This window comes from Anastrepha ludens, chromosome 3 (assembly GCF_028408465.1).
Source record: "Anastrepha ludens isolate Willacy chromosome 3, idAnaLude1.1, whole genome shotgun sequence".
Classification (NCBI taxonomy): Eukaryota; Metazoa; Arthropoda; class Insecta; order Diptera; family Tephritidae; genus Anastrepha; species Anastrepha ludens.
Window position 1 is genome coordinate 20,617,718 of NC_071499.1, and position 288,358 is coordinate 20,906,075.

General features: G+C 39.2%; 1 protein-coding gene and 2 pseudogenes across 1 annotated transcript; 2 read left to right on the plus strand and 1 right to left on the minus strand.

Annotated features, from left to right (window-relative positions):
• Positions 1-17,770: 17,770 nt before the first annotated feature.
• LOC128857118 (ras-related protein Rap-2b) lies at positions 17,771-160,830 on the minus strand. The gene is made up of 6 exons (XM_054092694.1): positions 160,254-160,830; positions 79,333-80,797; positions 56,650-56,881; positions 28,404-28,601; positions 18,634-18,726; positions 17,771-18,550 (listed from the first exon to the last, which is right to left on the minus strand). The coding sequence occupies exons 2-6, from the start codon at positions 79,419-79,421 to the stop codon at positions 18,275-18,277; spliced, it is 888 nt and encodes a 295-aa protein (XP_053948669.1). The 5' UTR covers positions 79,422-80,797; positions 160,254-160,830; the 3' UTR covers positions 17,771-18,274.
• LOC128856590 (pre-mRNA-splicing factor CWC25 homolog) lies at positions 130,222-195,039 on the plus strand (annotated as a pseudogene).
• A 35,195-nt stretch (positions 195,040-230,234) lies between these two features.
• LOC128859440 (5S ribosomal RNA) lies at positions 230,235-230,354 on the plus strand (annotated as a pseudogene).
• Positions 230,355-288,358: the final 58,004 nt, after the last annotated feature.

The following is a 288,358-nucleotide window of genomic DNA, read 5'->3' on the forward strand; positions in this document are numbered from 1 at the left end:
TATGTATTTTAGATTTTTTTCTAGCGGAACAAGAAACTATAAAAAAATTTTCCAAAAATTTTCAAAAAAAAAAAATTTGAAAAAATTTTCAAGAAAAAAAAAGATTTACAAAAATTTTGAAGAAACAATTTTTTTTTTAATTTATGGAAAAAAATTTTCCAAATATTTTGAAAAAAAAATTTTTTTCCAAAAATTTTGAAGACAACAAATTTCCAAAAATTTTGAAGGAACAACAATTTTTTTTAAATATTTGGAAAAAATTCATTTTTGAAAAAAAATTTTATTCAAAATATTTGGAAAAAATTCAATACGAAAATTTTTTTTTCTACCAAATTTTGGAAAAAATTCATTCTTGGAATATTTTTGGAAAACATTGTTTTTTTTAATTTTTGGAAAAAATTCATTGGGAATTTCATTTTCCAAAAACGTTTGAAGCTCATTTGAAAAATAATTTTTTTTGCAAAATTTTTGGGAAAAATTCATTTCCCAAAAATTTTCAAGAAATTCCCGTGAATTTTTTCCAAAAAAAAGTTTTTTATTGTATTATAAATTTTTTTTCTTAAATGGTTTATCCTAAAAAGTTAAAGAAAAAAAAACATCTTTTTAAATGTCTCAAAAGAACTGAATATTTCACTTCGGAAAACTCTCTACCCTAATTTCCAGCACTGAGTAAATCTCTAAATAATAAAATCTTTTTCAGTTGATTTCCTTATTATACTCTAGGCTACAAATAAAGCAATTTGTTGGAAAAATTGAAGACAATGTCCAAAATATTATACTTGGAACACTTGCTATGGATCGCTCAGTAGATTTTGATGTCCTGCTCATTAGGATCCTCTGTTTTCATTCACGGATCCAAGATGAAATATAGAATTGGAGAGGGAGTTTTCTCTTTCAGTATCCTTTAAACTGACTGAGCAGGCATGTAAAATGCTTTTAGACCGATGTTGGGAGGGAGACATAAATATCTTTTCTGATTGTCAAGCTGAAATCAATACCATGTTGCAGCTCTCTTCTGGTGAACTTCTGTAAGGGGAGATCAAACGTGTCGAACGTGCAGGAAACATTTCCCTTATCTGGGTTCCTGGGCACAGGAATATAGAGGGAAATGAAATTATCGATGAGCTTGCCAGGAAGGGATTGGCAGAACCGGGTTCAATTGTCCCCATCCCAGACATCAGTGTCACCTTGACCGTTATTAAAGGAAAACCGCACAATTTCTTAAAAAAGCGCAATTCAGATGGAGTTCTATCTTATCGTTTGCCAACTCAAAAACACTTTGGCCTCAGTACGACCGCAGCGAGACGCTTCAAGTGCTAGGGTCTCCCGTTTATAAACTCATCAACTCTCAGTTTATAAACTCATAGCGGTGTTCACTGGTCGCTGGGTTATTGGAACTCCAGCCTGGGTGATGGGAACTAATGCGGATAAGCTTGGACTTCCGTACCACCTCCATTGCAGAAGCTGTGGAGATCTTGCAGAGAAAGAGACTTCAGCGCTTTCTTTGCAAATGTACGGCTTTGGCGGTTAGGCGCTTGAAGTTCCTTAGTGTGCCTTTTGGAGGTAGCTTAAAACAGTTCTCCAGCCTAGATCCTGTCTCCCTCCTCCACTACATCAATAGCGCTAGATGGTCTTTCTTCCTTTAAGTTCTAACATTTTTCGCAGGTAGTGGTCCACATTATGGTATCAAAATGGCGCTCTAGTGCTACTTGTAGCACGGCGTCGATCATCGCATGAAGAACTTTATGCATCCTACAAGGCTCGTAAGCGCGAAGTTAGCAATCCAGCAAAGCAAAATTAGAAGCTTTAGCTGTCATGCGGAAAGTCAAGGGACACTTGCCATCTAACCTACCTTCCAACGAGTATTTCGTGCAGTATAACTTTTCAGTATCGAAGCGTGAATTTTATGAATTTCCAAACCCTTTCTTTCAATTTATTTATTTAACTATCTGTGCTAATTTAAGCTCATATAAGCGTTAAGTGGGCTGTAAAAACTAAAATTATGGTTAAGACTTGAAATAAACGAAATGAAAGAAAACGAAACGAAAGTAAAATTCGTGGTAATCATCAATTGGCAACATTTCTAGTCCTCCTCCTAGCATTTTAATGTAAAAAATTGTGCCTACCTCAAAAAACGCAGAGCCTTTTGGGCCGCAAGTGCATTCAGCGAAAATAGTCAACATAGCACACACTTTCAGAACTATAGGGTTGTCATTCTGTTTCAATGAAAAAAAAAATCAAAACTTGTTGGACTTTGTTATTTCTTTGCGTCACAAATATAATTTTTATATTTTGCTTAAAATAAAATATTGAATTTTTCAAAGTTAGCCAAAACTAAAAGTTATTTTTTTTGCTCTTCAAATTTAAGTTTTTGATATCTGCAGCACAATAGAAGTGTCATAGGTACTTGGTTATGGAAAAAGTTTTTGACAAAACACATTTAATTTACACGTGCCTAACATTTTTATTGCATAATTCATATAATTCTCATAATTTAATAATATTTAGTTTACACATTTTATTGTAAATTTATTATACGAACTATAACAGTTATGCACATACATTTTTGTTATTGTATATTAAGTGTTTATTTTTTAAGTCTAATATATTTATACATATTTGCATTTTTTCTCTTATTTTAATTTAAATTTTTAGTTTAATAAAATTTAATATTTTTCATGTCTCATAATTCGGTTTCAACATTGCGCTGCATTTCTTACGTTTCTCCTTCAAAATATTGGTGTTACAATTTCATAGTTTCATCAGTTTGTAGCTACACACACTCACACACATGCACATTAAGTAAAAGCACTTGTACAAGCAGTGTGTGGAAGTATGTGTGCGCAATACACAGTTTTGATTCTCTAACAGCAACCTATAAATGAGTCTCTACTTGGTATAATTCTATGCATACAAATATACTCGCCCTATAATATTATAATTTTTTTTCTAGATATTTTGTACAAGAAACGAAGGGAGAGAGCAGGGAAATCATTTTTTTAGATTACTCGAACTACATGTTTTTGTTTAAAAAAATACAAGTAAAAAAAATAAAAAGTAAAAAAGTTAATAAAATTAAAAAAAAAAATACAAGTAAAACAAAAATTAACAAATTTAAAAAGAGATAAAAAGAAAAAAAAAGAAAAAAAGATAAAACTTGAAAACAAAATCAATGTTAAACAAAAATAAAAGTAAAAATAGATTTAAGTTAAAAAAATTAAATTCAAAGAATAAAAAAAAAATATAAAAATTAAATTAAAGCAAATACAAGCTAAAAAGGAAATAAATGTTATAAAAGAGCAAGAAAGCTAAAACCAAAAGTAAAAAATAAATTAAATAAAAAAAAAAAATAAAAAAAAAATTAATAGAATTCAAAAAAAAAGGTAAAAAAAATATTAATTAAAAAAAAGAAACTTAAAAGCAAAATCAAAGTCAAACAAAAATTAGAGTAAAAAACAGTTTAAGTTAAAAGAAAAATTAAGTTCCACGAACATAAGAAAAATAAACAACAAAAAAATGTAATTAAAAAAACTACAAGCTAAAAAGAAAATAAAAGTAAAAAAGTTAAAAAGAAGAAGAAGAAAAAAAAATTATGATAATAGAATAAAAAAAAATACTAAAACTAAAAAAAAGTTATAGTAAAAAAAAATTAATAAAATTAAAAACAAAAAAAAATAAAAATAAATTTGAGTTAAAAAAAATTAAGTTTAAAGAACAAAAAAAATTAATATAAAAGAAATAAATTTAAAAAAATACAAGCTAAAAAGAAAGCAAAAGTTTAAAAAAAGTAAAAAAAATATTGTAATATAATTAAAATAAAAAAAATTTATTAAACAAAAATTAATAAAATTAAAAAAAGATAAAATCTACAATAAAAATCTCGGTTAGGTTAAGTGGGGAAATCATATAACATAATGAGCTCTAGGGCAACACAACGGACCCAACTTGCGGTCTATGTGGCACTTCGATGTGGCGTCACCCTTAAACCAACCAACCAACCAAAAAAAGATAAAAGTAAAAAAAAATGAATAAAACTAAAAAAGGAAAATGTTAAAAAGAAATATTCAATAAAAAAGAAAAATCAAACTTAAAAGTAAGATCAAAGTCAAACAAAAATTAAATTTAAAAATAAATTTAGGTTAAAAAAATTAAATTTAAAGAACAAAATCAAAATAATTAAAAAATAAAAAAATTTATTTAAAAAAAAGTACAAGCTAAAAAGAAAAAAAAGTAAAAAATAAATAAAGTAAATAAAAAAAATAAAATAAAAAAATAAAAGTGAAACAAAAAAATTAATAAAATTAAAAAAAGATAAAATTAAAAAAAAAATATTAAATTGAAAATAATAAATCTTATAAACAAAATCAAAGTTAAACAAAAATAAAGGTAAAAATAAATTTAAGTTAAAAAAATTAAATTTAAAGAACAAAAAAAATTAAATGTAAAGCAATGCAAGCTGAGAAGAAAATAAAAGTAAAAACAAAGATCAAGAAAAAGTAAAAAAAAAACGTAAAAAAATAATGAAATTAAAAAAAAAAAATTAAAAAAGTAATAAAAAAAATACAAGTAAAAAAAATTAAAAACAGATCATAGTTACAAAAAAAATTTAATAAAAAAAAAATAAAACTTAGAAACAAAGTCAAAGTTAAAGTAAAAGTAAAAAAAAAATTAAAAAAAAAAAATTTAAAAACAAAAAACAAAATCCCAGTTTTAAAAAGTTTAACAAAAATAAAAGTGAAAATGAAAAAATTAAATTAAAAAAAGTTAAATTGAAAGAACAAAAAGAAGTAGAAAATAAAAAAGAATTAAATTAAAAAAAATACAAGCTTAAAAAAGTTCAGAAACAAAGTTAAATACGAAAGGTAAAAAAAACATTCAATTAAAGAAAATTATAAAGGGGGTTTTCCAATAAGAGGTGTTATTTTGATATGCAAAGAAAAATGCTATTTTTTAATATAAATGATCGGATGTTTATTTCATTATAAAGAGGAAGGTATGCCGTTAATAGTGGAAAATAACATCAGGCAAATGACCACCACGACCACGCTTGCAGCACAATATCCTTTTCATGAAATTTTCCATAACCGAATTGCAAAGTGGCTGCCCTATGTCCTCGATAACTTCACGAATTCCATATTTGAGGTCTTGAATAGACCCGTAGACCTTCTCTTTCACGTGGACCCAAAGAAAAAAGTCACACACAAGATCTCGGTGGTCAATTGTGATCACCTCTTCGAGAGATAACTCGGTCCGAAAACTTTTCCCGTAAAAGATCAATGGTGTCGTTGCTTGTGTGGCATGTAGCGCCATCATGTTGAAAATAAACGTTGTCCAGATCAATTCCTACACAATTCCGGCCATGAAAAATCGTTAATCATCTCTCGATAGCGCAATCCATTCACCAGTAACACCTGTTACTGCAAAACCCTATACATAATTGGCGCTTACACCCTTTTTGGTTGTTTGGCCGTGGCCCTCCTCCTATTTGTGGCGTCTTGATGTTGTTTCTCAAATGGAGAGACTTACAGTTACAAGCCGACTCCGAACAGCAGATATTTTTATGAGGAGCTTTTTCATGGCAGAAATACACTCGGAGGTTTGCCATTGCCTGTCGAGGGGCGACCACTATTAGAAAAAACCGCTTGATTTTGGTGTTTCACCGAAATTCGAAGCTACGTTCTCTCTGTGAATTCCGAATGATAGTCACGAACGAACCCATTGGACTACGGCGGCCACCGCGTGCGGTATTATACTGAATATTTCCCAAACAAAAAATCTGCACGAATTGTGGTACAAAAAGCAACTTCTGTAAGTATATGTCTGCTAAGTGGTTTCCTTTCTGTGTAATTATTATTTATTTCCTGTTTTTCGAGAAAAGTCTTTCGCAAAGAACATCATACATTGAACTTCTATTATATATGTACATACATATTTTTCACAGTCAAGGTTTGCTACTTTTTCGAAGTGCTTATAAGAGGAAGATATCAGAATCAATTACATCCAGAAGTTACAAGGTAAACAATTTGACATGATGTAGTGAATTTGTGAAGGACCTCTACGAGCCGTGTGATACCGAACGAGGTTTCAGACAGGGTGACTCTCTGTCGTGGGACTTCTTTAACCTAATGTTGGAGAGGATCGTACGAGCCGCAGAACTTAATCGCTCAGGCACAATTTTCTAGCGTAGAATTGTTGGCGTATGCCGATGATATTGACATCATCGGCCCTAATAGCCGTGCTGTTAGTTCTGCCTTTTCCAAACTGGATTAAGAGGCAAAGCGAATGGATCTGGTGGTGAATGAGAACAAAACGAAGTACTTCCTGTCATCAAACAGACAGTCGGCGCACATTCAGCGTAAGATTTTTGGACCTTTGCACGTTGGCAACGGCGAATATCGCAGGCGATAGAACGATGAGCTGTATGAGCTTCACGATAACATAGACATAGTGCAGCGAATAAAGATCCTGCGGCTACGTTGGCTGGGTCATGTCGTTCGAATGGATACAAACGGTCCGACTCCTAAAGTATTCGATGCGGTAGCAGCTGGTGATAGCAGAGGGAGAGGAAGGCCTCCTCTACGTTGGAAAGCTGAGGTGAAGATGGACTTGAATTCACTTGGTGGGTCCAATTGGCGCCGGTTAGCACGAGAAAGAAACAACTGGCGCGCTTTGTTAAACTCGGCCAAACTCGCTGAAGCGCTTATCGCGCCAATCAAGTAGAAGTATGAGTTTGTGATGTATGATAGTTTTAGCATTGCCATATAACAAATACTGTAATAAAATATCGATACCAAGTACCAAACTCGAATAAAACAGCGAGTAAAGCAACTACTTTTGTCGAGCAAAAAGTATCGAGTATTTAGTTGCAAGTACAAGCACACGTTTTTAACTGTGAGTTCAAAAAAACGAAAATAAGAAATTTTAGGATCACTAAATGGTTAGCTTTACAGGCACAAGTAACTCAACGAAAATGCGTGTAGCGTAGTACACACAACAGAAGTGAAACTTTCAAGGCAGACAAAGAAAGAGGGAGAAACCCGAAAGAGAATGAGAGAGAGAAAGAATATATTTCTAAATAAATTTACAACATTTGCAGAGAATACCAATAGACAAAGTTTACAAAAAACGGAGAAAGGTCGACCGGTGTAGGTAAACGCCGGATGCAAACCGTGGCAACAACGGGCACTACTCCGAGCGTTTATCACTCGCACAAACGCAGCGATTGCAAATTACCTCAATTACCAATAAATCCGACGCTGGAATGGATAGCACTTTATACTACGCACAAGCACTGGCGAGGAAAGGGAAATAGGCGCTAAAAAGTAGGCACCAAAAAAAAAACGCCTCAAACAGTAGACACCAAGGAAATATAATACCAAAAGGTAGGCATCAGAAATATATTTCCTACAAGTTTGCATCAACGAACAAGCGCCAAAAAGTAGGCAGTGTTATATCTTACTAGAAATTAGCAACCATAAGAAAAAACTCAGGAAAAATAGCCTAAAGTGTGTCTAAGATATAAGTAAGGTATAGCTCTCTCTCTCTCCTTTTCCTCTACGTTATATCTTTTCTCTCTCTCTCGGAACGAAAATGCCCAAAACGTTGCATGGCTTTGAAATTTTACTCTCCATTCTCGCTCGTCCATCGACGCCTAAGAAGTTTCACTTCAAAAAGTTCAAACATTTTTGTTAACATGTGAAACTATTTAAACAGGTTTTTAGAAAAATTTCGACTATGCAGTTTTATAGTCCATTGAATTTTAGTATTGTAAAATGCAAGTTTGAAGTGCCTCAAAAATTCGGTTGATTTTTGATTTTTTTACATTTATCCATATAAAGAATGCCCGACATTTTGTTTTTTTTGTTGTGTGAAGGTAAACACTCACATCGTGAGCACAAAAAAAAAAGGTATCAAAAATCCACGCAATTTTTTAACCACTTCAAACATGCGGTAAATTCACGGCTAACAAAAAATCTACGACAGATAACCACAGGCTTTGGCTCTCTTCGCCCATGAGCCGTTGCCAGAACGTTGTTGTTTTTGTTTTTAGTATTGCTCAGTGTATAATCAGTTGGGATTTAAATGAATTGCTATTCGCTTCGTTTTGTTTTTGTTTTTTCGTATGCACACAAATTAATTAGTTAACTACTAATAGCTGATATGCTAACCACTACATTTACACAAATTGCAATAATTATAAATAATACTCGTTTATGTATTTTATAGTAAGTAAATATTAAGTTTTGGTGTTTGCTTTTTCATTAGATTTTTATCGTGAACTCACGCTACTAAAGTTAATTGTTTATATATACGTATGTATGTATGTATGTATGTATAAGTAGGTATATATATAATACTTAAATTTAGCATTCACTGTACGTAGGCTTGCATGAATGCACTAATAGTGGGCCTATATAATTACCTAGTAAGTAAATAAGTAAGTTTGTATGCATGTAAGTAGGCATATAAGTAAGTTGGTTTTGCTTTTAATAGACGTTAAGTACCCGTAGCTGGAAAGTATTGTAACATTTCTATTCTTTATATTGCACAGGTACGAATTGATACCTGATTTTTTGATTTTTAATTTTTGATTTTTGATTTTCTTTGCGCATCATTTGCTAATTTATTGAAATTTATTATACAAGTATTTATAATATGGTAGTAAATTTAGTTTTCATTACACTGTACAACAAAATCCAACTTTTTCCAAATCAATTTGGTTTCCGCAACGGCATAGGGTAAAGCGGCTCAAGGAATAATGTCTGTCATGCTCCATTTTTTAGTTTTGCTCCATTTTCAGTTTGCGACTGAATTTTTTTTTTAGAATAGAGAAAACTTTAAGTTTATCACCTCTTCTGATTTTGTATGCCGGTTTATGCGTTTTTAAACTTAACGTCGAGAGGCTACTGGATTACTATTGGGTTGGGTTTTATATTTTCTTTGATTTTACAACGATTTGTTTGCTTTTTGGCAAAGGGTAAGCCTTCATTTGATATAACTCTTTCTGCTCTACGAAACGATGTTAAGTGTATTTTTGAGTTATTTAATTTTTTATTAGTTTTGAAGCTTAGAAATGGAATACGCAGTAGGCAAAAATCCAAATTTTCAATACCTGCTTTTCTTTGCTTTTCATCGAAGTCAAAAAGCTGCTCTTCTTTGTTTTTCATCGAGGTTGTTTTACCGAAGGTGCCGAAACAGCCCGGGACATTTGCGATGTAGGTATATGGAGAAAGTGTCATAGGCGAGTCTACCGCACGGAAATGGTTTGCAAAGTTCAAAAATGGCGAATAGCGACTTTGACGTCAATGACACGTCCCTTAGCGAAATATCTTCTGAATCCGATGAAAAACGTTTCAAATCACTTTTGAAACAAAACGGTTGCCAAACCAGTCGTGAATTGGCGGAAAAAATGAACTGGGATCATAAGACGATTCTCAATCACCTTCATTCATGTCTTCCCCGCAGGTTAGTGGGTTAGAATTTGCCCTCGGTAACGGATGCCTGTTGTAAGAGGCGACTAAAAACCACACCTCAACCTGTTGTTTATGAGTCAACCCAATGATAGGAGGCTGAGCTAAGCAGAAACGGCTTGGTGACGATGGGAACACTATCGTCATTGGAGCGTTCAACCACTTAACAGTGCTTAATGTTATATTAAATTTGCTTCCCGTGCTTGTGTGTCATTCCGCGATTAGAGTTAGACCCCACGTGCAAGTGCAGAGACTCAATCTGCTCCTATGCATATTCTTTTGGAGCCCAATCAGCCCAACCAAAACAAAGCGCTGTCTACCGAGTCAAGGCGGGATAACCTTGTCGTAGTAGTAGTGCTTAATAGCTGTAATGACAACCTCACACTCCCCTCCGATATCCAGGCAAGGTCGGTTGTAGCAAGTGCTTTACCGCAATATGTCGGCTCTGTCGGGGCGCACCATTTTCTTCCGGGCGTACTCGTGGGACCACAATTTGAATTATGGAAAACAAAAGCCACTACGAAAACAACAACAACTGAGAGTGTGCTGGGCTTTAGTGCTACTTGAGGAGTATCAGACCGGCACTTAACCATTTCACCTACCTACCTACTACCTTCATTCAATGAGATTTACCGAAAAATTGGGAGTCTGGGTGCCTCACGAGTTCAACAAAAAAAATTAAGAAATAGGTCTTCGTCGTTCAACTACATTGCGTGAATGAGGCTATTCGACTCTAAATACCTGATCGACACGGTCAAAACATACTCCTTCACAACAACGCCAGACCCGATGGCGCACAAGTCGTCAAAGCGGCACTCCAAGAGCTCGAATGAGAGGTACTTCAACCTCCGTAGTATTCTCCGGTCCTTACACCGATCGATTGCCATATTTTCCGCTCTCTGTCAAACAATGTGAAGTGCGTTACCTTCGATAACAAAGAGGTCCTCAAAAACTGGTATCAACAAATTGGTCGAGAGGTGAAAAGTGGTTGTAAACAGCAGGTGCGGATATATAATTTATTAACTTATTGATATAATTATTGTTTTTTGTTTAAATACACGACTTCGGTAAAAACGCTACGAATTTATTCCCTAACCCAATATATTGAAGGTCATAATATCTGAAGATCAAGGAAAGGTAGGTCCACTGAAACTGCTTTACAAAAAGTTGTCCTGCAAAAAGTAATACGCGATTGAAGTCTTTCATGACATATCTGGAGTTTTCAACAATGGTTTGAACGAGGCACTGATTGAGGGTCTAGGATCAATTGACGCACATCCATCGATACGAAACTGGATGAATTGTCCCACAGTGGTATCAAAATGCAGTGCTCTGGTCATGTATCGGAGAGCTAATAGAGGTACACCTTAAGGAGGCGTACTCTCTTCTCTACTATGGACTCTGGTAGTAAACGAGATCTTACTTAAAATAAGAAATGAAGTACCAAAGTTAACTGCTTATTCAGATGACCCGGGTATCATCATCTCAGGAAGATGCCTAAACTTTATGAGTCAAGTTCTTGAAGGGGCACTTAAGGAAGTCGGACTAAAAGTAAATCCTGAAAATCGGACTTAGTACTGTTCAACAGGAAGTACAAGATTCCGAACTGGACCCCTCCTAGGCTAGACAACATCCCACTACAGGTTAAGACATATACTAAGTACCTAGTAATGCTGGATAACAAACAACCGTCGAAGTTTAATGTGGAAGAACGAACTAAAAAAACACTCACTGCTTTATACGCCTGCAGGAAGATGATCGGCTTATCTTCACGACTTTCATATTGGGCTTACACGGGCTCTACAAGGCCCGTTCTAACGTATGGCGCAGAAGCGTGGACGATGACACCATCCGACGAGAAGTCCCTTTGAGTGTTTGAGGGAAAGATTCTGCGGAAGATTTTTAGGCCTTTGCACGTTAGTAACGGCGATTATTGCAAGTGATGGAACGATGAGCTGTATGAGCTTTACGACGACATACTACTGTGGGAAAAAAGTAAGGTGAATTTGTTTGTAAAATAAAAAATCTTAATTTATTCTTGTAAATCAATTTCATGCCCTTCAAAATAATCCCCTCTCGATGAAATACACTTATGCCAACGATTTTTCCAATCCCCGAAACATGCCAAATAGTCCATTTCCGGTATAGCCATCAGCACCTTCTTCGATTCAGCTTTTATCTCCTCAATCGACTCGAAACGCGTTCCCCGGAGTGGTCTCTTGAGTTTTGAGAATAGCCAGAAGTCACACGGAGTCAAATCAGACGAATACGGTGGTTGCGGAACGATATCCGTGGAATTTTTGGCGAAATGGTCATGAAGAACGAGTGCAGTGTGAGACGGTGCATTATCGTGATGCAAAAACCAAGAGTTGTTGGCCCATAATTCTGGTCTTTTTAGACGAATTGCTTCACGCAAACGATGCATAACGCTCAAATAATATTCCTTATTAACAGTTTGGCCAGGTGGAAGGAATTCATAGTGCACCACACCACGAAAATCGAAAAAAACTGTCATCATGACCTTTATTTTTGAACGACTTTGACGTGCTCTTTTCGGTCTGGCCTCGCCTTCAGCACGATATTCGCTTGATTGGTCGGTTGTTTTAGGGTCGTAAGCATAAATCCAAGTCTCATCTCCCGTAATGATGCATTTGAGCTTGTCCTGATAGTCTGAAAGCATTGTTTCACACACATCAACGCGACGACTTTTTTCCAAGAAATTGAGAGTTTTCGGTACCAAACGAGATTTGATTTTCCGTAGGCCCAAATGGTCTTTCAAAATGGTTTTCACAGATCCTTCTGATATTCCGATCATACCAGTAACAGTCAACTAACTCCTTCACTTTATTGACGTATTGGTCATCCGTTGACGTCGATGGTCGTCCGGAGCGCTCCAGGTCATCAACACGTTCTCGATCCTCTTTGTAGTCTTTGTACCACTTATAAACATTTTTCTGCGACATGGTCGAATCACCAAATGCCTTCTGTATGCTAAACGTTTCCGCAGCCGAAATTTCATTCCGCAAACAAAATTTGATGGCACTTCTCTTCTCAATCAAATCAGACAAAAATCGAAAATGCACTCTTGGTCGTTTGGTAAACACAAGCGTAAATATATTTTTGATAATGACATTCACATGAAAGTTGGCCCAGATGTTATTAACAGTGCTGCCGACTCATGAAAAAAATAACTAGAGCGAAATTTTAATCCCGCGAAGTTTGACAAATAAATTCACCTTACTTTTTGCCCACAGTAGTATATTACGGCGGCTACGTTGGCTGGGTCATGTCGTCCGAGCATATACAAACGCTCCGACTCTGAAAGTATTCGATGCGGTACCAGCGGGTGGTAACAGAGGAAGAGGAAGGCCTCCTATGTGTTAGAAAGATCAGGTAGAGTAGGATTTGGCTTCACTTGGTGTGTCCAACTTGTGCCGGTTAGCACGAGAAAGAAACGGCTAAAATCGCGTATGCGGTTATCGCGCCAATTGAAAAGAAGAGAAGAACTTAACCTAATCTCCAGTTAATGTCTGATTTATCTTAAGGTGAAGTTCGTATTTTTTCCAAAGTTTATGCGCTTTTCCGATTTTGTATGCCTTTCATTCTAGGTTAGGTTAGGTTGAAACGGTTGTCCACTGTGGGAAGGGGACAACTTTGAGCCGAACTAGAAAATATTTTGAGGACAGACATTATTCCTTGCCCAGCTCTGTCATAAACTATTTTTAGAACATTGTGATTATTTTTATATTATATATTTTTGTTTGATGTTGCACAGTGTCATTTGCATATTTTTAACATTTTTATATGTTTGTATATTGAAACACTACTACATATACACATTTTCGATATACATTTGTCTGTGTAATGCATTGCATATAATTTTGTAATATTCATTAGGCTTCCTTCGATTTATTTGTATGTATGTATGCATTTATTTGCTAGATTTTGAAGCTACACATGAATGTTTGGAATATTGGCGGAATAATTAATTGCTAGCAACTGCAAAAGTGATTTTTAAGCAATTTTTAGTAAAAATTTTTATTTAATATAGTAAATTATTGCAGCTGTTTATTTTATTTTTTATATATTTTTTAATAATTTTTATTTGGAAACCAGTCGTTACGCACGAGTTTGTACGTAAATATTTGTTATTGTTATTTTATATGATTTATGTGTGTATGTTTGTGTGTACAGAGCAATACGCAGCTTTTAGTAGTATTTAGTAGTAGTTTTGTATTAGATTTTGTGTTCTTTTTTTTGTTTTGATTTGAAGTAAATCGTAGTTTCGAAATCAGGTAACTCATTGCAAAATCACTATTTTCGAACGGAAGAAGTTTGAAGAGTTCACTTAGTAGTATTCAAGTATCCACTAATCTGTTATGATGTGCCACTTATACAGTGCGATTGGTAACTCGTTGCACTCCCTGTAAGTGGTTTCTGTTCTATGGGTTATTAGCGACAAATTTGAGCTGATAAGCAGTGGTGCCAAAAGCAATAGTTGTCGAGTTGTAGCAAACTTTTTTTTTACTTAGTTGTTAAATGCTCTTAAGGCGGAGCTCGTGCAATTCACGAGGAGATATGAAATACCCAGAGCTCTACTCCGCCCAATAGGGATACTCGTTGATGCCTTCTGACAGGGTGAAGTACCTACGAGTCATCTTTAGCAAAAGTCTAACATGGAAACTCAATATTGAAGAGAGGAATGGGAATCAACAGTTTCATTATATGGCTGCCGGGATGCTATTGACAACAGACGGTGCTTCTCACCTAAATGCGAAATCGGTGGACTCGCGGGACCGAGCCGGAAGTGGAAAATAAATTATGGTTTCCAGGCACTGACAATCCATGTCAACAGACAGGGTGTAGTTAGCGAGCGACTCCGCAAAAAATAACACCTCATCCGTGAAGGCGACCACGGTTGCGTTAGACAACCCCTCGAACGACGAGGTGGCGGCATCCAATTTCGGTGTGATAGACGAACACTTTCGACGTGCCACCCTAGAGGACATGGTGGGGGAATACTCCGAGCTCTCTGATGCTATGGAGGATGAGAAGTCTCACCCCTCTACATCCATTGACAAAACCGTAGATAATCAGTAAAATGCTCGAACGCGAGGGTAGCTGGAACGCGGTAAAGAAATACATCGATAACGTACTACGGAAAAAAAGATTTACCTCTACACAGGGCAACAAAGCGAAGCCGCACAGATAGAGACACAAGAAGACGAGCCTATAGCATGAAAGCTGGCTACAAATATGGTGGACCTAGACGTGGGTGAATAGAATTGGTCCGTTCTGAGCCCTTCCGAAGTAATGCAGAAAGTAGTCTCGAGAAGGTTGTTTCCCTAGAAGGAGAGGAGGGGTTGTTTTAGTGGCCACACTGCACGACGCAGTAGAAGACGGTCGAAGGCATTTTGAACCCTACCTCACCCACAAAAAAAAAAAATATAGCCAGCGATGGTGTGGGCTGTACAAATCAATCTTCACAGTAAGGCGTCCTCAGCCGCACTCATCCGCCAAATCCCAGAAAGAGAAGAGGATATCGCGCTGGTCCAAGAACCATGGGTCGTAAAAGATCGGTTTTGCCGTTTGAGCAGCAAGGAATACAAACTGGTCTATGTCACCGACAAAGGTAAACCCAAGTAATGCATACTAGTAAAGAAATATATTCAAGTGTATTTGTTGATACAATTTAGCGATGCGGATAACGACACCATATCGGGGGAGTCCTGCTGAAGGGCGATATGGTACATGGTACTCGACGCGGAGCAGTTACCTCCATCACTACTCATAAGAGTTGCAGATGAGGAAGCCTCGAGACGGATGCCATTCATACTGAGAGCAGATGCCAATGCAATAATTTTCATATTAGTAATATAAGTGCCACCCCGATCTGTATAATGACTACTAGGAGGGAAGTTCTAGACATCACGTGTGTCAAAGAACGATGGGCGAAAATTTTATCATTTTCAGATGATAGGTATTAAAAGTACAGTATTTAACTGCCACTTAAGCAGTGCAAGCCGACTGTACACCCCAGACGCATAAATTGGGGAATGTTTAAAACCATATTAGGCAGGAATCTCCCTGGCGCAACAAAACAAATTAGCTCCGAGCGACAGCTCAGCTCTACTGTTGATGAACTGCATTGAAATCGCATTTCATACGAGGACGAGAAGAGGGAAATTAAAACCTCCATAGTGGTCCACTGATATAGCAAACCTAGGAAGGAATGCAGAACTAAATATAATGAAACGAGGACAAGTAACTCGAGGAACTCATCTTAAAGTTCCCAGCGGAAATCCGCCAGTAGATTTTATAACCGAAGATAACATAAAACTCGCCGTGGCCAGTTTCCAACCTTACAAATCGCAGAGGCCAAATGGAATTATTCCCGCAACATACAAAAGAAATGATTGCACATAGACTCGCGAGACGTTTTGTGACGGCGATAAAACTTAATCATATCCCCAAGAATTGGTCTTCATTCCCAAAGGAGAAAAAACCACACATACGAAACCGAAGGACTACAGGCCGATAAGCCTATCATAATTCCTTTAAAACCCTTAGAGCGGTTGCTGGATGTAAATATGAAAGGAATGATCTTCATCTGATCTCAAAGGAGTCATCTTCTCAACATGTATATAGCAATAGCAAATCAGTGGATACAGCGTTTCACTCGCTGATCGACGCAATTGAGAAACCACTTCACTATAAAGACTACACCTTCGCTGCCTGTTTGAACATCAGCAATGGGGGTTCGATATGGTGCGTTCAAAACTACTCGGTTAATGTCTGACTTCCTTGTTGACCGCACGCGAATACTTTAAAATTTGGCTCATTAGGGTGCCTGGTTATGGAGACATTGCAAGAAACTGCTGGGCGGATTAGCTATCTAGACAGGGATCAGGCGGAATGAGAGGATTGGTGCTCTTTTGATAAGTTGTGGCATGCTCCTGGAAAGCTGGGCTTTGCATCAACTCAGCGAGCGCTGGGCAAGTACACTAACTTGCAAGATATTTCTGGATCGGAAGTGCTTGAAGAAGCTTCTGAGGCGAACAAAGTCGTGTGCTCAAATTGTGTGGGTGTTATTTCCGTACATTATCACGCAGTGAATCTTGGCCATAGTTGGTTCCCTTTTTGCAGCAGGAGGATGTGGTGAAATCATCTTAGCTGTTTGGAAGATGAAGTGGAATCATCTCAGCAAAAAAACAACAAAAGTACAAAAAAAAACATTTTTAAACTTCCGCCAGCCCTTCTGGGTTGAGTGTCAATTGAAGAGAAACTTGCTTCGGAACATCCACCCAGAACTTCACCATTCGATCCGATGTTCTGTTATGGCTATATGAGTTCGGTGATTCAGTAGCCAGATGCCGAATTGGGAAATATTGAAAACCTATTTCCAAAGTGGTGAGTCTTCTTCTTCTTCCGCGGTTACAGTAAATGGCGAGCGTTACCGTGACATTCTCAACGAGTTTTTGTTTCCAAAAATTGAAGAGGATGACATGGACGACATTTGGTTTCAACAGGACGGTCCAACTTGTCACACTGCCAAAGTTACACTCGAACTTTTGGCTACCGTTTTTGAATTCCGATATAAATTGGCCGCCTCGGAGCTGTGATTTAAGCCCGTTGGACTATTTTTTGTAGGAAGCCGTTAAGGACAAATGCTATCCGAACCATCCAGAGACGATTGATGCTTTAAAACACGAAATCGAAGTTGCCATTCATGAAATTGGAGCCCAAACAATCGAAAATGTGCTTAAAAATTGGGTTGATCGAATGGCCTACTGTAAAGCCAGTCGTGACAGTCATTTTAACCATATTATTTTTCATTTATAAATAACAATGTTCCATCTTCAAAATAAAAAAAAGTTTGAAAAAATATTGATTAGTTTTTTTTCTATACCCGATTCAAAAAGCAAATTTTACATGACCCACCCTATAGTTGAGACATAATCCTTGCTTGAGGTAATTAAGAAACTTCTTCTGGTTAACTTGCAATGTACGAAGTTATTTCGATGACCAGGAACACAAGTTAACTCTACTGAGGTCTGGCTGGAGACGATATTCAAAAGGGTTTTGCATTGCTTAATCAGCATCGAGCCGAAACAGTAGACTGATTGCCTAAAAAATAAACGACACGGTTGCCTCGCAGTAGCCCTAAAGCGGATAGTCTTCCACGATAGCAGCCAAAGCTGCATAAAAAGCATGGTGCGGGATCTTATTACCTTCAGAGAAAGCCATAGACTCAGTCTCATGATTCACCTTTTAGAGGTCGGCGCAATAGGGGCCAATCATCAGATTTCAGTCAAAAGTCCAAGCAAAGCAAATAATAATCTAAATCTGCTCTAACTCGACAACCATTGATATTTGGCACATTTAGTTGGTCAAATCAAATTTGTGGCAAATAACGCTTAGCTAACCCCTTAACAGAGTTCGAATTTCGAATAGGCAATAACCTGCATATGGAATTTTATGTTTGTATGTGTTTATCTGTGAACCTCGTAGTTGCATACTTATTTCTGAATACTTAATATTTCCCCTAATATTTAGTTTAACTCTGTTCCCTAATACAAATGCACTCGCTCACACACACATACACGCACCCACTGGCCACTCACAACCACATGTTCGCTTCCGCATATATTTGATAAGCTTTGCTAGCTGCAACTGCACTGCAATAATTTTTACGTGCCTATTCGCCAATGCCTCCTATTCGCACTTTATGTCACATGGGAAACGTGCGAGTGTGTGTGTGCGTGTGTGCGTGTACGTGCATTTTCTGTCCATGCTTATTGACTTTAGGATATTGTGCAGGAGTTACGTTTGCTACCCAAACTGCGTTCCTGTATCCTTTGCAAGTGTTGCAGTTGCGCCGCAGTTGGTGCGTGCGCCGGTAATGTCGCTCCGTGAGCGCTGCCCGCCGCCGAGGTGTTTGCTACATGTGGATGATGATGATGTGTTGGGGTGCCTGCTCCATTATTGCCCACCTGCTGTGGCAACGATTGCCGGCGTCGTCGTAATGCTGGACTTAGATTGTACGTGATTTTTGCCTGTGAGAGGAGCTCTTTGAAAACCTGCAGATAGTTGGGAGAGGTTAGAAAGACAAATTTAGTGGAAATGAAAAATTGTGTGCAATTTATGTGCGGAATTGTTTTACCTGTGTTACGTTTTCATTTTTGGCCGCAGATGCTTCAACAAAACCATTCTCCCAATCTAAGGTGACCACCGATTCTGTAGTGGCATATTCAACCTAAATGAAAAAAAAAAAATGTATGGATATACTAATTAAGTAAATGTAAATGTAAATGTCTGAATTTGACTAAAAATTTCTTCTTATTAAATATAATTTGTTATAGTGCCTACGTATTTTGCATAGAGTTTAAAGGAAATTTTCAGACTTCAAAATTCTTCCAGTAAAGTTTGTGTTTATTGTATTTTCTTCTTAGGTAGCGCTGATGTTGAGATATTTTCAAAAATCATATGCACGTTCATCGGCATTCGGTGGATTCATGCAAATGGCGCTAGGTGAGCTCAACTCTTGGGCTACAGACTGTGGCTTAAGTTTGAACCCACGTAAAACAGAGCTCAGGCTCTTTACCACTAGGTACAAGGTACCCAATTTTACCATACTTCCATTCGGAGCCGCTCAACCTATCCCAGTCAATTCGTCTTCCTGACTATGCCAGTGTGTTCCAGGCAGAACTGCTAGCTATCAGAGAAGCATGCAAATCGCTAAAGCTCTATAAGGAAGTTGGTGCAAGAGTAGCTATCTTCTCAGACAGTCAAGCAGCTATAATGGCCTTAGACTCCAACTCCATTCCATCCAAACTGGTCTTACAGTGTAAAGAGGAGCTGGAAATGCTTAGTCATTGGCTTGAAATCCCTCTGATATGGGTTCCCGGTCACAGGAACATACGGGGTAATGAGATAGCGGATGAGCTAGCAAGGAAATGTTCGACACTAGAAATGGCAGAGGCGGTGGCAGTCTCCACCCCACTCAACACATTGAAAGCATCCATTGCTTCACACTATCATGCTTTGGTCGAAAGACGATGGAAGCAAATAACTACATGTATTACAACAAAAAGCTCATGGCCGTCATACAAAATCCAAAGGACGAATCACCTGTTAGGATGTTCTCATCCAAATATCTCACGCATCACTGCAACCCTTACAGGCCATTGGAAAGTAGGGGATCATGCAGCTAGACTCAATCTACCCTTCAATCCCATCTGCAGAAGTTGTCAATCGGAAGGGTTGAAGGAAAGTTTTTTCCACTACTTATGTGAATGTCCAGGGCTAGCTAAGGCACGACTCCACTCTTTTGGTAAGCCTTTCTTGCAGCAAATTAATGAGATCTCAGACATCTAGATAAAGGATCTGCTGCTATACTTGGACCTCACTAAATGGATCTGACTTAGAACAAAAAAACATCATCACACGAGACAGTGGTATTAAAACGGTGCTGGTCACTAATTAGGGTTATTTCAGTGGAAATGCTCAACCACTTCAACAACAACAATTAATGCACAAACTCTCCCAATTTCATCCAGCGTAAAGTACTTGGAGTAAACTTGCACTCCAAGCTTAGCTGGAAACTGAACCCTGAATAACGGGTAGGCAAAGCAGAAATATCGAAATACTTAGCAGAATAAAAAGAAACGAAAAAGCAGATGAACTAGCAAGAGTTGGATCTGCCATGAATAACATTCTTGCAGAATCGGTATTCACACCGCTGGGTGCAATAAAGAATGCAACTTCCTTAAAATATCTACGAATCGTGCAATGTAGATGGAGAGATCAGACATCCGGAAAAGTTAGAGGAATATAATGATCCATTTACTACCGCAAACAAACGCCAACATTGATAAACATGAAACGAAGCGATGCCTGCAGACTCACGGCGGAGATTACTGGCTTTTCTGGAGAGCAAGCAGCTAAAATGGGCATCCCTTACAACACACACTGTCATAGTTGTAAACCAACCGAAAGTCTTGAACAACTGCTAGGCTTAGACGTCAACAACTTAATAAGGTTTTTAAACTGCATAGGTCAGATATAGTCATTGTAAATAATCGTTAAATAATTTGGTAGCGAGGATGTGGCAACAAAATGGTACGGATTTGTTAGATGGATTCGGGATGAATCATCCCTTTAACCAACCAGCCAACAAATATATAGTCAGTCAAAAAAGTTTCTAATTCCGCTTATATTTTACAGACATACGTTGCTAGTTTCCGAGTTACAATTAAATATTCGGAACTTAACTGTCACACCTCTTGAACACTTTGTTCAACTCAATTTGATATAGCGAAACTCGAGGCCGAAATTCTTTGAGCAATATAGGTTAGGTTAGATTGAAGCTGTGTGACAACCTCAGGCTCATAGCCCATTGTGATGCCGCGTGGGGAACTTGTCCTTATCTCTCGTAAAACCAGTGTGTACTTTTCAAAAATTGTAGAAGATCTCTGATTTCCACAGTACTGAGATCTTCCGATTCCTTTAAAAATTGCCTACCTAAAAGGTAAATCTACGTCTGGATAGAGCAGTACACAGGTACGCATAGAAGGTGCGAGATCTTGGCTTCCTCTTCCTCATTTAGATAACTTCTGCCGAAGTTAGTGTTTGCACACCCATCCTCTGGTAGAGGACGTAAGCATTCCTGCCTATAACTGGGCGTGGGCGTGCCTGGGCATAACTGAAATCAGTGTGCTAAGTCCCTGCTTATTTCGGCTTAGCAGAGCTTCTGTGCGTTTAGAATTGACAGCCAGCCGCAATTGCCGGGAGATTCTGCAAGTGTCCCTCTTACAATTTCCTCAAAGATAAGTAGCTTACGTGTCTGTAAATGTATGCCTATATCATTGTCTGTGTACTCATCGATCAATTTGGTGCCGAGTTCCGCTAGTTCAACGGCTCTGCACTTATCCTCAATGTCACAATGGCCAGGAAGCAATGTTACCTTCAGGTGAAATGACTCAGCCATCTCGTTAAGAGATGTGCGACATTTCATGACAACCTTCGAGTGAGCAAGTCCTATAAGGCTAGTAAAGGGATTTAATAATTATATTATTACCTTGTAATGAGCTGCAATAAATAAAAGTATGTTAAGGCGAAGACTCAAGTAGCGATACTAAATTCCCACTAAACTACAAATCCTCCACTTCGATACCATTTCATGTAAGAACATCAATCAAGCCACATACATTTGAAGGCTGTCTTCAAATATTTACCGTTATGGCACGAATGTCTTAGAGATAATTGAAGAAATAAAGCATTAAAAGAAATCCAAGTTAAGTTGTCTGCTAAATCGAAAGGCCAGTGAGAAATGAAGCGTGTGACAGGAAAAACCACCGAAAAACAGCTGCAGCTTCTTGTAGGTAGGAGGAAGAAGCAAGCAAGACAACAGCAGGAAAAAAAACGAAAGAAAAGGGGAAGACAAGAAATGAAAAATTAGGGCAAAAAGTAAACCCAAACAGAAAAAGGAGCTAACATTGATTGAAGAGCAACAGTAACCGAAATCATGGGCAGTGTTTGGGTATTCAAGCGAGAGTGGGAGTTGAATGTGACCGGTTTGACCCAGTGCGCTGAAGTGATGAAAGAAAGTATTTATATATACACATAATGGATGTCCGAGGGGGGTTGTATGTCTATAGTAAACCAATTGCGTGTAAAGATCTGCTGACATTGCACAAAATCAAGCGAAAAGGACTTTTTGGTTCGGGTGAGAGATGCCAGCGGACAAGAATATATAAATACATATTTATCACATTTATACAACTCAGAACAGAAGTTGGTGCTACATACATTGGAGTAGGTAGATGCGTAAATACCTTTACATATACAAAAAAAAAAAGAAAAAAAAGAAATAAATACTTTGAATGAAAAGAAAAAAAATAAATAAATACTTTGTATGTATTTGTGTGTATGTATGAATTTGTGCAGAGAAATAAAGAGGGCGTAAATAAGTGCCCCTCAGTGTATACAATTTTTGGTTTATTTCCTTCAAATGAGCAAACTTCAACAGAGTCGTAAAAAGTATATAAAACCAGTCCGGAACCTACTCGTATGGAAGGGAATTTATTGCAGCGTGCAGGGTGCAAAAATGCCAAAGTAAATTGAAACTTCTTCAATATTGACGAAATTTGAACGAAACGTAAGGGAGAGGGGATGTTAAACAGCTGTCATCAGTGGCGTATCGAAGTGTGTGGGGTAGTGAGCTAAAGGGTTTGCAGTCGCCCCCATAAAGATGCGAGGTAATGAATGGTAGTGGGGATGCAAAACGAAGAGAAGTTTTTAAATGCGATGTCTAAGGGCTTAGAATATTCATTTATATTTATTCCTTCCGCTTCACAGTGAGGGAGGAGAGGAGGGCCATACTTATACTCATACAAAGTCGCGCAATTGAGCAACACATAGAGTCCGCGACAAAACGAGAGCACCTCCACAAATTGGCCAGTTGAGACTATTTTTCTTGTTGTCCATTAAAACTGGAATGGAATAAAAAGATTGAATCATGGGCTCGTTTTATCTTAAGAATATATATTGTAATAAATATAAAACACCATTAAATATTTTTCAATAATTTTTTTTTTATTAAAAAGAGGCTCGTCGAGAGAACATCGATCAATAACGGCATCCCTAAAACCAACATCAGCAAAACGATCTTCCAATTTAGAGCGCAATTAATCGAATGTTGAATGTCTCTTAGGATGCATTGGACTTTCCCCCAGTACTCCAAACCGAAAGTACCGCAATGTTGCTTATCAATATTTTACTTTTTTTCCTTGTTTACTCCTCTCGGGAGCATAGGGCCTCGACAAGACTTGTCTTGCGTTGGTTTCGTTAATCTGTTTGATTTCAGACAGGGTAGGTTATTAGCCTGCCGCTTATCAATATAGTCGCCATCATTTTCCAACCCATACGAGGTGTGGCCATCAAGTATCGTTGTAGCTCGAAAACTACACTTACACTCACTTGAAGTCGAGAAGCGAAAAACTATGTTCCTGCCAGACAGATAGTTACTATATAGGTCCATGTAAGCGCTCTATAGCAGCCGCGTGCTAGCATTTTCCGTATATGGTTCGAACTCGTTGAGAAAAGCTGCATCTTGCACACCGGTCACACGCCCGCGAACATTGTCGCGTCCACCTTGCAGTTTCTAAAGCCCGTCCTGCAACTTCGAATAGATCTCTCTATCTACAAACTGGAGTTTGAGGGTCTTGCCTGGGCTATCAGGCCAAGTAGGCAGAATTGGAATGAGGGGGAAATCTGCACCGAAGCTGGTACCTCTGTCTTCACTGACGGCTCCAAGATGGAATCAGGAATCGGACCAGAAGTTTTCTCTAAATCAACCAATTTATCCTTTATATTTCCTCAAAATTGTCGAATACTGCTAGTGTTTTTCAGGCAGAAGCCTTTTCGATCCTGCAGGCATGCAAAATGCTTAGGGAACGTGGAAACGAGGGAGATGAAAACATTTTTTCCGGTAGTTAAGCCGCGAATAATACACTGGCGAAACCATGGAGCATATCAAAACTGGTCAACTCCTGTAAGGAGGAGTTCAAATCTCTTAAGTGTACAGACAATATTTCTCTGATCAGGGTTCTAGGACATAAAAACATAAAGGGAAATGAAATCGCTGATGAGTTTGCCAGGAAGAGATCGACTGAATTGGTCTCCTACTTGGTCATCTCTACTCACTGTTCTTATAGGAATTGTACAATTTATCTCTCAGGCAAGCGCAGATCAAATGGAGCTCCATTTCCTCATGTACGTCATTCGAAAACCCTTTAGTCCCAGTACAGTAGACGGAGGACTCAAGAAGTTTCAGGAACTCCACACCATTCAATTTTCAAACTCCTAGCTGTGTTTACCAGCCATTGGACTATCGGAAAATCTAGGTGTACCAATCAATGGGGACCTTTCATAGAAGGAGACTGTTGAGCACTTTCTCTGTAAACGTCCGGCTTCAGGAACCAAACGATTAAGGTCACTGGGTGCTCCTTTCTTCGATAGCCTGTGGCAGTGCACCAACCTAAATCCCGTCCCATCCCTTCTCCATTACTTCGGGAGCTCTGGCTGGCTGTAGATGTCTGCCCGTCGGAAATCTCAAAATAGTATCGGCACTTTAGTGCTACTTGGAGAGCACCAGAGTGGTACTTCAATCAATTCACTTAGACTTGTCTACAATCCTTAACCCCCTTTAAGAAGTTCGAGTATCCGTCAGTGATTGTCGTTTTTGTGTTAAGGGTTTAAATAAACCGGGATAAGCAGATAAGTAAGTCCGTTTATAGGAATATTGAAAAATTTTGTAGATGTTTCAAACTTTTTACGACTACAACAACAAGTGCTACAGTAAAAGTGAAAAGAAAAATAAATTTAACGCTGTACTGCAACGAAAATTTGCATTTTATTATTTCAATGGCAGTTGAAAGGGGGAAAAAGTGAGAGAGACAGAAAGAGAGAGAGAGGGAGGGAAACTCACGGAATGTACGACGGGTGGTCGCTATCACAAAAGGTCGCTGGAATGTCATAAATGCAGCGCAAATTTTGAACTCCACCAGGAATAGACTATCAAATGAATGTTTTTGAATAATGGACTGGTTGGTAGTTTCCGCTGTGTGCTGATTCACAAATCCCAATGGTCCAGTTGACCGTTTAACGATAAACGAAATACACATTTTTGTGAAGGGTATGCGGACAAGTGACTTATGGAAATAAATACAAATTATGTGCAAATTGGCACATGCATATAAATACAACAACAACAATGACCACAATAAAAGTAACAACATTGAAACTCGTTTGCGTAATGAGCAGATTGTTATGTGAATAATCGAAATCCAGTACTGCTTAGAAGGCAAGTGTATTGGTGGGCAGTAGGGCAACTGCTAAAAAAAACGTGAACTTAGGTAAGTAGGTAAAATGGTTGAAATACCCCTCTGGCACACCACAAGTAGCACTAAAGCGCCGTTTTGATACCATTTTGAGACATCCAATGGGAAGATATCTACAGCCAGCCAGAGCTTTTCATGTAGCGGAGAAGATTTATGGGATTTAAACTGGCGAACTGCCAGGCTGTCGAAGAAAGGAGCGCCCCGTGACCTGAATCGTTTAGCTGCTAAACCCGGGCATTTACAGAGAAAGTGCTTAACGGTCTCCTTCTCTGAAAGGTTCTTGCAACTTCTGCAATGGGGATTAAATGGTAAACCTAGCTTTTCTGCGCGTGTGCCAATCATCTAATGACCGGTAAACCCAGCTACTCGTTTGAAAACTGAATGGCGTGGAGTTCCTATAACTTTCCAAGTCCTCCGTCTATGGTATTGGGGCCACAGGAGTGTCAAAATGGCACGTAAAAAATGGAGCTCCGTTGGTTTTGGGCTTTCCTCAGATATAAGTTGTATAATTCACATTTAACAACAGACAGGGGGATGCCGATGACCGGGTAGGAGGTCACTGAGACCAATTCAGTCGATATCTTCTTGCCTAACTCATAAGCAATTTCATTTACCTCTTTGTTCCTATGTCCTATGTGGAACCCAGATCAGAGAAATGTTACCTACACACCCAAGAGATTTGATCTACTCCATACAGGAGTTGACAAGTTAAGATCTGCAGCATGGCGTTGCTAGAGCTTTGATCGTGGCTTGACTATCGGAAAAAATTTTAATTCCTCCCTCGCTCCCACATTTCCTAAATATTTTTCATGCCTGCTGGATCGCAAAGACTTCTGCTTGAAAAACACTAGCAGTGTTCAGCATGAAGGAGATAGATACATTAGCTGATTTAAGTAAAAGCCCTGCTCCGACTCCCGGTCCCATCTTGCAGCCGATTCGACCAGATTCGGCGCAGATTTTCCGCTAATTCCAATCCTGCCTACTTGGCCTGATTGCCCAGGCACGGCTCTCAAACTCAAGTTTGCTAATAGAGAGATCCGTCCGAAGTTCTGAGAAATATGGTGTTAACTGTCCAAAATTTTACATGCCCGTTGAGAGATTGCCTGCAGAGACCAACTTCCTTTAATCTGATTGCACTTTCAGCAGCGATGGGAACGTAAAAGTCGATGGGAAGTAAGTGCAGAACAACATTCGGGGCAGCACTGGGACAAGTTCGATACGCTTCGGTGATGCCAATGCATGCAGTTCTTTACACCAACCCCAGTTTAGTGATATTATAGCCCTTCCGAAGCACTGCCCACCAAACCAGACATTCGTACGTTCAAATTGCCAGATCCTCTACGTTACACATCCAAAGCAGGACCTGTGGCTTGAGTATTCAATTTTTGCCGATTATAGATTTGCAGGAGTAGAAAGCGATACTGGCTTTCTTTACCCGATTTTTAATGTGTAGCTTCCAATGGAGTTTGGAGTCAAGTATCCCTCCAAGATTCTTAACTTTGAAATAAAGCGGAAAAACGTGTTTGTTTACTTTGGGAAGTCTAAAGTGTGGAGGTTTGTATTTTCTGGTAAAAAGCAGCAGCTTCGTTTTGCCAGAGTTCACTTGGAGGCCGCAACGGGCAGCCTAGCGACTGAGTACAGCCAATTAAGGAAAACCAATCGGCAATTATTTCATCAAGACACTGCCAGCTCTCACGTAGGGGCGCACACAAAAGAGTTTTTGAGCACTCAATTGATCGAATTAGTAGTCAGGCTGCACTGAGGGCCCTGGAGAACGCGAAGCGAACCTCAAAGATTGTTCAAGAATGTAGGGAGAAGCTTAATTCTGTCGGTAGACAGAACACGCTTGTATTTATATGGGTGCCAGGACACTCTGGTGTTCAAGGAAACGAAATTGTCGCTGAATTCGCCAACCGTGGATCAGCGGTTCCCCCACAAGGGCCAGAACCAATAATCGGAATCAGTTCTGCAGAAATCATACATTGAATCAGCGATTGTGTATAAAACTTACATAAAGAGCGACGGTCCGGTCTAGAACGCTGCAGAACTGCAAAGTGTTTTGTGACATGTCCGAACAGAAAACTGTCAAACTTTCTACTAAAACTTGGAAGGAAACACGTTCGGTTCATGGTCGGTATTATTACAGGACATAACTCATGGGGTGAGTATATGACCACCATTGGAATCATTGAGGACCCAATGTGCCTGTCGTGCTTGGAGGAGGCGAATAGCACTGAGCACTTTCTCTGTGAATGCCCTGCCTTTGGTAGAGCACGGCTACGAGTTTTGGGTTGCGATGTCGTGAGAATGAGTAATATTTGTTCTCTGAAACTGGAGGATAATTACAGATTTGCCAAAGAATCTGGAAAATTCTCACAGGACTTACTACCTTTATCTCTGTCTCTATTCTTTTCTGTCTCTTTCTCTAATATTCTCCTCCTTCTCTCCTTGACTATCTACCCTCTTTCCAGAGCTCTAAATACAATGGGGTTTTTAGCCTGAGTGTTTTAGGAGCCACCAAATCTCCTGGTGCTCCTTGGCTCGACCTTTTCAAATTTCAATTTGAATGGGTCATCCGCCTTGCTGCCCTGATTTGACACGTAGTGATTTATTTTTGTGTCCGCACATCAGAAATAAAGTGCGAGATCAACGTCTTTCAATTTCTGAAGTGGCTGTTGAAGCCTTTAAACAGCTCGTTTTGGAGGTATCCACTTCAGAGTGGCAAAAGTGCTTTGAAAATTTGGTTATTTGAATGCTGAAGGGGATTGGCTTGCAATGAGAATATTTTGAAAAACAATAAAACCATTTTGTTATTATTTTACTGTGCTTTCATTATTGCACACAAAATTTAAAAGGCAGTCCTCTTATTTAAAAAACTGGAGCCGACTTGAGTTTATTCATGGATTATCATTTTCTGTATAAAAACTGCTAAAATTGAATATTTCTGCGATTGTAGATTAATGTAAAACAGTGAAATATTTACGTATTTATTGCTTTTTCTTTTTAAATTCATTGAATATCTTTCACTCACCTCCCGCCCATCATCCTTCTCAGCGACCAGGTCAATTTTGTTGCCAACCACCACAATGGGCACAGCTGTTGTCGCTTTGGTCTCGTGTATTTGGTCGCGTATCATGCGAATCTCCTCGAATGTGGACGCGTCGGTGACATCATAGACCAGAATGAAAGCATCTGCCGATGAAATGGAGAGGGCGCGCATAGCAGGAAACTACGCCGGCCGGAAGGCACATGGACGCAATGGTGAAACAAAGTAGGTGGAAAAAAACGCAAGCACCGAGAAAAGAAACAAAGCAGAAGAGAAAGAGAATATAGTGGTAGATAAAGTAAAATTTACATATTTTTATTGTTTCCCCTAGTTATGCACATATTTTATGTATAAAAAAAACAGTAATGCGATTTTGCTTTGGCTTTACATTAAAACAATACCATCGAAGTAGTGGGCCATTATGAAAGCAAAAAAAAAAAACTTTTTTTAATTTGTTTTGTTTTAAATGCGAGTACACAACCAATATGAAGACAAACAATTTCTATGCAATCTCGTTAGTGAATTAAATTTTACTTTGACTTTGCCAGAGTTGGGAGCGAGGAGCAAGTTTTGCATACCTACAGACACACACATACACATGGTTTTCTTTTCGGTTTTTCACCTATACTTGGTTGTCAAGTGCATACTCTGAGGGCGAGCCAGGCAGAAGAAAACGAACGTTGGTAAATTGTTGCTGTAATTTTGTTATCGTAGTAATTAAGTTTGCAATAACCGCAGGTTGTAAGTTCGAATAAGTTTGACTTTATTAAATCCAATTACAAGAAGCTTTAGAAAAGATTTATATGCGTACACACACACACACACACACACACTTTTACTATTCTACATACAAGAACATTTGCACGCATTCATTGAAAAAAATTTACTTGCTCAAAGATTAAGATAAATGATTTCAAATTCCCTTTTTTACTTGTATAGTTTAATTAAATTTCCGAATAGTTACTTCTTCGAGAGAATTCCATGCATTACTCAGCGCCACTACGACTAAGGTGAAAAGTCGACGTAGACAACCGAAAGGTTCAAAAGGACCAAAGCAAAGCAGCAGCAAATGCAACAGCAAAGCGATCCCTTAACGAAAAAAAAGTTACAAATCTGACGTATTTTTGCTAGGTAACTGAATGTGAATGGTGTTTCAAAAATCTTGATTTGCACGTCATATATTCCTCTGTCAGGTGTTGGTACTCTTTATGAAGCGCATGTGAATAATTTTCTAGCTCTAGCATCTTATAATGGCAAGTTTTTTATTCTGGGTGACTTCAATCTTAGTAATATTGAATGGTTCAGTATAGAAAAGAGTATAACAATAGGCCTAAATAATGTAAATCAGAATCCTATTTGATCGATCATTTTATGAGGTTTCGGACTGCTTCAGGTATATAGTTTTTCTTGAAATTTAGACCTCCAAAGTGGGCGATCTTGCGCTTTTGCATCGTAGTTACGTATTCCCAAGTCCGTGAGATCGCGTACCACTGCGTTTATCCATCGGCTCCTCGATCTGCCTTTGGTCTTTACGCCCATTAGCTTTCCTGTCATGGCTTTCTTCACAACACAGTCAGCAAGCATACGGGTAACATGACCTAACCATCATCTAAGTGAGATTGCTTAGTTCGGAATACGTACCATCATCCATACTTATTGGCCAAACATTTTTTTGGAATATTTCTTTTCACGGTAGCAATTAGCGCACACTTTAAGAGTCCATACCTCACACCTATACGATAAGATTGGTCGGATAAGGGTCTTGTACATAGTAAGCTTTGTAGCTTTAGACAATAGCTGGGACATGAACAAGTTAAGGTGGGTGCAGTAGGTTTTGTGGGCGGCATTGATGGCTGCAGAAGTTGAATCACCGCTACATGTGAATAAAACTCCCAAATACTTAAAATGCTGCTGAATAGTGAATTGGTGGGTGCTCAATACACACTCATTCTCTGATCACAGATATATAGAATGCACGCTCCAGGAAGAGGTCATTCATCCTAAGGTACTAAAATTCAGCAACCCTAGGCAAACAAACTGGCTAAGATATTCTCAAGAGCTATCAAAACGTTTGTCCACGGATCCCTCTTTCAACCCTTCTAGCAGTGGAAAACATTTTGAGACAATTGAAGTCATAAAAGATAATTCGAAGAACACACTCGAGCTTGACTTGTTTACAGGAGCACAGAAAACAAACTATGTGACATATCACGCTGAAATTTGCCATGCAAGCTTATAACAGTCCTACCAAAAAACAAAAAATTTATTTTTGCCATATGTCATCCGCGGACCGTTTTATTGATAACGTCTCGTTCATATTTGAGTAGAAGGTATGGTCAATAGACTGACTAATTGCTGCAACCAAGCCCTGCATAAGCTTTATCCAGCAGCTAAGCATAGAGAGAAGAACAAGCCACCCTGGTGGTCACCCGAACTGAAAAAGCTACAAAAGAATTTTAGGAAAACCATTCAACAGAGCCAAGCACTCCCAAAGCGAAAACGAATGGGACCTTTATTATGACAAACTAAAAATATTTAAGACAGAAATAAGGAAAGCAAAAAGGTCTTCATGGAAAACTTTTTGTGGGGAAATCGAGTCTACGGTAGAGACATCTTTAGTGAATAGACGCAAAGTTTTGTTTCACCACGACAACGCAAGACCTCATACCGCAAGGCAAACATTAGGCAAGCTGAACGAGCTCGGATGGGAGCTAATGCCGCATCCACCATATTCTCCGGATATTACACCTTGTGATTATCACCTTTTCCGTGGACTTCAATCCCATATGAGTGACAAGAACTACTTCTCAAAAGAAGTTATAAAAAGGGATATCGAAGCGTATTTTGGCTCCAAAGACAAAATATTTTATGAGCAGGGAATTAAAAATTTGCCTAAACGTTGGGAAGATATTGGAAATAATGAAGAAAAATATGTTATTGATTAATAAATACTTTAAACATCTTTTTTATTAATTTAAAACCACCTTTAAAAAACGCACGAACTTATGGACTGACCTGATACACATCACAGCTAATTTGCATCTTCAAAAGAAGATTTTTTTATTGTATATCAAAATTTTTTTGTGGCCTTTTTTGTATATTTTCTTTAGACAAAAGAAGCTCGTCATTTTTTATATGAAAAAAAAAAAACAGAAATTGTCAAAAATCTATATGCTTCAGACTTGCTCTTCATCATGTCAATAGACTATAGCCCTGGACACTAGACATTTTTCTAAATATTCTGATGAAAAAGTTTGAAAATTTAATGAATGCTTTTTATTTTTAATTGCAAAAAATTTGGAACTTAGATGTACATCGTTTTTGTGGTAGAATGAACTATATTTGCATATGAAAATGAAATTAAATAAGAAGCAAATACTCGTAGATTCTCAAAACTTGTCAATAAGTCCCTGTGCTATAGTTAGGAACCGCACACACACACACCCACACACACACATATATATATATATGCATACACATATGTATATATTTGACATTAATTTTGAACATTTTGTATTTTAGAGGCATATGTCATGCTCTTTGTGCCATGAAAAGTGTGCATGGCTGTGAATTTGTCACTTCTAATTTAGAGGCAATTTCGCGCCCCCGGGCGTATGAGTAACATTTCATACGCCAACACATTTTAGGCTGTTTGACTACAAATATTAGTTCCTTTTTCGGCTCAACAAATATGTTAAGCTCCATTTATTAAAAAAAAAAGCCAATTATTTTGCTTTGGTGGCGAGTTATATGAGAATTTCACAATATTCATTTATTTGGTACACAAAAAATTTACTGCAACTATATTGGCTATCATTTCAGGTAAAATTGTGTACCTTATGAGAATTTGTTTTACATTTTTTTTAATATTAGTAAATAAAAAATTCTGTAGTCATTGGGGGGACACTAGAAAACATACAAAAAAAATGTATTTGGGAATTCAAGCAACTTGGTCATCCTTTTTTTATCCATTGGAAAACTGAGTTTTCATAAAAATATTCACACTTTGCTAATAAATATTCATTTTTACGCCTGGCTTTAGAATAATGGGGCTTGATTTTCGCTAATAATTTTATTCTAATAATGTTCCTCTAATTTTTTCTAAGTCTCTACTTGACTCTGGCCCAATATTTCAGCCGTTCTTATGCATTTTAATTAATTGTGTCAAGGTCGGGAGAGCGCTGAAATCACTTGATTTATACATTTTGTGCCCTTAACTGCTCGGATCGATATGATGGCATCAACTTAGCTGGTGATGTATGTATGTATGTGTAAGTGCTGTGTTTATTTAACTGAATATACTAAATTAGTGATAATGACACACATACCATTTGATGCTTCTTATCGCACGAGCTGATTTCGCTTATCAACCACAGCCATTAGTAAGCAATTAAAATGGGTTTTAAGTACTTAGTTTAATTGCTTTCATTCAAGCGCAGGCGGTACATACACAACAGAAGTATGACCTCTTTAAAAAAGGATTGCAGAATGAAAAACATGAGAATAAAAAGTAAATGCAAGTAAGCTTACTTGAAAGAAGCACGTCGAGCAGAAGGCCTCTCGAACACTTAAAAGTCTTCTGGCAGTGTAAGAGAAACTTTGGCAAGACATCTGGTCTGAGACCGGCAATAGTACAGTGGCTGTACATCACCCTGATTAGACCCATTATTAAATACGCCTCTGTAGTATGGTGGAAAGCCACAATGGTTAATTCCAGAGTACAACCCCTAAACAGACTACAGAGAAGTGTGTGCTTGGGTATCACAGGTGCTATGAGTACGACATCTGGTGATGCCCTTAATGCCATTTTGAACTTGCAACCTCTATATCGTCAAATTCGAAAGGAAGCAATGAAGGCGGCGTACAGGCTCAAGTTAAACGGAGTCTGGGGAAATGAAGTGAGCACTGGCCACTGTCAGATATACCACCAGTTGTCGGAGCGGTGCATACTTTTCTCGATGCCGGTTAGCTTCGGTAGGAAGTATGATGTTTTGATCCCAGATAGAGATCAGTAGTTAAGTCCAGAGAACCTATTAACGGGATATCAGCACACTTTCTACACCGACGCATCCAAAACCAGTGATGGAAGCGGATCTGGATGGTACTTAGACGAAGACACTAAGTACTCCTATGCCACAGGACAGATGGCCACGGTATTCCTTACGGAAGTCTATGCCATCTTGAATGTGGCGTACTGGCTAATTCAGAAAAAGTGGCGGGGCAACAGTATTGGAATTTGTAGTGACAGTCAAGCTGCACTGAAAGCCCTTGCTAGTCCCACGCTGCTCTTCGAAGTTAGTCGGTGAATGTAAGACAAAACAGCAGCCACAGTTGCAAAACCCAACAAAGTTAGTCTTATTTGGGTGCCTGGCCATTGTTGTATTACAGGGAACGAGTTAGCTGATAAATTGGCAAATGAAGGCTCTGCAAGTATGCCACTCGGCCTTGAACCCTTTCTAGCTGTCAACTCCGCATCGATTCAACTATGGATTGACGACTTCATGAGGTCTACCTACAGAGGTCGTTGGTCTGAGTTGAACTCGTGCAGAGTAGCAAAGCGCTTTGTGAAAGAACCAAACAGGAAAACAGCCACCTTTCTCCTAAAACTCAGCAGAAAGGACCTGAGAATACTGGTGGGTGTAATCACAGGGCACAACGTCTGTGGTCAGCATATGGCTACCATGGGGGTCGTAGACAGCCCGATATGCTTATCTTGTCTTGAGAATGACGACACTGCAGAGCATTTTCTCTGTAGCTGTCGTGCATTTTCCAGAATCAGACTTAGGATATTGGGTTGCGATACACTGAGTATGGACAAAGTTCATACTCTTCCTCTTCCGGATCTCTTAAAACTCATCAACGAGATCCAAGAGATTTGTGGTAGAGTGACCTCAAAGTAATTTATCCGTTTTACCATCCGCTTTTTATCTTTCCTATCTCTATTCTTTCTACTGAATTCTATCCGGGTGTATTACAATGGTCTCCTGATTTAGTGCTTGGACTGGTCCAACCCCCCACAAATCTAATCTAATCTAATCTAAGGCTTATCGGAAGATCGATTCATACGGAGAGAAAATTCCATATCCGTAAATGGGTAGTGAGCTTAAATCTTTATCTGGAAAGGCATATGAAATAAGATGAGATGAAGTCCGAATTTTAATTGCAGTATTAATGCATGGGAGTGCAGCTGAATGGGAGTGCCCAAATCGTCGCAGTATTTTGCTAAATTAAATTCAATTCGAACTGCCATTCAACAAGTGATTAAGTTTAAATACCTCGGGATGGAGATCTTCAGTGACAGCAGCATTATTAAAGAAGTGCGAGAAAGATGCGATCAAGTGGGCAAGGTATCAGAATGCCTTAGAAACATAATGTAGAGGAATTAGTACTTAAGAACGGGAGATAAAACCTGAATATACAAATCTGTGATACGATCCATTCTGACCTATGGAATAGAGACCATAAAAAAACAGCGCACTACGGAAATGCAAATTTTACGATCCAGCGCAGGAAAAACTGCTCTAGATTACGCAAGAAATGAAACAATAAGGAGGAAACGAAAGTTGCTGACATTGTTAAACTTGCAAGGACTAGAAGGGGAGCTTGGGCTGACTATACGAGTAGCACAAGGGCACCCAGCGATCGAATAACAAGGATTGCTAGAGATTTTAAGCCAAACGGAAGACGTGTACCGGGAAGAGCTCCAAAACGATGGAAGGAGAGCTGGGTATCTACGTCAATAGAAGGCACATAAAATTCTTTTTATTATATTTTATTTCTATTTTATTATATTAGAACTGTGATTTTGATGTATTTTATGTTTACTCGTCTAATGAAATATAATTTTTATTGCATGTAGAAAATCAGTCAAGAAGCTTATAATAAAAGACAAAGAAGAAGAAGCAGAAATGAAAATTCTAGATTACTAAAGTGCATTTAGGTTAATAAGCCCCAAAACACCAAGGATCAGATCCTCCAATTTCTTTGTAAAGTCTCACCGACTTAGTTCGACAATTTACAGTTTTAAGTTTTTTCTTCTGTGATGTAGTTTTCGGCATCGCGCCAAGTAACGGTTTCGGCTAAGGAAAAAAATGACAACGCCTTCTTATTGCTCGGAGCGCCATCTGTGTTTTACATTTTTCTGCCAGAAGGACCGCACAGAAGGGTGAGGACTTGGCTAAATTTTAAGTGCGTCTGCGCTATCACCGCGGCTGCCCGCTTCCTCTTGCTGGCGCCACTGATGCAGTATGTAACTGTGTCTTTTTCTTTGTTTTAGCAGCCACAATGCAAATAATGCGCTGACTATTGTGCGGGCGTAAGGATGGAAAGGAAGGAAAGGATAAGTTTTTGGGTTTGATGAATGAGATTTTTTTTGTGTTTTTAAGAAACAGGGAAAGTAGGTAAATTTGGAAAAGTGCGAGGACCGTGCTATACGTGAGATTCGAACCCATAACCTCTGGGATGGCAGGCTAGTACAATTACGCTAGACTACCGAGGCCGAAAAAAAAATTACCATGACAAATATTGCGAAGATTGAAAAAAGGTAAATTGACTAAATGATATGAGCACAATCCTATGCCATTCAGAACTCCAGAATTAATTGAAGTCATTGAGTTGCTTCTTTGTCAGTCAGCGGCCGTTGATCTCATAACAACCTGCCAACACAGTGCACGATTTATTGTCTAAGTATTCACATGCTTATATCCTCTTACGAGGCTGTGAACTGAACATAATATGCTGGAGTACCTACATATCTTATACGCATCGCCTTTTTTTCTTTATTGAACATCAGTTCTCTCAACACTCTTCACTTCATTCATCAATCACAGCAAACGTGATATCAAATATGAGCTGGTTTAAAGCACATACATACATACGTATATAAAAGTCAAATACTTTTTTGATCCCAGTTTGAGTTATGAAAAACAAAACCATCTGCCAACTAAAGTGGAGCAACTGCAGAAAATGAAAAAACTGGAATTTTAATTTTGCGAAAAAAGTGAGTAAAGCCATGAATGCATACGAATCAATTAGAGGGGAAATTCAATGCAACACTGTTGAGTGGAAAAAGTTTGCCTGCAAGCAACTGCCTGGTCGCTTTAGAGATTTACTTTTCCATCTACATAAATGCGTGTGTATGCAATACAACCCGGCAGGAAAAATATGATATTTCTGTGGCAGAGTAAGACTGACTTCATCATTTTCAATATTAAAAATATTACATAAAAAAATAGAAAAAATAAATAGCAAATATGAAATAAAAAATAGAAGAAACAAAAAAATAAAAATATCGGTTTCTAGTTTTTTTGGTTAGAGAACAATTTTTTTTTTTTTTTTTTTTTTTTTTGGCCATCAGCAAGAAAAACATTTTTTTTGGACATTCTACTGTATTTATGCGGCGTACGATTTTTCCATATATCGCAACCTGTGACCCATCTAGCGGTTTTAGTTTTTACAAAAACGCAGACATCTCTGCATTGTCAGAACTGTTTACTTGCTTCTGAAATTTCTCTTTACTGAGCCAAAGAACCTTAACTTGAATACGAGAGTCAACAAAAACAGAAAAGGTAATAAAAAAATATCTTCTAGACAGAAACGAATTATGACGACTATCACTAGGCATACAGCTAGGGACACTCCTCAGGGTGTGGTCCTCTCCTCTACTCTGAAATCTTACCGTAAATACTCTACTCTTAAATTTGTAAAATACTGGCTGTAATGGCATCGCTTATGCGAACGCTATTTTTCTTCTTACTCCGAGCTTAACAAAGCGAGCCTGACCGTTTCTTTCGCCTGCTAACCGGCGCCAGTTGGACACACCAAGTGAAGCCAAGTCCTGCTCCACCTGATCTTTCTAACGCAGAGGAGGTCTTCCTCTTCTCCTGCTACCACCAGCTGGTACCTCATCAAATACTTTCAGAGCCAGAGCGTTTCTATCCATTCGGACGACATGAACGCCAACGCAGCCGCTGGATTTTTATTCGCTACATTACGTCTTTGTAGTCATAAATCTGATAAAGCTCGTTGTTCAATCGCCTACGATACTCGCCGTCACCGACGTGCAAAGGTTCAAAAATCTTCCGCAGAATCTTTCTCTCAAACATTCCAACTGAAACTTCATCGCCCAAGCTTCTGCGCTATACGATAGGACACGCATAATGAGAGCCTTGTAGAGTGTTAGTTTTGTTCGTGGAGAGAGGACTTTACTTCTCAATTGTCTACTTAGTGCAAAATAGCAAGATCAAATACTCTTCTTGCCTTGCACCATCCATTGCATTTCGTGAAAGGCAGTGATGTTAGCCTTTGCTCTCGCGAGGATCTCAACCAGGCGGGCAGAGGCACTTTCTCCATTAAGGTACCGGACATTCCAAGTGCATGCTTTTAAATCATAACCCTTAGTTCGTTTCCAGGATGGGTCATCAGAGCAGGCAGTTCTCATCCGATACTTTGCTTTTTTTTAATTGAGGGAGGAGTGCAGACTATATTTCATTAACAAAATCAGAAAAACATCTCCCAGCTGTGAGCGAACTGTTACAAAATCTTCTCTACATTCTGGATTGCTTGGCAGTGGATTGAGTGTCAACGCCACAAAACCCGAAATGATGCTACTCACAAACAAATACAAAATACCTGCTTTCAAGGCACCCTCACTGAATGAGGTGTGACTTGCGCTTGCTACCGAGGTAAAGTATCTCGGCATTAATCCAGGTCGTAAACCTTCAACAGGAACCGAAACATCGAAGGGAGGTCAAGAAAGACAATCGCGGCATTTTATACATACAAAACGGTTATAGGTAGGAGATGGGGTTTAAAACCGAGCCTTACGCACTGGCTGTTCAATGCGGTTGTGAGACTTATCCTCTTCTACGGTGCCACTATTTAGTGGCCAACATTGGAAAGTATAGTATCCAAGAGCTAAACGGAAAACATCCAAGTTTATCTCGAGGCTCTTCAGATTCTATTAGACCTTCTCTGGCATATTTTGCAATTAGCAATCAGACTGAATGCATGCCTACCCTGGAAAGATTTCACTTTTATTAGGAGCTAAATTATATTCCTCCACAGTCCGCTTTGAAAATAAAAATCTCGGAAAGCTGTGAATGGGTTAACACTAAGGTCGTTGACTCAGGATCAGTGGCTATCTTTACTGACGGCTCAAGAATAAATAATAGCCTCGGGAGTGACATCCACTAAGAAGTGCTGTGTCTAAACCTAAGTCTACGGCCACCGACTACTGCAGCGTCTTCCACGCTGAGTTAGTTAATAAGTACAAAGGAGATGACTTTGAAAGTCGGGAACACGTCTATTGCAGCACAACTGATCACCAACTACTCGTGACAACCAAGCTGCCATAAAATCTCTACTATGCAATAATATTTCTCTCAAGGTAACAATTGAATGTGGGGCTACTTTGAATGAGCTGGCGTAACACGAACGTAGTCTGGGTTCCTGCTCACCGAAACATCTCTGGAAATTGATCTTAAATCCCTCAATTCTGGCCAATATGAGGTCATTCCTTCCAAGCTCGGGATCAGATTGGTCGACATCACGTAAGCCAATAGTGGAGGGACCACGGAGCTCACTTGTGAGATAAGTAAACAGATTTGTCATAGAAAGACTAAGCACAGAACTAGGCCCCTCATCAATCTAGACCATTAGTAAGTGGTTGATATCACCACCGGGCACTGCCTAATGAGTACACATAGAAATTGTGTGCACTTCTGTTACGGAACGAGAAGGACGAGTGTTGAACAATTTCTCTCCCACTATCCCGGTATTGTCGGGACGTGATATTGCAGTCTGAACTGGTACTTTTTTGGAGAAGTAGCAGATTTAGAATCGGTAGCCAGCCACAACATTTTATCGTTGATCCGAGACAAGAAAAGGTTTCAGCACACTAGGGGTTAGAAGAGGGAACTTGAATTCAAATTATTGGTATCATAATGAGCCTCCAGGGTTAGGTCAGATTGGAATTGCTGCCCAAGGAATGAGCACACTTGGACGATGACTATGCTGCGTTAGCGTCAAGCGCTTAATGCTACTGATAAAATGCATCCAGCTATATCAGCAGGCATAGCAAAGAAGTAAGAGCCAAGATGCCTGGATCTTAACCCCGCCAGAGCAGCGCAGCTAAGGAGAAGGTGCTGAGATGGTTCCATCTCAATCTCTATACATCCAACGTAAAAAGGTCTAGAGGTAATTTCAAGTCTGACAGCATACATTCCTCGCCCATAGTGTCCTGTGAGAAAACCCACGAGATTCGGGAATTGATATTTTGTCAGCCTCCAGGCTTAAGTGGGTCGCCTCAACACCCTTATGAAGAATGGTAATCACCGCAACGCGCCTCTGAGTTAGAGGAGAAGGACTTGGCTCCACTTAGTGCTTCCAATTGGCGCCGGCTGATACGAGAAATAAACGACTGAGGCGCTTTATTAAACTCGGCTAAAATCGCTTAAGGAGGTATCGCGCCAATGAAAAAGAGGAAATGTATTTTCAAATTAAAGTAAACGTAATTTTTTCTTCTAAAATGAATAAATAAAATTTAGTACTAGTTTCGGACTATCCGAAAAGAAGTTCGCGCCCACCAAAGATCACCAGTTGCTTGCACCGAAAAAAAATCTAGTTGTAGTTTTAAGTTCACTGCCAATTGGGATCCTTGCAGGCTCCCGCTACTACTTGTGTGAATTCGCAAGTGGGTGCTTCCATGTTGCCTTGTTGCGTTTGTTTGCCAATGCTTTGTGCAGCCACTCAGCAATTCATAATCCAATTCACCAACTCAGCTTCAACAAAAGTCACAATCAACCAAAGTGGCGTAACTTCTTCATCGCCGTTGGGTTTTTCTGCATGCAGTTTATAGCGGTTCGTACGCACTACTACATACATGGAGAGTTGTGTATGTATGCAAAAGCGTACATATGGATGCATGTTGCGTATGCAAATGCTCTTGCTGTTCATCGATTGTCTTGCTCCACTGAGAAATCAGGCTGTACAAATAAAACTAATAAAAAATTTTCTACGCCACATATCTGAGGCCAACATAGAGGCCTGGATTAGGTCGAAAGAAAGTATCGTATCCTATGTGTGTATGTGTTTAAGTGCATGTAACATATGAGACTTTGCCGGGCGGCAGTGAATTGAAAAAAAAAAAAAACATCCTCCTAGTATATTAATAGACTTGCCTGCCATGGGCTAATAGTTAAAAATTGTGTCTGAAAACTTTTAAAACCGAATGAATTAATCAAATTTTAAATGTAGAAATTGCATTGCACCGGCAAACTCGTGCGGCTCTAGAAGGGTTGGTAGGCTAATAAGAGATGAAGTTAGGTTAAGTTGTAGCAACTGACCACGATGGGACACACTCACGCTCATAGCCCATTGTGATGCCGAGTGGGAAACTTCTGCTTATCTCTCCTAAAACCAGTGTGAACTTTTCAAAAAATTTAGAAGATCGTTGATATCTATAGTATTGAGGTCCTCAACATCATTTAAAGTGGTGAATCTGCGTCTGGATGGAGCAGAACAATGACACAGAAGGTGTGAGATCGTCTCTTCATCTTCCTCATTTAGATAGATTCTGCAGAAGTCAAGCGTTGTCAGGCCCATCCTCTGAGCCCCGTTATAACGGAAATCAGTGTGCTAAGACTATGCTTATTTTGGCTTAGCAGAGATTTTGTGCTTTCAGCACTGACAGTCGGTCACAATTGTTGGGCGATTCTGTGGGTGGTTTTATTATGCCATCTTTCATTCACTGCTAGTCCTATTTTCTCAAAAGTTGGCCCCGTGTGTAGGTAGGTAAGCGAAATGGTAGGCCGCTTGATACTACACCATGAGCTTTGGGTAGGAAGGTAGGGGAAACGGTTGAAATACCAGTCCGAGGTAGCACTAAAGCGCTGTTTTGATACCATTACGAGCCCTCCAACAGGCAGATATCTACAACGAGCCAGAGCTGTTGATGTAATGGAGAAGATTGATGGGATTTAGGTTGGCGCACGGCCCCAGACTGTTGAAGAAAGGAGCACCCAGTGCCTTTAATCGTCTGGCTGCCGCGGCCGGACATTTACAAAGAAAGTGTTCAACACTCTCCTTCTATGAAAGGTCCACACAGCTTCTGCAATAGGGATTAAATGGTAAACTTAGCTTTTCCGCATGTGAGCCGATCATTCAATTACCGATAAACACAGCCACGAGCTTGCAAATTGAATGACGTAGAGTTCCCATAACTTTCCGATCCCTCCGTCTATTGCACTTGGGTTACAGGATTTTCGAAATAGTACATGAGGAAATGGAGTTTCATCTTTTCTACACTTTCCTGAAAAATGAATTGTGCAATTCCCCTTTAAAAATAATGAGTAGGCTGCCGATGACCGGATAGGAGGTGTCTGTGACCAATCCAGCCCCCTTCCTGGAAAACTTATCAGCAATTTCATTTCCTCTATGCTCCTATGTTCCGGAACCCAACCTGTAGTACCAAGAGATTTCATCTCCTCTTTTCAGGAGTTGAGTAGTTGGATCTACACCATGACATTTTTAGAGCCTTGATCCCGGCTTGACTATCGCACAAAATTTAAAATTCTCCCTCGCTGCCACGTTACCTAAGCTAGCAGTATTCGGAAATTTTAAGGAAATACATAAATTGGCTGATTTAGAAAAAATCCCTGCTTCGATTCCCGAATCCATCTTGCAGCCGACTCTATCAGTGAAGACAGAGGTATCAGCTTCGGCGCAGATTTCCCGCCTATTCTAATCCTGCCTAATTGGCGTGATAGCCCAGGCACAACCCTCAAACTCCTGTTTGCGGATAGAGAGGACTGTCCAAAGTTCAGAGAAATACAGGTTTAACTGCCCAAAAATGCTACCATGTCCCTTGAGAGATTGCCTCTAGAGGCCAACCTCCTTTAACCTGACTGCACTTTGAGCAGCGATGGAAACAACGTAAACATTGATGGCAAGTAAGTGCAAAACGACATTCCTTATACTTAGGTGATGCCAATGCATGCAGTTCTTTGCACCCTCTCCAGTTTAGTGATATTATAGCCCTTCCGAAGAGCTTCCTATCAAACCAGGCATCCATACGTTAAAATTGGCAGAAGCACTACGTTGTACTCGTACAGCCAAAGCACGACCTGTGGCTTGAGTCTCCAATTTTTGACCAACATAGATTTGCAGTAGTAGAAAGCTGTGCTGGTCCTCTTTACCCGATTTTCAGTCTGTAGTTTCCAATGGTGTTTGGAATTAAGTATCACTCCAAGATACCTAACTTCCAATTAAAGCAGAAAAACGTGGTTGTTTACTTTGGGAACTCTAAAGTGTGGAGGTTTATATTTTCTGATAAATAGTACCAGCTCCGTTTTGTCAGAGTTTACTGAATACAGCCAATGACCTTTCTAAAATCTCAGGCATGACTGAGGGCAACGGCCCCGATACCATTAGAACCAAGACATCGGTGTTTGCTACTATCTTAGCCCCACCCTTATTTAAGATTGTCAGAACTTCGTCAGTAGCACTTAGCCAAAGCAAGGGTGAAAGTACACCATCCCGCGGCGTCCACCTGTAAACGAATCTAGTGACTTTAGCGCCTTTTACCACCGCATCAACTTCGCTGCTTCCAAGCAAGAGCGAAATTCAAAAAAAGATAGGTCTTTACACCTCTATTCCATGTAATGGTAATGGTAATGGTAATGACCCCCCAGTGGGTCAGGCGTTAGAATTTGCCCGAGGTAAGGTATGCCTGTCAGGGCCGTGCGCAGGACTCACATGGTAAGCTCATTCGAAAAAAACGGCGGCTAAAGCACGTCGAGAGCTACAAAAGTTTATTCTGCTTTAAGTGAAACAACGTGCCGAGATTGATTTTAATGTTGACAACCGTCCACGTGAAGGAAGACCAAAAACCTTCGAAGACGCTGATTTGGAGGCAATTCTCAATGAGCATCCGTGTCAAACGCAAGAAGAGCTTGCTTCAGCATTAGGAGTCACCCGCCAATCCATTTCCAAGCGATTGCATGCTTTGGAAATGATTCAGAAACAGGGGACTTGGGTTCCTTATGAGTTAAAACCAAGGGATGTTGAACGTCGTTTTTTCGCCTGTGAACAACTGCTCCAGCGGCAAAAAACGAAGGGTTTTCTTCATTGCATCGTGACGGGTATGAAAAATGGATTCATTAAAGCAATCCAAAGAAAATAAAGTCATGGAGACTGCCCGGTCATGCTTCTATGTCGTCGCCTTCGCCGAATATTCACGCTGCGAAAGTTATGCTTTGTATTTGGTGGGACCAAGTTGGTGTATTCATTATGAACTGTTAAAACCAAGCGAAACCTTCACTGGGGATCGGGGTATCGACTTCAATTGATGCGATTGAGCCGAGCACTGCGCGAGAATCGGCCGAAATACGCGGAGAAGCATAAAAAAGTGATTCTATAGCATAACAACGCTCGGCCTCACGTTGCCAAACCCGTTAAAACCTTCCTGGAAACACTGAAATGGGAAGTCGTTCCCCAATTGTCATATTCTTCAGATTTTGCGCCGTCCGATTATCACCTGTTCTGATCGATGGCACATGGTCTAGCTGACCAGCAGTTCCATTCATATGAAGACATAAAAAAATGGTTTGATCCGTGGATACCCTCAAAAGACGAACAGTTTTATCGCGACGGTGTACGAGATCTACCAGATAGATGGGGAAAAGTAGTAGCCAGCGATGGGCAAGAGCGTTGGAGAGCGTCCATCAGCCCAAACCATTACCTGTAATGGGAAATTGCTTCGAGTGGCCATACGTAGGCTCAAATTCTCGTATAAGCGTTCGGTCAAGTAAACACGGACGTTTTGAGTGTTTATGAACTGCACAATTGGGAAATTTGTTTCATCAGAAAACACAATGTTAGGAAATTCGCCACGTTCGTGCAAGCGCAACAACTCCTTTGCTCTTTCGCACCGAACTTTTTTTCCTGGGGTGAAAGATCGTGTGCTTTTAGGGACTTGTAAGCCATGACCTTGAGCTCATTTTACAATATCCGAATGCTGTTTTGCGATATTTTCAGTTCTTTGGCCATATTTCTTTCACTGGGACGTGGATTTCGTTCAAGTCGAGCGTTCACTTTCCGACGTTGTTGCGGTTTCTGGCGTTGTTGCGGTTTTTTTTGGTCCACCTCCATAGCGTTTTGCAATGCTACCAGTATGATTGTAACGCTTGCAATACATAAACATTTTATTCACTGTGAGCTGACTGAGCTCACGAACAATGGCTGGTTGTGAATTTCGAGCCAAATATAACGTTTGAATTCCATCACAAAAAAAAAAAAAAATTCGACAAAACTGGGACGCAAATGCTTTTGATGGCTTATAAACAATATATTGAACTGTCATTAGAACAATTTTGACGTTGATGTCGTGTGCTGTTTTACAGATACAAGCAGTGTGAAGTTGGTAACACTTCATATCGTTCACCCTGTAGATTCTACCGCTTTTCTTCCTGCTTGACTGTCCGAGTATATGAATACTTCATTTGTGAATAACTCTCTCGTTTTTATTACCGAAAGTTCCTCTTTTATGGCAGTGACTTTCGCTTGTGGGCAAAAAGTAAGGTGAATTTATTTGTCAAACTTCGCGGGATTAAAATTTCGCTCTAGTTATCTTTTTGATGAGTTGGCAGTACTGTTAGTAACATCTGGGCCAACTTTCATGTGAGTGTCATTATCAGTAATACATTTACGCTTGTGTTTACCAAACGACCAAGAGTGCATTTTTCGATTTTTACAATGTCTGATTTGATTGAGCAGAGAAGTGCCATCAAATTTTGTTTGCGGAATGAAATTTCGGCTGCGGAAACGTTTAGCATACAGAAGGCATTTGGTGATTCGACCATGTCGCAGAAAAATGTTTATAAGTGGTACAAAGACTTCAAAGAGGGTCGGGAACGTGTTGATGACTTGGAGCCTCCGGACGACCATCCATAGACGTCAACAGAGGACCAACACGTCAATAAAGTGAAGGAGTTAGTGCTCAAAAATCGTCGGTTGACTGTTAAAGACCTTACTGAATTGATCGGAATATCAGAAGGATCTGTGAAAACCATTTTGAAAGACCATTTGGGCCTACGAAAGAAAAGTCAAATCTCGTTTGGTACCGAAAACTCTCAATTTCTTGGAAAAAAGTCGTCGCGTTGATGTGTGTGAAACAATGCTTTCAGGCTATCAGGACAGGCTCAAATGCATCATTACGGGAGATGACACTTGGATTTATGCTTACGACCGTGAAACAACCGACCAATCAAGCGAATATCGTGTTAAAGGCGAGGCCAGACCGAAAAGAGCACGTCAAAGTCGTTCAAAAATAAAGGTCATGATGACAGTTTTTTTCGATTTTCGTGGTGTGGTGCACTATGAATTCCTTCCACCTGGCCAAACTGTTAATAAGGAATATTATTTGAGCGTTATGCGTCGTTTACGTGAAGCAATCCGTCTAAAAAGACCAGAATTATGGGCCAACAACTCTTGGTTTTTGCATCACGATAATGCACCGACTCACACTGCACTCGTTCTTCGTGACCATTTCGCCAAAAATTCCACGCATATCGTTCCGCGACCACCGTATTCACCTGATTTGGCTCCGTGTGACTTCTGGCTATTCCCAAAACTCAAGAGACCACTCCGGGGAACGCGTTTCGAGTCGATTGAGGAGATAAAAGCTGAATCGAAGAAAGTGCTGATGGCTATACCGGAAATGGACTATTTGGCATGTTTCGGGGATTGGAAAAATCGTTGGCATAAGTCTAAGGGGATTATTTTGAAGGGGATGAAATTGATTTACAAGAATAAATAAAGATTTTTTATTTTACAACTAAATTCACCTTACTTTTGCCCTGATTGGCTAACTCCGAGTTTATGTTTTAATGGCTACAAAGTTTTGATATTCCTTTTTACTCCTTTACGATATTCTTTACGGCGCTCGGCATTTAATAATTTTGCCCTTTTATTGCCCTATTCATTGCTTTCTTTCTTTCTCTATATTTTCTGGCAAGTTCAGCGCCCGAAAAGCCACATGCAGATTATGCCGATTTTCTAGTACGGGCTTCCATACTTATTCATCTCACAATACTGCATTTTCAATGATAAAGTTCATTCCCCCACAGCTTTTCTGTTTTGCATTACCGTTTCAACTTCGCAAGCTCTTAAGAAAACACCCCGTACATACCCATATTTTATTACCCCCATGTATTGCAACTGTTGCAACAATGCAAAATTTATGCGACTGTTATACCATCAACTCCAATGCCATACAAAGTGTATTCATTAGCCGCTCGAGCGTTGGGGGTGGCATTGATTCCGTTTATGACACCATTTACAACCGCTACGCATTCACTCGTTTATGTGAGTACGTGTGTGTGTGTGCTTGTATGCATTGGTAATTGCCACTGCTGTTGCTGACAGTTGAATGTCGACGGTTGCGCAATGTTGTTGTCACGCTGTCAGCGGCATTTGTCCTACAAAAAATAGGTCATCAATGGCGCGGCGCGTGTGACGGTTACTATGACTGCTTGGCTTTGGCTGTGACTGTGACTGTGACTGTGTGACGGTGACAGTGGTGTTGAGTGACAAGCGCGCCAGGTTGGCGATTGCCAGAGCAGCTGTCAGTGTAATTGCTGTAACAATGAAAACGCCAACAGCGACAGTAGCAATAACAAAATGGTAAAGCGAATGATTGCGTCCACAGCAGCCAATCGTTGCACAAATGAAAACTTTCCCACTGCGCTTTTCGTTTGTCATTTGAACTGTTCAGTTTTTACTTACAAATAAGCACATGTGTTAATGTATGTATGAGAGCGTGTATATGTGTAAGTGCGTGTGTGTGAATGAGCGAATAATATTGTGAAATATTTGTTTATGTTGCTGGCGCATGTGGTGGGCTTCGTGCAAATAACTTTGCATGCAGAGGCTGCTGTGTAGGGATGCATAATTTTTTTTTTTTTTTTTTTTTACTTTATCGCAGCTGCAATGCTTTCAAGATAAATATTTACGTGAAAGGTAGAACTTTTTACACATTTCTCCAACGTTTTTCTATTTAATTTGATTTCGTTTATTTTGGCTTCTGTTGGTGTTTTGTGGGCTTTTGATAAACAAATTTTATTTGCATGCCAATTGAGTTTGTGTGGACAATTTTATGCATATTTCTTTTTATTATGTTGTAAAATAGCTTTGTCATATAATTCCCGGTGCAAAGGGTGGCCGCTGCCGTAGTCGAATGAGTTTACGCAAGACTACAATACCGAAGCGCCTAGATTCGAGATCCACTGTGGGCATGAAACTTCAAATGATAAAAAATCTCCGAGTAAATTTCTGGCACGAAGAAGCTCCTTATAAGAATATCCATCTGTGGATCGGAGTCAGACGGTTTAAAACTGACTGTAGGTACCTCCGTTAGTGGAACAGAAGCAAGACGTACACCACAAATAGGAGCAGGAGCTCGGCTAAGCATCCAACAAAGGGACCCACCCTCGGTTGAGTTGCTTTCAAAAATGTTATAAAATAATTACCTTTCGGTATTTGCTTTTTAAGAGCATTTGCGGAATTTAACTTTATTAAAAAGTCTGCTTCTGATTACCCATCTAAATCCTGGGACAGGTGCATTCTGGGAACCCATTTTTCTGAAGCCTGCTGGACGGTTTCTCTGTCTCACGATGGGCTGAGTTGATAATCGTTTTGAGGTTCTAAACTGTTTCTAATTATACTGATCGTCTAGGTTTCTGATGTAATGCAAACATTCGAAGTTGAGTTGGCTAATAAAGAAGAAGACAAGGTTTCCGCTACAAGGATTCTATGGACTACGAGTATTATTGCAATTTACTACATAACCTCATTTACGGGCACAAGATACGCAGAGACACTAAATTGAACCCGGCTCCATATAAGGTGCATCGAGAGAGCCGGATTAGATGATGGGTAGAGAGGTCACAAAAGACCTTAAAGTCAAGGTGCAAATCTGCCCTCTTTTTCATTTAATTTAATTTCACATACTCTCTTTATAAATCATTTCTTTTAGGTCATCCATAGATTTGTTGTGACAGCTTCTTGTGATTTTTCCACATTTACCGCTAATATTTTTTTTTTGTCGGAACAGACTAGCAAGTACAGCTCTCAGACACAATTACGTCCATTGTACTGCACTCGGGTTCCCTTTTTATCTTTCTTTAAATCTAAGCGACCTCCGAAGAAATCTGAATAGATCTTGTGGTGCCAAGGAGCCAAGGTGGTCGCTTCTTAACACATCATTGCCAAAGACCTCAAGCCTGATTCGAGCGAAGGCGGGGATGAGATGACCACCTTTTCCATTTGCTTTGCATATAGAAAGTCGGGCATGACAGGTAACATCAATTTTGTCCATTTGCAGTCTTTCTCAGCCTGCCAAGCTTGCTCGTGGGTTAGAGTAACCCGTTCGCTAACCGCAGCTTTCATGGCTGCAGAAGAGAGTGGCAAAATGGGCTCCGGGCCAAGGAAGTAGGCCTCAGAGTCCATTCTGGCTAAATAGTCAGAGATCTCGTTACCCGCGATACCCACGTGTCTCAAAACCCATGTTAGCATCAGGCTTTTAGGTCTACCGACATAGTTCAGCCTGGGTATAGGACTCGACTACCCTTGAAGTGGTTGGGGAGCTGTCTAAGGCCATGAGCGCAGCTGGACTGTCGCTGTTGACACATATAGATCTGCCTCTCCATCGGTTTTCCACAACAAAGTTCATCGTTTCTTGAACCGCATACACCTCCGCTTGAAACACAAATACATGCATTCCAAGAGCAAAGTCTAGTTGTGTCCTGCTGGATTCCACGTAGACCCCAGAGCCAGAGTCGTGCTCCGTCCTGGAGCCATCCGTGAAAATACGAAAACAGTGTTTGCGGGCTCATTTTCAGAGTTTGACCACATTTGAGCCTCTGGAAGCAACACACGGCCCAGCACGACTCTGGATGACATGGAGTTAAGGGGTATGGCGAGGATCGTTGGATGTGTCTCAGCATGCAGATGACCTTCAAGGGCTTTCCTTGAATGAAAACATCAAGTGGTGGTAGAGACTAACCTCTAATATTACTGTTTATATGGTTGCAAAACGAAGTACCTCTTGCCATCAAACAAACAGTCGGCACACTCGCGTATCGGCACCCACGTCTCTGATTATGATTTATAGGTTGTAAAGGGCTTCGTATATTTAGGAACCAACATTAGCACCAATAACAATGTCAGTTTTGAAATCTAACGCAGAATATCTTTTGCCAACTGGTGCTACTTAGCAAGCAATTGAGAGTTAGAGTCCTCTCACGACGTTACAAACTAACACTCTGCAAGGCACTCATTATGCCCGTCCTAACGTATGGCGCAGAAGCTTGGACAATGACAACATCTGATGAGGCGTCCCTTGGAGTATTTGAAAGAAAGATAATGCGGAAGATTTTTGAGCCTTTGCACGTTGGTGATGGCGAGAACGGCGAGTATCGCAGACGATGGAAAAATTAGCTGTATGAGCTTTACGGCGACATAGACATAGGGCAGCGAATAAAGACACAGGGGCTACGTTGACTGGGTCATATCGTCCGAATGGATACAAACGCTCCGGCTTTGAAAGTATTCGATGCGGTACCAGCTGGTGGTAGCAGGGGAAGAGGAAAGCCTCCTCTGCGTTGGAAAAATCAGATGGACAAGGACTTGGCTTCACTTGATGTATGCAACTGTAGTCGGTTAGCACGAGAAAGAAACGATTCACGCGCTTTGTTAAACTCGACCAAAATCGCTAAAGCGATAATCACGCCAATTAAGAAGAAGAAGAAGAAGAAGAAAATAAGAAGTTTTGGATCAATAGTGGCTGGTGTCACCAAAGGCCACTCTCTAATGGGAACAAACGAGACACGTATGGGATTTCTCTCCAATAGCTTCTGTCGTTACGGCTGGAACGAGGAGGAAGTGACAATTTTTGCACGGTTTCCCTCCCACTATCCTCTCCTCGCCGGAACGCGACATCGATGTCTAGACTCTTACTTCTTAGGATGTCTAGCAGACTTGGCATCTGATGCTAACCGCAATATTTCATCGTCTCACAACATTGGGAATTAGAGAAGGTATTTGAGGCAACACGCTGAAAGGAGTATCACACAGAAGTAAAAAAAGGAATATCACACAAAAGTGAAAGTACAAAAGTACAAAAAGTAAAATATTGTTAAAAATCTGTCGACTGCCAAACCAAAGAGCGTTTGATCAATTTTACTTGCTTTCTTCAGCTTTGACATTTCATGCCACTACATTTCTTTACGCCTTAAGGATTTCGAGTGGACTCTGCTGCATATATCGAGGGTCTAGAGACATTATTGTAACCCTGGATTGATAATATATGCGCTGACAGCCCATGCACCTTTCTGCAAGACTCTGTTGCTTCACAGGAAGCAATGGCGACACAGGATTGGCTGGCTGAAAATTTCCATGATCACATAGTTGTTGAGCGTGAAACCTATAAGCATCCTTATAACACCATTTCTTCTCTGAAGGCTGCAATTGATACCGTTATGGCCAATATGAATAAAGAGCATTTGATTCGGGCATGCAAGCGCTTGCCGACCCGGATCGAGGAGGTTGCTGCAGCCAATAGTAATTTTATTGAATGATTTTATTCATATATAATAAGTTAATATTGTGTAAAAAATTCGTGAAGTTTCTTTAAATTTTGTTCAAAATAAACCCTAATTAGTTCTACTCTTAAGTTGTCCTCAAATGCCGCATGCACCCTGTATATAGCCATTCATACCACACATAAAATATTTACACTAAAAAGTTTGCGGTTGCATATTTTCTAGGCTTCACACTCAGCTCATCTTGCCGGCAGCTATTTTTTGCTAGAATTACTTTTTTCAACTTCGTCCATGCAAAAGCGTGCATTTTTAAAACGAAATTAATTGGGCGTGCCATTGATTAATTTTAAATGAATTTAAATATTGTTAGTATTCGCTTGAACGTGCAAAATATGTTAATTAAAATACGCGCAGATCAACGCTTTTGGGCGTAAAAAGATTAATTTGCATGAAATATTTGCTCACTTTTTCACAAAAGCTCAATGCACCAATGCTTGTCCATGCATAAAGGGTGATTCACGTCAAATGTTATTTTGACGAGAATGACTTTTTTTCGCTTTAGATTAAAAGCCTATATCCGGAAAATCAAATGAGATGCCTTACGTTTGGACACCTTTGGCGAGTATTTTTTACTTTATTTTAAATTTATTTGAGGCAAGCATCTCGTTAGTTAAAAGAAGTATGCAGGATTTTTAATTAAAATTCACACTTCTAAGGTAGAATGTAAAAAAAATTAAAAAACAAATTCGAAAATTATTAATTAGAAATGCGCTATGCCATAAAAAGTAAAAGTGTCTGGCGCGTACACCCTTTTCTGGGTATTTGGCTGAACTGCTTCTCCTATTTGAGTTATGCGTCTATTCTACAAATGAAGTGATTTATAATTCATACCGCCTCCGAACGGCAGATGGTTGGCATGGAGCAATACTATAAGACAATTTACGGGTCTCATCTTAGTTCAATTATGCAACAGTAAGACCAAAAGAGGTTCCGTGTTTTGCTTTCACATATAAAAAGCTTCGCGTTATTTATGAAATTTGTACCACTGTGCGCCATGACGATATCAATTGGTCGCCTAATAGCTGGGAATTGATACTGTCGCACATTTTTAAGATGTTGCTAAAGATCAATTTTTTTTTCCTTGTTCACTCCTCTCGGGAGCATAGAGCTTCGACAAGACTCTTCCACCGTACACGGTTCTGTTTTGTTGTTTTTGCACCGCCCCATGAGATGTCGACATCTGCTAGTTCGCGCAGCATTGACCTTCTCCAAGTGTTTTTGGTCGACCGTGACCTCTGCTCCCTTGCGAGTTCCAGCCCAGTGCCATTCTCGTGATGCTATCTGGTGGTTTTCTCAATGTGTGTCCTATCCATCGCCACTTTCTGCGTTTGATTTGCCTGCAGATCAATACTATGCAGATTAAACTGATCGACAAAAATGGACTCTTAATTTCTCATATGGCCTTATTTGTTGTTTTTTTTTTTTCAATTTATTTTGACTTCCTAAGGGGGATAGCAGGTGTGACAGGAACTTTAAAAAGGGTGATCAGATTGAAGGAACTTCTTCCAATAGGATCCCATGAGACTACTGTCAAACTAAATATGTATTTTTTTTTGTATTCATTCACATTTAATTATAGAAAGACTTATGTCTCAAATCGTACAACTGTATTACGAAAATCGACGCTCTGTGAAAAGTACTCAGCGCGCGCTCAGGCCAACTTATGGAGTACAGCGAGGAGCCCCATTTTTGGCTTAACGGCTACGTCAATAAACAAATTTCAAGGACAGCTATTAGATCCATTGAAAACAACCATTTGGTATATCCTATGGATTGGAGGAATCAGCGGCCTGTACGAGGTGTGTTCAAAAAATTAGGGGAATTTTAATTTTTCTCAAAAATATTTAGTTATTCATCAATTTCTACTTTATCTCCTTCAAATTAGTCCCCCCCAGCGCCAGTCAGGGTTTTTTCCAATTCTGGAAACAGTTCTGGTATGTACTTTTTGGTATGTCCTTGAGCTCTCTCAGCGATTCGGTTTTTAGCTGCTCAATCGTCGCAAAACGCCGTCTGAGGCATGATAACAGTGTTGTTTTTGGCCAAATAATCTCTCACAATCAAAGATGAGGGAGCAGCTGCATTATCATGATGAAAAAGCCATGCTTTTTTTCCAAAATCCCGGCTGTTTTTATCGTATTGCTTCACGCAAACGTCGCATAACTTCAAGGTAAAACTTCTTATTTACCGTACGACCTTGTAGAAGGAACTCCTGATGCATTACGCCATGCTAATCGAAGAAAAGAGTGAGCAAAACCTTGATATTTAATCGAACTTGGCGTGATTTTTTTCGTCTTGGCTCTCCTGGACTCTGCCATTGGGATGGTTGGGCTTTGGTTCCGCTGTCATAAACATATACCCATGTTTTGTCACTAGTTATGACCCTTTGAAGCAAATCCGGATCATCGTTGACATCATTCAACAATTCCTGAGCGATGCTCGTGCGACGTTGTTTTTGGTAAAAATTCAGCAATTTTGGAACAAACTTTGCTGCCACACACTTCATGCCCAAAATTTCTGAAAAGATTGCAGGGCATGAGCAGACCGATATGCCAACATTCTCAGCAACTTCTCTAATTGCGATTCGACGATTATCTATAATAAATTTTCTTCACTTTCTCAACATTTTCTAGGGCGTCCAGAGCGAGCGTCGTCATTCACATCTTCTCGACCGTCTATGAAAAACTTAACCACTTGAAAACATTTTTTTGACTCAGGGTACTCTCACCGTATGCCACTGTCAACATTTCAAGTGTTTTTGAGCATTTAATTCTATTTTTACCACAAAATTTGATGCAACTTCTTTGATGCATTTTTCCGCAGAAAATCGCCGAACACGCAAAATACTTGTCTTATTTATGCCTCTCACAAGCAAACTCAAACCGTGAACATATCTTCGAGACGAGTGCACCAATCGAAAGTCGACTGTAAGTAGCTCAAGAAATTTAAAAATTCACCTTATTTTTTGACCATACCTCGTATGTACATATTTCTTCAAAGACGAGAGTAGCGCCAACAATAAATGGCGAACGCTATCGCGCCATGATAAACGACTTTTTGATGTCGGAGTTGATGTTGAAGTCCGTGATCTCCACAACATTCGGTTCCAACAAGACGGCAGATGGCGCTACTTGCAATACAGCCCGTGAAGCAATGGGACTGCGCCTCGTCGTTGCGTCGTTATCGCTCGTCACGGACCAGTGGACTGACCACCAAAATCGTGTGATATCATGATATCACACCTTTAGACTTTTATTTGTGTGGGTATGTAAAGTCTAAATACTTTGTGGATAAACCAGCTTCGTTTGAGGCATTTGAAGCCAACATTGCTAAAGATATTCACGAGATACCGACCGAAGTGCTCCAGTGCGTCATTCAAAATTGGTGTTTACGGATGGTCGAATTATGGCGCAGTTGCGGTTAACGAAAGGAATTGAAAGGGATTACCTTTAAAAATAAATGTCAGGAATGGTTCTGCACAAAAATAATAAAGATTGCCCAGTCAGTTTGAAATTTCGTTGATTTATTTCAATTTGAAATCCGTTACCTCTAAATTGATCACTTGTGCTTATATACATCAGCTTCTGTTTCAATGTCCATTTTTATCTGTAAGATTTCAGTCTCGTCAATGCCTTTACTGTTAGGAATTTCGGAGGTACGTTGAAGTTGTAGGTAAAGCGGACCCCTCTTGTAAAGGGTTTTACAATAAGAGGTGTTATTCCCGTAAAAGATCAATGGTTTTGTTGCTTGTGTGGCACGTAGCGCCGTCTTGTTGAAAAAAAAAAACGATCAATACCATCCAATTTCGGCCATAAATAATCGTAAATCATTTCTCGATAGCGCAATCCATTCACCGTAACTGTTGCTTCAGTTTCATTTTCGAAAAAGTAAGGTCCAATCACTCCGCCGGACCATAAGCCGCACTAAACAGTCACACGTTGAGGATAGAGAGGCTTCTCAGCAATAACTCTTGGATATGTTGTATTCTGAGCCCCAGATCCGACAATTTTGCTTGTTGACGAAGTCACCGAGGTGGAAGTGGAAATAGGCCTCATCACTCAAGATGATTTTTCAATGTAATTACGGATAATTTTCATGCATTTCAACGACTCAATCAGCACAGACACGACATTGCTGATGATCGGCCGGCTTGAGTTCTTGTGTTAACTGGACTTTATAAGCCTTAACTTATAAGCCTAAGACCCAAATCTTTATGGAAAATACGGTGTAATGACGTTTGTGGAAAGCCCAATTCCAAGGAACTACGAGGAATGGACAAACCTTGGTTTTCTTCAACACTTTCGGCTACAACAGCAATATTTTCGATTTTCGGATATTCTTGAGCGACGTGCACAGGTTTTATTCTTCACATCACTAACTTCTCCCAATAGCTCGAAATTCGAATTTGTTCACCAATTTCTGTATTGCGGTCGACAAGGTGATTCACGATGACCCAAAAACCGACCCGAGTTTTACGAACCGTCTCTGCCAAATTTTCACCAGGTTTATAGTGAATTTTAATAATTTCAATGCGTTGTTTAAGCGCGTATCGCTCGATTTTTTTTTAATGACAGCTTCAAAAGCGACATCTACCGAAATAGCAGATATTCAAAATAACACCTGTTATTGGCAAACCCTTTAGTTGATAGTCAAAGCTTCTTTGCCCCTTTTCTATGACCTATGCTAACCAGAGTTGAATTGACTGCCGCAAAGCGCGGCCTAACCGAGCAAATTTCAAAATAAATATTTTCTACTTTTTCATAAAAAGAATAGTGAATAATACGAAAAGAGCTGAATTGAATTTCGAAGAATAATTTCTGCTTCAAAACTGTTTATCAATCAACCTCAAAATATTTGTAGGCGAATGTTAGTAAATGGGCGGCGGGTGACGGGCGGCAAATACAATAGGAATATACCGTTAAAAAATTGTTAGTAAAGAGAGAGTTTCAATCAGTTTTGTGCTAAATGGTAGCAGACAGACAAAGCAGCACACAAACACATGCACACGAGCACACACACACACGCACACGATTTTTCGCAAACCGCAAATAATGAAAATTAAAATTTAATAAAAAATGGCAAGGGATAAAGGGAAACATAAAGTATAAAAGCTCGCCAAATAGGTCCCTGTCCGAATCAGACTCAACTGTAATAGTAACAGTAATGGTAAGAGCAAATGTTAAAGCAACAACAACAATTACCACATAAAGAATTGGTTGTGTTTTATGTGCATTGCGGTTGACGTTGAACAATGTAATCTTGGAAGCACACGCGTTTCCCCAAGTGACCGCAGCCGACCGCAACAAATGCAGGACAAAATCACGCACACGCACACGCACACAGGCGCAGCAGCAAAGCTTTACACACACAAGGGAAAGCGAAATAATGGAGAACGAAATGTGCGCTGAGTAATGTTGAGTGCCCATTGGTGTGCATTTGTATGTGCAATGCAACGGCGCACACGCATAAATATGCAACAACAACAACAAAAAAGCATATTTTCAAAACTCATTTAAACCCATATTTGCACATACTCACACGCACGCACACACACACACACACACACGCATACTCACCTCATAGGAGCCGGCCGTATCTAGAATGTCCAGCGTCAGGCTAACGCCGGCAATTGAAAAGTTGCCTTGATGCATTTCCTCGATGGTCCTTTTGTATTTGGTGCTAAATGTGTTGTATAGAAATTGTGTGATTATAGAGGTTTTGCCAACTTTAGCCGCACCCATAACAACGATTTTATGACGTGCGTTTGCTGGTCCAATGGCGTCATCCACGGCATTGTTGCGTCCAACTCTGCAATGATGTAGCAACCAGAAAAAAGCGGAGAGAATAAAAATGTGTTATTGAAATGGTAGTTATAAAAAATATTTCAAAAAAAAAAAAATGGAAATAATGGCAAGAAAAATATGAGCAACAACTTGTACAACATGTCACAGTTAAATAATGGATCAGCAAACGGCAAAAAGTACATGGATGCCGGGCGGCTAGAATGGTTCGATACGCGGGTATGCAGCAAAGCGCTACGCCTCTGAATGTCACAGGCCAGGATAAGCCACCTCTATTTTCCTTTTAAACCACTTTGTGTGTGAGCGCACGACAAGAAAAAAATGGGCACGGCGGCGGGTTGTGCTAGGCGAGTGGTTTAAATTTTCTAATTAAATTGTGGCAAAATGATTTATGATGGTGCCAAAGTTTCGCGGTCTTGTCAGCGATGTCAGTAGTAGCGGATGTGTGGGCAAGCAGCAAATAAATGCGTAGGCAAGCTATATCCAAAGAGCTGAAGGTGAGATGGCTCTGTGTGGCAAATTCAATTAAAATGGTAAATGTGCGCTAAGCGCGCTTAAATCTTTTGGGGAATTAGAAGAAAAATGTAATTATGTGTGTGTGCGAAATGGGTGTTTCAATACTGCAATTAGCAGACTGGATAATCGGCGAAAGGTGGCGAGGACTTCAAATTAGCGTCTGCAGTGATAGCCAAGCTGCTCCAAAGGGCCTAGAAACCGCTGGCTGGCAACTCTTTCAAAGTGGTCCGGGAATGTAAGTCGAGTCTTAACTCCTTTACAAGGTTGGATTAGCGTGTTCTTGTGTGGGTACCGTGACAGCGTGGTATTGAAGGCAACGAACTGGCTTATGCATGTCTCATCAATTGCAGCGTGCAATCGCCTTGGAGCCAATTTTAGGGCCAGGTTAGGTTAGATTATGGTGGTAGTCGGTCTGTACGACCAACTCACTTAGACCTTACAGGTCCATTGTGATACCACTGTGCTACGCGCCAACCTCATTTATCTTCCTTCGTGGAACCATTTTATTGCTCTTATGAAACGTAGTATTGATGCCAACACCACGCCAGACAGTTCTGTAAGAGAATTAAAAAAATATTTATCTAGACAACCTGCTCTGATTTTAGCTGGGGCTGGACAATTGCAAAGGAAGTGCTCGACTGTTTCTTCCTCTTCCTCATCTCTGCAACTTCTGCAATATTCATGGGAGAAAACTCCTAGTTTCGAGGAATGCCTGCCAAATAGACAGTGACCGTTTAAACAAGTCACGACCTTCGAGCTTTTGTCTTTTGAGAGACTGAGCAATTCCTTTGTTCTTTTCTTTCCAATGGTACTTTTATCACTGGGCAGTTGGAAAGCAGTACCTTTTCTGGCTAGCTCATCAGTTTTACAGTTTCCCTCAGTATCTCTATGTCCCGGAACCCAAGTAAGACTGACCTTGAATACGTCACTTTGATAAGCATACTGTCTGACATTGAGAGGGTTTAAACTTAGAACCCTCATCCTAATGTGTTTCTCCACCATAGGTTCCAGACCTTTAAGCATAAACGATGTCAGGCTTATGGGGCTGAAACTTTTTGATAAAGCGTAGTTGTCCCTGCCTGGCTTTGGAACAAAGACAACTTTCACCAAACATCACGATAGCGTGCACAAGACATGCCGTAAAGATTATTTTCAGAAGTTGTTGGAGCATGATTGGGTAAAAGCCATCGGGTCCTGGGGAGTTAAAGTTTTCGAAAAACGAGAAGGCGAACCTTATCGTTTCCTCGTTAACTATTCTAGATGCAATGAACCAATCACGTCTGCTGGTAATTAAACCGATAGAGCTTTGACCAACAACATTCCAGGAGCCAGGGAAATGTGTTGAAAAAAGAACATCGTACACTTCTGATTTTGAGTCCGTATAAGTACTATCAGTTTTGAGCAGTGAGCCCAGCCTAGCCATCCGGTCTATTTGGAGAACCTTGCATAGCCGTGCTGAACTCTTCCGTTCCTCCAGTTCACTGCAGAGGGTTCTATAGGAGTTCAATTTAGATGATCTAATTTTCTTTCTATATTCCTTCCTCCGTTTACGGTACGCAGTTCGTTCCCTTCAAATTGAGTTTTTAAAGCTCCTGGAAGTTCTCCGGAGCTTCGAGAGTTCGGCGTTCCACCAAGTTCGCCTCGTTATTGTTCGGAGTTTGAGAACATCAAGGATTTTATGTGAGATCCTCATAACGTGTCCAATCCGCTTTTCGGGGATTACGGCCTGCTAGGGTCGAGGTTGTCTTGACCGCAAGCCTAAACTCTATATAACGATGGTCAGACAGGGAATTCAGTACTTTCCAACCAGTGATATGATCAGATATTTTATCGTTAGATAATGTCATATCAATCACTTCCTGCCGTCTGATGGTTATAAAAAACGTGCTGGTGCCAATGTTCTGTATAACCAGGCGAGATGACAGAATGAAGACCATGAGTTTATGCCCCCTGAAGTCGCATCCCACAATTAGACCTAATCCCATGGACTCCCTCGTAAGGGAAGGGATAATGGAGTCGCAAGGAAAATATGTCGAGACGACGATTGTCTCTACCTCTTTCCCCTCTAATCGATACCCTTAAAAGGCCCTAGAGGGTGGTAGCAAAATCCCTAGAGGAGGAGTAGGCTACGACCCCTGATGGGTCAAATTACGGAGAACAGTTCATAGCTACGCTATACGGTCACCATAGCCATGATGATCCACAGTGTATGTATTGTTTGGAGAATGATGATGGTATGGAACATTTCTCTGCTGCTGTCCGGCTTTCGCCAGATTTAGATGGCACATTCTTGGGATGGATGTACTGAAAAAGGACGAGCTACATTCTCTTTCCCTAGGCAATATTCTCCTTTTCCCTAAGATTATTAAAAAAATTTAGGAAGTTTGAAGAGGAGTATGGAATCGCGTCTGTTTCTTCCTATCCTTTAAATGAGCAATATTATCTTAGTGTGTTGAAAATGTACGTTCATCTACAATTCGATTCCATACATTTCAACCGGTGCTCCTCTTTTTGAGACAACAATGGGTGAATTCTGCTGATGTGGGCACGTCACTATTTACTGGATACCAGTACACAAAGAAATAGAAGGAAATGATGAGCTCGCTGTGGCTGCTATTCGCCTGCCGAGATTGAGCACTTCAGTCATATACCCAACACTCTTCTTTCTGAAAACGGTGCTGAATGAGGAACTAGCTCTGCAAACACTGTCGATATAGGATCACTCAACCTTGTACAAAACTGCCAAAGTTAAGCTACGGACTTGAAATACGAAAACTATAAACTTTATTTTTTCACTCTCTAGAAAAGACTGCAAAATATTGGTTGAAGTACTGACGGCACAAATTCTCTTTAGTCCTGTAACGCATGAAACAAAGCGAATGCTAGGGCTACTTTGGGACATCTACTTAGCTACTGCCCTGCTCTTTGAAGGATTCAACAAATATGCTTAGGATCAACATTTTTCCTCCTTCAAGAATATTGCTGACAAAAGGCTGAACGGCTTGTTAAAATTCGTGCAGACGTGCATTAAAAATAACATAAAATAATAATTCGACATCGAGTATGCAGCACAGGTAACGCAATGGATCCTTGAGATCTTTTTACAGATCAGCCAGCACTACCTAACCTAACCTAAAAACCTTTACTGATATCCCATTAATATCAATCTTTCGGTTTTTGAATGATTTGATCATTTGTAGCAGGATAAACTCGTACCTATCCGAAATCGTTCTCGACATACTTAACATACTTAGGAATCAAAGAAAGCTAATTGCATAAATTTCTCTAAATTTATGGCTAAGTAGATCTCCTTTAAGAGGAGGAAACAACTAACGTCTCCTACTTGGAAAATAACGTCAGTTGGTCGATATCTGCATTAGATGAAACTTTTCGTCAATCTTGTTCAGTAAGCAGGAAGAGAAACAAGAAAACTCTACAATGCCGCAAAGCTTTCAAAGACAACAAAGGGTTGGGATTGCTATCGAAATAGTTTCAATACGTTTAAGAGGCAAATAAAGAAAGCAAAGAGAGAATCTTGGAGGGCACATTTGAGATTTCAAGACTTAGAAAATGTCTTTCGAAGGAACCCTACAAACCAAGCTCTTTGCAAAGATCGGATGGCAGCTTCAAAAAAAACCAGGCAGAAAATACTTGAATATCTCACGCATATATACTTCCCTGGATGCAAATAATGGACGAATATATTACAAAGTTCTAGCCTTTCTGAAATTCAGATAGATGAAATTACAAGGGAGATTATCTGTGAGACTAAGGTAATCTGGGCAGTAAACTTCTGCCAACCCTACAAGCAGGAGGACCGGCCGGAATTATACCAATGATACAACAGTCAATGGGAACAATTAATTCATTGTTAGTTAAAATCTTTAGGGAATCCCTATTTTCAGTATATATCCCTAATTTATGGAGAGAGGTCAGGGTGGTCTTTATTCCCAAAGCAGGGAAACCGAGAACCATAACACTGCGAAAGATTTCAAACTAATTAGTCTTTCTCCGTCTTTACTCAAATACTGATTGATCTACACATAAAGAGAAATTTCTTGAAAATAAGGAATCTACTATGGCAGCTTTTGTGGATATCTAAGAAGCGTAGACCAATCTTGATGTGAAATCGATAAATTTATCGGTGACGAACATAGGTTCGAACGAAAAGATTATTCGATGGATAGACAATACGCTAATCACCACGAACTCAGGTGTTACTAGTCTAAGAAAAACAGTTACCAGAGGAACTTAACAGATGGGGCTATCTCTCTGCTTATTACCATGACCAAGAAATGTATTAAGATAGTTGCTTATGTCTACGATGTAGTCATCATCGGGCTCATGCAATCAGCGATAAAGGAACTCTCTAAGTAGGCGAGAGCTCAACGATCCAATGGTTAACCCAGCCAAGACTGAACTAGTTCTGTTTACTAGACGATATAAAATACCAAGTTTTCAGTTACCGTCTATACTCGTAGGAGGAGTAACACTAACCCTATCGAACGAAGCCAAGTACCTCGGCATAATTCTGAACTCAAAGTTTTTTTGGAAAAGGAACGCCGAGGAAAGGATGAAGAAAGCTTGTAACGTCCTCTTTATCTGTAAGAGGAAATTTGGCAAAAAATGGGGCTTGAAACTATATATCAATCATTGGGCGTACAATATGATCATCAGACCCATTTTGACTTATGCAGCTTTCGTGTGGTGAGAGGCGGTGCAGACACTATCCTACCTAAAGAATCTCATAAAAGTCCAACGATTAGCTTGTGTAGGAATAACAGGTGCGCTCCGATCGACGCCTGAGGCGGCACTGGAAGTGATCTTACGTATTCCAGAAAAGAAAAGAAACCATGCACGGTCATGCATCAGCACTACCATCTGTGAAACACTTGCAAGATGCATCGAAAATAGACTATCTGGTTCCCAAGATATATCTGAAAAAAGACTATAAAATAAGAGTACCTGACAGGAAGTATTGGCAGACCATAGTTATATCAGATGATATACTGACGGCTCAAAGATAGGCAATGCTACTGAATCGGAAGTGTACTCAGAACAATTATCCTTAAATTGCTCTTTTAGATTGCCAGACCGATGCAGCGTCTTCCAAACTGAGATCTACGTTATAAACAAAGCAGCAAGAATGATGAGACTAAGGAACTTATCTTCGGAAAACCTTACCATTTTTGTTGATAGTCAAGCACCGATCAAGGCACTGACCTCAACATACATCAATTCAAAATGTGTTAAAGAATTCAACAACACACCATCACACTTTCATGGTTCCCGGCTACGCTGCAGTGGAGGGCAATGTAGTGTGTGAAATAAGTGCGTAATGAAAGGCTCTGGCTTGACCTTCAGTGAGCATAGAGGGCATTCCTCTAAACGAACTATGCGTTGCGATTGACCTAAGCGTAATCGCGGAAAGAAATCGAAAGTGATCTCTGACTACTAACTGCCGGATCTTCAAAACGCTCTGGCCAAAACTGAATTTGAAAAGGACAAAATGTCTGCTTGGATTCGTTCTCACAGGTGTTATAACAGGTCACTGGTATTGCTGGCACCCTAGCCAGCAGAATGGATGCATGAGGTGTGGAGATGAAGAAGAAATTAAGTCGGTACAATACCTCCTATGGCTATAATAACCTACTTAACATACAGGGTTTGATTGAAAAGTAAGGAGTCTTCCCGCGCGGAGCGTCTGCCAAGCGATCAACCGAATCGACTGGTGGGGGAAAATGATCGTTGGACCTTCCCCTTCCACAAGCAACCGGTCCCAGTTTGCTGGCAACAGCGGTGCAGTCAACATCGTTCCGCGCGTGAAAGCTGTTTTAAAAGTGTGTTAGGATTTTGCAGTGGCGAAAATGCAGCGATCGTTGGAGCAACGTTACTCGATCAAATTTTTCGTAAAGCTAAACAGTTTATACCTCCAGGAAGCACTGTAAACGCGGCATTTTACAAAGAAGTGGACCTTCGGCTGAAAAACCGCGTCGCCCGGGTTCGGCCCGACCTACTCAACAATTGGACCCTTCATCACGACAATGCGCCGGCGCACACCGCCTTCCTCTGCACCTCTGCATTGACCAAGATGGGGGTTCTGGTGCTTCTCCACCCTCCCTACAGCCCAGATCTGTCCCCTCCGGACTTCTTCTTGTTCCCGCGCCTGAAAAGAATGCTGAAGGGGAGGCGTTTCGACTCCATCGAGGCGATCCAAAAAACTGTGAAAGCCGAATTGAACGCGATTACGGCGGATGAGTTTAAAAAATGTTTCGAGCAGTGGAAAGACCGCTACCAGCTGTGTATTGACGCTCAAGGGTCCTATTTTGAAGAATATTAGTTGTATAAGCCAAAAGGTATAATAAAACTGCTTAGAAAATAAGGCTCATTACTTTTCAATCAAACCCTGTAGTTACATATGTTCGGTACGCGATGGTTCCTTACTTGATACTATGCTCAGATTTACTCGAATTTATGCTACAGTCTTTTAAATGAAAAAAGGTTTCGTTAGTATTTACCTCGTTACTTTTAGAATAAATATATGATCCTATGCAAGTTTTCCCTGATTGCGAAACATCAAATGGAGTTTTTTGAGATCTAAGCTCATGTAAAGCCATATAACCTCAGTGGAAACTTTTTACTTTCACATTTGGCTTTTGATTAAAAGCCCGTTTTCAGTGCATAAGCAACATTCACGCATACGTTACAAGTCATAACTTTCTATGCAATCATACAAATAAACTTTTCGAAAATATGTCCCTCTTGTCTTCCGTCATTCGAATGAATCCTATCTCTGCTGAAATAGCAAAACTTTTTAACTGTCTGTCACACACTCGTATGTATGTATGTATGTCGCTGCCACACCTTGACTTGATGTGCAAACTTTATTAACACTACAACAACTCAGTCAAAACTCTGTGCCACCAAAAGCAAGGCAGCAACGCAACTGCTGACTCTGGTGACTTGGCAAACACTGCAAGCGATGGCCATGGAAGGGAGCGAAAAGCAAGCCGAGTGCAAGCATTCAGTTAAAATGCGTCAACTTGGAAAATAATCGGGAAACTTATTTCCTGCTGTTGTCATTGCCGAGCAGCCAGCAGCTGCATTAAAACGCCACTCAGTTGCTGATGAAAGGTGTGAATGATGTTGCATCTTGGTTTTGTTGCTACACACATACATACATACACATACATGTGAGTTTCTTTAACTTTCAAACCACAATAATAAAATGTGGAACTTAAATTAAAAATTTATTTTACACTGAATTCTCTAGTTCAAATATGAAATTTTTGTTTCGAATGTTTTTAATGCTCTGCTTTTTGCCGTTTTGAAATGCGTTGAGGATGTTTTCTGAAAAATTAATGTGGTCTCATGAGGTGCGGATGTATTGTGAATTACATTCGTGTGTTTTCAAAAGTGGTTAAAACTTTGTGAGAAAAAACCACTGTAGTGCTAAAAGTGTGTAAGTGTGCCCGCAGAGCTACGGTAGCGACCAGTGATTGCCTCTGTTAGGTATACCAGATCACCTAAAAGGAAATACATAAAAATCTCAGCTAAGGCCATAACCAAAACTGAGAAATATTTATCAAATGGTGCAAAGTGTTGTTGCCTTTGAGAGAGAGAACAGTTACTTATTATCAGCACATCTGCTCAGCCAGCTGCGCAGGTGGATGACATATAACTCTTGGAGTGATACGCTAATAACACAACAACATTCCGAATTAGTCTCCGGGCATATACGGAGAACCGATCGGAGGAAACCAGCGCCCAATCCGTTTTTGAGACGAGTGAGCACCACTCGCTCATCTGTGAGAAAGCATATGTTCACACCGGAACAAGAGCGCCCCGAAAAGCGCCAATGCGAGCTTACAACTCCAACTATAGCAGGGAGCGACGCGTAGCAGCAAAATGAACGGGCAAAGCGATAACCTGACGAGGAGTCGTTACGTTTGATGGGAAAGAAAATAAAAGAGTGTATCGTCATAATGGAAGTACAGAGGCATACAGCCTGTGTCAGAAAAAAGAAACGACGATTATTCATGAAGTATAAAAGATATATATTATATTTAAAATTTTTTTACATAAAAGCATGTATAAAACTACGAGTCGCAATTACTCAATAAGCTGTGTAGTCTTGATCGTTGTCGTGTATAGCCTGAAATCTACTCGGCATGCTTTGAAGTTTTCCTGCGTTGCTCGTCGACAAACAGAACCAGATTTTGCGAACTTGACGCACGAGTTGCCTTAAATCTTGGACTATTTTTTGGACAAGAAGCGTTTTCATAATTCCCCACAAATTTACGATGGGGTTAGCGTCTGGGGACTGGCAAGACCAGTCTATGACTGTGACGTAATTTTCGTGTTTTGTTGTTTTCCAATGTGTTTTTCTGAGAGCAGTGGTTATGACGATGTGGGATGGTAGGATATGTTCGCTTCCTTCAGTCGACGTTCCCTTTTAGCACGAACTGATTGTGCTTGGCATAGTCACAAAGAAGTGTCCCGCTTAAAAAGTTTGACGATCACTTTATACTGCTTTTTTGTCGTCGCCGTGCTCGGAAAGAGAGACATTTTTTATACACCTTATACGGACGCACACATAACAAACTTTTTTGATTTCTTACTTTTGCAGCCGCGGCGTAAGATAATTTTGGCCCTTTCGAATGCGTGTGTAAAAATACCGCCTCGAAACGCTTCGTGTACTTCTCACTAATTTTTCATTGGTTGCGTTTACGGGAAAGTTTTGAACGACACTAACCTGAGTTAGCACTGGCGTCGTAGCCCTTGAGTGGGACTATTACGCAGCAAAAAGTAGAACGAAATATATCTTGAAGTTACAAGAAAAAAACCGCTTATTTTCTTCTGACACAGACTGTATTACAATAAGTGCATGTTGGTAAGTGCAATAGATTGACAGTACCAGAGAGCACTGGCCATGCACAGCATAGCTAAGCCATCCACTTTGCACGACAATCAAAGCATACAAACCGATCAAATGGAGAAAGATCGGAATGAGCAGTCAAAGAGTTCGTACAGTCGCCAATAGCAGACATCTGATTCGCTTCAGCAAATGGCAAAGTCTATCCGTTTACAATCGCCGAGAGGACCAATAGAGCCTAAGCCCAAAGAGCAACAACGGCGACCAACCAAAAGAGGCGATTGGTTTAAAGAAACAAAGCGTGGCAGCTATAAACATGAATGCATCTCTGGACGTGCAAGGTACCCAATCACGTGAAGGCTGGTCAACAGTTGTCACACGAAAGACCAAAATCACGCAAAGTAGACCAACGAAACCTGACGCATTGTTCTTGAAGAAAGTTGGTGAACTTTAATATGCGGGAATATTAAAAAAAAAAATTAAATCGCAACCTGAGCTCAAGAAACTCAACCATATTGAGAAGGGCGTTACCAAGACGGTGAGGCACAAATTATTATTCAAACTAAAGTGACAAGTCGATCCGATTAAAATTGACGTCAGCATTTTAATATTCTCTTTATGAACCCTTGTTAATTAGGATTTGCTCCAGTTGTCATATGTATATTGAAAAAATCAGCTCTCTTACGGTGTTTCGATCAATTCGACCCTACTCAGTTCGGATTACATCTTTGAATTGTTGAAAACTTGTTGTAATAGGATGCTGCAAAGATTCTCTATCGGGTGGAGGTCCGGACTACAAGTGCGCCATTCTAATAATTGGAACATAAAAAATCTTTCGTTCTTTACGCGCTGTGAAGTGCTGCGGCATATTGTTGAAATATTCACTCTGGACAACTTACTTTATCTCCGACAACAATAAGGACCTCTTCGAACAGCTCTATGTATTATGGCATTAATTTTTGTAGCAATAACGCAAATTGGGGTGTTGATATCAAATCACGACCCAAGTCATTCGCGCTTCTTTAGCCTTGCGCTTGTCGTGCCAGTATTTTTTATAAATGTCGGGACCATCAAGGCAAAGCTTCTGCTGGTATTTTTCTCCAAATTTAAGCCTCTTTTTTTATGGCGTTTTTTCAGCATTGGCTTATTCAAGGTGATCCACTGTTTTTAAAATTCGCAAAATATGTCTCACAGAAACTTTGAGGTTAAGTCAGCGCCGAATTTCCAACGGACTGTGCCTTTTGTACGAGGTATGTTCAAAAAGTATCGCGAATTTTGTGTTTTTTCAAAAATTATTTATTTATTCATTAATATCAATGTTGTCCCCTTCAAAGTATTCCCCATAAGATATTATGCACTTGTGCCAACGTTTCATCCAATCTTCGAAGCATTTCAAAAAATCCTTTTTTTATCTTGTTCAGCTCCTCCTTCGATGCCGTCTTTATCTCGTCAATCGTAGCGTGGCGACGTCCTTTCATGGGCCTCTTCAGTTTCGGGAACAAGAAAAATGCACAGGTGGCCAGGTCAGGGGAATACCGAGGTTTTGGCATCATTAGTGTGTTGTTTTTTGGCCAAAAAGTCGCGCATAAACAACGATGTGTGAGCAGGGGCGTTATGGTGATGCAATAGCCAATTTTTGTTCTTCCACAAATCCGAGCGTTTCTGGCGGATTGCGGATTGCTTTACGCAAATTGCGCATAACTTGCTGGTAATATTCCTTATTGAGCGTTTTTCCCTGTGGCAAGAACTCATGATGCACAACGCCCCTGTATATACCCCTGCGAAGAAAACGGTAAGCAAAACTTTTACATTAGACCGAACTTGACGCGCTTTTTTCGGTCTTGGTTCGTGCGGCAGCTTCTATTGAGATTATTAAGTTTTGGTTTCCACGTCATAACTATAAACCCACGATTCGGCACCAGTTATGACCCTCTGGAGCAAATTTGGGTCGTCCCGGACAGAGCTTAGATACCAACATCTCATTAGCAATGTTCATGCGATGATGCTTTTGGTCGAAATTGAGCAGTTTTTGTACGAATTTTGCGGCGACCCGTCTCATACCCAAATCATTGAAATAAATCGAATGGCACGAGCCAATCGATATGTCTAGGTCCTCAGCAACTTCTCTAACGGTGATTCGACGATTGGCCAATACCATTTTCTTTACTTCATCAATTTTTTTGACTGAAGTTGAAGTGCTCGTGTGTCCGGCACGCTTTTCGTCGTTCACATCTTCTCGGCCTTCTGAGAACTTTTGTACCACCGATAAACGTTGCTTTGGTCTAAAGTAGCTTCTCCGTATGACACAGTCAACATTCGGAATGCATCCGCGCACTTAATTTAGTTTTTCACACAAAATTTGATACAGGTTCTTTGATCCATATTTTTGAATAGGTAAAAATCGAAGGCGAGCCGAAACACGTGCAAGTAAAACGGATATCAACAATTAACTCAACATCCAAATGGCCGAACTCGTCGGCATGAGTGAGAGACATGAGTACCAACATATCGGTACAAAAAAATCGAAATTTGAATATACGTAACCTGCGAAAATTCAAAATTCGCGATACTTTTTGAACACACCTCGTATTTGTCTATATGTTAATACCCTAGTTGGATCTTTAACCAGTTTCGTTAATGCAATAATCTCTGAAACTTTCCAGGGTTTCGAAAAGTATTGTAAGCGAAACGTTGCATTAAATAAAAAATAGTTTAAAAAAACTAAAAAACACGCTTTTATTGCTAATCGAACTAAAAAGTAGAAAATAAATTTTAATGACAAAGAGACCTATAATGAAGTAATAGCAAATCGAACGATCAGTCATAGTCAACTACCTCAGAACAGAATTATAACAAAAATTAAGATACAAATAGAGTAATTCAAATTAGAGTTAAAAGCGTGGGATGCTTGATATAGTAAATATTACAATCATTCTATTGGCAACTACCTATGTACAGAGGGTTATGAAAGTGAAGCAAAATGCTAAACTATTATGAATGAAAATTATTGTTATCATTGCAGTCAGTGAATAAATGATTCGATATATTTGTGTTATATTTAATTCCTTTCTTATCGACTGTGAGTCTAAAGCTATGCAGTTATCGGCCGTGATAAAGAAGTAGTCGGGATGAAGAACTTATTTCGTGGAGGGAGCCTGAGAAACTGATTTACAAGAATAAAAAAAGATTTTTCATTTTACAACCAAATTCACCTTACTTTTTGCCCACAAGTAAAAAAAGAAAATATTAATCCTGGCAATCCTAATAAGGATAATGGAAAACTTTTATCAAATTATTGCACTGTCATCGGTCCTTGATAGGTGTGCAAAATTTCAAGTCGATCAGATTTTCAGAAGCCAGTGAAAATTAAGATCAAAGATTCCGTTACATACATACATACATACATACATACATACAACCCGACCTAATAAAAGTGTGTTAAAAAAAGATTTTTCATTTTACAACCAAATTCACCTTACTTTTTGCCCACAGGTAAAAAAAGAAAATATTAATCCTGGCAATCCTAATAAGGATAATGTAAAACTTTTATCAAATTATTGCATTGTCATCGGTCCTTGATAGGTGTGCAAAATTTCAAGTCGATCAGATTTTTAGAAGCCAGTGAAAATTAAGCTCAAAGATTCCGTTACATACATACATACATACATACAACCCGACCTAATAAAAGTGTGTTAAAAAGTTTCGCAAAAAAATATTTGTCGTGGTTGATAGCTCCGCTAATTTTCCTGTTATCAGATCATATCCGGATATTTTATGCCTTTAATGGCAATTTTCAGTTGACCCACCCTGTACTTGTATATATGTAAATCTATTTTTTCTAAATTTTCTGTATTTATGTATTTCTTCTACAAACATTTTTCCTTTGATATTTAATTTTTCTCTCTTAAAAAAATGTACACAAAACGCTTTCTTTGCAAGCGCTTCTTTCAGCCAAATTAGTTGTGTTTTTGTTCAACACAAATCAAACAAACAATCCCTGATTTTGGACACTCTTCACCTCCGCTGCTTATACCTTCCAGTTTATTAATAATTCCTCAGTTTTGTTTTTTGTGTGCTTGTGATTGTTTTTGTGATTATTTCACTGCTGCTTGAATTTCTACGCTATTCTCGCCTCGAAGGGCATTCTCTTTCATGCCACTGATTTTTTATTTACCGTAATTTGTGAGCTAATGCACTGAGCCGGAGAAGACATGAAAAAATTCGCTTCGAATGATTTGCCTTTATTAAAATCGAAGGTATCGCGCAGAACAAAACAAAGTTCGCTCAGGCCAGTAACTTGGCAAATATGCAGCAGCAGGAGAATACTGAAGCACATACAGTTATGCCGGTATACAGGGCCTTTTGAGTTTCTAAACTCTAAATTAATTAATTTATTATTTTAAATGGAAACTCATTAACTGTTTGTGGAGGATCTAAAATTTATGAAGATTAAATGATATTTTCCAAATGGCTCTACCGAAAATAGTCCAATCCACAGTGCGTACTACTTAAACAGTAACACGAGCGGAATTTAAAGTTTTCTCAAAATGTTGTCGCGGATTCCCTAACGACGCCCATCCCACCAGAAATGGTGCGCCCCCCCCACCAACTGCAGCCTGTACGCTTTGCGGTTCGAACTCCATACCAAGCATTGCAGGCCTTAGAGTCTTCAGCGCATCTAGTTTAACAAAATGAGTGCCACGTCGCATAAAAGAACGCACGACAGGGATTGTTAAGAAAGTTAATGAAATGGTTGAAGTACTACTCTGGTACTAGAGCGCAGTTTTGATACCATTTTGGGACCCTCAATGGGCAGATATCTACAGCCAGCCAGAGTTGTTGATGTAACGGAGCAGTTTGATAGGATTTAGGATGTCGCACTGCTCCAGGCTGTTGAAGAAAAGAGCATCCAGAGACCTTAGTCCTCTAGCTGCCAAACCCGGACATTTACACTCTCCTTCTCTGAAAGCTCTCTACAGCTTCTGTAATGGGGATTAAATAGTAAACCTAGCTTTTTGCGTGTTTGTGGATCGTCCAATGACCGATAAACATAGCTACGAGTTTGAAAATTGAGTGGCGTGAATTCCCCAAAACTTCCTGCGTCCTGCGTCTATTGTACTTGGGCCAAAGGGTTTTCGAAATAGCACACGAAGAAATGGGACTCCATCTGTTCTGCGCTTTCCTGCGAAATAAGTTGCGTGTAAGAGGAATTCCTTTTACCAACAGTCAGAAGGATGTCGACGACTGATTCCTGTAACCCAGATCAGTGAAATGTTACCTGCACACGCAAGAGATTCGATCTCCTCTTTTCAGGAGTTGAGTAGTTTGGATCTGCATCATGGCATTGATCGCGGCTTGACTATCGGAAAAAATGTTAATATTTCCCTCGCTCCCATGTTCCCTAAGCATTTTTCATTCCTGCAAGAGCGCAAAGACTTTTACCTGAAAAATTGTGGTTGTTAACGAGTTGGTCCAAGCTTCGCTATGATGATTTGTACAATTCCAGTTCCGTTTTGTTATGGCACCCACGAAAATCGAGAGCTGAGATTTTGTTAACCTCAGGAGACCCCTCGAGCGTTTCCGATCCACTAGTGGCTAGAAACATTTGCGACCTAACAAGTTTGTGTACATGCCCAGGTTTTGCAGAGTTGACGCGAAGCCCACCTCTTCAGGAACAGACCGCAGGCAGTCATCGGGATTCAATCCTCTTGTCCCACCGGGTAACTATTGTTGTTGTTGTTCTAGCAGTAACTACCTCACAGGTCCGCCGTCTAGCCAGCTCATCTGCCTAGCAGATTCCTGCAATGTCACTATGACCAGGCACCCAGATGAGCCTTATGTCATAAAATTCGGATGCAATCGAAAGTGAAGTCAAGTATTCCCCAGTCAGTTTTGAGTGCACTATCATGGAACCCAGGGTCTTGATTGCCGCTTGGCTGTTGGAGTGGATATTGACCTCCGCCACAGTTTATATATAAGTGAGCAGCCAATCAGCTGCTTCTTTAACTCCCGCTACCTCTGCTTTGAATACACCGTTCCGGTAACCTGAACTTGAGTCTGATGGGAAGCTCCTTGCAGAATACTTCTTCGCCAACCCTTCCATCCAATTTTGAGCCATCTGTGAGCAGGTTCACTAGGCTCTCCATCCAAATACTGCACGCCGTCCACTCTGGCCTTGAATGAATAATAAGCTTCAATAATTTCAACGCTTCGTTCTACGTGAAAATTGTACTTCTGGCTACTAGAAAAATGTCAAAGATGACATAAAAAAAAGCTGCCGTCTAAGGATTTTTCACTACTGATCTAGGAGATCTAGGAGTCACTTTTGAAAGACCCTTTACTTGCATTGCTTTCACAGCGCTGTATAACAATAATACCTGCTAAGGTTCCGAGGACAAATTTCGTCAAAGCCGCTTGGCTCTAAGTGCGTTAAGCTTCAAAGCTGTACTCGAAATTTGAGGTTAAGTAATGATTGAGAAGGCCACTTCCTTATTTATAATACGAACTGGTATTTTTATGTCTTGTGTCGAGTCAGTATACTAACATTTTTCGACTAACTTTTTTATTTTCTAGTTTTCGCGGATCAGATCTTGGTCGTAGGGCATTTCATTTATTTTTTTAAGTTTTCCGAGAGAAATCAAATTTATTTTCTTCTTCTTCTTGATTGACGCGATAACCGATTACGCGTTTTTGGCCCAGTTTAAATTTAATTTAAGAGTTGGTTCTTTACTCAACTTCTGTCAAAAGGACATGAACATGGAATGAGAAGGAGGAAGGGGTCTGTCAGACATCTTCTCTGTTACTGCCCTGCGTGAGATGCTAATAGGTTTAGTTACTTTAGCTCAGCGTTCTTGAATGATACTGATGACCTTAGGGTTATAAGTGTTAGCCGTATCAATGGGTTTGCGCTTAAAACAAAACGGCTTAGCGAGAAGTGGAAGAAACACAGCTCCTCTAGTATTACAATGGATCATTTGAGTGAGTTGGTTTAGAGACCGTCAGCCAGTTCTACCTACCTACCTTCGTCTATCACAAAGACCCACTACCAAACTATGACAGCTGTCAAAGCAAAACTTTGCTAAACACAACTCAAGCTTCGAATGCCCTGTAGTTATACTCGTACCAAAATATGTTTCCTCATTCTTTGTGAGTACAATTTATGGTTTTCTAAAAAAAAAAATCTGTGCATTTCGCCTAAGGCCATCCGCCCTCACCACATTCGTGAAATTCAAACAAACAAATTGACTATGACAATGAATAAATGTCTCAGTCAAAGCAAAAAATGAATGGAACTTTGTAAATGTTAACACGTAAAAATGTTCCTTTCAACTACAAAATATGCTTGTCTGCTGTTGATGGCTGTGGGAAGGAAGAGATGTAGGGACACTATAATGATGATGCCTCAGACAAACAGTGACGACAATGACAACAATGAAGGTAATCATAAAAATGGGACAGATGCCTGCTTGCAACAGCAAATGTACATAAAAAAACCCAAAAAATAAGAAAAAAGACTACAACAAAACACCAGAAGATTGAACACAAAATTACAATAAGAAATTAGATGTAAAATAAGAGAAAATAAAAAAGAATAACAATGAAAAGTTAAACAAACATCCAGCCATGCAAGCAAACCAGCAAACCAGCAAAATGCAAACAAATAAAACATCACAAATTGAAGCCGAAAAGTAAAGAATGGCAAGTAAAAAAAAAAGTTGGCTGAGCTTGAGTATGAATAAATAGTTGGGTGCTTAGGGCACTGAACACCTCACTCAGAGTTACAGTGGTGAGCTGAAACAAACGAAAGGCGTGCCACATTTTAATATTTGTTAATTTCGGTGGCAACCGCCGGGTTGGTGAGTGATTACCATTAGGAAGTGCGTAGGTTTTAATTTCCGTGCTTGAAATATCAAAAGAGAGAAACCTGCTTTTTTCTAAAAGCAGTCGTCCCTCGGCAGGCAATGGCACACCTTTGAGTGCATTTCTGCCAGAAAAAGGCGTCGCATAAAAATGATCTGGCGTTTGGTGTCGGCTTAAAACTCTAGGTTTCTCATAAAAAGAGGCGCTCGACCAGACACCCAAAAAGGGTGTAAGAGCCAATTATATACATAAAGAGTGATCAGATTGCAGGTATTTTTTCCAATAGGGGTTTTTTTGACAGATCACGCGTGACAAGTGTCAAATCAAATACTATATAAGTTTTTTCAGTATTCTTGTTTAGCGATGAGTCCCATTTTTGGCTTAATGGCTACGTCAACAAGCAAAACTGCCGTATTTGGACAAAAGCAACCCGAAGCCATTCAAGAACAGCCATTGCATCCATTGAAAATAACCGTTTGGTGTGGCCTATGAGCTGGAGAAATCATCGGCCTATATTGCTTCAAAGACGAAGCTGGCGCCAATGTAACAGTGAATGGCGAACGCTATCGCGCCATGATAAACGACTTTTTGATGCCGTGATGCCGGAAATTGAAGTGCGCGATCTCCACAACATTCGATTCCAACAAGGCGGCCTACTTGCCATACCGCCCGTGAAGCAATGGATTTGCTGCGTCGTTGTTTCCGTGAGCAATTTATCTCTCGTCTCGGACCAGTGCATTGGCCACCAAGATTGTGTGATATCATACCTTTGGATTTTTATTTGTGGGGGTTTGTAAAGTCTAAATGTTTTGTGGATAAACCAGCCTCGATTTAGGCATTGGATGCCAAGTTATTTACGAGATACTGACCGAAGTACTCCAGCAACTCGGGAGTCATTCAAAATTGCTGTTTACGGATAGTGAAATTACGGCGCATGGTCGAGTTCGGTAGTTCGGCCTATATATATGGAATACTTGTGTGGTGACCATCAACTCAAAAGGTAAGTTATATAAAACTGCTAAATGAAATCCAAAAACTGCGTTTTGATGAATCACCGGCGCTTTAAGGACTTGCCTGATCTAAATCAGGTAGGAAGACACACCGCCGCAGCGCTCAGACTTAATAGTATGGTCATAGTATGAAAGAATCGGTGATTCAGTCCCGCTTCTACACCACACACTATGAGTAGTCATAGTCAAGAAATCGACTACTCTTTTCCTAAAGCCACCTTCGACTTGCTCTTCAAGTCTAACACCCCGTCAATAAGAGAGTGACACACCTAAAGACCATGGAGAAGAGGGAGAAATAAATTTTTACACGGATGGATCCAAGCTAGAAAATAAAGTAGGCTATGGAGTTTTTTCAAAGAGATTTAGGTCTCGAATCATCTGGCGGACTACTGTAGCGTCTACTAGGCAGAAGTCTTAGCCATAAAGGAGGTAACTGGGTAGCTTAACACACACCCCGTAACAAAAACTACTATAAATATCTTCTCAGGTAGCCAGGCGGATAGCCTGGCAGCTTTAAATGATATTAGCACCGTTTTTAAGATCAGTCTTATAAGGGCGCCGGGGCATAGAGATATTGAAGGAAATTACAACGCAGATGAGCTGGCCAGAAAGGGTACTAATCTGCCGCTTCTTGAAAACAGAGGCAATAAATATTGGAATTCCTATGGCAACTTGAAAATTAAGCATAAGAAATAAAATTCTCCAAGAGGCCAAGGCTAACATAGCAAAGATTAAAGTAAAGCGGATTAACATCACCGAAACGCAAGTCTTCAAATTGCCGGCACGCCGCTTGAAGATGTAGATGAATTTTGCTACCTTGGGAGCATAATTTCAAAAAACGGCGAATCAGCAATTTACATACCCAACCGAATATCTAAGGGACGCGTTGTATTTGGCGTACCAAACAAGGTATGGAGACCAATGCACATCTCCAGGCACACAAAACTGAAAATATTTGATGCCAACGTGAAGGCGGTAGTTCTGTATGGATGTGAAACATGGAACTTAACAACAAGCATATCACAATCATTGCAATTCTTCCTAAACCGTTGCCTACGAAAGATAATGCGGATATTCTGGCCCGAACTTATAAGCAACGATGATCTTTGCGCGGCTACCGGGCAAACACCAGCTCACATAGAAATTATGCGCCGCAAGTGGAAATAGATCGGACACACATTCCGCAAACTACGGGATGACATCGCAAGGACAGCTTTAGACTGGAAGTCGCAAGGAAGCCGTAGGTGCGGGAGACCAGCCAACACATAGAGGCGACAAGTAGTAGCAGAGGCGGACAGATCAGGCCGTTCCTGGAGTCAAATTAAACATCTAGCTCTAAACAAGCGAAATTATAACTTGTTTATTGAGGCTCTATGTTTCATCTAGAAACTATGGGAAAATTTATATATAAGAGGCCAATAGGCCATGGAGAAAAGAAAATACTTTTTTTACAATCAAACTAATTTAGTCGGAAATAGATAAGAAAAGGTCAGGAGAATTGCTCAACCTCTCAAGAGGGAACATCTCGAAGGTCGTAGATTGTGTCACCGGTCATTGGCTGTTAGGCAGGCACTCTTCTAGGCTAGGATTACTTTCTCAGGAAAACTGCAGAAGTTGTAAGGCGAGGAAGAGACAGAAATAATAATAAATAAATATATTTTTCTTGCCTTATAATACCTACTATCCCTGTAATTAGTGCGGAGGACTTTTTTTGCTGGCTCCTGCAGGACACTCGCCGCTTTTTTGTGACAGCTTCAACGGGCTCAAATGTGGTACTTTTTAATGCAGATTTCATCTCACGAAACAGATAATAGTCACAAGGCGTAAAAGTAGTGCATAAGGCAGATGACCTAACACTGAAATACTTAGGTAGAAACCTTTGGAGATGTGACTTTGTCTTGATTGAGAGCCCATGATTTGAGCTTCTTCCTTAAACTTTATGGGACTTCATTAAGTATATGAAGGTAGTAATGTTGATTAGTTGCTCGACCAATAGGTTCTGTTTTAGCAGTAGAAATTTTACAACGATTTGTTGATCTATCGTTACACTGAAGATTTCGGGGGAAAAATGGCTTCCTAGAAAAACTTCTTACAGTTTGAAAGCACAGGTAAAAAATTAAGACTTCATTTACATCACATCATTCGAGGTGTTTAGCTTAACAAAATTGCAGAAGATACACTGTTAATGTTACATAATTTTTTAGTGAATAAAATCCATAATTTAGCCCAGGAGAAGGTTAAGTATCCGTGAAACTTTTTTAGAATATTTGATGTTAGGTTAGGTAAGGTTAGGCTAGCCAGATTGCTTGTATAAGACAAGACACTTGGTAGCCCTAAGGCCCTTTGTGATGCTTGCATTTGATTTCCATTCCCTGACTAAGTTGTTAATCCACTTAGGCCTTTTTAAGAAGGTAACTAATTCCTCCAGTGAGACATTTTGCAAATTTCACAGGTCTTCAAAGAAATAATCGCCAAGATATTTGGTACGGCTTCTTTGAAGTGCAGGACTTTAACAGAGGAGGTGTTGTACCGATTCAATTTCTTCTTCATCTTCACAGCTCAGGCAGAAGTCATTGCAAGGGACACCCATTGCAATGGCTGCGGTGCCAATAGAGCCGTGACCCGTTATAACACCTGTGAGGACGCTGGTAGTTGTTCTGTTGAATCGAAACAGACATTTTGTTCTTTTAAGGTTCAGTTTTGGCCAGTGCGCTTTGGAGACCCTGCAGTTCGTAGTTAGAGACCACCTTCTATTGGTTTCCGCAATTACGCTCAGGTCAATCGCAGTATACAGTTCGTTGAGAGGAATGTCCTCTACCACTCGCTGAAGGTTCAGCTCAGAGCCCATCCTTGCACACTCATCCGCTCCTTCATTTCCCTCCACTCCAGAGGGGCTGGGGACCCTACAAAATGTGGTGTTGTGTTGTTGGATACGCGAGAGCGACCTCCTGCATTCTTTAACTCATCTTGAATCCATGCGCACTGAGGCCAGTGCCTTCCTCGCTGCTTGACCATCAACAAAAATGGCAAGGTTTGCCGGAGGTAAGTCCATTACTCTTATCGTTTTTGCTGCTTTGTCTATATCGTAGATCTCTGTTAGAATGACGCAACGCCGGCCTGGGAGTCTAAAGGAGCTATATCTCATGTTACAATAGTTTAATATATTTTTAGTTTTGCATTCATAATTTGGGCCAAGTAACACTATTCTGTACATAATATCTATTTCGAACTATCCAAGCATATTGAATACATCTTTTCTTCTAACCCAGGATGTCATGCGTCTCAAGTGCGCTCAATTGGATCCGAACCGAATCTGTCAGTTTCCGATCCACTTCTGGGAGTATCAGTGAACTTTCTTCGGCATGGAGCCTTGCTTCTGCCTATCATTTTATTTTCCTTATTTTTCTTAATTTTTAGCTGCCAAGAGGTCTCGTCCTAGTTTGGATCGTCAAATTTCCGTACATGAATGTGGATAAAGTGGCATCGGAGTCCAATGATGGATGCTAAAGCCATACCTTTTGAATACAAACTTATGTCTAAAGAAACTGTAAGCACTAAAGCCCTCCAGAGTCCAATCCGGTGAAAGGATTATGGAAGGTCCGTCTATATTAGTTCAGCTCCGACGCTTCTGTTCTGCTACTTGAATTCTCTAACGGAGAGCAGAACTCTCGGAAGCAACAGCAAGAAATGATCTGTATCAGCACCCTTTTTATTCCAAACCTCTGAAGAAGGAGGTGTTTGAAATACTGTGAAAATCATTGAAAGCTTTGGCGCCGTCGCTACGCTACCGGGAGCAATATAAACTTTCGGCGTCAGCAAGCAATGAACCTTAAAGTGTTGTGGTGAAAATTAGACTCCTCTATCCTTCAATCTGAGAAAGAAACAACCTCAGGGGTCCTTTAGGGAAGCCACACCATTTCCACAGAAAAGAAGACTATTGAATTCATGGCTTTTATAATCGAAATCAGTCTAACATTTATTTTTTCAGTTATTTTGTTGGTTAATTTAAGGCAATGACAGACTGACGTTCTCTTGAAAGCGTCGTTTATTGACTGCTTTGCAAAATGATCCTCCAATAATATTCCCAATACTGTCTCAAATTTAAACTAACTAGCCATTTTGCTCTCCACTGTGCATCGACAATGTTTGGGCATCGTAAAAGTGGATTTAAGACCGAAATCTAATGCTATGACTTACTTGACTCGCTTCGGTTTATCGTCAGCACTGTCGTCCTTCATAAATGACGGCTGCAAGCTGAAGCGCCTACGTAGGTGGCGGCCGCGCATTTTGGCGGGGCGTTTGGAGTGAGTGGTCCGCGAAAGTGGATGGGAAGCTGGTGTCTGCTGCGTTCGCTGCGCCGATATACTAAATGCTGACGATTGCTTCTTGGACTGCTTGTAGAGCAGATGCTGAGTGTCGACAATAGGATTGAGGAGTGCCTACGGCGCGCTCGCGGATATTTGCAGAGACGTGCCTGGAATTGTGTTGAACTGCGCTGATGTGTGTCGTTGTTGAAGAAGTGCCGTGCAATGCAATTCAAGATGCGCTGCTGCGCTACTGCAACACGAAAACAAAGTGTCTCTTTCTCGTATTCTTCACTTGCATAAGTTTTCTTTTCTTATTCGTAATAACGAACTCAGCGTTTCTTGTGTCTTTTATGGCTTTGGGTGATTTTTCGAGTGAGTTGAGCGCTGCTCGGTGCTTGGCTGTGTTTCAATGTTTGGTGAATTGCTGTTCTTGTTGTTGATGTTGGTGTAGCTGCAGCAAATGTAGTTAACTTGCTGTCGCACTCGTATTTCGCAAAACGCTATAAATCAAGCAGCTTGCGCGTCTTGAAGTTGATAATTTTTCACTCGGTCTGTCGTCCCCTGCGGTCGCTCTGTTATACCTCCTTTGAAATATGTAAGTCTCTTCGCTCTGTTCACTCGGCTTCAGGTGTTGCTTGGACCATACTTTGCATAAAATATATTCGTGATAATTTGCAACAGTGAAAGAAGCCCGCCGGTTATTTTACAAATTGCAGCGCTGCTGGGGGAATAAGATTCCAACACATACGCATACAAATTTACTCACGTAACCGTAGCTGCCGAGCATTCAAAGCATGTGTTTGGCCAAAATATTTAACTAAATATTTGCATTCACCACTTCCGTAAGGATGTGCGTGAATTTTCAGCTTTTCATGCCAGCTTTTGCGTAATTCCTTAATTTTTTGTTTCTCTGGCTTTGATTTTTATCTCTGTTATCCTCCTAAAACGTTGTCTGTTTTTTGATGTGGTGGGAGGAAATGTCGAGCCTCAGTCGCTTGTGGTATACTCCAGTTGCTTACCCGGCGAAGAAATGGTACGTTACTGGTAGCTGGAGTTGGAGGTTGGTGGTTGGTAGCTGTTGGCCAACGCCGCTTTTCTCACAAATATTTGTTGCCACAATTTTTTTTCCTCCAACAAAACTGCCAGAAAGTGCTGGATTATGTATATTTATATAGTACTTATAAGTTAATGTGGTTGTGTTTTACTCTTTGCTGCCGGTACACAGAAATATGTAAATGTGTATATTTCCTATTGTACCAACATTTTAATGGGCACAAAAGTATTTAGGCAATTTCCGGGCGCAAAAATGTTGCAACGCTTCCTTCCTTAGCTACGCCCTTCAACTTGGTTGCGCTCTGCAATGAAGACCAAATGTGTGTATGTAAAGAAATGTAAGTAAATATGTGAATATGTAGATACATTTTTATATATACTCGGATATGTCTGCAGTTTTTTATAATTTTAAATATTTAAATATTAGATTCAATGTGGTAAACGAAAATTTCATGTATGAAGGGTATCCAAAGACGAGTTCCTATTAAAAAATATAATAATAAAAAATATGAAAAATAAAGCAAACAAAGAAAAAAATTAATAAGACATTAAAGTAAGAAAAACTAAAAAATTAAATGAAATTAAGTTAAGTAACCTTACATTTAAATTTTATAATTTATTGTAAGTTCAATTCAATAAATAAGTAAATAAAACAAAGAACATGAAAAATATATATAATGAAATAAATTAAATTAAACTAGAATTAAATAAAACAAGTTTAATTTAAAAAAATTTATTAAATAAAATAATAAAAAAATTAAATAAAATAAAATACAAACAAAAAGTAAAAAAAAGCGTAACACAAAAAAATATATATTATTTTTGAACTAACTTTAAAATGAATTAGTAAAATTAAAACGAAATTAATATATTAATAATGGTAAAAGAAAGAAAAAATTAATAAAACAAAAAATAAAAATAAATAACATTCAGTTGATCTCGACCGAATATTATCGCTGCGAAGGTAATGCAATATATTTGGTGGGACCAAGTTGGTGTTATTTATTATGAACTGTTAAAACCAAGCGAAACCATTAGTGGGGATCGGCATGGACTTCAATTGACGCGATTGAGCCGAACACTGCGCGAGAAGCCTCACGTTGCCAAACCCGTTAAAACCTACCTGGAAACACTGAAATGGGAAGTCCTACGCCCTACCCCACCCGCCCTATTCTCCAGATATTTCGCCCTTCGATTATCCCCTGTTCCGATCGATGGCACATGGTCTAGCTGACCAGCAGTTCCATACATATGAAGACATCAAAAAATGGCTTGATCCGTGGATAGCCTCAAAAGATGAACAGTTTTACCACGAGGGCATACGAGATCTACCAGAAAGATGGGGAAAAGTAGTAGCCAGCGATGGGCAATACTTTCAATGATTCACTTGTAACCATTTTTTCAGAATAAAGTTGTATTTTCATCAAAAAAAAAAAGAGGGAGAACTTAGTTTCATATAACAAATACAAAAAAAAAAATTAATAATATACAAAAATAAAAAATAAATTACAATAAGCTTAAAATAAAATAAACTAAATTAAAAAAGTTAAAAAAAAATTAAAACACTATAAAATAAAAAATCTAAAAAAATAAAACAAAGAAATAGAATATTGTAACTTAAAGAATGAATGAATGAAGCTGTTCCGTATCCTTCACTCGAGTTGGTATTCAGGCCACAACAAGCAGGCTACTCTTACGCTGCTCGAAACATCCATTGCAGGCGACAACTTTATCGTCTACCCAGTAGTGAGTTGATGATTAAGTGCCACAAATGAAGAGAAAGAATATTTCCCAGAGGTTTACCTCTATAAATTACAATTTTTTGCTAAAGCCACTTAATTTCTTTTCATCAAGAAACCAGAACGCGACTTCAGTTACCATCCTCAGGTGGTTAATTACCCGCGTTTTCTTCCTGCTACAAACTGATTGATAAAAATGAGAAAACATAATGCGGTTGCCTTTAAATGGAGATGCTTTTGCGTTCACTACCAGCGAATGAAATAATTAAAAATTTGTGCGTAAACTGGATGCACTTAAACTCATTACAACTCGTCTTTATGCCGCCAATGCACTGCGGCGCACTTAAGCGGCACACACACACACACACATACAAGCCCTTGCGCGAAGTAATTTAAATCGCGTGGAATGGCAAAATACACTTACACGGATACGTACATATGTAAATATGCAAAGTACGCGCAACTTCCTTACACAACTGCCCGTATTTTCATGCACTAAGTTGGTTCCTGCCATTGCCAACGGTACTTGTAAAGTGCCATTACGCCATGGCCCAGATAGTTTTGAACTTTATGCAAACTTTGACTTTTCAACCCCATTTCTGAGAACCACAAATTTGTTGGTTTGCAATAAGCGGAAAATACAACGAATGTCGAGTGAAATTTCGCGCTGAAACGCGTAAGGAAATGGAAAGTGGAAACGCGTATCGAAATGGCATACAGGCACACACTTTTTATACAGTGAGTGCCACTGGAAATCGTACAGCGATTATTTTGGAATTTTTAGTCTCGTGTTAATTTATTTTTAAAAAAATATATGACATATTCTGTCAAAAATAGTAATTGACTTTTTAAAAAATAAATATTTTCCGTATTAAGATATTTTCAAAATTAAAATATTCTTCTGTTAATCTACACTAATATTACAAAGAGGAAAACTTTGTTTGTTTGGTTGTAATGAATAGGCTCAAAAACTACTGGACCGATTTTAAAAATTTTTTCACCATTCGAAAGCTACATCATCCACGAGTAACTTGGATTATATTTTATTTTGGAAATAGGGCTCGAGATATAGGTCAAAACGTGGACCCGGGTAACCTTCGGATGTGTATGTACAATATGGGTATCAAATGGAAGCTGTTGGTGAATGCTTTAGTTCAGAGTATTTTCATCCGCTCCGTGACTAGGGTCTCGAGATAGAGACCAAAACGTGGACCCTAGAATGTGTTTGTACAATATGGATATCAAATGAAAGCTGTTGATAAGTGCTTTAATACGGGGTAATTTTCATACCTATTGATGACTAGGGTCTCGAAATATATGCCAAAACGTGGACCCGCCGTGTCTTTGCACCGAATTAAACCAAACTTACGCACATTGTTAAGTAAGTATTCAAAATGGGTTTCGTAAAGTTTGGTTGTAATTCGGAGCACTGGCAACGGGTACAGCGTTCTTTTGAACCAGCCATAATGTCGCTTACTTTTTTAACGCTTGGGGCGGAACTGAACTGTCAAATTGACAGTGTGAGTTACAATGTGTCAATATTTCTTTCTGATTTGGATGCCATAAGGAAAAAACGTAAGTGCAACATGTAAAAATTGTTTGTGATTTTTTTTGGAGTGGATTTTGGAACAGTGAATAATTTCTTACGAAATTTGAGAATTTAATGTGAAATCCGAATGAAATTATGTGTTCGTGGAAAAAAAAAATTTTTTCGTTTTTTTTTTTGAAAAATATAAATGGGTAATGGTTAAAAAAGCTCCAATGCTTAATAAAACATATAAATTGAAACGAAAAATTCATGGATGATCAGGAAAAAAGACGATTGTTTATTCATATGCGTTGATTTGAAATTTAAAAACAATCTTCTTTTTTCCTGATTTTCAATTTATATTTTATATTTACTCAAAAACAAATAGAAAAACAAAAAATATTGTTTATGCCAAAGCGCTTGAATAAAGAAATAAATAATATGAAAACCATATATTTTCTGATCTAAACCATATCTATTCTATTTTAGTGTGCCCAGCGAAGGGGGCCGGGTTTGCTAGTTTATTATAAAAACATATGCCGAATTCTAGCAAAAATAGTAAAAAAAGCTTAACATTTTTTTTCAAAATTCATTTTTTCAAATTTTCAAATTTCAAATTAAAATTGATTTCAAAATTAAAATTTAGTTTGTTAATTTTTTTATAAAAATATATGCCACATGCTAGCAAAAATAGTATAAAAGTCTCTGATTTAAAGAAAGTTAAAAAAAAAAAAATTTTTAAATTAAAATATTTGTTTCAAAAATTTCCAAAATAAAAATATTTTTTTATTGATTTATCATAAAAATATATGCCATATGTTAACAAAAACAGTAAAAGGAACAATTAAAAAACTTAAACTTTTTTTTAATTAAAATAAATTTTACAAATTAAAAATTTTTTTTTGCAAATTAACATTTTTTTTCAAAATTAAATTTCGTTTTCTTAGTTTATTATAAAAATATATAACATACTCTAGCAAAAATAGTAAAAAAACAGCCTCCGACTTTCGAAATTAAAATATTTTTTTTGTTTAAAAAACATAAAAAAATTTTTATAAAAATGTTGTCCATATTTTAGCAAAAATAGTATTAAAAATAGTCTGTGACTTTTTAAGAAAACTTAAAAAAAAATTACAAATTAAAAATTTTTGTTGTATTTTAATAAAAAAAAAAAAATTAAAATATGTTTTTGTTTTAAAAAACTTTCAAAATTGAAATATTTTTTTTGTTAATTTATTATAAAACTGTAGACCATATTTTCGCAAAAATAATAAAAAACGTCTCTGATCTTTTAAAACACTTAAAAAAAATTCCAAATTGAAATATTTTCTAAATTGAAATATTTTTTTAATTTATTATAAAAATGTAGGCTATATGTTAGCAAAAATGGTATTAAAAACAGTCTCTGAATTTTTAAAAATAAAAAAAGAAATTCCAAATTAAAATATTTTTTTTTTAATATAAAAATATATGCCGTATTGTAGCAAAAATAATAAAAAACGTCTCTGACTTTTTAAAGAACTTAAAAAATTTTTCCAAAATTAATTTTTAAAAATTTTAAAATTTCAAATTAAAATTGTTTTATAAAATTGAAATTTTGTTTGTTAATTTATGTTTAAAAAATGTATTCCATATTCTAGCAAAAATGGTATAAAAATAGTCTCTGATTTTTTAAAAAACTTAACAAATATTTTTCAGAACTAAAATTTTTTTTGTTAAGTTATTATAAAAATATATGCCATATTCTAGCAAAAACAGTAAAAGAAACGGTCTCTGATATTTTGAAAAACTTAGAAAAAATTCCAAATTAAAATATTTTTTTGTTTTAAAAAAATTGAAAAAAAATTTAGAAAACTGAAATATGTTTTTTATTAATTTGTTACAAAAATATAGCCGAGATTTTAGCAAAAATAGTATTAAAAACAGTCTTAAAAAAAACATCAAAATTAAATTATTTTTTCGATAATTTATTATAAAACTATAAGCCACATTTTAGCAAAAAATGTATGAAAAGCAGTCTCAGGCTTTGTATAAAATTTGAAAAAATTTTGTTTCAAAATTTAAATATAATATTTTTTGTTAATTTATTAAGAAAAAAATATGACACAGACTAGCAAAATAGTTTTACAGTATAAGAAACTTAAAAAAAAAATTCAATTAAAATATTCTTTTGTTAATATATTAAAAAAATGTATGCCACATTCTAGTAAAATTACTATAAAAAACAGTCCCTGAGTTTTTAAGAAACTTAAAAAACAAAATTTCAAAAGCAAAGTAGTTTTTTGTTTTAAAAAGTTAAAAAAAATCTAAAGTAAATTATGTTTTCCTTCTAGAAAAAATTGTATAAAAAGCAGTCTCTGACTTTGTAAAAAAAATGATTTGTTTTTTTTTAATTTAAATATTTAATCGTTAATTTTTAAGAAAAAAATATATGCCATAGTCCAGCAGAAAAGGCTTTAAAAGCTTAAAAAAAATTAAATTTTGAAAAACTTAAATAATTTTTTTTAAATCATTTTAATCTACATTTTTATAATAAATTAACAAAAAAATATTTCAATTTGGTTTTAAATAATTAATTTTTTTTTCTTTGAAACAGTTTGTTTTAATCATGTTTATATATGTTTTTTAAAAACTAAAAAAAAATCAAAATGAAATTATTTTTTCGTTGTAGCAAAAATTGTATAAAAAGCAGTCTCTGACTTTGTAAAAAATTAGAATTTTTTTTTTTCAAAATTTAAATATTTTTTTGATAATTTATTAAGGAAAAAAATATATTGCATAGTCCAGCAGAAGAGGCTCTAACTTTTTAAAAAACTAAAAAAAAATATAGGTTTGAAAAACTTAAACAATTTTTTTTTTAAATCAAATTTCTTTGTTAATTTTTGTTTTTAACTTTGAAACATTTTTTTTTTATAATTTTTTATTCAAAGATTTTTTGTATTTTTTCGTGTATCAATCATTGTAGTTCAGTGAATTCTTAATTAAAAATTAAAAATTTAACTTTGAAATTTTAAAGAATTTTTTTGAATTTTCAATTTTTTTTTAATGTTTATCTTTTATTTAAATTATTTTTTTAATATATAAACTTTTTTCTTATATTAAATTGTGAAAACCGTAAAATCAGCAAAACAGTATAATTGTGCGATTTTTAGTGACGCTCACTGTAAATATTTCTTCGTTCTCTCGTACATACATACACACATACGTTTACAAGCAGTGACTATCAGATGCCAAATAAACAAAATAGCGCAGCGAGCACACAAACAACCGCGCAATGAGCTAGCCAGGATAGCCGAATACGAGCACTCATCTCCTGGCAGCTGCTGCTGTGGCCTAGACAAAGTTTACATAAAATGTAAGCATCCAACTTCCTCCGATTCAGCTCCATTACTGGTTGCTAATTTTGTTGGCGTAGAGTGGCGGTGAGTAGCCTACAGCTGCAGGCAGTGTTGCCAAAAATTATGCGCATCTTCTCCAGCTGCTGCTGTCTGCAGCGCTTCGAGTTGCTTTATAAATTAAAATATTTGCTGCTGCCTATGTATGTGTATGCATGTGTGTGCGTGCAGGTATTATGTATCTGTATCTCTGTGACTTGCCGAAAATAAACATTCTTCAATTGGTTGTAAATTTATTTTGAATTAATTTCTCCTTCAGCTGCGACACCTAATATTTCGTTGTAATTACTGAGACTTCCGCTTCAGTGGCGTTCTTCCTGTGCGCCACTCTGCTGCCATACCTTAGCCCTTGGACTGAATGCCTTGGCAAAGCAACAAACAACACAAATCAACACAAAAAGGGGTTTCTGATGCATTCAAGCGAGTTTAATGAGGATGAAAGGAAGCCAAAACGGCAGGAAAGAGTAGCATTGAAATTTTCGTTAAAACTTTTCAAGAATTCCATGAAGTTGGGTTACGGTTGGTTTGCTTTGCTGAGTTTTCGTTGCAAAAATAATTGTTTCTAATTTTCAGTTTTTAGTTTTCGGTCAGCAAATTGCGTGCGTATGTGTGTATGTGAGCACACTGCTTATTTAAATTTATTTAAAAACTATGCCAACACTTCTTTGATGAATTTTAAAGCGAAAAATTGATTTCTCATCCACTTAACTGGCAGAATTAGTGATATTTCGTACTCGTAGAATGGTCACCATCGGAATGTTATGCTTTGGGGAGAATTTACTGTGATTTTTGGATTATTAAGGGTGGCGCAAAAATAATCATCCATTTTGGTGGTGTTTTAGTTTTTTACTAATAATAAAAAAGCACATTTTGAGTGATGGAAAACTCTATTTTGAGCTTTACGAGTTCCATTGCTTATCTGTTCACAAGTTCTATCTCTACCGACATAGTTCAGTCTGGATTTACAGGACTCGACCACCTTCGAAGGGGTTGGGGAGCTGTCTAAGGCCATGAGCGCAGCTTGGCTGTCGCTGCCGGCACATATAGATCTACTTTGTAATCTGTTTTCCACAACAAAGTTCATCGCTTCTTGGACAGCATACACCTCTGCTTGAAACACAGATGCATGCATTCCAAGTGCAAAGTGCAGTTTTGTTCCGCTGGATTCCACGTAGGCCCCAGAGCCGGAGCCATGCTCGGTCCTGGAGCCATCCGTGAAAATGCAAAAACAGTGTTTGCCGGGTTCATTTTCAGAGTTTGACCAGAGTTGAGCCTCTGGTAGCACCACACTGGATGGCATGGAGTCAATGGAAACGTTGATTCGAAGTCCATGCCTACTCTGTTGTCCACTGCCGGACAGAGGCCGTACCATTGTGTTTCCGCTTGCAGATGGCCTTTAAGGCCGCACCCTGAATGAAAGAATCAAGTTGTTGTAGACTAACCCGGGCCTGAGGTAGTCGAAAAAGGTCCGACGCAACAGACGGCCACAATGCGTTGTAGTCTCGATAATGTCCTCCTCACTCCCACGAGAGGGAGTCTACTCATGCAGACTACTGATGGGTGATTATAGGTTTTATCAAAGAGATGTAGATCCATAGTACCAGCATCAAGTGTCAATCAGATCCAGAGTTTTCTGCACTTTCCTACCAAATAGGCAACGTCGTTCGCGTATGCTTGTGCATAGACTCCCGAGTCATTTAAGGTGGCGCGCAGAGGATCGGATACCATGCACCAGAGCAATGGAGGCAGCACACTGCCTTGAGGGCAACCTCCATTAACCCCGGATGATACCAGCAGACTTCCTTTGCTCTTACCGTGACGATTCTTTGGGCCAGTATCGAAGGAATCCAATTCACTAGCACCCGGCCTACGCCGTGACTGCTAGCAGAGCTGCTTATACTATCAAAAGTGGCATTATCAAACGCCTCCTCTATGTCTAAAAAGATGCCCATGGCGTAGTCCCTCCTGTCGGCGACCAGCTCTATTCTAGCAACAAGGTTTTGCAGTGCCAACTCGCAGGATTTTCTATTTTGATAGGCATGCTGAGATGGAGGCAGAGGATAAGCCTTCAGCGACTTCTGAAGTATGCGCAATCCCCCCAATCGTTCGAGACTTTTCAGCATGAAAAAAGGCATGCTGATGGGTCCAATGCTTTTGGGGCTGGTGTAGTCATCTCTTCCAATTTTAGGAATAAAAGCGACCCTCATCATCCTCCAAGAGCGTGGTATATGGGCCAGTGTCAGGCATGCACAGAAGATTTTCTTCAAGGCTGCCGTCACGGACTCTGCGCCTTCCTTCAGCATGACAGGATATACCAGGTATACCTATGAAATGAGACTTTCAACTATTAGTCCATAGATGTTGCTAGGAGTATTTTTAAACCTTGTAAATGTCTTGTTTTTTTCGTCTGTCATCTGTCAACAATATTCAGTTCATTGTTTGTTACGTTTCATACAACAATGCATTTTTGTCGCTCTTAACAATGTCGAATTTCGTGCCCTCAAACTACGATTTGCGGACATCGTTGATTTTCTGTTATCGATTGAAGAAAAACGCTTCTCAAGCTCATCAAATGCTTGGACCGCGAGGACCGTGGCCGGCCACCGAAAAAGTTTGAGGACGACGAATTGCAAGCAAGAATTGATGGCAGATCAGTTGAGAGGGATCCAAAAAACCATTTCCAAACGTTTGAAAGACATGGGCATGATTTTAAAGGTCGGAAGGTGGGTGCCGGATGAACTGACTGAAAGGCAGCAAGAGAACCGAAAAACCACTTGTGAAATGCTGCTCTCCTGGTTCAAAAGGAAGTCTTTTTTGTATCGAATCGTTACGGGTGATAAAAAATGGGTGTATTTCTCCAATCCCAAGCATAAACGATCGTATGGTCCGCCCAACAACAAACAAAAAACAACGGCCAAACCAAATTGCTTCGGCCGCAAGGCAATACTGTGTGTGTTCTGGGATCAGCATGGTATGATGTGGTACGAGCTATTAAAACCAGGTGAAACAGTTGACAGTGTACGCTACCAACGACAATTGGCCGATTTGAACAGCGCTATACACCGAAAACGCCCAGAATATGCCGATCGGCGTCACAAAGTAATTTTTCATGATGACAATGCACCGCCACATCGAACAAGAGCGACCCGGAAATTGGTGGAGACGTACGGTTGGGAACCGCTGGTGCCTGCGGCTTACTCACTACACTTGTCGTCTGGGCCACGCACTTTCCGAGCAGCGCTTCAATTCAATGAAGAAGCCAAAAAATGGCTCGATGATTGGTTTGCGGCCAAAGACGGCCAATTTTTTTGCCGCGGAATCTACAAATTGCCTGAGAGATGGGAAAAATATGTCGCTAGCCATGGCTCTTATTTTGAAGATTAAATTTTTAACCATTTTTTGTTAATAAACGTTTGAAATTGAAAAAAAAGTATGCCATCTGGTCTGGGGACTTGTAGCCGCCAAAAGATTTGATGGCAACTCGAATGGCGACCTCATTTACCACAGATCTGGCAAAATGTACCAACTAAAGTAGCTATTTCGAACTTCGAAGATCCGTATTTCTATTTCGGAGGCTAACATCGAAAATCGGAAAAATTTCTTCTTTATTTATGACTCAGTCGTAAAGCCGAATGCTGTACAGTTCACGAGAGTAGACGCGTATGGAGTTAACTGGACCATGCCCCAAATTTTTTTATTGAATATACCTGAATCAATATTACTACCAAGCATCTATGGAATGCTGGCATAAAGTTCTCGCTAACATTTAAATTCATTCATCATTTCAAAAGAAGCGACTTAACCACTTCAGATATAAATACAATTCAACATTTTTTCTTTATGACAAAGGTTTTGATGTTGTTGTTGTTGTTGTTGTAGCATAAACATTCCCTGTGCATATACGAGGAATGCTGCTGAAGTGACAGTCCTTGGCCGGATATAAATCCGGGTCGTTCCGGTTACGTAGAACCGACTGTCGTGGGAACGATAGGTTTTACCAAACAGTGCGGCTTAAGTTTTTAAAAATTTTCCAGTTCACTTCTGATTACAGGGTTTGATTGAAAAGTAATGAGCCTTCCCGCGCGGAGCGTCTGGCAAGCAATCAACCGAATCGGCTGGTGGAGGAAAATGTTGGACCTTTCCCTTCCACTAGAAACCAGTCCCAGTTCACTGGCAACAGCGGTGCAGTCAACATCGCTCCGCGCGTGAAAGCTATTTTAAAAGTGTGTTAGGATTTTCCACCATGCTCATCATCTTTTTCGACTCTCGAGGCATCATCCACAAGGAGTTTGTACCTCCAGGAAGCACTGTAAACGCGGCGTTTTACAAAGAAGTGCTCCTTCGGCTGAAAAATCGCGTCGCCCGGGTGCGGCCCGACCTCCTCAACAATTAGACCTTTCATCACGACAATGCGCCGGCGCACACCGTCTTCCTCTGCACCTCTGCATTGGCCAAGATGGGGGTTCCGTTGCTTCCCCACCCCCCTTACAGCCCAGACCTGTCCCCTCCGGACTTCTTCGTGTTCCCGCGCCTGAAAAGAAAGCTGAAGGGGAGGCGTTTCGACTCCATCGAGGCGATTCAAAAAACTGTGACCGCCGAATTGAACGCAATTCCGGCGGATGAGTTTAAAAAATGTTTCGAGCAGTGGAAGGACCGCTACCAGCGGTGTATTGACGCTCAAGGGTACTATTTTGAAGAATATTAGTTGTATAAGCTAAAAGGTTTAATAAAACTGCTTAAAAAAATTAGGCTCATTACTTTTCAATCAAACCCTGTATACTCAAGTCTTCATACAAGTAAATTTGTAGACGATTTGAGGGCTACATCGAAAACACTTGGATCACTTGACATGGAATCGCACTATTGTAAGCGGTAAATGACACAACTTTAATGTATTAAACCGCATAGAAGGAGCTGCGAGCAGCAGTCAATTCTACACAATTTTAGTAACTTCCATTTTTTGCCAGTAATATCCAACGTCTCAGTCGACTATAAAATACCAAAATTCATACCAATCCACGCCACCTACTTCCAACGCAAATTGACTTAAGTAATCCGCGTACATACATGCATTCATACACATATACATTCTTATATACACACATACACATACATGTATGAAAACCCCTTATTACACTGGACCGCAACCGCGCATTTCCATTTATCATTTTTGCCCACCACCACAGCCCACAAGCAATTCAGTGGCACTCAATGGCGAATATTTGCAAATAAAAATGAAAATAGCGCTGAAAGCAACCAATTTTGTATCAGCGGCGTATTTTTTTATTAAGATACATACAAAAGGTAAATACACCTATGTGCATATGTATGTGTGTGTGGTGCAGAACGAATTATGTTAGTGAATGAATAAAAGAAAATTTTGTGTGGTGAATATGAAATGAATACGCCATTTTCCCCTCCTCCCTCTCCCTCTCGCTGTCGCGCGACACTCTGCTCAAATTTCACACATTCATGTGCTCAACTTGCAGTCTCAATATGTACCTATGCCATTTTTGGACACCCCCCTGGCTGCACTACCACACCTACCTAAGTGCACATACACCAGCACCCACACCTACACACACCGCTATGCATGCACTTTCCCGCTTAAGTAAATATGAAAAAGCTTTTCTGTCTGCAATTTACCCCTTTTAAACCTTTTTTGTTTTGCACTTTTTTGTTGGTTGCCTACTTATGTAATTTTTACCCCACCTAACCGTAATTTGTCTTTGGGGTATATGACATTGAATGGGTTGCAAAGTGAACCGTAGAACAACGAAACAAAAAAAAACAGAATTTATGAACCCAATCTCTCAAGGACTTGTGAGGCTGAGGCTCGTATGCATGTATGCACGTGTGTGTGTATGTGTGTGACGAATTCCGCTAATCTGCCATTTATTTTTTCAGCTAACCGGTGTTTCTAGGTATGTACAGTGCAGCCTTAGCTTACCGCTATTAGCATCTGGCCTATTTTGGGATGGTGCTTCGTGGAGGGTGCTTAAAAAGTAAAGGAAGCCAAATTGGCGGGAAGTGCTTTCTAACATTCTAAAAAAGGTCATAATGAGCATTAAGCCATAATCGCAACACTTTTTTGCTAGTAATACACACATACATGTACACATGTTTGTCGGAGAGTGTCTGTGTTTGCAAATGAACTCTCGTTAACTTTTACCGGAGGTGTTACGTTACCAAATACAGTTATAAGCCGTACACTTTTAACACTTTCATTTTATTTGTACCACTTCCATGCAAATAGCGACCCAGTCGGGCTTCATTGACTCTAAGGGAATCGTATACTGAAACCCAAAACTATAAAAAAAAATGTTGTGGAGATAATAAAGTTAGGGAGATAAGAATAGTTATAATAATTAAGATACTTAAAATGGGTTTAAATATTTTAATAATAATTTCATTTATTATGGAGTGAGAACTGCAAATACGACCCAACCTCAGTTGGTGGTATTTGATTTTGATTTCAATATTAAAGGGGTATGAAAGGGTGTATGAAAAATCTTTTGTTTTATACTGGCGCGACCTTAAGTGGTTAGGAGTAGTCAGAGTCCCGAAAAAATGATGACTTTCAATAATTTGTTTTTTGCTAGTCAGTTGCTTTATTTTACAAAAACAAAATTATAGCATTAATACATCAAGTTTCGACTTGCCTTTGGCAGAATTTCAAAAAAAAAAAAAATTTATTAATTGTTAAAGTTATCTCTGTTTGGGTGGAGCCCGTTTCTCTACACGTCCCTTGCGGTGATCATCACAAGTCCTTGGAGATTCATCAGAAATCAATCAGACAAGAGAAATTCGTTTTATTAATAGAATTTTGTGCCTGATCGAAGCTTTTTTTTCAAAATTAACAATTTTTGTAAAGCGACCTCAGGAAATATTTTTCAGATTTTCGAGAAAAAAAACCGACAATTAATTGTTTAAACAAAATCGAAAATAAAAAAAAAATTCCTTTGATTAGGCACGAGTTTTTTATGTTTTCCAAGCAGAGACTAGGAGGATCTGATATAGACGTCGACCAAAGAGTATACAAAGCGAAGTTCGGTGGAGCTGTGATTTAAGCCCGTTGGGCTCATTTTTTGTGGGGAGCCGTTAAGGACAAATACTATGCGAACCATCCAGAGACGATTGATGCTCTAAAACACGAAATCGAAGTTGCCATTCATGAAATTGGAGCCCAAACAATCGAAAATGTGCTTAAAAATTTGGTTGATCGAATGGCCTACTGTAAAGCCAGTCGTGGCAGTCATTTGAACGATATTATTTTCCATTCATAAATGGCAATGTTCAATTTTCAAAAAAAAAAAGTTTGAAAAAATATTCAGAAAGCAAATTTTACATGACCCACCCTATACTTTTATTCAATTCAAAGTACAAAATATGTGCAAATAATACAAAATTAAGATTCAATGAACTTTTGCTCGATATGACCTCCTTTCGCCTTGACTATGGCTATAACGGTCCAGAAATGAGTTACAAACTGCCTGTATGTGACTTGCAGGGTAGTCCAATCGTTTTCATCGATGCAGCGCCTCGAGACTGGTGAGCATTCTAGTTCGGACCCCTCTCTCCAAAATAGCCCAAATAGAATAATCCATCGGATTCGCGTCTAGTGAGCTTTAGAGCCATTGTGTGGACGTTATGAAGCTCGGGACGTTGTTTTTTTAGACATTCTTGGTTCTCTTGAGCTTTGTGAGGCGGTGCCGAGTCCTGTTGAAACGACCATGGTCTGCCACCGAAATGCTTGTCTACCCACGGCTTCAGAGTAACCTCCCCTCCAGAATACTTTCCCGATAATATTTCGCATTTACCTTGTCGCCAGGCTCGATGAAAACGATTGGAGAGCGCCCATCTGTGGTTACAGCGGGCCAAACCATTATATGTGCGGGGTGCTGCCTCCTGTTGGCCAATCGATGACTCAAATTCTTGAATGAACGGTCAGTTAAATAAACCCTATTATTTTGGGAGTTAACGAATTACTCAATTTGAAATTTTTTCTTGTCAGAAAACACAATGTTCGGAAATTGAGCGCTTTCGGCCAAGCGAAGCAACTTCTCGCTCTCTCTAGTCTAACTTGTTGCTGCTTTGGTGTGAGATCATGCGCCTTTTGTATCTTGTAAGGCTTGACTTTGAGATCATTTTTCAGTATGCGGCGGATGCTACGGTCAGATATTTTCAGTTCTTTCGTCATTTGATTGGCACTTCGTCGGGGATTTCGCTCAAGTCGCTTCTTCACTTTTTAAACCATTTCACGTGACTTTGCAGTCTTTTGATGACCACCTCCATGACGCTTCGCGATTCTACCAGTATCATTGTAACGAGTAATGGTGCAGTAAACAGATAAACAAAAACTTTATTTACTTAAAGGTGCTCGAGCTCACAAACAATCGCTGGTTGTGATCTTCCAGCCAAATATAATGCAATCAGACTATTATGTTTGAAATCCATTACTGATTTTCTTTTTTCGCGTTTACTCTCGGTAAAATGCTTCCTCGCGCTTGTAAACAATACTTTGGACTGTTATTTAGCCAACTAACAGACAGCTGATACCCGTGCAGTAGCTGCGCGAGCGGTCTGAAGTTGTTACATTTCGAGTGCCGGACCCTGTAAGGCAAAACAACAACATAAGCATTAATATCAAACTGAGGATATTCAATGCGTACGTTAAATCTGTGTTGTTATGTGGGTGTACGACTTGGAAAGGTTACGGTGGCAATTACAAAACGTCTCCAAACTTTCACCTCCATCAGCTGCCTCCGAGACATACTACGAATCTTCTGCAAAGGTGTCAGGTTTGGACACTTGAAATTCTATGAGCTTATTCGGGAGCACACAGGGAGTTAGATTACACTGCTCCTACCTTGAAAATAATATATCCACAAGAATCCCAGAAAGATTTGAATATGATAACATTAAGAACTTTGACCCAGCGTGGGTGACCATCTTCACTGAAGGCTCAAGACTCAAAAATACGGTCGACATAGACATCCACTCAGAATTGATCCCTGCTGAAACTAAGTCTATGGCTACCTGACCACACAAGTGGCTTTCAAGCTGCACTATTGATAAAAAAGGTGATGCGTTTTGGGTCAGAGTTTCCCCTATTGCAGCAGTGTGTAGACGAAAAAAATTCTGTTGCCAATTAAGCTACCATAAAACCACTGCAGTTAAGGGTATTTCATGCAAAGTGGTTATCGAATGTGGAACTGCTCTAAATGAGCTGGCTAACCGGTGCACCACGAATGCTTTTCGGACCTCTGGACATAGATACATTTCCGGGAATCGTATCTCGGATGATCTTAAGTTAGCGAACTCTCCAAGTAGATGGGAATATCTTCATCCTCAAGCCTCCTCTGGATTAGTGCGGTCTTCAGGTAAGCGGTGGATGGACCACGGAGCGCACTTGTGAGGTAACTAGAATGAATGAAGGCGTAACAATCTCCTTCATCTTTTAGCTTTAAAGTCACCTATAACCTATTCAAAAATTGTCAGACAATGCAAAGAAGAACGCGACAGACATCACTTTCATCTGGGTACCTGGTCATAGGAATATAGAAGTAAATGAAAAAGCTGATGAACTGGCAAGATAGGGATCGTCCTATAGTGAGTCCGAAGCTGTAGAAATAGGCTGTCCCCAAGGCGTGCGCAGAAAGGAGTTCTTCTCGCCCTTTCAGAAACAGCCCCTTGACAGATGGACTAACACAGATACCAGATACAGGTGACGAGTTGTTAAGAAAGCCACGAGCAGACAAATTTCGAATTACGTCAACAATAACCGGCCACTTCACCGAACACTGTCTGTTAGGTGTCCATGCGGTGAGGCTTGCCCTTTCGTCAAGCCCTTTCTGCAGAAGCTGTCTGGAGGACGAAGTGGAATCATCTCAACACCTTCTTCTCAGCTGCTCTGCTCTCATCGGGCCAAGGTTTAAGCATCTGGGCTCTTACCTTTTCGCTACACCAGCGGATTTTACGGGCTTATATATCACACACCTGGATATATTCATCAGCAGCTTGAAGCGGTTAACATAAACGTAAATCGCCACTCGGTGGCCGTCATCCTCGTATCCTCTAATCCAATCCGTGGATTCTGCCTGGGCCTTTCCTCTTTCCTGAACCCTTCTCCTCCCCCTGTATGGTATCACAACGCAAAAATTTTAATTTCTTGTCCAAGAGGGCCGCTCGCAAGGGCAGCCATTTAACCTAACCTGTTCGGCCACTGGTCTTTTGGAGACCATGCCACCACGGCCGTACAATGGTAGGTGCAGAAGCTGCAATCAAGAAGAACTTAAGTAAATGGTCTTTCACTATCTGTGTGAGTGCCCAAGACTGGGTGCCCTACGACATGGAGTGTGGAGGGAGTTCTCAATAATTAACTTGAAAGAAAATTACAAAAAAAAAAAAAAAAATAGAAAGACTAAGGCATATTCATAGTCAAATCAAGATACTTCGACTAATAAAAAACAGTGGTTCTAGAAGTGTAATCTTTTGTGTTAATTGGATCTGGGCCGTCCCACTCGGACAACATCTACACCACCAGAACTAGCCAGCTTCCTTATTTATCAGAACCGAATTATCACTAGCGTAGTAGTTGGAATCATCTCCGGATAATGCCGAATAAAAGCACATGGAAATCGAATGTGGTTGTCAGTGTTTGGCTTTTGTCAGAATGTGAGATCGGAGTCTTAACTCTTACTTCGTTGGATGTCTGGTTAATATTTACTCTACTTCATCATTTATTAGAAAGACGAAATGATTTCTCCACATTGGTAATTCGAGGGGCACATTTGAGTCCAAAGAAGTGATGGACCAATTGACCTCCAGGACTAAATGGGTACTCTCATGGGGAGTAGACATCATCATCATCACCATCATTTCTCGCTAAGCAGCTCTGCGTGAGTTTTGGCCTGCTGCACAGAATGTCTCCATTTGACCGACCCTTAGCTGATTCCCATCAGTTCTTGATCTTGAGCTTCCGTCTTCTTGTTCGTTAATCTATATTGTTCTTGGTCCGCCTCTTGCTTTCGTTGCAAATGTTTTAGCGTCAATTATTTTACGTTGAGCTCTCGTGTGGTCTATTTGCATGATATGGGCCAGCCATCTTAGCCTTGGAACTCTGATGAACCGTATAACATTTGTTTTCTCTTATAAGTTGGTCCAGTTCATGGTTCCATCCAATACCGCAACATTTTTCCCTCAAATACTTGGAGTTTGTTTTTGTCTTTTTCACTTAGTGTTCACGAATTCGATTCATAGCAAAGAACTGGTCGGACTACAGGTTTATAAAGCGTAATTTTGCGAGGTCTGTTCAACGACTTTGATTGAAAAAGTTTGATAAGTCAGTCGAATGCTCTATACAAGCAGCATTCTCTCCTCAATTTTGATGCTCATTTCGTTGCCGTGGCTTAGTTCAAACCCCACATACATGAAAGCTTCCATGTGTGCTGATTTTGATTGTGCCAGGTTCCACATTCTTTTTTGCTGGACGTCAATATATATTTCGCTTTTTCCTCGTTAATTCTTAATCCAATTTTACCGGCAATGGCAAATCTCCGAATGTATTTCTGCCAAGAAAAATCTCTTCATAAAAATCCATCTGCCGTTCGAAGTCGGCTTGAAACTGTAGGCCCCTCCATATGTGACACAACATCTAGACGCACACTACAAATAGGAGGAGCAGCTCGGCACCCAAGGAAAAATACAAAAATACATCATAAACACAAAATAAATATTTTCCTGAGTAAAATAATCTGTAAACAATAGAAAAATGTATGGAGGTCCTTCGAGCAACTTTATTTATGCTGTCCTAACTAAGCAAACACACACACACATGCATATACTCGTATATATATGTGTGTGTGTCCATCTTTTCGTTGATTATTTTATTGCTCTTTTTTAGCATCTTTTTCGCTAGCACAATCGAGGTGTGTTATTGAAAGAAACCCTGAACATCTGTAAGTATACACAGCCCACACTATTTTTCCCTTGATTGCGCCTCATTTTGCCACTGTTTGTTAAAGTCACAGAGCCGGATGTCTCTAAATCAACACTATCAGCAGCTTTGTGTACACCACTCGTACAAATACTTGTGCCACCACCGCCACCTCTGAAGTATCGCTTACGATATTGATTCGTTACGCTTTGCTATGAAGTAATTACCCTGCGAGAAGTGGCTGACGTAGGCTATGAAAGCATCCATATAAATAAAAATAAATAAATATAATAAATAATTGGCATGTTCACTTCTGTTAGCTGTTTGGGCGAGCTGAAATGCTGTTAAGACATATGCAGCAAAAAAATGCAGTACCTCAGGACGGCTGAAAAATAGGAACTCTTGATTGAGGCGGGACTAACTGTTTAACTGACGAACGATACTTATGAATGCCTGAGGTTACGCTTACGACGATATAAGAAGAGAAAAAGTCGACACTAACAAATTTTAAATCGTTTCCTTCTGGTGTTGCTTTTGCTCCAAAAAAGCAGAGCAATGAAGAGTATCGATGACATAAAACCTCCGTGTATCAAACGGAAAGGACCCTGGATGCAGCAACCAGTTGTGGTTAACAGACACAAATGCGGCACAGATAGAGACGTAGGAAAACAAGTCTATAGCAGGAAACTGGCTACAATTATGATGGACCAAGACGTGAGTGAATAGAACTGGTCCACTGCATGAATGTCGTTCTGGTCCCTCTCGAAGTAGTACAGAAAGTGGCACCGGGAAGAGGGTCTCCTCAGAAGAGGAGTAGGGTTTGTTTTCGTGACCACACCATTCGGTCGCTGTAAGTGCGAAGGAAGTTTGAGCCCTATTTCACTCACCACAAAAAAAAAATCACTTTACAAAAACGCTTAAGGAATTTTTTTTTGAAAAATAACAAAATGGCGGACTTTTGAAAAAAAGGTGTGTTTTTCGGGTGGAAATCAGACTATAGTTTTCCCATTGTAGCACCTGCCAGAATGACAAGCCTACAAAATTATAATCAGCTTAAACTTTTTCGTTTCAGATATCCTGAAGAGTCAAAATCCTGTTGACAAGCCACCTATCTTTTTTCTAAGACGCTTACTTTGGAGCCACCCTACTACAAAAAAATATGTAAAAACAAAAAAATGGTTTGTGTATACGAGTACTATTTGATGTCAATAATAACATAACATAAAATAAAAACGATCGCATTTTATTTTCTTAAAAAAAAATCCTAAAAAATATCTATAAAAAATGAGTATTTGACCAGACTGCTACCTTAAACCTCTGTATTGTGCATTGGTTCGACCAAGACTGGAGTATGCAGCGTTTATCTGGAGGCCTTATAGAAAAATTCAACCTATCCTCTTTGAGGGAGTCCAAAATCTTCTCTTTTACAAAAAAGTTTTTAATATTCCCTCTTAGAATTCTTCTCTTCTGTGAAAGTTCTTCTAGAAGTATGTAGTTAGGGTATGGGAGGTTTTAAAAAAGATGCCCAACGGAGGGTTAAGATTGATCTACATTTACATTAATTTTAGTCTGAAAAAGTATTTTGTGGTGACGGTGGTGATGGAGGCGGTGTCTGAGTGACATAGCTTAGACCCAATTAACAAAACAGATGGCACTTGTAGAACCACTGCTTTTTATTAGTCGAAGTATCTTGAAATGACTATGAATATGCCTTAGTCTTTCCATTTTTTTTTTGCAATTTCTTTGAAGCTGACCATCGAGAATCCCCTCAGCATTCTATGCCGTAGAGCACCCAGCCTTGAACACTCACACAGAAAGTAAAATACTGTTTTCTTAGATTCTTCTTGATTGCAGCTTCTACCTCTATCGTTGTACGGCCACCCCATCTCCCTGGTATAGTCTCCCAAGCGCCAGTAGCCGGTTATTGTTGACATAATTCGGAATTTGTCTTCTCGTGGCTTTCTTAACAACTTATCAGTTCTTGATTTGTTGAAATTACTCTACTTTTGTTTAGTTATTTGGCAGGTATTCGTGTCAGTCCATCTGTCAACGGCCTGACCTGCCTCTAGAATAGCGAGAAGATAATCCTTTTGGCCGCGCCTTGGGGACAGTCTAGTTCTAGACTACGATTACCGCTTCGGATTTGTTATAGGATGATACCTGTCTTGCCAGTTCCTCAGCTTTCCCATTGCCTTAGGAACATATCCTATGGCCAGGTAACCAGATAAGAGTGGGCTCTGTCGTGAGCGCAAAAGCATTCAATTTTTTTTTTAATTTTTAAATTGGTTTTAAGTGACTTTAAAGCTAAAATGACGGCTTGACTTACTGAAAAAATACAATCTTCCGATAGTGGTTGTGGATGATTTCTAATTATCATGCAATATTTTCGACATACTCCTATTATTTGTTATAGGGTGAATAGAATATCTCCCAATCCCATTCTCTTCAGTACCTTCCAAGATCTCATAAATGAACATACGTCCTGGAAAAATAATTCTATCTCCTGCAAACCTGGATCACAGATATGGTTTACTGATGGAATGAAATTAGATAATGGTAGAATAGGGGTGGGAATAAATGGGCCTAAATTGAAAAAAAAAATGGATTCCAATGGGTCCTCGATTCCAACAATCTCCTGGGAATGTATTTCTTCCATCCAGATATGTGTGAGGGAATGCCTCCGTAAAAAATGAGAGAAACTCTCGTTTACATACTTGCTGATAGTTATGGGCCTTTGAAGGCCCTTCCATCAACTACAAACACCTCCAAAATGGTACATGACTGCCTGAATCTTCATAACATACTAGGGAACTTCAACACATTATTAATAGGTTGGGTTCCTGGACACGTAGGACACGAGGGAAATGAAATAGTGGACCATCTAGCTAAAAAAGGGACAAACATCACCCTGATTAGTACTGAGCTTTTCTGGCGACTTACAGAGGGCCACATTAACAAACTTCTCAGTAGGTGGGAGAAGAAGAAGTTCGTTGAATACTGGGGAAGATCTATCGGTCAGCGACAAGCAAAACAATTCCAAACGCCGAACAGAGGAGTTTCTGATAAGCTACTTTCTCTCAGCAGAGTAGACTTAAGACTTCTAACTGGTTACTTTACATGGCACTGTAGCTTGAGGTACCACTTAAACAAAATTGGTTTCTCTGAGACCATCATCTGCCATCTTGCACTAGGCAGAAAACGGTTAAAACACCTTGGTGGTACTGCCATGCCTCCATATAAATTACACCAATAATAAACCCCAGAATGTTCTAAAATTTGTAAAAAGTCTCAAAATACAGGGTTTGCACCATAGATCTATTTTGATCGCAGTGCCCAGCAGCCTAGTAAAACAATTCCTAAAGGGTTTTCCAATAAAAGGTGTTATTTTGAATTTGATTGCGCTATCGAGAGATGACTAATGATTTTTTATGGCCGGAATTGAATGGTATTGATCTGTAGAACGTTTATTTTCAACAAGACGCCGCTACGTGCCACTGAAGCAACGAAACCATTGATCTTTTACGGGAAAAGTTTCCGGACCGTGTTATCTCTCGAAGGGGTGATCACAATTGGCCACCGAGATCTTGTGATTTAACGCCTTGAGACCCTTTTTCTTTGGAGCCACGTGAAGAGAAGAGAAGAAGCCACGTGAGGCTATCGAGGACATAGGCTAGCCACTTTGCAATTCTGTTATGGAAAAGTTCATGAAAAGGATATTGTCCTGGAAGCGTGGTCGTGATGGTCATTTGCCTCATGTTATTTTCCACTATTAACGGCATATCTTCCTCTTTATAATGACATGAATATCCGATAATTTATATTAAAAAATGTAATTTTTCTTTGAATATCAAAATAACACCTCTTATTGGAAAACCCTTTATTTCCCTATTACTATTACAATTCCCCACGTGAAGAGACTTGGAAGTTTCGAGATCTTTCGAGTATACACGCGCGCCGACGTCGCAGTCCAACTTGTGTCCGTCAAAATAATGTGCAGTTGTATTCTCCATGACTACTGAATTCAAATCCTATTCTTTTGGCGTGGGTAATTTTACCTTAAACTCTATTCTAAAGTCTTGCGTAGCGGTAGTAAAATCTGATGAGTTGCTAGTAAGCCTTCGGCTGTCTAAAATACCACTTTCACCAAACATCCTAGCATTCCGAAAATTACCTTCTTTTATTCTGCAGGCGGTATTCGTTGCTGTTAGTCGTAGTTGTAAGTCTACGAGTATTGGTGGCAGGTGAAGCACGACATTAAGTGTCTCTGCTGGGCACGATATCATAGCTCTAGTTACTCCTGCACAAGCTGCTCATTGCATGCATATTTCATAATTCAAGGCTTGAAATATATGTAAGTAAACTCTAGTACGTAAAGTTCTAGTAATCATAGACTTAAATAAACAAAATAAATAAAATAAATCTCTTATTATAAATAAACTTTTTCCCAGCGCTGTGCGAACTCTTTCAGCAGTGATTGTACGATGACTAATCAACTGAGTGTACTTTTTCCTGTGCGGTATCTCCTACATATTTTTGTAGGTATTTTGTTATGCATGTTTACATCCACTTTTTTCGCAAAATATCCAATACATTCAAATCTACTGCTCAAGTAGTCGATGTTCTGTGTTCTGTGTGCTAAGTGGTTTCAGGTTGCTGTCACAACATTCGAATGGCCTAGGCTTGTGTGTGTGTGTGCGTGTGTGGTTGCCCACATTTGGGGTTCCACACTAGATGACAAGATTTACTATCGAAGCATGGCAAGTGTTTACATTTACCTACGCATATGTAAATATGTGCATATGTGTGGGTGTGCATACAAGAAATACACGCCATAAGCGCGCTTACGTCCCTCTCTCCGCTGGGTAGTTAGTTGATTAGTGGCTTAAAGGATTTTCAAATATTTTCGAGTGATGTTCAATGTAAGCAGTCGATGCCGTATTATTGTATTTAAATATATACCCTCACACACACACACACACACACAACCGCTGTTTACAGTTGCATAAATATGTTTGTGGTACTTGCAACAGCTTAGCGTTTTCCACATTCAATGTGGCAGGCAGGCAGTCATGTGCGAGTATGTAAATTTCTCGCAAGCGTACATGCAATACTTTGTGGCATGACATGTGGCAAGTAGATGCGACATTGAAATCAATTTAAGCTTCAATTCTGGGAAAATAAAATCAATCTTTCAGATATTACTCGTTTTTTGTAGCGCATAATTTTGCAAGTGTGCGCATTTTTTTTTATGTATGCAAGATTTTATTTGTATTTGTATTCGTATTTGCTACTTGCTACAAATCCATGGCATAAGACACTTTCTGTTACTGAGTCATTTCAGTGTGAAGCAACCTCTTGTACTTGTCCCATTCTGTTTTTGCAACTCTGTTATTGGAAATAAATTGTGTTACAAACTTCTCCAAAGTCCGTTGCGCTCAATTTCTGGGATTTTCTGCTTGAGCGCGTAAATGACTATTTTTATTCACTTAAAAGTAATCGCATTTTTCGCAGTACAAGGATTTTATTCAATTTTAGCGTTTATCAGTAAAGACTTTGTACTTTTTGAAAATAAATCTTTTTGCAGCTGATTTTCCATGAATTTGAACTGCAGTTAAACATCGTAGCTAAATACTCCAATTCCCAAAGAAGTGTTGTTGTGCCGAAGCTCGTAAATTCTCCTTCAAAGCGGAGTTAGCTGCACTCTGTTGGTCTAGCAGAAAATGTTAAGTTAACAGTTGCATAACCAGAGCCGAACTGATAGGACCGTTCAGGCAAATCAGGAAACGATTGAGCGAGAATTGAAGCAAAGCTTTGTATTGCATTGAAAATGTTGTTAAGCCTTGACTGGATGTAAAGAAGGGTAGATATTCTAGCAGGACTCCATATCTTCTCACAAGGCTGGGAGGATTGAGACTTTACTCTTTTAACAGCTAACTGCCTTACCTTCAAAACAATAAGGATCTTTGAATAACATCGTCATGATAGGGGTGATTTAGGTCACGCTTCAAGTCGGTCATTGCAGCTAACGGAGGTTATATTGAATATTTTCAACTACGAGTACATGCGCCCCATTGTCTTAGAATGCATGCAAATTTTTGTTAAGTTGAGTATATAAATACTTCAAATCTTATTTTTATAAACTATAGTGAGCTGCTAATGGGTAATATTTCGGAAACTTAGCAGAGTGCTCAACAGTATTTGCATTTTTTGTGGAAATAGGCTATAATTATCTTAAGAGAAGTTTTCTACTTAGTTATTAACTCCTTGCCGTACTTTAACAAGTCTGACTCGTGAAGAAAATTTTGGCCCAAACATGAATAAGATGAGCCAGGCTTGTAAATAGATCGTCGAGCCAAAAGTAAAACCGTTCTCCAATATTTCTAAGGTTTTCGCACCATTGAATTCGTTTTTAATGCAAAACTTAATACAATCTCGTTGTTGCAAACTCAAATTCATTTTTAAAACTATAAAAAATTGAAAACTCGTGCAGAGGTAGATTTACTCAAGACGGCGTAACTTTTACAAGTGTCAAGCAAATGCTATAAAATTTAAGTAGGAATGTTAGTCGCAGATGTGGCAACCTAGCAAAAGGAAAATATAACTCAAATCAGTTGACTTAGATCGTCAACTGGCGGTTGTTCCGAGAACTTGTTCATCAAGGTGGTATTTTGGTTTGAGTTGAAGAAATTTCTGCATTTTCACCGCTGAAACTGACGTGAGTTATCAGGTATAAATTGTAAGCGAACATGGAAAGGGTTGACGTATAAGAGATGTTAAAAAATGGCACGTGCCTAAGCAAAACCAAGAAAGATACACTGTATTTTAACTATACAAAACAAAAAAAAAAAAAAAAAATACATCAACAGCCAGTAAAAAATAAAAAAATATACATTTTATAGTTTAAAAAATTATTTATTTATTGTACATAAATAAAAAAAAATTAATAAAAACTAAATTCCATATTTAATTAAACTAGTGAAAAAATTATATTAATAGATTAAAAGATACATATATTCTGTAAGGTTTTTTCTACTGCCCAATTTTCGTATTGCCCGCTTATTTGCAATTTATTTTTAATGACGACTGCATCAAGTTGGAAGTATTCGTAGAACGAACCACAGTTTTGCAAAATCTCCAAAGACCGAAAGAGCCGTGAACCTCCCAACTTTTCAAAATATAAACCTTGGATTAGCTGAAAAATATGGATGGTGAAATTAATGAAGCAAACAGGGGCACGTTCGTAAGTATTTTTAATTCCTATTTCTGTACTATATTTTTTTAAAAAGCTCTATAGTGTAAATCTTACTTTTTTAGGGATAAGGAAAATTAAAGCAAATTAAAGATAAGGAAAATTAAAATCCTTTACAGAAAAAAAAAATTAAAAATTTGGTGTTCGAAAATGGTTAAAGTTTACACTGATTGACGAAATTATTTTAGCAGCGAATATTGAGGGAAAGCTGCTTTAGAAAGCATTCAAAATAGTGCAATGAATTAAACTCATAGGTATTGTACTAAAATTTATTCCTGTTGTAGAACTAATATTAAAAACGGAAGCATCCGGTCTGACGAAAATGCAGCTCCACAAATCTATGTAACTTCGAAGGAAGCCGAATCTTCAAGCAGGTTTCAACAGCAGTCAGTACAAAATGAAGAAAAAACTTTATAGTTTAAAAAATAATTTAAAATAAAATAAATAAAAAAATTAAAAAACCCTTAAATGTACTACTGAAGAAAAGCTTGATGATATAGATGAATTCAGCACTTACATTTCACCAATAATTCACCCATGAACTCACATTTGATAGGTTTTTTTGTTTTTAGTCAGGAGGTGTAATCCAAAATGTCCGAAACATCATCAAAGGTGCCGTCATACCAATGGTATGTGGGGCGTGCTCGCACTAACACTATAACATTCCTCCTCCTTAGCTGATTTCCACCCTGCAACTTAGTTAGCATTTCTTCAAGGTGGAACCGCGTTTATGTCTATTGACACAACAGGTTCCTGCGTCCCGCTCCTATGAGCGTATGGAGATTTTACGCCATCGATAGTATTCACTCCTCCCACCTTCGAAAGCGGTTGTAGTGGGAATGAAACATCGGAGAATGTGCAATAGTCCGATACTCACAAGCTATTGCCTTGTCTTCAGTTTTGTACTGTTGTGAGTGTTTGGCTCAAGCATCTGTGTCTGTCGTCGGTTTGTCTAAAACAGTTTATCTCCATTGTCCACCTGCCAACAAAGGTACCAAAAACTTTGCAATAAACGAATAGGCTTTATATTTATAGGGTTGTTTTGTATTTTTTTTCCTTCCTTTTCTCCTAAGTACTGTCGAATTATGACTTAGCTGGATTAAGTACATTGCATAAGAAATAATCTAGCTGGTCTTGCTACCTATTTAATTTAATATCTTAATAGTATTGAATACTTAGTCTATCTTTCTGTTTCTACTGCTGCTGCCGCTCTTGTTGCTGCAGTAGCAACTGCTGCTGTCGTTTCTGGGCTTTCCTTTCCCAGTCAATGCGGCTGAGCCTCGACACGACTGTAGCCGCAAACGTTTTTGCGGCGTCCCATTTAGTGATGGTCGAGCAAATATCCTGGAAAAATTTTGCGTGGGATGGCGGAGGTGTTCGAATGCCTTCGCCAGCATTGCTCGTTCTTCACTGAAACGTCTGCAGTGAAAGGCCACATGTTCTGCGCTCTCTACTGTATTCGAGCAACTCAGGCAAAAAGGGCTGTCGACCAGCTGGAAACGATATTCAAGGAAGCAGCCGTATACGGTGAGTATCTGAGTTAGGTAGTAGTCAATATCGCTATGCTTCCTATTCATCCACCCTTCAAGGTTTGGTATGAGTTTGTAAGTCTACCGGCCTTTGGTTGATTCATCCCATCTTCTTTGCCATTCGACCATTGATCGCGTTCTTTCTACCGCCTTTTCTGCTATCGTCGCTTGATTGGTATTGTAAAGAATCATGCCTGAGTACACTAATACACACCTGTGTTAAATTCACTAATAAAGTTAGACACAGGTACTGGTACTGAACAAGGCATCCACGATTTCAGCTGTGATTCAGTGCTGATGCGTACTGCATGAAGTCGGGGCGTATGAGTGATTTTCTGCGGATATTTGTGAATATTTGAGATCAAATTAGCATTAAAGAATTTTATCTCAAAAAATGCGCTCGACAATATATTTTCATTTAAAACATTTTTCAATCTTCAATTATTTTTATTCTTAAGCGCACATACACATGCACATATACCCAAGGCCCTGTGAAAATTAATTTTCTTTCAACTCAATTTTGGCTTCTAGAAGTGGCTGTGAATAATTAACCTACACTTAAGTCGCTTAAATTCTACCGTTGCCTACATCTTTTGGCGGGTTGGTAGCAAATGAAGCAGCAAACATCGCAATGTAAATAGCAAAGGAATTCACAAGTCACACCAAATAATAGGCATTTTCGACAGATCAGCCTTTTCATTTACTCGCCTCTCAGTGCTTAATTACCTCTCAAAATGGGCGGCTAAAGAAAGTAAAACAAAGTATATACTAAATGCAATTCAAATTCCAGCTGCCAGTTGCCTGCTGCCACAACTGATTTGATGCTTCATTAGAAGGCTTCAATTTGTATGCCACCCACTGGTTATTTGTCAACTCACTGGGCGTGGAACGCTGTGTGTGCACGCATAACTGTTCTTGTGTTGTGTGTGTGTGTGTGTGCGTTCTTTATCTTTTCTAAATGTGTATAAATTTAAAGGAGACACGGAAAGCTGACTAATTAAACGAAATCTTATTCAGCACAAATTAGGCAAACACCTAAATTCATTAGTAACGGAATTAACTGAATAAACAAAGTTAGCGCACAGTGGTACAGCGTTAGTAGAATTGTGGTCATATTGAGGAATTTCATGCTAGCTGATTTAAATATTTTGAATATTGTCGTACATTTTTCTGAGAACTTTCTTTGTAGGTGTGTGATAAAGCGTAGAAAGGAACAATTTTGAAAAAATTTTATAATTTTTGGATTTATTAAATGTTGAACATTTTGGTACTGAGGTCTTTAAAGCGATATATCTTTGGTTATTTTTAACATTTTTATAACTTTTTTCTATGATAAAATATACTTGGAAAAAAACTACAAGAACAAAAGTTCCTAAAAATTTTTGAACCATACAATAAAAAATTAAAAAAAAAAAATTCTTTAAATTACGGATAAAATATATTAAAAATAAGATTCTTCTGGAATACAAAAATACTAGAAAAAAAATGTTTCAAAAAAATTTTAAACCTAAACTTTGGGAAAACAAAAAGTATAGAAAAAAAAATTTTTCAAAAAAATTTTGAACCAAATAATAAGAAATTAGGAAAAAAAAATTTTTTTAAAGGTATGGATAAAATATACCTAAAACAAAAATATTTTGGAAAACAATACATTTTTTTTTGCTCAAAACTTTTGTTAAAATTTTTTTTTGTAATTTTTGAAAAGATTACAGAAATGCTCAGATTTTTTTCTTATTTTTTTCATTAATAGCTGAGACTATGCTCAGTAATCACTCAAAGTGGGAAAAAGAGAGACTCCTAGTCGAGTTGGAGTTTTCCAAAGAGTACAAGAAAAAACCAAACAATAAAAAAATTAAAAAAAAGAGAAATTTTTCCAAAAAAAATGTTTAAGATGTGGATAAAATATAATATATTTAGCTAAAGTTCTCTGGTTAAACAATTATTATTTTTTGATAAAAATTTTTGAAGAATTTTTTTTGTAATTTTTGGAAAAACTCTCTTCAGACTTGTTTCTTTTTCTTCATTAAAGGGTTACATGGGTTTCGTCGGCTAAAAAAAAGCCTATTTTCAATATTTTTTTTCCTATGTAAAAAATTATTTGTTTAATTTAAACTTTTTTCTATCTTATAGATATACATATATATTTAAAGAATAATTTCTGAAATTTTCAAAAAAAAAAAAAATTAAAACTCCTCCATTGTGACGCCATTTCCGGTGACCCCTCGAAAAACAAGTGCATCTGCGTTGTCAGCATAACTCCTGACAGGATCATCAAAAATGAAAAAACAAAAATAAGTGTTTTAGTTAAGACCATAAACTCGTGCTTGAACGAAGGAAAGAAAAAAGTAAAAATTGGAACTTTGGCAGACATTTGTCCAAAAAAATTAAAATTTCGGCCAAATTTGCTTGACATATTGTTTTTTTTAAATAGTTGTAATTGAAAAAAAAATCCTTCGTTCAAGCACGAGTAAATTGTATTTCGAACACCAGTGTAAAATTTCATCAAAATCGGTTGAGTAATTTTGGAGAACATTTGACAACCGACTTTGAAAACACGGTTCCGAGAAAAACGCGTTAAAAGTTTTGAGTAACAATAAAAGTGGTTTGGAGCGCACACATTCCAAAGGCTGTATCTACGAAACTATTATTTTCGGATGGACTTGAAAATTTAGGACAATATTCTTGAGATGTTGTAGAAATTAATAAGCAAAAAAAAAATCGATTTTGTGAGCCCACGAAACCCATTTAACCCCTTAAAGCTGGGATATTGATTAGTAATCTTTTTAACACACTTTTATTAGGTCGGGTTGTATGTATGTATGTATGTATGTGTATGTATGTATGTAACGGAATCTTTGAGCTTAATTTTCACTGGCTTCTAAAAATCTCATCGACTTGATATTTTGCACACCTACCAAGGACCGATTACAATGCAATAATTTGATAAAAGTTTTCCGTTATCCTTATTAGGATTGCCAGGATTAATAGTTTCTTTTTTTATGCATTTTGCTTCACTTTCATAACCTTCTGTACATAGGTAGTTGCCAATAGAATGATTGTAATATTTACTAATATATATCAAGCATCCCACGCTTTTAACTCTAATTTGAATTACTCTATTTGTATCTTAATTTTTGATATAATTCTGTTCATTTCTTTTGTTAAATTTTTTTCTTCAAATCTTTTGGGAAAACTTTATTTTTTATTTAATTTTGAAAATACCCCTACAAAGATTTTTTGAAATTTTTTTTTTTATTAATAGCTGCTCCTATGCTCAGTAATCACTGAAAGTTTCCTAGTGAGATATCTAAACTTTTCGAATAGGAGTTTCTAAAGGTTACAAGAAAAAGTGCTCTAAAAAATTTTGAGCAAGAATATAAAAAAATTTTGAAAAAAATATAACAAAAAAAAAATGTTTCTCAAAAAAAATTTTCGAAAAAAATTCTGTTCAGAAAACAAGTTTTATTCAAAAAAAAAAAAAAATTTTTTTAAATGCTGCTCAGATTTTTTAGTTCTTTTTCATTGATAACTGTGACTCTGCTCAGTAAACACTGAAAGTTTCCCAGTGAGATTCCCAAAAATTTGAATTGGAGTTTCCACAAATTAAAAAAAAAAATTCATAACGACTTACACATTTTTCAGTTTTCAATTTTGCCAAAAGTGTTTGTTTTAAGGTTGGGTAAAATCTACATAAAAAATACTTTAGAAAAACAATTCATTTTTGGGTCCAAATTTTTTGTAAATGTTTTTTTCTTTTTTATTTTTTTTTTGTTTTCATTTATAGCTGAGACTCCTTAGTAATCACTCAAAGTTTCCCAGTGAGATTCCCAAACTTTTCGAATTGGAGTTTCGAAAGCTTTCAAGAAAAATATGTCCCAAACATTTTTTTTAAATATTTTTTCAATAAAAACTTTAAAAAAAAACAATTTTTTTCCAAAATTATATATTAAATTTCCTAAAACAAATTTTTTTTAGAAAACAATTAATTCTTTGTTCAAAACAAAACAAAAAACAAATTTTTTTTTTAATATTTTTTCAATAAAAACTTTTTAAAAAAACAATTTTTTTCCAAAATTATATATAAAATATATTTAAACAAATTTTTTTTAGAAAACAATTAATTTTTTTGTTCAAAACTTTTAGGGAAATTTTTTTTGTTTTACATTTTGAAAAAAATCCCTGCGCAGATTTTTTTCTTACTTTTTTCATTAATAGTTGAGACTAAGCTCAATAATCACTGAACTTTTGCTAGTGAGACTGACACACTTTTCGAGTTTTCGAATTTCACAAAAAAATGTTTCTGAAAACAATTTATTTTTTTGTTCAAAATTTTTGGGCAAATTTACTTTTTTGTAATTTTTGCAAAAAACCCTGCTCAGATTTGGTTCTTATTTTTATTTTTTTGTTTTGTATTAATAGTTAAGACTATGCTCGGTGAACACTAAATGTTTCCCAGTGGGACTCCCAAAATTTTTCAAAATGGAGCTTCCGAAGATTACAAGAAAGAAACTTCCCAAAAATTTTTTAACCAAACAAAAAAATGTATAAACAACTTTTAAAATTTTAAAAATTTTTTAATTTGTAAAAAAAATGTTTAAGGCATGGATAAAATTAAATGTACTTAAAAAATCTCGTTTGGAAAACTATATGGTTTTTTGTTGAAAACTTGAAATTTTATTTTTGTAAATGTTGAAAAAAACCCCTACTCAGATGTTTTTCATATATATTTTCATTTATAGCTGAGACTTGCTCAGTAATTACTGAAAGTTTGCAAGTTAGATTAAGTTAAAGCATTCCAAAGATCCCAAGTAAAAATGTTCGCAAAAATTTTTGATCCAAACCATCAAATTTTTTCAATGACAAACAATAAACAAACCATAAAAATATGAAAAAATATATATATATTAGTTTTTTTAAAGTATGCTTTAACCAAAAAAAGTAAAAAATTATGAAAATATAAGAAAAACCTTTATATCAAAATTTTCAGCATTGAAGCAATCTCAAAATTATAAAAATAAAAATTTTTATTTTATTTTTCCGGTTTGCTTTTTGTTAAATGTTAAATATATGAAATGTTTTAAGTTGTTGTTGTTGTTGAGTTGAGGTTTTCTATTGAAATAATCTGAATTAGCGACTTGTTTTTTTTTGTTTGAGTCAGATCCCTTTCGTGAGATCCAAGTATAGCAGGAAACGTTTTACCTCTCCGTCTGAGATTGAATTAATTTTCTGTACTAAAGGCTTACCGAAAGAGCGAAGTTTTACTCTAAGCAGACCTGGACATTCACAAAAAATTATGGAAAAGAAAGTGGAATTGAAGGGTAAGTTAAGTCTGGCTGCATGATCCCCTACCTTCCAGTGACCTATAGGGGTTGCAGTGATACGTGCGATGCTTGGGCAAGAGCCTTCTAAAAGACAATTCTTCCTCTGCATGTTGTGCGACGGCCTGTTTTTTTTTTGTTGTAGTGCATGTAGGTATTTGCTTCCATCTTCTTTCGGCTAAATCATAGTAGTGTCAAGCTGTGGATGTTTTTATTTTGTTGATTGAGTTAGCAATTGCCGCCTCCACTGTTATGTCTGGTGCCGAACCTTTTCGTGCTAGCTCACCTGCTATCTCATTATCCACTATACCCCTATGACCGGGAACCCGAGGCAGAGTAATATGAATGATCAAGCAACGAGAAAGCAATTTCAGCTCCTCTCTACACTGTAAAACTAGTTTGAATGAAATGGAATTGGAATCTAAGGCCTTGATAGTCGCTTGACTGCCTGAAAGGATAGCTTCACTTGCACCAATTTCTTTGTATTGTGCTTCTATTCTTCTCTGATTGATACCTGAAACACGCTGGCATAGTCAAGAAGTCGATTATTGCTCGATAATTTAAGCTGAACAATATCAAGACGCACATCACAAATAGGAGGAAGAGCTCGGCCAAATACCCAAAAAGGGTGTAGGCGCCAATTATATACACACATATATATATATATATATAATTGAAGCGGCTCCGAATAGAGGCCAGCTCCCTCACCAAAGATTATCCTTCAAACGTCAGTGTAGATTTCAATAGCGAATATAGCAATCACCTTCCCTTCCCACCATTCGCCTCTTGGTGGAAAACATATCGTAAAGCCTTTATTGAAGTTGAGATCTGAGGGATTTTGAGGTCTGATTTGTTTTTGAGTAGTGAGAATCTCTGTGGGAGGATCTTACTGTTACCGTACGATCCTGTAGTACAGCTTCTTATGTCTCTGAGTCTCTCGCGCTGTATTCCACAGCGAACCTCCATCTGAGTTTGGGATCTTGTTGGGCTAGTGTAAGTCTAATGCGTTAAGTTCTCGTACATGTAAACAAACTAAATAAATGTGGGCATGCATTTTTTGACTTCTGAAATATGGTGACACCACTGTGTGGCAGCAAGATGAGCTTCACTAAATGCCAGAAGCTCCAGTGCAAGGTAATATTTGAGTTTGATAAGAACGCGTGCTGGGCGTGTAGACTGGAATACGCCGCCTCCGTTTAATTGGAGCAGGAATTCTGCGCCCAGACGATGTGTACGCTAATGAGCAAGTTGGATGGGAAATGAAAAAATAAAAGGAGACGCACGCGATTAATATGCGACCAACAGCGGAAGTAAGGGAAATGCGGGTATCTGCTGGCGACACGCTGTCATTGTCTTGTCTTACTAGCGCTGAAAAGCTTTCGGTTGGTCACTTTATTAAACTGTCGCCAGTCAGCGAGGGAATAAATTACACGAACGCATATTAGCACACACTGGTCGTTTGTAGACATGAATGCGTACGCATAGACGCGTGAGTTAGAGGGAAAATTGTGACAGCTTCAACCAAATAGATGTTGTATTCACAAACAGATTCCATGACTAGCGCTAAGCTGGTGAAAAAAGGATGTAGGGGAACGAGTTATACAACCTTGTCTTTTTATTTTACATTGCATAACAGAGCGATGCGGATCTGCACCACAGCTGCGAGGGAGGTGATGCTCGAACTGACACCACTTCATATATAATAGTTATTCAGCAATCAACCAAGCCTACCGTGTTATATTTATTACTGGGGAAAGCTTCGATAAAGGAAAAGTGATATAGTCTGAGAATATGGAGCCCCCACTTGTCCAGCTACCCAGAGATGATATCGCTAAAGTCATGTAATTCAAAAAGAAGACCAGAATGGAACTGGACGACAAGGTAAACTGGAGTACTCGTGCATTTGAAAAGGTAAACACCAGGAGTGTATGCTGCACTGGTACACAGATGGCTTGAAGACACCGGAAGGCGTAGGCGCGGGAATATATGACCCCAGAACCACGCGTTCGGTGCCGATGGGTAATTTTCCAAGTATCTTCCAAGCGGAGATCTGTGCTATCTATCTATGTGCAGAGATGAACTTCCATAGGAGCTTCCAGAACGAGTGAGTTACCATTCTGAGCGACAGTCAAGCGGAACTGAATTATTTGTCATCCTGTGAGAATAAGAGCTCACTGGTCCTTGAGTGTATCGATCAACTGAATCTGTTAGGTATACACAATCGCATCCTACTAATTTGGGTCCCAGAACTCAGTGGTATAACTGGGAAGGAAGTAGCGGATGCATTCGCAAGAGAGGCTGCGGCCTTGTCATTAATAAGACCCGAACCCTTCCTTGCTTTGGGATAGCACACCATCAAGGAGAGGCCTAAGAGTGAAGAGCGAGGGCTAAGCGAGGTTGGCTGACACCAAACTATGTGACTACGTTAGACCTTAGTCCTTACTGGACGGGGTACAACCAAAAGAGGTTGAAAAAACTCATAACTCTCCTGATGGATTAACTGAGAAACTAAACTAAATAAACTGCTCACGGGCATTCTTACAAGCCATTGTAGACTGTGCAGTCATCCGCACAGGATTGGGATATGGTCCACTGACTTTTGGTACTTCTGTGACCAGTCCCAAAAATACGTCAAAACACCTTCCTCTTGAATGCAGGTTGAGAGAAGTTTGAGACATCGCGGCTATTTGCCGTCGGAAGAAAAGCAGATACACTCAGTTTAGCTCAGCTCTATCTTAAGCTTAATATGGGAACTGGGTTTAGATAAGGCAGCTCCGGAAAAACCCATAAAAACACCAGGTTACTCAGCTCTGCCGCTCCAGCACTATTAGTTAAAAATGTTTTAGAAATGCTGACCTACGTTACATTAATAGCTGTTACAGGAACATGACGACAACTTAAAACTCAACAGTTAATCGGGCAGGTTCTGTAGGTAATTCACTATGACCATTAATTTCAATGCAATTGTCAGGAAATTTAAATTAAATTCACGCTTAAGTGAATTACAAAACCTACGCGAATATCTTTTCTTTGGAGTTCCGGATGTTGACTGGCGTTGTCCCAAAAAGGAGATAGTTCAATTAACTGCGGGGTACATTAATACTTTGTGAAATATATAAGGGGCGTTTTAGTTAGGTGGGTAGAAAGTTAGAAATGCATAGTAATTAAACAAGCTGTCCAATTAATCGTATTGATTGGCTTAGGGAGAGTGGGTGAACCAAGCATAGAGAGAAGAGCGAGAGGGTTAGCAGAGTTTCGACTTTGTTATGTTATTTGCGTGAGCTTTCTCGCAGGACTTATTAGCGCACACCAGTGTGTGACGACAACTATCCCTTTCCGAATTTAATGAAACTCGTAGCATGACAATAGTAAAGATCGTAGAGAGTCGGTTTTTGGTGAAAGAGTTTAATCAAACGACTGCACGTATTGAATTTAAAGTCATAAACCATTTGGGGGATGTAGTTATTTGGTAGGCAGTGAATCAAATTTCTAGCAGGTAAATAAAAATTAAATGCAACTTGCTTAAATATACATAATTCTGACATTTCTCTTTGGTATACTCTGAAAAGCTATCCAACAAAGATTTACAATGTTTTGAGGCCCTATGTTCCACTTAGGAACCGCGTAAATCATGTACATTTCTTCAATCAAAAAAGTACGCTCTGTAAGCCAGATTTAGAGATTACTTTCTTCTTACAGTGGAGTCCATCTGATCAGCTCATATGCCGTTATACGGATCGGTTAATCTCTCTTTTACTATATTATGACTAATATTCCTCTCATGGTAACGGACGTCCACAGCATGCTGATGATATGGAAGAGTCAATTCTCAAAACTTCTAAATGGTGATTATGTGAACACTCCCACCAATGGAGAAGTTGGTCGGAATAGTGCAGTTTCTGATGACAGCGTCGATGTTCCACCTCCCGACAATGACGAGGTCTTGAGAGCTCTTGCTCAGCTTAAGAACAACAAAGTTGCTGGTGCAGATGGCCTGCCGGCAGAGTCCTTCACTGTCGGATCTGATGAGTTAATGAAAAGCAAGCAAATACGCCTAGCCAAAATATGGTCGGATGAAAGCACGCCCACCTACTGGCGTTCTCTGTCCAATCCACAAGAAATGGGACCATATGAACTGCGCCAAGTACCGTGGGATAAGCCTCCTTAGTATCGCATGCAAGGTCCTATGTAGACTACTTTGTGGAAGGCTGAAACCCCTCGTCAACAAACTGATTGAGCCTTATCAGTGTGAGTTCAGTCCTACTAAATCTACCATCTACCAGATATTCACATTACCCTAAACTCGAGAGAAGACTCAAGAGAAGCAGTAAAAGAAGGCAAGACAAATCACCTTGTGTCAACAGTCAAAAAGTCTACGCATATTGGGCGATAGATAATTACGAGTTCGGCGTTTTTAAGGAATTCTCCTACCAAGGAACCAGCATTGACACTAACAACAACGTCCACCAAGAGACTCAGCGAAGAATGACTCCTCCGAATCGTGGATTGTAGATGGAAAAAACCAGACGAAATGCAAAATTATTATCATAGAACGTTATGGCCTACCTACAACCTCAAGCAATCGTCGACAATGATAAACATTAAACGAAAAGACGCGTGGAGACTATCGCCAATCATAACTGGCTTTTGGTCATCGGAGAATAAGCAGCCCAAAATAGGCATCCCTCACAACACGTACTTTCACAGTTTTAAACAACCGGAGAAAACGGAAACAATCTTCCATTTCCTCTGTGAATGCCTTGCCCTATGGAAGGACAGAATGTTAACACTGGTTAAACCGCTGTTCGAGAGTCTCGAACCACTTTAACCAAATAACCTTCGCCTTGGAATGTTCATGATCTGATGGTTGGCTTAGGTTATTTTCAGTGAGAAGTCCCTCTTTGGGTAAAAATTGCGACATAAAAAAGGGACGAAATTTCAGAGAAGTGGAGGAGAGTGGGTGGCGGAAATGTGGCATCGTTGTGTTATACTTCTTCAAAACTGGATATATCCCACACGTTACTCTTCACTGTGAGCGCTGAAAGTAGCAGGCTAACAATTTTTTTATTTTTCCTTTTCAATGCCATTCGCCTAAGTGCTAGATGGTTCGAGGAGTATTCTGCAAAGAGCTTCCCATCAAACTCAAATTCAGGCTACCGGATCACTGTAGTGTGTTCCAAGCAGAGGTGGCCGCAATTAAAGAAGCAGCTGACTGGCTACTTACTTGCGTAATAACTGCTAAGAAGGTAAATATTTACTCCGATAGCCAAGCGGCCATTAGGGCTCTAGGCTCTATTATGGTCATTCGAAGCTGGTCAGGGAATGCCTGGTCTCACTCTCGATTGCATCAGAATTCTTCGACATAAAGATAATTTGGGTACCTGGTCACAGTGACATTGCAGGAAACTGCGAAGCCGACGAGCTGGCCAGACAGGGGACCTGTGAGGCAATGTGTCCGCGAAAGGAGAGGATCGGGATCCCCTTGACAACCTGCGCTCTACTCCTGGAAGGATGGGTTATGCACCAACTCAGCGAACGCTGGGCAAGTACACGAACGTGTAGGGTCGCGAAGTCCTTCTGGCCACGGGGCACTGTCCGCGAGGTACACATGCCGTGAGACTCGGAATTACTTCGAGTCCTTTTTGCGTCAGCTGTATGGAGGATGAGGTGGAATCATCTCAGCACCTGCTCCTAAGCTGCCCAGCCTTCGCGGGACTAACATTCAAGCATCTTGGTTCCCACTTCTTTTCTGCGCCTGCTGATATAGCAGGTGTTGATAACAAAAATCTGATGAACTACATCAGCAGCATAATGAGGTTAACACAACCGCGGACTAGTCACCGTTCGTAGTCCACAAACACTCACCACTCCCCATCCCTTCCCTTCCTCCCCCCTCTTTGTCCTTCAATGGTATCACAAAGGACGAACCAAACTATTTCGTCCAAGTGGGCCCTACCCTCTGGGCAACCATTACAACCTAACCTAACCTAGATGGTTCGAGCGAGACGATGTAAAGTTCCAGAGTGCGTAAAGTCGTTACATAGGTAAGGTTAGGTTAGAACATTAGTATTAGTTGAATGATATGATGAGAAAGAGGAAGATGGAAGATATTTGACTGGTTACAATTGGTAACAGAATGAAAAATCAGTGGATGAATAAGAATACTTCGCACATGGCAAATTCCTAAGCCTGATATCTCGTCTTCAGGTCTAGTTGTGGTAGAATCTCCATCTCTCAAAAGCATAGCCGCTGCAGAATATTATATATGCTGACATAATTCCACCTCAATAACCTGCAGACATGTGATGCAAAACAAATTTGCCTTAAGCAAGTCCGAGATCAGATCGGTGTGCAATACGCAGGCCAAAAATTTACTGAGCTAGCTAAGCAGGTGTGATCTAGAAGAAGGAACTCATAACTAAACCCCTCATTAATCCAGACCAGATCATTAGTGCAGTCACTGCTAAAGAGAAACGTATGGGAAACGTTAGTGGCTTCACTTTAATGACTTCTGTCGCTGCTGGAGAAACGAGAAGGAGCTAGAAAACGTTGAACACTTCTTCTGCCACTATTTCGTTCTTTCTAGAACGATTCTTTGCTGTGTAAACTCTTACTTCGTTGTATATTTAATAGTTTATTAGAGATATTAGGTGGTTTTACCACACTGGGAACTAGAGCGTGAATTCGAGTCCAAACTAGTGCTATCAGAATGAACCAACAGGCTCAAGTGTGCACACAATACATCCTCATGCACAGTGGCCACCATCGTAACCTAACCTTTATCGATAGGCTAACTTACTAACTTATATGGTCTGATTAAGGATCATAACACGTTATCGGATTAAGGTGGACTGCAACAAGTCTCGCTGCCCGTCTTCTCCAATTTGTTGCCCAAAGCGATAAGAGAGTTCCTTCGACTTGGCACTTCCATCAGAGTCATGACCTTTTTCTATGTCGTTGTTCTCTAATTTACCATCTGAACACCTTCTTTCTGGGAGCTTCTGCATCTGTACGCTCGACGTGACCCAGCCAGCGCAAAAGCTGAATATTGACGTGCTTAACTAGGCCCACACCATCGTAGAGCTCATTCAGCCGATTCGGCGGTAGTAGTTAGCGGCAACACGAAGAGGATCGAAGATTTTCCCAAGTACGTTTCTCTCGTATATTTCAAGAGTAGCTGCATCAGTTTGCTACGCAGCCCATACTTCAGCGCCATAGAGTAGTACGGCTAAGATGAGCGTCTTGTAGAGTGTTAGTTTCGTCGAGCGAGAAAAGTTTCTGCTACACATTTGTTTACTGAGACCATAGTAACATCTATTAGGAAGCGTGATTCGTCGTGACAATTTCAAAAGTGTAGTTGGCGTCTGAAATGCTGAATCCAAAACGCCGTGCATCTTTTCTAGTGGGCCGTATATACTTCGTCTTGCCAGTTTCACTTTAGTGGACTCTCTTTCGATAGCGGAAAATGCTGCGTTAACAACTCTCTTCCAGTGCCCTATTATGTCAATGTCATCACCATATGCATAGGCTCTCCGCATTACCCCTTGCATCAGGAAGTTGGAGAGGTCGCAAGATAGTGGATAGCCTTGTCTGAAACCTTACTGGGTATTAAAAGGTTCACCTTATCAGCTTTCACTACCTTGACGGAGCTGGAAGTGTTGCTGAATGCCATTTTGCTAAGCCGAATCAGTTTTGCGGGCAGCGTCCAGTGAATAAGACCCCATCACCACATTTTTTAGTGCTTAGAAGTGCCCTCGAATGCCTCTGATCAACATGTGACCAGGAGGATATCGCGACCGTGCATATCCTTGCAAGTCATTTGCAGTACTTAATCATTTCAAGGAGTGGGACTGCCGATTTCCCTTCCTTTTAGGTTACGGGCTTGACATCTTTTCAAAGTATTTTCTGCGCAGATGCAGCAAGCCTAGTCTATGCTGCTGAACCGGTTACCAACACTCGATGCGCCGTAAGGTGAAGAAAAGTGCATTGAGCCGTCCGAATGGTCTTCATAAAAGCAGTCGAGGTAGCTTTATGACTGTCACATTTCGTAAGCACTGCCATAAATACCGTAAATTTTGCAAAAAAATACAGCAAAAATATTGACTATTCCCATAAGTTACCATATTTTATTTGCGAAGAAAAAGAAGTTCTATGCATACAATAAATTAAACACCCACTAAATGAGTACTTTGCCAGGCATAGAGTCGACATATCCAGCGCTTGGGGCTATGTGTGTGAGTGTGTGCTTTCTTGCTATATTTAAACACACACATACACACATAGGCATGTGTTTGTTTGTGGACTTCATCTTGTGTTTGTGGGGTTGTTTGTTCGTCAGCTGTTCGTGCGTCCACAGGGCCTCAGCTTCCGGCCTACTGGACTTGTGCAGCACGCATGTTGGCTGCCGCATTGGTCGGTGCCACTGAGTGCTACTGATAAGCGCAGCGTAAATTGCCCGGCAAATTTTCCTGCCATTCTTCACTTATTTTATGCCTATCAGTGTGGGTCGGCCCGCAAACTGCTTTTGCCTGGCTATTTTTCATTTCATTTATTTTTACTTTTACTTTTGTTTTCTCATTTTTTTGTTTTTGTTTGTTTCCCTTTTTTTGCTTTATTTGTTCTTCTTTCTCGTTTTTTTGTTTTTTTTTTTACTCTTTGGGCTTATCAGCTTTTTACGCTGCTTGCTATTTTGCGCTGTGCTCTGCTGTTAGCTCAAGAGCCATTCATCGGAAATTGGTGTGTCGGCTGTGTAAATCGATGTTCGTTCGTGCGTTTGTGTATGTGTGCGTAAATTATACATAAATCCGCTTATGTGGGTAAATTTGCGTTTTATCTATTTTTACATGTACGTGCGTGTGTATGTGTGCGCGTGTGTAGTTGTCTTTTGGTTGCTATCGCAATAAATGACAATTGCTCCACTTAATTATTCACCTTCGGGCTAACCATGACTAACATTCCACACCTCCAAAGCCAATTTATTGTTGGTGGCCGTTGTCACATTCCCATGCCCTCATTGCCTTCTCAAAAAAGAGCTGTGTACGCTTGAGGCCATACTTTAGTGGCAAACTTTTTCGTGCATATCGCATTATAGAGGCATAAATCTTGGTTTAAATGTAGTTCAATGCGTCTACATATACGACCGTGTATACATATACAGGGTTACCAGGAAAGTCGTAGCAGATATTCATCTCCAAAGATTATTTAAAAAAAAAAATGTGTGTTGGTTTTTTCACCCACTGTTTTCAAGTGTTAGATTAGATTAGTCTACTTCGAGGTTTGCACTTCAACCCCATGTCCTTTTGTGCCCTCACTCAGCACAGCACCTCATCCAGACCCAGTTCCCTTCGCACTGTTTCAGATGATGCCATAGCAGCCAGCTCGAGGTAAATCCCTATAGATCTCTCAGTCAAAGAGCGCGAGAAGTAACGCTTGATGTTATTAAAGAAGAAGAGAGACAGCGAACCATCAAACCTTTCCGAAAAATGGTTGTTCTACGTGACGTAACTGTTGAGTCGTCACGGATGCTTTAGAGAGTATGTACACCTTTTTAATTTGAAAAACGATCTCCTTCGTCCGGTCTGCGCTGACGAAGCAGAGAATGCAAGGCATGAGCTACTCCGGTGCCGGCGTTTCAACACCGACAAAGAGGACCTTCGCAGGATTTGTGGCGAGCATTGGAGCCTCCTGGTGGATTGGTTGGTAAAGACAAAAATAAGTGGATCATATCCGAATTTTGTCCGAATGACTACGCAGTCTGCAGTTGCTTGTGAGAATGCCCATGAGCATTCCCAGTTTATCCTTGGGCAAGGTTATCAGTTTTTAAGTCACATGGAAGGGTTCAAAATACCTTCGCAGTTTCACCGACCGTCGTCTACTGCGTCGAGTGGTGTGGCTACTAAAACAATCCCTCCTTTGTTTTTGGAGAGACACCTGTCCCGGAAGTACTTTCTGCATTACTTTGGGAGGGCCCAGAACGGCATCCATAAAGGAGAAATTCTATTCAGCCCAAGGTCCGGGTCTACTATATTTGTAGCCAAATGACCAATTGACAGTTTGGCCCATCTGTCAATACAATTTTCGTCTATCTTGGCGCTCTGAACCGTTTGCTGCATCGCCTTCGTCGAATTCGCCCTGAATACCGCGAAGAAGGAAGCTGGCGCTTATTGCATGACAAGGCACCATCTCATCGATCCACTCTTGTGACTGATTTTTTGGCTATGAATCGCATTTCAACCATTAATCACTCCCTGTATTCTCCTTATGTGGCTCCTTGTGACTTCTACCTATTCGCAAAATTGCATTTGGCCACGAAAGGAAAATGTTTTGCGTCCGTAGAGGCCATCCAAAAGATTGGTACCGACATTCTGAAGGGCATTCCGGTCAATGACCCGAAAAACTTTTTCGAAAAGCTTTTAGATCGCGCGAATAAGTGTATCGAGGCCAGAGGGGACTGTTTTGAATAAATAAGCTCGAAGTTATCTGAACAAAGCTCCTAACGTTTCTATTTTAGCTCAGTCTTGTTTATTTTGGACTTCACTGTATAAATAAATGAATAATTTGCACGGACACTACTGTTATATGTTTGGCCGACCCCCTCTTCCTATTTTTGGCGTGTGTCTTGATGTTGTTCTACAAATAAAGGCGGCGCCGATCGTTAAGTCTACACCGAACGGCAAGTGGTTTTAACTGAATGAAGTGGCATTTCAAACTTGATCAGAAGGATTTCTCTGCTAAATGGATACAAAAAAGTTATTAAAAATATTCAGCAGTGTGTTTTGTAGCATTTCTAGAAAGAAAGCAGCAAATGACCCATCGTTTTGATACTAAAAATGCTGCAACTACGAACATAAAATAGGTCATCACGCAATTACCCAAAAAACCATAATAAATAATATAAAATAAAATAATAAAAAAAGCAACACTAAAAGAAAATAATAAAATATTAATACGAAAGCGAAAATATTTATTCACACATTAAATTTTTAAAATATTGTTATGAAAATCGCGTTGATATTTATAGGGGGATTTTGGAAGCATTCCACAAATTTTAATCAAAATTGTTTTTGTTTGTTTTTATTTGGCATTATTTGTTTTCATTTCTTGCGCATACGCATTTTTTTGTTCATTTCTCAAATCCAATATAAACATTCAATTCACTTTTTTTATTCTTTCCCACAAGTAGAGCTTTGCTGTCGCCTGAGGCTAACCGTTTCAATGTGACGAAAATGCTAATGTGAGCCAATAACAATACGCACTGAAGCGCACAAATACATTTGAATTAATAAAATTGCGCATCAGCATAAATAATATGCACTTACACATGCACGCACAAATAGACACACACATGCTCAAGTATAAAAGTACATAAAGGAAAATAACATTCGAATTAACACCTGCGGCCAAAAACCTCGCACTTCCATCCTATTTATACATTTGCACCTATACACATACACATACATACACTGAAGAGCAAAACTGTAGCAAAATGTAATACTTTCTATTTCAACACATTTTTTTTAGACATGTTTTAACAAATCAAATATTTTTTTTGCATAACTTTATTGGCATGTATGTACTCTCTCTCTCAAACCGGTTTGGTGTCAATGCAACAACAACAACACTAGTTGCAAGCAATAATGCAAATAAAGGCAAATGTTACAGTTTTGCACTCACTCTTAATTTTCAAATTTTCCGTTATTTTTCTCGTAATTATATATTTGGTGGATTTTTAATTATTATAAAGACAAATGTTACAGTTTTGCACTCACTCTTAATTTTCAAATTTTCCGTTATTTTTCTCGTAATTATATATTTGGTGGATTTTTAATTATTATAAACGTGACCGTGAATAAGACAAAATGTTAAATCGGGAAGTACAACGCCAAATAATTGATTTGCTGAAGAAGGGCGAGTCTATAAGAAAAATAGCCAAAAAAAATATTTGATTTGTTAAAACATGTCTAAAAAAAATGTGTTGAAATAGAAAGTATTACATTTTGTTACAGTTTTGCTCTTCAGTATACATATTTATTTACATATTTCGAGAATTCACATATGGCATTCGCCTTTAAGAAGTACAATTGACACTCGCACTCACTAATACACACGCACACACATACATGCGCGCCATTTCATGCAAAGTGGATATTTTTACCCTTCGGGTATCTCTCAGCCATTTATTGTTTTGCCATATTCAGATCAAACACTACCCATCATAACTGGGGGTACGTTTCAAATTTATTTAAATCTTCCATAAACACAGCTTCTGAAATCCTATTACGGCATGTTTTTGCAACATTGTAAAGCCGCTTCGGGCGACATTCAAACTGTTGGGTGACGATGAAAAGATCGACGCGAAAGCAATGCCATGAAAATTTATTTCGAAAATCGGTAATTATTTCAACAACTGGTACGTGAACCTCAACGCGCATCAATTCAAGAGAAGCCAAAGAATCCAGAAGGTCGTTTTCGCGTATCCAGCAACACGACTCTACACTTTGTTGGGCTCTCGGCCACTCTGGAGTGGTGGGAAATGAGAAAGCGGTTGAGTGTCCAAGGAAAGACTCTGAGATGGACCTTTAGCGAGTGTTAGAGGATATACGCATTCCTCTAAACAAACTGTACACTGCGATTGACTTGAGCGTTATCGTGGAAACGAATACAAGATTGATCTCTGACTACCAACTGCTGGATCTCGAAAACGCTCTGGCCAAACTGAATTTTGAAAGAACAAAATGTCTGCTTGGATTCAATAGATCAACCACTAACGTCCTCAATGGTGTTATAATGGGTTACGACACTACATATTGGCACCCCAGCCAGTAGAATGGAACAACACAACACCGCACTTTCTTGGTTCATGCCCACTCTGCAGTAGAGGGAAATGAAAGAGCGGAAAGCCCAAGGAAGGCACTGAGCTTGAGCTTCAGCGAGTGGTAGAGGACATACGCATTCCTCTAAACAAATTATTCACTGTGGATGACTTGAGCGTTATCGTGGAAACCAATAGAAGGCTGATCTCTGACTACTAACTGCCGGATGTCCAAAACGCTCTGCCCAAAATTGAATTTTAAAAGGACAAAATTTCTGCTTGGATGCAACAGATCAACCCTAACGTCCCCACATGCGTTCTAATGGGTTACCACACTATTGGCACCCCAGCCAGTGGAATGTGTGTACCTCACAATGACTTCTGTAGGAGTTGTAGAGATGCAGAAGAAATTGAGTCGGTACAACACCTTTTCTGTGAATGCCCTACACTTTAAAGCAGCCGTGCCAAATATCTTGGTGATTATTTCTTTAAAGCCTTGGGAAATTTGCAAAATGTTTCGCTAGAGGAATCAGTTAAAAAAAAAATAAAAATAAATAATTGGCGCGTACACTTCTGTTAGGTGTTTGGCCGAACTCCTCCTCCGATTTGTGGTGTGCGTCTTGATGTTGTTCCACAAATGGAGGGACCTACAGTTTCAAGCCGACTCCGAACGGCAGATATTTTTATGAGGAGCTTTTTCATGGCAGAAATACACTCGGAAGTTTGCCATTGCCTGCCGAGGGGCGACCGCTATTAGAAAAATGTTTTTATTACTTTTGCTTTCACCGAGATTCGAACTAACGACCTCTCTGTGAATTCCGAATGGTAATCACGCACCAACCCATTCGGCTACGGCGGCCGTCAGTTACCTTCTTAAAAAGATCTCGGTAGTTTAAACCACTTAGTTAGGGGATGGAAATCAAGCGCACTTATCACAATGACCGTTAGGGCTACCGAGTGTCTTGTCTTAAACAAGCAAGCTGGCTAACCTTACCTAACCTTGATACGTGAAACTTACAATAGCCTGTTATGAGGATGCTTTGCATTTAACGATACGGCTTCTCTTTTGCTCAATGGCTACATAGGCAAGCAGAATTGCCGGATTTAGTGTAAAGAAATTTGACTTTAAAAGCGTCAATTGAGCCAGTCGCACTACCCTTATGACTGGGACTTTCATATAATTTTCCATATTCTTCGTCTTTTTCCTTATTAAATCAGTAATAACTTAAGCTTTCGTTAAGTACAGAGAATCTCTGAACGGGATTTCAGCATATTTTTTACACCGACGGAGCCATAGCCAGTGACGGTAGCGGATCTGGATGGTACTTAGACGAAGTACTTCTATGTTACAGGAAAGATGGCTCGGTTTTCTCAACGTAAGTCTATGCCATCTTGACTGTAGCGCACTGGCGAATTGAGAAAAAGTGGCGGTGTAGCAGCATTGGAGTTTATAGTGACAGTCAAGCTGCACTGAAAGCCCTTGCCAACCCACGCTGCTCTGCGAAGTTAGTCCGTGAATGTAAGACAAAACTGAACAGTGTTGCAAAACACAACAAAGTTGGTTTTATTTGCGTACGCGGACATTGTGGTAAAGGGAACGAGTTGGCTGCCAAACCGAAGGCTCCGCAAGCATACCACAAGGCCTTGAACCCTTTCTGGGTGTCAATACTGCATCAATTCAACTATGGATTGATGTCTTCGTGAGATCTATCAATAGAATGAGTTCATCTGAGTTGGGTTCCTGCAGAGTAGTCAAAAGCTTTGTGAAAGAACAAAACAGGAAATTAGCGATCTATCTCTTAAAACTTAGCGGAAAGAACCTCAGAGTACTGGTGGGTGTAATCACAGGGCACAGTGTTTGTGGTTAGCATGAGAATCATTGGTCACCCACTATGTCCATCCTGTCTTGAGAATGAGGCCATTACCGAGGATTTTCTCTGCAGAAGTCCGGCGTTTTCTAGAATCAGACTTAGACTGTTGGGTTGCGATGTACGGAGTATGGATAAAGTTCATAATCGTCGTCTTTCGGATCTCTTACGATTCATGAATTAATCCAAAAAATTTACGGAAGCGTGACCTCTAACTTATTTTGCCGTCGTACTACCTGCATTTTTTTCTATCCTGTCTCTCTATTACTTCTACTGTAATCTATCCGGGTATAGTACAATGATCTTCCAGACTGAGTTCTTGGACTTGTCTAACCGACCATAAATCTAATCTAATTGAATACCTTTAGCATTTTTTAATGAGTTCAAAAACCCTTCGGTTAATGGAGCCATTCAGAAACTTTCTCCATAAGTAGTTTAAGTAGCTGGCTTTCGCAAGGTCTTACGCAGTCCAACAGCTTTAAAAAATGTTACGAATTATGAACAATTTTATTGTAATACGATTTAACACTCTAACTCTTACTTAAATGGGCAATTTCCTCAAAGAGGAATGATGAAAGTCGTTAAGAAAGGCAATAGAGAGTTCAAATATTCCACGGAAATCTTAAGCAGAGAATGAGAAGGAGGTGCACGGCTACCGTAGCCGAATGCGTTGGTGCGTGACTACCATTCGGAATTCAGAGAGAACGTAGGTTCGAATCCCGGTGAAAGACCAAAATGAAGAAAAATATTTTTCTAGCAGCGGTCACCTCTCGGTAGGCAATGGTAAGCCTCCGAGTGTATTTCTGCCATGAAAAAGCTCATCATAAAAAATATCTGCCATTCGGAGTCGGTTTGAAGCTGTAGGTCCATCCTTTTGTGGAACAACATCAAGACGCGCACCACAAATAGGAGGAGGATGTAACGCCCGTGGCTTAGATGGTAAGAGTACCACGGGTATACTACAAGTAGCATTGGAGCGCCGTTTTAATCTATAATGAAAATTTTCAAAAACTTAAAGGAAGGAAAACTACCTACAGTACAGTTGATGTAGTGGAGGAGAGAAATGGAATCTAGGATGAAGAACTGCTTGAGACTATCCTCGAAGGACACAATAAGGAGCTTTAAGTGTTTAGCCGCCCGACCCGGACATTTGCCAAGAAAGTCTTCAACAGTCTCTTTCTCTGCCAGATCGTCACACGTCCAAGCTTCTCCTCATGAGTTCCGCTCACTTATGCTAGAGTTCCGACCACCCAGTGACCGGTGAACACCGTTACGAATTTAGAAATTGAATCCCTAACACTGTTTTTGAGATTGCACACGTCAATATGGCACTCCATCTGTCTTGCGATTTTTTGGGAAACAATTGTGTAGTTTTCCTTTAACAGCGATGAAGGACAGCGGTGTCTTCTGAGATGGGAACAACTGAAGGCGGTTTTGTTGACCCTTTCCTGGCGAGCTCATCGGCAATTTCATTTCCCTCTATGTTCCTAAGTTCCGGAACATAGATAAGAGAAATATTTTCTCCAAATTCGATACGTTTGAACTCCTCCTTATAGGAGTGGACCCGAAGAGAACTGCTACACGGCGGCGACAGGGCCTTAATCGCAGCTTGATTATTGGAGAAGATATTAATGTCTCCCTGTCTACAGCGATACTTAAGCATTTTGCATGCCTGCGGGATCACGAAGACCTCTGCTTGAAAAACACTAGGGTAAAGTGGGGTACCTGTGACTATGGGCAGCATTGACTTTAACATTTTCGGTGTCAAAATGATTCAAATACTCCGCAAATACAGAACTGTACGCAGCCTAATATAATAACACGTGGTTATTTGTAGTTTGGAAGTTCTCCTTAAATTCTTAGCGGAGCAACACGTGTTTTAGTGATTTTGGATTGGGTGATGTAATTTTTATGTAGCGCTACGTAAGCATTTCTTTAAATAAAAGCAATTGTTTTCCAAAGGCTAAAGTTATTAACTGGTGCTTCGGGATTTCAATTTTGAGAAAAAATCGGTAAGTAACAATAAGTTTTTAAGAACAAAATAATCAAAACAATGAATGTGGATAAAGTCATTTGGGCACATTTGGCTTTTGAGTGTGGGGTACTTTTGACGAATGTGAAATGTGCCCCATGTTATAATTATATTAATATGTTTGGTAACTGTAAGTAATTTGGCTTAATTATATTTTATATGAATTTTGTACAGTAATGGTACGAACTATAAGAAAAAGTCATCTGGAAAAGAAATAAATGAAGAAAATATTAAAAAAGCCATGAATGATGTAAAAAATAGAGATTAGACACAAACTTCGGCAGCAAAAAAATACGGCATCAAAAGAACGACATTAATAATGCGGATAAAAAGTCAAGGTCCACTTAAACTTATGGTGGACTCTAGTAATAGTCATTCGGACGATGAATTATTGTACAATATTAAATATTCATCGCGTCTACTCTTCACAAAGAAACTCGAAGATCAGCTTGCTGACTACATATATAATTTAGATGAAACTGCAGTAACTACGGTCTTAGAACCTCCTAAGGTAAATATTTCAGCTCATCTGAGACAAGACACATAGTATGATACCTACCTAGAAAATTTATTATATATATATCGGTTTTCTGTTTTTTTAAAAAGATTCTTGCTCGAAAAGGTCAGCGAACAGTGTCTCAAGCCCCCTCAGCAGAGCGTGGAAGCCTAGTCACTATGGTTGGGATTGTATGTGCCAGTGGAAACCATTTGCCCCCGGTGTATGTGATTCCTCGTATACGCTTCAACGAAAGATTCACATATGGATCCTTCCCAGGTTCATTGGCTCTGAACTCAAAATCTGGCTGGATGACTTCAGAACTATTTATCGAAGTAGTGAAGCATATAAAATGTAGCACTAATTGTTCAAAAGAGAAGCCCATTCTCGTTTTACTAGATAACCAATCATCTCATTGTAGTATCGAAAGCATTAACTTTTGCAGACATAATGGGATTGTGATGCTATCATTTCCACCTCATACCTCGCACCGTTTGCACCCCTTAGATGTGTCCATATTCGGACCATTTAAACACCTTTCCAAAAGAGCTTCAACGATTTTACTGTTTCAAACATCGGAAAACAAATAATTATTTATGTTGAGGCAAAATTAACGTCCCTTTATCCCTTTAACTCACAAAGTTTTAGTGACGACATGTTTACGTTGGGAGACTTGCCGGAAGAAGAATCTCGCCCAGTTATTAATGTCAGCGAAAACGTAGAAAACAGACAAAATATAATAAACGTGCAAGAAAGCCCACAAAGCAATTCGGCCCAAAACCGAACTCCTGATATGGTATTTATTTTATTTTTATTGTTTGTCTTGTTTTTTACGTTATTGTAAGTATAGAATAAAGTAAAAACACGATGGTCAAATGTGCCCCCTTAAATGTCAAAGGTACCCCTCCGGCGGGGCACATTTGACAAATTGGCTATTTTTTAAAAAGAGGCCGAATAAGGTATTTACACTGTTTTTTGTACCTCCTTGGCCAGTTAAATATTAAGATTAATTTCTAATAGTTACGATTAATTTTTAAAATCTACGTTTTTCTCAAACAATATGGGAGAAATATGGCTTCGCAAAAAAGGTGTCATAAGTGCCCCACTTTCCCCTACTATTTTTCGGTAGTTTAAAGGAGGCAGAAACATTCACTGATCTAGAGAAAATCCTGGCTTCACCTACAGATTCCTTTTCGGATCTATCGGTCAAAACAGAGGCACCTGTATGTCCGTGCATACACTTCCAATCTGGCCTGCTTGGAAAGATACACCTAGTACAATGATCCACCCTTTATAAATAATAACCTTGAAATCCAAAGTATAACTCATGTACCCATGTACCTTTAAAATTATGTTTTGCTATAAAAATAAATAATTTAATTTTTTTGTGAAACTGTTATTGATAATAAATCTCTGCTTGCTTTTGTCGCACAATCAGCCCTTTTACCTGATAGACGAGCAAAAGTGCTTAAGTGAAGGGAAACTCGGATTTCTTTCAGCATTCGCAATCAATTGTTTTATATTAATTTGAATTATGTTTGCAAATGTTTGTTCTGGAAGATAAATAGCGGTACTTTTGTAATCTTGTGCAATAAATTTGCATTTACGCACCTAGCGCAGCACTGCAGAGACGCTTCATTTTCCAGCTCATATTTATTTACCTTTGCATATTTGGCTGCGAAGATCTTTACAGCTCTGCAAATTGCTAGCCATTAGTGCTCAACTGTAATAAAAAAGTGTTGGTCATTTGCTTTGCAAAATCTTAAATCTATAAATATTTGATTAGAGCAGCTGCTATTTTCATTACCTTTACGAAGACAAGCAAGTTTTATGCGATTGGACTTGAGGAAAGTTATCGTATTTTTACGAGCAGCTATTTTAACATTTTTAATGACTGCGATTTTCCTGCACACTGTGTGTTCTACTTAAATGAAAACATAATATTTTTATTATTGTTGTTATTTTTTTCACTTAGATGCTTTTTAAAAATTATTTGGTGGAGAAGAGTACGGGGGTTAAAAGGGAAAGTGTTGCGAACAACATAGCCACTTCTCTCCAAATGGCAACCTCTATCCACTGTCCAAGACTTGATATCCTGGACTTGGTACTCCCTGTTTTCGCTAACGAGGCTCTGTCGACCGGTGACAAGGCGGTATAACCTTCTCAGCACTTTAAGCTTAGGTGTTGAGGTAGCCGTGCCGAGAGCTACACGGCTGGTAGTGCCCCTTCGATGCCCAGGCAAGGTTGGTTATGCTAAGTGTATTACCACGGTATGCCGGCTCTGCCATGGCGGACCACCCCTTCCGTGCCCATTCGTGGGAATAAGTAGCGAAAGGAATTTAAAACAAGGAAAGGTAAATCAAAAAACCGAGAGTGTGCTGGGCCCGCTCTCTGAGGACGATCTCCAGACCTGAGGGCGAAACTCATTCTGGCAAAAATTGCCAAGCTCGAACAGGCCGGTAAAGCGCACGAGCGGGACATCGAGGATCGTGATAAGTGTGAGGTTGCGATCACAGGATATGAGCGGACGCGAAGCCAATAAGAACAAATACTCCTCAGCCCAGGGGGTTGAGGTCCCTTCAACCAGTGCGGCAGCCGCGTCCGCCAGAGCGGCTTGCAGTGAGGTGGCCTGGGCTCATCTCCAAGTAGCCCTCGTGAACGCAAAAACCAATAGTGGAAGGGTGGTGTTGCCCCTTTGGTATGCTATTGAGGGACGGCTATCTAGTATGGTCATCAGACACCTCATAGACAATAAAGGACCAGCACCTCTCTTCGACTAAGGTGAAATCTGTCGAGGTTGTCGGGTAATAAAATGTGCCAATCAGTTATCGAAGGAGTTTCTGAAGAGGAGCTTTGCTACGGTTAGCAACGCTTGAGAAGGGGTTTTGTTAAAGCTCAATGGTGAATGAGAAAACGAATCTCCCAAATTGCATTTATAAAGACACTGAACAGGATATGGAACACAACTTCTTCAAAGCTCTGCAACGAGCTATTGGGGTACAAGAAATAATCGAGGAAATGATGATAGGCGAAGAAAAATGGAACGCCGTCGTAAATTTCGTTGAGGATATTATCCGAAAAAAGATGCGTGAAATGGAAACTTATACTGAAGAGTATTAGGTATATATTTTTTCAAAATAGGCGATCATGAGCGCACGGTGAGTAAGTGAATGTGTCTTTCTAAGTGAATGTGTCTTTCTTGCACCTCTACTTCGAAGCAACGCGGAAGCAGTCCCGGGGTTGAAGGGAACGTCTTAGAGAAGATGATAGATTTTTTAGTGAAATCACACAACACGTAGTAACGACGGTTACTGTATATTGCAAAGTAATTTTTAAACAAAAAAAAAAGAAAAGAAAGTACATGCTCCGGCACTCGAAGTGTAACTAACTTCAGACGACTCACGCAGCTGATACACGGACATCAAGTAACATCAAAACAGCAATAAGTCAGACTTGAGAGAGAGAGGAGTTGTTTCGTTTGGTCAATTTCGCAACATTGTGTTTTCTGACGAGACACTTTTTCAAATTGAGCAACTCGTAAACTCCCAAAACGATAGGGTTTATTTAACCAACCTTTCATACGAGAATTCGAGTCTTCGATTGGCCACCAGGAGGCAGCACTTGCCACAGGTAATGGTTTGGGCCGCTGTAACCGCAGATGGGCGCTCTCCAATCGTTTTTATCGAGCCTCGCGACAAGGTAAATGCGAAATATCATCAAGAAAGTATTCTGGAGGTTGCTTTGAAGCCGTGGCAGACAAACATTTCGGTGGCAGAGTATGGATGTTTCAACAGGACTCGGCACCATCTACCAAAGCTCCAGTGAGCTAAGAATGGCTAAAAAACAACATTCCGAACTTCATAATGACCACACAATGGCTCTTAAATTCCCCAGACTCGAATCCGATGGATTATTTTCTTTGAGGAATTTTGGAGAGCAAAGTGCGAACTAAAAGATTCACCAGTGTGGAGGCGCTGAAAAAAGCCATTTTCCGCCAGTGAGCCAAAATACCTGCAGTGAGTCAAATACCAGTCACATTCGGGCAGCTTGCGACTCGTTTCTGAACCGTCTCAAGGCTATAGTCAAGGCGAAAGGAGGTCATATCGAGCAAAAGTTCATTGAATCTTAATTTTGTATTATTTTCACACATTTTTTACTTTGAATTGAATAAAAGTAATTTTCCAAACTAAATTTATGGCCATTTCAATTGGTTACACTTCGAGTGCCGGACACTGTAGTTATGATTTTTTCTTCGTTGATAAAAACTTCAGAAGACAGAGAGTTATTAAAAATTAGTTCGAGAGAAACAACAATAGCCGGGCTGTATTAAGGAAAAATTACGAACAGCCCACCTTTATCAGTCTGCGAAGAAGTTTTTAACCCAAAATCCCTTTCTCAGTGCTCAGAGAAACAAGGAACAAAATTAAAAAAGATGAAAGTAGTTTAAGTTGACAAGCAGAAAACGAGCCTGCATCGAGTGAATTTGGATTTGATAAAATCGACAAACAAATTGGCTACGTTCGCAGGTGTAGTAGCAGATTTGTTAGTAGAACCGCAGAAGGCATTCCTGTGCTTTATTTTTAGATTAGCTTCGATTTTAGGCTCGAATATGGCTAGAAAATTGTGCGAGTACCGAGAGGGTATTTTAGGGGGAAACATTTAGCTAAGACTTAAGTGATCCAGAAATTGTATTAAATTATTATGTAGATTTGGCCGCCGTTTACTGTAAACGCCTAGGATCCTAAATAAATACGTGGGTGTGCAGAAATTTTCTGTAAAATTGTATTTGTCACAATGAAATCTTACTTTAAAATCTAAGCGCTCGGCATGTACATAAAATTTATAAAAAACTCGTAAAACGTAAACGGGAGCTACGATTTTATATGTGTGTATGTATGTATTTATGTATGTATGTATGTATGTATGTATGTATGTATGTATGTATGTACGTATGTATGTATTAGCCAATCTTCAGTCATGGCAAGTGAGTACTGAAGTGCTCATAAAATGTATAAATAAGTTTATTGACGCATATCCACATATACACACACATACATACATACATATGCACACTGTTATATATGTATACGTATGTACGTGTAGCTACAATTTTCCGCTTTGGCTAAGAAAACATTTAGTACAACATTAACAAACGTTTTTTGGGTTTAAAGCAAAGCAACCGTAAAAGGTGGAAATCACTTAAAATTTTTGGTGAGTTATTATTCTTGCTCGCAATTAATTTCGTCATTAAAGAAAACGGATGGTTAGTACGAACATAAACAATTAAGTGGTTACGGAGTCACGTAGTCCACACACCCCACACACATGCATATACATACATACACATACACAAATGCACACAAGCAAGTGCGGTGCGAGTAAAAGGAATGCCAGCAAAACCATATCTACACACATACACTCGTATGTAATCGTGCACTGCAAATTGAAAACCACTCTCCAGGGAGAGCCACTGGTAACGAACTGGTGCACTTCTAGTGAATTAAGAATTACGACTAGTTCGCCAGACCTTCCTTTTCTATGCAAGCAGGTGATGAATTTTAAAAGACCACGGCTTATGCAGTTATTCAATGTGTATAGCTATTTTTAAAGCTCAAAACTGATATTAAATTCGGCAGCTGATAGATATTTATTTAGTACGCTCTTCTTACCCTGCTGATAGATATCTCTTCACCCTTTTTGATACCGCCACCAAAACAGTGCTAATTCGAAAAATATTCACACGCAGGCATCTATCAAACAATTATCAATAGAGCAGAGCAGTGATCGGCCATCAGAGAGTGCGTGGCCTCACATTGGTGCAGTTGATTGAGAGATTTGTGAAATTGCCAACAAGAATACAAGAACAAGAAGAAATTGCACAAGTGCAGCGTCACACCCATAGCGATTCAGTCAAATTCGCTGAGAACAAAGTAGCGGTACCACGAGTGGTATCCCCTCATTATTCTCTCCACTGTGGGCAAATTAATGCATTCAAATATTTTGTTCTCGGTTGCTCGATCATACAGCGCCTTTTGCGCGATTCGTCGCTTTGATACTAAAGATGCGTGAGAGAAAGAGCGCTCAATGAGTGTTAGCAGTGTTAAGTGGTAGAGAGTTGGGGTTACAGGGGTAGAGAATTGGTGTACTCTTAAATAAACGACTCAGTAAAATAACAGTTTCTTATTTGTCCAATTATTGTGGGTACTTTGAGGTCCCGATGAATTTGTGTGTGAGATCGCTCTGAGACTTTTCGAACAGAATCTTTTTTATCTATTTTGACGTTGAAGTTAGCTGCAGTGCTGCTAAGTTGAATGCCATATGTCCATATCGGTTTCAGGATAGTTGAGTAACGTGAGAGCTTGGTTGGTTGGTAACAGTGGTGGTGATTAATCCAGAATCGAACTAGCGTGTCCGCATCACTTTGTTGCCACATTCTCGCTATCAAATTATTTTACGATTATTTACAATGACTATATGCGATCTATGCTGTTTAAGAACCTGATTAAGTTGCTCCTCCAGCGGGTCAGGAGTTAGAATTTCCCCGAGGTAAGGTATGCCTGTCGTAAGAGGCGAGTAAAATCTAGGGAGAGTAAACTCTACACAAATCCCCAATCCAAAGTGATGGAACATCATATGCCTACGGATGAGTGGCTAGGGGGTATCTAGTCGCTAATATGGGAACTTGGAGTGCCCAGACGAGCCTACATTTCAATAAGTGCCTTACTGCGCTACCGGGGCACTGGCGCAGCAGAAGAATCTTTCCTCTTTATTCGTCGGACCCAAAAAGGAACGCAATAAAAATAAATAAAAACAAAAATAAAAATGGCGAGAGCAGCCATAATAGCAAACCTTCGGAGGACACAGTACCTCAATCAAGGAAGGAGAAGCAGTTCTCCAATAGAGCGAGCCAAAGGGCCGTCACTCAAGACCTCAAAGACGGGACTTCAGAGGCAGAAACAGGCAAACAGCTTAGGTGCGACCTCAACAGCGGAAACACCTAAACAGCACACCATCGGCACAGATACAGCCGAACAAACCAAAAACCTGAGCGTGGCAGGCAAAAAGAGGCTCAGTTACCTCTTTAAAAAACAGCTCAGCAGAGAGAAGGTATATGCTAAAGCTCAATACGTCCCTAACAATAGAGAAAGTGGACTCCATCTATAACTTTACGGTTTTCGCTCAAGGTGGTAAGGCTATTTCAGCTTTGTTCGACCAGTGAAGAGGCTATTGTGACAAGAATAGAATAGCGATGTTGCCCTTAAAAGAGAAATTTTCGATTAGTAGCCTACAAGCTTCCCCAATTGCAAGTACTTTCGCCTGGAAGACACTGCAGGAATTAGGAAGACGTACAGAGTTTTCAATTTTAAGTCTCTGAGAATATATACTAGATCCAACCCCACAATCCATTTCGGGGTCTCCTGTATAGACTGTAGCGTCGAAGCTCTTTAGTGAGAATCCCTTACTCCATTCTGGCTGAAACGAAAAGAGGGGGCAAAATTTCTATTGAATGTTACTGTCGGGACGATAGAGTCAGTCCTCTGCGAGGTATATTGAGCTTGTCGCAATAATAGACTGGCATGAGCATGAGTGTTTTCATTCCAGCGAGTCGCTTTATTTAACCTTAGCCATCTTCTTCTATAGTTAGGTCTATAGCAATTACCTGTGTCAGTGCATTAAGGCCTCCCTGGGACATGATCTGATTACACCAATCGCTATTGAACAGGCTGATCTTTGTATACTGCCAAGTAATTTTGTGTTAGTGATGGACCCTAGAGCTTCCCACCAAACTACCGATCTGTATGATAGAATTGGTCATATAACCTTAGGCTGATAGCTTACTTTCGAGAGAAACATGAGAATTTCGATATAGCAACCAATATAAGCTTCTGAGTTGTATGCCCCATTGGAAGAGTAGCCTTAAACCTCGTAGTCGTAATGAGAAGCAAAGTAATGAGAAGGGAAGTCCATGTGAAGCAAAATGTTTTGCCATTGACAAACTCACACCAGTTCTGTGTCAAAAATTTATTTAAAAATAGCTTGGGTTTTTCTTGCGGGGTAAATAACCCCCACCTCTAAATGCAACTGGCTGGATGCAATTTAAAATTAATCAGGGCAATTCATCGAAAATAAGAAATTGATGGCTTTTTGTGGTGCTGTAGTGCGGATTCGGTTGGCGAGGTTTGGCTGGCTAACTTTTTGCAAAAATATCTGCACGAGTTAGTTTCACACATACGTAAGTGTGTGCAGGTGTATTAGAGAATCCATATATGCGTGTGTGTAGAAAAATTGTGTGCGGTTGAAAGGAAAGAATGAATGAAAGAAAACGCTTTAATGTGATTGACATATTTTACTTTGTATTGTATAAATTTATGCACGCGCAATCAAGAAAATGGAATGGGGCGAAATTAAGTAAAAAGGTAAGAAAAATAATTAATTTAGTCCAATCGTTGCTGAAAGTCTATTTGGCATACAAATTCTTAAAGTAAGTAAACTCATCCGCCGGAATCGCGTTCAATTCGGCTTTCACAGTTTTTTGGATCGCCTCGATGGAGTCGAAACGCCTCCCCTTCAGCTATCTTTTCAGGCGCGGGAACAAGAAGAAGTCCAAAGGGGACAGGTCTGGGCTGTAGGGAGGGTGGGGAAGCACCGGAACCCCCATCTTGGTCAATGCAGAGGTGCAGAGGAAGGCGGTGTGCGCCGGCGCATTGTCGTGATGAAGGGTCCAATTGTTGATGAGGTCGGGCCGAACCTGGGCGACGCGGTTTTTCAGTCGAAGGAGCACTTCTTTGTCAAATGCCGCGTTTACAGTGCTTCCTGGAGGTACAAACTCCTTGTGGACGATGCCTCGAGAGTCGAAAAAGATTATGAGTATGGTTTTGACCTTCGATTTCGACATGCGCGCCTTCTTGGGTCGTGGCGACTGGCCACTGCAAAATCCTAACACACTTTTAAAACAGCTTTCATGCGCGGAGCGATGTTGACTGCGCCGCTGTTGCCAGCGAACTGGGTCCAGTTTCTAGTGGAAGGATAAGGTCCAACGATCATTTTCCCCCACCATCCGATTCGGTTGATCGCTTGGCAGACGCTCCGCGCGGGAAGGCTTATTACTTTTCAATCAAACCCTGTATATCTGCTAGGTATATATGCACATTGCGGCAACATTGCACCACAAAAAATATTAAAGCCAGCGAATCAATAAAATTTTATCTGGTCAAAAATTAAGACGAAAGGGTGACTAAATTTCATTTTCTAGTTGAAACCGAACGGTGTGGAGGTCATGAGCTTCCAGTATCAGGCATCAACAAGTCGTTTATTATGGCCTCATAGCGATCGGCATTCACTGTTGCCTTCGCGCCAGTGAATAAATGTGAGCTACAGATTCCTTCAGCCCGCCCATAGGCCGCATTAAACGGTTGTTTTCAATGGATGTAATGGCTGTTATTGGATGACTTCGGGTTGCTTTTCTGGGTAGCTCTTCAGCCCAAATAACGCAATTTTGCTTATTGACGTAGCCATTAAGCTAAAAATGAGCCTCATCGGTAGGACGGTTATATACAGCATAAGTTGGCCTGAACGCGCGATGAATCCTTCGCACAGAGCATCGATTTTCGTAATTCAATTTTACGATTTGTAAAAGTTTTGAGGTGTAAGTTTTTTCCTGATGAAATGTCAGTGAATACTGAAAAAAATTATGTATTTAGTTTGACATTAGTCACGCGTGATCTGTCAAAAGAGCCCTATAGGAAAAAGTACCTGCAATCTTAATAGTCTTTATGTTAAAGTGTATCGAAGGAAATGTTAAGAAAAGTAGGCAGTGGCTATAACAAAAGTACAAGAAGAAGTAAAGATGAAGAAGAAGGATAACGAAGCTAACACGTTACCCTCCCCATTCATACGCTCAGCGGTTAGGGAGAAACTTTAAATTTAAAACCTAATTTTGCCACCAAACACCTTTTATGCCACCAAAATGCTCAAAATAAGAAGAGGAGGCGATCGAGTCATATTTGTACATTTCAATGAAACTTTGTACATTTATTACTCTTTGGCCAAGGTAGGCTGGCGTGGAAAATATGTGAAATAGGGCAATAACCATGCCCACCTCCCATCTTAACGGTAGTTTTCGAAAAAGCAGAGAACGCGATAGCATTATTTTACAAAAATAAAAAAAAAATATTGGCTGTACAACTAATTAATTTAGTATTTTTTTGTTAAATAAACCATTTATTTAGGTATAAAATTGAAAAAATATTTTATTCAAAATATTACCATCTTTCAGTTAATTTATGGATTCCATCTCAAAAAAATTCTCATCTTTTGCGTCAAGAAAGTCCTCAAAGCTTTTCTTAATACCTTCAACATTCCCTATTCCAGAAAGGTGATTCTGCATCGACCGAAACAAGTGGTAATCAGAAGGAGCTATGTCTGGGCTATAAGGCGGGTGAGGTAGAATTTCCGATCCGGCATTTTCCAAATAATTTTTGACCGGTACTGCAACATGTGGCCGAGCATTGTCATGATGGGAAATCAATTCACAATCCTTCTGATCCCACCAAATACAGAGCATTACCCTCAAACCGTGAATATTCGGCTTTGGTGTCGATTTGGCAGGTTAGTCTGGCTTCACATATGATCTTTTACGGTTTGGGTTGTTGTATTGAAATCACTTTTCATCGCCGGTGACAATACGATGCAAAAACGATTTCTTTTTGGCGATTAAGCAGCATTTCAGACATGCAAAATCGTCTCTCAATGTGTCTCGGCTTCAATTCGTGTGGCACCCAATTTTCTTATTTGTGAATGTATCCGAAAAGTCGTGCTAAAGGCGAGGCCAGACCGAAAAGAGCACGTCAAAGTCGTTCAAAAATAATAATGGCCAAACTGTTAATAAGGAATATTATTTGAGCGTTATGCGTCGTTTACGTGAAGAAATTCGTCTAAAAAATTATGGGCCAACAACTCTTGGTTTTTGCATCACGATAATGCACCGTCTCACACTGCACTCGTTCTTCGTGACCATTTCGCCAAAAATTCCACGGATATCGTTCCGCAACCACCGTATTCGCCTGATTTGACTCCGTGTGACTTCTGGCTATTCCCAAAACTCAAGAGACAACTCCGGGCAACGCGTTTCGAGTCGATTGAGGAGATAAAAGCTGAATCGAAGAAGGTTATACCGGAAATGGACTATTTGGCATGTTTCGGGGATTGGAAAAATCGTTGGCATATAGTAAGTGTATTTCATCGAGAGGGGATTATTTTGAAGGGGATGAAATTGATTTACCTACAAGAATAAATAAAGATTTTCTTTTTACAACCAAATTCACCTTACTTTTTGCCCACAGTAGTACTCTAACCTCTGGAACATATTCAGGATAAGCTTCTGAGAGTAAACGATGTGCTTCTGTTGCACTTATCTTTAAATTGAAGAATAAAAGCAAACCTCCCGCAAATGCTGTTTTGTTGGAACGTAACTTGACATTTTGACTGTAATAAAAAAAATTTGTGTGTTCACTAATATTCACTGTGACATATCAAATTTACTTGATTTTTTGGCGTGCTTTAACATAGAATAGTTGTCACTGTCAAAATATTGACTACATAAATAGATATGAGGTTAGTACCATATAAAATTTAAATTTTTTTGTCGGTGTGTCTTCCAAAAGCTAAATTTAAACACCAGTTTTTCGCTGACTGCACTTATGCGTTGCATTGTATGTATGTATGTATGTATGCGCACATATTTCAACACTGTGTGTGTTAGTACTGCATGAAAATATCTACTATTCTTTTTCTCACTTTCGTCAGCTATCCGTTATTAAGCGAAGCTCCTTTTGTATTTCCTAAATTAATTTTCTTTCTCAGCCAAATCGCATTTGTTCAAAGCGAACTTAGTCATGCGAAGTTTTGCATGCCATAAATTTGGTTTAGCCATATTTAAAAGAGTTCAGTGCAATTACGGGAAAAGCACCTTTCTAGTGGTCACAGGTGCGCCAATATTTACTTATCCTTCTTATCTTATCTCTGCATGACTCATCGCTTCACACTTAGCTTTCGCCATTACTCAGCTTTAGCAGTTATCAGTGTTGATTTTTTTCACTGATAAAGGCTGGCAGAAACAAAAATGGGGGGCATGACTTTTACATATACAAATTTTATCGAAATTATCCTATTTGCAGGCATATTCAGTTGCAGAGTGTAACAAATATCATTACAGATAGACCAAATAAAAATATATATTCTAAGGAATTTTGTTACTGTAATCACTTTCGGCTTTGATAATAATCTTATCTAATGGGCGGCCGCCGTAGCTGAATGGGTTGGTGCGTGACAACCATTCGGAATTCAGAGAGAACCTAGGTTCGAATCTCGGTGAAAGACAAAAATGAAGAAAAAGTTCTTTCTAATAGCAATCACCTCGGCAGCCAATGGCAAACTTCTGAGTGTTATAGGAGGAGGAGCTCGGCCAAACACCCAAAAAGGGTGTACGCGCCAATTATATATAGGTGCTTTCCATTTCAATTCAACCGGGCTATTCGGGTTATGTTCTTCGATTTCGATGTAACTCAAATATGTTGCTCTCTGGTCAAAATAATGAGACACGTATTTCTTTGTTCGCCCGAAAAAATTTTTTTCAAGAGTTATCGGCAATTTTGTTTTTCAGCTCAAACTCGATTTTTTTTAATTATATAAGAATTTTTTTTTTTTAAATGCCCATAACTTAGTCAAAAATGAACCGATTTTAATAATTCTGGGTTGAAAATGACCGTCATTACTTACACGAGCGACTTCATGTAGAAAGAATTGCAAAAAAGTAGTTGAAATTTTTTTATTTAGCAAAAAAAAAAAAATTGAAATTTTTTCGAAATTCAATATTTCAAAAAGTGTATTTTGTTTTTTTATTATAACTTTTTCCAAATCAAGAGAACACCTCAAACTTCAATTGAGCTGAATGCCCACTAGCTAAAATGAGTTGTTTTTGAGTAATGAATTTTTGAGTAAAAACCCTGTTTCGCACTTTTTGTTTTTTGCAAAATAAAAAATTTTCAACTACTTGTTTGCAATTGTTTCAGAACCATTAAAACGGTTCATTTTCGACTACATTATGGGAATTAGTATACATTTATCAACATCCTCATCATAGCATCACAATTCGTGCAGGGGTGAACCATTGATTCCGTTACACTTGGCCTCCATGTCATTCGGCTATCAGGTTTTCTTTTGATATCAGACAATCATTCCCATAGCTCCAAAGTCGCCCTCAATGTCATCTCTCCATCGTTTTCTCGGTCGGCCTCTTCTTCTGTCGCCTTGAGGATTTGTTTTGAATATCTCTTTTATAGCTCTATCGTTGCTCATTCGTAGAATGTGACCGTGCCATCAAATCCCTTGCACTTTGATTCACCCAATTACATTTGAACCCCTGATAAGTGGATTCAACTCGTCGTTGCACCGAATGCGGTAAGTACCGTCTTTAAGTCGTACAGGTCCATATATTTTTCTTGGAATATTTCTTTCAAAACCATTTCATTACTGTGCATTATATGGTTTTTGTTGCAGTATAAACTATGTTTTACGAAAAAATAATAAATTAAAATAAAATCAACAAATAGTCAAAACTTCTCGATATGTGGTGTAGACTTTATTTTGACACTGAAAGTATAATAATTACACAAGGCGAATCTATTAAAGGCGGTATCGGTAAATCAGCTGATTTGTTTTTTTTTTTTTCTTTCGCCGTGTCCATGTGGCTGCCAGCTCAGAATGAAACAAAGCAATTTCATTCTTTGTTTTCTACATTGCCAATACTTTTCTATCACTCAAACGTACAGAGCAGTGTTGTTGGTCTAGTGCCACCACCTTTAATGAATGTGCCTTGATAATTACATATTTAAGACCTTTGGGAAAGTAGTATGAAGGTAAATTCATTTGCTCTTGTAAAAATGCTACTTGGAGTTTTTATCTGCAAATTGAGGAAATTTACTTTGAAAAAAAAAAACTTAAATCCGTTCGCCAAGTTCATAGAGCAATGGCGGCATCATAGGTCCTTATTTCTTTCGCAATGAGGAAAGAGCTGCTGTTATGGTGAATGGTAAGCGTGATCAAGCCGTGCTGACTGAATTTTTGTTTCCAAAAATTAATCAGCTAAACATGACATTTGGTTCCAACAAGTTGGCGCAATTTATCACACAGCGCGATTAACAATCGATTTATTGGAATATCCTAACCTCTCTTGATGCCATACGACCAGATTTATTGGAAAAAATAGCCAAAAATTAAACTGATCGAATGGACCATGGAACTCGTAGTCATGGCGGTTATATACCAGATTTCATATTCGAAAAATAAAGGCCATGAAATAAGCTACCAGATTATAATTCATTCCCACAATATTTCTGCTTTGTATTATCGCTTTCAGCTCTCGAGCTCTTAAAGCAGAAAGATTTGCAAAATAAGAAAAAACTGACAGAAATTTACGCCAGAAATTTAATGGCACTTAAATACGAATGCGATGTGACACGCTAAAAAAAGTCATGTTCGGTCGATTTAGCTGTTTCTAGTCCATTTTGTACGCAGTTCATACATACATTTTTATAGGTTAAATGCGTATATATTATATACAATAGGGTGAACAGGCTTACTGAAATTTTTCTTGATTATAGTGGCGTCACTAGTCAGTCACTCACTCACACCTCAATTCTAAATGGTCACTCTGCAGGACATTGCGGTGTTTAAAGAGATGAAATCGCCAATGAATTGGTCAACTGAACTAGAGCCAATAATCGGAATCAGCTTTGCAGAAACCACAAATTGGATCAGCGATTATGTATGCAACTTAAAAAAAGGGCGTGGATCCGGTCTAGCACGCTGTAGAACTGTAAGGTGTTTTGTGATAAGCCGGAATAGAAAACTGTCGGACTTTCTTCTAAAACTTGGTAAAAAAGACGTTCGGTTGATGGTCGGTATTATTACAGGACACAATCCATAGGGGCAACATATGACCACTTTGCCTGTCTTGCTTGGAGGAGCCCTATAGCTGATTTTCTTTGTGAATGCCCTGCCTTTGCTAGAGCAAGGCTACGAGTTTCGAATTGAGATGTCGTGAGAATGAGTAAAATTCGTTCTCTCAAACTGGAGGGTATTTTCGTATTTGCTACGGAATTTAGAAAATTGACTACTTATCTGTCTCTGTTTCTGTGCCTCTGTTTCTCTGCGTTCCTGTGTCTCTGTCTCTGTTTCTGTCCTGTCTGCCTATTCAACTTGGTTTTAAATCTGCTTTTTTTCACTTTACAAAACCTTAGAGACTAGAAAATAATGCGAGAAAAGTCTGAATAGTAATTTAATATCAGCTTAGATAAAACTAGAGATCTATGAAAGATGAAATCAAGATCGGGAATACTAAAATTTCTTCTAGTTTATTTTAAATTACAATTTAAATACACGAATTGAAGAAGACAAATAATCGTTAATTGTTATGAAAGAGGAGGTCTCTCACACCAACTTTTCCGAATACAGTTCGAGTCCCGAAGATCGAATTTTTTTCAGGTGGTCTTCAACGTTTAACATTTTCTTAGAAAGTGCAATTAAGTTATCAAAATACGGCATTATGAAATGGCTTCCAATAAACTTCCTGTTCTCAGACTCTAATATCGGGTGTTTATTTAAGAACCCGAGAACTTAAAATGATAATCCAAAACAGACATATTGTTACAATAAATTATTTTCATCATAATCTGTCAGAATATAGCATTTTCTGAGATGTCACGTCGTTATTCTAACACAGTTTGCCATTCTCAACTGTCAAACCATAGTTATCGATATCGATAGTTTTCATGCAACTAAAAAACCCCTTTATTGTAGAATTTGACGGGGAGTTTTCTGCAGTAGTTTTAGCCTTTTCCTACTAAAAAAGATAATTTTGAACCGTTCTTCAAACAGCTGTAGTGCAGGTGTTCAAAAAAGGCAATTACAGAGTTGAAATATTGGACGAATATTTTCGGCAAACAATTTTAGGGAGTCGTCGAAGATGAAAAACTCCTATGGATTAAGAGAAGTGTGAAAGGAAGCTGCTAGAGCTCACTAAAAATGTGTTGATGTTCTGTAAAAGTAAGTCTAAATACTGTAGCTAACTACTGTTGGACACTGTAGCTATTATTACGTTTTAGATACAATTTTTTTTATACGTGGCGTAAAATTAGTCATCCACTTTTGTAGTTGAATAACTTTACTATTAAATACAAATTACAAACAAAATAGTTTTGAGTGATAGACATTTTTAGTTTGACCTTTACATGTTCGAATCCTTCCAAATATGATTGACGTACGACGCCATTTCGAAAAAATTAAAAATCTCCCTATGGGGTGATTAATTTTGCGCCACCTTATATCAATTTTGTTTCTTCTCTATTTTTTTATTTGTTTTTAAAGAAGAAGTACATTTTTTATTGAACCATTTTTTTCATTTTTTGATTAATTTTGCGCCACCTTTTATAAATATTTTTTTTTCCTCTTTGTTTCTTTATTTGTTTATTTTTTTTTTCTTCTTTAAAAACAAATAAAAAAATAAAGAAGAAAACAAAATTTATAAAAGGTGGCGCAAAATTAATCAAAAAATGAAAAAAAAAAATGGTTTAATAAAAAATGTACTTCATCAGACCTGTCATAACCAATGAAAATATATATGAAAAAAAAATATTTTTGGCTGCATAAATAAGAAATTTTGGCCTATGCGCCAATGTAATTATTTTTCCACCCAGTCACCCTAATGTACATGTGCGCATATGTAGGTAGGTAAATAAGATAGTATAAGAAATCCGATACAATCTCTCAAAATTCACCAAAATCGTGCATTTATGAAAGTGTGTGTGTATGCAATGTATGTGTGTAATGTATGATTGTGTATGTACGACTTTTTACTGTGGATATTACGCTGGATATTGCGAATCAATAAAATGCATTATAAAAGAAATATGACACTAACAGGTTATAATTTACGATATCCTGCCAACTCATTGAATTAATTATGACAGCCGATGAGTATATTTATGAGGCTATTGCGTATCAGCGAATTTATTTATATACATAAATAACTCATAGAACATTAATAAAAAAAAACGAAATTCCGAAAGACAGCTGCAGAGCTTCCAGAATTGTGGTTGCTGCTACTGCTGCACGTACTATTATGCTTGTTGTTGTTGCTGCTGTTGTTGCTGCTACCGCAAAAGGTGTTCAAAGTATTGGCATGTCCTCTGCCAATCTATCATACCAACGCGCGCAGTGATTACATACACAAAGCACATATACATACATACATAGACACCGATATACTCCCATGTATACGCATATGTATGTGTGTATGCGTGTATGCGTGTATATGCATTAACCAAATGAAAGATATACAATACACAACAATGCAATGAGCGCGGAGTAATGTATACGCACATAGTTGTAGTCTACTTTCTGGCGCATACTAACCCATGTCTCTCGTTTGATGTGTGCGTACATGCGTGAACGCTCTTGTGTGCGCCATGATTGCTGTTAACTGCTTGGTAAGTAATTGCGATTTGATATTTATTAAAAGCAAAAAACGACGTAAACCACATACTTACGCATACATACATACATACGCACATATATGCACACACATATATGGAAGCATACCTGCGAATTCAGCGCTAAAATATATTTCACTAGAAGCACAGGTTGATGCGATTAGATAGTCAAATGATTTATGCGTTTGGATTGCCACATTTTGATCTAATCGCATGCGGAGAGCTATGCGCTCATTTAACAGTATTTATTAGTGTTCCTGGCAGTTACTGCTAAATGACGAACTGCGGTTGGCTTCATTGGGATTTGTTCTGGCTGCAGCTGACAGTTCAAATCCAAAGTTTTTGCGCCTTTAATTAAATAATGAATTGCATAATGTATCAGGCATGGTTAGAGTTGGTGGAATGTGGCTAAGCATGTACAGGTGACTGTTTAGTGGAATAGGTATGATGCAGTTCAAGGATGCCTGAATGGCGCTCAGTTTCTGCACTTTGAACAAAAATAGAATAGTAACTAGAAGTTTCTTCTAGAAATGTGATTAAGACAAAGTCATGTAGTGCAGTTGCGAACTCAGAATTCACGAGTTGGTCTGACGGAATCAAGTATTAGTAGACAAAACGAGTTTAATATACATTTTTTTGGCAATGTTTTTTTTATCCATTAATTGTAGTGACTGAAATTGCATAAGTTGGAATAACGACTTGGCCAAGTTTTAAGAGTTGTTATCGAGGTCTCGAACGAGTATTTCATCATTCTTCATAATGGGTGATTTAAATGTACTTGTTGGGCTAGAGTAGACTATGGAAAATTATTGTTTCGAAAGGCTTCCCGACTTTCTCTATCCTAGATCAAAAAGGTAAAAAACGTTTAAGTCTAATTAATGAAGTGGGTGGTGTTATTCTAAATGGTAGAGTCCCTGGAATCGTAAATATTGAATATGGGAATAAGTTTTCATCCTCGTAAAAGAGGTGTCGATGCTGACACTATTTTTGTGTTCGCTCTGGTAATATACTGGTGATTTGAAGGTGGGTATGCGAGGTTTCGATCGCAGTAGTTGACATTTGTTTGAAGCGTAAAGATCCTTTTCAATCTGACGTTAAAAATTGTGTACGTTCGTCCCAAAAAACAACATTTGCGGGAAGTCAAGTTTCATTATTACCTTTTAAAGAAAAGTGCAGCAGAAACGTGTCGTATATTGATCAATATTTGCGAATATAACTTGGAAAGAGTGGTTTCGATGCTTCCAAAGCGGCAATTTCGACGTAAGTGATAAAGATCGAACGAGGTGCCCCTATCAAATTCGAAGATACTCAACTACAAAAAATAATGGATAAAAACGCATGTCGAACCCTTGATGATATGCCTAAATAGTTGGATGTTGAAAGATCAACCGTCGGTATGCGTTTGCACGCAATGGTCCAAGAATCAGGTAACTGGGCGCTACATCAATTGAAGGAGAGGGGTATCGAGGGACGTTTGATGACGTGTGAACGTCTTGAACGGCGGAAAAGAAAAGGTTTTCTGCATCGCATCGTCACTGGCGTTGAAAAATGTATCTATTATGGCAACTCTAAGCGTCGAAACAGTTGGGGCCTGCCAGGTAAACCAGGTCCATCGACAGCGAAGATAAATATTCATATTTCAAGGATTATGTTGGGCATGTGGTGGGATCAAGAGAGTGGTGGATCATCTATTATGAACTCCTTAAACCATCTGAAACCATCACTGGCGATCGTTACTAGCTGCAGCTAATGCGTTTGAAACGAGCTCTCAAAGAAAAGCGGCCGGAATGGGATGGTAGACATGGCAAACTGATTTGCATGACAACGCCAGGCCACACGTTGCTAAATCGGTCCACAAATATTTAGAGGGACTGAATTGGGAAATCTTGCGTGACCCGCCGTATTTTCCAAACATTGCACCTTCGAATTACCATCTGTTCCGATCAATGCCGTCCGCCCTTATTGGAGAGCGGTTCACTCCTTACGGGAGCATCGCAAACTGGCTCAATGAATGGATCAAGTCAAAAGAAGGCGAATGTTTCATCAGAGGAATCCATATACTGGCTGAAAGATGGAGTAAAGATGTGGCTTCCAATGACACATACTTCATACAACTCATTTATTATTTAATTGTTTAAATAATTCGTAACTTTGGCTAAGAAAGAACGAAAACTTACTCCTATACCTAAAAGATTGTTAGGTAAAAAAGTTTTCAATTCTAAGAATGAGTGGTTTGATTGTCAGCGCTATAACGCTCGACATTAAATGCTGAACCACCTTATAAGAACTTTTAATATGGAGCCCATTCGAGTGCCATACACTACAAAAGCCGATCCTCTGACTTTAAGGCCGGCGGGCCAATTAGATGTCCTAAATTCAGTAGTTTTCGCGAAGCGTTGTAGGATGAGAAAAAAAACAATTAGCCTAATGAAGTTTTGGGGATAGTTTAATATATATTTGAACTAAAAAAAAAAATGTGTACAATCTCCAACAATATATTGTAAGCCGAGTTATCAATAGATTCCCAGAGCGCCTGTATCCAACTTTTGTACAAGATACAACTTGTAATTTTCATCTGAAAACAAAAAAAAAAAAGATTATTAATTTTGATGTAATTATCTTCGATGTGAACTAAGCGGTGCAAAAAAAAATTAAGCTCCTAGCGCGAATCGTATGAGCTGTGAGTTTTGTACATCTGCACCAGTAGGTTTCTTAACTCAGATACTAAAAACTTTCAATTCGATCTTTTTAAGAAAGTAAATGCCCACCTCATTACGAAAGGCTGTCATGGTTTATCTATTTCAAAAGGGTGCTCCAGGTCTCTCAAAAAATTACAGAGAACTCTTTCTTCTGACGCATCTTCTATGCTACTGTCCGGCTCTCTCGAAAACTGGACTATGTTACCTGGGCGCGACTCAGCTTTGAAAGTCTGGAATTTATACCTGAACTGAAACTTGAGGAACCCTCAAATTTCATGAACAGTTCATGAATCTTGAGTGATGCTTATTTTCGCTAAATAGGACTGATCTGGTTTCGCTATGGACCAAAATGGTTACTGCGTGACTTCGGCGAGCCAGTATAACTTAAATTTACCTTTCTGCTTGACACTTTGTGCAACATTTTTTCTGGGCTTCTGTTCACACGCATTAGTGTTTCGATTGAACAAAATCATTACGGAATTTCAAGCTGTTTTTCACAAGGAATACTCTTTAATGAATAAACTTTTCAACCTCTCGTCAGTTGTTCATTTGAATAACAAAGCCAAAAGGAAAACTTTAGCCTTCTTTGTTGACTTTTCATGTGCCTTTGATACGACACCTATTAGTACGATTTTTTCAAACGAGCATTTAATGGTCTCTCCACCCATATGATATACATTTCATTGTTATACGAAGACACTTCAAATCATATTTGGCTCCTTGGCGTACCTTCTCGCACTTTTTATGCAAATCAAGGGGTAAGACAAAGTTGTCTGCTAAGCCCAACACGATTTTTTAATCACTTAAACCTTGCACTTTATTGCACCAGGATTTAATGATCTCTAAAGCTGTATACCCGAAATTTATATAAAAATCCTTAGTAAAAAGTTTGAAATTTTTATGAAAATTTCCTGAATTTTTACAAATTTCGTGCAAATTTTGAAACTTTGCTCTTTATGGTAGTTGTTGTAGTATGAACTATATTTTTATAAAAAAATAACAAAAATTACAAAGTAAAGAAATAGATGGTGAGAACTTATCAATATGTGGTGTACACTTCAATTTGACGTTGACTGTATGTACGTCTGTGGAGCTCCCGGACGCTGGATATTAGTCGACTGTGAACGCTTTTTTATGCCCACGCAACAAGTCCCCTCCGCGTTGCTTAAAATCAGCCTTTGTTAGATAAGCAGGTATGCAAATTAAGAGCGACCATTTTACAGCTTTGCAACTTGAAAAGGTGTCTGTGGTTATTGTAAATTATAATTGTAGTTGCTATTGATAGCACATCACTTATACGCCATGTACACCCAAATTAAAACTAAATAAGCAATAAATGAGCAGATTGGGAAACTTGTAAATACACTGGCTGCCAAAGCAATAAAATAATTCAGAATTTTTGATACAGTCGAGGAAATAAAATAAAACCAAAATATGTATGCAGGTGTAGGAATAAACACAGCGCAAATGCCGTGGCTTATGCGTAACGAAGCCAAACAAATAAAAGCAATTTTTTATTTACTTTTTATTTTTTATATTTTATTATTATTGACTATTGAAACAAAACTCTGCAAATATAAATAGGATATTAGCTGTATTTTTTTCTGCGTTAATAAATTTGCGCTTAAAATAAAAAAAAAACACGTTAACCAAATTGCCTGCCACATCAAAAGTTATCCTGGAAAAATTTCAAATGCTTGTAAAATGACAGATTTTATAAATTATATTCAAAAAACCATCTTTCCGTCTTTCCATTGGAGCTCCCACGCCTCTCAACAAAGTAAGTTAGGTTAGTTAGGTTTGGCAGCCGCATCGCACATAGAGATAACGATGCCACTTAGACCACGAAATGGGTCCGTTGTGAGCCGCGGGGGCTGGGCTACACTTCCCTCTCCATATTGAACTATCCTGAGCTTTTGACAAAGCGTAAAAGGTTGTTGACACCTAAAGTGTATAGATTATCTGCTTCTGGCTAGAGCTGGGCATGTGCAAAAAAGGTGTTGAATTGTTTCCGACTCCTCCTCATTTCTGCAGCTACGACAGAAATCATGCGTGTATACGCCTAATCTCCTGACATGATTTCCTATGAGACAATGTCCAGTGAGGGCACCTACTAAGGTCCTGATTTGAAATCTTCTCAGTTTTATAATACTCGTGGGCAGACGTAAATTTAGCCTTGGCCATGTTTGCTTAGCAATTTCAAAGATATTGACACTAATCCATCTTTGATTTGCAGAACTTATAAGTGCGTTCTTAATGAGAAGCTTACAAGTGGCGAGAGGTATCTCCATAAAATTACTTATGTCTGGCATACAGGTACCTTCTCTTGCAAGTTCGTCTACCCTACAGTTCCCTGGTATATCTCTGTGGCCTGGAATCCAGCATAAGATTATACGATATTGCTTGGCCATCTCCTTTAGAGATTGGCGACAACGTAAGACACTCCTTGATGTTGTTTGGAATGCATCCAGGGCTCGTAGGGCAGCTTGGCTGTCTAATAGAATGCTAATATCCGTTGATGATATTCTATTTATTTTTAACCATTTTAAGGCTTCATGAATAGCGTTTATTTCCGCTTGAAAAACACTAGAGTGATCCGATAGTATAAAGGATTCACTAATAGAAAGCTCTTCGCAATATAACCCTGATCCTACACCGTTGTACATTTTAGATCCGTCTGTGTAGATCCTAACGGGTGTGTTGGGTGTTGGACCTTCTTTAAGCCATTCCAGTCTAGAAGGGATTTTCATTAGGGAATTCCTTTCGAAGCAAAGAATGGGAGGGTGATAATCACAGTCACTGGGTATATCCGTGTAGGAGTCTAGGATAGTTGAATGTCCAAGTGTGACAGTCCTTCATTGTGAGCTCGCTTTGAGCCTTAAAGCGGAGCAGGCCGCTGAGTATTTGCAGACGAAATCTAGGGGTGGCAGATGCAGCATGATGTCCATAGCCATGGATGGCGTGGTTTTCATGACGCCACATATTGATAATTCCGCTGATCTCTGCACCTTATTCAATAAATTAGAATAGGGGTTTTTCTGCATATCACACAACCAGACAACATTTCCATATACCATAAAACAATGGGTCTGACGACAGCAGTGTAAAGCAAATGAGCAACCTTAGATTTAATTCCCTAGGCCTTACCTAAAGCTCTCTTACAGGCATAAAAAGCTAGGTTCGCTTTCCTGACTTTTTCTAAGATGTTTGACTTCCATGCCAGTTTCCTATCTATGTTTAGTACCAAGTACTTGGTTTCTTCCGAAATCACAAGAGCTTCCCCCTTGAGTATAATTGGACTTAGCTGAGGGATTTTGTGTGTGAGTTGGGATTTGTCTGGGTTGACTCCTAGGCCACACTTTTCTGCCCACCTAGAAAGTATATCAGAGCATTTTGTATTAGGTCTGCTAATGTAGATACAAATTTACCAGATATAGCAATAACAACATCATCAGCGCTATCATCAAGCTATCATCATCTTACAGCCCACCGATTCCAGTATTAAATAATAACAAAAATAAAAGAAATATTTTCTGGGCTAAATTTTTAAATCGAATGCGATTGGCTTACTATTTGAAATGGGATGAAACGTTGTTGGAAAAAAGCAAGCGGGCAGAAAAAAGCGAAATATTTGCAAATTGTATTTGTAGTGTTGACACAGGCAAAAAATGTGGAATAAAGCACTAAACTGTACATGGTAGGTAGGTAGGTAAGATGGCAACAGTACCCCAGGCACACTTCAAGTAGCACTTACGTGCCGTTTTGATACCATAATGTGGACCACTGCCTGTGCAAGGTAAAATTTTGGGAAGAAAAAACCTTCTACAGCCATCTAGTGCTATTGATGTAGTGGAAGAGAGAAAAGAGATGTCGACTGGAGAATTTCTTTAAGTCAAGGCGCCTAGCCGCCAGAGCCGGACATTTGGAGAGAAAATGTTCAACAGTCTCTTTCTCTGTAGGAATAGGGGTTGTACGGAATTCCAAGATTCTCCGCATGATTCTTCCAAGAAACCGCAGTGGGTTTGGAAATTGAATGGCGGGGGATTCCTATCACCTTAAGCGTATTGGGGCCATAGTGTTTTCGAAATAGAACACAATGAGATGGACTTCCATCTATCAAACTATACCTAAAGTATACTAAACAGAATACATAAAGCACTGGAGAATGGGGTAAGGCAAAGTTATTTTAAGTATGGCATAGAACAATTAAAAACTTGATGGATTTTTAAAGCCAGAAGTAATTGCTTTATGCTTGATTGATTTTACAATAAAAGCTGCTGCTGATTTGTGCGACTCAAATATGAAAACAATGCCGCTGTACTTTCATTGCGAAGGCCGTCCTTAGTAATGCCGAAAGAGTTCATGTTCTAAATGGTGTAAATGACCTTATTATTGTATTGACCTTTAAAATCGTTTATTTAAATTTTTTCAAGATTATTTTTTAATTTTTATTTTTAGATTATTTTTTTATCTGACTCCCAAAAAATATAGAGTTTATATGAATAAACGAGCAAGAATTAAAACTATGAAAGATAACATTCCGTGTGAAAGTTGGAGAGTGAGCGCCAGTTCCACGTAAATGTAATATCATCGAAAATTTCATCTCAAGCCACAAGCCACAGAAAAGGCGTATTTGCCACTTACATATTATAGGCCTTCTAAAGCGTTTTTCAGTAAGAGCGCTTCAACTTTTATCTGACAGGGAGGGCGAACGACGCAATATTTTTTATTTTGAGCTTGTCATTTGTAAACTTCATTAGTATACATTTCATCATGGAACGCTACACACTTGAGCAACGATTGCAAACCATTGAATTTTGTTATAAAAATGCGTGTTCTGTTAAGAAAGTTTAAAGTCGAAAAATCATCTTCAGTGATGAAGCTCACTTTTGGCTCAATGGCTTTGTCAACAAGCAAAATATGCGTTATTGGGCAGAAAGCAATCCACACGTGATTCATGAGGCACCGTTGCATCCCGAAAAAATCACTGTTTGGTGCGGTTTACATGCCGGCGGCGTAATTGGTCCATATTTTTTCGTTGACGAGAACGATCGCCTCGTTACTGTGAATGGAAATCGATACCGCGACATGATAAACGATTATTTTTGGCCGCAATTGAATGGTATGGACTTAGACGACATGTGGTTTCAACAGGACGGGGCCACAAGCCGCACAGCACACGCTACAATTGATTTGTTGAAGAGTAAGTTCGATGAGCGCATTATTTCCAGAAATGGACCGGTCGAATGGCCGCCGCGCTCGTGTGATTTAACGCCTCTAGACTATTTTCTTTGGGGTTATGTGAAGTCATTGGTCTACAGTAACAAGCCGGCGACGATTTGTGAGCTCAGAGCCAATATTGAACGCGAAATTGCTGGAATTTCGGCCGATTTATGCAAAAGAGTGGTCGAAAATTGGGTTCAACGATTGGACTTCGTAAAACGTGCACGCGGTGGTCATGCAAAAAAAAAATCGAATTTCATACTTAAATGTATATGTTTAAACTCGATAATAAAAAAAAAATTACCTAAAAAAGTCAAACCGTGTTTGTGTTTTATTCAAAAAAGTTCAAAAGTTAAAGCGCTCTTACTGAAAAACGCTTTACAACATAAACCCTGTGAGAAAATGATAGCACATCAGCAACTGGTCAAACAGTGTTTGTTGAACGAAGGATTATTTTCCAAGGCAGAGCAAAACTTAGGTAGTAGGGGTGCACAAATGTTGACCAGAGAAGCGACAAGTCCTCTTGTTTGCAACGAAATGCCAAAATCCATCAGGAAACCAAAATGCTGCAGCTACAGACGACACAAAATATCAGTTAATTTATACACTTCAAATTACGAATTACAATTTTAGACCACCATTTACTTATACAAAGCCCACCCTTTATATACAAAATATGTTTTAATCCAAGCCTACTTATTTCTGCAGAAAATCAAAGCCTACTTATTTCACAGAAAAACAAGTGCTGATAAACCTTAAAGTGTATAACTCACAAATTTCAGTTTACATTTCAGTTTACATTATGAGTGAATATTTGAGTATTTTAATATTCGTTGCGAATGCCATTAGGGTGACCCAACAGTATTCTTCTCCTGATCTGCACCCAAGTTAATTAATTAATAAATCGTTAGCTTCTGGTATCTGTAGCGATGAACGGAAAATGACAGTTGTTACTCCCATTTTTAAAAGTGATAAAAAAATGAGTTCAACAATTACAGACCAGTCTCGCGGCACTCGTCACTAACGAAATTATTTGGAAATATTGTGAAAGAAGGAATGTATTTTGCAACTAAAAGTATCATATCACCAAACCAGCATAGTTTTGTGGCAAGTAGGTCTACAGTTTCTAATTTGGCAGTTTTCATTGAATACTGCCTTGCGGCTTTTGCGGCAGCGCATCAGATCGACTGTAGCTGCTATATTGATTTCTCGAAAACGTTCGATAAAGTATCGCATACAATTTGAATAGCTAAACTTCTATTTCCTAATTTGGCTGCGATCTTACTTATGCAAAAGATATTGAGTAGTTTCTGCTGATGATGCCTCGTCTGCTCCTTTTCCACCATACAGGTTTCGCTTATAGTATGCAACAGAAACTGTTAGTTTGGGGTATGGAAGGGCCTTTTTGTAGATCAAAGGAAATATTTATTTGGGTTCATTGATGCTGAGTTTTGATCTTCTTTTAGCCAATTCTGCATTTTTCAAATATACGTTATATTCTTCTAAAAGGCTGATTTTTTCATTAGGGTCTGAGGTAGCTTTAATTTTCAAATTTAAGTAATCCTCTATCTTTTACTGCCATTTTACTGTTTCATGCATGGAAAATCGAATCTACGCTCTCCCGAATGATAGTCACGCTCTAATCCATTCTGCCTGTAGGCTATTCGGGTGCAGTTATTTCAGCATATAATCTGCAGCGGTTGTGCTTTTCAGAAATAAAGATTTTGCCTTCTCGACCCACACTTTTAACTAGACCCCAGGTGGAGCTAAAAGGCTTAGGAATTCTCCAAGTATGGAGTATTCTTATTAGTCCACTAATTTTTTCCATCTGTTCTCAATTTTTATAATTAAACCATCTCCCTTCCCGCTTTTTCTTTCTCATCATCTCATTCGTCTCATCCAGTCACCGACAGAAGTCTACATACACCCTTCCCTTTCGTTGTTTACAAAGTACAAACACTTACAAATGTGCTTATGCAATTTCATTTGAAATCTTTTTCTAATCGCCTTAACTAAAACCAATCCATTCTTTAACATAAAAAAACTCAGTTATGCTAAAAAAACGCGAAAACAGCGTTGACAAAAGTGTACATACAGAACCGGTTTCCTAGCTTGTACTCTGATATCCTATGTTGTGATAACGGTAAAATACCGTTGTCTATTTCTTTCCTTTTTTATGTTTGTTGCTTTGCTAATATTTGCAATTTGAATACTTAAGCATCTACAGTGGCTCCTCGAAAAGAAATATCAGTTGACGTTAGAAATTTTGTTATTCAGCACAGGTAGGAAAAAAAATCATATGGCGAAAATTCAAACATCTTAAACTTCAGTCGTGCAACAGTCCAGACCATTGTAAAAAACTTTTAAAATAGTGGTTCCACCGAAAATAAGCCGCGCAATGCCCGCTCGATCAAACTATCTCGCAGAGACGTCAGCTTGATTTTAAAAGAAGTGGACAAAAATCCAAAAGATTCTGCTCCGAAATTGGCCGAGGATATAGCAAACTCATCCAACAAGTGTGTTCATCCAAGAACAATTCAAAGAGCTCTGAACAAAAACAGCTTTCATAGTAGAACACCACGAAAAAAGCCTCTTATTTCTGAAAAAAAAATCGTAAACTTCGCCTGGAGTTCGTCAAAGCACACAGGGAAAAGGGGATGGATTTTTGGCTAAAAGTTTTGTTTACAGATGAGTCGAAGTTTAATATTATATATTCGGTAGCGATGGAAGAGCAAACGAGTGTAGGAGAAAAGAAAAAATACTGCACTGAGTCCGAAGAATTTGGTATCAACAGTGAAGCATGGTGGCGGCAATGTAATGGTTTGGGGGGTTGTTGCTGCATCTCGAGTTGGAAGATTAGTATTTATTGAAGGTAATATGGATCGTTATAAATACAAATCATATTGGAAGTCAATCTGAAATCATCGGCGGATGATTTGGAGCTTGGTCCAGATTGAATCTTTCAACAGGATAACGATCCAAAGCACACAGCACTGATTGTGAAGGATTGGCTGCTTTACCATGCTCCAAGTCAATTAAAGACCTTCAGTACTCAAAGAACGACTAATACTCGTAGAAGCTTGGAACAATATAACTTCTGCAGAGTTAACAAATTTAGTCACCTCGATGCCACGACGGCTTCAAGCTGTAATTCATGCTAATGGTGGACCAACTAAATACTAAGAAGCAATATTACTTACAGTCAAGTGAAGTTTTTCGCACTAGAGTAAGATATTTGTGTACTGTATGTATGTAGACTTTTGTCAACGTTGGTTTTAGGTTTTTTTGCCTTAGCTTTGCTATTTTATGTTAATGTATGGATTTTTTTAAGTTTATAATGATTAGAAAAAGCTTTCAAATAAAACTGAGTAAACACATTTTTCAGTAAAGTGTTTGAACTTTCAATCCAGTGGAAATTGGGGGTGTATTTAGACTTTTGTCGTTCACTGTAGATCCCTCATGGATAGATCAATTTCCTCATTCAGCTGTGTTCTTCTGCTTTGGCGTATTTTTCTATTCAATCTAGCCACCGACTCGCTCTAACCATCTAGGATCTTTCTAGAAATTATATTGTAACAACCCGTGAGTTGGGATGAACATTTTATGCATTTTTTCTAATTTTTGAATAAAGTTTGAAAACTGGATTTATACAGGTGGTTTTTAGAAATATACAAAAATTATGAAAGTTCAAAAAAAAAAAAAATAATAAAAATAAAAATAAAATAAATATATTAAATCCAAAAAAAAACTAGTTAAAATTGCTAATAATATCCGAGGTGCCACCATAATAATAAAAAAAATTATTTTTATTCTCCCAACAATATCATCTTAACCACTTCACGGCATTCAAATCACAAATCACGAAGTCTTATTACGCTTAATTTAGTATAGAACAAAAACAATTTAAGCTAAATTGATTTTCAACGGATTTCATGAAACATTTTTCTCGCTTGAATTGTATTAAAATGCACGTTCACACTCATCCATCAGCCCACTAAGGCGGAAAAGTAAAAAGTAAACAGCCAGCCATTTGATTCGGTGTGTGTGTGTGTGTGAGTGTGTGCATGCAGTATTTGCAGCCAAAACGCACCCACTTACATAGCTAAATACAAGCGCAGTCGATTCAAATTCATTTCAATTTAACTGCCACCTTCATTTCCAGACCCAGACCCAAACACAATACAATTCCCATTTGGGGAATGACAAAACCTTATCAGGCCGACCTGCCTCAGTCACTGCCCCGAATGTGCGACTTATCAGACAATGTATGTATGTGTGTGTGTGTGTGTGTTTCCCTCGCAGACGGCGAACGTTTTTTTATCATTCACATTTCTGAAAGTGTGTATGTGTGAGTGCATGTGGGGTTGTGTGTCAACGGCGCTACCTGTGAGGTGGCTGATACGTACAACCTTGATTGTTGCTTTTGTAAACAATTGAAGTTGTTGTCATTGAAAATTTGCAATTCACATTAGGAGGCGTTTGCTTTTATTTTTTTGTTTTTTTGTTTTTTTTTTGCTTTCTTGCTGGTATTTTCAAAATATTGCCTGCATACAGAGCGCGTTTTTCATGCCTTCAGTTTTATTTTTTTATTTTGTTTTTTGGTTTTGCTAAAAACTTGTGTTTGTAATTTGTATTCTTACTGTGCCGTTAGATTATCCGCTTTTTATTTGCTTATCCTTTGTATCAAAATATCTCTGCATCTCCGCCATTCACTTCATTGAGCAACTCACAGTATTTGGAATAAATCACAAAAATTTTTAACAGAACTCAGATTTTTTTTTTTTGTTTTTTGGTTTTTTAGTTTTCGCGCATTAACTGCTCAACGATTTACTTATTAACCGTTATTCACTACCATAAACTTTCTATTCACATTTAAATTTGTTTTTTGTGGCTTAACTTTTGGCCGCTGCTGCCTTCAAATTGAGACGTTCAACACGCTTCGCGTTCCCGGGAAAACTGTTTTTCACTTGATGCATGCGATGCCTCGAAAGTGTGTGACTGGAGTGCTGCGCGCACACTAACATACAATTCACTAACGTACACACACACACACACACATACATACTTTGCCACGCATACACTCACTTGTGCATAGCAAAAGACATAGCGCTTTGCCATTAGATTTGAGTCCGCTCCGGGATAAAAGCGCTCCCATTCCTCCCTTCAGCACGTTGACTATGCGTGTGTGCTGTTATTGTTTTTGTTGTTGTTGTGCAAGTGCAGCTCTATCCAGAAATTGTTGTACAAGTTGAAGGCGAATTCGCTTTTCGGGTGAAAATCTACAATGGCTGAATTGTTGGTGAGCCTCGGCAGAGAGTGAGAGCGCGCCGCTTGAAAGCTTTTGCTTCTGGATGGTCTTACTTGTGAATGGCAAAGCTTTTTGTGTTTATTTTTGCTGCTGTTTTGAATGGCTGTTGCTTGTATGTATGTATGTATGTTGGAATTATTGTTGAATTCGCATATTTTGCTGTTGGGTTTTCTATGAATTTATGGAGTTATTGAGAGAAGCGCGGAGTTTCGGTTTCAAAATCCAAAAAGCTGAACAAAAATAAAAATGTTACAGACTATTCTTGGTTTATTCGAAAGAGAAAATATTCGCATTATTTATAGTAAGCAATTTCATTCAAGTGGCTGCTTTGGCTGGCTTTGCAGTGGCTTAAGTTCTTAAACTCAGTATTCGCCCTCAGTGCCTGAATCGTTAATGGGCTATTCTCATAACAACAGCCTTTTAACCCACAAAGAAAAGAAGGCTTCCGACGTCAAACTGCAACGCAGGTCTGACCAAATAACAGCGACTAGATGGCATAAAACTCAATTACCGAACTTGACACGCAAAAGATTTTGTAGAAACCAAAGATCGTTCAAGTCCTTCTCTTCAATTAATATATGGGTAAGGCTTTCTCAAGTGGGCCACAAATTTACCAAAGTGAATAGTTTGCGATGAAATTCAGCCAGGACTTAGTTCTATCATCCAGGACCACACTCAGAAAATTTTGTTGTAAAATTCTAAATAGTTTTTGTTTTATTAACTATCGAAGTTTTTTGCAGCGCTTGAATAATTATCACATTTCTCGTAAAGTAAGTATCCGATTACAACGATTTTTCAACTGCAGACTGATAAAGGATGATATTTTCCAAAAACGTTATTTTTGTTCCGAAACTTGATGTTTTGTTGTTGTAAATAATTTTTTTTAATAAACAATGAAAAATTTAACTAATTTCTGCGCCTCTGGGATGAAAATTTTGTAAGGATATTAACGTAATAAACATCTGTGCATCTATGTATGGAAAAAATGCGTGCAATTCGAAAACGATTAATTACAATTAATTTTTTTGTGCCAGAATGCGCGCTTCGACTTACGCGGACGCGCACGGACACACAAACGGCGGCTCGCGGGCGGCTTGCGAAAAACCGTGTTTCGGACACGTCTCAACGCGATATGCTTCCGTAAGATCAGTTTTGTCGTCGATTCCGTGCGGGTTTTCCCATCTCCAGACGCTGCTAACACTCTACAAGGATCTCATCATGCCGGTCCTAACGTATGGCGTAGAAGCGTGGACGATGACAATATCCGATGAAGCCTCGCTTGAGGTGTTTAAGAGAAAGATTCGGCGCAAGATTTTTGGACCTTTGCACGTTGGCAACGGCGAATATCGCAGACGATGGAACGATGAGCTGTATGAGCTTTACGGCGACATAGACATAGCGGAGCGAATAAAGATCCAGCGGCTACGTTGGCTGGGTCATGTCCTCCGCATGGATACAAACGCCCTGGCTCTGAAAGTATTCAATGCGGTACCAGCTGGTGGTAGTAGATGAAGAGGAAAACCTCCTCTGCGTTGGAAAGATCAGGTGGAGAAGGACTTGGCTTCACTTGGTGTGTCCGACTGGCGCCGGTTAGCATGAAAAGAAACGACTGGCGCGCTTTGTTAAACTCGGCCAAAATCGCGTAGGCGGTGATCGTGGCGAAATTATGATTTTAACTACTTTTCAAATAAACGAACTCTTTGGACTGCACAACAGCGAATTTGGAAATAATTCGCAATATTTTCGAAAGTTATTCAAGCACCAAGCGATTTATTTTGTTCCGCTGAGATATGATACTGACTTTGAGTCAAGATTTTTTGCGGGAAAGAGCTGTGGCTGTCAAAGAACTTATGATTATAGAAAAACACTGTACGAACCACCCTGTATTGGGCAGACTGGGAGATCTTTGACTATAACCACAACTCAAATTTGTGTTACTTCATAAATTTATTCTCGGTCCAAAATGTTAGTTAATGAACTAAGTTCTCGTCACTTGCGGAAAGTTTTGATTGTTGTTTGTTTTTATTCGAAAAAAAGTCTAGTTGAGACTGTAATTAATTAATTAATGTAATTAATGAAAGAATGTGTCGTTATTTACGTAGAGGAAAGTACTTTGCAACATTTTTGGCCCTGCTCGCGTACATGACCGTTACCGCAGTCAAATGAACCACGGCTGCGTGAGCTTTACGGAAATATTGACATAGTCAAACAAGTCACCTTGCAGTGACTACGGTGGCTGGGTCAAGTCGTGCGTAGGGAAGGTACTGCTCCGGCAAAGAAGATATTTGAAACGATAATTGGCGATCGACGACGAAGAAGACGTTCTCGTGTCCGGTAGAAGGACCAAATTGAAGATGACCTGACTTCTCTTGGCTTAAGAACCTGGAATAGATATGCGGGAAATGGTGACATCTGGCGTTATATTATTCAGCAGCCTGTAACTCCATTCACAAGCGCATTGTTACGACCAATTAAGTAAGTAAGTGTCGTGAATGGTACGAATGCCTCAAGAGCGATGATTTTGATGTCGACACCCAATTCGTTATGATCTAATTATTATAAGTAACTCAAACCGGGTAAACCCATCAAGAATGGGGTGAAGTTCAGCGCACTTAATAGCGCTGGTTTACTGGGGTGGCAGTTCTTGGTCTGCAAAAACCCGAGCCATTCCGGTAAGTAAAAGCGACTGCCATGGGAATTAAATAATATTCTTTGGGAGTTTCTTACCAACTTCCTAAGCTCCCAACCTCCAAATGCCGTCATTGGATTCCAAGAGTCACGCATCGTAAACGCTACTACTAAAAGCTACTTCGTGAAGCGCGCGGTATTTGAACACAATTGACACAATTGATCAAAACAGCTTGTTTTCTGGGCCCATTGTTAGAAGAGTTTGGTGAAGATGATCAGGGACTACATCATACTAGCAGGGCTTGATGAACTGCTGCAACAACTGGTACCGAACACAGTTTATGGATGTGAGTTGAACATTCAGGGGAAACTGACTTAAGTAGTTTCCCACCAGCTTTATAATGACTGGCTTTATGTTGCAAAAGGGGTGAGGATATGCTTTGAAACACGGAAATGGAAGATTTACCTTACCCGTAGTACTCCCCAGATGTTGCTTCTTCCGACTATCATTTATTTCGATTTTTGGCACTTGACTCTGCACACCTTAGACTTGGCAGATTAAATAACCACGTTCGCCCGCTTTCATCGGAAGTTCAGTATCTAGGAATGGTAATTGACTCTAAACTCCATTGGAAACCTATATAATGAAAGTCGGGTAAAGAAGGTTAGCATAGCTTTGTACTCCTGTAAATCAATGTTCCGCAAAAAATGGGTACTCATGGCACAGATCATTCTTTTGAAGTACTACGAAGTGATTCTACCAATTTTAACATGCGAATGCCTGATTTGGTGGGAAGGTCTTCGGAATGGATATAATACATTAAACTAGGGCGAGTGTAAAGAACTTCTTGTACTGGTTTCACCAGTGTATGTAGAATTTGTCCAAGTGCTGCCCTGAATGTCGTTTTGCACTTACTTACCGTCGACTTTTAGTTATTTGCGTCGCTGCCCAAAGTGCAATCAGGTTAAAGCAGGTTGACCTCTGGAGGTAATCTCTCAAGGGAAATGGTCTCATTTTTAGTCAGTTAACACCACATTTCTTTGAACTTCGGACAGAACTCTTTATTCGCAAACTGGAATTTGAGGGTCGTGCCAGGGCATTCTTTCCAAGTAGGCAGGATTGAAAGGATGAGAAAAGAATTACCAGACTTCTGTCTCCCCTAACGGCTCGAAGATGGAATCGGGAGTCGGAGCAGAAGTTTTCTCTAAATCTGTCAATTTATCTATTTCCTTAAAATAGATGAATAGTGTTTTTCAGGCAAAAGTCTTTGTGATCCTGCAGGAATGGCGAATGTTTAGCAAATGTGGAAGCGAGGGAGATATACAACTTTTTTCCGACCGTCAAATCGTCATCGGGGATCTGACGACGCACATCCAAACTGGTTACCTCCCGTAAGGATGTGCAGGTTACATTTCTCTGAACTGGGTTCCAGGACGTAGGAAGATAGAGGGAAGTTAAATTGCTGATGAGCTTGACAGGAAGTGGTCGACGGAATTTGGCTCAGCGGCGTCCCCCTGACTGTTGCTAAAGGGAAATTGCACAACTTATTTCTCAGAAAAGCGCAGAAAAGATGGAGCTACATTAATTCATGTGCTATTTTAAAAACCCTTTGGCCCCAGTGCAATAGACAAAAGGCTCAGAAAGTTATAGAAACTCCACGCCATTAAGTTTCCAAACTCATAGCTGTGTTTCTCGGCCATTGGGCAGTCGGCCAACACGCGGAAAAGCTGGGTTCAAGGTTTGATACCCATTGCTGACTCTGTTAGGACGTTTCAGAGAAGGAGACTGTTGAGCACTGTTTCTGTAAATATCTGTTTTATTTAAGTATACACAGGTGACGCAGGCATTAAAAAATAAATCCCTTTCCGCATTTGGCAACCCTGCTCAAAGTAAGCGCCCCAGCTGACGTCTTGAATGGGTGAATAAAATCATGAAAACCTTGGAATGAGTGCATGAAGTTTATATTATGCAAAATAAAGACAAGTGAACTTGATTAGACAATACCAAAAAGTTAAAGAGTCCACTTAATAGTGAGAATCACACGATAAGGCACTACCCGCCGAGCAGCCAACACGCACTCACTCACTTACGAGCGACAGGTGAAAAGAAAACAAAAGGACGCACTTCTGAAATCGTTAGACTAAGCGCTTTAGTGAGCCCAAATGAGACTGTCTTCTCCTTCGGTTGCTTTGGCGTTGCGTGTGTAGCTGTGTAAGTGCGTTTGTGGGTGTGTAAGTGCGTGAGTAGATGTGTAAGTGCGTTTGTGCGCAAAGTGGAGGTAATGATGCGTGGTGCAGGTGGTGTGAGTAGGTGTCGTTGCCTGTGCGCCAGCTTGCATTACAGAGCTGATTACTTTCCACTGCGTGTGTATCATCTACAGCAAGCAACAACAATAACAAAGCATATGCGGTGCGCATTTTATTGCTGATGTTGATGATAGCGCTGCTTTGGTGACATTTGTTTGGTTTATTTGAGCAGCTGTTGATCCTGTTGCGACCAGCGTTGCCTGCCAGTTGTGCTCGACTGTCAAGCAAACGACTTACCGAAGTGTCACTTATTGTCTGGGTTTACCAAAGAGATCTCGGCTAAAGCCAATGTGACGCTTAGCACAACCGCCGGCGTATCAGCGCACCAGCGCGCCATGTGGCAAAAGCTACGAGTGAGCAGTAAAAGCTGCATTGGGTTGCATAAAATTACTAGTGTTTGTTCGTTTATTTCGTTGCTTTGTTAGCGGATTCTTGCAACTACACCAACATTACTTAACTGCTTCTTTTTCGTACATTTTCGCATGTTCGTTCGCCTTCTGCAGTTGGAATAATCGCAGCCGTTGTACGGGCGTTACGGTTCAAATAGCGCTTTAACATTTCACTTACGAGCATTTACATGCATTTATCATGCTAAATGTGTATTTGTGTGGGTAACTGTATTTAATTCTTTGTACATTAATTTGCCCTCGTCGTTTTAAATATTCAATGAAATGTTGCTCATACGCAGTGGTTTCACGTTCGCCTTTTAATGCGTACATTTGCACGTATGTACATATATGTATATGTGTATGTGTGTATGTGTGCGTGCATTTAATATGCGTGACTCAATTCATGGTCGTTTTGAGATTTTAATAATCATTTGATGAGCAGCTCAAGTCATTTGCAATTTCATCGCTTGTTGTCATTTAATATCTACACAAATAAGCATCTACACAGCCCACGGTCACACATCCACGCATAGGTGGTGCATGAATGAATTTTAATTAAACTCGTCATACGTATTTTTATGTTTATTCACTTACTCAAATAGCTGTTGTATCTAATTTATTTCGCATTCGTAATTCCTTGATATTGAAACAATTGAAAGAAAAAGTGCAATCAGGCCTTTTAAAGGCAATTCAAATGACTAACAAATGTGTTGAGAGCGAGGGGTGACAGCGGGAAGCAGCGATGGTATAAGAGGCAAACAATGAATAAGAATTGTATAGATATCGCATGGGATATTGAAAAAGATATGCCGTGAACATATTTATTTACGGTAGAGAGCAGTCGGTCTTAAAGCAGTCTTAGTACCATAGATTGACCGCATTTCTGGCCGTCCCTAGAAGTAGTTGTCTGTCTGTTTAAGAACGGCCTGCGGTCCTTAGAATATTCTTCTCATAGAATTGGACATGAATATGAATGCAGAAAGATGTAAAGCGTAATTTAAAAGTAATGCCTAGATGTTCTCGCTAGACCTTTTTTATGCCATTTTCGAAATTTGTCAAGTAGTCACATGTACAATTTTAGCCATGGATTCTTACACGATAGAACAACGCGTTGAGTTTATTCAAATTTATTATGAAAATATTCGATCTTTAAGAGCAACATATCTGAAAATTCGTGATTTATTTTTTGATTTATATAATAGTCCGAATGAATCGAAAATTCCAAGGTCAATGAATAAAATCAGCAAACTGGCTCTATTCATGATAGGCAAAGGAGTGGAAAACTGAGCTTTCTGTTGCGAATGTTTCTGCTGTAGTGCAAAATGTAGCTGAACAACCTTCAACATCGATATTTCGATGTTCTCAACAATTTGGCATTCACGTATCGACTGTTTAAAGAAGTTTACCAGCAGAAGTACTTCTGGTGGACATTTAAATGATGAGATTTTTTACAAATAGTTATTAAGCGCTGTATTTTGACTGAAAATAGTTAAACTGGAAATAGTCCAAATTTTTACATATGCACGACTTTATACATCTGGTACATAATTTTGTTTTCGGTCGAAAAAGTGTTATTTCTATTGGATATGGGAATAAGTTTTCGTCCTTACTTAGCCAAAGTTACGAATTAATATATTTGAACAATTAAATAATAAATGAATTATGTGAAGTTTGTGCCATTGGAAGCTACAACTTTACTCCATCTTTCAGGCAGGTTACGGATTCCTCTGACAAAAAATTCGCGCTCTTTTGACTTCGTCCATTCCTTGAGCCAGTTTGCGATGCTCCCGTAAGGAGTGAACCGCTTTCCAATAAGGGCTAACTGTATTGATCGGAACAGATGATATTTCGAAAGTGTAATATCTGGGGAGTATTCCCACTTCAGCTCCTCTAAATATTTCTGGACGGATTTAGCAACGTGGCGCTGTCATGCAAATCAGTTTGTCATGTCTACCGTCTCTTTCCGGCCGCTTTTCTATGAGAGCTCAACACAAACGCATTAGCTGCAGTTGATAACGATTGCCAATGATGGTTTCAGATGGTTTAAGGAATTCATAATAGATGACACCTTTCTGATCCTACCAGATGCACAATAAAACCTTTGAAGCATGAATATTTTTTTTCGCTGTTGGTGGACCTGGTTCACCTAGCAAGCTCCAACATTTTCGACCATTTTTCAACGCCAGTAACGAAGCGATGCAGAAAACCTTTTCTGTTCTGCTGTTCAAGAAAGATCTCACATGTAACCAAACGTCTCTCGATATCCCTCTCCTTCAATTGATGTGGCTCCCAGTTACCTGCTTTCTGCTTTCTGGACCATTCCCATCGCATGCAAACGTTCACCGACGGTTGATCTGTTAACATCGAACTCTTTGGACATAATATCAAGGGTTCGACAAGCGTTTTCAGCCAATAATTGTTGTAGTTGACTCTTTTCGGTGCCCTTTCGTAATCTTTATCCCTCGCGTCGAAATTGCAGCTTTGGAAGCTTCATTATTACCTTTCTTTAAAAGCCAGTTTGTGATGCTCCCGTAAGGTACCTTCAACGGTACCTTTCTTTAAAAGGTAATAATGAAGCATGACTTCCCGCAAATGCTGTTTTTTCGGGCCGAGCGTAGTCATTTTTGACGTCAAATAAAAAAAATCTTTACTCTTTATCAGCAGCGACACCTCTTTAACGAGGGCTCAAACTTATTCCCATGCCCAATGAATTGCAATATTTCTAAACAATTGACAGGAAACGAAAAATAAAAAGAACCAAATTTAGGAAATGAAAATTAGAAGAAATAAATATTACTCGTCTGATAACCATCAAACCTCACAACGGTATCTTCTAGATTATGCTAGAATTATCCCGGTTCAATTCAGTTTCGATGCTTAAGTATATGTATGTACACTAGGCCGGGTCGATTTGTGGGGAGGCAAAAAAATCGCCCATTGCTCTGTGAAAATCGTATTCTAGGGATCAAAATAAGAAACTTTGCCGAAGGAACCATGCCTCTAAAACGAATTCTGATGTCCCCCTATTTGGGTCGAACTTTTTTTTCTTTTCTATAACTCACTTAAATTAATTTTTTCATTTACATTTCTGACTAAATAAATTTCTTAAGAGAAGAAATAGATATTATTATAAATAAATAATAAATATTATTAATATATAAATAAATAAAAATAAAGAAAAAACATAGCCATTCAGCTGATTTTTTCATGTAAAGGCCAAAAATGGTGATATTTTGAAATTGGGGGACATCAGAATTCATTTTAGAGGCATGGTTCCTTCGGCAAAGTTTCTTATTTTGATCCCTAGAATACGATTTTCACAGAGCAATGAGCGATTTTTACACACATCCAAACATACATTGTCTTAGCTGATATGCCTATTTGCACCATTGTTATTATCTGGCTCACGGCCGCTATTTTCTGTATCTCTTGAGCCTGACGCTTTGCCAAATTTCTTCCCCAACTCAATATTTTCGGCACCACGTGCCTTAGCAGTGGCTTCAACCGCAGTGTGGATTCTTGATCCGTTTTGTTAAAAAAATCGTCATGAAGTATAAAAAGTATATATTTTATTTTGTTTTACATGAAAGTATATTCAAAACTACGAGCAATTGCTCAATAAGCTGTGTAGTCTTCATCGTTCTCGAATATAACCTGGCATTTTCTTTATGCTTTGAACCAGCTTTTCTGCGTAGCTCGTCGACAAACAGGACCAGATTTTGCGAACTTGACGCACGAGTTGCTTTAAATCATGGACTGGCCTTCTGCTATGATGCGTTTTCATAGTTCCTCACACATTTTCCATGGGGTTGGCGTCTGGGGGCAGAGAAGTCCAGTCCATTACTGTGACGCCATTTTCTTGTTTTGTTGTTTCTCAATGTGTTTTTCTGAGAGCAGTGGGTTTGATGATGTGGGACGGTAGGATATGTTCGTCTCCTTCAGTCGACGTGCGATGGTGTTGATATTCACATCTATTTCCTTTTTAGCAAGAATTGTGCGTGCTTGACGAAATCACAAAGAAGGGTCCCACTTAAAAAGTTGGAGGAGCACTTTAATTTCGTTTTTTGTCGTCTCTCTCTTTAAACCGTACTCGGAAAAGTCATCAACATTTTTGTACACCTTATACCGCTGATTAAACATCACAACAACCTTTTTTGATTTTTTTAAACACTTTTTCAGTCGCCTCAAACCGCTGCGCGAGATTCTCATTCATTTTCGTTTGGTTGCATTTACGGGAAAGTTTCGAACGACACTAACCTGAGTTAGCATTGGCGTCGTAGCCCTTGAGTGGGACTATTACGCAGAAAAAAGCAGAACGAAATATATCTTGAAGTTACAAGAAAAAACCAGTTCTTTTCATTTGACACAGAATGTTTGTAAATCTGTAGGCATGAATGTTCTATATTTGATTCGAAACTGAATCCTGAGGTAAACTCTAGAGAGTTTAGTAATAAAGTGTAGTGCAGAAAATTATTAATTTCTTACCAAATAATTGTGTGTAATCTTATATTAGTTTGGAACAAAAGAAGTTCATTATTCTTTGCGTACAACTTTTGCGCAAATAGTTTAAAATTGTTTTGTGGTCGATCTTTAGTTCCTCAGCGGTGCTACGACTACTAGCATGCCGGTAAACTTCAATTATTTCAGTGATTTTGCCGACTTTTCGACATTTTCTTTAACATCAAAAATGTGTGGACGGATTGCTTAAAACTTAAAGAAAGAAAACAATCAATTTTGGAGTGCAGCCGGATTTGTGGTTTTCCCAAGTTATCGCAATCAACAACACTATAAATTGGTTGAATCCTACAAATTGGCTACGTGGGAAAAGCGTGTTCAAAATAAGAAGGGTGTTCCACTACGAGCGAACATTTTTTGGTGTAAGATTGTTATTTGTCAACTGTGCTGAGTGAATATTGGGATCTAATTATAAAAAATGTTATAGACGGACTATGAAGACATACAGACAGAGACATTCTGAAAATTCAATAGCAAAAACGATGATAGTTTTCCATTGGCCAGTTACTTGACGCAGTTTGATTTATTTTGAGTTTGATTTATTGAAAGAAAAAAGTGTGAGAGATCACTTTTTTACCGAAGCAAAACCGTCTTCGGCTAAAAAGTTATATTCCAGTAAACTAAAGGAATTCCAGAAAAATGCAATTGGTGAAGCCATTGATGTAATTGAGACGTAAATATAATAAATAACAACTCATCGACAACGCTGTCAAAAGTGCCAAAAAGTGCAATCAGTGCTGCCCATTTTTGGGATGTTGCACCACATATTTAGGTATATTTACATTTTTTGTTATAATAAAAATTAAACATTTTAAATAAACATCCCTCTTTTTCAATTTCTATAACACAAATTCCTAAATTAATGATCGTAAAGGGACACCCTTTAATGTGATACAATAAACAATAATAAACACGTTTACTATTTGAGTAGCCGCCTACAACAATATGCACACATACATATATTACAAAAACGTAACTATGCACAAAACTATTTCGGACCCTTTGGGAAAGTCTGGCAAAGTTTAGTGTGAAAATAAAAGCGCCTTTGTGACTGCTGTGAGGCTGACGCCTTGCAAGGGGTAAAAGGGTATCTAATGGATAAACATAAATAACACTTTGCGCACAGAGAGGTCATTTATTGGTTGGGTTAGTGTATGGTTTTACTTATTTATTTATTTATTTAAGTCTATGACTACAAGAACATTACAGACTCGACAAATGCATATATTTTCTTATATTTATTTGAAGCCTAAAAGTACAAAATATTATTACAGACTAACATTAATCTAAATGTAGATCAATATTGAATTAGCTCACAAATATAAAATATATGAGCTAAGATCAAGTATTAGTGATGTGGCGCAGAGAAAAACATTTCCAAATATTGGGTATGGGAATAAGTTTTCGTCCTTCCTTAGCCAAAGTTACGAATTATTTGAACAATTAAATAATAAATGAATTATGTGAAGCATGTGCCTTTTAAAGTTACAACTTTACTCCATCATTCAGGCAGCAAACGGATTCCTCTGACAAAAATTCGAGTTCTTTTGACTTGATCCATTCGTTGAGCCAGTTCGCGAGCTCTCGTAAGAAGTGAACCGCTCTCGAATAAGGGCTGACTGCATTGATCGGAACAGATGGTAGTCCGAAGGTGCAATGTCTGGGAAAAACGGCGAGTGGGGTAAGATTTCCCAATTAAGTCCCTCTAAATATTTCTGGACCGATTCAGCAACCTGTGGCCTGGCGTTGTCACGCAGCAAACTCAGTTTGTCATATCTACCGTCCCATTCCGGCCACTTTTCTTTGAGAACTCGTTTCAAATGCATTAGCTGCAGTCGGTAACGATCGCTACTGATGGTTTCAGATGGTTTAATCCTACCAGATGCACAACCTAACCTTTGAAGCATGAATATTTTTTTTCGCTGTCGATGGTCCTGGTTCACCTGGCAGGCTCCAACATCTTTGACGCTTAGGCTTATCATAATATATCCATTTCTTATGGCCAGTGACTATGCGATGCAGAAAACATTTTTTTTCTGCTGTTCAAGAAACATCTCACACATCACCAAATGTCTCTCGATATCAAAATGCCCTCTCCTTCAATTCATGTGACACCCAGTTACCTGTATTCTGGACCATTCACATCGCTTGCAAGCCCACGTGTTTATCGACGGTTGATCTGTCAACGTAAAACTCTTTAGACATATCAACGAGGGTTCGACATGCGTCTTCATCTCATAATTGTTGTAGTTGAGTATCTTCAAATTTTTTCCGTGCCCTTCGCGATATTTACACCACGGCGAAATGACCACTTTCAAAGCGCCAAGACCACTCTTTTCAAGTGGTATTGGAAGGAGCGTCATTACCGTAAATGCTGATCAATAGACGACACGTTTCAGCTTTACTTTTCTTTAAAAGGTAATAATGAAACTCGAATTCCCGCAAATGATTTTTTTTCGGGACGAACGTAGACATTTTTTTGCGTCAGAAGAAAAGGATCTTTAGGCTTCAAACAAATGTCAACTACTGCGATCGAAACCTCACATATCCATCTTCAAATCACCAGTATATTACTAGAGCGAATACAACAATAGTACCAGTAGCGACACCTCTTTTACGAGGGCGGAAACTTATTCCCATACCCTATATTTGACTAAACAAGATCTTGAGTGCGTGAAATTAAAAACTAAAGCATTGAAGACTAAGTTTAGCTCAGCACAGGTTCTCGATATGAGAGCGGTGATACTATAACTAAATCTAGAAAGTATCTTTCTCTGCAGGATCCACACAGCGTCTGCAATAGGGGTTGTATGCAATTCCAAGCTTCTCCGCATAAGTACCGATCTCCCAGTGACCAGTGAACACCGCAATGAGTTTGGAAATTGAATGGATGGGGACTCCCATCACCTTAAGCGTTCTGCATATATCGCTTTTTTAGAAAGAAATTGTGTAATTTTCCTTTAACAACGGTCAAGGGGACACCAATGCCAGAGAAAAGGACAACTGAAACCGGTTCTATCGACCCTTTCCTGGTAAGCTCATCGGCAATTTCATTTCCTACTATATTCCTGTGCCCAGGAATCTAGATAAGGGAGATGTTTCCAGCTCGATCGAGATGTTTGAGTTCTTCTTACAGGAGTTCACCAGAAGAGAGCTGGGCTTTGATCGCAGCTTGACTATCGGAAAAAATATTTATGTCTCCCTCCCAACAGCGATCTCGAAGCATTTTGCATGCCTGCAGGATCGCGAAGACCTCTGCTTGAAAAACGCTGCTCTTTTCCGGCGGAGACCGGAATGCTGGCTGATTTAGAGAAAACCCCCGCTCCCACTCCAGATTCCATTTTGGATCCGTCAGTGAAAACAGAGGTACCTATATCCGTGCCTCTCCCCTCCTTCCAGTCTTGCCTGCTCGCAAAAGGTAGCCCTAGCAAAAGCCTGAAAACACAGTTTACGGATGGAGAGATCAGTGCGAAGAGAGATCAGTAAGAAGGTAGTGATAGAGAATAATTTAGTGAGTGGAGAGCAAATTATAGAAACATTTTTTGAGCTCGCTCAAAAGCGGTTAGTTTGAATTTTAGTGTAAGACCTCCAAATAAACGCCCCTCTTGACCTAACAAATGGACAATACAGAGATTTAAGCGTTTTTGTGAAGTAATTTTTTTTTTGGTTTTTTCTTTTGTGGTGGGTGTGAGATAGGGTTCAAAATGCCTTCGTGCTTGCAGTGACCGAATGGTGTGGCCACTAAAAAAACCCCTTTTCCTCTACTGGGGACACTCTATTCCTGGAACTACTTTCCCAGAACGACATCCATGAAGTGGACCAGTGCTATTCACCCACATCTGGGTCCACCATATTTGTAGCCAGCTTTGTGCCATAGGCTCGTCTTCTTATGCCTCTATCTGTGTTCCATTTGTATATGTGGTCAATTGGTTCCTGCGTGCAGGGTCCTCTCCTTTTGCTTTGTGGAGGTTTTATGTCATCGATACTCTCCATTGCTCTGCTTTTTGGAGCAAAAGCAATATCAGCAGAAAGCTATACCAAATTTGTTAGTATCGAGTTAGTGCTATCTAAAATATCGTCGTAAGCGTTACCTCATCCGTTTGAGAGTGTCGTTCGTCAGTCAAAGAACAAAAAGTAGGGACCCAAGGGTGCTGCCTTGGAAGACACCTGAACGCGATGAGTAGTGTTGTGAAACAACCTTATCAACAGCTACAAAGCAGCGCCTATCAGTTAGGTAGGATTTAATCCAGGACAGGAAGGTTTAATAAAAACCAAGAGAAGTCAATTTAACAGAAGCAAAAAATGTGACTTTTTGTCAAAAGCTTTCGAAAATTCAATGTAGAAAGTATCTTAGAGACTTATTTTCAAAGGCAGAGGAACAGAAATCGCTGAAAATAGCCAGACTTGTGACCGTTGAGCGATTGGCGACGAGCCCATGTTGGATTGTGGAAATGAGGAAATATAATATAATCGAAATTTTTTATAAATTATAAATTAAAACTTTTTCTTAATTTTTTCAATTTAGCTTTTTTTGGAAAAATGCCCATAATGCAAACGTAAGCGAAAGATTTGGAGAAAATTAATAATTACAAAAAAATTTAGTGCTTCAAATGTTTTCTTAATTAAAAAAAATGTAAACGTTAAATATTTTCGTAATAAATAAAAAACAATTTAAGTTTAAGTTTGCTTCCAAAGTTTAGTGCGGATTCACTTAGCAGAACCCGCTAAATTGTAATCCAGGTCATTCAAAAAATTTACGCAGGAAAACTTCGCAAAAAGGTTTCCAATGTTGTTGTTGTTGTTGAAGTGGTTGAATATTTCCACTGAAATACTCCTAATTAGTGACCAGCACCGTTTTACTACCACTGTGACATGTGATGATGTTTTTTTTTTGTTTTTCTTCCAAGTCAGATCCATTTAGTGAGGTCCAAGTATAACAACAGATCCTTTATCTCGATGTCTGAGATCTCATTAATTTGCTGTAGGAAAGGCTTACCGAAGGAGCGGAGTCGTGCCCTCGCTAACCCCGGACATTCACATAAATAGTGGAAAAGACTTTCCTTCGCCCCTTCCGATTGACAGCTTCTGCAGATGGGATTGAAGGGGAGGTTGAGTCTGGCTGCATGCTTCCCTACTTTCCTATGACCTGTAAGCGTTGCAGTGATCCGTGAGATGTTTGATCGAGAACATCCTAACAGGTGATTTGTCCTTTGGAGTTCGTATGACGGCCACGTGTTCTTGTTGCAATACATGTAGTTATTTGCTTCCATCTTCTTTCGGCTAAAGCAAGATAGTGTGAAGCAATGGATGCTTTTAATGTGTTCAGTTTTGTGGAGACTGCCACCGCCTCTGCTAAGTGTAGTGTCGAACCTTTTCTTGCTCATCTCGTTACCGCTATCTCATTACCCCGTATGTTCCTATGACCGGGAACCCATATCAGAGTAATTTCAAGCCAATGACTAAGCAATTCCAGCTCTTTTCTACACTGTAAGAGCAGTTTGGATGAAATGGAGTTGGCGTCTAAGGGCTTTAGCTGCTTGACTATCTGAGAAGATAGCTACTCTTGCACCAACTTCCTTATAGAGCTTTAGTGATTTGCATGCTTCTCTGATCGCTAAAAGTTCTGCCTGGAAGACGCTGGCATAGTCTGGAAGACGAATTGACTGAGATAGGTTGAGTGGCTCCGAATGGAAGCCAGCTCCCACACCACACCAGTTTATCTTAGAACCATCGGTATAGATTTCGATATCGTATCTTCCAATCACCTTCCCTTTGCTCCATTCGGCTCTCGGTGGAAAGCGCACCGTAAAGCCTTTCTTAAAGTTGGGGTTGGAGGCAGTGTAGTCTGATCTGTTTTTGAGCAGCGAGGATCCTTGTAGGAGGATCTTACTGTGACCGTAGGACCTTGATGTCTAACTTTCTATTTCGCTGAGTCTCACCGCGCTGCAGGCGGCGATTGTTTTAATGTGTAAATCTAATGGTAGCAGATGAGTTAGTACATTGAGCACAGCAGTAGGACTGGTGCTAAGCGCTCCTGTACTTAAGATACACGCTGTTCTTTGTATCATGTTCAGCTTGGTTTGGTTGTATTTCTTTTCTGTTGCAGGCCACCAAACTAGTGCCGCATATGTTAGTATTGGCCTTACAGTGGCTGTGTAGGACCAATTGGATAGTTTTGGTTTGGATATCCCATTTTTTACCCAACATTCTCTTATACGTGTAAAGTGCTATATTCGCTCTCTTTACCCTGTACTTTACGTTGGACTTCGAACTGGGTTTGGAGTCTAGGATCACACCTAAGTATTTTGCCTGTTGGGTTAGCGTGAGACTGACGCCGCTTAGTTTTGGGAGATTAAAGTTTGGTACCTTGGTTTTTCTGGAGAATAGCATCAGTTCAGTTTTTCTCGGGTTTACACTTAAACCACAGTTTGTGGCCCAATTGCTGAGTAATACCAGAGCTCCTTCCATAATCTCACTGATTATGGTTGCAAACATTCCTGAAACCATAAGCACTATGTCGTCCGCGTACGCCACTATCCATTACTCAAAATCATTTCTTTTTGGGTAGTCGAAAAAGTCTTTTCGTATTTTGTCAATCGATGTCGTTGGAGTCATCTATCTCCAGTGCTACCAATCACATTGTGTCATATCATATGGTGTTAGAAAGGTGACATTTTAAGCTTCATTCAACAAAAAAAAAAAATTAAATTCGGAGAAGTTGAAAAAAAGTTATAGCTGTTCAAAAATGAGTGAAAATATTGAAGAAATTCGCTACATTTTGAAATTTTTGTATAAAAAAAGGAAGAATGCCACGCAAGCCACCAATGAAATTTGTGAAGTTTACGGAGACGATGCTGTATCAGTTCGTGCAGCACAACAATGGTTCGTTCGCTTCCGTTCTGGAAATTTCGATGTGAAAGATGCACCTCGCTCCGGTCGATCTATCGTTGAAAAAGTCGATGAAATTATGGAAAAGATTGACCAGGACCGTCACATAAGCTGCCATTTAAAAAAGGCTGGTTACAAAAAGAAGCTCGATGTTTAGGTACCACAGTGAAAAATTTAATGGACCGAATTCTACACTTTACTGTCAACAACTGATGAGATTGAAGCAAGCAATCGAAAAAAAACGGTCAGAACTGATCAGCAGAAAGGGCGTCGTCTTCCATCAGGACAACGCTAGGCCACACACATCTTTGATGACTCGGCAAAAACTGGGAGAGCTTGGAAGTTTTGATGCATCCACCATATAGCCCTGACCTTGCACCATCGGACTACCATTTGTTTTGGTCAATGCAGAACTCCCTTAATGGAGTAAAGTTGGCTTCAAGAGAAGCCTGTGAAAATTACTTGTCGCAGTTTTTCGTCGAGAAACCACAAAAGTTTTACACTGATTGAATAATGTCTCTAGAAGAAAAATGGCAAAAGGTGGTCGACCAAACTGGTACATATTTGGTTGAATAAAGTTCATTATAAATATAAAAAAGAATGAGTTGAAGTTTGATTAGAAATAGGAAAAGACTTTTTCGACTACCCAATATTTTATTTAGCAAAAAAGTTATTCAAAATCAAAATTGGAAGATTGATTTTATTAAATTGAAGACCAATTCGGAACTAGTTTTTTTCGGTCTAGTCTCTACTAGTCTCTTTTTGCTATTAGTTGCGAACTATAGAAAAGTTAGTGCAGCGGTAGAATATCGACACCTCACATCAATTTTTCAAATGGAAGCGTGAAGGAGAACTAGTCCTAGTTCTAAATTTACTAGAAGTCTATCAAGTAATGGATTGTTACGGGAAGAGTGCATGTATTTGCATATATGTATGTGTGTGTGAACCTTTTTATATAATATAATATTATTACTACTACTTATGCCATAAAATTGGAAATTACTTTACTAAAGGGCAAACCTATTTATTTTTTCTATGTAAAAGCAAATGTATATATGTAAGTATGTCTACTTAAACAAAATTTTCAACGATTAAGAATTTATTTTATAATCTATTGGAAAATGTGGTGAAAAGTTGAAGAAAAGCTTGCCGCAGCTTAGGTTGCCAACAGCTTAAAAAACGGCAAAAGACCGCAAAGCAGCAACGAAGTGCCCTTTTATTGATGGATAAGCGAGGTTTGCGGCCCTTTTTTGACTGATTGCCTGGCAGTTTCTTAAACTAATTTAATATTTGCTAAAATTCTCAGCAGCAAAATTGGAAATATTATTGGCTACAGAGACGTGCCGGTGACCTTTTGCAGGAGTGCACAACATAAACTAAAAAATGTGCAGACGAAAAAACTAGAATGTTTTTTTTATAAGTAATGGCAGCAGAAAAATGAGAAAATTATGCAAATTTTCCTCATGACCTGGCAGGTGTGTAGTTATGTAGTCAACGATTTGTCAAAGAGGAACATGTTGGCTGTGGTTGTTGTGCGTGTAAAGGGAAAATTTTGTGAATGCACAAACCAATATTTCACAATGGGGATGGCCTATCTTTAATTTGCAAAAACAAAAAAAAAAAAATAGTAAGGTTGTTATTTATATTAGTTCAGAAAGGAAGTTCGAAAAAGAAGTTTATAAACCAAGCGAATGCGGGCTCGGATTTCGATTACCTGGAAAGCTGGCAGAAAAGGCCTTAAAAATCCGGGAAGCTAATATAAAAAACTAAAAAAACTATACTTAATGCCACTTACTAGATTTAGGAAGGTTAAGTTAGGTTGGTATGGTTGTCCAAGGAATGAGCACACTTGGACGAAGAGAAACGGTTTCCGTCCCTTGTGATACCATTATGAAGGAGGTGAGGTGAAAGAGGAAGACCGATGGGACGCAGGTAGAGTGCGGGGAGTGGTGGTGCTGGAATGGTTAGGAGGGTGGGTTTGGAGTGTGTGGATTATGAACGATGACTGTGTTGCGTTTGCGTCAACCGATTTGTGCTACTGATGAAATTCGTCATATTTTTAATGTCAGCGCTAGCGATATCAGTAGGCGTAGCAAAGAAGTAAGAGCCAAGATGCCTGGATCTTAGGCTCGCCAGAGCAGGGCAGCTAAAGAGAAGATGCTGGGATGATTCCACCTCATCCTCCATACATTCATCGCAAAAAATCGCACATTTTGTCAACCTCAGAAGCTCGCCCTAGCGCCCCCGGCCCACACGTGGCCAGAAGGATTTCGCGACCTTACAAGTTTGTGTATTTGCCCATCGCTCGTTTAGTTGACGCGATGCCCATCTTTCCAGGAGCAGACCGCAGGTAGTCATGGGAATCCCAATTCTCTTCGTTCGCGGGGAAATCACCTCACATGTCCCTTGTCTGGCCAACTCATCCGCCTCATAGTTTCCCGCAATGTCGCTGTGACCAGGAATCCAGATGAGGCTTATGTCAAAGAATTCGGACGCAGTCGAAAGTGAGGTGTATCATTCCCAGACCAGTTTCGAATGCAGCATCATTGACCCGAGGGCCCTTATTGCCGCTTGGCTGTCGGAGTAAATATTTACTTTTCTGACTGTTAGCACGCATGTGAGCAGCCAATCAGCTGCCTTCTTGATTGCGGCTACCTCTGCCTGGAAAACACTACAGCGGTTCGGTAACTTGAATTTGAGTCTGATGGGGAGCTGATCGCATGCGAGAAACTCCTCCGCCAACCTTTCCTTTCAACTTCGATCCATCCGTGAACAAGTTCACCAGACCCTTTCCCCAAGTGAAGTCCCCCGTCCACTCTTGTCCCACCCTTGATGGAATATGAGTGGAGAAGGTTCCGGTTGGACTAAGTGAGGGAATACACTGATACGTTGACAGGGTAGATTTAGGTAATTTCGAGTTAATTTTGTTACATGACCTGACGTCCAAAATTTAACGTTTTGAATAATGTGGATGTCTTCGAAGCAAAAGTCATTTGCTCCGGCTGACGAATTAAGGCAGCATCTAGGAATTAGCGCTGTGAAAAGTGATTTAAGATAATGAAGGAGAACTTCTATCAGGAGCAGGAGTGGCCATGTCGAGAACGAATCAACATTAATGTCGAAATCAAATGAAATTAGTGACTTCCTCCACTTCTTCTTGATTTGTGTTATGCGCTTATGCGATTTCGGCCGAATTTAACAAAGTGCGCCAGTCGTTTCTTTCTCGTGCTAAGCCGCGCCAGTTGGACACACCAAGTGAAGCCAAGTCCTACTCCACCTGATCTTTCTAACACATAGGAGGCCTTCCTCTTCCTCTGCTACCACCAGGTGGTACCGCACCGAACACTTTCAGAACCGGAGTTTGTATCCATTATATCGTCCATATGACCAGCTAACGTAGACGCGGGATGTTTATTCGCTGCGCTATGTCTATGTCCTCGTAAAGCTCATACATTGTTCTATCGCCTGCGATACTCTCCGTCACCAACGTGCAAAGGTCCAAAAATCTTTCGCAGAATCTTTCTCACAAACTCTCCAAGGAACACCTCATCGGATGTGGTCATCGTCCACGTTTCTGCACCATACAGCGAGACGGGCATGATGAGATCTTTGTAGAGTGTTAGTTTTGTTCGTCAAAAGGGGACTTTACTACTCATTTGCCTACTTAGTCCATAGCAGCCCCTGTGGGCAAGAGAGATTGTTCATTGGGCTGACATTGTTATCGATGTTAATGCTGGTTCCTAAGTACACGAAGCCCTAAGTATACAGTCCTTCACTTTCAACAGTGATGTGGGTGCCGATACGCGAGTACGCCGACTGTTTGTTTGATGACAGGAGGTACTTCGTTTTGTTCTCGTTCACCACCAGTCCCATTCGCTTTGCCTCTTTATCCAGTTTGGAGAATGCAGAACTAACAGCGCGGTTGTTAAGGCCGACGATGTCAGTATCATCGGCATACGCCAACAATTGTACGCTCTTGTAAAAGATTGGTTGATTGGATCAGGTTAAAGAAGTCACAAGATAGCGAGTCATCCTGTCTGGAACCTCATTTGGTATCAAACGGCTCGGAGAGGACCTTCTGATGGTGCCGCTGGTATTGAGCAAGGAGTATGGTTCCATATGTAGAAGTCCACGCAAGTGCGGAAATTAGCTGATCTTCATTCACTTGGGAGCGGCCAGGCCGATTCTTATGCATATGGTCCATGCAGGTCACAACTTTCGGACTTTTCCCAAGTATCCTCTACGTAGCTTCCGAACATCCGTTCGAGAGCGAGCTAAAGTGAGAAGGCGAAGCAGCCCAGTATTCTGGTTGTGCGCTGGGTTTGGTAAAAATCCCTCCCCCAGTGAGGGACAGTATTAAGGGAGTATAGTATGCTTCTAATCGATTATGGGTCTTTTTGTGGACTTACAAAAGGTCACATTCACGAATTTCTCAGAAAGTTGGAGGAGAAGAAATTCGTTGAAAACAGGCGAAATCCTATCGGTCTACGACAACCGAAATAATTCCTTACGCCGGACAGAGGAATTTCTTATAAGCTACTTTCACTCAGTAGGCCACTGCAGCCAGAGATATCTCACTAAGGCCATCATCTGTCGATGACAGGGTGCCTCAGCATGCCTCGCACAATAGATCTCTTTTGGTAGCAGTGCGCAGTAGCCTAAATTGATAACAAAAGTGTTATGAAGATGGAAAAATAGCCCATCACAAAATTCGAAATTTTGTTGATGGAAATATTCATCCGAACGAGTTAACAATCTAAAGAGTGCTGAAAAATATCAAGAAATGGATTTGGAGCTGTTGAGAAGGCTGCTGTTGTAGCGCAAAGTGTTGCTGAAAAGACTTCAGCATCGATATCCGATGTCTCGAAGTTCTCAACAATTAGGCATTCAGGAATCGAAAGCGACTGTTTGGCGAATTTTACCCATTGAACAATTAACTGATGTAGAGTCGCTTGGAGAGTTTGAGAGAAACGTTTTGCGGAAGATTTTTGGACCTCTGCCCGTTGGCGACGGTGAATATCGCAGGCGATGGAATGATGAGCTGTATGAGCTTTACGACGACATAGACATAGCGCAGCGGATAAAGATCCAGCGGCTCGTTGGCTGGCGCGCTTTGTTAAACTCGGCCAAATCTCGTAAGAAGGTTTTCACATACAATTTTTAATGAAATTAGTGAAGCCTCAGATAGTCGAAACTACTACATATTTGATTTTAAAACAACATCTAATCGAATCTTTTGAAATAGTTTTAAAGCTGACACACAGATGGCGCTATTTATCACTTTATCGCGTTGGCAATACTGAATATATATTCATGACAAAGCCTCATCCCTAGGCTTTGTTTATCAGTATCTGTCATTTCGCTGAAGTATAAACAACGCAGTGTTTTCGTGCTTCGAGTATGTCAACTTTCGTGCCGTCGAAACGCAATTTGCGGGAAGCTTTGCTTTTCTGCTTCAATTTGAAAAAAAATACAGCCCAAGCCCGTGAATTGCTGCAGGAGGCCCACCCAGACCATACTCCGTCGATTTCAACATGTGAGTACTGGTTTCGACGATTCAAAAGTGGTGATTTTCACACCGAAGACAAGGAGCGTCTTGGCCAGCCCAAAAAGTTCGAGGACGCGGAATTGGGGGAATTGGTAAACGAGGACTCGTGCCAAACCCAAGAGGAGCTTGCTGAATCATTGGGCGTTGATAAATCAACCGTTTGCAAGCGTCTAAAAGCGATGGGAATGATCCAAAAGCAAGGACATTGGGTCCCGTACGAGTTGAAGCTGCGCGACGTCGAGCGACAAAATCGGAAGGGTTTTTTGCATCGGGTGGTGACTGGCGACGAAAAATGGATCCACTACGATAACCCAAAACGCAAAAAATCTTGGGGTTTGCCCGGCCACGCATCAACGTCGACGGCCAAGCAGAATATTCACGGCAAGAAAATCATGCTCTGCATTTGGTGGGATCAGGTCGGCGTCGTATATTTTGAGCTGCTCCAACCGGGCGAAACAATCACGGGGGATCGTTACCGACTGCAATTGATGCGTTTAAGCCGGGCATTGAAAGAAAAACGACCGGAAACGGTAAAAAGGCACGACAAGGTTATTTTGCAACATGACAACGCTCGGCCGCATGTTGCTCAACCTGTCAAAAAATACCTTGGAACGCTTGGCTGGGAAGTGTTACCCCACCCGCCGTATAGTCCAGACATAGCTCCCTCCGATTATCATTTGTTCCGGCATATGAGTCTCGATTTGGCGGAGCAGCGGTGCTCCTCGTATGAGGCTACCAAAATATGGGTTGAGTCATGGATAGCCAAGCAGCGGCCAGAATTTTGGAGAAACGGCATCCGGAAATTGCCCGAAAGATGGGCGAAAGTTGTAGCTAGCGATGGCCAATACTTCGAATAAACTATTTTGTACCGTTTTTTCACAATAAAGCCCCAAATCTTCGAAAAAAACCTTTAAAACTAATTCAACCTCCTTATTTTAAGTGTCGTTAAGTTCACCAAACCGTGATTAGGTTGACATGTCGGAGGCATCATTAAGTCCTACTTTTTCCAGAAGTATGTTAAAATGGTGCTAACGCTATCACCAATCTTATGCGCTATTAGCTAATCAACCACGATTTTTTTGTTTTTCATGTAAATGCCATTCGTCGAGGTGCTAATTGGTTCTTATTGCAGCAAACTTTTGGGATCCAAAGCAACTCAAGAACTGTGCCTGAAAATGACCTCGAAAAGACACTGTCGACAAAGTCTTAAGTTATTTATAAACACTAAATGCCATAAAATATTTTTCAAAAAAAACTCTACACCTACAAAACCGCCGATTAGATGCGAGCATAAAGCAGCTTTCTTTACCTTGGGATTACAAGGACAAAACACCTAAGAGGCAGACATAAATATGCGACACTAATCACCCATTTATAAATGACACCAGTGGTTGTGGGAATGTTTGTGTGTATGTGTGGATACACATATTTGGCTTCCCCCCAAGGTAGTTTCACAAATTCAAGATTTAATTATACTCGTAAATGTTGTTTATGGGCAGCTAAAGTACGATGGAAGCAGTGATGCGGTAAATGGGATAGGACGAGGGGAGAGGGGCGAAAGTGATTTGTGTGTGTTTGTGTAACTATTTTTACAATTCGACCGTTTTCGCATTTAAATTGAAATTTAAATTCATGCCTAATACACACACACAGTCATTTGCGCACTTACACCGTCATGCGGCAAGCAAACATTTATACAGGAAAGGGGCTGAGATCCACATACACCAGTAAATATATGCACAAGACTGCCTACGTATGCGTGAGTACTTCAACCAACCAACAGAAACGTTAAAGATGCTTTGTTGTGCAATTCAAACAAGGGGCCTGTGTCGACCACAAATCAAACACACACACTTGCACGTGCGCTCTCATATTTACATAAGCAGACAAACTCGGCGCTGTCAAAGCTCACTAAAGTTGAGTTTGTGTTGTGCGCCGCTCAACAGCAGCCAGAACAGCAAGAACACCGAGAACAACAAGAACGGCAACACCTCATCAACGTTTTGGCAGCATCTCGTCCCATCATGCACACAACTGCAGAGACATATAAAGCGCGGCAAAACGGCAAGTCAATCGCATATATAAGGCCAGTGCTGTGCAAAATCCTGGCAACCTCTGTTACGAAACTAAGTATTTATGTCGAATGAACGGCTAAAATAATAAAATAACCATAAAAAATAAAGTAAAAATCAGAAAAAAATTCGACACTTTCTTCAGTAGCACTACGACAAAGGTGCACAGTTGGAGTAGACAGGCAAATAGTTGTTTACTTCCCAAGAATTCTCTTATATCGAATGCAATATGAAAGCAGTGATTCCATAAATCTGTTGTGATAATAATGACGTCGTAGATGAGACACGTTTTAGTAGACTTCGAAACTGTTGATAAAATCATGGAAAACTGCACCCATTTACATAAAGCAGGCCTCAAGAAAAAGCTTGATGCATAGGAGCCACATAAAGTCGACTCATTTGAGCGGATTTTAAATGCATAAGAAAAATGCCTCCCATACTAGAACAACAGCTGACAAATGTCGTAGTCAAATAGCTGTGAGCTGGCCCCGGCGCAAGGCCTACACTTAACTTGGCATTAAACTGGCTGAATCATTTTTTTTTTTTATATGAAAATTGGAAAAGTAATGAATTACAATCACAATGAATTAAAAAGCATTAGCGACTAGGCCATGGCTGAATCATCTGCTAAAAACTTGTAAAGATTGGCTAACTTGGGAGTAGTTGTTCCAGTAGTTGAATGAAGATAATCATATTTTGAAGTTAGCCCTTTATTCAGATGAAAGATGGGCAACGTCTGAGCGCAAGAATCATCCACTAAAATCTGCTGTGATAGACTCAAACGTACCCTGATGTAAGCCCTTTATTTCGATGAACGGTTGCAATGTCTGAGGATAAGAATCATCCACTAAAATCTGCTGTCATAGAGTCAACCTCAGATCTTTACCCACTTCAGATCTTTAATGCCACCAGCTAAGTGACTTAAAACAGTTGATCGATCAGAAGTGAACAGAATTGCCGAGCAAAGAGGACGTTGGGTGCGTCTTTAACGGGCCGAGTTTCTGCGAGAGGTTCTACTGCTTTGGCAATATGTGTCGGAATTGGAAATTGAAGAAAAAGAACGAAACAGGTGGAGAAAGAAGAAGGTGCTTTGGATTAGAGAATGACGACCAACAGTACATAATTATTGCTTTTTTTTAAACTCGCAATATCCGCAGGTGTGAGAATTCCGCAAAAAAGTGAGAACCCAGATGTCTAAATCTTTGTGCGACGAGAAGGGCAGCCGAGAAGAAGGTGCTGAGATGATTCCACCTCATTTGAGGTGGAGTTGAGGCTACTCCAAGTCTCACTACATGGATTCCTAACGGACATTATGCGGTAATGATACCCACCAAATTCAAAAGCTGCGGCTTTGTTAGCCTTAGACGTTCCCTCGAGTGTCTTCGAGTGCCCTCGAGGTCCCTCGATCTAGCAGTAACAAAAGGATCTCACGACTTTGTACGTTTGTGGACTAGCCCAACGCTCGCTGAAGTGGTGCGATGCTCATTTTTCTAGAAGCAGACCACAGGATCTCAAGCGAACCACAGTACAGGGTCCCCTGTCTAATCAGCTCATCAGCCCAGCAATTTCCCTCTACGCAACTGGGATTGAGAACCCAGATGAGCCTTATGTCCAAGTATAACGATGCAATCGAGGGAGGAGTCAGGTATTTCCCAAATAATTTCGAATGAGCCCAATGCCCCAATTGCCGCTTGGCTGTCGGAGCACGCATTTGCGGCCTTTACAGAAGTAAGTAAGCAATCTAGTGCTTCCTTAAAGGCGGCCACCTCCACTTGTAAAACACTAAAGAGGTCCGGCAGCCTAAATCTGAGCTTCATCGGAAGCTGCCCGCAGAACACTCTCCCAACAAACTCCTCCGTTCAACTTCGAGTCATCCGTAAAAATATTTGCCGTGCCCTATCACGCTTGAGAGAATATGAATAGGGAAAGTACCGCGCGGGCCAGCGAGGGTGTACAATGATTCAACACAATGGGGACGAACTGAAAGTTTTTCAGAATACTAGAGTGTCCGTAGCTTAACACGTTCCCTGTCCCAATACAAAAATGCAAAATTGACCGACAAGTCCAACAGGGTTTTTTGAATAATTTGCTTTTTGTAGTCATAGGATAGCTTTAGTAATAATAATAATTAAAAAACAAAAAACGGATGTAGGGTATTTCTACCTGAAACACATATGGTCCATGAGCGTAGAGGGACATTTTTGCTTCTGCACGTTCATGAAACACATGTGGTTCATATACCCCCTGACGCACATATGGCTCAGGAACGTATCACTGCTTATCAGGCGCACGTTTACTGAACCATATGTGGTTCAGCGGACAGGGAATGTGTTAAGTCTTGTTTATGGCTCGAACAACTCAATCTGAATGCGACGCGTGCAGCGGTAGTTCTCCCTGCGATGCCCACGGGTAACACATTCAGCATAGCGTTAGGCGCTAGAGTCGGAGTGATCCGAAGCGCTCAACTGATTACAATGAGAGCATACTTTTCGACCTTTTCCAGCTTCTTAACCAATGTCGTCCTGTCCAACGAGTCAACCAGACAAGGACTCTGTAATTGGCTTTAGAATTGTGTTATATAATCAAAATGTAAATGTAGGCGAGAGACGCCATCTTTTGCCGATAACGCACCTTCATCCATGCAAGCCGAATGTTGCCTTCCTAATTCTCTCCTCAATTTTGGACTTTCACTTTAGCTCTCTGTCAAGTATGTGTGCCAGGTACTTCACCCTGTCAGAGAGCACCAACGGAGCGCTTGCCATTGAGGGGAGAAATACTCTAGGTATTTTATATTTTCTCGTAAACGGGACGAGTTCCGTCTTCAGAGGATTTACCGACAGACCGCAATATGTGCTTCTAGACTTAGCTAACCCTGTATCAGTTCCATCAGGGTAGTTAAAAACTTCCCTCTGACAATAAGTGCCACATCATCCGCATAAGCAATCACCTTGCAGCCTCTCTTCTCCAGCTCTTCTAACAAGTCGTTAAGCACAACAACTCAGAGTAGTGGCGAGAGAACACCTTCTTACAGAGTGCCTCTGCTCACCAGCCGGCTTAGAGAGGCGCCGCCGAACTCTGTTGGCTAAATAGAGAGTGTTTTTCCGATAAGTATCTCGAATTAGAAGTATTAATTTCCGTTCCTCATTTTCTTAATATCTCGAATTTCACCGAATCCTGCGTTTGATTTTTAGCTTCAAATATTTTGCTAAAGAGGGCGAGCTGCTAAAACTTTGCGCACTACTTGTACTTTTCACACACACATACACATACACACGTGCCTATCTCAACATAATTATGTGATGATGGTAAACCAGCACTTACATCACAACGTCGTCATCATCATCGTCAATGGCATCAACAAGTGTTGCGATGGCACAAGCAATAGCAGCATTAACAGTAACAGGGGAAACAAAAACAATAACAACAACGATCATTAGTGTTTAATGTTGGCTGTTTAGTTAGCATAAAATCGATATTTCACAAAGTTGTTTTTGCTGTTCAGAGGCTTTTAAATTTGTAGTAAGTAAGTAGTGAGACTTTATGTTGTTTTTGCTATTAAAATTTTTGTTGCTCACGCTTCGCATTTTCATTTCGCACAGCTGAAATGACTTACCCATTTTTGTAATTGTTGGTTGTGTGGGTTCACTTCTACACCGACTGCCTCATTAGTCGGTTTAATTACTTTTCCTTTATGATTGGATGTTTAGTGCGAAAGTTTTGTTTAAATTGCGTATTTCGGCATAAATATCATATCAAATTTTTATAGGTAAAGGATGGTAAAGGATGAAGTTGTCTACATCTTAGAAGTTCGAATTTCATTTCGAAGTAGTCTACGCTTATAAAACCCTGAAAATCGGAATCATTTGCATAAAGCTGATCTTAAAGAACAGCCACAGGAAGTCCAACCTTTTTGAGTGGTTTCAAAATATATATGAAAACTGGGAAGTCGAGGTAAAATAGCCGTCAGCTGACACACGTGCAAGGTCTACACTCAACTTGGCATTAAACTCGCTGAGTCAACGGCTAAAAACTTGTAGAGGTAGGAACGTTGAAGTTTATGTTGGGATTAGTTGTTCCAGTAGTTGAATGAAGATCAGCATATTTTGATGTAAACTCTTTATTTCGGTGACTGATTGCAACGTCTCAGCGCAAGAATCATACACTAAAAGCTACTGTCATAGACTCAAATGTATCCACCTCAGACTTTTACTGCCACCAAATAAGCGGAGCTCGGAATACATTTTTAAGTAGACTATGCCTATAATTATCCAAGCGCTTTCAGCGGGAGTTAAGAATCTGGGAGTGATACTTGACTCCAAAGTCCATTAGAAGGCCAGTTGTGTACTTCTACTACTCCAGGCTCAAGGCACGGGTTGTTCTTTGGATGTACAACGTAGTGCTTCTGCCAATTTTACAGTTCGAATCTCTTCGGGAGGGCTAATAATATGACTAAATTGAGGATGTATAAACTTCTGCTTGTATTCGTTTTACCGGAGCTTGTAGAACTTGTCTCAGTGTTGCCCTTAATGTCGTTTTGTACAAAATGTAATAAGGTTAAAGGAGGTTGGCCTCTGGAGATAATCTCTCTATCCGTAAACTGGAGTTTGAGGGTCGTGCAAGGGCAATCTTTCCATGCAGGCAGTGTTGGAATGAGAGGAAAATCTGTACCGAAGCTGGTATCTCTGTCTTCACAGTCGGGGCAGCGGTTAGATCGAACTCAGCTAATTTGCTTAAAATTGCTGAATACTGCTAGTGTTTTTCAAACAGAAATCTTTGTGATTTTACAGGTGTGCAAAAAGAAGATTTCGTTAAAATTAAACTATAATTAAGCGTATAGTGCCTGGATTTCAGTGTTCTCTACTTTATATTTATTTTCGTAGGTGAAATTAAATTAAAAGGTTGCTCATGGGCTCACTTGGACGAGAAATACCAACTTTGCATCCTGTCGTACCATTGATGTAAAAAAAGAGGAAAGTGAAGAAAGGGCCCAGAGACGGTACGATACTTGAGTAATAGTTACTGAAATTATTTTACCTCATCCTTCGAGAAGCTGCCAAAAAAGTCGAAGTCATACAAAGTCTCATCGCGTGGATACCTGGCGGACAATGTTTTGTAGGGCACCCACAAAATTCTAGAGCTGCGCTTTTGTTAGCCGTAGGACTTTTCTCAAGTGCCTTCGATGTACTCCTAGGCAGAAGGATCTCACAACTTTGCACATTTGGACACTAATCCAGCGCTCGCTGAGTTGATGCGAGCACAGGCTGCTCCGATTTTAGCACCGATTTTTAAGTAAACACCAATCCAATTAGTTTACGCCAAAATCACCTTGAGGGTGGCCAGGTTACTTAGCTCATCCGCCCAACATTTTGCCCCAATGCGCCCTAAATGGCCCTAAAAAAAAAAACTGGCACTTGGCAAAAAAAGGAACTACACTCGGAGGCGCGACCGCTATTAGAAAAAATGTTTTCTATCATTCGGTGTATCATGCACGGAGACTCGAACCTGGGCACTTCCGAATGGTAGTCACAAACAAACCCACTCGGCCTCGGCGAGCCATTTCGGATAAACTGAAAAAGGAATGAAAAAAAAGTCCGACGGTCTTATTTGTCTGTCCAACGTCCTCTGAAACTCTCATTCGCTTTCGATATTGCTCCGCATTTAAAGAGTTTTCAAAAGGCAAAACAGATTCAGTTGCTAATGGCTCGCTCTTCATTGGTGCCGGCCGATCTTAATGTTAATTGCAAGATTATGGACTGGACGATGTTAATAAGAATTTTAATTAACTTTGTTGCAAATATCGATATGTTTGAACGTTTTTGCTTTAGAATATACTAAAAAACATCCAAAAACTTTTTTAAGCGACTTTTTTACCCAGTTGAAGAGTTTTTTTTTCCTTGAAAAACCACTTTTTTTTCTACCTTCCCCAAAAATTCGAATTTTACGTGTTTCTCCCAATTTTCTTAGTTCACATCGAAGATAATTACATCAAAATTAATGATCTTTTTTTTTTTTGTTTTCAGATGAAAATTGCAAGTTGTATCTTGTACAGAAGTTGGATACAGGCGCTCTGGGAATCTATTGATAACTCGACTTACAATATATTGTTGGAGATTGTACAAATTTTTTTTTTTAGTTCAAATATATATTAAACTATCCCCAAAACTTCATTTGGCTAATTGTTTTTTTTCTCATCCTACAACGCTTCGCGAAAACTACTGAATTTAGGACATCTAATTGGCCCGCCGGCCTTAAGGTTGATGACTGCGCGCTGACTGCTAGCATGGAAAGAAAAATTTTAAGAAAGATCTTTGGCCTAATAAGAATATATGATGGTACCTATAGAATTCGACTGAACTCTGAACTGAACGATCTAACTCAGAACGAGACAGCGCATAAGATGGCTAGGTCATGTGATCCGTATGCCTGTTGACTGTACCGTGAAGAAAGCCTTAACAGAAAAGCTAATGAGCGTGAAGGCCAAAGGCAGACCGAGGAACAGTTAGATAAACGCAGTGGAATACCATCTTAAGAAGTTGGAAATACGTAACTACGGGGCAAAAACTCACGATCGACCGCTTTGGAGGAGCATTTTGAAGGAAGCTTTGACACAGTCCGCGTTGTAACGCTATCAGGGAAGAAAGATCTCGAAAAATGCATATTATTCTGCAAAACTAATAAATTGTTTTAAATTAATTAAGAAAGGCACATATTCTAGCACTTCTAGATGTGACTTTAAGATTGGCATCTCACCATCAATATATATGTAATAAGTTGCATGACTCTAATGTCAAAATAAGACCTTTCTGTTTTTTGTTTTTTTTCAAAAGGAAGCAGACCCAATAGCCGAACTTTAGCTTAGTAGGTTAGCCCTAATGCAAAAAGTTCCCTAAGTTTATATTATCAAAATAATAATATCAAAAAGCAGTTCGGAGTTAATAAATCGTCGAGAATATCTTCTTGATAGAACCATTGACAATTCATTTGAGGCATTGCAAGCTGAGAAACAACGGAAGGATCAAAAATTGGTTGGCGCGAAACAATCTACATATAAATCACGTTGGACATGAGTGTATGCATTTCTCTATACTAGCTTATCGTAACATGGAATCAACGGAACAAGTTGATTTGCAGCGTAAAGTTATGGAGGATCCTTCAATGCCAATTAAACAACGTGAAATGGAGTCGAGAAAAAAAATTTGGAGAACCCAGTAAAATTCAAGGAACTACATCGTATTCTCAAGACTAAAAGTCGAAGAAATCAAAGAAAAAACACAAAAAGCGATCTAAATCATCCACCAGAAGGCACATCTGATTCCGATACCGACAGCGCTACTGCAGTAGATTTAGATAAGGAGTTGGCAAAAAAATATAAAAAATTGAATAAGAAGACTTCTGTATTAAGCCTGTCAAAGTTAATGGATGCTTAATTTGAGACTATCGCAATAGAGTTGGATAAAGCGGCAAGAAGTGGGAGCAGAAAAGACCGTCGAGATCACTCGTTCAGCAACGATCGTCACGATAGCAATTATAGAAGAAAGAAGTCGAGACATCGCAAAAGAAGAGAAAGTGAAACTTATTTTGATAGAAATGGAAACCAATAAAAATCCAGACAGTCGTGTTCTATATTTCCGAAAAACTACAATGCAAGTACAACACGATCACCCGCAGAGCCGCGAAAGCGGCAGTTTTCCAGTTCACCTTTATTAGAAAAGGAATTGGACAAATTTTCAGAAAATAAATGGAATTGCTCGTATGATCAGGAAGGAAGGTCGAAGGTTTAAGAGTACAAAAAGCAAGAAAGGTAAAAAATCATATAAACTCTCGTTCCAAAGTTCGCGTTCCAGTCGTTCAATAAATATCAGATCAGTCCATAAGTTCGTGCGTATTTTACCCATAGTTTCACTTTTGTACGATTTTTGCGTACAAAAATTATTCGCGGAATATAACGGAACTATTTATATTTTCCTTGATATATTGCGCATTCAACAAGTGATTTTTTTTTCGGATAGAAGCACGTGTTGTTAAAAAATAAAATGGAATCTTCGAACGCGGATAAGAGGCATATTTTGTATTTTTTTTATAAAAGTGGTAAAAATGCAACAACTGCTGCTGCAGAAATAAACACTGTTCACTGAGAGGATACCGCGAGTGTAAAGACTGCGTAAAAGTGGTTCTCAAAATTCCGAAGTGGTAACTGCGACGTAGAGGATGCCCCGGGCGCTGGCCGTCCTGAAGTCTTTAACTCCGACGCCTTGCTCGCACTCGTGGAACCTGAGCCAAATTTGACAGTCGATATGATAGCTCAGAGGTTAAATTTATCGCATGGAACAGTTCACAGGCAACTGGTTCAGTTGGGAAAAGTTTCAAAGCTGGGAAAATAGGTTCCGCATAGACTTTCCGTCGCCAACCTTCAGAAGAGAGTGAATGTGTGTTTTCAACTGCTGCAACGGCTTGAAAATGAAAGTTCTTTGAACCGTATCGTTACTGGTGATGAAAAATGGGTCCTTTACAATAATCCTGTTGGCAAACGCCAATGGTTAGATAAAGATGAAACACCAGAACCGACCCCTAGAGATGGCCTTCATCCCAAGAAGATTCTCCTGTCTATTTGGTGGGGTGGGATATGGCCGGTATTGTTTATTATGAACTTCTGGAACCAAACCAGACGATAACTGCTGATTCTTATTCCCATCAGCTACTTAAAAAAATCGACCGTCTTTAGTGGATAGACGCAAAGTTTTGTTTTACCACGTCAACGCAAGACCTCATACCGCAAGGCAAACATTAGGCAAGCTGAACATGCACGGATGGGAGCTAATGCCGCGTCCACCATACTCTCCGGATATTGCACCTTGTCATTATTACCTTTTCCGTGGACTTCAATCCCATATGAGTAACAAGAACTACTCCTCAAAAGAAACTATAAAAAAGGATATCGAAGCGTATTTTGGTTCCAAGGACAACAAATTTATTGAGCAGTGAATTAAAAATTTGCCTAAACGTAGGGAAAACATTGTAAATAATGAAGGAAAATATATTATTGATTAATAAATACTTTAAACACCTTTTTGATTAATTTTAAAACCACCTTTAAAAAACGCACGAACTTATGGACTGACCTGATAAAGACAGACCAACATCGCTCAGCAACGCGGTCACCTAAAGGTACAAGAAGGTGGCTACGTTTGAGGTACCAACGCAGATATTCACGTTCCCACAGCTGGAAAAAAAAAAATATCAGGCGACATACCCGACCAGTTGAAAGTAAAAGCACAAGCTCTCAAAAAAAATTAAGCGATGCGGAAAAGAGGTAAAAAAACATCGCGAATCAAGTGCCCGAGAAGAAGAAAAGTAAAAATCGCAAGAATTCGATAAGGAATTCATCAGCAAAGAAGTAAAACAGGCGCGCCTAGGCGGTTGCAATTCAATCCTCAGTTGGATCACGAATACATTCAAACTTGAGCAATATACAACGCACTTTTGCTGCCATGAACTTAAACTTTACGAAAAAGTAAATGTTTTTTCTGGACATTTTCTTAATTTATGTCTACAAATCCGCAGATACAAAATTTATACAATTCCTTCCAGACACTCCATTATATTTCTGGTATGTGGACTAAAGTCAAAGATGTGTTTTTAGTCACATCCCTTGTGAATATGTCATTGTTAGTTAGGCTTAAATTAACAAAATCTTAAACTTGGATAAAACTACGTTAAAGGTGATTTTCAAACCGCATTTGACTTCTTTTTCCCATTAATTCCTTAAATACGGATTTTTCAACAGGGAATAATACATTAGAATTCCGCTGTTGGCTACCTTTTGTGCATAGTTGTTGCTATGGGAATAGTTCATTTTCTAATTAAATTAGTTGCACACATACATATGTATGTACATACAAATACATACAAGCGCGCAAGGTATGCTAATGTTTGCCACTGTTGCTGATGTTAATGGGATTTCACATTTGATGAATGCCGTGCGAACTGCCTGCTATGCGTACTTCCTTTTATACTTAAATGCGTGCGTGGATGTGCGATATTGTAATGCACTGTGGAGCCGACATGAATATGCAGTTACATCTGCCAGCCTTCCCTTATTTCTATGTGCGATTACAACGGAGCAGCTGCTGGGCATTTACTCGAACTCGAACACGAGCAGCTAAAATGTTCACTTCCACGAGTGGCTAGCCATTTGATGGGTGAGAGTAGTAAATTAGCGCATTTTCTTTCGGAGAGTAAAAAATTAAATATGCTTTTTGCTGCTTTTGTTGTTGTTATTTCTTTGGAAACACTTTGGCATGAAAGTAGGTGCTTTCTGGTTGTGTAAATTATGAAGTAGTGGGCGGACAGCACCGATTCGAAATCTGCATTGCTTCGCCAACTTGAAATGTGCGTTTCTCAAATGGCACTTCGAAAGTATGAAATTTACAAAAATGAGGTCGAGGTATTTTTGCAAGTTTTTATAATGAAAAGTTTTGATATTTACTGCACTACACTTAAAAACAAAGTTCATTAGTTAACCGATCCTGAAAAAAGTTTGATGAGCTTGAAATTTTTACAGATGTTTAAAAAGGTATAACGTTGGACCAAGAATAGCGGGCGCTCCGTGACAGATGACCCTCTCTGACTCTCTGACTCGGGACTTATCCTTGACAGAGGAATTACGTAGCAGCCCAACAATGAGGAAAAAATTATGAAGGAACTGTCGCTTTGTATGGATGTAGGGGCGCTATCGGCAAATGGAACTCTCGACTAAAGTTACGTTTTGGCTATATAATACAATTCTAAAGCCAATTGCGGAGTCCTTGTCTGATGGAACTCGTTGGACAGGACGACACCAGCTAAGAAACTGGAGAGGGTCCAAAGTTTTGCCCTCATTGGAATCAGTGGGGGGCTTAGGACCATTTCTACTCTAGCGCTTAACACAAGGCTGAATGTGGTACCCGTGGACATTGCAAGAGAAACTTCCGCTGCTTGCGCCGCAATCAAATTGAGGTGTTTGGGCCATAAGGTAGACTTAAGCTACATACACTCCAGTATTCTGAAAAACTTTCAGTTCAATCCCATAGTGCCGGATCATTGTACACCCTCGCTGGGCCGGACCAAAACTTTTTCCATTCATACCTTCTGCTCAAATATGAACGAGACGTTATCAATAAAAAGGTCCGCGGATGACATGTGGCAAAAATAATTTTTTTGTTTTTTGGTAGGACTGTTATAAGCTTACATGGCAAATTTCAGCGTGATATGTCACATAGTTTGTTTTCTGTGCTACTGTAAACAAGTCAATCTCGAGTGTGTTCTTCGAATTTAACGATGGAAATTCAAGTTGAACAAAGAAAAGGAAAAGTAAAGGAAATTGTGCTTGAAAATCGCACAAATCGCAAAATCGGTTAACGCTGAATATTATTTAGACGTTTTAAAGCGTTTGCGCGAGAACATTCGTCTTAAAAGGAAGGAATTGTTGGACAACAAGTCATGGTTCTTGCATCACGATAATGCACCAGCTCACACATCACGTCTTGTTCGCGATTATTTGAACAAAAATAATGTTAATATCGTTCCGCAAGCACCGTATTCGCCTGATATGGCTCCATGTGACTTTTTCTTGTTTCCCAAGCTCAAGTTGCCGCTCCGTGTAAAACATTTTGAGACAACTGAAGTGGGCGGGAGGCAACATTTGAAGGCAGGGCATGGCAAACATGTTTACGGATGGCTCGAAGTTGGACCGAAGAGTTGATGGGGGAGTATTCTGCGAAAAGCTCCCCATAAAGCTCAGATTTAGGCTATCGGATCACTGAAGTGTATTCCAAGCCGCTATTGAAGAAGCAGTTGATTGGGCGGCAATTAGGGACCTGGAATCATTGCTTGTACGTTCGAAATTAGTCGAAGAATGCTTAACTTCTCACTCGACTGCATCTGAATACTTCGATATTAGGCTTATTTGAGTCCCTGGTCACAGTGGCACTGCGGAAAATTGCTGGGCTGATGAGCTGCCTAGACCCTCGCATGAGTCGCACTCAGAGAAATGAGAGCATTGGGATTCCCTTGATAATCTGTGGTCTACTCCTAAAAAAATGGGCCTCGCGCCAACTCAGTGAGCGCTGGGGTTAGTGCGCAAACGTACAAAGTCATGAGATCTTTTTGGATACGGGTAGATCGGGTGCGCTCGAGGGAGCCTCTAGGGCTAAGTAAGCAGCAGGTCTTGAATTTGGTGGGTGTCTTTACCGCATATTGTACATTAGGTATGCGTGTGGTGAGATTTGGAATTTGGATTGGACGAGGTGGAATCAGCTCAGTACCTTTTCCTCTGCTACTCTGCTTTCCCGCGCTTACACCCTTTTTGGGTATTTGGCCGAGTTCTTCCTGCTATTTGTGATGGAATCAAATGGAAGAACCTACAGTTTTTAGCCGCCGCCAAACGGCAAATATTTTTCTTTTATGAGGATATTTTTATGGCAGAAATACACTCGTAGGCTTACCATTGTCTGTCGAGTGGTGACCGCTATTAGATAAAAAAAATCTGTAATTTTTCGGTTTTATGCACAGATATTTGAACCTATGCATTTCCGAATGGTAGTCACACCAGCCCATTCGGCTACGGTGGCTGCCTCTCATGGGGATAAGAGTCAGATATCTGGGCTCTCATTTTTTTGCTACACCTACGACTATAGCAGGATTCAACATTACACACCTGGTGAATTTCTTCAGAAGCTGGAAGGTGTTAAGGTAGTAGCCCGGTGTGACGGGCACAAAAAATCAATGTTTTTTTACATTTTTTGAAAAAAAAACATCTTAAAAATATACTATAAAACTTTCAGACAGAAATTTTAATTATTTTTAAAGTTATAGCTAAAATAAGAGAGCGCGCCGTAGTGTGAAAGCGTGTGACACGCCAGCAGCAGCTGCTCTGACGGTCCCCTCTTCTGTTGTCGAAACTTTAAACTCGTTTTTCTCAAAACCATGTTTTCGAAAATGAATTGAAAATTTCGGGGAATCACTGACTCAAAACTATTCAACCGATTTGGCTAAAAATTTAACCCGTTTTTCTAGACACACATATCTAGATCCGGGGCCTTTAAAACATTAAATTTTTTAATAATAAACTATTTAATGTAAACAATTTATGAAGAAAAAAAAATTAGATTTTAAGAACTTTTTTCAGAAGTCCGCCATTTTGTTTTTGTTTTTTTATTTTTATGTATATTTTAGGTTCGGGACCTAAAATAAAGTCTACAAAATAATAATCTCTTTGATTTTTTTATTTCAGATGACTTTGGAAGGCTGTGTGTTTCCTCGAACCAAACCATCTTTTTTTTAAGGACTCTACTTTGACGTCAAAAGTTTTAAACAAATTAATATAAAATTAACTTTAAAATTTTTTTTTTTATATACTTCAAAACACCAATAAAACATGTAAAAACTTCAAAACGATCGCATTTTATTTTCTTTTTAAAAAAGATTCATGAAAAAACGTTGAAATTTCGGTCGTTACACCGGACTACTACCTTAATGCAATGTAAGTAGTTCTTCCCCCTCTATTTTTCCTCTGTATGAATTCGTAATGTACGAATTTGATCCTTTGTCCAAGTATACCGCCCTGGCTTGGGCAGCCATTTATCGTTTCCTGTTCCATCCTAAGACAGTCTAGTCTATTTAACTGATTCCAGAACTTGACTTTGGTAAATTTTCGCCACTCTTGACACACTTCTGGCCCACAGCGTGATGGTCCACCCTTTACATACGTACATATCTCCGTATGCACGTACAGAATACACATTCGTGCCCAATATTCTGCTGTTCTTATCTGTATTTTGCACGAATTCTCAGAAAATTATAAACTTAATCAAATAAAGTTGCCGCTTGACCAAATGCAACAGACATTCGAACGGTCATAAATGTTGTGCTTCAAGTATTCATGGAGCATTCCACAGAAAATGGTTGATTGCTATTACTTAACGAAGTTTATTTCTTGGATTTTTTTACAAACGAATACGAAATATAAGTATCTATTGTAATTGTCTAAAAAAAGCCACCTACAAATTTATCTTAGCCATTTTTTTGTCAGTAAGCTACAAATAAATATGTGTGTCTTATAGCCCAACCTACACGCAATATATGGGCTCCGCCGTGGTATGCTTGCGCCAAGAACTATTAATTGGCACCCCAAGGGGTCTACTCGTATATTAAAAAAAAAATGCTCATACTACAAAGTTTTTTCAAAATCTCATCAAAACTTTCATATTCCTAACCATCATTTTTAGACTTTTTCGAAGTATGCAGCTTATAGCCCACTTAATTTTAGTATAAAAAAGTGGAGTTTAGAATAACTCTAAACTACCATAGATTTAAAAAAAAAGTTTTCGCGAGGTGTCACGCCTTTTCATCTATATAAAGTACATCCAGATTTTTTTTTATTATTTATTTATGCATTTATTTGTTAGAAATATAATTAAGGCACTAGTAGGTAAGACTATCGGCGTAAAATAATATAAATAGATATTTTACTTAATTATATTGTAAAAAATTATTACAATAAAATTAAATTGTGTTGGATCTCAATGAACAAAATTGTAAAAGATAAACTTATACAATTTGATGCATAAAATCATAAATTTTTGTCATATTTTATAGAGAAATCTCTTTTAATAAATCTAAATGTTTCTTGTCTTTAAACCTGTTGTTTCTGCCGTTGTTGTACTTGGTGCAGTAATCTTTTACGTGAATAATGGACAGTGGACAGTTAGACGCTGAGCAAATTGGTGCAAGCAGTCTTTTAGAAGTTGTTGGTGAGTGATATTTGTGTGTCCTAGTTGGAATCAGGTGAAGATTTTCGTCGCTTCAGTTGGAATACTTGCCTTTAGTAGACGGGATTTATGGGATTTTTTAATAAGAGGTGTTATTTTGATATTCAAAGATAAATGCAATTTTTTAATATAAACGATCGGCTGTTTATTTCGTTATAAAGAGGAAGGTATGCCGTTAATAGTGGAAAATAACATCAGGCAAATGACCACCACGACCACGCTTACAGGACAATATCCTTTTCATGAAATTTTGCATAATCGAATTGCAAATTGGCTGCGCTATGTCCTCGATAGCCTCACGAATTCCATCTTCGAGGTCTTGAATCGACCCTGGGCTGTTGGCGTAGACCTTCTCTTTCACGAGGCCCCCAAGAAGAAAAAAGTCACAAGGTGTTAAATCACAAGATCTCGGTGGCCAATTGTGATCCCCTCTTCGAGAGATAACACGGTCCTGAAACTTTTCCCGTAAAAGATTAATGGTTTCGTTGCTTGTATGGCACGTAGCGCCACCTTGTTGAAAATAAACATTGTCCAGATCGATACCATCTAATTCCGGCCATAAAAAATCGTTAATCGTCTCTCGATAGGGCAATACATTCATTCATAACACCTGTTATTGGAAAACCCTTTATATTTCACTTCTTTCAAATTTTAGTTGTAGGCAGAAATCAGCGATTGCGCGAAAATTAAGTAAAGCATTGACAATTTCGCATTTTTTCATTCCGAAAGTGATGAAATCCAAAAATTTTAAGAGTAGTTTACGGAAAACTTTGATACAAAATTTGTCAGCATAATTTTATCCATTTTTACGTATTAAATGTATTTTGAAATTCTCCATTTTCAATATTTTTAAGCAGTTCAGATATTCTCCTCCTATTTCTGGTGTGCATCTTGAATGTTTTCCACAAATAGGGGGACCTACAGTTTTACCCCGCCTCCGAAAGGCAAATGGTTTTTTGTTTTATGAGGAGCCTTTTCATGACAAAAGTACATGCGAATGTTTTCGACCGCTATTAGAAAAAAGTATTTTTATCACTTGTTGTTTCATGCCTGGTATTTCAAGCTTAGCCACGCACCAACCCCTTCGTCTGCCCAGTTGACTGTCCAAATAGGAATAGAAATAATCACATACTGAATAGTGCCAAATTGTAGAGCTTTTAATTTTCCGAAAAAGATTATCCAAAAGTTATAAAAATCCGCCTTCCTACGGGATGAGTGTCACTAAAATTTCTAGGCAAGCTCTCTCAGCATCTTCTGTCCTAAGGGGTTACATATAGTACGTCCAGCAGGGTCAAAGATGCGCTGAAAGAAAAACTGTTTCTAGAAGGGATTACAATAGAAATAAATATACGGAAATGTATACATTGTTCATTAGTACTTATACTTTATAAAAAAACTTGATTTCTGTTTTGTTTACAAAAATTAGTCTAAGAAAAATCACTTGACCCAAAGTACAATGAGAAAAAAGTTGCTCCACGGTCTGCATCATTTATCCTTGAAATGTTGATGGATCTGTAAAAAGTAAAAAAATTCTTGTAAAATAGAGTTGCAGTTATAGACTGTCGAGCCGGATTTTTGAATTACGAGAAATTTTGCAATTTGCGGCTTTTTAAAAAAAGATGCATTTTACGTCGTAAATGTTACACTTTAATTATGTTTATAAAATTCTTTAACAAAAATATCAAAAACCAAATCTATAGAAAACTTTCGAATAAAAATAAAAAAAACGCATAAAATAGTTTTAAAAATTGTATGAGTTATCATGCAGGCCGTGCCGGAAAAAAGTAGTTTCGAGAAAAACGAGTTTAAACTTTCGGCCTAGACGACGGACAGCTACCCGTGCGCATCAAATTCTCGTCTATTTAATCTTTCAAATCTTTTATGTGCCAACGTGCAGCTCTACGAAGAACGACTTCAGGCTTATAAGTAATGAGCAATTCCTGAACTTGAGCATTCCATGGAAAATCTCAGTATAATTACAGTTTGATGAAGAGACATACGAGGGGTGCCTTTTATATGTCGGGATTGGAGAACAAAAACAAATTTTAATGATCGAAAATCACTTTATTGTTTTTCAAAATATTCTCCATGAAGATCTATACACTTTTGCATGCGTTTGAACCAATTGTCGAAGCACTTTGGCCACTCTGAATGAGGTACCTCCAAAACATGCATTCTGAATGCCGCAACCGCTTCTTCAGGTGTATAATAATAATAAAAAAAGGAATAGGAATAAAAAGGAGTCATTCGGTGCCAAGTCAGGACTATACGGCGGATGACCCATTACGAGTAATTCGATGTTTTGGGTGCTCAAAAATGCAGTTGTTTGAGCCGATGTATGTGAGCTCGCATTGTCCTGGTGAAGAGTGATCCGTCATTGGCGATTGGTTTTCCTAATTTCTTGGAAGACAACTGGCAAACAAATGGTTGTGTACCACTCAGAATTTACTGTTCTGCGTTGTTCTAGTGGTACGGTTGCGACATGTCCATTTTTTCCGAAAAAACAGGCGACCATTTGTTTTCCATTTGTCTAAGCTTGGTTTATGACGTTTAGGTTATGTTAAAATCGACTATCACACACTGCAGGCGGCATCTATTGACAAACAGCGGGATCTTAGTTGTGCACCTAATATTTGCAGAAGTAATCGATTTCCTTAAATTTACTTGCTAGTGGTCATTGTGGACTAAAATATTCCCGCCTATCTAAAATATAACCTTAAATCTGTTTTGTAGCATTACATTTTAATTTGTCATTAAATACCTGGGTATCTGAGGCTTAATAAGGAAGCCTTGTCTCCTGGCAACCATGGAATGTCTCATATGTACTTATACATATTTTATTTGTTCCTGCATGAGCAATTTACAGCTGCTGCTTAGAACTATAAAATGAATTTACCGACACGGCTGCAAGGCTAAAATGTTGGCAGCCTCAGCATGTAGCATTTTTTCTCCTCTTTTATTTCTTCTTTTTTCGAATCTTGTGTGCTTTTTTGTTGTTGCAAAAACTAACAGCGCACAACATAACGATTACTAATGGCAAAACTTTATCATACGTGGGCATGGACCGTGTTAATAGAGCCTGACAGCGCTCGTTTGTCTCAGCAACTGGTGGAACAATGGGTGCGCTCGTACACCTTTTACCAACACTTTTGAATACACATACACACACACACACAGCATATGCACATACATACACACATATGCACTTGTATGCTACCCATGTACTTGTTGGAGTTTCCATATTAACAAACGAGCCTTAACTTGGAGTGCATGTCTGGTCGGTACTAGGAGTACAAGTCTGAAATCTGTGTGAAGTTGGCTGTTCACCAGCGGTGACAAGTGCTATTAATGTAGCGAGTAACCACCGGAAGTTACAGCCATGGCGCTTACTTGCATATTCTAGTAAACGACTCCGTAGCTGTAGATATAACCCAGCCGGGAAATGCACTGGTTGCCACTGGTATGCTTCTCCTGAGTGGTCTTTCTTTCTAGAAGAGAAGACGAACTCTCACTGGATACCATACGGGACAATGTAGTCTTGTTATCATTTGATAAAATTAGGATCAATAGAAACAAGCGACTGCTCTTTTTGCGAGTTGGACAATGAAACGCCAGAGCACATTTTCTGCGAACTTTCTGCTCTGGCAAGAAGAAGACTCACACGCTTAAGTAGTGGAACTCTAAACTCACTGGTGATGTGGAACAAAAACCTGAGGAAGTGTTAAAATTCATTAGACGCCTCCAGTTAGAGATCCTTGATCACAATATACTACATAAGAGGTCACGTGGCCTAGTGATACTTCTTCTGATACTTCTACTCTGGCTGAGCTAAACAAAGCGTCCCAGCCATTTTTTCTTGCTCAAACTGCTGGCCGTCGTAGGCGAGTGGCTTGTTGCGTGACTACCACTCGGAAGTTCGTAGGTTCAAATCTTCGTGCATGAACCACCAAAGAAAAGTTTTTTCTAATAGCAGTGGTTCCTCGACAGACAATGACAAATATTCGAGTGTATTTTTGCATTAAAAAAGCTTCTGATAAAACACAATTTGCCATACGGAGTAGGCTTAAATTTATAGGCCCTCCATTTGAGGAACAACATCCAGACGCACGCCACAAATAGGAGAAGGGCTCGGTCAGGCACCTAGCAGAAGTTACGCGTCCATTATTTATTTATTTTTTAGAGTTCACAGTGCACTATGTCCAAATACAAACATATGGGTGAGTTAAGGTGATTCCTGACAATTTTAACGCCTCATATAGAGCTTCAATTGGGCTCTGTGTTATACCACGGCCAGAGCTCCAAAGCCCCTATTCGTCTTACGACCAATTGGGTTGGGACACCGAACCTAAGCGCCTACCGTATATTCAAATTTGCCGCTAAACTCAGTTTTTTTTTATATTTTGTAACGAAATAAAACCTAACAGGAAACGTGAAGCATCGTGAAAGTTACAATCAAGTCACAATTTACTGGGTACCAACGCATAAGGGAATGGAGGGAAATGAGAGAGTAAGGCAGGCACCCACTTGTCTAGGATGAGTACGTCAAACACATATCCCTCAGTCTCAGTTTTGAAGACGGAACTAGACGGGGAACTAACGTTGGAAGCTCAGTCTATATACGAAACACCGACCTCCCACAGGATTGCGAAAATAATGCTACGAAGGTAAATTGCGATAAGGCAGACATATGGCGTGCTTTTAGCGTAGCTGCAAAGCATATAAATGTTGCGTGAGGAAGAATGGGCCCTTCAGGCGGACTTCAGACAACAACAACTGGCGCAATAGGCTGCTAAAAACGGCAAAGAGATGTCACAGTGTGAACACCGGGCAGTTACTGGCACAGACAAAGACAGAAAAATGGCTCGATCACGGCCTTTCGATGCATTACATAACAGCAAGATTCCGGAAGGTGTAACCGTTTGGACGAGGGCACATTTTGGTTAGAGTTAAAGTCCCACACCAACGGCCTACTGGCCAAGTAGGCTTTTGACGATTTCCACCTAATTGGCAAAAACACCGCGGAATTCAATGGGGTTCGCGGACACCCTTGATCTCATTGCCTACCGAAGTGCTATCGCTTCTACGATGAAATGCCTAAGCTGTTTCGTATTTTTAGGTTTTTATAATGTCCACACTAGAAAAATCCTACTACATCTTGTACGGCTGACGTCGTCTACGTAGACTAGAATATTTCTCTCCTAGATTAGCTCTCTCAAATACTTTCAGTACAACCGCTTCTCATCATTTTATATCCCTGCCCCATAAAAGGATTAATTTGAAACACGTGTAAGGTGTGATTTTGTTCCTCAACCGAGGGTTCCTGCTCTTCAATTGTCTACGGAAACGAGAGATAAACATTTTAGACTCAAGACGTATATTTACAATGAACTTTTTCAGAACTTCGAAGTTATAAACCACATCGATGGGGCTTAAAAACCTGGTTGATCATGGACTTTAGTCTTCCGCATAACTATCAATAGCGTCTTAATGATTTACTGTCCCGTCCATAATACCAGGAGTGTTGCTAGAGTTACAGTCTTTAGCCGGATATAAACCTGTGCCGTTACGGTAACGTCGAACTGACTGTCGTGAGAACGAGCGCTTAGTAGCTGCCATATATTTTAAAAAGCTTATCCGTTATACGATCAGCTTCAGGGGATTTATTGATTTTTAACCATATTATTGTTAATTTGACGTCCTCATTCCTTGGAACATATCTTACCAAAAGTTTGCGTATAGTTGGTTATAAAGATGTATTAGTGTCGCGAGTCTCATTATGGCATTGAGTAGAAAGGGAATCGCCGCCAAGATAATCCACCTCATCAATGCCCCTTACAAAAACTTCGAACTGGCAGTACTTCACGCAGGCGTAAGGCAAGTTTTTCCCCTGTCGCCCCTTTCTTCGCCATCATCCTAGATGACATTATTAGCCAATTGACCCTGCATAGAACAGGCATCGTATGGAGCTTCTCCAGACATCTCGAGGACCTAAACTTTGCCGATGACAACTGACTCCTCTCTCACAAGCTCACTGGCATCCAAGCGAAGGCGGACAGACTAGTCACGCTGGCAAGCACCGTCGGACTGGAGGTCAACAAAGCAAAGGCGAATGCATACAGTGTAGGCGAGTTCGCCAATCTCAGGCGCTCTTAGCTGCGAATATTCAGTTCATGTGTGAAGTCAGTATTGTCGTACGGAAGGGAAACATGGCTGGTCTCCAGCACCATCACACAGAGACTACAATCTTTCGTCAACAAATGCTTCACCTGTGGAATATTCAGGCCGAACGCCATCTGCAACGGCGCGCTGTGAAACTCATTCTATGGCGCAAATCATACGCAGAAAGTGGCGAAGGATAGGTCACATGCCTAGAAAACAGCAAATAGCATCACGAGTGTGGCTCTGGATTGGAACTCGCAAAGGCACAGAGGTCGCGGTTGGCCAAAGATTACTTGGAAAAGGTCAATAATGCGCGAGCTGGCGGTTGCTGATATCACATCGGACGGCGCAAAAGCAACAACCCAGAACCGCGTGCGATGGAATAGTCTTGTCGAGACACCATGTTCCTGAGTGGAGGGAATATGGTTACAAAAAAAAATTCAAGAAAAAAGCTTTCTAGGGAAATTTTCCGTACCTTACTATGAACTTAAAACCAAGTTTATTCCATTCAATAAGAAGAATATGTGACGGCGCTCAAGTGGCCCCTAATGTGGTGGATGGTGTCCAATCTTTTCCTTTTCCGGAGCTTGCATCTGATTCATCGATTTAGTGCTAATTTCATCTATTCGTTTTTCCAACCCGAAAATGTAAATAGAATTTTTTTGTTTTTGTTATAAACTTTTTTTTATTTTATTTATTTGAAAAAAAAAATTAAGATGAGAAAAAAATAATAAGTGTAAGGAGTAATACATTTTACTAATTTAATTTTGAATTAGTCGCAAACTAATTAGTTCCCAACGGACTAGGACATATTTACCTTTCTAGCATTATTTCTAATTAAAATTAAAAAAATAATAAGTTGAAAGATAAATTGTATTAATCCTATTTTCAACTAGTCTTGAACTAGTTCCCAACAGACTAGTACAATTTACCTTTGTTAATTGAAAAAAAAATAGATAAAAAAAATGAGAAAAAAATAATAAGTTGAAAGAGTAATACATTTTACTAATTTTATTTTCAACTAGTCGCCAACTAGTTCCCAACAGACTGGTATAATTTACCTTTCTTATTTCAAAAAAAAAAAATAATAATAAATTGAAATACATTTTACTCATTTTATTTTCAACTAGGCGCGAACTAGTTCCCAATGGACTAGTAAATATTTACCTTTCTAACATTATATCTGGTTAAAATGATAAAAAAATAATAAGTTGAAAGAGTAATACATTTTACTAATTTTATTTTCAACTAGTCGCCAACTAGTTCCCAACAGACTGGTATAATTTACCTTTCTTATTTCAAAAAAAAAAAATAATAATAAATTGAAATACATTTTACTCATTTTATTTTCAACTAGTCGCGAACTAGTTCCCAACGGACTAGTACATATTTACCTTTCTAACATTATTTCTAAACATAGTTATGCACTCCACTGCATATGTCTGCATGCACTGCTATATTCATATGGCAAATGCGACCGTCAAAAGCAACAAGCGGGTGAGCGCACGTGCAATTCGCCGCAAGCGATTTTGTGGCAGCAGTCCAATAAGGCAATTTCAATCTGGTTGATTTCTATTTAATGCTAGGTTTCTACAACAAATACGCACTCATATGAATATGTACACACATACATACGTTTGGTATATATTTTGTTGAGGAGCAAAGGGCAAAAGCAAATTTATTGCATCTACAAGTGGGTACAATTCGATTGGGAAATTCGACTGAAGTTAATTTATTTGCGTCGGATTGGATTATCAACAATTTTCCTAGACAGTTCGATGCACAGTTGGATAGGAGCGAGCAAGTGATGAAGTGGGGAACCTATGACTGGTTGTTTGCTTAATTTGTGCATTGGTTTTCGGTTTTGTATGTATGTGTGTACACAAACACAATTTCAATATGGAGCCTTTATTAAATTCTACGATAAATGGGGGTCCTTATGGGTATTTAGTTATTTCTGCTCTTACTCGTAGTTGAAGGTTGCTAATGTTGGTAAAGGGCAACAGGTTTACTGCAAATATCTGCATGGAAAGCTTAGAAGCTGCATATGAAATTTTAGATCAGAGATGTGATGATTCTAGTGAGGCAAGGTTAGGTTAGGGGAAGTGGCTGTCCTTCGACGCACCTAGGGCAGTTAGAGACTCTTTGTGATACCACCGGAACTATTTAATCTTTACTATACTTGGTTGTCTTTAAACCTTATAGTACTTGATATGTATGGCCTTTAAAAAGCTGGCTATACTAACTAGCTTGGGATTCGCAACATCCGCAATGTTGTTCAGAAAAGCTAGACCGAGCAATCTCAACCGTCTTCTATCCAAAGCCATGCACCCTCATACTCGTAGAAGATATTCAACTGTCTCTTCCTCTTCTAAACTCTGACATCTTCCAGAACAGTCATTCGATGGCGCCCTTAACCTACTGGCATGTCTCCCTATTAGATTGTGGGGCTAACTTTCTCTCAGTTTCTTCGAGTCCGTGCCTGATGTATCACCACGCTTCGAAGGACGCGGAAAAGTACTGAGGATGTGTAGACATGTAAAATAAGATTGCCAAGAAAAAAATATTGTACATAATATTTTTTCTCAGCTTTCAAATTCCCGTGACAAACGTCCAAAAAATTATACCCTTTCCTTTATTTAGAAAAATTAAATTAAATGATAAACGAAAATGCTGAAAAAGTTGTTTCTAAGTGTGGTCGCCCTCGGCAGGCAATGACAAACTTTCCAGTGAATTTTTGCTATGAAAAAGTTGCTCATAAAAAACCTAAAATATTAATTTCTTTTTTTTTCTTTTTGTTTTTTATGCACTTTGTATTTCGTCGTTTTTGAATCGAAATTAAAAGTGGGTATTAGATAGCATCGATCTGCAAACATTTTATACCAACTTTATGAAAAGTGCATTATTTTCTGTGCAAATTCAATTCGCCATAGAACACATTTTTTTTGGGGTATTCTAATTAAATGGCGAGGCAGCTGATGAGAGGTGTGCGCCATCTATGCAATTCGCTTCAAATTACTCTGGTATGAGTTTCCAGGCCATAGGAGTATAGAGGGTAATGAGATAGCAGTTGAGTTAGCAGTTGAGTTAGCAAGAAAAGACTCGGTGATGGCAGTTGCTACCCCATTCAACACATTAAGAGCATCCATAGCTTCACACTACTCTGCTTGAGCTGAGAGAAGGTAGAAGCAACTGACTGCGAACAAGGCGGAACTTCGGCACGCAGAGAAATCTTTCAGATGCTATCTGAGCAGTATCCATTGTTTTTGGCACCTAAGGACGACCTTACACCCACAGTTTCATTTGGAAGGAAATTTGATGTCAAAAATCCATTGCGTGAGCAATGAAGTAATCCAGAGTTTATTCAAAGATGTTTTTTCGGTTATTATTATTTCTTTACCGAAGGATCCATGAATGAAATATGTTCTGGAACCGGATAGTACCTAAACGAGAATAATACATAAGTATCATTACGCTATGGGAGGAATGGCAATTGTTTTCCAAACGGAAATTTTTGCCATTCTGAAAGTAGCAGAATGAATAATTGAAAGGAGATGGAGCAGGAAACAGATTGGAGTCTTTAGTAACAGTCAGACTGCGTTATAGCTCTGGAGAACGCAAAGCAAACCTCAAAGATTGTTCAAGAATGTAAGTAGAAGCTTCATTCTGTTACAAAACTGAATAAGCTCGTACTTATATGGTTTCCAAGGCACTACGGGTTTTCAGAGAAATGAAATTGCCGATGAATTGGCCAACTGTGGATCAGCGGTTACCCCACAGGGACCAGAGCCAGTAAATGGAATCAGTTATGCAGAAATCAAGAAGTGGATCAGCGATTGTGTATACAACTTACATAAATAGCGATGGCCCAGTCAGGAACGCTGCAGAACTGCAAAGTATTTTGTGACAAACCGGAACAGAAAACTGTCGGACTTTCTTTTAAAACTTGGAAGAAAAGACGTTCGGTTGATGGTCGGTATTATTACAGGATACAATCCATGGGGTCAACACATGACCACCATAGGAAACATTGCTTAGAGGAGGCGGATGGTACTGAGCATTTTCCTTGTGAGTGTCCCGCATTTGCTAGAGCAAGACTACGAGTTTTAGGTTCTCTCAAACCGGACGATTTATCAAAGAATCAGATTTATCAAAGAATCTGGAAAATTTTCACAGGTCTAACTACCTCTATTCCTCTATTCTATCCCATATTTTTCCTTCTGTTACTTCTCTCCTTCCCTCCTTGACTATCCATCCTTTCACATTTCAGAGCTTTAAATACAATGGGCTTTTTAGCCTGAATGTTTTAGAAGTTACCAAATCTCTCGTTACTTCTTGGCTCGACCTTTCAAATTTCAATTTCAATAAATGCATGCACTACAACAACAAAATGGTCGTCGTACAACATCCAGAGAACGAATTACCTGTTAGAAAGCTCTCCGTTAAGCATCCCACGTATCACTGCAACCCTTACAGTTCTTCACTGGAAAGTAGGAGATCAATCAGCCAGACTAAACCTTCCTTTCAAATACATCTGCAGAAGGTGTTAGGCGAAGGGGATGAAAGAAACTCTTTTCCACTATTTATATCAATGTCCAGGTTTAGCTAGAGTAAGACTTCGCTCTTTCGGTAAGATTTTGCTACAGCAAATTAATGAAATCGCAGACATAGAGATACAAAGTAGACATAGAGATACAACTCAAGTAGAATCACACGAAATAGAGCTGACTCAAAAAAACTTAAAAAAACTAACAACAATGAAACATCACACGAGAAAAGTGGTCGTAAAACGGCACTAGTGGTTTATTTCAGTTGAAATACTCAACCACTCAACAACAACAACAACATGCCATCTATAGCCCATATTGCTGGCTACTTTGTCTACTGCATAGAAAGCGAAGTAAACTTTTATATGGGACTCAGCGGAGGTGAGTTTGATTAAACTCACATCATCCTGTTCGTTGTTCTACTGGAAGAGTGAGGTGGAGCCACAATCGGTTTTAGGTATCCCGATAGCAGCTAGCAGTCGCAATGATATAACAATAAAATCGCAAAATATATTTTCACGGCTCACCGTAGCCCAGTATAAACTCACATTCAAACAATGTTCACTGTGGCTAAATACAAAGTATGCAGTTGGGAAAGTACTCAAAGTATTACTCATTGGAAAGTCACAAAAGAATTTCGTTGATACGAAAGGCTTATAAGATCTTCTACCTACAATAGGGAACTGCACAACATTCGTAAAGTAGACATCAGGAAACTAGTAACTAGTAGGTTTTCGGACATTCCAGGTTAGTATTACTAAAATTCATCATCAATGTCTTTCTAACTGAATGGAACACAGGACCTCTGAGGTTTTAGTTCTAAAACTATTTCCATATAACTACAATTGCTGCACCTCCAAATCCGACGTGCATGCTGCCGTAGCGAGTGGATTCTACACATTTCTGTGGGTACCACGTGGAGACTGCATTCCTCGCGGATTTTAATTCATGTTTTTATATCTGTACCTCGAAAAATGTGGAGTACATCCTTAAGTTAGAAGCCTAAGGAAGATCTGTTGAGTTCCACGGTTAAGATGACCAGATACTCAAAAGCATGAGGCCGCTTCTAATCTAAAGAACAAACGCCTTTTGCAGCAGCGCATTCCAGGACAGCCGCTGCGAACTTTCGAAGGCCTTTAAAATCTAATTATATTTGTAAAAGTAGCCCCTCCAAAGCTTCCTCTATCGTTAATCTTGGCCACGTTTCCCTCGTGCATTGGTTACTTCCTCTTCAGCTATGGTTGCTCAGGTTGCCAGTGCGTTCCACGTGGAGGTGAGGGTAGAAATTGAGGGATTATAGAATGCTGATAGCTGCTTGTTCAGATTTCTAAAACTCTCTTACTCACCCTAAAACCCCCTACACGCCTTACTTAAATTACCATCTCTCAAAACTCACCTGTATTGCCTTGGCAAAGAGAAGGCTGCATATTTTTCATCGAGATCAAATGGATGCAAATGAAATCAAGAATGCTCCTGTTGCAGATATTCTGGACACATCTGGGCTAAATGGGACCTGATATAATACATTTAATGGTAGTAGTGCTAGTTTGTAGGGTTGGGGTTAACTACTTCTAAAGCATGTAGTAGAACACGAATGATCTTTTAAGTCATGAAACAGGCTCCTTTAGACAGCCTTTTTCCGTTCGACGTTGGAATGAAACTGAAAGTTCCTCCGTTTGTACGAGGATATCAAAGCTCAGATCCCGAAATTGGGTGAGAAGATTTACTCAACACCTAACAAGGGTATCTGTGCCAATTATCTATGCACATATACACTCTGATCAAATACATTCGTTTCACAAATGCTCCGAAATGAGCTTGACAAAGTTCTTCCTTGGTATTTCTCTGAACTTCGGACAGATCTCTCTATCCGCAAATTGGAGTTTGAGGGTCATGCTAGGGCAAAATTTCCAAGTAGGTAGGATTATAATAACTAAGAAATCCAGACCTATGCTGGTACCTCTGTCTTCACTGATGATTTCTGAATGGAATCGGGAGTCAGAGCAGGGGTTTGTTTTCTAAATCAGCACACTTATTTTTTTCATTAAAACTGCCGAGTACTGCTAACGTTTTTCAGGCAGAAGTCTTTTTCGGGCATGCAAAAAGCTTAAGGAACGTGAAAGCTAGGGAAAGTCAATATCTTTTCCGATAGTCAAACTGCGATCAAGGCTCTAACAACGCCATGGTGCAGATCCAAACTGGTCAACTCCGCAAGAAAGAGATAAAATCTCTTAGGTGTGCAGATAACATTTTTCTGGGTCTAGGTCCAGGACACAGGAACATAGAGGGAAATGAAATTACTGATTATCTTGCCAAAAAGGGGTGGACTGAATTGGCCTCAGTGGTCTCCCACCTGAACATCGGCATTCCACTGACTGTTGCTAAAAGGAAAAAGCACAATTTGTTTCTCAGAAAAGCACAGAACAGATGGAGCTCCATTTTTCATGTGCTACTTCGCAAACCTTTTCGCCCCAGTACAATAGACGCATGACGCAAAAAGTCTTGTGGAATCCACACCATTTAACTTCCAAACTCGTGGCTGAGCTTATCGGTCATTGAACGATAGTTAAACACTCAGAAACGCAATGTTTACCATTTAATCTCTATTGCCGAAGCTGTGGGGACTTTTCAGAGAAGGAGACTGTTGATCACTTTCGGTGTAAATTTTCCGGTTTGGCAGCTAGGTGACTAAGGTCACTAGGAGATCCTTTCTTCGACAGCCTGGAGCAGTGCACCAACGTAAATCCCATCAATCTTCTCTTTTACATCAACAGCTCTGGCTGGCTGTAGATATCTGCTTCGTTGCATCGCTTCGTTCCATGATTTGCACGAATCGCTCTGAACTAATCCCATTTTGACTGCGTGTTGGGGGGTGAGGCAGTGTCCCGTCAGTACTTCAACCAATATTTTGCAGTCTTTTCGAGAGAGTCATAAAATAAAGTCTGTAGTTTTCATATTCCAAGTCCTTAGCATAATTTTGGTAGTTTTGTACGAGGTTGAGTGCTCCCATATCGACTGCGTTTCCAGAGCTAAGTCCTCATATACTAGGTAGATACCTATGAAATGAGACTTTTTTTCAATTTGAAACGTTTATTAACAAAAAATGATTACAAATTTAATATTCAAAATAATAGCCATCGTTAGCGACACATTTTTCCCATCTCTCAGGCAATTTGTGGATGCCGCGCCAAAAAAATTCGCCGTCTTTGGCCGCAAACCTATCATCGAGCCATTTTTTGGCTTCTTCGTGGGAATTGAAGCGCTGCTCGGAAAGTGCGTGGCCCATCGATGCAAACAAATGATAATCGGAAGGCGCCAAGTCTGGTGAGTAAGCCGCATGCACCAGCGACTCCCAATCGTACGTCTCCACCAATTCCCGGGTCGCTCTTGCTCGATGTGGCGGTGCATTGTCATCAAGAAAAATTACTTTGTGACGCCAATCGGCATATTCTGGGCGTTTTTGGTGTATAGCGCTGTTCAAATCGGCCAATTGTCATTGGTAGCGTGCACCGTCAACTGTTTCACCTGGTTTTAATACTCGTACCAAATCATACCACGCTGATCCCAGAAAACACACAGCATTGCCTTGCCGCCGAAGCGATTTGGTTTGGCCGTTGTTATTGGCTTGTGGCCGGGCGGACCATACGATCGTTTACGCTTGGGATTGGAAAAATACACCAATTGTTCATCACCCGCAACGATTCGATGCAAAAGAGACTTCCTTTTGAACCGGGAGAGCAGCATTTCATAAGTGGTTTTTCGGTTCTCTTGCTGCCTTTCTGTCAATTCATGCGGCACCCATCTTCCGATCTTTAGAATCATGCCCATGTCTTTCAAACGGTTGGAAATGGTTTTTTGGGTCACTCCCAACTGCTCTGCCATCATTTCTTGCGTTTGACCATCATCTTTATCCATCAATGCTTGCAATTCGGCGTCCTCAAACTTTTTCGGTGGCCGGCCACGGTCCTCGTTAGTCCACGCTAAAATCACCGCTTCGGAATTTTTCAATCCACCTAAAGCACTGTACTCTACCTAGAGCTACTAAAGCTTCTATAAGCATTTGATGAGCTTGAGAAGCGTTTTTCTTCAATTGATAACAGAAAATCAACGATGTCCGCAAATCGCAGTTTAAAGGCAGGAAATTCGACATTTTTATGAGCGACAAAAATGCATTGTTTGATGAAACGTAACAAACAATGAACTGAATATTGTTGACAGATGACAGACAAAAAAAACAAGACATTTGGGATGATCTAAAAATACTCCTAGCGACATCTATGGACTTATTAGTCCAATGAAAGTCTCATTTCATAGGTATGTACCTGGTAGTTCCGTTTTCAGAAAGGAGATGTTTCTGACGTGCTCAATCTCAGCAAGCGAATGCCTCTCTTAGCATGCTCATCGGCTCTCTCTCATTTCCTTCTATTCCTCTCTCTCTATTCTACTGATATCCAGGGAATAGTAGCCTGCCCATTTCTGCAGGGCTCATTTATTTTGGATCTGCATTGTTGAGTACATTCCGAGTTAGTGCAAGGAGCCATCATTGCGTTATTAACCGCTTGGTTATCAATGAAAATGTAACTATTCGAGCTACACTCGTTTCATTGGTTTCACCTGAGAACTAACTGAAGTCATCGAGTTGAAGAAGGCACCAGCCATTGATCAAAGTTAGTTTGAAATTTTCTCCCTGGTTACTTCACAAAAAATAAGAATAAAAAATAGAAAATAAATCATACAACAAATAAACACTCAGTGTTCACATTAATTTGCGACACCCGTTGGCAAATCCACTCGGCAAAGCACAAATTGCTGAAGCGGAAGGCAGCCGTGGCAGTATGGCTGGGCGTAATGCCGGAACAAAAAGCCAAAATCTGGCAGAAAATTTCGAAGCCAAATTGCAACTACATACAAAAATTCCAATTCAACTAAGCACACACACACGCACACACACATTTGCAAATTCACATAGAAAAATAAACAAACTATTCAGACAGGATGCGGAAAAAAGTAAAAGTAAAGGCAGAGCTGCAAATAAAAGTGAGTATTACAGCTGTTGTGCGAGTGTATCGGAGTGTACATTCACACACACACACACATACATACATATGTATAACAATTTCACGCCCATTTATTCATTAAATGCTCTAAAACTGTAATTGCTTGAAAATCCTCCCACATTTTATAATCGCGTCTGTGTGTAGGTGTACTTTATGATTAATACTCTGTGTGTGTGTGCAAGTGTGTGTGGGTGAGTGCATGCACATATTTTTGAGTGGGCACGTAATACGGCCAATGGCATTAGTGGTTGCACGACACTATTCTGAGTAGGAATGTGTGTGTGTGGGTGGTCACATGAATTGTGCGAACTGTGCTCTGGCATTTTGGCATTCATTTGGTTGCGCTGCTGTGTGCGTGTGTGTGTGTGTGTGCGGTTGAAGCGAGTTTTTTGGTTAAGCGCTGCGTGCTTAAAGGCTCAGAAAGTTTTCCGTTTCAATTAAACGAAACAAATTTTGAAAAATTTCTTATTCATTTTCGCATAGCTGACAGCAACGAGGGAGCTGATTATATTTTCGCTTTGAGCTGCGAGTTTTGTTAGTTCCTTCCGCTGGCCAAATGAGGTTCTGGCCAGTCAGCGCAATGAAGCGCAACGATATAGAAAAGTGGCAGGCATTCGAAGCGAACGCAGCAGTTTTTGGTAAAGTGCAAAAAACTTGTGGCTTTGTGGCTAGAAATTGGATGCCTTAAATGCGCACAAACTAAATATCGAAGATAACGGCCAAGAACTTTTGTATGAGTTTCTTTGCTCACACCATTCGTTCAAACTATTTAATTTTTCCCCTCCAACGTTTAACAAATTATTGAAGAAATTTCGAAAGATGTTGCATTTGTTGAAATTGCGATTAGTGGCTTAAATATTTAGAGGGTAGGTCATCTGGCGTTTGGAGTTTGAATTACTTTTCTTGTTTTTGGCTTGAACACCTAAACTAACATGCGAGATTTGCCTGAAGTGTATTGTAGTTCATAGTTGGAAATTTACAAAATACGCAGTTTTTTGCTTGAAATTTTTTTGCTTTTGAAATTAATTTCATTTATTGCCATCTGTTTTTATTTTTTGCAATAAACAATATGTATCGGGTTGGGGAATAAGTTCGTAGCTTTTTTACCGAAGACTTTTATTTACACAAAAAGCCATAATTATATCAATAAATTCATCAATTATAAAGGGTTTTTTAATAAGAGGTGTTATTTTGATATTCAAAGAAAAATGCTATTTTTTAATATAAATGATCGGATGTTTGTCTCATTATAAAGAGGAAGGTATGCCGTTAATAGTGGAAAATAAGATCAGCAAATGATCACCACGACCAGGCTTACAGGACAATATCCTTTTCACGAAATTTTCCATAACCGAATTGCAAAGTGGCTGCTCTATGTCCTCGAAGGCCTCACGAATTCCATCTTTGAGGTATTGAATCGACCCTGGGCTGTTGTCGTAGACCTTCTCTTTCACGTGCACTCAAAGAAAAAAGTCAGAAAGTGTTAAATTACAAGATCTCGATGACCAATTGCGATCACCACTTCGAGAGATATCAGGATAAAGAAACTTTTCCCTTAAAAGATCAATGGTTTCGTTACTTGTGTGGCACGTAGCGCCGTCTTGTTGAAAATAAACGTTGTCCAGATCAATACCACCCAATTCCGGCCATAAAAAATCGTTAATCATCTCTCGATAGCGCAATCCATTCACCTGTAACACCTGTTTTTGGAAACACCCTTTATATTCGCCGTTGTTCCTTACAACCTCTTTCCAACTCTCTTCCAATTTGTTGATGCCGTTCCACCAAAAACGACGGATCCTGAAAGACTTCCCACTCGAGTTCTTGGAGTGAGGCTTTGACGACTTGTGCAACATGACGTCAGGCGTTGTTGTGAATGAGTATGGTTTGACCACTTCGTTCCACCAAAAACGACGGATCCTGAAGGACCTCCCACTCGAGTTCTTGGAGTGAGGCTTTGACGACTTGTGCAACATGACGTCAGGCGTTGTTGTGAATGAGTATGGTTTGACCACTTTGATCCGGTCTTTTCAGTCAAATAGCCTCATTCACGCGGTGCAGCTGGGCAATGCAGAGCTTCTTGTTGACCGTGGCATTCCATTCGAGCATTTCGCAGCGCACCATGCCCTCCCAGTCGCACTAAACACATTTCTTTGGATGAAGATCCGGCTTGACGCTTCGCTTTCGCGTTTTATGATCGCGGCTAATTTTTTTCCCAATTCACGACTGGTTGGGCGACCGTTCTCCGTTCTTCTTCAAAAGTGATTTGAGACATTCTTTATCGAATTCAGAAGACCTTCCGCTGAGGGACGTGTCATCGACCTCAAAGCCGGCATTCACTATTTTTGAACTTTGCAAACCAAAGACTCACCTATGACACCTTCTCCGTACACATCACAAATGTCCCTCTGACCTCGATGAAGAGCAATCAAAGAAGAACAGTTGTCGAAAATATTGATATTTGCCTCCAGCAAACGGCGGACGCCGTATCCGAATGGGTTGGTGCTTACTAATATTCGGAATTCAGAGGGAACGTAGATTCGAGTCTCAATGAAGGACCAAAAAGAAGACGACAATGAAGAATGGCAAACCTCGGAGTGTATTTCAGCCATGAAAAAGCTCTTCATAAAAAATATCTGCCGCTCGGAGTCGGCTTGAAACTGTAGATCCCTCCAATTGTAGAACAACATCAAGACACACACAGACCAATAGGAGGAGAAGCTCGGTTAAACACATAACTGAAATGTACGCGCCAATTATATATATACATACATGTAAGAATTTCAAGTCACTAGACGATTGGCACCCACGCGTAAAAGGTAGGTTTGCCATTTCGTTCGCATTAGAGTTGTTATTGTTATTTTTTTTGATTTTTTTCTTGTACTACTAAACATTCTAAGTTTTGCAAAATAAGAAGCTGCAGAAATTTTTTGTACAGAAACATTGAACCCCATTAAAAATAGGGCAGCTTCAAGGCGCTAAATCGAGTGAAATTGCAGAAAGAGCTCAATCAAACACCCAGTAAAGGGTGTAAGAGCCAATTACATCTACATACAAGGTGAAGCCTAAAATAAACAAGACTGGCGTCATAAAAATGGCTAACTGACTTCCAGTGAAAGCTTGGTGACATCAGGTTCAGTGGAAGCGATGTTATTGCATCTAAAGTGTCAGTATGTTTGTGTCAACGGTACAAAAATGAGTTTCGAACAAAAAGCTAATGTCAAATTTTGTTTTAAAATCGGTAAAACCTTTACCGAAACATTTGAATTGAGGAAAAAAGTTTATGGCGATGATTGTCTATCTTGCGCCAAAATGAGTGGTTTACATGTTTCAGAGATGGAAGACAATGAACATACGCCGCCCAAAATCAGTAATCACCAAAAACTTCAGCGAATTGTTCGTAAATTTATAAAACATGAACCGAAATCATCGTTGAAATTCATGAAACGGGAGTTGAATATCTTCAGACATCGATTTATCGCATTTCAACTGATAATTTGGGCTCTCGAAAAGTCTGTGCACGTTTCATTCCGCACAAGTTAACTGAGGACCAAAAATTGCTCAGAATTCAACATTCGAAAAACCTCATTAAAGAGGCGAGAAAAGACGAGAACTTCTTTTGCAACATTGGAACTGGTAATGAAACGGGGAGTTTCCAACATGAACCTGAAACTAAGCGTGAAAGTGCCGCATAGAAGGCCCCAGATGAGCCACCACCCAAAAAATCGCGTGTAGAGAGATCAAAAAACAAGTCGATGCTCATTTGTTTTCAACGATTCTAAGGGAATTATCCACAAGGAGTTCATGCCAATGGGCCAAACCGTCAATGCAATTTTCTATCTTGACGTATGGAAGCGTTTGTTGCATCGCATTTGTCGAATTTATCCTAAATACCGCAATCTTATGACTGATTTTTTGACTAGAAATCGCATTTTAACCATCAATCACTCAACGTATTCGCCTGAAGAGGCTCCCTTTGACTTCTACCTATTCGGAAAATTGAATTTGGTGGTGAAAGAAAAACGTTTTGCGTCCGTAGAGGCCATCCAAAAGGCTTGTACTGAAGGACATTCCGGATTCCGGTCAATGACCTGACACACTCTTTCCAAAAGCTTTTAGATCGCGCAAAACAGTGTATTGAGGCCAGTGGGAACTATTTTGAATAAATAAACTCGAAATTATTAGAACAAAGCTCCTGTCGTTTCTATTATTTTAGCTCAGTCTTGTTTATTTTGGATTTCACCTTCAGCTAATGGTTTTATATATAACCGGCGCCTGTTGGACACACCAAATAAAGCCAAGTCCTTCTCCACCTGATCTTTCAAGTGCAGAGGAGACCTTCTTCTTCCTCTGCTACCACCAGCTGGTACCGCGTCGAATACTTTCAGAGCCGGAGCGTAAAGCTAATTACAGCTCATTGTTCCATCGCCTGCGACATTCGCCGTTGCCACCGTGCAAAGGTCCAAGAATCTTTGGCTCCAAGCGTCGCTTCATCGGATGTTGTCATCGTCCAAGTTTCTGCGCCATACGTTAGGACGGGCATGATGAGAGCCTTTTAGAGTGTTAGTTTTGTTCGTCGAGAGAGCACTTTACTGCTCAGTTGCCTACTTAGTCCAAAGTAGCACTTGTTGGCAAGAGAGATTCTATGTTGGATTTTAGGACTGACATGTATATCGGTATTGATGTTAGTTCTTAGATAAACGAAGTCTCTTACAGCCTTGAAATCACAACTGTCAGCAATGACGTGAGTGCCGATACGCGAGTCTGGCGACTGTCTGTTTGATGAGAGGAGGTACTTCGTTTTGTCCTCGTTTACCATCAGCCCCATTGCTAAGAGGTCGCGATAAATACAATCATAAAATCCGTCTGCGCGTAGGTTCGCACGAGGACGCAGCTGCCTCCAAAAGTAAACTTAGTAGATGGTAAAAACAAATAAATATAATAAATAATTTAATACCCAAGTTTTCTATTTTCTCTGCATTAAATTTCTCTGCTTCGTTCCACTTTTTTTTTCTTGTAAAGTTTCTGCTTTTCTTTTAATAATGAGCTAACCGAAAGGGTTCTGACCCGAAGGTATTCTCATTATTATCAGCAAACTTGTCAGGACGTGCGTAAAATGAGGAAAGTACTTGAGAAGAAAAAAAAAATTAAAGGAAAAAGCACTAAATTGCTCTCAATGCGGCAAACCTACGATGAAAGTACACAAATAAAGTGGTAACAAACAAGAAGAACAAAAACTAGTGGAACCACTCGTGCAGGCATAAGTATCGATGTATGCATGTATGTATGTATGTGTGTATGTATGTATGCACATTTAATGTGTGGTGCAAGGTGAGTTTATTTTGGTAGAAGTAAACACTTCGTTACTCAGCAACAGAGACAATAAGCAACAATGTCCGTTTTAATATCTTTACAAACTTGCAAAAAGCTGCCAACTGCCAAACGCATGGAGGCAGGCGCACACACACACGTGTGCTTCATTGAGTGAACGCACACGCAGTCATCGAAGCAAATGAAAAAAAAAATTAGAAATAGAACAAAAAGATGACTTCGCAAAGGCAAACTTATACTACCACGCACACACACACACACACGTACAAATAAAAGTATGTGCAAGGCATAAACCCAGCTATAATACTGCTAATGTATGTATGTATGTATGTGCCTCCAATATTTGTTCTGCAAGACTATTCCCAAGCACATGTAACAGTGTGTGTGTGTGTGTTTAGTTTTTACAACAGCAACAGTTTCCGAAACATTCCTTGCAACAAAGTTTGCAATTTCCACTTTTAATTGTGAGCCAGACCATGACAAGGACAATTGAATTAACAGCACGACGACACAGGAAAAGGAGTAGCGAACACAAGAGACTGTCCGCATTGCACATTCAAGCATGCATATCTGGTTTCGTATAAAAGTTACCGTTATGTCAGTAATTCAGCTGCAGTAACTGGCAGCATTTTTGGACAGAAGCCAGAGATGTGGCAAAGGTAGGAGCAATAACCGTTGTCGTTGTGCAACCGCAACCGCAAACAACTGCAGTTGCGTCACCAATAATACGCACACATACTTACTTACTTGCTTAGAGCAGCTTGCGGTTGTAAGCTGCTTATTAGACACCCTGCAGGAAAATGCGAGAATTTCAAACTTTGCACTTCGTATAAACTTGTGTGGTACCTGTTTTCCTCCCTATAATCGGATGAGGAATATTATAAGCTAACTCCTTTTTATTATAAGGTGAGTCCAACACTTTTTGAATAAAAAATAAGTGGCAACACCATTAAAAAAATATTTTTCAAATACAACTTCTCTAATCGTAATTTGCGTGATGCTCACATGCAAGTACTTAATATACATTTTTCCAACCTTGCGCCTATGAGTTAGGTGGCAACGCCGTACACAAGTAATTTCTATTAAAAAGCAAACAATTTCTGGTTTTAGTTGCAAATGTTTATTTTAAGGCAAGACCTTTTTATTATATGGTTATAAAGTGCTACTTTTGAATAAAAAATAAGTGGCAACATCATTCAAAAAATAATCTTCAAGTAAAATATTTCAATGGTTATTTGCGTGATGCGCACATAAAGTATTTAATATACATTTTCCCCCACTATGCCAACGTGTTAGGTGGCAACGCCATAAAAAAATAATTTCAATTAAAAAGCAAATTATTTCTGGTTTTAGTTGCACTCTTATTTTTAAAATCCGCTGCTTTTTATTATAAAGCAATTCCAACACATTTTAAATAAAAAAAAAGTGGCAACACCTTAAAAAAATAATTTTCCAGCAAAATATTTTCAATCGTTATTTGCGTTATGCGCACATCAGAGTACTTAATTTGTCTGTGCTATTATCCCCCACTTGTGCCCACGAGGTAAGTGGCAACGCCATAAAAAAAATAATTTCAATCAAAAACCAAACTATTTCTGTTTTCGTTTGTAATTTGTTTTTTAAAGCACCCCGTTTTTATAATAGAGAAATTCCAAAAATTTTTGAAAAAAATATAAGTGGCAACACTATTCGAAAAATACTTTTCAAATACAATTTTTTCAATCGTAATTTCGCAGCTCCTGTTTTTATAAAGCGCACTCAACACGTTTTGAATTAAAAAATTAAGTGGCAGCACCATTTAAAAAATACTTTCAAATACAATTTTTTCAATCGTAATTTGCGTGATGCCCACATCGGAATACGCAATTTGACTGTACTATTATTTGCGTCTGCGAGTTAGATGGCAACGCCGTGTACAAATAATTTAATTAAAAAGCAAAAAATTTCTGTGGCTGGTTGCCGCTTTTTATTTAAACCACCTCCATTTTATTATAAGGTAATTCCAGGTAAAAAATAAGTGGCAACACCATTCAAAAAATACTTTTTATATAAAAACTTTTCAAACTTGATTTAGTGTTACCCATATCCGAGTACTTAATTTATGTGTACAATTACATACGACTTGCGCTTACGAGTTACGTGGCAACGCCATGCGCAAATAATTTTTGTTTTTAATTGCAAATTTTTATTTAAAGGCAAAACCTCGTTATTATAAAGTAATTCCAACACATTTTGAATAAAACAATAAGTGGCAACACCATTAAAAAAATATTTTTCCAATAATTTTTTTCCAATCGTTATTTGCGTGATGTTCTGAGTACTAAATTTATCTGCACTATTATCCCCTATTTGCATCTACTAGTTAGGTGGCAACGCCATGCACAAATAATTTCTATTAAAAGGTAAATAATTTCTATTTTTGGTGGCAAATTTTTATTTTAAATCACAACCTTTGTAATAAACAAAGGAATTCCAACATTTTTTTAAACAAAAATAAATGGCAACACCATTCAAAAATACTTTTAAAATACAAATTTTTCAACCGTATTTGCGAGATATCCACATCCATGTACTTAATATATATCTTTCCCCCCTGTTCCTACGAGTTAAGTGGCAACGCCTTACACAAATCATTTCCATTAAAGGCAAAACAATTTTTGTTTTAAGTTGCAATTTTATATTTTAAGCCGTCTCGTTTTTATTATAAGGCAATTCTAACACTTGGAAAAATAATGAGTGGCAACACCATTCAAAAAATCTTACAAATAAAATTTTTTTCAATTGTAATTTGCGTGATGTTCCGAGTACAAAAAATTTATCTGCGGTATTGTACACCTTTTGCGTCTACAAGTTAGGTAGCAACGCCATGCACAAATCATTTCAACCAAAAAATTAAACCAGTTCTGTTTTAAGTTGCAGTTTTTTATTTTAAATCACCTCCTTTTTATTACAAAGCAATTCCAACACTTTTTTAATCAAAAATAAATGGCAACACCGTTCAAAAATCCTTTCCAAATACAAATTTTTCAATCGTAATTCGCGCGATGTCCACATCCGAGTTTTAAATACACATTTTACCACCCCTGCGCCTACGAGTTAAGTAGCAACGCCATACACAACTCATTTCTTTTAAAAAGCGAACAATTTCTGTTATTTTTTATATATTATTATATTTTATTTTACTTATATTTCAAAACATTTATTTTAAATACGCGCGCAGTAAAAAACTTTGTTCTTTAATTAGCTCAAAAAAATTTGGCATTTTCTTTTCTTTAAATAGGCGTTTTAGCGCTTTTTTATATCCAACACCGCAGCTGAGAGAGAGAGATTTGACTGCTCAAAGGAGAAGAAGAAGAACATAGTGTGAAAGCGTGAAAAAAATGCCCGCTCTGATTCGCATTTTACATCCCAATTACCCTGTGAATTACGCATTTCACTATACAAAATTTTGAGATCGAATTTCTTCATTTGTAAGTAACTCAGTCGCAAAAAAAAAAACAAATATAAAAGGACACTAAATTCCAAATAAGCACTCTTAATAGGACTCTCTATTTTACGCTTCTCCGAGCATGCACTCTAGAAGCCACTCAACTATTCAAGCTCCTCTTAGTCACCTTCAAAAAGTTGCCCAATGCAATGTAAGAAGTGAAATAATTTTTAATTAATCGCCTTTGTGAATTTTTCTGAACAGGATTGCTTAAGATGCACAAACAAACTCGCATCCATTTCGAGTATTTTGCGTTCATTGCCTTCAATAAATAAAAATCAAATACTTGCACTTGTAAATATAGAAAATACAACTCAATTTGAAATTAGCTCATTGAATAACCTTTTCGATTTATATTTCACATTGACCTTCAGTGCCAGACGTCGGTGCTTATTGCTCTGGAACTACAAGAAATTTTATGAAACAACAAAAGGCAAAAAACGAAAAGTGGTCAGTGAACTGCAACTGAGTTTAACCCTTCTGTGAGATTTGTGTGAAATTCTACCTAATGAAGTGTATTTTTTTCAATTTGGACTTATTACTTTCATGGAACTGGCAATCATTTTTCAAAACTTAATATCAAAGCTTGAAATAAAGTCGTCAGATATGGACTGGTCTGGCGTAAAGCGCCTGCATGGGTGGCGGATGCAGGAATAGGCGCTTAGAAATATGGCATAGCGGAACCGAACTGAAAGTAGTAAACAAAGGATCTGTGGTAACAGTCTCGGACTCTAGAGTTGACAGCGGTGGAACGAGTTCTCGATTGGGGGCGCAGAAGACAGAGTCCCTTTTTTAGGTTATTATGATGATATACGCACTTGACTGTAGCGATCTTGGACGGAGCGTATAAGACGGTACGTAAAGTTAAGTGGCGCATCGGCAGTCCTACGATTCTGAAATCCAGAAGCGATTCTTTTCTCAGTGAAATGGCTCTCTGATCTACTTCTGATCTATACCTAGAAGACGGCAAGATACCATACCTTACGGCAAATATAAAAACCAACTCCAATGAGACGAAGCTGGTATAGAAGACCTCTTGGTGCTGCTTTGCGAAACTACGAGAGTGCGGTCTTACTTCTATGATACCAGGCGAGAAGACTTTGCTGAGGAAGCCTGCCTACATTGTTCGGCCGAATGAACTACTGCGAGAGATCTGTAGACAATAAATGACTGGTAAGAAAGGCGGAGGACCTAATAGTGTCAGGCTTGGGTTAAATGGGCTGGCTGTGCTCTTAAGATTACATTCAGGCCTTTAAATTTTTGTAGCTCTGCAGACTAATGGCGTACTCCAATTATGACCTAATTACTGAAGATGCTGGAGGTGGATAGTACAACTTATAAATAATATACGTCCTGAGTTTAATCTTTACAAAGAGGTCGTTACGGAACCCAGTTTGACCAGTTTATCGGCTGCGTTTTTTCCGGTGTTATTTCGGCCGCCGTAGCCTTATGGGTTGGTGCGTGACTTCTACATAGGCTCGAATCTCCGTGCATGAACATCAAATAGTAGAAAGCTTTTTCTAAAAGCGGTCACCCCTCGGCAGACAATGGCAAACCTTCGAGTGTATTTATGCCATAAAAAAACTCCTCACAAAAAACAATCTGCCGTTCGTAGTCCCTCCATTTGTGGAACAACATCGAGACCACAACACAAATAGGAGGAGGAGCTCGGCTGAATACCTAACAGAAGTGCTTGCGCCACTCATTTATTTATTTTTATACTGAGATCTGGCTGCAGACGCTATTTAAAAGAGTTCTACATTATTTTAATGGAGGATGTTTCCATATGTAAAAGTCCACGCAAGTGGAGAAAGTTACAATACTAATCGTCATTCACTTGGGAGTGGCCAGGACTATTCTTCTACATATGGTTCAAGCTGCCCACAACATCCGAGATTAGCCCAAGTATCCTCTGGGTAGCTTCCGCACAGCCGTTCGGGAGTGAGCTAACGTGAGAAGGCGAAGCATCCCAGGATAGCTGGTTGTGGGCTGAGTTTGGGACCCGCCACTTAAAAATCGCGAAAAGATGTACAAATTAATTATTGTGAAAGCCGAACAGAAAAATATCTGCGAAAACGTAACATGCCCTCTTTGAAGGGGGCCTCAAAGAGCGACGGTAAACACTTTTTCTGGAGAACATAGATTAGATGAAGGGAGCTTCTTACTTACGGAGAGTTTGTGATGGCCCTAGCTGTCGTTGAATATATACGTGTTGGTTCCAGACGAAGATGTTAAGCTCCTTTTTCCCACCCCATCTCGGCGGAAGGAGAGTGTGTATAATTCTGTTTCAGGCCGTGCGTCATTAGTTATCTGTCTGATAGTTGCTTGGAAAATAGAGATTATCTTACCAGACACCATTTTGTTGCTTCCCTGAGTCTACTACTTGCAGTCTCACAACAGGCGAAGCATACTGCTTGAGTTTGAATAAAAGAGAGATGCACTATTGGAGTAAATTCTAATGTTGCTTGAGTAAAATGTTTGGCACCTGTGATATATAAAAAGCATGAATTCATTTGCTTTTCTATAGAAGAAATTTCTTGTAAAATCAGACATAGCAGAAATGCGTGCATCGCTAACCAATGATATTATACGCCAGTTTTCCCAAATCGGATACTGCTCCCCTTGCTGATTCTAGCGATTCGGCTTGTACTTCGGTTAGCTGACCGGTTGCATACCTCAAAGTCTAAAAAAAGTCCTATTGGTCGCCTTTTTGTCGTAGTACCTCTGAGTTAAGGGACGGTTATATTTAGCCAGTCCCTCTTGTTCTACATTAGTAGGCCCTCTAGAGATACTAGGTCCTTCTATGGCAACCTGTCGGTTAAACCTGGAACAGATGCCCCACCCCTGTAAGATGTTGAGGTGAAGACAGGATTATTCGCCTTAAGCGGAGTTAACCCCAAAACTCCTGTTATCAACTGATTGGAGACCAGTTTGTCCAAGCCCCCTCGGCTACCGTTGCCTTCTGCATTGCTCGTGCTGGGACCAGCCCTCTCGTTCTGGCCTTTTCTGTCTCCTATCAATCAGGTGGTCTGATCACTATCTTGCTCGTAGCTGTGATGGAGCCACTTCCGTCGGTTTTTTGAGAAGACCGACCTTCTTGTTTGAAGTATTTTGAATCAGTTTTGGCCCCACGAGTGTCAGACATGGAAGCCCGACCTCCTTTGAGAGGATCGACCTTCTTGTTTTAAGTACTTTTTTTAAATTTTGAATCAGCTTTGGTCCCATGAGTGTCAGACTTGGAGGCCTGACCTCCTTGATTTAAGTATTTTTCTTAAATTTTGAATCAGTTTGAGCCCCACGAGTGTTTTAGGTCCGCCTGCACAGAAGTTCGTGTTCACAGTTAAACAGGTCACTCCGTATGCGACTGTGCTATTTTTAATTTGGGCCCTCAGCCAGGCTGAACCTCGGCATTGTTCCAACCCAGAGCGAAACTTGGTTATCGTTCAAAAAGCAGCTCGAACCATAAGAATATAATTCGCTCACTCAATACTAGAATGCACGTCAACGGGCACATTCCCATCCTTTGATAAGGTCTGATTAACGATTCGGCAAGGTGCCTGTCTTCGCAGAGGTGAAGCAAGAACATCTGCAAAGTATTTTTTTTCTATGGCCATAAGAGGGTTAACGAAGTGAGTACAAGAAATTATTTGTTAGTATTCGGCTTAGAAATAATTCTTTCACATTTGCAAGATACATAAAGTTATGGAATGTATATCTTGAGGGAAAATTAGAAACAATATTATGGAAAAAGGAAAGAAATCATATGTACAGTAAATATTCGTAAAAACAATTGATATGGAAAGCAGTAAAATTTTAACAGAATTTTCGTTGCTTTTTCAAATATAGATACGAAAATCCCCTGCTCTATGTAAGGGTGGTGGACAGCAAGAAAGAGGCAAAGTTGTTCGGCTCATTAAATGAAAAATACTTGTTGATTCTTGATTATTTATAAATTTAAAATCCGATCCGATTGCGTGTGTGCCGATTTATGATGTTTCGTATATTTCTCTGTGTATAAAAAAATTATCAAAAATCAACAAACATTTTCAAACTCTGATTTTCTTTTAAAGACTTAAACTATTGCTAATCAAATGACCTGCCTAGGGAATGGCAGTCAACTTGCGTTCATTGATTTTTATTGAATTATGATTTTTATTCATTACTCAATTGTCCGCATATTTGCTAAATTGTTCAGCACGCGCCCAGAGCTATGCTACATTTCACTGCATAGGAGCGTTTATATATGAGTAAATATTCCATATATGTATGTGTGCACGCCAATCAATTGCGAAATCAATGAAGTCAAACGTGCAATCATAAATGTTGAAGTGAAGATTTCATTTGCGGCGCATTCTCTCAGCATAGAAAGAGCGAGAGGAAAACGATAGCAACAGAGCGGCATTAAACTAAGTCAGCAAAATGAGTTGATGGGAAAATAACAAATTGCGAACGTGACCAGCACAAAACTGAGCCAGCCTACTTGCATACAAAGTATCGTACAAATGTGTAAGCAGCTGACTTATGTACGTGTCCGTGTATTAGGATGGGACATAATTTTCTTTTTATTTTTAATTTTATTTTTTTGTTTTTTGTGGTGGGAGTATCACCAAATCGCTCTATGATCGAAGAAGTTAGCCTGCTAAGTTTGTTTTTTGTTTTTGTTTTTGTTTTTAATATTTATGTCAATGACCCGACCGACGCTGAAAACATCGGTTCTCGTCCGATCACCTAAATTAAGCAACGTCGAGCACCGTTAGTGCCTGGATGGGGGACCGCCTGCAACCACCGCGAGTTGTTGGCTTTTGCCGAATTTAGTATCTAACCGTGCTGCCAGGGCTTTGAAAATTTCTTTGAAAATTTCTAGTGAACTTACAAAAAGGAAAAAGGACACTTTTCCGCAAATTTGGGATAGTTATTTAGTCAACCAAGTTTTTTTTTTTTGAGTTTTAAAATATTTTTGTTTTCTACAATAATTTTTATGCCAACGATCCTACCCCCGCTGAAAACATCGGGTTTCTTCCGATCACTTAAATTAAGCAGCGTCGGTCGCGGTTAATACTTGGATGGGGGACCGTCCACATTGAAAGCATCGGTTCTCTTCCGAGCACCGAGATTAAGCAGCGTCGGACGCGGTTAGTACTTGGATGGGGGTCCGCGAGTTGTTGGATTTTGCCGAATTTAGTATCTAACCATGCCGCCACAGCTTTGAGAATTACGAGTGAAATTGCAGAAAGAAAAAAATATACTCTTCCGTAAATATAGTATAATTATTTAGTCAGTTAAGGTTTTTTATATATGTTATATCTTTATTTTTATTTTTATGCCAACGACCCTAGCCACGCTGAAAACATCGGTTCTCTTCCGATCATCGAAATTAAGCAGCGTCGGGCGCGGTTAGTACTTAGATGGGAGACCGCTTGCGAACACCGCGTGTTGTTGGCCTTTGCCGAATTTAGTACCCAACCGTGCAGGCAGAGCTTTGAAAATTACGAGTGAATTTACAGAAAGAAGAAAATACACTTTTCCGTAAATTTGGTATAATTATTTAGTCAGCCAAGTTTTTTTTTTTTTTTATATTTTTGTTTTTAATATTTTTGTTTTTAATATTTTAGTTTTTTAATTTTTGTGCCAACGATCCTACCCACGCTGAAAACATCGGCTCTTGTCCGATCGCCTAAATTAAGCAGCGTCGGGCGCGGTTAGTACTTAGATGGGGGACCACTTGCGAACACCGCGTGTTGTGATGCCAGAGCTTTAAAAATTATGAGTGAATTTGCAAAATGGACTTTTGCACTTTTCCGAGTATTTGGTATGAAACAATTTCATCTTTTTTTTTAATTTCCTTTCATAAACGTCACAAATTGATACTCTATGATTTGTTAAAAAAATTTACTATTTTTCAAAATGCTACTGAAAATCAATCAAAATTTAAAAAGAAATGTTCAAAATAAAAAAAATAAAAATATTAATCGACACTTTTTAATCTATTTGAATTTTCTTTTAAGTATTAAATTCATAAAAAAAATAAATATATAAATTTTTTATTAAATATTAAAAACAAAAAATTAAAATATATTAAAAAGTGTCGATAAAAATATTAATTGTTTTTATGAATAAAATCTTTTTTCTCCTATATAAATTCCATAGTAGTTTTCAAAGCACTGACGGGTGAATATAAAGGGTGGTTAAGTTTCAAGGGCCGGTGTTGATTTTGAACAAAGTACAATTTTTTTTTTTAAATTATTGTCACTTCTCTTTATTATGATAATATTGGTATGGCTCAATTACGTATGGAAGAAAATATTGGCCAAATGCCTCCATCCGATGGTCCAAATTTTCGATGAAGCTGAGGTATAATTGAGGTTCTATGCCGTTAATGAGCCGAATTATCTCATCCTAGCTTATCGATGTAGACCTTTTCTTTCAAATAATTCCAAAGAAAGAAGTCCAACGGTGTCGTTGACGTTTAGGTGTGGTCATTCAACATCGACGCTTGAAATTTAACCACCCTTTATTATAATATTAAATAAAAATATACTTAGGTAGCTCGAAATTAATTACACTTTCGGAAGATTTACAATTTTTGCAATTGGCGTCGGTTGTCAATTTTATTGGACGCTTGTGAATTAGACATCAACAAAGTTATTGAAAAAAAAATTGAATGATACATTTTTCGGAAATGGAAATATCACCTACGTTCCTTGTAGGAATAATGGGAAAACATTTATATATTAAGGAGACTAATTTTACGGCTGTATAACAAAATTTTGGGAGCAGCATAAAAAAGCAATGTTGCTTTGGCCATCCTAATGTACACACAAACATACTTATGTAAGACTTACAAAGTTGTTATGCAAAGAATGGCGATTGTTTCAAAACTCTTTATTGCATGACTTAGCTTTCCACGAGTTTTATTTGCGTGTACTCGTGTGTGTGTGTAAGTGGAACGATTCTCAGCAACTCTTCTACGCATACAATTATTTACATATTTATGTAGCGCAATTCTTCAAGTTCTCTTAAATGCTTTAACTGGATTTGAAACTCATACATTCGGCTGAAGTGCCTCATGCCGGTAAAGAGTTGTAAGAGAATATTCGAGGATGACGTGACCAAATTGGCTGGCTTAAGTGTGACCGCTATGAAGGTGTTAGAAGTTTGCTAGGCTGTTTTCATACTTGATCAGACAGCCAAAGATAACCAACAGCTTTGGCCTTAACTCTCATCAGAGCTCTCTTAGAGTACTTTAAGGCTTCATGTGAACTGCCGCTCAGGTCGTCAGCGAATACGAACTTCGGAAAGTAAGATGGCGTTAGGGTGAGAGTGAAGAGGGGAGATGCGAAAAAAGCCGAAAAAAGTAAATGCGAATACACTGGAAAGGTAGCGAGAACTCTATTGTAGAAAATTTAGTGGCTTCTCAAAAAGGGCCTTGATTAATAGAAGGATGATAGGAGTGGCTTAGTGACTAACTTAGTGCCGAAATAGAATAGACAGATCGCGGCGTTGGTCGGGATTACCGGAGTTAATTCTGATTAAAATTGTAGTGTGACAGACGATTGTTACGCCGATTAGTGAACATCTGATTTGTTTGTTGGAGAGTTTTGCCAGTAAAAGATGGACAGCAGGCGACAAATACGGGTATTAGCTGTCCTGACACTAAGAAATAATTATTTATTTAAAAAAAATCTTAAATTATATTTCTCAAACTGCTCCAAAATGTCAAAAGAATTAACGTAATTTCGAATGTGTTAGTGCAAACTAGCATTGCGTGAAGTCTTTCTTATTCTTCTCGTTAAAAGTTTCACTAATTTTAATTCACACAAGATATTAACTGTCATTTCTCGGCAATGTTGCCATCGAAAAATTCCCCTAATCCGCTAAATTATGAAAATTCAGTCTAGTTGTCTATCCGCATTAGTTGCACTTAATTCTTGACATAATTCCAAATTAAGTCGTTAATCCCGATTAATGCCACAATTTGTCAAGGCTATAAGACTCAATATTGAAGATAAGAGGTGCTGAGGGTTAAAGTATTAAATAATTAAGTACTAAGAGCCACGGATCAAGAATGGCTTAAACTATTGATTTAATTGTTGATGATGCAAAGCCTTTTATTTCATATTAAAAAATTTAAACCTGCATTTTGTATGGAAGAAAAGGCATGCGCGAAAATAAATTGTGAAAAATCAACGCTATTTTGTAGTCACTTGAAACTGGCGCTTTGTTATACCAAAATTTAATCAGCTATAAAACTGCATACCCAGATAAATTCTGAAAATTCCAAGTTCTAAAAATTGTGATTAAAAATATGAAAGTTTTGAGAGATTTTAAAAAATTCTGAAAACTCCAAATTCTAAAAATTATGATTAAAAATATGAAAGTTTTAAGAGATTTTGAAAAATTTTGTACAAAATTTGCGTTATACAGATTTTGATGTAATTTGAACTTTATTTTTCATAAAAAAAAATAGTGGTGCGTTTATAATTATTAAGTTGTTTAATAAATTTTTCCGTTCGAGAAAAAAAATACACAATTGAATGGTTTGAAATACACTTCATTATTCAGTGTAGTCTCTTTGAACCTCCTCTCACTTATTCTTATGAAATTCCAATTTAATAACTCCGTCCTTGAAATGAGAATCTGCGAAATACCTTAGCAAATACGCTTCCGCAGCTGTTATGACCTCATCAATTGATGAAAAACGCTTACCCCGCGTGGATTTTTTTAGGCTTGGAAACAGGTGGAAGCCACTAGGGGCCAAATCTGGTGAATATTGAAGATGCTTCAACAATTCGAACATTAATTCGAGGATTTTAGCCATTGTAGTTGCATTGTCCTGATGAAAAAGAATTTTTTTCTCTTGCAAACTGGGTATTTTTTCATGAATTTCATTCATAAATTCATTCAACTGGTCTAAGAGGTTACATTAATATTCAGAATTTATTGTTGTACTACTTTGCACCTAATCCACAAACAAAATTCTTTTCGCATCCCAAGAAACTGATGCTAACACCTTCTTGGCCGATTTCTGGACACGAACTCGTTACTGTAGAATTGATTATTAGGATGGCCCAAAAATAATAGCCTAGCTCAATTTAAAAAAAAAATATCACAAAAACCCTTAAGAAATACAAAAAAAAAAAAAAACAATTATAAGCAAAGACAAAAATGTTGTATGGTATCATTTTGTGAAGAGAGAAATTAAAAGAGGTGGTTAGGTAGGTAGGTCTAGTGCCTGCAACATGGCCGCCTGCAGCAACTCTATGCTCGTACTAAATTTTCAATGAAAAAAACACAAGCTTTTATTTGAATAATCGTAGTTAAAAAAATAATAATAAGAAAATAAATCTTTCGATTCTAGTACTTAAAAAAACTTATGCAATTTTATATAACAGGTGGCGCAAAAGTAGCCTTGCGATGTTTTTTGTCTGTAATTTAAAAAAAAAATGAAAAACTTTGATCCTTCTTGTGGATTATTTTTATTTGGTCCTTTAATTGTTTTACATCAAGTCGAGAATATGATGTCATGTAAATGGCCGTCGCCACAGTTGATTGCCATTTGAACCCTTTTTATGACATTTTCCATCACTTTGGCCAAAACTTCCGGCGATAGGTCCTCACATTCTTGACGGATATTGTCTTTAAGAGCTGCAAGAGTCTGAGTCTTGTTGACATAAACCCGCGGCTTCAAAAAGCCCCACAAACAGAAGCCTGAAGCGGTCAAATCAGGCGATCTTGCTGGTCAGTGCAAATCGCCAAAACGGGAGATTAGGCGCCCGGGAAATGCATCCTTCAGCATATCGGTTGTGGCACGTGCAGTGTGTGCCGTTGCACCGTCCTGTTGGAACCACATGTTTTCCAATCCCAATTCATCAAGTTGCGGCAAAAAGAACTCGTTGATCATTGCTTTGTAGCGCTCACCATTCACAGTAACCGTTTGGCCCGCGACGTCTTCGAAGAAAAAAGGTCCGATGACTCCTCCAGCGAAAACAGCACACCATACAGGGTCTTTGAGCGGGTGGAATGGCTCTTCGTGGGTTACACGCGGATTTTCAGTGCCCCAGAAGCGTAAATTTTGATTATTTACGTACCCGCTAAGATGGAAATGGGCCTCATCACTCATGATTATTTTTGATGAAAAATCATCTTCCTCTTGGTGGTGATTAAGGATGGCTTGAGCGTATGTTAGACGCGAGTGGCGGTCAGCAGCTAACAGCTGATGCACCGTCTGGACTTTGTACGGAAACATCTTCAAATCTTGTGCCAAAATTCGCTGTAAAGACCGTCGACTGATACCCATTTGCGTGGCACGTCGTCTGGTCGATGTCGACGGCGCTTCCATGACATCCTCGGCTACAGCAGCAATATTCTCTGCAGAACGGCTACTCCGGGGTCTGCCACGCCTAGCAGCATCTCGTGTTGTGCCAGTCTCTTCGAGGCGAGCGGCTAAACGTCGCAGTGTTTCACCAGTAGGCGTTGGACGGCGAGAAAATCTGCGACGAAATTCACGTTGTGCCAAAGTCACCGACCGATTATTGGTCAAATAAATAGTCAGCAATATTCCGCGCTCTGGAGCAGTGTAGCGTAACATTGTTTATTAACGTGTATTTCGCATGTGTTTACTACACGAATGTCAAAACAGAACTGACATTAGGGGCCATTAGGGCGCAAAATTTATAGCATTTTCTGATAGGAGGATTACTTTAGCGCCACCTGTTACTTCCAACAGAGAGTATTTCAAAGATGCAAATCCAACGAATGGTGTTTGAATTAGAAAAGTCACCCACATCGAAAATTTAGTTTCGAGAATGACAACCACAAAATTTACACATTTGAAGGTTGCATATTTTCGAAAAATTATAATACAAAAAAATTAAAATTTTTTTTAAATGTATTTTTTTTTTAAATAATAATTAAAATAATATAATTAAAATATTATTTAGCTCTAGAGGAGCCTTCTGAGTATGCCACCTCTTTACACTCTCTAACCTCAACAACTCCCTAACCATTAATATACCGTTTAAAGAAATACACAAACAATAGACAATTGACAAACTTAGGCATCTTTCCATCTCTTTATTTGCCTCAGAAAATTGGCTGTCGTTTATAGAAGATTTTTCTACACAAATTCCATTTCGTTCTTTTGACTACTTCGGTATGCGTTGATTGCGTGTTGGTATTTAATCATCGTTGATTTTGCTCAAATTCCCACACAGATTGTGAACACACAAACACACACACATACACAAATGCACTCACAGATTTCATTTCAGTTGAATAGTTAAGCGAACACTCACGTGCACATACACACACACACAGTCAATAAAATTGGCACATGAGAGCTCTCTCTCTCATGAATGCAAAGAATTTAATTGGCAGGTATGGCATTGCTAGCGGTACTGCCTAGGCCGACAGGTGTGCTTGCGGTCTCAGCCTAAGGGTTGTGGAAATGAAAGAATGTGAAAATAAAATTTATTGAGTTCAAAGTGAATGAAAATTTTTCGAAATTTCAGTGTTGAAAAAAGCGCTGGGAATATTTCAATTTCATAACTTTGAAATAGGATAGTTTAACCCTGTAAGAGTTATACCAATGGGTTCAGAATTTCAACGAATGCTGTTGCACGACTATCATCTTTATCACCAATGTTTCCGTTTACTGGATAACGCCTTCACCTGTTTTCAGCTTAACCTGAGTTGAGCCGACTCGCGATACACAGTTATTTTCTAGGCTTCCCTTGGCCTACCAGGCGCTCATCCACTCGCTGTGAGTGGGTCTCATTTTATTGTCTTTTTCGCTATGTTAGCGTCTTCCTTGCATAAAGCACTTCCATTTCTGTCTCCTAATTCAAATTTCTAGTGTTTTTTTTCGAACAATTCCTTGTTTGGCATTATTTTTGGCCAGAAAAATCGGAATATAATCCATAGACAGCGGTTGATAAAATCTTGTAAGCGACTGCTTATAGCGGTGATGATTTTCCATGTGGAACTACTGTACGGCAGTACCGGCAGCACATTCGACTTGATGAGCCTAAACTTCAAATCATGATTTTAAGGCCGGCAGACTGAACCCATATCCATAAGTTCGGTTAGGCGATGAGCCAAGAGGTATACATCGTCAGCATAATCGATGTGATGTAGCCTGCTATTTATCGTCCATTTAAGGCCGCAGTTGTGAAGAGGGCTTAAGGCTCCTTCGAGGACGTCTTCTATTACTAAGAGAGAAATAGCACGGGCGGTAGAATACATCCCTGGTGAACTCCGCTTCGACCTTCGAATGACTTCCATTGCTTACCCTTCTGAGCGCTTCAGAAGATACCCGACTATAATGAAATACACAAAAAAATCCAGAGCTACGTCAGCTGAAGTACTGTTGTTTAGTTCATCATCTTCTATGCAGATAATCGCCTTACAAATGCATTAATGTGGAGAGGATTGAAGGCCTTACTAAAAAGTATCAGCCACGAAATCTGTCTTTATAATACTCGTAATAGTTTCCGTCCATCTAAGTTTCCATGCGTCGTGTGTGAAAGTTTTATACTCACCATTAACCAACTCATTGGCCCGTGTCCATGTAACTTCAGACCTGGTACATCTTCCTTTGTACAGTCATTTACATTTTGCAACAAGTCTTGAAGCGGGCCCGAGAGAGAATAATCAGCACCCACCATTTTTTTCTTGCTTTTAAGGCCGCTTTCGTCGGACCGAAGAGGATTTGCATATAGGCCACAATGTCTGAATTTAGTGTATACAATCTTTTTGGCGTATTTGGCCGAGCACGTCCTTCTATTTGTGGCGTGCGGCCTTCCACGAACGGGCCTACAGCTTCATACCGCTTTCGAACCGCAAATTGAGGATTTTTTTCATGACAGAAATACAGAGTCCGCCACTCGAAGTGTAACCAACTTCAGACCTCTCGCGCAGCTAATCTACGGACATCAGCTGTCTGTCAGTTGACTAAATGACAGTTCGGAGTATTATTTACAAGTGCGGGGAAGCATTTTGACGAGAGTAAACGCGAACAAAGAAAATCAGTAATGGATTTCAAACGCATTAGATTTGGCTGGAAAATCACACCCAGCGGTTGTTCGTGAGCTCGAGCACCTAAAAGTAAATAAAGTTTTTGTTTACTGGACCAGTTTTCGTTTCAATGATACTGGTAGCATCGCGAAACGTCGTGGATGAGGTCATCAAAAGACTGCAACGTCACGTGAAATGGTTCAAAAAGTGAAGAAGCGACTTGAGCGAAATCCTTGACGAAGTGTCAATCAACAGAAAATATCTGACCTTAGCATCCGGCGCATACTGAAAAATGATTTCGAAGTCGAGCCTTAGAAAATGCAAAAGGCGCATGATCTCACGCCAAAGCAACAACAAGTCAGACTGGAGAGAGCGAAGAAGTTGCTTCGCTTGGCCGAAAGCGGTCAATTCCGAACATTTTCTTTTCTGACGAGAAAACTTTTCAAATTGAGCAATTCGTGAACTCCCGATCATGCGAGAATTTGAATCATCGATTGGCCACCAGGAGACAGTACCCGCCACAGGTAATGGCGCTGTAACCGGTGGCGCTATCCAATCGTTTTCATCGAGCCTGGCCTCAAGGTAAATGCGAAATTTTTTTTGGAGAAAGTATTCTGGAGGTTGCTTTGAAGCCGTGGGCGGACAAACATCTCGGTGGCAGACCATGGATATTTCAACTGGACTGGGCACCGTCCCAAAAAGCTCGAGTGAACCACGAATGGCTAAAAACAACGTTCCGAACTTCATAACGCCCACACAATGGCTCTCAAATTCACAGGACGCGAATCCGATGGATTATTCTGCTTGGGCCGTTTGAGAGAGGCAGGTCCGAACTAAAAGATTCACCAGTCTCGAGGTGCTGAAAAAATCGATTGCCCGCGAGTGGGCCAAAATACCCACAAGTCACATTCGGACAGCTTGCGACTCGTTTCTGGACCGTCTCAAGGCCATAGTCAAGGCAAAAGGTGGTCATATCGAGCAAAAGTAAATTGATTCTTAATTTTGTCTTATTTTCACACATTTTTTTACTTTGAATTGAATAAAAGTAATTTACCAAACTAAATTGATGGCCTTTTTAATTGGTTACACATCAAGCGCCGGACTCTGTAAGACTCAAAATGCCGCATGCAACTTGGCTGTCGAGTTTTCCAAAAACTGTTCGAGTTTTAAGCAACTTGGTGTTTGTCTTGTTTGGTTCTTTTGGTGGGAGATCATTCTAAAATTTAACGTTTATTTACAAAATATTTTGAAACTCATTCAATAACCGTAAAAAACAAGAGAACTCCAGCTAATAAGGTATCTCATGGGCCTGCTGCGCCTACCGTTAAAATCAATTAACGCATAGCTGCTCGACTGAGTCCCTCTATACACTCACACTACACACACACACACACATACATACATTCCCATACAAAGCCAAACAGTGACTGCCTGAGCAATTTTCAAATTGAAATTCTATTTACTTAGCCTTCACCGGAACTAATTTTGCAAGTGTTGATTACAACAACAACTTCCATAATTACTAGATGTGTTTGTCATTCCTAGGGGCACTTTAGTTTGTATTTAGTGGAATTTAATTTCAAATTTAGTTACGCCTAATTGCATATTTATTTATTTAGCTCTAGCCAGCAGATTTATAAATAAATTAATTGAGGACAAATTACTCATTAAATAAATCATAAATGCAATTGGAGTAGAGCATAAATTTATGCATATTTGCTATAAAGTAGCGAAATGTGAATATAATTGATTGACAAGCAAATTTTTTTTTTGTGAGGACTCACAGTGCTCCGACCCCATAGAAACACTGAAACACTGGACAAAAGAAGGAGTGGTTGGAATTTGAATCCTAAGCGGATTATTTGTATGTAAGTGGCGTGTACACCCTTTTTTTGGGGGGTGTTTGGCCGAGCTCCTCCTCCTATTTGTGGTGTGCGTCTTGATGTTGTTCCACAAATGGAGGGACCTAAACGAATTACATCAATGCAATTAAGGGTTGAACCACTTAATAATAACGCATTTGTTATTACTATCTTGGCTATGCATTTTCTTTTCTTTGTTGCTGCTACGAACACCTGATTGTACGAACCAATGCTTGTCAGTGCTCGCAACTCTCTTCATATTCTTCTAGCAACTTGAGCGGCGACAAAGGCAATGTGTCACGCCTTTCTGTCGGCACAACCAAATTACGGACGAATTTGGCAAACTTGAAAGTGAAACAATTGTTAAAATTTCTTCTGTGACTCATAAGCCTATTTGAGTAAGTTTCTCCTGTACTGCATAAAGCTCGCTGATGTGCTCTTTTACTCTCCCGTCGTCCGACGGACGAAGATAAGGAAGTATCGTAAAGAGCATACTTTTTCACGCTGGGCTTTGTGCAGGTTGAAAAACTACTTTCAGCTTATTCCAAGCCTCCAATAAAGTTTTGCAATGCTTAACGTGATTCAACTGTGATGCTTTCATATTCAACATAATGCAGGTCCTTCGAATCGAACGCTCAAAACTCCTCCTTGGACTTCATAACTTTGCCGCATACGATTGGCCCTAACTTGGAATGAATTAATCCGCCTTTGTTTCATCGACGATGAGTATTTAATTGGAGTCATCCAGTTTTTCAAAGGAATAAATGCCGCCGCTGCTCATCTTAAAAACTTTTTTGTGTCTAAAAGGTAATTCAAAGGCTTAAATTCTTTTTAAACAGGCATCGGCCCCTAATCTATTATAATAATCTAGGTGCAGAAGAGCCATTAATATACAAGGTGAAGTGCAAAATAAACAAGACTGACGCCATAAAAATGTTTTCCATGGCGCCATCTTTTTAATGAGTTAGTGCGTTGGAAGTTACATCCCTAGCTGACTTCCAGTAAAAGCTTGGTGACATTCGGTTCAGTGGAAGCGAAGTTATTGCGTCTAAAGTGTGAGTATGTTTGTGTCATCGGTACAAAAATGAGTTATGAACAAAGAGCTGATATCAAATTTTGCTTTAAAATCGGTAAAACCTTTAGCGAAACATTTGAATTGATGATAAAAGTTTATGGCGATGATTGTCTATCTCGTGACAGAGTTCATGAGTGGCTTACACGTTTCAGGACAAGAGGACGTGAGGGCATAATGAACATCAGGGTCGCCCAAAATTAGTAATCACCAAAAACTCCACCGAAATTGTTCGTAAATTTATCAAAAATGAACCGAATCATAGTTGAAATTCCAAAACAGCAATTTATCGCATTTTAACTGGTCATTTGGGCTTACGAAAGATCTGTGCACGTTTCATTCCGCTCAAGATAACTGAGGGCCAAAAATTGTTCAGAATTCAACATTCGAAAGACCTCATTAAAGAGGGGAGAAAGGGCGAGAAAGACGAGAACTTCCTTTACAACATTCGAACTGGTGATGAAACGTGGTGTTTCCAACATGAACCTGAAACTAAGCGTCAAAGTGCCCCATGGAAGGCTCCAGACGAGCCACCACCCAAAATATAGCGTTTGGAGAAGTCAAAAATCAAGTCGATGCTCATTTGGTTTTACGATTCCACAGGAACTATCCACAAGGAGTTCGTGCCAATGGGCCAAACCGCCAAAGCAATTTTCTATCTTGGCATTTTGAAGCGTTTGTTGCATCGCAATCGTCGAATTCGCTTTGAATACCGGGAAGGAGGAAGCTGGCGCTTATTGCATGACAAGGCAGCATCTCATCGATCCACTCTTGTGACTGATTTTTTGACTAGAAATCGCATTTTAACCATCAATCACTCATCGTATTCGCCTGATATGGCTCCCTGTGACTTCTACCCAATCAGAAAATTGCATTTGCCCATGAAGGGAAAACGTTTTGCGTCCGTAGAGGTCATCCAAAAGGCTCGTACCGACATCCTGATGGACATTTCGTATTCCGGTCAATGATGTGAAAGACTCTTTCGAAAAGCTTTTAGATCGCGCAAAACAGTGTATCGAGGCCCGAGAGGAATATTTTGAATAAATAAACTCAGTTAGTTATCAGAACAAAGCTCCTGTCGTTTCTATTTTAGCTCAGTCTTGTTTATTATGGGCTGCACCTTGTATAACAAGAGTTTGATGAGACTAAATGGTGTTTATTGCATGGAAGTTGGGACAGGAATAAAATAATATGATCAGGAGATTTCCTCCAAATGAAAGTTTGCTACATTTACACAAATGAATCTACGTTAAATTGCTACTGCGTATTACAAAGTATAAGTACAACAACAATGTGTATACATTCCCAAAACTTCCTTTCCCGCATATTCCCCAAACTATTAAAACTATCAAATTAATAAATCAAACCAGCCATAACCCCAGAAGGATTAGAACAAAGACAAAGCAATCACTATACAAAAACGCCGATTAAGTCTGGCCCTCGTTAATCATGGAATTAAGGCATATTGAATTTTAAATGGCAGCCGCAGCACATTTGGATGCAAAAACGACAGAGAATAGCACATAAAGGAAAGGCGAAAAAATTAAATTCGCAGTAAAGAAAAATACGAATGGGTAGAAGAAATGTTACAAAAACGATGTGTGTTATGCGTGTCAAGTCATGGTGGGAGTTGCTGATACAACAAAACATAAACCAGCAGCAAAAAATAAAAACAAAAACAACGACATCAATAGCAGCAGCTGCCCTAACGAAAACTTCAGCAACACAGCAATGGCCTCATTAATGCTTCTAAATGTCAAAGATGTGAAGGCTATTGCTTTATTTTTGACATTATTGAATTGTGTTTAGGAGCCTACGCTGTGTTACTCACACAATCACACATACGCAAGCACACATATGATGACACAAATGTACATGTAAGTCTTATTCATATATTAACGGTCGTATTGTTGGAGCCAACTTTCCTGTGAAGAAAAAATGCTTGGATTTCCGCACCAATGAGAGCAGATTGGGAAGTGGATTTTTTGTGTTTGTCAGTAGGCTTTGTTTGAGAGATATAATAGTTTTTAGTAGCGAAGATTTAGTCACCGTTTAGTTTGCTAAAACTATCACAATGGAGTCTAAAAGTAGAAAAGTAACAGGAAAACGACTTAGTTTTCCATTGATGATGATTTTTTCTTAGGAAATATCTGAAACTTAAATATTTAAGTTTTTCTTTTAACTGAGCAAAATGTGTAATTTACAGGTAATTTACAGGAGAGCCAATTTTTTTTTTTTATTAGGTGCGCAACTAAGTTATCGCTGTTTGGCAATAGATGCCGCCAGCAGTATGTGCTAGTCGATTTTAACATAACCTAAACGTCATAAATCAAGCTTAGACATATGGTAAACAAACTGCTTCGACACATTAGAGATTTTGTTTTGGTATCCCATACTTTTGGTTTTGTGAAAATGTCTGATTTTGTGCCGAATAATCGTCATTTGCGGGAAGTGTTGATTTTCCTCTTTCATTAAAAAAAAAAAAAACCGGCGGCTGAAGCGCATCGAGAGCTACAAAAAGTTTATAGAGATGCTGCTTTAAGTGGAACAACGTGCCGAAATTGGTTCCGTCGCTTCAAAGACGGTGATTTTAATGTTGACGAACGTCCGCATGAAGGAAGACCAAAAACCTTCGAAGACGCTAAATTGGAGTCATTGCTCAATGAGGTTCCGTGTCAAACGCAAGAAGCGCTTCCTTCAGTATTAGGAGTTACCCGCCAATCCATTTCCAAGCAATTTCATGCTTTGGGAATGATTCTGAGTTCAGAAACAGGGGCCCTGGGTTCCTTATGAGTTAAAATCAAGGGATGTGGAACGTCGTTTTTTCGCCTGTGAACAACTGCTCTAGCGACAAAAAAGGAAGGGTTTTCTCCACCGCATCGTGACGGGTGATGAAAAATGGATTCATTACAGCAATCCAAATCCAAAGAAAAGAAAGTCATGGAGACTGCCCGGTGATGCTTTTACGTCGTCGCTTCGACCGAATATTCACGCTGTGAAGGTTATGCTATATATTTAGTGGGACCAAGTTGGTGTTATTTATTATGAACTGTTAAAACCATCACTGGGGATCGGTATCGACTGAGCAGAGCACTGCGCGAGAAGCGGCCGCAATACGCGGAGAGGCATGAAAAAGAGATTCTACAGCATGACAACACTCGGCCTCACGTTGCCTAACCCATTGAAATCTACCTGGAAACACTGAATTGGGAAATCCTACCCCACCTACCATATTCTCCAGATATTGCGCCATCCAGCAGTTCCATTCATATGAAGACATCAAAAAATGGCTTGATCCGTGGATAGGCTCAAAAGACGAACAGTTTTGCCGCAATCTACCAGAAAGATGGGGAAAAGTAATATAATAGCCAGCGATGGGCAATACTTTCAATGATTCACTTGTAGCCATTTTTTCAGAATAAAGTTGTATTTTCATCAAAAAAACAGCGAGCACTTATTTGAGCTCCGAGCAATTTTCGGTGAAAGTGCAAATAAAATTCTTCCGCGGCATTATTTAAAAAAAAATGCCAAGAAAATTAGAAGACTATGAAATTGAACAACTTTTAATTACTTTCATCGTTTCTGACATTTCTAACTGAGGAGTTGAATAGGACGAATATGGCCTGGCTAACAATTCCTTAGATGCCTTTGAGAACAATGAAAGCTTTTTATTAGAAGAGCTTTCTTTCGAAGGTCTATACGAAGTAAACTTATAGGGTAATGACGAGAGTTCTGGGGAAATTGATACAGTAGAGAGCCACTCAGTGGCTCAGTCCAACGCTGATGGACTCGTTCTGCCTAAGCTAAGAGGAGTTACAATCCAGCTACCCAAAGAAATCAACTATCTTGGAGTAATCCTCGGTAGTAAGCTCCTCTGGAAGCCATACGTTGAAACAAAGGCATCCAAAACACTGACAGCTTTCTGGCGGTGCAAGGGTGTATTTCGGAAAACGTGGGGTCTCTCTCTGAGCAAGATCCTATGGTTCTACACAGCTATAATAACACCTATTATCACCTATGCATCAGTGGTCTATATGAGCAGACTCTCTCTCGTGGGAGTCAGGAGGACCTTATCAAGACTACAACGTACTGTGGCCATCGGTTGCATCGGAGCGTTTCTGACTACTTCAGGCTCGGCATTAGATGCTTTGGTTGGTCGACCACCACTTGACGTTTTCATCCAAGGAGAAGCCTTGAAGGCCATCTGAGGGTGAAACAGAATGGGAACTGGTACGGCCCCTGTCCGACATTGGACAGCAGAGAAGGCATGGATATCGATCCAATGATTCTCTCCATGCCTCTTCACTCTATGCCATCAAGAGTCGAACTTGAAAAGAGATTCAGTGTGGTGCTTAATTGTAGTCAAACTCAGAAAATGAGCCCGGCAAACACTGTTTTCGCATTTTCACGGATGACTCCAGGACCGAGCACGGCTCCGGCTCTGGGGTCTACGTGGAATCCAGCGGAACAAAGCTGCTCTTTGCTCTTGGAATGCATGCATCTGTGTTTCAAGCGGAGGTGTATGCAGTCGAAGAAGCGAAGAACTTTGTTGTGGAAAACGGGTGGAGAGGCAGATCTATATGTGTCTGCGCTCATGACCTTAGACAGCCCCCAACCTCTTCAAGAGTAGTCGAGTGCTGTAAATCCAGCCTGAGCTATGTCAGTAGACATAATAGCCTGATGCTAACATGGTTTCCGGGACACGTGGATATCGTGGGTAAAGAGACTTCTGACTCTTTAGCCAGGCCAACTTTTGTGGCCCGGAGCACGTTCTGCAGCTATCAAAGCCACAGTTAACAAATGAGTTACTACAAGCCACACGCGAGCTTGGCAGATTGAGGGAGGCTGCAAATAGACTTAACTGATGCTGCCTGTCATGCCCGACTAACTGGACATATGTTTGGTATGTCGGGGTCCCGATGCATGTCTTTGAGCGTATTTCTAAACACTGTCCGACCCTGTAGGTTAGTTTTATCCTAGATCTTGTCGAAATAGTTGAAGAGATGCCTCCTCTCCCAGGTATCTACAGGGGTGACATATACGGTAGCACCCGAGTAGGATCCAATGTGATTCTGTAGCCGGAACATACCCTTAGGGTGCTTAGCCTAAATACAGGCATTAGCTTTCTTTTGTTTGCGTTCATTTTCGCCGTATTTTCCCAAACTGGGACTGCATACTAAAGGACTGGAGTATTCGAATATTCGCTAGCAACTTTCGCCTAGTTGACTTTGTCCAACCGTGAAGTCGTGGCGTTCATCACACCATCAGCTTGTGATGCCTGGCGGTGCAGAGGAACCAAATTTACTATCTTCAAATATACTCCACTTTGCGTCGTTTCTAATGATGTGGCCACAACTGTATTTACATACACACACTCATATGCTATGACGCGACTGGAAATCTCTCTGCATTTGTTCGATTTCTTTACTACCAGCTTCTTTATTCTGCTGGATTATGTACAAAAACGGCCTATAAACCGCTAGGTGTTCGATTGTGTTTGCCATTGGTTTTATGGCATTGTTACATGTAATTCTCATGACGTAGCAGAACGCCGCATCGGGGAAATATCGATAATGAAACTCTCAGTGGGAATGACTTAAAGAAAAGCGTTGCAGCTTATGTTTATGCTTTGAAGCTTATTCTGCGCCTAAAATAGATATGTCTAATGATGCTGCTGCTGCTGCTTGGGGACCTGTTGTCGCAGCTGTGACGCATTAGAAGAGTAATCAAATGGCTTGGGGCGTGTAGTCGTTGACGTTCGCACCCCTAAAGCTGACGCTATTAGGCTACTCTGAGCTGCTTGGCTATTTTGCTGTGTGGTTTTAGGGGCCATAACTTACTGATTGCTTTTAAATTGTCACATAAGAGCGGAAGTTCATCAAACAAAAATTAAGTATCATTATTTAAGATTTCGTTAGCTGTAATAATCATTACAAAAGTTGTAGGAAGTTACGTTACAGTTAAGATTTCGCGCAAAGATACAGACAATTTATGTAATGTCATTCCAAAATCGACCCACAGTGATGTGTTGTACTTATTAGTCATTCCGTAAATAGAGGAAGTGCTTCTGTTCGGCCTATGCCAATAAATCTTAGTGGAAAGTTGGGGATAAAATGTTTTGCGTCTGGGCAAGGGAAAGCTTGCATATTAAGGATGACTTATTCGGCACTACAAATATATATATAACTGGCGCGTACATACTTTTTGGATGTTTGGCCGAGCTTCTTCTCCTGGCGTGCGTCTTGATGTTGTCCCACAAATGGAGGGACCTACAGTTTCAAGCCGACTCCGAACGGCAGATATTTTTTATATGAGGAGCTTTTTCATAGCAGAAATACACTCGAAGGTTTGCCATTGCCTGCCGAGGGGCGACCGCTATTAGAAAAATGTTTTTCTTAATTTTGGTATTTCACCGAGGTTCGAACCTACGTTCTCTCTGAATTCCGAATGGTAGTCACGCACCAATCCATTCGGCCACGGCGGCCGCTGCAAATACTTGTTAGCAAAACCCTAGGATGCTACTGAAAATGAGGTGAGGATGAAGCGAAGTATTAAACGCAGTCGGGACTCGGCACCCGCGCCACTATTGGCAGTTTTTATTTTAAAGTAGTGTGGAACTTCTTTTGCTATGGTATTACGCAGAAGCTTGGACGATGACAACATCCGTTTAGGTGACTCTTGGAGTGTTTGAGAAAAAGATTCTGTAGAAGGTTGTAAGCTGCTACAACATCAACAACCACTTGATGCGTTTGTCATAGCTGGCATGTGACCAGTGGATATCCCCGCTAGCGAGGTGAATGGAGTCTACGACAGATGGGCAACCGATGCTAAAAAAAACTAAAGAGACGCTGAGATAAGAGGAAAGCATTTTTTCACTAACAAAGTCGCAAGATCGATAGAACACCTCTAGTAAAGAGCGATGGACCTGTAACCTTCTTCCTGATTTACGCCCATGGCTAAATGGAAGTTTTGGTGCTGGAACCTATTAAGTGACACAGTTCCTTTCTGGACATGGAGTCTTTAGCCCTTACTTACTTTAGCCCTTTGAGCCCTTACTGCGCTGTGTGCACCAATGTTGAAGAAAAAGCAGAAGAAGTCAATTTTCACTGCCCACGCTTTACGACGGAAAGTAGACTTCCAAATGCAATCGACATACAGGATGCGGAAGAAAAGTGGTAGGAAGTAGCTGCATGCGTAGCGTCCTTTGGAGTGTTTGAGCGAGAGATTCTGCGGAAGATTTTTGGACATTTGCACGTTGACGACGGCGAGTATCATAGGCGATGAAACAATGAGCTGTATAAACCTTACGACGACATAGACATAGCGCAGCGAATAATGATCCAGCGGCTTCGTTGGCTGGGTCATGTCGTCGAATGGACACAAACTCCGATTCTGAAAGTGTTCGATGCGGTACCAGCTGGTGGTAACAGAGGAAGAGGAACACCTCCGCATTGGAAAGATCAGGTGGAAAAAGACTTGGCTCCACTTGGTGTTTCCAACTGGCGCCGGTTAGCACGTGGAAGAAATGGCTGGCAATGACTTTGCTAAGCTCGGTCAAATTCGAGTAAGCAGTAACCGCGCCAATCAAGAAGGAGAAAGGATTAATTTACTTGAAATCCAGTAATTTCACCAGTAACAGTGTGAAACTTGAACTTCAAAACTCAAGTTAACTCTACTCACCAAATGGTACTTTGGACTGAGTTATGTCCTTACTAGACCTATAATAACCACATTTAATGAAGAACACACTGCTGCTATTCTGTGGCAGAGTTCCGACAACAGCTCGAAACATAATCGAGAACAATTCTTCGAAAGATGTATGGTTGCTTGGTTGCTAACGCGTGAACCAAGGCGAATACCATAGTTTTACGAAAACAGCGGTAGAATGCTGCTTATTAAGATCCATCATCATCCACCATCCTTCTGTAAAAAGTAATATCGATTCTACCCGAGGATGATAGATTACATCAACTTCCTCTGTGAATGCCCTGCCTTATGAAAGACGAGGATGTTAACAATTGACAAACAGCTTTTTGAAAACTTCGAAGAGTTCACGGGTAGTGACGTATACATTCTTATGAGGTTTCTCAATCGCACAGGTTTGACCATCCGAAGTAGGTACGAGAGTAACTTTGGCCGCCACGTGATCGGGGATTCGGCATAGTTTTGGCCGCTCATTTCACGCGTATTTACACATTCGTCCAGTCAGTCGTGGTTCAGTATCCGCTTTGATTTTTTCGTATATCACCACCTTCACATACCCGGTTACGTCAGCAAATCAGCTGATTCTTTCAAAATTACTGGGACCCGATTAACGGTCTGATGCTGGTCATATCTCTACATTCTGTACATCGTGCATTCTCTTCCTCTTTTACCACCAGCTGATACTCGAGTACTTTCAGAAACTGCGAATGTTAAACGTTTTATTAAAGTCAAATGAAAGAATTCAAAAAAAAGTATTTGCTTTACGTCTGATAGGAGGAAGAAAAAGATGCCAACCAAGAAAGAAATGGCTTGATTACGTCGAAGCAGACTTGGAAGTGATGAACGTTCGTAAGTGAGAGAGATTGAACTAGGGGAAGATTGTTGATGAAGTTATGGTCCACCACGGACTGTGAAGCTTAGAAGAAAAATAAGTTGAGGGCATACTTTAAACAATTTCACAAAGACAGTTTATCCTCAGGTAGCTTACTCTTGGATGGGTAGGGTTTAATTTGACTGATTCGTTAAAATAAAAGAGACGACGCCGATACGGTGAATATTATCTTAAAAATACGTAGAATAACGTAACCCTTTAAGGGTAGACGAATAATTTCGGGTAGAAGGAACATAGGGTCGTTATAAAAATATTCCAATTTTATTTATCTGAAGCTAGCGGTTTTATATATTATCTCCCCAGCTCTTGTTTTGGGATATGATTTCGAACTTGGTCTGCCTTCTCTAGGTATGTGCTGGGTGTTCTGGCCTACAGCTGCCCTACGGATTTCATTCGATGGCCATTTTTGTTACGTCGCCTATTGGTTTTCAGGCCAAAAAAGCACTTGCTGATAAAAATTTCCCCTTTTTTTCTATCGCTGGCAGTCATGTTTCACGACTCTCAGCCGTACAGGAGTACTGACTACACATTGAAGTGTGGTCGAGTGTGGTGCTGCGAGAGACCCAACTGTGTTCACACTCACAAAATGAGCCAGGCAAACATGGTTTTCGCATTTTCCCGGATGACTCCAGGACTGAGCATGGCTCCGGCTCTGGGGTCTACGTGGAATCCAGCAGGGTTTCAAGCGGAAGTGTATACTGTTCAAAAAGCAATGAACTTTGCTGTGGAAAACAGATGAAGAGGCAGATCTGTATATGTCTGCAGCGACAGCCAAGCTGCGCTCATGGCCTTAGACAACCCCCCAAAGACATCAAGGGTAGTCGAGTGCAGTAAATCCCAGCTGAAATATGTCGGTAGACATAATAGACTGTTGCTAACATGACTCCCGGGACACGTGGATATCGTGGGTAACGAGATCTCTGACTCTTTTGCCAGAATGAGCTCTGAGGGCAACTTTCTTGGCCCGGAGTCCGTTCTGCTACTCCCTTCTGCAGCCACCAAAGCCACGGTTAGCAAACGGGTTACTCTAACCCACAAGCAAGCTTGGTAGGCTAAGAGAGGCTATAGATGGACTAGACTGATGTTACCTGTCATGTCAATCCTTCTTTCAATGAGCAGAAGAGACTGCAGACAGCGGGTTGGACTGATGACGGGCCACTTTCTATGGGCGAAGCACATGGAAAAGGTGGTCAGCTTAGACAATGCACTCTGCCCAGCATGTGGAGAGGAGGATGAGATGGCGGACCACTTTCTGTGCGCCTGCCCCGCCTTCGCTCGCATCAGGCTTGAGGTCTTTGGCACTGATGTGTTAAGAAGCGACCACTTTGGATACTTGGCCCCACAATAACTACTCAGATTTCTTCGGAGGTCGAGTAGATTTAAAGAAAATTAAAAGGAAGACGTGTGCAATACAATGGATCTAAATGTGTCTGAGTTCTATACTTGCTAGTCTGTCCCGACAAAAAAAAAACAATACATTGGAGTTGATCATTTTTATTTTGTTGCGTGTTGACAAAACGGAGGACCTTTAAATTGGTTGTAGTCGCCCAAAGGCCTGTCTTACTTTCTGAAATCTGTGATTTATATCAGCTCCAGTTCTACCGTCGGTGGTAATAATGGTACGCAGGTAGCTGAGAGAGTTAACATCTTCGATCGGCTGGTTATGCGTTGCGTTGAGTCGTAGGGTTTGGGTCTTATTAATATTGGTTTTGAGGCCACTTCTGCCAGTCATTGAATTATGCGGTCATGTCAGTAAATCTATGCGTAAGTAGACAGATATCGTCTGCATAGTCAAGGTCGCCGTGTAGAGAGCAAGTGACACCTCTTCCTTTGCCTACAGCTCAACTAATTAGTCTGATATCGCATAAAAGTAAATCTTTTATGAAGTAGTAGAGTTGAAATTTCCAATCTGTTAGAAGTAAAGAAGTAAAAAATGTCACCTTGCCCCTTATATGTTTCGCTCTCATTGCTATATTTCAGAAATCTATCTTTAATCCCATCTCAGTTGCTTCAAGTAAATTCGCCTAAAGCCATTGTTCGTATTAACAGAAAACAATAAAAAAAGAACCAAGCACGAAATTAAAAGTAGTTCAATATCTTAACTCCCATCTCGTACAACTTATTTTTAAGATTAACAAACAACTGAATGGGATTGGAAAATTTATTCCCTTTATTCGCAGTTGCCAACTCAGAAATAGTGCATATCCAATGAAAATGCAAATGCAAATGCTTTTTACTTACATTGAATAACCAGAATCAAAGTTGCAACTGCATTAGACGCATTCAAACGGAGAAATCAATTTCGAATCACTCAACGCAACAAAAAGTGAAAGCGCGAAGTCCCCATGTGAAAAGTTGTATGCAAATGTGAGTCGATGGATGAAAATACGCAGCATCACAACAACGCATATGTCACACATACATACATATAAACACATAGACATATCCCAGCAGAAGTATAAAGAGGTGAGAGAATCACAAATGACTCATCCAAAGTAGCGAAAACTGGTGAATAAAAGCGAAGCCATTTTTATGTATTACAGAAAGGACACTACGCAATTCGTTTGTGCAATTATCACTTGCCATAATTTGAGTTGCTTGCATATTTTCCACAAATTTATTTTTGTCTTTGCTTTGGCTTTGAAAACAAAAGCAAAGAAAGAGGCTTTGACAGCGCCTTCACAAGCATTACTCGGCAGCTCAGCAGCACAGCAGCACAGCGGGAGGTTCTTGCTTTGACTTTGAGTAAAGCGAATAGCAGAAACGGCAGAACAGGACAAGGCTGCACCACAGTTCGGTTGTTATGGCCAGCATTTTGAAAAGAAAAAACAGAAGCACTTACAGATAACTTTTGTTAATTCGAACCTGCGATATTTCGGACCTCTCATTAATTCAAAGTTATCACGAGTACCCTACAAAATCTCTTTATATTTCGAATCATGTCCATACATTTTTATGCACTCGGTAATTCGAACGAAAAATCATTGCTACGACGCGGTAATTCGAACTCATATGACGAAACACTCAACAATTCAAATTTGCAAAGTTTCGTGGTGTGTTAGTAAGAATTTAAGTAGAAGGAGGTGAGATGAAAAGCGATGTTGCAAAAGAATTTAAGATTCCTCTCAGTACTCTCTGAACCATAATAAAGAACAAGGAGAAAGTTATTGCTGCTCAAACTGCTGGAGCACAGAAAAGAACAACTAAAGGTGAATTTCCTCGCCGGGAAGAAAGCCTGGTCATTTGGCTTAGACAGTGTAGAGGACAAAAAGTATCTATTAGCGGAACTTTGTTAAAGGAAAAAGCAAAAGAGTTCGTGTCTACTCTAAACATACAAAACTTAGCGTCAAGTGACTTACCAATTTCAAAAATAGGAATGGAGTCGTTTTTTAAAAAGTTTGTGGAGAAAGTGGAAGCGTTAATGTTGCTGTTGCTCAGACTGGCATGGTCAATTGAAGACTTAGATTGAAAACTATGATGTCCGAGACATTTTCAATACTGATGAAACTGGCCTATTGTTCAATTGCTTACCGGACAAGACGCTTACTTTTAAAGATGAAAAGTGTCATGGGGGGAAAACATAGTAAAGAGAGGTTGACAGTTCTACTTGCAGTAAATAGGAATGGATCGGAAAAACGTAAGCCCTTAGTAATAGGAAAAAAGCAATGAAACCGCGTTGTTTTAAAGGAGTGAAATCGTTTCCTACTGATTACTGTGCTAACAAAAAGCTTGGATGACAACAAAACTTTTTAACAATTGGTTTTTAACAGTTAATGAAAACATGAAACGACAAAAGAGAAACAAATTTACTATTTTTAGACAATTGCACTGTCCACTACAGTCCTCAACAACTTCCGAACTGCAACCATTGGGCCAAGGGATCATCCAATATTTAATGTTCGCAATTGTATCGCAAATAAATTGTTAAGATCGTTTTGGAATCTCTCGACAAGCAGCTTACTACAAATATCGCGGTTCTGATAGCTATTTTACTGATTGACAAGTCAAAGTAATGTGAAGCCTCTTTCTCTAATTCTGACCACAAACTGTAGTCCAATGTATTCAATTCGTGACTTCCCAACGGCCAATCTTCTGGGGCTATGATCCCAGGAATATTGATATTTAATCAGTACTGGGTGGTTTTTGCCTTTCGAGCTGGAGCGGAATTATGCTGGAAGATCCAACGCTCTCCATTGAAGACAGTACTGCTCAACTGCTTCACCACGTCTTCAAAGACATCCTCCTGGTATACTTTTACCCCGGTTTTAACCCCTTTTTAGCTCAAATTAAGAGATTTAACACCTTTACCAGACACTCCCTACCAAACCATTACATAGGCTGGATGGTGGCCATGCTGAGCCCAAGGAAAAAAATTTGTTTCATCTTTAGAAGTTTCAGTATAGATTTTGTAGTTTTTTATTAAACATTTCTTCAACAGTGAAATTTTTCTCCTCTGTGAAAGAATATTTTCATGGCCGTTGACTGAGTCTAATTTTCTTCAAGCGCATTGTCAAAAGATGACCAGTTGAGCGACGAAAGGCTTTCATGTGGGGATCATCTCTAATTAGTCTTGACATGCGTTTGGTCGATAAATTAATTTCTCTGGACATGTTCTTCTGTTTTCTAAGGGGATTTTGCAAATTCTTTCCCGGACGTATTTTATGGCTGCACCACGCGAGGAGGACCGTTTCTTTTTCTGTCTGTCACTTCACTGTAATCCGCAAAGTCATTGCCTGTCATTTCTTTCTTGTGCTAACCGGCACCATTTGGACACTCCAAGTGAAGTCCAGTCCTTCTCCACCTGATCTTTCCAACGCAGGGGAGGCCTTCCTGTTCCTCTGCTACCACCAGCTGGTACCGCATCGAATACTTTCAGAGCCGGAGCGTTTGTATCCATTTGGACGACATGACCCAGCCAACGTAGCCGCTGGATCTTTATTCGCTAAAGCTCACACAGTTCATTGTTTCATCGCCTGCGATATTCGCCGTTGCCAACGTGTAAAGGTTCAAAAATCTTCCGCAGAATCTTTCTCTCAAACACTCCAAGCGCCGGTTCATCGGATGTTGCCATCGTCCATGATTCTGCGCCATACGTTAGAACCGGCATGATGAGAGCCTCATAGCGAGTTCGTTTTGTTCGTCGAGAGAGATCTTTACTACTCAATTGCCTGTTAGTCCAAAGTAGCACTTGTTGGCAAGAGAGATTCTACGTTGGATTGAGTTAAAATATGAAGTCCTCTTTGGAGTATAAGTGAAGGGCTAGAGTCAATTGCGAGAACTGCTGTGTCATCTGCCAAAATTTCGACTATAGTTTCCTGAGTGACTGGTAAATCGTGGGTGTAGAACAAGTAAAGGATTGGGCACATTATACTGTCTTAGCGTATACCAGCTAATCTTTCACAGGGATCAAAGTGCTCTTCACTTTGCTTAACAAAAAAGTATCGGTCTTTGAGGTAGGGCTTGACAAAAGAGTAACAATTTTCGGTAATTATTTGAATTTGAAATTATAAATGGGTAGAAATGAGTGCCTAACAGCAATCCCAGCAAACGGTGAATAAAATAAATGCTCACCGCCTTACCCGCACCATGTACTTCACTCGTTGCAGCAGCTAACTTTTAGGAAATTTTCAAAACTCCTTGTTGCGCAAATAATCCAGGATAACTCGCTTTGGGAGATGATCGCCTGTTTTTTTTTTTGTTTGCTTTTTTTTTTTACCTCTACATTTGCACCGATTCTCAAGCAAATGAGCGCGCGCTCTGTCGATGGGGATTAAGCGTGGAGAGCTTAGTAAACTCATTAACAGTGGAGTTGAGCTGTGTCAGTAGTTTTTCATTTTCAATTCGGTAGTTGTGGTTGTTGATGTTCTTAATTGCACACTTTTTGTGGCGTGCGAAGTGCCATTTCAATCTAACTAAAGTTTGCACACAGCGCAGCACTTGCAATCAATTGCATTCTCATATACATCCATACAGAGATTGTGCATACATACATACATACATCCATACATGCGCACACATACACACATTCATGCAGGCGATAGAACCGTGAGTCATCCTGGTATTAACGCTCGGTTGCATTTCGCGTGTTTTTTTTTTTTTTTGTTTTTATTGTCCATGCAATGACAAGTGTTGTATGTAAACATCGGAGAGATATGTACAGTTACTTGTATGAGAGCATGCAAACATATGCATGTATGCGTCAATGTTACAGTCAATCTCTGATGTCGTTAACACGCGAGAGCAGGCGTCAGCTGTTTGAAGTTTTGTGTGCAATTTTAATGGTAAAGGGTTATTTTTTCGGTACTTTGAAACAGGAAAACTCCCCTTGAATTATATTCATTTCAAATAAATTCAGAAAAAAATTAAGAAACGTTTTAAAATATTTCAAGTCTTGAAATCTATTTTGGAATTCCGTCGATATTTCTTCTAGCTTTTTTAAATACTCGTTGAGTCATTTATTTATTTATGTTATACTGGAAACAATTTCTTTAATTCGAGAAAAATGACGAAATGAAAACATTGAAACCAGATAAGCATCTAACGATGTAAAATAAATTAATATCATTTGGAAGTTCTTTGTCCTTCGTTCAAAGAAATTTTTGAATTGTCGATGATTTTTTGCTTTGGTGGGTAATTTACAATGGGTAACACTGTTTTCATATGACATCAGGATATTTTATATATTGGGTATGGGAATACGTTTCCGCGGGAAAGTCTTGCTTCATTATTACCTTTTAAAGAAAAGTGCAGCTGAAACCTGTTGTATATTGATCGATATTTACGGTAATCCCGCTCCACCGAATACAACTTGGAAAGAAAGGTTTCGATGCTTTCAAAGTGGCAATTTTGATGTGAGTGATAAAGATCGAACGAGCGAAGGGGTACCGAAAAAAATCGAAGGTACTCAACTACAACAAATAATGGATGAAGACGCATGTCGAAGCCTTGATGGTATGCCTAAAGAGTTGGATGTTGACAGATCAACCGTCGGTAAATATTTGCACGCGATGGGAATGGTCCCGAAAGCAGGTAACTGGGTGCCACATCAATTGAAGTAGAGGGATATCGAGATACGTTTGGTGACATGTGAGATCTTTCTTGAACAGCAGAAAAGAAAGTGTTTTCTGCATCGCATCGTCACTGGCGATGAAAAATGGATCTATTATGATAACCCTAAGTGTCGAAAACGTTGAAGTCTGCTAGGTGAGCCAGGCCCATCAATGACGAAAAAAAAATATTCGTGCTTCAAAGGTTACGTTGTGCATCTGGTGGGATCAGAAGAGTGGTGGATCATCTATTATGAACTCCTTAAATCATCTGGAACCATCACTGGCGATAATTACCGACTGCAGCTAATGCGTTTGAGTCGAGCTCTCAAAGAAAAGCAGCCGGAATGGGACGGTAGACAGTAGACATGACAAACTGATTTTGTTGTATGACAACGCCAGGCCACACGTTGCTAAATCGGTCCACAAATATTTAGAGGGACTGAATTGGTAAATATAACGCCACCCGCCGTATTCCCCAGGCATTGCATCTTGGGATTACCATCTGTTCCAATCAATGCAGTCAGCCCTTAATTGAGAGAGGTTCACTTCTTACGAGAGCATCGCAAACTGGCTCAACGAATGGATCGAGTCAAAAGAACTCGAATTTTTCGACAGAGGAATTCGTATGCTGCCTGAAAGATGGAGTACAGTTATAGCTTCCAATGGCACATACTTCACATAATTCATTTATTATTTAATTGTTCAAATAATTCGTGACTTTGGCTAAGGTAGGACGGAAACTTATTCCTATGAGATTAGATTAGAGTTGTGGGGGGTTGGACCAGTCCTAACTTATTCCTTATTCCCATATCCAATATTTTGTAACGAGATGTTCTCGGCGAATTATCCAGTGAATTGATATGAATTGTGGAACTTGAGAATCATCTCTTAAAAGCCTCATAAGACTGGCTATTTTACCCAGCATTGCCGGAGCTCCATGAGCTGCAATGCTTACGAGTTTATTAAGAGGCACGTTAATAGTTTTCATTATGGAATCTAAAGCATTTTTCACACCGACACCGCGTGTTGAATCTTGAAGTGAAATCAAAAAATTATTCTTTAACAGCGAAGTTATGTAAAACAAAACGCATGAAATCTGTCACTTGCGGAAGATCTGTGATATCTGTCGATTCGCCAGGGGTTAAGCGGAATGCAATAAAGTTCTTCAAATGGTTTTTTAAATTATATTCAAGGGCTTTATTAATTTCCGTTAGCGTCGTTCGGCACACGTAACAAATTCGTAAAAGTTTAATACCAGAAAAATGAAACGGAAACTCGGGTACATTTATGGTGAGCCACAAATAATTCTTCTAAGAGCCGCAAGTTGGCCCCCCGGCATATACACTTCCCACAACTCTTTTTATATGCTCAGTACAAGTAACTTTTGAGTTAAGAATAAACTACAAATTTTTACTCATTAGCCCAAACAAAAATAGCAAACAATTCACTGGTAATTTTGAAACATACTGGACAATTATAATTATATATCATCAGTATAAGCATTGACATTCACATTTTGTTTGGATTTGAGCTTTTTGATTGATTTTATATTATATGTTTTTATTTTATTTTTTCTATGTTTTTCTATGTCAAATGCTTTTAAAAAGTCCAGTATCGTCAATTTGAAATCGACACTGGATCTCCCCAAGTTAGTCAGTTTAGAAATATACGGAAAACTGATAGGGGAGTTAACAATAAAACATGAAGACCTTTACTGCCAACGAGAGCCCCCAAAGACCCCCTAAACGTGTGCGGAGCTGGATAAATTGGTTAATCAGCGAACTAAAGCAATGAATAGCTCGTGAACAACGAGCTGTCCTGTTAGCCAACTCAGAGGGAAGTCTAAACCACCTTGGCGGACCAAACAACTAACCTTCATCCCATAGAACATTATTTAATCTAGCCAAGGCCACGAGAAGGTCAGAGGATTGGTAAGCCTATAAGGCTGAATTGAAAAATTATAAAAAACAGTCAGAACTACGCAGCGTGAATCTTGGCAAAATTATTGCAAAGGAATTGAAGAAACTTCAGAACAGGCCAGATTAAGAAAAAATCTCTCAAAGACGCCTTGCTATCTACAAGGTCAAGGAAATACATGGACTACGTCAAGTGAGAAATCATTAGGTCTTCTCCTAGACACTCACGTCCCAGGAAATAAGCCTTTGAAACAAAACGATTCCGCTAATAATGAAAGGCAATCCGACCTGGGAAGTCTCTTAGTTACAAACGCAAATATTGAATGAGCTATTAACACTTTTGGTCCTTATAAATCACAAGGACTAGACTGTATCTACATTGCTAAATTGCAGCAATCACGGGACATTGTCTCACCGTTTATCAAAATTATCATTAGAAGTTGTCTTAATATGGGCCACATTGAGCTAGGCTGGAGAGCTACAAAAGTCTCCTTCATACGGCTAACGTCTTTTTTGCACAAGATCGTAAAGAGAATAATGGATGAATATATACGGGGCGTTGTGCCTTTAAAAAGGCTCTCCTCGAAGCAACATGCCTATACTAAGGGGGAGGTCTACGAAAAAGCGCCTTACATTCGCTCGTCGGGTTGGCGGAAAAAAGTTTATTAGCCAAAGAGTTTGCATTGGTTGCTTCCGTAGATATAGATTGTTGTCATTATAGAAGGTATACTCGTCAGAAGAAAGGTAACGGCTAAATTACAGATGAGCACTTCCTTTGTAATTGTCCAGCCCTAGCAAAAATCAGAACAGGTTGTCTAATGAAAAACTTTTTCAATTCTCGTACAGAGCTGTCTGGTGTGGGGATGGGATCAATTCTACGCTTCATAAGAGCCTCAAAATGATTCCTCGAAGGAAAGTAAATGGGGTTCCCGTGCAGCGCAGTGGTATCACAACGGACCTCTAAGTTCTAAGTGAGTTGGTCGTACAGACCGCCTACCACCATAACCTAACCTAACCTCCATTGTCAAAGCTAATTCTATTTAATATCGCCCATTTCTGTCGAGCAACTATGATTTTGTTTGAAGCCAGATTGTAGTGGCGAGAGTAGACGATTCTCTTCCACAAATGAAGGAACTTCCGCGACCATCAATAATATGAATAAATAAAAAAAAACGTTGCCGCTCTTGTTTATGTTTGGGTGTACTGCTAAATGCTCATTCTTATCAGAAAAAGGGCTGATTTTCATTTTAAGTATTTACTTCAAAAATAAAAGCGGTTGCTCTTAATGAAATACCCTTTAAAATGTGAAAGCAGTTAGGTGTTTCGCCTTGGGTGGCTGAAGGATTTAGAAATTTTGCTCAAGAGCTTAAATAACTGTATTGCGCTGAATGAAAAGCGAAGCGTCTGCTGGCAGCAGATCTAAAGCGGATTAGTAGCAATTACAAACTACTCAAACCTAATATAAAAAAAAATAAAAAAATTAAATAAAAATAGCTGCATGTAATCAAATACGCAGTTACACTAACAGACATTACCTCTTGGTCGGCACTTGCGCTCAGCTTCAAGCATCTACGGTAATGATATTTAAGCAGATGCGGTAATCAAGACAACAGAAACAGAAACTAGAAGAGAGGCAGTGGTAGTGGACTCACTCGTTTTAAGAGTTCAATAAGCTAAGAACAGAGAATCGAGATTTGGGGCACGTACAAACTATTCAAAGCATTTCCAATCAATGCAATGACATAAACAAAATAAACAAGACTGGTGTCATAAAAATTTTCGATAGCGCCATCTTTTTAATGAGTTAGTGCGTAGGAATTTACATCCCTAGCTGACTTCCAGTGAAAGCTTGGTGACATTTGGTTCAGTGGATGCGAAGTTATTGCGTCTAAAGTGTCAGTATGTTTGTGCCATCGATACAAAAATGAGTTTCGAACTAAGAACTAATATCAAATTTTGTTTTAAAATCGGTAAAACATTTACCAAAACATTTGAATTGATGAAAAGAGTTTATGGCGATGATTGTCCATCTCGTGCCAGAGCTCATGTGTGCTTTACACGTTCCAGAGATGGTTGTGAGGACATAAATGAATGAAATAAAAATGAAACGAAATCATCTTTGAAATTCATGGAACCGAAGTTGAATATCTCCAAAACATCGACTTATCGCATTTTAACTTATCATTTGGGCTTAGGAAAGGTCTGTGCACGTTTCATTCCGCACAATTTAACTGAGGACCAAAAACTGCTCAGAATTCAACAATCGGAAGACCTCATTAAAGAAGCGAGAGAAGACGAGAATTTCCTTTACAACATTGTAACTTGTGATGAAATTAAGTGTTTCCAACATGAACGTGAAACTAAGAATGGAAGGCCCCAGACGAGCCACCTTTTAAAAAAATGGCGTTTGGAGAAGTCAAAAATCAAGTCGATGCTCATTTGTTTTTACGATTCCAAGGGAATTGCCCACACCAATGCACCATCTCATCGACCAACTCTGATTTTTTTGACACCGTATTCGTCTGATATGGCCACCTGTGACTTCTATCTATTCAGAAAATTGGCCATGATTTGGCCATGCAAGGATGTTTTGCGTCCGTAGAGGCCATCCAAAAGGCTTGTACCGACATCCTGAAGGACATTTCGGTCAATGACTTGAAACACTCTTTCGAAAAGCTTTTAGATCGCGCGATTGGGCACTATTTTGAATAAATAAACTTGGACTCAGAACAAGGTTCCTGTTGTTTCTATTAGCTCAGTCTTGTCTATTTTGGTCTTCACCTTGTATATATTCGCCGTTGCTGTTTCCCACCTCTCGACCAATTTGTTGACGTCGTTCCGCCAAAAATGGCCAGGTCTGGTGTCAAAGAAATTGTTGAGCTAGTTTTTAAGGATCTCTGTCGCTAACGACCTTCATATGGTTTGGCAGAGAGCGGAAAAGATGGTAATCGGTCGGGTCGGAGAATACGGTGGATGCTGGAGGACCTCCCATTCGAGCTCTTGGAGTGCGGCTTTGACGACTTGACTTACCCCTTGCCAAACAGCAAACAAGTCTTTGTAAAATAAAAAAAATATATAAAAACGCTATGAGCTTAGTCCCGAAACCAATATAAACCCGGTCCAATAAGGTTTTCTTTGGAGAGGTAAGATGTGATTTATTTTTCTTTACTTTGCTTCCAATCTCAGTTTCACATATTGAACTGCTTGATACAGACAGGTGCTCGCTGTAGCCGCCTCTAGTCTGTGGACAGACGCTACATTGTGCTCTGCGGTAGAATTATGTTTTGTGCGGAGAATTATGTTACCGGCGTGTGAGGCTTGTCTCTCGAGATCATTGCACTTACTGAGCCCCCTTATAACGACAAGACGACAACCCTCCAGGAGGATATTTTTTTTGATATCATGCACTAAAAGATTGTTTCGAAAAGGAACTTCAGCCCCAAAATACCTACTTGCGTTGCGCCCTGCTGTCTCTCGCTGTGATTGATTAGGTTACAATGAAGGTCAGCTTAAAAATACATAAGAATAATTCGAGAGATCACAGATAGCTATGGGTTGGAAGTTCTGAAACATTAGTGTTTCCTGGCACATCCCCACTCACTATGAAAAGATTTTAAAATTGAATTTTTTTAAGCCGTAGTTCGGTTAATTTCCTTTCGGTATTTTACTTTCTTTAGGTTAGGTTAGGTTGAAGCGGTTGTTCTGTGGGACACTCTCAGGCTCATATCCCAATGTGATGCCGCGTGGGGAGCTTGTCCCTATCTCTCCTAAAACCAGTATGTGCTTTTCAAAACTTTTAGAATATCTCTGATTTCTGTAGAAATGAGATCTTCCAACTCATTAAAAAATTGTTTACCCAGAATAGTAAACCTGCTTCTGGATAGAGCATGTGCTTGCACACCTATCCTTTGGGCTTGTCTACCTATTAGGCAGTGCTCCGTTATGACTGAGATCAATGTGCTAAGTCTGTGTTTATTTTGGCTTAGCAGAGATTCTGTGCGTTTAGCATTTAGAGTCGGCCACAGTTGACGGGCGATTTTGCGGGTGGTTTCATTACGCCATCTTTCGTTTGCTTTCCTTACTTTATTTAACTTTATATTTTTTTTCTTCTTTACTCCTCTCGGGAGCATAGGGCCTCGACAAGACTCTTTCATCGTACACGGGTCTGTACTGATGTTTTTGCACCTTCCCGCGAGATGTCGGCATCTGCTAGCTCACGCAGCATCGACCTTCTCAAAGTGTTTTTTGGTCGACCGCGACCTCTGCTCCCTTGCTGGTTCCAGTCCAGTGCCATTCTATTGGTGCTATCTGGTGATTTTCTCAACGTGTGACCTATCCATCGCCACTTTCTGTGTTTGATTTGCCTTTAACTTTATATATCTTAACTTTTTTTTTGAGTGCCCACCTCCGTTTTCGCCTTTAAAATTCTGCTTTGTCTTCCATGCAATCCAATCCACTTCAAGTGCGCACATAATGAAATGAAAAGAATGTGCAACATGCAGCGTGGCAATTGCCGTCGGCAACAGTGAAACGTGCAACGAGCGCACCACCCAACACCAAGCGATGCACAGCGTCCAGCCCATGACAAGGCGATACCTGTGTGTGTGTGCAGTTGCAAGTGAACGAAGGCGGAAATTGCGTAGGTAAGAGTGCATGGAACAGCAGGAAATTGTAAAATATTTAAAGTCTTTTAGTAGTTTCTATTATTTTTTAATTGTCTCGAAGGAGAGACCTGCTGCCACCAGCAGGCTGCAACTTGTCCTAATGCCAAGCAATCAAATTAAAAATGACATTCCTTAGCTTACAATGCTTCGACTAATTATTCGAGAGTACTGCACTACATTTTTTCTTCTTCTTCTTCTTCCACCTTCTGAAAGCCAATTAATCTCTCGCTAATGCTGCTTACAAACAACCGCTTGAGGGTTGTAGGTGCCTGCAAGCGGTTTTGTTTTTTCTTTTTTTTGTAACTTTGGCGTGCCGCATTTGCATCGCATTTTCTTATTCTTAATTGTTGCATTGCCCTTTTAAGGTCGTGTGTCTGGACGCACTGGACAGACTTTGTGGACGGGGATGTGGTTGTTAGCTAAAAATTTAATAAGCAAATATTTTCCGAAACAAAAATGCAGGGTTCTCTTCAGAGTTAGTCAAAGTTCTTCAAAGATGATAAATATAATGAATTTGGGCTCATTTCCAAGATGCCTTTCAAGCTAAAAGGCACTTTCTAAAACTAAGTACTTCTAGTGAGATCATCTTTTGTCAAATTTCGAAATTCATACCTACAAAGCTCCACAAATGGAGGAACCCCCAGCTTTACGCTGCCTCCGAAAGATAGATGGTTTATTTGAGGTTTACTTGTGATGAACTCTTTCATGGCAGAAATTCATTGGGAGGATTGCCACTGCCTACCGCGAGCTAGAGATTCGAGAATTTTTCTGACTATGATTGCAATAATTTTCTGGCGAGCTACTATCATTTTCGCTAATAACACTGCGTTACAAAAACAAACTTTTTTTCTGTCCTATGAACCAAATATACTTTTTCGGAAAGGGGAGAAAAAATAAAAATACACGTGTATCGGCGATTTTCATGTACACGTCAGAACTTTTTTTTTTATGTATAAAATATAGAGCTCGTAGTCCGCCTGTGTGAAAAACTTTGGATCAATTTTTAACCCTTTTCCCGTGATCCAATCGCGCTGAATTTCTGTAGGCAAACTCGTGGAAATGTTTTTATTATGTAAAATTAAAAAAAAAAAAATTTTATTAATTCTCAGATTTTCTTGAATTTTTTTTTCTAAAAAAAAAATTTTTTTCTAATATAAATTTTCGGCATAACTTGAAGGGACTCCAAATTTTTAAACAACTTATGAACCTTTAATTTATTGTTTCATATAACACACTCTGTGCCGTTTGTGTGTTTGTTACAGTTCCGGAAGTTCCGATCATCTGACAGTTGCGCTACTAGGAGACGTATACTTTGACAATTGTTTTAAGTTCTGTTGCGCGAAAACGTCTTTCTGTATATTTGATCTTACGAAAAATGCAGTGCCCGACTCGAAATAACTTTTGTTACGTTTGTGGCTTATTCGCACCAAGTAAAAATTTTAAAAATATTACGAAAACAGTGGTTAATACGTTTCTGAAAATATTCAAGACTGCTTATGTTCCTTGCTTGTGGTATACTCCGGAAGTCGTGTGCGACTATTGCTATAGAAATTTATGCAAGTTTACTGATGGAAGGTCAACAATAAAGTACTCTGTACCAACAATTTGGCTACCACGTACGGAGCACTGCAGTGAACTGTGCTACTTTTGCGTAACTTTTACTCAAACCAAAGGGTACCAATACTTTCACCGCAACAAAATTCGCTACGCTAATGTAGAATCGGTTATTCCAGCGGTTCTGTACTCACCAGAAGAACGTATAGCGGCTTCAATGGAGATTTTTGATGATGTTCCCGAATTAAGGGATGGAGAACCAACAGTAGTACCAAAATGCTATCAACATTTCTTGCATCGAATGCGAGATGAGGGGAACCAGAAGTATCGGAATTTGTACCAACACCCAGTGAACTTGGGACTGCAGTGCCGCATTTAGTAACGCAAGCCGACTTCAATGACCTTGTACGAGAAGGAAATTTGTCAAAGATAACAGCCGAACTCTTTGCATCACGCTTTAAGCAGTGGAATATAGTCGCAGCTGGTTTTAAAATAACAGCCGCTCGTGATCGACGTAGCAGTATTCCATATGACGAATTTTTTAAATTGCACGAAGATCGGGAAACTGACACAAATGCTTACAAACGCAAAAATAAAAGCCCTAAGTTTCTTTAAAAGCATTAAAATGTTTAATGTAACAATTTTTCATTTTAATATAATAAAATTAATAAAAAAATTCGGGGTTTTATAGCTCTATTGTAATGCGGAGTGAAATACCTTTCTTTTGATACCCACATCGGCATATCTCATGGAATTTTTTTTTTAAATTTCGAACAGGTGTCAACCCTGTGAAACATTGTCAGTAGCAACACCTAGGTGAAAAGTCTAGAAATGTGATACCCCTATCTGTGTGCCCAATTTCATTCAAATCCGTTAAGCTAATCCTGAGATCGTGTGGCTATACAGATATGCATAAAAGAATTGCTCGTTTAAAGTTATAAAATACAAAAAAAAAAAATCGTGACGTGTACATGAAAATCGCCGATACACGTCTATTTTTATTTTTTATCCCCTTTCCGAAAAAGTACAATATATTTGGTTCATAGGACAGAATGTGTGTAACGCGGTGTAATAAAATACTGGGCATGGGAATAAGTTTCCGCCCTCGTGAAAGAGGTGTCGTTCCTGTTACTATTGTTGTGTTCGCTCTAAAAATATACTGGTGAAGTGTAAATGTGAGGTCTCGATCGCAGTAGTTGACATTCGTTTGAAGCGTAAAGATCGCTTTTTATCTGATGGCAAAAATGTCTACGTTCGTCCCAAAAAACAGCATTTGCGGCAAGTCATTCTTCAGTATTACCTTGTAAAGAAAAGTGCAGCTGAAACGTGTAGCATATTGATTAATATTTGCAGTACGCTCCATCAAATACAACTTGCAAAGAGTGGTTTTGACGCTTCCAAAGTGACAATTTCGATGTGAGTGATAAAGATCGAACGAGCGAAGGGACACCGAAAAAATTCTAAGACACTAAATTACAACAATAATTGGATGAATACGCATGTCGCACCTTGATGATATGTCTAAAGAGTTGGATGTTGACTGATCAATGAGAGAGCATCGTTTGAATGGACTTGCTTCTATGAATATCCATCGCAACGTGAATGTAGATATTGACTTGGTATTGAAAGAAGTTTTTTCAGTACCTCGAAGAGTGCCGATAACATTGCACATTGATCAGCATTGGAAAAAGTGCATGCAGTCATTAGATTTGGAAAGAAACCATGTTAAAATGTTTTTAATAAGATTGAAATTAAAATATAATTACCTAAACTACTTCTTGAAGGTCTGCGACCATCAGAAAGATTTGGCGGAGTTATTTTTCATTGCAAAATATTTTTAATATAAAGGTTGGTTAAATTTTAAAGCCCGATGTTGAATGTAAATCACATCTAAACGTCAAGTTTTTTTCTGCATGTCATTATACATTTTTTAATTCCAGACTAACTCAATTTGAGCCATGGAAAGATACACAATCGAGCAATGCGTTAAAGTTATTCAAGCTTATTATGAAAACGGGCGTTCAAATCAAAATGCAAAATGCGGGCGTTCGAAGAAAATCATCTTCAGTGATGTGGCACATTTTCACCTCAGTGGATTCGTTAATAAGCAGAATTGCCGCATTTGGGCTAATGATAATCCAAGAGTGATTGCACCCCCAAATAGTAACTGTTTGGTGCGGTTTATGGGCCGGTGGCATCATTGGGCCGTATTTTTTTCAAAATGAGACCGGTCAGGCAGTTACTGTGAATAGTGTTCGCTATCGTGAGATGATAACGAACTTTTTGTGGCCCGAATTGGAAGATATGGATGTGGACGGTATGTGGTTTCAACAGGACGGTGCCACTTGTCACACAGCTAACGAAACAATGGCTATTTTGCGCGAATAATTTGATGGCCGAATAATCTCACGTCGCGGCGATGTCAATTGGCCGCCAAGATCATGTGATTTGACACCGTTGGACTTCTTTCTTTGGGATTATTTGAAAGAAAAGGTGTACATCGATAAGTCAGCAATAATTCAAGAGCTAAAAGATGAGATAATTCGGCACATTAACGGCATAGAATCTCAATTATGCCTCAGCGTCATCGAAAATTTGGACCATCGGATAGAGGTATGCCGCCGAGGCCGCGGTGGCCATTTAGCCAATATTTTGTTCCATACGTAATTGAGCTATACCAATATTTTCATAGTAAAGAGAAATGATAATAGTTTCATAAAAAAATTGTATTTTATTTGTAATCAACACCGGCCCTTGAAACTTAACCACCCTTTATATTACTCTAACATATTCATTGTATAAAACAGAACAGAAAAAATATTTTATTACTTTTTACATGTAAACCCTGCACACGATCCTTAAACACTCAACAAAAAGGCAATTTTTCTTTACTAACTCTTTTGAAATTGTTTTTGTAAACGAAATTTCAATCCAGAACCCCCCTCCCCCCCGTGGGCTGAGTCTCGCGCACGGCCCTGAATGAATGGATCAATTCAAAAGAATTCGAATTTTTCGTCATTTATGGGAATAAGTTTCCGTCCTTTCTTATCTAAATTACGAATTATTTTAACAATTAAATAATACATGATATTATGTTGTTGTTGTTGCGCACAACCTTTATGTGGACCAAATTATAATCGCACTTGAGCAGAAGCGTGGATATAAAAATTTTCTTTTTTTTCTTTTGCTGTCCGGACTATTATATGCGTAACTGTATATATGAAAGTAGCTATACCGTCTTCATGCAGCTGTTTCAAACAACTGTTATGCGTACGAAGTTATGTGCACCACTTCCATCAAGAAAAGGGAGAAAAAACGCATGAGTATGAAAAGCAGTGACATTTACGCCGGAAAGGCGCTTAAATGCCTTGCAAGGCGGAGCGCTGCTGTGGAACTTAAATACAAAATATTCGCTAGCGAACGCAAGTAAAAATGAGGACGAATGGCAGAGCAGAAAGTGTGTGGCGTGCACTTGAGGAGAGGCTGATGTAATGGATTGGCATTTGTTTACGAGCAGCGATGGCAGCCACTTGCGCTTCACGTCGCAGACATTTTAATGTGTTTTATTGTCAAAAAACACGACATATTTTAATTTAGTTGTGCGAAAGTAGATGAGAAAAAATAAGAGAATTTGAATGCAAAGATAAATGTTTCAAGTATCAAATTTCCATGCTGATGCAACAGCTATGCTGCGCTTAAAAAATGTACGCCATAATACAAACGTCTGCTGGGCCAGTGCATTTGATATACGAGCGCATGACTCTTAACACATGCATACATATATGCACAGATATACATACATATATACATACATACATACATACATACATACATATATATATACACACACATATATACACACATGCACACACTTACATCCATTTGCTCTAGATTTTTCATTGCTGTCACACTGCTCATTTGTAAATGTTTTGCTCTTTCGAAAACTTCTTCTACATTTTGATAAAGATATTTTCCTAAATTAGAAAACTTGTCAGTTAACATTGAACAGCTAACGGTTGCAGTCAGTTAAAGCGATAGCGTCGGTGACGCCAGCAGGAACTTGTGTCAGTTGTTGTTCGCCACTAATAAACGCACAAACAAACGAACGACCCCGCAGGCGGATAACCAATTCAACTCTCGGTCGGTCGGTTGGCAATTGAACGATGCGAAGCGGCATGAGGGGCATAAAAAGTATACCCAACTCAGCTGAACTGCAAAAAGGTTAAATTTCTATTTTTGCTTCTATTTGAAAGGTAACCCGAGAAATGTCAAAGTTATTCAGATGCGAGATTCGTGAAATGACGATTACTTGCTTGAATCGATTTAAAATAATATTGCAAGGTGAAGTCCAAAATGAACAAGACTGAGCTAAAATAGAAATGACATGAGCTTTGTTCTCATAACTAACTGAGTTTAATCATTCAAAATAGTCCCCTCTGGCCCGAATACGCAGTTTTGCGCGATCTTAAAGCTTTTGAAAGAGTGTTTCAAATCATTGACCGAAATGTCCTTTAGGATGTCGGTACAAGTCTTTTGGATGGGCTTTACGGACGCAAAACGTTTTCCTTTCATAGCCAAATGCAATTTTCCGAATAGGTAGAAGTCACAGAGAGCAATATCAGGCGAATACGGTGAGTGATTGATGGTTGAAATGCGATTTCTAGTCAAAAAATCAGTCACAAGAGGGGATCGATGAGATGGTGCAATGAGCGCCGGCTTCCTCCTTCGCGGTATTCAGGGCGAATTCGACGTATGCAATGCAACAAACGCTTCAAAATGCTAGGATAGAAAATTGCATTGACGGTTTGGCCCGTTGGCACAAACTCCTTGTAGACAATTCCCTTGAAATCGTAAAAACAAATGAGCATCGACTTGATTTTTGACTTCTCCAAACGCGATTTTTTGGGTAGTGGCTCGTCTGGGGCATTCCATTCGGCACTTTGACTATTAGTTTCAGGTTCATGTTGGAAACACTCCATTTCATCACCAGCTACAATGTTGTAAAAGAGGTTCTCGCCTCTTTAATGAGGTCTTTCGAATGTTGAATTCTGAACAATTTTTGATCCTCAGTTAACTTGTGCGGAGTGAAACGTGAACAGACCTTTCGAAAGCCCAAATGATCAGTTAAAATGCGATAAATAGATATTTTGGAGATATTCAACTCCGGTTCCATGAATTTCAACAATGATTTCGATTCAGTTTTACGAACCATTTTGCTGGAGTTTTGGGTGATTACTGATTTTGGGCACTCGTATGTTCATTGTCATTTATGCCCTCAATTCGTCATGTCCTGAAACGTGTAAGCCACTCATGAACTCTGGTACGAGATGGACAATCATCGCCATAAACGTTTTTCATCAATTCAAATATTTCGGTAAAGGTTTTACCGATTTTAAAACAAAATTTGATATTAGGTCTTTGTTCGAAACTCAGTTTTGTACCGATGATACAAACATACTGACACTTTGGACGCAGTAACTTCGCTTCCATAGATCCGAATGTCACCAAGCTTTCACTGAAAGTCAGCTAGGGATGTAGCTTCCAACCCATTAATTCATTGAAAAGATGACGCCATCAACAACATTTTTATGACACCAATCTTGTTTATATTGGGTTTCAACTTACATATATAGTATATACTAAGTTGCTCAATAAGTTTTGAGGTTTGAAATGAAAAACGGAAAAAAATGCATGGGGTGAAAACACTTTATTATTCACTGTAGTCTTCGAGAACATCGTCTCACTTGTTCCATCGAGATTCCAATTTAAGGAAGGGCTACGAAATACACTTCCTCAGCTGTTATGACCTCACCATTTGATGAAAGATGCTTTCCACGCATGCATTTTTTTAGGTCTAGAAACAGATGGGAGTCGCTAGTGGCCAAATCTGGTGAAAACGGTAGATGCTCCAACAATTCGAACTTTAGTTCATGGGTTTCAGCCATTGTCAAAATGCGCTTGTGACTTGGTAATTGTTCTGAAGAAAAAGAATTTTTTTCTTTTGCAAACTGTGTCTTTTTTCACGAATTTCAGCTAGTCTAAACGGCTACAAAAATATTCAGAATTCCTTGTTTTACCACTTTGCAAATAATCCACAAACAGAATTCCTTTCGCACTCCAAAAACCTGATCCAACACCTTCTTGGCCGATTTCTATGATGACCCGACTCGTTTCGGAGCCGAAGAACCAGGTTCGCACAACTCTTTAGTCTCTTGTTTTGATGTAGGATCAAGGTGATAAACGCAAGCCTCATCTATACTGATGAATCGATGCTCTAAATCCTCTTTATCCTCGCGAAAACGCTCTAAATATTGCTGAGAAAGTCGCGTTCGAATGTATTTTTGTTCCATTGCGCACACAGCTTTCTGAAACCTAATACTTCACTAAAAATATTGCTTACACTGCCCAATGAGACAGAAGCTTAAGAGTTCTACTAAATCTTTCTCACTAAACCTCTTTCAGTTTCTCGATGATTTTTCAATACGAAATTCTGTATTTTATCTACGATTTCTGGTGTTGTTGCTGTTTCTGGAGGCTCTAGACGGGACGTGGATCGCATTCAAGGCTTGCAAGACCACGTTTAAATTCACTAGCTCATCTTTCCACATTACTAATTGATGGCGAAAAGTTCTTTTTCACTTTCAACATTCGTTTTATCTTTTTTTATCATCTGGTCTAGGGTGCAAGTCTCTGCATGAACGGGGCACTGAGACTACGCCCACGGCTGCGATGAGTGTCATGCTGCATATATTGCCGACTGAGGCCTGCAGCAAACAACCAGCAGCAAAAACGGCACTCAAATTAAGAGAATCTTTTCACATATCCACTAACAGAAAGAGCCACGCGAATATATTAGGCGAGTTCCCCTTTATACCCCACAAAACAGACTTTTTTAACCCAACTGAGCTATACTTAAAGGATGTACCTTTACCACAACTTGCTCAGCGAGAGAAGATTGGGACAATAGGGTAATGGACAGTAGGTGTGGAGTCAATATCTATACTGATGGTTCCAGGCTGAATGGACACGTAGGAGGAGGCTTTCACTCTGATGTATAAGTGCGTAGTAGATAAGTGCCAGCAATTTCTTTCCGGCTATCGGGTCTTTGTAGCGTATTTCAAGCTGAAATTCTAGCTATCAGGAGAAGACTGTTGGTCTTGAAGAAAAGTACCCTCACTGCAAGAGAAATAAATATATTCTCGTATAACCAATCGGCCCTGAAATCACTACAATCACCCAATATTACCTCGGAGACAGTAAAAGCATGTATCGACGTTTGGACACAACTAACACAAACTTTTTGTTCTTAATTAGCGCGATAACCGCTTACGCGATTTTGACCGAGTTTAACAAAGAGCGCACCAGTAGTTTCTTTCTCGTGCTAACCAGCGCCAGTTGGAAACACCAAGTGAAACCAAGTACTTCTCCACCTGGTCTTTCCAAAGCAGAGGAGGCCTTTCTCTTCCTCTGCTACCACCAGCTGGTGCCAGAGCGTTTGTACCCACTCGGACGACATGACCCAGCCAACGTAGCCGCTGGATCTTTATTCGCTGTGCTATGGCTATGTCGTCGTAAAGCTCATACTGATCATCGTTCCATCGTTGCCAACGTGCAAAGGTCCAAAAATCTTCCGCAGAATCTTTCTCTCAAACACTCCAAGCGTCGCTTCATCGGATGTTGTCATCGTCCAACCTTCTGCGCCATCTGTTAAGACGGGCATGGAGGATAGTTCCATATGTAGAAGTCCACACAAGTGGGAAAAGTTACTGATCGCCATGCACTTGGGAGTGGCCAGGATGATTCTTCTACATATGGTTCAAGCAGCTCACAACTTCCGGGATTAGCCCAAGTATCCTCTGGGTGGCTTCCGAACACCCGTTTGGGAGTGAGTCAACGTGAGTAGGCAAAGCATCCCAGGATAGCTGGGATGAGAACTAGAATGGCCGGTGCCTTAATGGGGAAGATGCCTCTGTCCGGCTGATTGATGTCCTTGTGAGAACTATAGAGACATAGAAGGTAACTGCAAAGCAGATGAACCAGCAAGATTGGGTACCACATTACCGATCCAACCAGATAAAGCGAACTATACCTCTAGCAACTTGTAAACTACTAATAGACAAACACACCATCAAATCTGCCAACGTGCGACGGACTCAGTCTCTGACCTGTGCAACAAGTAGGATGACGTAGCCAGCATGAAATGTGGGCCGCACAAACCGACTGTTGAAACTTTACAGGAAGGATGTGAGAAATCTTTTTGGGCTTCTAACAGGGCACAGTGGGCAGGTATGCCAGCAAACTGGGAGCGCCATATAACGACTACTGCAGAAGCTGTAATGACATTGAAGAAGAAGACACTGTAGAACACTTTCTAGGCCGGTGCATGGCTCTGGGTAGAAGAAGGTTAAATATTCTAGGAAAACGTTTTTTGAGTAATTTGGCAGAAGTAGCCAATTTAAAACTAACAAAGACTTTTAGATGCGTTGAAGCACAGGTTGTTTCAAAAAGGACAATGTGGAGTGAGGAGAACGCACAGCCCCGGTGCTCTCACAAAGAGCCTACAACAGTCATAGGTATTTCTTTCTTTCTTCAGTATTATCGGGTATTTATTTTTTTGCTTTTTAATATTTACTATGGTTTTCATTCATTGGTGACGGAAAATAATTGTCATTAGAAATGCGTTTTCCTGAAGCACTAACCTTTCTAGCGAATAATACCAGGCTTCGCATAGGTCAATGACTTCAGATGGTCCCTACAAAAGGGGACGTGAATCACGTGAACTTAAACATCAGTGTACAGGTCCACTTCTTCAGATACTTTGATATCATTGCGACTTAGAACTCCACAAGAGTAAATTTATTTGATGGAAGAACTGAAGGAAAATGGCCTAAAGCAGTAGTAATCACCCATTGCACTCGTTGTTTGTTGAAAAATCTGATCTGATAGCTTCATGGGGCTTTTTAAAGAGGAAACTGGTGCCGCTGAAACGCATTAAAGACAAGTCAAAATCAGGAAAGGTATCTGAAGAGTTTACTTCTATTAAAGTTGATCACAATACCGCACATGCATACCCAACCAGGCATCACTGGTACAAGAACCAACTGAGACACCAAATCATAGAAATAGTAGCTTTTTTCTAATAGCTATCGCCCATCAACAGACAATCCCAGACTTCCGCGAGTGTTTCTATTATGAAAAAGCTCCTTATACCAAGAAAAAAACAATAATCTGCCATACGGAGGCGACATAAAAATGTTCGTTCCTCATTCATTAACATTCGCCTACATCTCTACAAAGTTTTGTAAAAACAGAAGTGTTAGGTGTAGATGGCGAATTTCACTGTTAATCCATATCTCTAGGCCTCCTCCCAGCGAAATATGGTTAGATGGATTGGATCCTGCACAACGAACAGTGTCACTCAGAGTTGATTCAGCCGGCCGCACTGTTTTTGTTATCAGCAGAGAAATACCAATCGACCGGCAACGGTAGATGCCAAACCATGCAGCGCTAGCAAAGTCGATGGGTAGTAGATAGACGACGAAGCTGATTCCTGCAATAGGCAAATGGGTTCGAAGGAACTTCGGGGAAGTGGACTATTTCATGACTCAGTTCCTCTCAGTTTCTTATGGGTAAGTTAAACAACCCCAGATGTGCATACTGCGAAGCACCGAGCGATGATGCCGCACACACGTTTTTTAGGAAAGAGATTTTCCGTGGGAGCAGATGGGTGTCATTTTGTCGACTAATGCGATTGGTGAAAGATGCTTGAGAGCGTGGATAACTGTAATGAGGTTGAAAGATACGTTGAAGGTGCATTGCGGAAAAAAGATAGACCTCGACGCAGCACATCAAAACAAATCCTCTCCCGCAGAGACATAAGAAGGCGAGGCGAGGCTATAGCATGATGGACCCAGACTGGGGCGAAAGGAACTGGTCGATTTCCTGGACGTCGTTCTGGGCCATCACGAAGTAATGCAGGAGGAGAAGAGATTGTTTTAGTGACCACACCACTCGACGCAGTAGACGCTGTAAGTACGAAGGCATTTTGAACTCTACCTCACCCATAAAAAAAAATTATTGGGTTGGCAATTAAGTAATTGCGGCGTTTTTTTAGAAAATCAAAGACAAATTTTTCATGGAACTAAATAACTTTATTATGTAATGTATTGCCCATTTTGATGACTTTTTGAATGACCTCTCGCCATCTTTTAAGCAGCATCATAAGCCCACGTTCTGGATTGTATTAGCAAAAAACTGAATCAGGTACGATTTGACATCATCATCATTATTGAAATTTTTACCATTCAAGGAGTACAAATGGATTGTGGATGTGGCAAAACATCCCAACCAAGCTCCAATAATGTTTGCCGACTGGCCAAAGATGTGTGTGGCCTTCCTTGTATTGTCATGATGGACTACAATACTTTTTCAATTTGTCAATTCGGGCCGCTTTTCTTCAACTGCATTGCTTAATTTCGTTAGTTGTTCAGTGTAGATATCAGAATTAATCGTTCGGTTGGGTGGTAAGAGTTCAAAGTAGACAATTCCTTTGTAATCCCCCCAAACTGATAACAAAACCTTCTTTTGATGAATATCAGCTTTTGACTTTGTTTGAGTTTGTTTACCTGGCCTGATTGCGATGCGGTTTTTCCTTTGCGGAAATATAAAGGAAAATATGGGGAAAATGTGAAATCCGCAATTATTTAGTTGCCAACCAAATATACATACATATTTACTTAATATATGAGGCCCTATAAATATTATATTATAATTAAGTAATATGTATTATATTCCAAGAATATAAATATTATCTGTAGTCAGTCAAAAATGTGCATCTTAATAATCGAAATAGTTTACTAAACGATGCAGCCGAAAACAGCGACATCCCTACTTATTTTATTTTAGATTTATTTTTTTTTTGCTGTAATTTCTCCGTGCATTCAAGTAGCATCATTCCCCCGATTCGCAGAGCTGACTGCTAACTAAGTACTCGTATTTATTGTGCTACTTTCTAATTGTTGTTGCTGCTGTTACCAATACTGCACAAACACTGTTGCTCTGCTCTGTCGGATGTCTCTGACGTTGCTATCGCCACAACACTGCATTGTAATATCACTGCTTGTCCGCATGTCTATCTGTCTTTTGCTTTGCCATTGTTTGTCTCCGGCTTGCAGGTCTTCATTGAGCTCATTGCATTTCTCAGTCAAATTCTGCTTTCTCTCGCTTTGTGCCTCCTTCCTCTTGTGTGTGTTTGTTGACGAAGAGTTCATTTATTTTAGTTACACACAGACACATAAACAGATATTAATCAACATAATGTTTTGTGGTAACCGCACATGCATACCCACCCACTCTTTTGCTGCTATTTGTTATATACATTTTCTTCTATCCTTTTATTTATTTTTTTATATATACAATATTTTTTTCGAAATCTCCTTTTTGCTTTTGCCTTGCCATTGATTACGTTCCTTGATTGAAAACTAACAAAACTATTGAACGAAAGAATGAATGAATGAATAATGGAGTAAATATTGCCGGAAATATAATATAACTGTATTTATTTAAATGTATACATGAACACGACTCCAAAGTGCCCTGGAGTAAAACCAGCCAGTATTGATTTAGCGCTCAGCTTTGTTGTAACTGGAATGGAGTGAAATGATATTAACTGTAGTGAAATATTCCAAATCGTACATCACTAACTAGAAACGAAACTACTGGCGAAATTTTTGGAGACTAAAAAATTTCAGAAAACTCTGTTGTGATTATTTTGAAAAATAATGTTTGTATGCAAGCACAGGGTGACAATATGAAATGTTACCTATTCAAAACACCATAACTTTTTTGTGGGAAATTAGTTTTTATTGCTTTCAAAGACAAAATTGTTCAGAAATGATTACAATTTTAACATAAATTCACTTTAGCTCGATATGAGCACCTTTTGCCTTGACTATAGCCTTGAAACGGTCAAAAAGTGAGTTGCATGCTGCACGAATGTGATCTTGAGGTATTTTGGCCCATTCTCGTATAATCGCTTTTTTCAGCGCATCCATACTGGCATATTTTTTAGTCCTCCCCTTGCTCTCTCCAAAATGGACCAGATGGAATAGTCCATCGGATTTGCGTCTGGCGAATTCGAAAGCCATTTTCTGTCTACGAAATGAAGTGTGGAACATGATTTTTTATCATTCTTGGTTCACTCGAGCTTTATGAGACGGTGCCGAGTCCTGTTGGAACGTCCATGGTCTACCACCGAAATCTTTGCGTGTCCACGGCTCTAAAGCAGCTTCTAAAACATTTTCCCGATAATAAGTTGCGTTCACTTTGACACCAGGCTCGATAAAAACGATTGGAGAGCGTCCATCAGCGGTCACTGCGGCCCAAACCATTACTTGCGATGGGAAGTTGCTTCGAGTGGCCGGCCATACGTAGGCTCAAATTCTCGCATGAGCGTTCGGTCAAGTGAACATGATCGTTTTGAGTGCTTATGAACTGCTCAAATTTTAGGAAATTCGCCACGTTCGTGGAAGCGAGACATCTCCTTTGCTCATTCGCACCGAACTTTTCTTTGCTGGGGTGAAAGATCGTGTGCTTTTTGGTACTTGTAAGCCTTGACCTTGAGCTCAGTTTTCAATATGCGTCGAATGCTGTCTTGCGATATTTTCAGTTCTTTTCGTTTTTGGCGGATTTCGTTCAAGTCGAGCCATCACCTTCCGAACCATTTCTGGCGTTGTTGCGGTTTTTTTTTTGGTCCACCTCCATAGCGTTTTCCAATGGTACCAGTATCATTGTAACGTTTTATAGTGCGATACACAAACATTTTATTCATTTTGAGGTGACTCAGCTGACGAACAATGGCTGGTTGCGATTTTCCAGCCAAATATAACGCAATCGCACTATTACGTTTGAATTCTTTCACTGAAAAAAAAAATTCAACAAAACTGAGACGCAAATGCTTTTGATGGCTTATAAACAAAATATTGAGCTGTGTGAAGTTCGTAATACTTCATATCGTTCACCGTGTACTTAGAAACAAAACTACTGGCGAAGTTTTTGGAAACTAAACAGTTTCAGAAAACTCTGTTGTGATTATTTTGAAAAATAATTTTGTATGCAGGTAAATAAAAATATAATATTTCTGGGGAATTTTGCACTTCTACAAGTTTTAATTATTGCTTCAAACATTCACCACGGCGCGCAATGTAATATCAAACGTTTTTGATTGGTGCACTTCTCTGCGCTCTGCTCACTGGACGAAAAACTTACATGTAAAAGCAACAACAAAGTTATCGAGTGAGATTCGTTGCTAGAGAGAGTCGTTACACCTCAAACAACTGCTATAATTATCACTAATTGCAATGATGCCAACTCTCTTTCAGGAGAATTTCATGTGATCGCGCTATACAGAGAGCAACTTTTAGTGCTCTAACTATTCGAATTTCCTTTGATCACACACTTTGCAATTGTTAGTGTTTAGTATACAGTCAATAACAACATTGAGAAGAAAGAGAACGCAAAGGCTCTGGACAAAGCACGAGCATCACAAATAACGAGTTGAAGCTCCAAATGCTTCTCTGTATGAATGAGATCTTACCAATACCCAAGAATGATATATTAGAAAGAAGATCGCGCCCATCAGAGAGTACGTGACGTCACGTTTTTCCGAGTTGTGTAGTTCCTCTTCACAATAAATTTAGTGGTTTTTTATACCATAAATGCGAAAATTTTTAAGTTTCGTGTTTGTTCCTTTTTTAATTCAAAGCTATCGAAACTGTAAGTTAAAAGAAAACTGTATTATTAAACAAAAGAAGGTTAAAAAAGGACACTCTAAAAAGGTTTTAGTGCTAATTATAAAATTTGATAATTTGAAAGTGCAAACTTAATTTTTGGCTCTATTTAAGGTTATGCAAGAATATTAAATCTTCTTCTCTCAACTCTTCTTAAGGGGGGAAGCTGGTCTAGAATTTTGAAAAAATCGAAAAATTTTTTTTTGTCTTAAAAGGTGCTTTAGGGTCTTAGAAATAATATACCAAATGAGGGATGCCAGCAAAAATGTCTAAATGCCCAAATTTTTCATTCGACGGCAGTGCCTCGCAGGTATGCCCCGAACGCTACTTACAACTTTAAACGCGTTTTTCTCGAAATCACTTTTTTTAAACTGGCCGAAGACATAACTCGAACAAATCTTTACCGATTCTTACGAAATTTTGACAATACATTCGAAATACCTTTCTCCGGAGACGTACGTAGGATTTTTTATTTATATTACATAGTGTTTTTTTAATCAACAATTTTATGTCGTTCTTTATAGTGAAAATTGTAACTTTTTGTTCAAACGTGCACCATTTCGCGAAAAAACAAAATATCGAAAAAATCCTACGTACGTCTCTTTCTGTTGTTATATTTTATTTTTTGATCCAGGACAAAAATTAAGGAGTTTACGTCTTCGGCAATGGACCCACTAGAAAAAAATGCGCCTTAGGAGAACTGCTGGACAGCGGCCATTTTGAAATTAATTCAGACGAAAAATTTTGTATTTGTACCATGAAAGCTATATTATTAAACCTATTTCACAGATTTTCGATTGATTCCTTTGTTGAGTCAAAATAAATTCATAAAATATGCCCATTTTTTGCGCTCTAGACCAGCTTCCCCCCTTAAGATTGAAAACCTTTTTACACATTTTAAAAAGCGTTTGAACTTACTGAATGCGAATTAAAACCATAGAGGCGTAATCGTTTCTTCCGGTCATCAATTTCTAGTGGGACATAGGACATCAAGAGATTTATTCATTGTAAAAATAAACCACAAAATACCAGAAAATACTAAAGAAACCATGCTGACATTTTTACAAAAAGAGTACCTTATCTAGTTAAATAACCTCAAATATAGCAAATAAGTCGTTCCCTTAACAAAAGAGTCACGCTTAACAAAAAAAAAAACTCATAAATTAAATTGTACATAAGCAGAACACATTTATTTAAAAAAAACCCATTCTAAAGACAATTTGTCACGCATACAAAGCTCTTTAAGTGATTCAATAAAAATTTGGTGTTTTGTTTTCTTTAAATGGGCATTTTAGTGCGTTTTTATATACAAAGCTAGGCAACTCTGCAGTAGCGAGAGAGAGAAATTTGACTGCCGAAAGCAGAAGAACACTAACAACACATGCAATCGCGGGCAATGTGACCAGATTTTATAAAAAAAGAAAAGCTAAATAACACTGAGTGAATTATTGAACTAATTTAAAAAAATGTATATTTTACAAAATTGTAAACGTTACTTTTAATTATAATAGGCTAGAAAATTGTCATGAAGAAAAAACTAAAATTCCGAGACCAAATAACAAAAAAATGCTAAATCAAGTTACGAAAATGGTAATCTGGCCATACTGGTGCTAATACGATGTCACTCATTGTCAAACTCGCTGAGAGTAACGGGACCACAATAGGCGCCATCTCATTATTGCAAATAAACTTCCATCATGCCCAGATCTCGCAGCTTATTTATACCAGTTGCTTTATCTATTCGTCACTTGCTAACGCTTGGCCTCTTAAAAAAAGTTTTTTAACAAAATGGGGTAATTTTATTATAAATTAGCTAAATATTCGCACAAAGCAATATTTAAATAAAAAAAACCTTTAACGACACAGATTCCCGAAAAGAAATGCTGAAATGCAGAATTTTTTCGCCCCGCAAAAACATTTGGTTCAATTTGGTTCATTACGTCCTGTATGTTACTGTGACCAAAAGGCCTTTGTGTGAATTATCCAGTCATCCTGAAAGTGCAAGTCTTTTGGCTGAATTTCTTCTTACTAATTTGATTGGATGCTTTTGTAAATCTAACAAGAATTCATTTCATTATTCTTCCACTACCGTAACAAGTACATTTGTTCATTCATATACCCTGACGTATAAAACATTGTTATTTATGAATGAAAAATAATATCGTTCGAATGACTGCCACGTAGGCCATTCGATCAACCCAATTTTTAAGCACATTTTCGATTGTTTGGGCTCCAATTTCATGAATGGCAACTTCGATTTCTTGGTTTAAAGCATCAATCGTCTCTGGATGGTTCGCATAGCACTTGCCCTTAACGGCTCCCCACAAAAAATAGTCCAACGGGCTTAAATCACAGCTCCGAGGCGGCCAATTGATATCGGAATTCAAAAACGGTAGCCAAAAGTTCGAGTGTAACTTTGGCAGTGTGACAAGTTGCACCGTCCTGTTGAAACCAAATGTCGTCCATGTCATCCTCTTCAATTTTTGGAAACAAAAACTCGTTGAGCATGTCACGATAACGCTTGCTATTTACTGTAACCGCGGCTCCTCGCTCATTTTCGAAAAAAAAATGGCCCGATGATGCCGCCAGACCAAAAACCGCACCAAACAGTGACTCGCTGTGGATGCATTTGCTTCTCTACAGTAACGTGGGGATTTTCTGAGCCCCAGATCCGACAATTTAGCTCGTTGAAGAAGCCACCGAGGTGGAAATGTACCTCATCACTCAAGATGACTTTTCGAGGAAAATTCCGGATCATTGTCATGCGTTTCAACGAGTCAATCAGCAAAGACAGCAAATACACGACGTTGTTGATGATCGGCCGGTTTGAATTCTTGTATTAACTGGACTTTATAAGCCTTAAGACCCAAATCTTTATGCAAAATACTGTATAATGACGTTTGTGGAATGCCTAATTCCAAACCTGGATGTTTTTCAACACTTTCGGCTACAGCAGCAATATTTTCGATTTTCGGCTGTTCTTGAGTGACGTGCATGGGTTTTATTCTTCACATCACTAACTTGTTCCAAGAGCTAGAATATTTTAACCAATTTCTGTCTTGCGGTCCGACAAGGTGCTTCACAATGACCCAAAAATGTTAGAGTTTTACGAACCGTCTCTGCCAAATTTTCATCATTTTAATAGTGAATTGCAATAATTCCAATGCGTTGTTTAAGCGTGCATCGTTCCATTTTTATTAATGGCATAGTTTCTACTTGATAAATATCAAAAAATGGCAGCTTCAAAAGCGACATCTACATTTCGGTAGCGGGCTATTCAAAATAACACCTTTTATTGGAAAACCCGTTACATTTGCTCATATACCCTGAGCTATAAAACTCTGTATCTGATATAAAAACGTTTACCATTTTAGAACTCAACGTCCAAAATTTATTTAAAACTTTCTTTCTTTGTTATAAAATATATTTCTAAAGCGAAGAAATTAATTGAGTTTCGCCTGAATTCAAAAATCGCACACTGTGCAAAGCAGTACATAAAATGCAGTATTGTTGGTGTTATTTATTATTTTTATTTTTTTATTAAGGCTGCCTCTCTTCTCTGTGCGTCTGGCAGGTAAAGCTAGTTGCCTTTTCTTCTGTGTCATATCAATGCAATTGTGTGGGTTCATGTAAGGCTTCATTCAGCTTTCGTCTATTTAATGTCTCTTATTCGTGTTGTCAACTCGAGGTATTTATTTATCTGTAATCAGATTAAGTGAAGCAAATTAGTTGACTAAGTAAAATATCAGGAAAAGTAAATCAATTGGCAGAAGACTTAAATGCTATGAAATAAGATTTTACTCTTTTGACTTTAAGATATGAAATGCAACCAATTGAGGGAAAATCTCTAATATTTTTCTTGGTTTTTTTTTGTATACACGGCATGCATTTATTTAATTTGTACTACTCTGAGAGCTGTTCTTGTCTGAAAGTTTTGAAAGCTGGGCATGAAAAATGGAAGTAATTATAAAAATTTCGTGATATCGACTGCCTTTTCATCTTAAAAAGTGGCAAACTTTGGGCATTGTAAGATTTGGCATCTAAGACACCTTACCTACACATTTGCTACCCAATTTTTGACTTATGAACTCTTTTTGCTTTGAGATTTCTCTCGCTTTCATAGCTTTCTTGATTTTATAGCTTGCCTGATTCAAGAAATACAGATATCACAATTGAAATAAAGATTTAAATCACTCCTATTAATAACAACATGGCATCATGAAGAGTTCTAAGAAGAAGCCCCCTGCACACACAAAACAAGGATACAGACTTACAGACTACTGCAGAATTTTTCAATCCGAAGCCTATGCAATTGACTTGGCAACAAAGGTGGCACCCATTATAGGTATATCTTCTTTCAAACTCACTCTCTCTGTGGTTAGACAAGTTACGAACAAGACCTCCGGGTCGATAGCAAATAAACTCTGAATGTGTCCAAGCATGTCGAGGATCCCTACTACTCGATAACACAGCGTCAATATGCATTGAGTTTTGGGTGATTATGGAAGCAGGAAAACTAGGAAGCAGATGAGAGTGCGAAGAAAGAATCTGAAACGAAGCTTCGGAAATCGAATACAAGCATATCAGACCGACCTACACCGGGTAAAAGCAGTCACTTGTATTCCAAGTACTACAGCCCAATTAGTCTCACATCATTCGTATTGAAGACGTTCGAGAGACTGCTTGATTCGTACATTAAGTAAAATACCAAAGCTAACCCACTCTCGCCAAATTAGCATGCGTACACCAAGAGAAAATCCACTGAAACAGCTCTTCATAGCGAGGTGCAACAGATAAAGGAAGTACTAGACTCTAAAGAACTGAGTATCGGGGTCTTCCTTGATATATGTGGAGCCTTTAACACTATGCCTACGAAAGCTTTGATGGAAGACCTCGAGTCAGCTGGTGTGGAAGCTGATATTCAACACTGGATCGACAGCCTATTAAACCTTCTGACAGTGATGGCCGAATGTAGGTTCAGTACAATTTCAAATAAGGCAGAGTTACGGACTCAACATGGAAAAGTTCCCTCACCTCTTCTATGGGATCTAGTGAGGAATTAGATTCTCATCCAACTTGGGGATAGCGGACCAAAACTGATGGCATACGCTGACGACTCAGCTGTTACCATCTCAGATAGGTGTCCTCAAAAGATGAATGAAATACTCACTAGGACGCTTAGAGAGATTTACAAGTAGACGGAACAGGTCGAACTGGAAGTAAATCTATTTAAGACGGCTTTAGTACTTTTTAGAATCAAATACAATACTCCAAGCAAGTCACCTCCGCAGCTTGGGGGAGTTGAGTTGACACCAAAAATATCGATTAAATGACTAGGATTTGTTGTGGATAGCAAACTGCCATGGAAAGAAAGAGCGAAGAAAGCCTATAATGCCTTATACGCATGAAGTAAAATGTGCAGTAAGACTTGGAGCTTGTCTCGACTCACACATTGGATATCCATGGCGCTGATTAGACCAATAATGCTCTATGGAGCGCTAGTATGGAGGATGGCGTGTGATAAAATGACGTACGTTAAAAGATTGGGAAGCTTGCAAAGCATTACAGGAATATGTGTAACCGACGCTATGTGCACAACTCCAACAGCGGTTTGAGAAAGACTCGACTGTCATCCAAATTAGTAGTAAGAAACAACGTCAAAAGATCTGTACTAAGACTGAGGATGACTAAACAATTCTCACAGAGGCTTTTTGGTCGCAGCAACATTCTGGAGTCAAACGGAAGGTCAGATGATTTGATTCCACGAGTTAAATTGTAATAGCACAGAATGGCTGGCAGAAGGGTTTCGAATCCGATCACCATGCATACAATTTCTTTACAAATGGATCCAAAATGACCGAAGGAGTAGGAACAGCTGCCTTCTACACGCTGTCTGATCACTTCCTAATCACGGTTGCATATTTCAAGCTGAGATTTATGCCAAAGCAGCTGAATTAGAATTAGAATTTACTCCCCTCGACACTCGCACAAACACCTTCATCGATACTCATGCTGGCATACATATGCTATACAATGCTGGCTCTAATGACTAGCTCGGAATGCGTGCAACGCTGTAAATCAAAAATAGATGAGCTCTGCGACACAATTTACTGGATACCAGGGCACAAAGGTATAAAGGGAAATGAGATAGCCGGCGAGCTTGCTAAGGCAGGTACCCGTTTCCCTAAGATGAGTACGTCGAACATACGAGGGCGGTTCAATAAGTACCCGTATTTCAAGACAGAAGGCGTTCATGAGAGATGTTGGTAATATCATCGTATGTTGTCATTTTTCAAACGACAGCAAAACACATTTCAGACTAATTGATAGGTTAATTTGGATTTGGCATCTATTCGACTAAGACGTGTTTTGTGATTTTCGTCAAGATGGAGGAAGTACAGTATCTTTCGGTAATTTGGTTTTTGTTTTTGGATGGGAAAAACTGATTTCTCCCGGTGAATCTGCTCCAAAGAAGGCATAGACAGTCTCATAGGCCGGAAGGGTCATGGCGACGATTTTTTAAGATGCAAACGGCGTCATCCTCATGGATTTTTTAGAGAAAGGAAGGAAGAACGTTTACTGGTCAATACACCAGTGAGTTATTGGACCACTTTCACAAAAAATTTAAGGAGACACGGCCGCATTTGGCGAAGAACAAGGGGCTGTTTCACCACAATAACGCACCAGCACATTCAGCCGGGGTTGTTGCCGCCAAACTGCGTGAATTGTGTTATGAATTGCTGCCGCACCCGTTCTGGTTCCCTGCGACCATTTCTTGTTCCCTAACAAGAAGAAATGGCTCGCGGGAAAAAAGTTAGTTCAAATGAGGAAGTTATCGACGAGGCGGCGGCGTATTTTGTAGAGTTCGACAAATCCTATTCTTTAGAGGAGTAAAAAAAATGGCCGGAGCGTTGGGAGAATTGTAGCTTTCTAAAAGAGGACTATGTTGAAAAAAACTTTTTTTTTTGGAATGGGTCCTTCATATGTAATAGGGGTACTTATTACCCCTCCTCGTATATTATTATTATTTATTATTATTTATTATTAATTGTTCGACTTTTACATTTCATTACATTTCATTTTTAATCATTAACATTAGAACGTACGACAGTGACACTAGGTCGTTTGTCGGAAGAAAAAAGAAAAAAAAAAAATCTTACATTTTACATATGTTACTATGGTACTATATATTGAATTCGCTTAAAATTAATTTTCTATATTCTATAGCACCAGTGATGAACTTAAATAAATTATTATATCCAGAAGGGCCAACACCATTTAAAATGTCTATGATTTCATCTCGGTTTAAACTAAATTTTCCAAAAAATCTTTGACGAATTCTTTTAAGTATCGGGCATTTTCCTAAAAAATGTGTGATGTCTTCTAATTCATTTAAGTTACATAAAGTGCAATTTAAATCCCTTTGGCTTCCCAAGTATATTAAATCACATCTGGCTTTCATAATCCACATAATTTTATAGATTCTAGTATTATCGTTTAAATAGCTTCTGGCGTTGTTATGGTCTAATTCCTTATATAATCGGATGCTTTGGTGTGCCCTTTCCCATAAAGTTCGAATATTCGAATCATGAAGATTTTCTATTATTGAAATTATATTTCTATTCCACTCTCTTTTATTTGAAGTGCCCCAGTTACATGTTATATTTAACTTTTGTGCTAGATTACTAATTTCTTCAACCCAAAATATCTGTTTTTCTAAAATCTTTTTTGATAGTATATGAGGCAATCTATTATCATCATATTCAAATAACGTTTTGAATATATATTTTAAGTGAAGCTGCAGTGTATACAAATGAAAACTTGGAACATTTGTCTCCAAGAGAATGCAATAAGATGGCGTATTACTCGGGAGATGAAGTACCCTTTTTAAAAAATAAAGTTGAATTTTGTCTACTTCTTCAAACAACGAGTTTCCCCATACCTGAGCAGCATAACTCTGGATTGCTCTAGTCACCGCTAAAAACAGTTTCCATTTTGCCGACAACTTAATTTTATTTTTACTAAGAAATGTGCACCAAGTTGCATTTATGCTATTTTTCGCTAGAACATTTCTATTTGCTATATGTTGCTTGAAACTGAGTATATCCTTCATCCTCAGTTTTGATGGCGGAAATAAGCGAGAAACTATATTAACTTTGGAAGCGCAGTCAATATATAGGAAGCCCCGACTTCCCATGGAATTGCTAAAATAATGCCACGAAGTTGCAACACGAAAACAACTAACTTTAAGTTATAACTCCCAAGGGAGGAATGTAAAAAAATTGGTTGGGCTACTGACGGGACTTTGTCTCACTCCGTATTACGCAGCTAAAATGGGATTAGTCCAGAATGACGCGTGTAACTTATACGAAGAAGGACGTAGGGTACATTAGAACCCCTCCTTTGCCACTGTCCTGCTATAAGCAGAACTCATTACAACTGCCTGGGATCGGTATACTTTCCATCTCTGAAGGATTTTCCTACCAAAAGCTTAAACTGTTTATTAAAACTCGCCAAGACATGCGCCACGAACTCGACTCCCAGAACAATGGTAACACTATGGACCCTTGTGGTCTGTGTGAGTTCTCCTCAGATTAGCTAAATATATATTACCTAACCTAACCTTGGTCCATACTAAAACGTACATCCTTAAGTTGTTTACATTATTTTTTAACAACCTGTGTAAGTGTATTTTAGAAGAAATATACTGGTATTTGGAAAACCAATAAAAACCAAGATCATGGGATTTGACACCGTTGGACTTCTTTCTTTGGGGTTCTTTGAAAGAAAAGGTGTACTTCGATTGGCACATTAACGGCATAGAATCTCAATTATGCCTCGCGTCATCGAAAGTTTGGACCATCGGATGGAGGTGTGCCGTCGAGGCAGCGGCGACCATTTGGCCGATATTTTGCTTTACGTCATTATGCCATACCAGTCTTATCATAACAGAGGAAAATGATAATCATTTTTTAAAAAAATTGTGTTTTGTTTAAAATCAACAACCACGAATTTATATCTTTCGTAACTTTATAAAAATAAACCGTTATTTAAACATCCCTTTAATAAAAGTATAATTGAAAGGCTCGAAAAAGATTATACATTGCAACAAAGGGTAAAAAGGAAAAAAATGTAACTTAAAGGTCACAAAACGAAAAAAAAGAAGCGATTAAAATAAAAATTAAAGATGCCTTAATGAAGCTAACCGAATTGCGATGCATTGGTGTGCAAAGTTGAATTAATTTCAGAAACACACGGACAATTATGCAGAGAACGTCAGCTGTCAGCAGCTGCCAAACCACACACACACACACCACTAAATAACCAATTCCCACAAGTCCAGCTCGTCAGCTCAGCCATTCATGCGATTACGAATATTTCTTCAATGGACAGCCTGAGCGGCGGAGTCCAGTTGAATGCCGCTTAATGAAGAAGTCAGCCAAAGGAAATGCATTCAAAAAGGAGGCGAATAAAAGTGGGCAGTAGTGAAGTGGAGTAGAGGCTGGAAAGTGGTGGAAGTTGGAGTAGAAGGTGGCTGGCGAAAGGTCAGACCAAATGTTTGCACAACTTGAATTCGAATTTGGTTTTGCAATTGAAATGCCATTAACGGCAAATGCTTAAGCAGGGCAAAAACGTGAACAGACACAATAAGCATGAATTTTAGCTTGATTTTTATTTTTTATTTTTTTGTTGTTGTTTGCTTTCTTTTTCTGATTTCTGATTTCTGTTGCTTCCGCTACTTGAAAGTCTGAATGCCGCGCAAACATTTAAATACGCTTGAATGGCCGCCAATATTGCAGCGCTGCTGGATTGAGTATGCGAAGGCGGCGGGAAAGTTAGCGTATACAGAAGCGTCAAGTGATATTGGTTCGTAAGGAAAACGCCTTGGTAATCTACATAAATACTCTAAAATACTGATTTTGCTCTGTTCT

What these genes read in the sequence shown, in the direction of transcription:
- LOC128857118 (XM_054092694.1), bottom strand. Translation starts at nt 79,421, where the DNA reads ATGCGCGGCCGCCACCTACGTAGGCGCTTCAGCTTGCAGCCGTCATTT. An exon ending in AGAAGGATGATGGGCGGGAG is followed by an intron (nt 18,727 to 28,403) that starts GTGAGTGAAAGA and finishes TTTTTCATTTAG; the next exon opens with GTTGAATATGCCACTACAGA. An exon ending in AAAATGAAAACGTAACACAG is followed by an intron (nt 18,551 to 18,633) that starts GTAAAACAATTC and finishes AACTATCTGCAG; the next exon opens with GTTTTCAAAGAGCTCCTCTC.